The 215,000-nt window shown below is 38.6% G+C and overlaps 15 protein-coding genes and 2 long non-coding RNA genes across 28 annotated transcripts in view; 13 read left to right on the forward strand and 4 right to left on the reverse strand.

Moving 5' to 3' along the window:
* Window positions 1–1,306: 1,306 nt before the first annotated feature.
* Window positions 1,307–14,494, forward strand: LOC108274488 (uncharacterized). Its single transcript, XR_001814481.3, has 4 exons — window positions 1,307–3,911; window positions 6,454–6,536; window positions 8,348–8,489; window positions 12,810–14,494. It is a non-coding gene; the product is annotated as an uncharacterized LOC108274488 (long non-coding RNA).
* Window positions 14,495–18,499: 4,005 nt separating this feature from the next.
* hsd17b12a (hydroxysteroid (17-beta) dehydrogenase 12a) lies at window positions 18,500–30,533 on the forward strand. The gene is made up of 11 exons (XM_017486163.3): window positions 18,500–18,807; window positions 24,752–24,798; window positions 25,186–25,261; window positions 26,775–26,882; window positions 27,078–27,142; window positions 27,575–27,619; window positions 27,753–27,787; window positions 28,222–28,303; window positions 28,424–28,489; window positions 28,630–28,779; window positions 29,207–30,533. Exons 1-11 carry the CDS (start codon window positions 18,630–18,632, stop codon window positions 29,312–29,314), a joined length of 960 nt encoding a protein of 319 aa, XP_017341652.1. The 5' UTR covers window positions 18,500–18,629; the 3' UTR covers window positions 29,315–30,533.
* A 1,972-nt stretch (window positions 30,534–32,505) lies between these two features.
* alkbh3 (alkB homolog 3, alpha-ketoglutarate dependent dioxygenase) lies at window positions 32,506–42,160 on the forward strand. 4 transcript variants are annotated; one of them, XM_017484537.3, is made up of 10 exons: window positions 32,506–32,800; window positions 32,947–33,102; window positions 34,514–34,584; window positions 34,672–34,706; window positions 34,801–34,848; window positions 36,077–36,183; window positions 36,664–36,752; window positions 37,375–37,584; window positions 37,715–37,813; window positions 41,281–42,160. In XM_017484537.3, the coding sequence occupies exons 2-10, from the start codon at window positions 33,027–33,029 to the stop codon at window positions 41,374–41,376; spliced, it is 831 nt and encodes a 276-aa protein (XP_017340026.1). In that variant the 5' UTR covers window positions 32,506–32,800; window positions 32,947–33,026; the 3' UTR covers window positions 41,377–42,160.
* Window positions 42,161–49,124: 6,964 nt separating this feature from the next.
* c14h11orf96 (chromosome 14 C11orf96 homolog) lies at window positions 49,125–50,647 on the forward strand. The gene has a single exon (XM_017485989.3). It carries the CDS (start codon window positions 49,496–49,498, stop codon window positions 49,865–49,867), a length of 372 nt encoding a protein of 123 aa, XP_017341478.1. The 5' UTR covers window positions 49,125–49,495; the 3' UTR covers window positions 49,868–50,647.
* A 5,997-nt stretch (window positions 50,648–56,644) lies between these two features.
* Window positions 56,645–57,660, reverse strand: zcrb1 (zinc finger CCHC-type and RNA binding motif 1). The gene has a single exon (XM_017486156.3). The coding sequence runs from the start codon at window positions 57,602–57,604 to the stop codon at window positions 56,942–56,944; it is 663 nt and encodes a 220-aa protein (XP_017341645.1). The 5' UTR covers window positions 57,605–57,660; the 3' UTR covers window positions 56,645–56,941.
* A 264-nt stretch (window positions 57,661–57,924) lies between these two features.
* On the forward strand, window positions 57,925–71,555 carry ticrr (TopBP1-interacting, checkpoint, and replication regulator). The gene is made up of 22 exons (XM_017486154.3): window positions 57,925–59,224; window positions 59,318–59,570; window positions 59,663–59,895; window positions 60,030–60,240; window positions 61,033–61,174; window positions 61,333–61,466; window positions 62,100–62,291; window positions 62,525–62,667; window positions 62,775–62,875; window positions 63,042–63,129; window positions 63,260–63,342; window positions 63,430–63,657; window positions 63,738–63,825; window positions 63,907–63,982; window positions 64,089–64,223; window positions 64,348–64,438; window positions 64,553–64,611; window positions 64,710–64,844; window positions 65,006–65,148; window positions 67,002–69,030; window positions 70,678–70,806; window positions 71,157–71,555. The coding sequence occupies exons 1-22, from the start codon at window positions 58,547–58,549 to the stop codon at window positions 71,303–71,305; spliced, it is 5,520 nt and encodes a 1,839-aa protein (XP_017341643.1). The 5' UTR covers window positions 57,925–58,546; the 3' UTR covers window positions 71,306–71,555.
* Window positions 71,556–74,307: 2,752 nt separating this feature from the next.
* Window positions 74,308–85,865, forward strand: rfwd3 (ring finger and WD repeat domain 3). Its single transcript, XM_017485500.3, has 13 exons — window positions 74,308–74,572; window positions 75,334–75,545; window positions 76,810–77,066; window positions 78,983–79,041; window positions 79,123–79,332; window positions 79,795–79,886; window positions 80,744–80,858; window positions 81,173–81,395; window positions 81,521–81,671; window positions 82,574–82,750; window positions 83,471–83,685; window positions 84,839–85,053; window positions 85,179–85,865. The coding sequence occupies exons 2-13, from the start codon at window positions 75,334–75,336 to the stop codon at window positions 85,347–85,349; spliced, it is 2,097 nt and encodes a 698-aa protein (XP_017340989.1). The 5' UTR covers window positions 74,308–74,572; the 3' UTR covers window positions 85,350–85,865.
* Window positions 85,866–87,341: 1,476 nt separating this feature from the next.
* glg1a (golgi glycoprotein 1a) lies at window positions 87,342–120,162 on the forward strand. Of its 3 annotated transcripts, XM_017485495.2 has the most exons (29): window positions 87,342–87,725; window positions 102,587–102,616; window positions 102,890–102,976; window positions 103,108–103,323; window positions 103,844–104,047; window positions 104,131–104,202; window positions 104,347–104,533; window positions 106,171–106,382; window positions 106,908–107,029; window positions 107,170–107,271; window positions 107,479–107,632; window positions 107,887–107,916; window positions 108,705–108,842; window positions 110,668–110,754; window positions 110,955–111,017; window positions 111,169–111,282; window positions 111,662–111,750; window positions 111,932–112,049; window positions 112,233–112,325; window positions 113,295–113,432; window positions 113,573–113,696; window positions 114,285–114,427; window positions 114,518–114,619; window positions 114,705–114,812; window positions 114,909–115,029; window positions 115,110–115,216; window positions 116,784–116,947; window positions 119,435–119,503; window positions 119,866–120,162. In XM_017485495.2, coding segments are annotated over exons 1-29 (3,513 nt in total). In that variant the 5' UTR covers window positions 87,342–87,407; the 3' UTR covers window positions 119,867–120,162. The 3 variants fall into 3 exon arrangements, with proteins under 3 accessions (XP_017340984.1, XP_017340983.1, XP_017340985.1); XM_017485494.2 differs by having other exon boundaries at window positions 119,435–120,162; XM_017485496.1 differs by lacking the exon at window positions 107,887–107,916 and having other exon boundaries at window positions 119,435–120,162.
* A 1,086-nt stretch (window positions 120,163–121,248) lies between these two features.
* On the reverse strand, window positions 121,249–128,130 carry si:dkey-234i14.3 (fibulin-7-like). Its single transcript, XM_017485498.3, has 7 exons — window positions 127,454–128,130; window positions 126,076–126,250; window positions 125,233–125,403; window positions 123,028–123,174; window positions 122,591–122,728; window positions 122,065–122,200; window positions 121,249–121,880 (listed from the first exon to the last, which is right to left on the reverse strand). The coding sequence occupies exons 1-7, from the start codon at window positions 127,550–127,552 to the stop codon at window positions 121,520–121,522; spliced, it is 1,227 nt and encodes a 408-aa protein (XP_017340987.1). The 5' UTR covers window positions 127,553–128,130; the 3' UTR covers window positions 121,249–121,519.
* Window positions 128,131–135,903: 7,773 nt separating this feature from the next.
* urahb (urate (5-hydroxyiso-) hydrolase b) lies at window positions 135,904–139,551 on the forward strand. Its single transcript, XM_017484750.3, has 4 exons — window positions 135,904–135,996; window positions 138,468–138,600; window positions 138,809–138,944; window positions 139,042–139,551. The coding sequence occupies exons 2-4, from the start codon at window positions 138,479–138,481 to the stop codon at window positions 139,141–139,143; spliced, it is 360 nt and encodes a 119-aa protein (XP_017340239.1). The 5' UTR covers window positions 135,904–135,996; window positions 138,468–138,478; the 3' UTR covers window positions 139,144–139,551.
* Window positions 139,552–141,735: 2,184 nt separating this feature from the next.
* On the forward strand, window positions 141,736–162,427 carry tdrd12 (tudor domain containing 12). Of its 2 annotated transcripts, none has more exons than XM_017484741.3 (31): window positions 141,736–142,041; window positions 142,709–142,755; window positions 144,197–144,361; window positions 144,487–144,623; window positions 145,188–145,307; window positions 145,441–145,496; window positions 145,586–145,671; window positions 146,902–147,124; window positions 147,218–147,279; window positions 147,379–147,461; window positions 149,676–149,753; window positions 149,838–149,886; window positions 150,046–150,119; window positions 150,963–151,049; window positions 151,140–151,200; window positions 151,661–151,768; window positions 152,035–152,220; window positions 152,464–152,617; window positions 152,698–152,825; window positions 152,927–153,118; window positions 153,916–154,044; window positions 156,147–156,264; window positions 156,364–156,503; window positions 156,684–156,901; window positions 157,749–157,830; window positions 157,974–158,155; window positions 159,064–159,271; window positions 160,436–160,528; window positions 160,650–160,822; window positions 161,943–162,161; window positions 162,325–162,427. In XM_017484741.3, the coding sequence occupies exons 2-31, from the start codon at window positions 142,717–142,719 to the stop codon at window positions 162,401–162,403; spliced, it is 3,729 nt and encodes a 1,242-aa protein (XP_017340230.2). In that variant the 5' UTR covers window positions 141,736–142,041; window positions 142,709–142,716; the 3' UTR covers window positions 162,404–162,427. The 2 variants fall into 2 exon arrangements, with proteins under 2 accessions (XP_017340230.2, XP_053541982.1); XM_053686007.1 differs by lacking the exon at window positions 141,736–142,041 and adding an exon at window positions 142,421–142,583.
* On the forward strand, window positions 162,417–167,540 carry LOC124628879 (putative ATP-dependent RNA helicase TDRD12). The gene is made up of 6 exons (XM_047159987.2): window positions 162,417–162,438; window positions 162,480–162,546; window positions 162,680–162,793; window positions 162,968–163,121; window positions 163,722–163,782; window positions 164,635–167,540. The coding sequence occupies exons 1-6, from the start codon at window positions 162,417–162,419 to the stop codon at window positions 164,694–164,696; spliced, it is 480 nt and encodes a 159-aa protein (XP_047015943.2). The 3' UTR covers window positions 164,697–167,540.
* Window positions 167,541–173,749: 6,209 nt separating this feature from the next.
* LOC108275321 (uncharacterized) lies at window positions 173,750–175,541 on the reverse strand. The gene is made up of 2 exons (XR_001814671.3): window positions 175,418–175,541; window positions 173,750–175,220 (listed from the first exon to the last, which is right to left on the reverse strand). It is a non-coding gene; the product is annotated as an uncharacterized LOC108275321 (long non-coding RNA).
* A 242-nt stretch (window positions 175,542–175,783) lies between these two features.
* Window positions 175,784–183,909, forward strand: afg3l1 (AFG3-like AAA ATPase 1). Its single transcript, XM_017486072.3, has 16 exons — window positions 175,784–176,091; window positions 176,326–176,413; window positions 176,496–176,593; window positions 177,240–177,389; window positions 177,517–177,591; window positions 177,744–177,868; window positions 178,107–178,380; window positions 178,518–178,655; window positions 178,831–178,984; window positions 179,470–179,577; window positions 179,735–179,860; window positions 181,232–181,342; window positions 181,510–181,625; window positions 182,421–182,621; window positions 182,729–182,923; window positions 183,067–183,909. Exons 1-16 carry the CDS (start codon window positions 175,954–175,956, stop codon window positions 183,283–183,285), a joined length of 2,316 nt encoding a protein of 771 aa, XP_017341561.1. The 5' UTR covers window positions 175,784–175,953; the 3' UTR covers window positions 183,286–183,909.
* Window positions 183,910–185,661: 1,752 nt separating this feature from the next.
* On the reverse strand, window positions 185,662–189,595 carry dbndd1 (dysbindin domain containing 1). The gene is made up of 4 exons (XM_017486073.3): window positions 189,446–189,595; window positions 188,327–188,473; window positions 187,926–188,063; window positions 185,662–186,681 (listed from the first exon to the last, which is right to left on the reverse strand). Exons 1-4 carry the CDS (start codon window positions 189,474–189,476, stop codon window positions 186,512–186,514), a joined length of 486 nt encoding a protein of 161 aa, XP_017341562.1. The 5' UTR covers window positions 189,477–189,595; the 3' UTR covers window positions 185,662–186,511.
* A 2,168-nt stretch (window positions 189,596–191,763) lies between these two features.
* Window positions 191,764–212,064, forward strand: nfat5a (nuclear factor of activated T cells 5a). Of its 6 annotated transcripts, none has more exons than XM_053685883.1 (14): window positions 191,764–192,121; window positions 197,340–197,462; window positions 199,919–200,041; window positions 201,704–202,277; window positions 204,270–204,453; window positions 204,586–204,776; window positions 204,909–205,081; window positions 205,206–205,340; window positions 205,488–205,540; window positions 205,622–205,754; window positions 205,879–205,953; window positions 206,057–206,181; window positions 206,278–208,558; window positions 208,693–212,064. In XM_053685883.1, the coding sequence occupies exons 3-14, from the start codon at window positions 199,984–199,986 to the stop codon at window positions 208,911–208,913; spliced, it is 4,203 nt and encodes a 1,400-aa protein (XP_053541858.1). In that variant the 5' UTR covers window positions 191,764–192,121; window positions 197,340–197,462; window positions 199,919–199,983; the 3' UTR covers window positions 208,914–212,064. The 6 variants fall into 6 exon arrangements, with proteins under 6 accessions (XP_053541858.1, XP_017340570.1, XP_053541859.1 ...); XM_053685884.1 differs by lacking the exon at window positions 191,764–192,121 and adding an exon at window positions 193,070–197,136; XM_017485081.3 differs by lacking the exon at window positions 197,340–197,462.
* Window positions 212,065–214,734: 2,670 nt separating this feature from the next.
* The window catches only part of hprt1l (hypoxanthine phosphoribosyltransferase 1, like), a 9,882-nt gene continuing 9,616 nt past the window's right edge, over window positions 214,735–215,000 (forward strand). The window contains exon 1 of the mRNA XM_017485079.3: window positions 214,735–215,000. This exon is cut by the window's right edge and continues 10 nt beyond it. Coding sequence (XP_017340568.1) covers window positions 214,990–215,000 — 11 coding nt within the window. The 5' untranslated portion in view covers window positions 214,735–214,989.

Below are 215,000 nucleotides of genomic sequence, written 5' to 3' on the forward strand. Positions count from 1 at the left end.
TAAGTAGATCGCAGTCGTGAATGCAAACTACTCTGTGTGCTGTATTAGCATCACGAAACACTCTGAGACGTGAGTGGACAATATCTGAATGTTACATTTTTAACATAGTTTTATACGAATGTCTGGTCATTTGCACCAACTAGGATGCAATTTGATTTTTCCCTTTCTTTCTTTCTCTCTCTCTCTCTCTCTTTTTTTTTTTTTCAAAAAGGGGGGTCCCTATATGAGCAAGACACCGATTGGTGGATGACGATTTTTTGTTTGGACCAATAAGATTCCTCGCTGCTCCCTATTTATTGCGGGCAGATTACAGACTGCTCTCTTCCCACCCAGAGCACTCCAGCGGCACTATCTGCTCATGGCTCTACTAAGCGATAGCTCGAATGAGGGGATATGTGACATTTTGGCTGCAACAAAAGCATCGCACCGCAAAGAGAAAGAGAGACCGTGCTGGTTTTCTTGCACGCGTGCAGATGTATTATGTATTATAGTCATACTCTGCAGCGCGCTAGGAGGGCTGAAAAGGGGGGAAATAGGAGGGAAATAAACTAACGGCAAAGGAGTGTATTCAGGACCGTGGAGAGCGCTCGCAAGCAACGCACTGGCTTTTGGTTGTTGAACCCCCGCCCCCTCCCCCTGTGCTCGTAGAATGTGAATGAGTGGGAATACACTTTAGGCACGGAGAAGCCTTCAGTGCCTCAGCTTGCCGATATCTGGATACACACACAGCGCGATATAGGAAACAAGCGAGACCGAAAGCGCGAGGCACCTGGATGTCACTGTTCGATGCCATGGACTTAATCTGCAAGCGGACTGAAATTTGTCTTTCGCGAATCTTTTTGCGGTCTGGGCTTGCTGTTCATATGTATCTAGCTGGGAAGCCCTTACCCCAAAAAGCATTTGCGGAAGACGCATTCGGCGAATTTTCCATCGGAAGAAGCTTCACAGAGCCCTTGGACTTTATATGTTAACAGTTGTTATTATTATTATTATTATTATTATTATTATTATTATTATTATTATTATTATTGTGTACCTTATTTGACGATTTTTTTTCCCATTGCCGCTATGTGTTGCGGCTCCAATGTTAAAGCCGAACTTTTCCACCACTCTACAGTTAAGACTGTCTTAACGTTTTTCTATCGCGAATGCGATTGCAGAAAGTCACCCAAACATCACAAATCCACCAACGGGTTTGCAGCTCGCACGTGGGAAAACACAAAGGTCCGTTTGGGGGGGGGGGGGGGGGGGGGGGGTTGGGGGGGGTTGTTTGGCAGGAGAGGGTGGGAGTAGGGCTGGGTATCTTGTTTGGGTACTTTGAAAGAAACACAGTTTAAATGACCCCACCCCTTTTTCAACAATTTTTACACACGTTTAGTCACTATAATAGATGCACACGCCGATTCATGGTATCATAATTTTAAATAATCAGCATATAAATAACAGGGTACCAACGTGTGGAAGTGAAGTACAGGCGTCACTGTGAGTCCGTACGTCATTCTAGGGGCCCCGAGAAGATTCCTCCCTGCCAGTAGGCTAATTCATTTCTCTCTCTCTCTCTCTCTCTCTCTCTCTCTCTCTCTCTCTCTCTCTCTCTCTCTCACACACACACACACACACACACACACACACACACACTCACAAACACACAGCTCTCCACTCTCTCTCTCTCTCTCACACACACACACACACACAGACACACTGCTCACGGCAGTTGTAACACCCCAATGAAATCAGAAATCAGACACCCCATCATTTCCAGTTCATACAATCATTCCCAGTCACTGAGTAACCCTACACTCATGATAATAAAGATTTTGACAACTGTCTGGAGCCAAGGAAGCAAAGCAAGTTTGGTGTGTGTGTGTGTGTGTGTGTGTGTGTGTGTGTGTCAGAGTCACAATGACCCTAAAGTCGTGCTCTCTGCATGTCCAATGAGCCGCCAAATCTTACATAACTTGTGGCTATAATTTTATTTCTCGTGGGAACTTCTCCATTTGTAGCTAGGATTTAACCTTATAGTGGCCCCTAAGTGAAAACAGTTGTATTATTTAGTTACCTAGGTGTAAAACTGGCATTATTTTAAACCAAGTCTCGCTGTTACCTGGCTATAATCTCGCTGTGATTATGATCCCGTTATGCCCTTTGATGTAAAAAAAAAGAAAAAAGGAATGTAATCTCTCAAATTCAATTCAATTTTTAAGTGAAATATTATCACCACTCATGACTAGGTTGTATATAGTATACTTAATTAATGTAATGTCTGTATTAATGTAACGAATCAATATTCCTGTTTTTGTAGCAATAAAACCCTGGAGTTCACACAAATTGGTAGGTAACATATAATGATGGCCTCAAATACGACGACTTGGCTTGCATTCATTTGTGCATATGTAAAGTTGGTCAATGAAAGCGCACGAGGGCAGCGAAAGTTGGTAAAGGCCATGCTGCCATAATGCCATTGAATAAACATAACTAATCGAGACTGCATTGAATTAATCAAAACATTTATTTTGTACAAAGATTAACATGGTTACATAACATCATCGTATAAGAGCCAAATGGTTCAGAGGAATGAGAAGATGAGCTATCATTAAATTCATTTCTGTCGCTTCTGAGCTGACCACAAGGGAAAAAACGGTGTAAAGGCCTAAATCCTGGGTGACACACGGCCCTTTATACACTCCACTACATCATGAACTTCCCTCATCCAAACAACATGTAGTGTCATGACGCAACACTCACGAGGGACTCCAAACATGTTTTTTTGGTTTATTAATAGAAATAGCATTTTACCTGAAACGTGACACTTGAGAGAGTGCAGGGATGTAATGCTTTTTTTCTTAATTAAAGTGAACATATCATGAGCCTCATATTAGAGATCATGTCTTGTGTATCAGGTCTTACTTATTAGTTGTCATCATATAAGTTATATCCTGTAGCCTAGTAAAGGTGCAGAGAAGTTCTATGAAAGGTTCCTCACGCAGACTTATTCAGGTCGTCTCTCCCCTGTGCTTTCAATTCTTAAATACTATTTTCTAGCCTGACAAAGTAAGAGAAGTAGCTCAAAATATATGTATTGTTTTGGGGTTTGTTTTTTTAAACTATACTCTACCATAGCGTATGAGTGTCATGTGAGTTAATTACAGATGATCTACTCTGCTGTGTTTCAAAAAAGGGAAAGGAAAAAAGAAAAAAACTTTCAGCAATTATTGCATCATCATATTAGGCGCACTAACAAATATCAGATAATTATATTGTATTTTTTTCTAAGAATATAGTTGAAATGTGAGATAATGACACACGCGCATCCTCCGATATGTGAGCGCACACACCAACCCCTGTGTGTCCATACGGGCACAGCACACACACACACACTCATTTGCTGTTGTCTGAGAAGTGGAAACCTTTGTGTGTGTGAGTGTGTGTGTGTCTCTCTCTCTCTCTCTCTCTCTCTCTCTCTCTCTCTCTCTCTCTCTCTCTCTCTCTCTCTCTCTCTCTGTGTGTGTGTGTGCATGTGTGTGTGCAGAGGAAATGTCGTTATTCGTGACTCGGTAAAGTGCAGAACTTTGTCACAGCTTTCTATATTTATACAGAAGAAAAAAGATATGGATGTCATCTATGTGATGATATATATATATTATATATATGATGATGTATACGTATACTGTATGTGTCGTATACTGTATGTGATGATGTGAGCGAAGGGAAGTAGTCTGTACTGTTCATTCAAGCTTTTGGCCATCCAGCAACTGCTAAATACGGTAGACTTTGCACATTATATCTGCATTCAAGGCTAAACTGTGTTTTTTTTTTTTTGTAGGGTTTTACAAAAACATTTGGAAGGAGTCTAGTCACTACAGACATCTCAGAGTCTTCTTCATGCTGCCCCATGCACATTATTCACCTCCGTAAGTGTTTTATTATTAAAAATCAAGCTATTGCGTTCTCGTTCCTTTCTCGTGAATACATTGTATTCCATTGCTCCTTCTGTTATTAACATTTCAGTATCTTGTTTGGTTAATGCCATATGTGATGTGAAAATGCTCGAAGATATGACATCCAGTATAGGACAGTTAAAGTTGTTAATTACTTAGACCAGCCCGTGGCACTTTTTTTTCTCTTTTTTTTCCCTTTTTTATAAAGGGGCATATAGAATGCATATCAGGTAATCAGAGAATTATCACTTATCAGGTAATCAGGGAATTATCAATTATTACTATCACTGATAGTATCAGAGCTGGGTGGGGTCCATAAGAAGTGCCCTGTGTTGTAATTCATACTATCTGAGGTTTATCATATATAACGGAGTTTGAACAGTGCTAAATATGATGATATTTTTTAGCAGGTGAACAGATAATGTGGACTTAATGACAGTGAGAATCATTCTTTCAATAATTCTTTACTTAATCTATCTTTAAGTATTACAGCCTTGATTGTTGAAATACAATTTTTTTTTGCGCGTTTTGCACTTAAAATACTACTTAGTGAAAAATAGTAATACGTGGTCATGTTTACACGCGCACGCGCACACACACACACACACACACACACACGCACAAACACACACACAAGCATGCATGCACGACGGACGACTAACAGGTCATGATGGCCTGGCTGAAGGCTTCACTTGAGAAGCATGAGTGAGGATATGTTACAAGAGATACAGTACCTGTCATCATTTTAATATTTAGCTCTAACATATTGTTCTCAATTATATTTGAACAATCCTGAGTATTTCGGTACCTCAGAAATGGTATACACTACCAGTCAAAAGTTTAGACACACCTTCCCATAGAAAGGTCATCTTCATTTTTATTATTGTCTCTTAATTTAGAACAACAATGAAGGCATTAACACTACAAAGTAGCACACATGGAGTGACCAAGAAAAAAAAACTCTTTCATATTTAACATTTTATTTAAGATTCTGTATTCCTGATGAAGCTTTGCACACTCTTAGCATTTTCTAAACCAGATTCATGAAGCAGCTTCACCCAGGAGGCTTTTCTTAAAGTTGCCAAATAGGCTGAGCACTTGTTGAGCACTTGTCCGGAGTTCTAAATGAACTTGCTTGGGGTAACAATTTAATTTTAAGTAAAAACTACATGTTTTAATTAAACTACTTTTTTCCAGAAATAAATTTATACATGGCCAAAGGCTTTAAAGCTTTATATCCAAATTTATTTAAGACAAATAAATATACATATTCAATCAAATGTGCCCAAACCTTTCACTGGTAGTGTATGTGAAATGTAAATGGACTATACATTTCATATGTGTGGAAAGAAATCTTGCAGTTGCATGGACAGTTTTTGATGTTCATCCACAAACCAAGTACTTTATTAAGGAATTTACACTACACTGGAATGATATGAGACATACAGAGTTTGTCATGGTGGGGATTAGTGAGTCTCTTACTGTGCTTGTAAAGTCTTTCAAAAACTTGTTCTAACTTCCATAAAATAAGTGACTCACTCCATAAATCAATTCAACTGAAAAATGTAATATGGAGAATTCTTTGGAAAGCGATGTATGTGTATTTAATGTATTTAAACACTTCTGAGAGAGAAAATTGTTTCTAGCTGCTGTAGCTCATTTCAGTGAGAAAAAAAAGCTTTCAGTTTTCTGCTTCTCTCTACATCTAATCAACTCAGTGAGGATTCTGTTCTCTGAGGCACAAGGCAGGAACTCAGTGCTCTCCACTGCTTTTATTATTCATTCATTCATCTGCTGTAACCAGTTTGTCCTGGTCAGGGATGCGGTGGATGCAGAGCCTACCCCAGGAACACTGGATGAGAAGCATGTTTTTGGGAGGTGGAAGGAAACTGGATTTCCTTGAGGAAACCCACATATACACAGGGAGAACAAGTTCCCCCATTGACCCTTCTCTGTCATGGCCCCCTAATAATCCCTATCTCTGAACTGGCTACATCACTCTCTCCTCTTCACTAATAGCTGGTGTGTGGTGGGCGCTCTCTCGCACTATGGCTGCCGTCACATCATCCAGGTGGATGCTACACACTGGTGGTGGTTGAGTAGATCCCCCCACATATAATGTAAAGTGCTTTGAGTGCCTGGAAAGTACTGTATGAATCTAAGGAATTATTAATTATTATTAACAAGTGAAACTCTGCACCAACAGTAACCTGAGCTCAGGACTGAACTGGAGCTTTGAGGTGGCAACCATGCCGCCTGTCCACATTCTGATATAGTTCCAACTTCTTCATGCAAAACTTAGCATAACTTCACCAACAAATATCTATTAGAAAACAACATAATAGCTTTTAATTAATAGAAAAAAAGCATGCACATGAAAAAAAGTTGACAGCCTATTCAACAGAAGAGCAAATAAATCATTTTAGCATGGAGTCTAGGTTACTTTAATGGAAAACATGTTGTTATCTAAATGAATTCATTTAGTCTCTTGTCTCTTTTCAATGTCTTCTACTAGATGGTGAAACCTGGAAGTCTGAAGATCCACAGATGTCATCTGAGGCACCACCTACAATTTTCTGCTTCTATTATCAGTAAATGGTACAGTACCCTTCAACACATCAGTCCTTATTTGCAAATATTTTGACTTAATATTTTGTTGTTTTTGTGAGAGGTATTCAGTGTTTTCATTCGAAAATGTAAAGCCTATACTAATATGGTTTGTTATTATATCTGTTATCAATTTTATTATTCATATATACATTTTATAGTTTGACCGGGACGATGGAGTTTATTAGTTGTCTCAGAATGATCTGTTAGCTTTTTCATTCCACTGTTCCCTGACAAACAGACTAAGATGTCAGATTGCTCTATAAAGAAAGGAACGATTTCATGTCTATAAAGGGGACCAGTCCCTTTTACTAAAAGGAAGGCTGATACCCACGACTAGAGGAAATCAAAGTGTTCATTACAAGTTTGAATATATGAGTCCGAGAAGGTGCGACGGATGAGTCAGAAACATCGTAGGGGCCTCTTCTACTTTTGAGGGAGTCCTGTGACCGGATCTTAAAATAAATGTGCTTATGATGGTGATGCAAGTATGTAATACAATTTTAAAACAAATTTAACATCTTATTCAGTCTTTTGTATGACTAGTGTAAGGGTAGTTATGCATCCAAGTAACTTTAATTATATTGCTTCACTGGCATTTGTATGTAATACAAATATACAGTATATGTTACATTTACATTTACATTTATTCATTTAGCAGACACTTTTATCCAAAGCGACTTACAAACGAGGAAATCCAAGCAAAATAATATATCGAGCGGAGAACAATACAAGTAGTGCTACCATACAAGATTTATAATTGAGTTCTATAAAAACTCATGTTATACATATTATACCTGGTTGTATGTATTCTATTTGAATAGTTTTGATTAAACATGTTTAGGTTCATTAGTTAAGCATGAACAGGACTTTATGAGTGAATTACAGGAGGCATTCAGATTAAACTTTGATTTCACATAAATGCAATGATAACATTTTCATATTATTTATGTTAATGATAAATTATCCATGTTTTTTTTCCTCAGTAACATTCTTCTCTACTAATCTACAGATTCCTGAATGAAGTAATGTCTGTCCACTGCAATTATTTAAAATCCCATTATTTAGATGAGATGAAGAAGATGAGTTCTTTTTGAGTCTGGTTCCTCATGAGGTGTCTCCTTCATGTCGTCTCAGGGAGATTCCTTGCCACTGTCACCTCTGGCTTGTTCATTAGGGATTTCTCATCCAGATTTTTGTAAAGCTGCTTTGTAGCAATGTCTAGTATTAAAAGCGCTGTACAGATCAAATTTAATTGATCAAATTAATATCAAATTAATTCTAGATGCCACAGATGCCAAGGTATACAAAAGGTTACATTACATACTCAAGTGTATAATATGTTCACACATACATTACACATACATGAAACTTTTTCTTTTAAAACATGTTTAACATAGAATTTTTAAAACTGATTTAAATACATTTCTTTATGAATATTATAAGCTATTCATTCTAATTACATACAGAGTGAATAAAATTAGCACATTTTATTATGATTGCAGGATTTTAAAAAACAGTGTCGTAGTAGTGTGGCGTAAGCAGGCATGCAGTGGTGGTTTATATTTGAGTGTGCCAAGAGCATGATACAATAAGTATCACAAAATATGATGAAATGCACACAATCTCTAAATCAGTTTTGAATTTAATATGTGAAATTAATGAAGCAGAGCGAAGTTACACTTTTGGATTTGTAGAAGGCTTATCTGTGTCGTGTGATGTAAGGGGTGTGTGTAATTTTATTAGTGGGTATGCATTTATTTAGATTTATTTAGTATAATTTTTTTGTGTGTCAACCGTAGGACATTTCCGTGTGCCAAGCATCCTGTCGCAGTACCATATCGCGTTTCTACAGAGAGCACAGAGAGCAAGACAGAGGAAGGGACGATGGTGGGCATGTGCTGAGATTCAGAATGAAGTGGATGAATCAGTCAACACAGCTAGGTATAACCTGCTACCCATTTACCTCAAAGTAATGAGGAGAAAGGAATAAAATAATATTTAAATGACTAAACATATTAATAGTACACAGTATAGTGCACAGACTATTTGTTTTACTAATAGCATTATTTCTTTAAAGACTTAAATTTCTATTAAAATGAATAAAGCAAATTTTACTCTAATAAAAGAAGTCAGAATATTCTAGTCTCTATGCTTCACACATTTAAAAGGACAACAGCTCTCACTTTAGCATGACCTTTATATTCAATCAGCAAAATATACATATAATGTATTCTGTATGATGCATTTAACAGTACAATGTGTTTTCTAAAATTACTCTGAACATAGAGAATAAGTCTATAGCTGATGAATGTAAAGGACACCAGACAAACACACAGAAAAGGGACCTCATAGTTCTTTTATAAGAGTAACCGACGCCTTTCTGTCAATAAAATGATTCAAAGCGTATTCATTCTTACATTCAAATTCAATTAATGTGCCGGATTATTAACTGCATTAAGTAAACTCTGATTTAGTTTCAAGCCTTTCCTTACTGATTCATTCAGTGTTATGAGAGCATATGGGCTGACTTTTAAACTACTGTACACAATTTTATTTTCAGCTAAGCACATTTGCAGATTTGAGAGACTACTGAGATATTTGTGTTTTTAAAAACAATTCAGAAAAAAAAAGATTATAGTTGCATTGCTGAAAACTGTATTGCTAGTTATGCTGAACAGATCATACATTATCGTAGACAATTTGAAAATGTTTGTCCTAATGATAGAAAGAATTAGTGTTCTGTTGACCTATAGAAAATTTCTGTATAGGGGCTGAGCAGGAGGATTAAAAATTGTGGTACCTGTGTTCTGGTTGAAGACTGGCCATGTTGAAAATAGCAATGAAAAGCAATATGTTCAGATTTTCTCGTTCTGATGAAAGTTCTGTATCGTACCAGGGGAATGTAATATATTATATAATTCATGTATTAGAAAATGTAATTGTTTGTAATTGTTTGTGTTAAAATGCAGGTTAGGAAAAAAATCACTGTGGGTTTTATATATATATATATATATATATATATATATATATATATATATATATATATATATATATATATATATATATAGTGCATGGCTTTGTAATGTTCTAGACATAAATCAAGTCCAGTTTGAATGTAAGGTTATATGTCAAGGTGTACATTTCTAATAACTAATAGAGGAAATAAAATAGATGGAGTATTGTGAGGTGTTAGCGTAGTAATGGTGGTGGATGCAATAAGGATAGTTACATAGAAACCCGCCTCTATACCTATATCCCTATATACAATATATAATGAAGTTTTATATGAATTCTTCACATTATTTTGAGGAAGAATCATACTGCATAGAAATGGTTTTGCTGTGGATTGACTCTGTTGTTATTGAGACAGATGTAGCCAGAACGATGTAGTCATGAGCAGCCATTTTAGTGAGCATGTGTGCTGCACAGAGACATATGAATGCATGCCTATATATTAGAGTGTGTTTTTAGTTAAAAAAAAATAATTAAAAAAATTGTGATGTAAATTTATACCTTATGTGTACAAATGGATCACTTGTATTTCTGGGGCTTTTAGTACATTTGTTTGAATAAGAGCTTGCCTTTTGTGTGTGCGTGTGTGTGTGTGTGTGTGTATGTGTGTTCGATTGTATAACTTAGATCTAACATTTTACCAATGACTATGGAAAAGGCGTGTATGCCTGTATGTGAGGGAAAATACATATTTCAGGCAGATAAAATTTTGGTTGTTTGCTTGAGGGGATAATGATTAAGTAGGTACCGTGATGCAGTCCTGCCATTTTAGGTGTCACTGATAAATATGGATTTACTAGTACCTTTAGAATTTCCTAAAGAATACATTTTAACCTTTAAAATACTTTTGTAGTTGTGCTGATTAAGTGTTTTCCCAGTAGTGAATTTTAAGTGTCATTTAAAGTCTGTGACCACAACATCATCTCAGTGTGTGCACTATTATTAATTATCAGGACGACTATGTGTACAATATATAGAAGTATGCTGTCCCTTTATGTAAGTTTCGGTATGTATTTGAGATTAGAGCTCTCTTCAAATAATGTTTAAAGATTTAGTTTTAGAACTATTGCCTGTGGAAGGTGTGCCTTTATCTCAGTAAAGACGTGACTACACTCACTGACCCAAATATCGACAAGTTAGTTATATATTATTGATCAAGAATATATATAAAATTGTTTTAAAGCAAAAGGATTCACATATGTACACAGAAGAATATGTGCACATTAAGGTTGGCACATATATTCTATAGAAGTTATGGCTCATTACATTGTTAATTGTGCATGTTAATACAGGGAAGTAAATTATCAAAATTAATGTTACATGCAAATGTATATGTTAGTGATTGCTGTAAAAAAAAAAAAAATCATGTGTTCATGCGTACTGCTTGTTGGTGTGTGTGAGTGAGTAGGAGAGAGGGAGGACATAGATGCGCGCACGTATGCCTGTGCATGTGTGCATGTATAGTTGTTGTTGTTGTTGTTGCTCGTGTGTGTGTGTGTATATTATATATATTATAATATATATATATATATATATATATATATATATATATATATATATATATATATATATATGAAATAAAGACTGCATACATGTGTTAAAGGAGGAGAATATTTGGATGGATTGAGCTTTAAAACATAATCCAAATCTTGCACGTGGGTTTTATCAGGAGGCAATATAGATACATTATGATTCTTATTATCATAAATCCTATTATTTGTCTCCTCCTAATAGGGAGAAGTGTCACTGAGGCTGTTTCAATGCAGGAGTAGTGCCTTTATTATGTTTGGCACTGTTTGTTTTTTAGTGCTCAACAGTTAATTAAGTGCTTAAAGTGCATATTTTACACTAAAGTATTTGTCAGTCTTTGTTTTTGGTGTCACAACTCTGGTTTTATTGATTTTAAACACAATTGTTTCAATCTGAGTCAAATCAATACAATTTAACAGTATAGGTTTAGCTTTAATCCGGTATACAATGCCTCATAGTCTAGTCAGAAAATATCAAGTATAACAAATATTTGTGGTATCTATCTGTTTCTTTATTTCATGCAGCGTGCCACTCAACTGTGAGCTCATGTCATTTCCACACTGGTACTCTGTTGCTTTCATTTTAATACCTCAATAACATGAATGTCATCCTAATGTCTGTTAAAATACTGCTGCTTAAGCAACACACACACACACACACACACACACACACACACACACACACATATATATATACACACACACATACATACATATATATATATATACATATATATATATATACATATATATACATATATATATATATACATATATATATATATATATATATATATATATATATATATATATATATATATATATATATATATATATATACAGTACTGGGCAAAGGTTTTAGGCACCCTATTTTTTTTAGTACAAACTTTGTCATAGATTTTTATTTTATTACTTCAACATTATGAAGTCAGTACAAAAACACGTTAGATTTCCAAGCATTGGTTTTCTTGCACAAAATTAAATGTTACAGAAAAATGTTTGTATGACATTAAAGGAAGCAGCATATTATGTAACAGACACTTTTCAGACAAAAAAACATAATGAAGGCTGCTGGGTTTTGCTGCAAAAATAAGAAGCAAGTGTGACAGTCAAAGTCTCCAGAAAAACTTACAGCTCATTTCCTTATAAATCTCCACAAATTGTACTAGAGACTACTATTTTTTATTTTTTTGTCACACCAAATATTGACTTTGTTTCATTTACTGTTTACTGCTCTTTATTTTATTATTTTAAATGTAGAAACATTTATTTAATTATTTTGAAAGCATCTTTGCTCTACAGCATGTGCCTAAACCTTTTGCACAGTACTGTGTATATATATATACACAACCCTGTGTGTGTGGAGTTTGCATGTTCTCCCTGTGCTACAGGGGTTTCCTGCAGGTACTCTGGTTTCCTCCCCCAGTCCAAAGACCCCCAGTCCATGGTAGGCTGATTGGCATGTCCAAAGTGGCCGTAGTGTATGAATGAGTGTGTGAATGTGTATGTGATTGTGCCCTGTGATGGATTGGCACCCAGTCCAGGGTGTACCCCACCTTGTGCCCCATGCTCCCTGAGATAGGCTCCAGGTTCCCCATGCCCCTGTAAGATAAACGGAATAGAAAATGGATGGATGGATTTTTTTAAAAGGATGTTGTTGGAAAAAGTAGGAAAAGTGAAAAACTTCATATTTTGAATGTATCTGTTCATGTTTTTGCAGGAAACCATTAAAGAAAATCCACAAGAAGTTGGATCTGCCTTGCGCAATCTCTTTATCTCAGCTCCATATGTCAAGAGGCCATCTCTGCAGCTTAATCACGGAACAAGATGACAGAGTCTTAACAGATATTTATACTTCTGTTTCTAAAAGCTCTGATATGCATGGATATCTCTATTACTCTATTGTAATTGGTGGACATTGTAGTCTTTATCATTTTATGGAATCATGTTTAGTGTCATGTCAGTTTAGAGAGACTAGGAGAGAGGGCCTACCAGGTTGTAATCTAGAGCATATAACAAAAATGAAAGATTAAATAAATACATGCAGAGTTGCTTAAAGCTATTTTTAGAGTTTTATTTCTTATTTCTCAGACATCTACACCTGTTGAAAGGTGACAGTTTCACACACACTGTAAGCCCATTATTTGAATCTGACACCAAGTTCTGTTGTACTACAAACTGTTGAAGGGGCTCTGCTAAAACTGAGTGTATTAATAGAAAAGTGTGGCTTTAGGGTGATCTGACTGTGTAATTATATGGTAGATGTAGGACAACATGACCATCCTGAGCAGCCATTTCAATAAAAGGAGAATGCCAAATGTGACTTTTGTTGCATGTGAGAGATATTTAGTATGTCAAGGCATATGCTTGAGCATGAAGGTGTGCACCCATAAATAGTGTGTACAAGTATATGCAGAAGTGTGCCTGTAAAAGAGAGTGTATGTATTTGTGCATGTGCCTGTGTCTGAGTCCGTCTGTTAGCCTTAGTCATAGAACGTAAGTCCCTGTGTATTAGTGAAAGATCATACAGTAAGGTTATCACATGAGTGTGCCAATAATTACGTGTGTGTGTGTGTGTGTGTGTTTCTTGGTGTCTGTGTTGGCTGTCACATTTCTTACAAATTTTGGAGTTGAATGTGTTCAGGATGTGTGGGATTTAAAACCTTACAGAAAGTATTGTAAATGAATGACACCATTATAACTGTATTTTACTTAATATTTTATTTGTATTGGAAAAAGGCTGGCTCTCATCAGTTAGAAATAAGTGCATTTGCCATGCTGTCTTTCAGCTCGTCCAGAGCAGATTTGTGATTTTTAGACGTTTTCAGCAGCTTGACATTTGCAGTGTTTATAAACAAAACTGCCACTTGCATGAAGTAGTGATCACTGCATTCCCATTACATGGGTTAGAAGAAATGTAAATATGTATAACCATGTGACTGTACCATTAAGTTGACCCTTATAAGCAATCAGTGTTTATATTTAGCTATACTGAGTTGCTAAAAACAATCTCTTGTTCAGAAATGAACTGTAAGGATGTCCGAAATAATGTTCAAAATAATGTATTGTGATTATTTATTATATAAAAGCCAGGTTTCGTGTTTATTTTTTGCATTAATGATTTAGATGATTATACATAAGCATGAATGTTATATGTCTGTCAAGTATTATATATAAGTATATATACAAGTATGTGCTGTGTGTGTGTGTGTGTGTGTGTGTGTGTGCGCGTGCACGTGTGTGTGTGTGTGTGTGCACGTGTGTGTATGCCTGAATGTGTGTGAAGTTTGATGTATTCGCGATTTGCAAGCAGAATTCTCAGTTGAGTGTGTATGCCATGTATCATGACTCAGAATGTATAGTGGAATATAAGGAGGCTGTAAGTGCTTGTATGTAAAGACAAACAGCAGTGATTATGTAGCTGCAGTTGCATGTGAAAATGCAGCACTGTATTTGCTTATATATGTATATATATATATATATATATATATATATATATATATATATATATATATATATATATATTTGTAGCACTATAGGTTTTGCGGTAAAATATGAAATCATGAGCTAATAATTATTACATATAAGTTTAATATTTTTAAGTGTAAATGAGAGGGAAATATTATTTTATACATTATTGTATTGATGTTCTTAAAGATGATGTGTAATGTTCTACGTGTGAGTGCCTGTGTATGCATATGCATCTGTCTCGTTGTGTGGTGTGTATGTGTGTGTAATAATATATATATATATATATATATATATATATATATATATATATATATATATATATATATATATATATATATATACACATATACACACACACACACACACACACACACACACACACACACTCATATATATATATAAATGTCTGTGTTTATTTGAGCTAGTAATATAACATAATTGTCTGTTATTTTGCTGGTGTTGTTATCTGTGGTTAATTATTCCTTTGCATGTGTTTTGTTTTCTTTGTATCAGACAGGCCATGCTGAACAAAATCTTGTGGTTGTGTATCTGCAGAAACTTTAAAGGGAGGATTTAAGCAGGTAAGTCCAGCATGACCAGGATCAGGAATCTCTGTCTCTGTATATAATTTTGTCACTACAAACGGCAGTGCTATGAAAGCATGACTGTACATAAACACTCAACATGTAATACAGTATGTACACACATATTTCTAAATATTAAACAATTACAGCCTGGTGTGTAGAATGTCATATTTACATTTTGTTGTGAAATGTGAAACGATAAACAGATAATTAGTTGATTTACTGTTCTGTTTATTTGTTTTATTCATGACATGACACGTTATAATTCACAAATTATGTTTTAAAAACATTTGTGAAGCAGTAAATAGCAAACATGATCGTTTGACTTTGCAATTCTCTTTTTTTCATCAGCTTGTACAGATGACCGTCATGAACACGTGCACAGGGATTTGGATAACTGCGTTGAAATTCATTTAGGACTGTTCTGTACTCGTCGAGGGCAGCTGGTTAATTAAGGACCAATTTGACACCGTCAGGTATTTAAGTTTCTGTCTCTATAGGGCTTGCGTTTGGAGCAGTATGCAGACTTTGAGGACGTTGCCATTGCCAGTCGTTTCTTGATGTATATGATGCGTATGGTATTTAAAAAAAAATAAGTAAATAAATAAAACCAAAAAAGCAGAATAAGGTAAGGACCAAGACGTATGCTAAACTAAACTCTGGAGGATGAAGTAAAACATTTAACATTCTTAATGTGGCTTGTTGGAGCACGACTGCGTGTGTGTTTCGTTTGTCTGTAAGTAGGCTGCTGTGTGGCAGGGGCAGAGGGTGATACTGTTAAATAGGTGCAGGGTCTCCAACGTTATCCTAGAGGACAATGAGTGTTTTCTGCGCAAAGCTGTGAATGATTGTAGCAGGACGATTCTTACAAAAATTATTTTTGAGGTTTTTGATGCGCAGTTAATGTCGAGAAGGTCGCTGTCCACTGCAAAGGTGCTGATAATGAAAATCTGCACACAGACATGAGATTTTAGTGTGTATATGTCGGACTATACGTTAGGTAAATTGTCTATAATTGTTTGATTGCTTATAGTGATGTTAAGGGTGATACAGACACACAGCACATCGTAGTTCTAACATATGTCCACGGCTTAAGATCAATTACATCCTCAGGCATAGTGTCCGAAATAAATTTAATCGAGAGGCACATAGGCAATTGTAATGGTAATGTACAAAACAACCAGAAAGCAGGAGAAAGGTGAGACATGTGAAAACATCGATACTGCAAGTGGGGAGAGAGTGGTTCAGGGCGAGGGTGTGTGTGTGCATGTACCCTTTGGGTGGAGTATCTCTAAATTACTGAATATGAATGATTTTATTTAACATAAAAATAAACACGAGGCAATCTGTGGAACAACGCGAGGGGTGTACGTCTAAAAACACACTATAATCCACGCTGCAATCCAAACGTCAACTGTAGTAGGCTGACAGTGTCTCTAACAATATAAAAGGATTTATTTGAAATATGTATAAGTATAGTTATAGTCAATGTACATATATATATATATATATATATATATATATATATATATATATATATATATATATATATATATATATATATATATAATAAAGCTGAAATGGCGCTGTTCAGACGCTGGAATTGTAAAATGTAATATCAGTGTTGATGTTCTTTGTATCTTAGATGTGCAAAGCAGAGAAACTTAGTAATACTCCTGTTAAAATCGTGTATCCTACTAGATAATGTCCTGTTTGTTGAAATGCGTGCATTACAAAATTGGATCATATATATGTATGTATGTATGTATATATATATATATATATATATATATATATATATATATATATATATATATATATATATATATGTGTGTGTGTGTGTGTGTGTGTGTGTGTGTGTGTGTGTGTATTATGCATTTTAACGATTTGATGTTTATTGTTTTGTTTTTACATAGTGGCACTGTATCATTTGCCATTATTTAATATCTTTACTTCTTGCTTTGCTGTTCTATTTTAGTTCAAATAAATAAAGCTTGTATTTAATTGTGCACAGTGCTGGGTTGTGTTATTCATTTGTGACTCACTGTATTAAAACAAGTGTTTGAATCATGCAGTCATTTTTCCATAGTGAACTATTTGACCTGGCTACAAATGCAGCGTTGGGGCATACAGAGTGTTTAAAATAACCTTGTGAATTGTTATTGAAATAAAACATTAAATGTGAACAGCAAAACAATTTAGTGGAATAAAACATGACATTTTTGTACTCAGTAGTATGTAAGGAATACGTTTCCTGTCATTAAGTTAAAAGTCTAAAGCTTTATATGCTTAAATTTGACGCTAAAAGTCAGGTCTTGTTGAGACTCGAGAAAGAACGGCGACAGGACATGAACGCGTGATAGACAGAATATCTGTGGTATGAAATCTACCCCCCCATGTGCCTGATAAATCTGGGTGACTGAGACGGAAATAAAGATACATGCTGTAATTCTGGCATCGTTTAATGTGCTTGTTTTTTAGCGTATGTAAAACTCTCGTGTGGGTTTCATATCACGTAACGCACGCTTTCCCTGAAACCTACTATCTATCTATGCCATGTTTACATAATCCCAGGCACAGGCTCTTCCGTGTTTGTAAAACGCAGGTACCAGATCTTCTCGCGAGGTTTCATGAGGAGAGCGTCTGGTACTTGTAGTTTTTTTTTTTTTTTCTCCTGTTTCTGAAAATAAATAAAAAATAAATAAATATACGCTTCAATCTGTATAATCATGAATGTATGTTTCTATACACATTATAGCTGGGGCGGGGGAAGGTATATGCTTAAAAATAGTTATATTTCATGTCCCAGCTTTCAATCTGACAAAGAATATGTAGTTCAATCGGTGTACTTGTCCTTTTTTCCTGTGTATCCTATGAGTCATACACCAGACAGTAACCGTGAATGAATGTGAAGTACATACCTCTCACCGAATAGCATCATCCTCACATTACACAGAAGGCGGGAGAACAGGCTCTCGACTGACCAATAGGTAAACAACTTCATTCATAAAAAAAACTAGGGGTTGATAACCGAAAACGTGGATTTGGAGGTTTCATAATCCTTACCGAAACAGAAAAACTGTTCTGAATTACAGCCAATGAAAGTGTCTGAATGAAGCGCCACTGTCATGTTTGCCCAATCACCTTCGAGCCACAGCCGCACAGGACCCGCCCCCTTAAAACACAAGCCTCGATGAATGAGAAAAGAGCCTTTGTGACTGACGCATGGATTAACCGAAGAGCCTCGAGTATCTGGGAACGGACAAGGGTTTCATCCAATCCTGGGTGAATGTGGGCGTGTTCGGGCGGTGAAGGAGTAGGCGGGGGTGTGCACTTCAATCTGGATAGACTAGTATGTTAGAGGAGTTGTGGGGGTGTGATGCCACAACCTGCTTATAAAGGGGCTCGCACGTTGTGGCTCTTAATCATTGCATATCGCTTAATTTCGTGGGTTAGACTGCACGCTCGCTCGCCCAGGCGTCTACATGGAGTACTTGAACGTGGTGAAGATGCTTCAGCTTGCTGAGACTCCTCTGTATTGGGTCGGTGCAGTCACCACGGCCTCACTGGCGCTGTGGCTTCTCTACCACATCTTCTCCGGCTTCAGGATATGGGTGCTAGGAAATGGAGATTTGCTGTCCCCTAAATTGGGGAAATGGGCAGGTGAGTTAAATTCATTCATTCATTCTTTCATCATAAAGGAAACCCTTAAGTAAGTTGAGCAACAAGCAGTGAATGAATTGGGGCTTTTTCAAATAGCTATGAATTAACTTAATGGATTAAAAAAAAAAAAAAAAGAAAAAAGTCCAACCTACTAAATGAACTTTTTTTTTTTTTTTTTTTTTTAAACAAATTGCTGGAACAACCATTAAAAAAAAATCACATTACAAACACGTGAGGCGTACAGACTATAAGATTAAAGGGTTTTTTTTTTTGTTTTGTTTTTTTAGTAAGGAATAACTGTATAATGAGCTACCCAGTGTTCACACGTATGGTCCTTAAAGAGGCGCTGAGAGTCTCAGGTTGACAGATTACGCCATACCTTCATGGGCTGTGCGCAGATAATCGCAGGTTCTGACTCACTGAGATGAAGTCAGACTAAATCATGGCTGTGAATATAGCTCTCTAGAAGCAGAATGACCTTTTTTTTAAAAAAAAAAAAAAAAAAAAGGAAAAAAAGTTGGATTAATTAGGTAGGTTTTTTTTTTAATCGGATTAACACTATCTTTATACAGATTAATGTGCATATTCTTTATAATTTAGGCTGTAGCTCGTGGAGATCTGTAATAAGTGTATAATCATGGTTCAAATACTACTTTTTCTTTTTTTTTCTTTTTTTTAAGTTTTTCATCTTCTTCATTATCGTGTATCCTAGTATTTGGTCTGCCCAGCCTGACCCACATATCCAATTTCTCGTCTGCATATGCCGAGGCACTGTGCGTCTAATACAGGCTTTTCATTGCTATAACCTACTCTCTCTCTGTGTGTATGTGTGTTTTATTTATTTATAAATATATGAAATGAATGTATGTGTGTGTTTAAGGGGGGGGGGGATTAATCAATTGGTGTGTTTCATGTGGCCAGGTTCTTAGCGACCAAGTCCATTCATTTTGTAGGATCACGTATGTTGGTTCTGACGCAGTTTAAAACGCCAATCCTAATTATAATGCGGGTCCATACCACGTGTGGGTTGATGTCCGAGTCTGTAGATTTCATGTTCTCGCAAATGCCCGATGAAGGCTACTCGTGGCACACACACAATTCAACTTCACCGTAATTGGATCAAATGGCTATTGATTATACAATGATGGCTACATGATCAATAAGCCCCTCCACCCCACCCCACTCCAGACTTGGTCGTGCCCGAGAGCGCCGTTGAGAACCATTCTCTTTTTCTTTGTGGTAGGTTACATTTTCCCTTAGACGCGTTTTCGGGGCTGATGTAGTCGTGCCACTCCCTGAAACGCTGAATCAGGAGACCAGTTTGACTTGTCCTACATTCTCTTCAACTCCGAATCATATCCCAGGCATCTTCTAGCGCAGGTGAGCTTGAGGTGACTGAATGCAGGTGGAAGGCGACACGTTGTTCTCTTCCTGTCCTTCCTGCAGCGCCAGTCCCGTCACATTGAGCCAGTTTTAAGTTCTCAAATATCTCTCAACTATGCGGCAGGTCGTCTTGCCAAGACATATGGCACTTGGTATTCATTTTCATACTTTAAGATTACCGAAACATTAGTTAGTTGTTTTGTTTTGTCGTGTTTTTTGTTTTTGTTTTTTTAAGCAGGCATTGTACTGCATATCTGTTTAGACAGATTTCCCAAAACTAATTACTGACGGAGGGTGGTTCCTCTGTATAAACAAATTGAATAGCCTGTCACATCCAGACCAACAAGTTTCCCCTTCCTACTGGGTTTTTTTTTAAAAAAAAAATTTTTTTAATTAAAAGTAGGCTATTGAGTCAGTCCTCAGAAGTCCTCAAACTGTCGCACATTCTCATAGATAGCTGTATGTATGTATGTATAGATGGATATAATTATTATTATTATTATTATTATTATTATTATTATTATTATTATTATTATTATTATTATTACTACTACTACTACTACTAAAGTGAGTCATGTTGGCGCATTCCAAACGTAGTCTACTGTTCCTTTAGTTAGTCGGGTATCCATGCTTTCTGTGATCAGGAGACCCCTGCTGTTCAGCCGGAGAACTGCACAGAAGTTGTGAAAGTCACAAACCGGATTTTCAGGTGCTCCTTTGCAGCGTACTAAGTTAACCTTTTACCCAGCGTGCTTTTAACTTCAACTCTTCCCAACTAAGCGCAGCACTTTCTGCAATAGTGTATTAGGACTACAGTGTCTTTAATAAGTTGCAATATACAGTGAGCATGTCCAATATATTTAAATATACACTCTTCCTTGCTGCCGGCATGGTTCCGTCGAGTACACATCCTGTACCTTCTGAATATTTTGTACATTTTGAAAATAATTAAAGGTATATAATTGGATCTCTTTAATACCACTGATGTAAGTAAAGCTAATTATAGGTACATCACATGCACCTTCCAAGGTTTAAAAATACGTATTAAAGGTACAAAGAGATCACCTCCAGATAACTCCCATGCGATAAGTACAATCTGTTACCTTTTATTTCGAAGAGTGTATACTTGTAGTCTAGCCCTACTCCTTTCTCCTGTTAATGTTAAGTATATATTGTCTGAATGGGTTTATCATGGTACATGGTTAATAGACAAGGCTAATCGAGATGTCCTTTCAAAATTGTGTGTTATGGAGGGAAGTAGTTCTATGCATTTGATTAGATAGTTGTATCTATAGCCCACTGCTGAAAAAGCTAGTGCCCAAATTATTCTCTATAGTCACAATGCTAAACATTTTTTATATTGTGGAATTTAAAACGGTGTACAAAGTTTAGCTTTACATATGATCTTTTTTTTTTTTTAACAGCAAGGGCAGCTGCTGGGTTATTTATTTATTTATTTATTTATTTATTTATTTATTTATTTTAAAAAAAGCTTTCCTAACTGAAGCTAATGAAGTGAAGTGCATAAAGTATATTTTAATAAAACACTTACAGATGCAGAGGACTAGTATAAAACTACAATCAACTCTAGAAATAGTTTTTGAATAGCTGATTTCCCATTCATACCAAGCAGCAGCATATGTGAATGAAATTTATTCTCCTGTGTCTCTGAATGAGTGAATGTCAGCCATGTGTGTGTCTCTAGCTGCATGCTTGTGAATGTGCTGGCGCTATGCGTTGTGAATGGGACTGGCTCCTGCTCTATGGTGCCAGTGGAGGCAGGAGGGCTGTGAGCTAAAGTGGGCCTGCCAATACAGAGAGTGGGGTGGGTGGGGGGGGGGTCCTAAAGAACAGTCATTCACGTGACCAACAAGCTCACTGCATGTCCTGAAGAGGGACGCTGGGTAAAATCTCAACCCCTCGTCTTTTCTTTTCCATCTGAGCCGCCATTTTTCTCTCTCTCTCTCGTTCGTCCTCCTAGACCCCTCCCTCTCTTCTCTCTTCTGTCACGACTCAGTCATTTTTATTTATATATTTCCTGAAAAAGGGAGTCTTCCATCTGGCATTCCCCTTTTGAAAGAAGTTTTTGCGCTTGCATCAATGTTGTGCTTTTATTTCTAGTCAATTTCTGCATGGATTCTCTATACATTTAGTGGAATACATGCCTATTTGTGCAAATTTCCTGTGACTGGTTGGTTGGCTCAAGGTGAAATGTACTTTACCCTGCCATTAGTAGAACCTGAATAGTTAATCATCCAGCTCTCATCATAATTCATTCCCTGTCAAAATTTGACACTTTGAGTCCAAAGCTGACAAAGTTAATAATTTATGTAGTCCTTTTACTGTCTCTGAGCTGTTCTTTATGGCCTTACTATACTTGTTCTTCTGGCATGCATGGTGGCTTTAAGGCTAGATTTTTATTATTTATTTATTTATTTGCTAATTGACAAGACTGGAATCTACCCTATAGGATGTGTAATTCTGCCTTTTATACACAGTTTATTTTGGGTATTCCATTTTGGATAAGTGCTAGTAAAAGAACTATTGATTTTAATTTTTTTTTTTAACTGTGCAACTTCTTGGTACTATTTCTGACTTTGAGCCACCTTTTATATAAGTAGCAAAGCTATTTTGGGTGCTTTGCTGTGTAGTTTTTTTTTTTTTTTTTTTCCTGGCCATGTGACAGGCCTATTTAAAGCATGATAAGCTGCTTTTGGGAGTGGGAGGAGATGTGAGTGGGTGTTTTAACATTCTGCAGAGCTACAGAGCCAGAGATGGACGAGCTTATTCAATGGGGGGGATGGATGCGACAGATTGCATACAGTCAGAGCAGTCTGAGGGCGTAGGCTATTGCTTTACCTTGTATATTACTGATATCAAATTAGTTACAAGGTTTCTATTTGTATACCTCAGCATACCTTCAAATGCTGAAGTGATGGACTAGCCATGTCCTCGTTGTGTTCTTTTTGGCCGATTGGCAATACCCTGTTGAATAGCACGATATTCTGCAGTAGGGCTTTGAGTGCTGTTCTTGCACTAATGTAGTGCAGCAAGCGCTCTGGTGAGCTGGGTTGCTGGGGAAAGCAGAGAGTGGGTGGGGATGGAGGGAGGGTGGCATGTTGTTGGTATTCAGGTGCAGTGGCTGTTCCAGACACGGCAGCTATTTTTACTCACTGCTGCTTTTTTTAGACTAGGAAGCAAGGCCAGTGCGCCTGTGCAGTGCTGGGACATTCCGTATTTCAGAATGTGATGTTCACAAAGAGAGGCTCTGACCTCCATCATGTTTGAGTGGGGGTGGGGACTGAGAAATGGAAAAATATAATCTTCCAGCATGAATTTTTATGTATGTACACCCCCCCCCCCCCCCCCCCCCCCCCCCGGCCAATTTCTTCTCCCAGTCAACCAGATGAGAGCTCTGATTTGTAAGCAATATTTAATAGCCTTAGTGGAGTTTTTAATTGCATCTGCCCTGTCTCTTCTCCTACTTGACAATTTGAGATGGGCATACACCCCCACACATGCATGCAGGCTTACACTTTGTATGCAGAGTACCACTTTTTTTCAAGCGTCAACATTCCTAGTACTTAATGGGCAGTTTGTGTAGCTCCTCTCCATGGTATTGCTTAGGTGAGAGCAATGGATCTCTGCTAGAAACAATGCTGTGGACTTGCTCCAGGGATTAGTGGGAAAGGGTCTATTAGCTGCTTTTGATATTATTATTATTATTATTATTATTATTATTATTAATAATAATAATAATAATAATAATAATAATAATAATAATAATAATAATAATAAGACTTCCAGACATGTGAAATATGCTGGACTTGCCTATTTTTGGCCTCTTGTATGTGCATATATTCTTGCTTGGCCTTAAAAAGCGGACAAATTTATTTTTACGGTAATGTACATGTGGAATCTGACAGAATATAGCTTTTTTTTAACTATAGCTTTTAACCAAATGACACTAGTCATTTAACAGGAATGTTTAATGTCTTTGGAAATTTTGTGCAGTTCAGCCCATTGGGTTTTTGAGCTGGAGTTGATTCTTAACATTTTGGTTTAAAAATAGGTAGAGATTCGAGTTCTCCTTCATCCCTTAACTTTACGCAGTCTCCCTCTCTCCTCTTGTTGCTATTTTTGGCAGTCCCTAGGATCCCTCCTCACCCCTCCCGTTCTGTTGGGCTCCATGAACGTCATCGCTTTCTCGCTCAGTCCCTCCCTCCCTCTCATCTTCTAGCCAACTTCTGTCTTCTAGCTTTGCTCTAGTGAATGCCTGCTGTCTTCTGAGTCACGTCAATCTATGTTAAAAGAATGAAATTCTTTACATTCATAATCTAATGCAGTATCTAGTTGCATTATTTAAAAATATTTAAGAAGTTATTTTAAAAAGGAGAAAAGATGCTGGCCAGTGGCTTAAACAAATGTATGACACAACACAACCTTTTTTCTAATCTTTTACTACATGGTCACCATGCTGTTGCCAATACCATGCTTCTATAGAAAGGGTTCCACAGTTGTATATTTGTTTCAGAACATTTTTCCATGTTTTCTTTTCCAGTTGTAACAGGAGCCACAGATGGAATTGGGAAATCCTATGCGGAGGAGGTAAGGGTTCCTCTACTTATTTATTTCCCTCCCTCCATGGAAGGCACAGTGACTCATCACAAGAGATGGGTTTCTCTCTAAGACCATGGGAGGGAGGGCAACTAAAGGACTACTCCTGGAAAAGGGCCCCCTCTGTTTACACACCAACAAATACTTCCTAGCAGGGTCAAGCAACTCACTGACTCCAACTTGCTGAAGTTCCAAAAGTGGCTACTGTCCATTTATCACTTTAAGAAAGCCTACCATTTCTTATTAGATCTGTTATGAAGAACAGGAAGTTCACATGTTCATGCCACCTACAGTACATATTTGATCATGTCGGTTAAATATGGACTAGGAAGTAGGTTTTTATATCGGATAATTACTGATTAACTGTTTGGTTCTCAGCTTGCTCGACGAGGATTCTCCATAATGCTAATCAGCCGCTCACAGGAGAAGCTAGACGATGTTGCCAAGTCTCTCGGTATGTGTGGGTTGTTTTTTTGTTGTTTTTTTTTGTGATAGTCAGCAAAGCATAACACTATAACCCATGTTGATGTTAATGAAGCCAGGTATTTTAGTGCTATCCTGAGAGGGGCTGGGTGGAAACCTGGGTATCTGTCTTGGGACTTCAGGTGGCTTTGGTGTAGCTCTTTCAGTAGACCTGCCACTGAAAGCTAGGCTAGGTTTCTCTTGCATACACTAGTCCTATTACAGTACAACATGCAAATTAAAACTAATAAGAGTTCAGTTTAACATCACACTGCTGTACTGGGTCTTTCCGGAGCATCTCTGACCATATTTGTACAGGCAGGCCCACCCCATTGGTACGAACACTGTCTCCTAATTTGTCTAATTTGCTGAATATTGTTTTGTCCCGAGCCTATGAAAACATTTTCTTATTCGCTGCTTTCCCTGCAAGCCCTGGAATCCTTTCTGATGACTGTCGTCATGGAAATGTTCTGGGCTGGGAACATGGGGTGCAAGGATTTCTGTATATATGCTCATTGATGTCAGCTCCCCTCCCCATCTCCACTGCCTGAATGAAGACACCGTGTGTGTCTGAATGAGGACATTCTCCCTGGTGAAAAGATGTAATACTTTTTCTGAGTTCAGAGATTAATTAATACTGACTTTACATAATCATTGTGTTTTCAGTCTGCGAAGCTTTCATATTGTTGGCTTGTAGGCTCTGATTTGATTTGTCCTGGATATTTGGCTAAACTCTTGTTTTACAGACCAACAGTTTTGTCCATGTTTATATACATGTAGTGATGAGCGGTTGGTGAAAAAAGGAAAAGACTCTGCAGCTACCCAGTCTGCCATAACCACAGTCGTGCTGAAGGCACACCGAAAAGGGGGGGGGTTATGGGTAGTCACGAGCTGGGTCTCTCCCTGCCAAACCTGGCACTCTTTGCTCACGCCTCAACCAAATGCCTTGGCAGTGTGGGGGCTTGGAGTCACCAAGACCACTTTGCTACAGTCACGAAGCTATTTAAAGCCGGAAGCCTCCTCTTAAAATAGACGTCATATTTGCTAATCTAATAGTCTTATTAGATCATGTTTACTGGCCTGCAGTCCCCCTAACACTTTCTCCATTGTGCCTTCTCATATAAATGGTGTACAGTGTGATGCATCAGAGGAATTTTCCCCTTATAATTCCCTCGAATGGGGTTCAGACATGATTCTTTGGACAATGCATTCTAATTGCTGCAGGCACGTCAAACTGAAGTAGAGGAAGGGTGTGGGAAGATGCATGTGGCTCATTTCTTGGCACACAGCGCCCCCTGCTGTCAAAGAATATTCAAAATCTATAGTGATGCCTTTTAAGTTATTTTTAGTATGTTCACAAAATAGATTACTTTAAATAGTAAACTCAAAAGCCATTTCAAGAAAAAGAATCGTTGTGATCTTATAGAAACTGCTTTAGAAATCATGACTGCTTTTAAACAATACCTAGCATCTAATTCCTTGTCAATGTATAATCTGCCTCACAGAAAGTCTGTATAATGTGGAGACAAAGACCATTGCTGTGGATTTTGGTCAGATCGACATTTATCCTAGGATTGATGCGGCACTTGCTGGGCTAGAAATAGGAGTCCTTGGTGAGTAACTTTATGGTACCATTATATGAAGGTGGTATAATTTCAGGAGTAAAATAGTTGTGTGGGGTGTTTTTTGTTTTTGTTTTTTTTAAACCCAATTCTTAATTGTACCTCAATTGATTTCCTAGAGTCAGTTAATTTAATTTTGGTTGACTGTGACTAAACTGCTTTTTTTTTTTTTTTTTGTCTTAATAGTAAACAATGTTGGCATTTCCTACACTTACCCTGAGTTCTTTCTGCACATCCCTGACCTGGACAATGTGAGTATAATTAAGCCTTGTTCTGTGTCAAGTGCCTGGTGACTCTTGCTGTTGGTACTGTACATAGTCATGGAAAAACAGATTGCAAATAGGCATCATGGGACAAAGGCGGCTTCTGGCTTAATCTAAAGCAAGAGTCCTAGCATGAAAGACGTCAGTCTTTTTGCTTTTCGCTCTAGCTAATGTGTCTGTTCTCTCAGTGCTACTTTTCTGTTTAATTTTGGGTATATTACATCTTGGCACACCTTTCACAAGCTATTGTTGGTATCGGATACAATATAGAAAACCAGCTTGACTTTCTGAAGCAAAAGTATAAATGGGTAGTATTAAATGTAATGGGGGGGGGGGGGGTTGTTGTTTGCTTAATTTGTTGCTTAATCAGTGGTGGTTTAAAATACCCAATGTCTGTCTTTTTTTTTTGTTTTTTTTTAGTTCATTAACACAATGATAAATGTCAATATAACTTCAGTGTGTCAGGTAAGCATTTCAAAACATACATTCATGTGCATGATTTTAAATATTTTTACTTGGGGGGGGGGGGCAACATAACTGTACACTTCCTAATTCGTTTGGTTTTCTCTAATCTTTTTCTCCCTCTTCATTTCATCAGATGACTCGTCTGGTATTGCCCAAAATGGAAGCTAGGTGAGTCCTGAGAATTGTCCTTGGACTAAGATGGGAGACTTCATATTCGAAAGTATTAATTAGAATTTCTACTAAAGTCCAGTAAGGGAAGGAAAATGTTGTTTTGAAGTCCATGCCTGTTGATTAGCCTTGCCCATCATTCCCTCAACAAATGTGTGCTGGACTGATTGGCTAGACTGGATCATGTGTATCAGCAGGGCCAATCACAGTGTTGGGAAAATTTCATACAAATGGAACCAACCTCAGCTTGCTAAAGCACACTGCTGCAGGGGTACTGCGTGTGAAAGCAGGTGCCATGGCAACACACAAAGCAACCATAATTTGTGTGTGTGGTCTGTTTGTCTTGTCAGAGAATTGATTCCTGTTTTAGTCATCTCTCTGGCTCAATAGAAGTTCAGCTGGGCACAAAAATATGTAACTCCTGTCTGTTTCAGAGCAAAAGGTGTGATTCTCAACATCTCCTCTGCTAGTGGCATGTACCCAGTTCCACTGCTCACTGTCTACTCCTCCACCAAGGCAAATCTTTTACCTACTTGAATATTAAATGCAACATTTTACATATAAAAACCATAAACTGCCATGTAGTGCCCATTATCCTAAAAATTTAAGTAAAACATTGACTGCTTTTAATTGTAGGCTTTTGTTGACTTCTTCTCCCGTGGACTTCAAGCAGAGTACAAATGCAAAGGGATTATTATTCAGGTCAGAATCTTTCATTTACATTCAGCACTTTATGTAAAGCATGTTTTCTTTGAGGGTGTTTTGGTTCTGCTGTGCCTTTTTTTGTTTGTTTGTTTGTTTGTTTGTTTTTTTGTGCGCCCTAAATAATCCTATCTCCATAGAGCGTGCTGCCTTTCTACGTGGCCACCAAAATGACCAAGATCAGGAAACCCACTCTGGACAAGCCTACTCCCGAGCGTTATGTAGCTGCTGAGCTAACCACTGTGGGGCTACAGGACCAGACAAATGGTTATTTCCCTCATGCAGTCATGGTAAGCACATAACTACTCTCAAACATAAATGGTTAATACAACTGCTGTAGTCTAACATACTAGTCTGCATGTTTAAAGGCATATGAGTAATAAATTGCATTACATAAACTTAATCATTTAAAAAGGTTTAAGCTGACTATAAACCAAATGTCTGGTAGGGACAAATAACCCTTCTCTTTAGTGATGCATTGAGATAGAATAGAATATATTTTCCTTCTCTTGTTACCTCCCAAAAACATGCTATGTAGATTAGCTACACTAAATTGTCTCTGTGATGGACTGGTGTCCCATTCATGATGTATTCCTTCCTCACACCCAGTGTTTCTGGGATAAACTCCAGTTCGATTCATGACACTGACTGGGTTAAAGTGGTTACTGAAGATGAATGAACAAACTAACTTCTCTCTTCCATGTGTCTGTCTTGCAGGGCTGGTTGACCACTGTTCTAGTTCCTTACAAACTGGTCATTTACTTTGGCATGCGCATGAACAAGGCTCTGCGTGGTGGTTACCTCAGGAGGAGAAAGCTGCGATAGCTCGTAGATGTCGTCTAAAGGGAAATGACGAACCACGTCCAAAGTGTCCTTTCCTTAGTGTTTGCTTAGTATGGGTATGAATGCCTGACTTTTGTATCAGTGTTTGAGTAGTTCTGTGTCGAGGCTTTTGTATTGAAAGTCTCCTTAGACAAACCTCTTGATGTTCTTGTAAGAACTACTGACCACAGTGGTCACACTGACATGTTGAATGATGTAGTTCAAACTGGGCTTTTAAATTGGTGAGTTTCTCTTTTGGCTTGTGAGATTTGGGAATGGGTGTGTAACTTATAACTAACAGGGTCTAAAGAGTGTTGCATTGGTGCATGGAGGGCTGTTTTCACTGCTGTTCTAAGCAGACTGTATTTGAATGGAGATGGGTTTCATAAACATATGGTTCTGTGTATAAAAGCCACACGTGCACCTGAGTACTTGCTCACTGTTGCCAGTTCCCTGTTATGTTTGTTTACAATGATTCAGAAGTTAAAATGTATACATTGTCTTTTCTTTAGCTGTTGAATGATCTTGAGTATTGGCCTTTTAAATTTTTTTTTTTTTTTTTTTTTTTTTTTTGTCTTTTTACATTTTGTACCCTTTTTCTTAGTATTTATGAAATTGGTGGTGGGGTTTTGGTGTTTTATGTTTACTAGATATATGCAATGGTGCTTTTGTTTTATTATTATTTTGAGCCATGTTTGACACACAGTTAATCACTGATCATTCAGAATAATGTGCCTTAGAAATATACAGGAATTTGCTAACTATTAATGGAGATCTCTACCAGCTGCTATTTTGTCTCAAACGTAGCAATGCACTTACTGCCTTTTCTTTTCTTTTTCTTTCTCTTCATCTTTTAAAGAACTTTGACCAAATAGTGTACTATGCCATGTGAGGGTCTCTTTCTTTCTTTTTTTTTTCTTTTTTTTTTTTGTTTGTTTTTTCTTTTCTTTTTTTTTCCTTTCCTTATTTATCATTAAAGGTCTCGATTTAGGGGTCTTCCTATGTCCCAGATTTGACTCTCCATTTGACTTTTGTTGAACCAAAGCCGGTCAGATGAAAATGCTCAGGTATTTGAGCCTTGCTGGTTGTATCACAGGGAAAACTTGAATGTTTACATTCCAAAATATTTAGGCATGGAATACAATGTGTGCCTTTGTTCCACCAAATCATGCTTGTGTATTTAAATTTAGTTTTGTCTTTTTCAAATAAAGATGTGATTTTACTCTGGTCCAGGAAATTGATCATTATATTAATTTATTTGTTTTGTTTCTTAAAATAGTTATTTATTTATTTTTTTTGGTCAGATGATACTGTTCCCCAAGCTGATGTGTAATGCAATTTCTCAATCAGCATCTGAATACCCCAATAGTTTATCAGATGATGTAAACGAGACTGAATAGTGTAATGAAAACTGAGTCAAAATTAAAGACACCACTAAAATGGATGCTTCCTCAGTTAGATTTTACATGGGGTCATGTCCTGTAAGTTATCCTTGTATGGTTATAGTCTAGGTCTATTAAGTCAGGTCATTGCTCAATTGTCAGTGTTCAGGCCAACCTGGGCCACAGAAGATTTAGATAATATTTCAGAAAATGCACAAGATCACCAATTTTATTAGCTTTACTTACATATAAACACTACAACAGCTATACTATTGCCAAAGCACAGAAACGATAACTCTTAATCTGGGGGAAAAAATTCTAGATGTTATTGGACTTTTTAGTGTGTATAGTTTAAGTATGTTAGATATTAAAGATAAGAGAGAATAGTGTAGCTACTGGGGGGCGTTGGGGAGAAGCCTGTTATTGACAGATGTACTGCATGATCCAGGGATTCAATCAACATCCTACTATGCTCTGGGGCATGTATAAAATGCTGAGCAGGCCCAGCTGACCTTGATTGTGGATCAAGAAAGCAAGAGGAAAATATCTGGCTTAGTAAGGGGGTTCATTATTGGGGCATAGATTTGCACAAGATTGTCATTTAACTAATGTCTTTACTCAAAACAACTTACAGCTGGATAGAATTGTGCAGCTCGAGGTTAAGGGTCTTGCTTAAAAGCCCAACAGTGGCAGCTGAATGGTGCTGAGATTTTAAGTTGCAACCTTCCAATCAGTAGGACCAAAGACTGTTCAACTGGCTGTGTTTCAAAAGGAACATTGACTAAAGTGACCCTTACTATTATATCTATGAGAACATAAATAGAAAAGTTTGGAAATTGTGGTTGAAAATGCATATCCAATTTGACAGATGTTCATGCAACATGAAAGGAAAAACAGAAGAGCGACTGTTCTTCAGATGACTGAGAATGTCAGTGCAGGATGTGATCAAACTGTCAGCAGCTATATAGGGAGGGGTGTTATAGTAAGGGTGCAGTGCATAAGCCCCTCATTACAAGGATGAATGCAAATTTGAGTTCAGTGGGGCAAAAACTACAATCAATGGAATACAGATATATTTAGGGGGAGTCGGGGGAGGTGAGCGATATGGTCAGAGGAGTTATTCGTCACTATATTCTCATTACTGTTTGGGTCCACTCTCCCCCTTGAGCATCACTGCAAATCAATACAAAGTTATGCTGCCTGATAATGTTTCATCATATGATAAAGGTTATTATCCTGATGCGAATGCTCACTTCCAGAATGAATGTGAATGTCTCCAACCACAGGTCATTGGATCACTCAATGGTTTGATAAGTATGACAATTATATACTGTTGATCCAATGTTTTTTTTCTTTCACTGTCACCAGATCGCAACCCAACTGAACACCTATAAGAGATTCTGGAGAAACATGTTAGACTCTCCACTCTCCAGCATCAATAAAACATCAATTTAAGGAATATCTTTCAGAACAATGGTGTTCATACATCCAGTACAGTCACAGACACGTGAAAACCTGTGCCAAGATGCACTAAAGCAGTTCTGGCAGCACAAGACACATGATTTTTTTTATTTTATTTTATTATTATTATTTTTTTAGTATAGAATATATTTTGAAACTCCAACCTATTATAAATACATATTTGGTGTAACTAGTGAATTGTAAGGGGGGGGGGGGGGTTGTTTATTTATTTTTTGGTTTTTGCAGTTGTTGGATTTCTATTGTATATGTTTAATAGAAAACACTATATTTTATTACATGCGTCTCTGATTCTAGAAAAATAGGTTTCCTGTATGTTAAACTGGAACCAATGTTCAGTGTGTAGGAAGCCGGACGTTTATCCGGGATACACCGAGTTTGCTGAAAGTCTACGCGAGTAACTTTATTTACTAAAATGCAGCAGCTTCATAGAGTTAAATACATATCTATGGGTTCGGTTTGTAACGCGTGAGGCTTTTTATTCCTTTCAAGGTGTGAATTAAAATTGACAGGGTTATCTGGTCCGTTTCTTCTAACGTTACAGGCTTGTAACTTTAAATAGCTAGCTTGCAAACGACAGACAGTCTTCTCCAGACCTTCTGTCAACATACAGCTAGAGATCGGTCGTGTATGAAATTTAACTGCTTACCTCTTGAATTTTCGACTCAGTGATTTTTGTTGATTCGTAACTTTAATCAGAAGGGAGGAATCATCTGTATACAGATTGCGTTGCTGTAGCATGTTGTGCTAATTGCATAGTTTATACCCCAATAGGCCTGAAGGTGGCAGATTGGCTCTACCTACCAGCGTCTGTGGCAGATTTTTTATACTTTCCTCCAATTCAGTTAAATTCTATGGGTGACAAACGTCAGAGAGCGAGAGTGCAGGGCTCTTGGGCCAAACCTCTGCCCAAACCAACATGTTCAACAGGTAGGCAGTGTCATCTGGCCTGAGCCCAGCTTTCTATACACTCACTTTATCAGGAAAATTGTACTAATACTGGGTAGGGCCTTGTTTTGCTCTCAAAACAGACTCAGTTCTTGATGGCATGGATGCCACAATATATTTGAGATTCTGGTCCATGTTGATATGATTGCATCATGCAATTCCTGCAGATTTTTCAGGTGCAATTTCATGCAGGTGAATCTCCCGTTCTACCACAACCCAAAGCTGTTCTACTGGATTCAGATCTGGTGACTGGGAAGTTCATTGAAGAACACTGAACTGAACACTGAATCCAGGAATTCTGTAATGTACATGAAACCAGTTTGAGATGACTTTTGCTTTGTGACATGGGGCATTATCATGCTGGAAGTAGCCATTAGAACAAAGTAAACTGTGGCCATGAAGGGATGCACATGGTAAGCAACAATACTCAGATACACTGTGGGATTCAAGCGATGATTGATTAGCCAAGAAAACATTCCCCACACCATTACACCACCTCCACCAGTCTGGACTGTTTACACAAGGCAGGTTGTGTCCATTGATTCATGCTTTTCGTGCAAAATTCTGATCCTACCAACTGTGTGAATCAGCAGAAATCAAGATTCATCAGACCAGGCTGTGCTTTTTCCAGTCTTCAGCTGTCTAGTTTTGGTTATCCTGTGACCACTGCAGCCTCAGCTTTCTGTTCTTGGCTGACAGAAGTGGTCACATGTGGTCTTTTGCTGTTGTAGCTCATCTGCCTCAAGGTTGTGTATTCTGAGATGCTTTTCTGCTCACCACAATTGTATAGTGTGTTTATCTGAATTACTGTAGTCTTTCTGTCAGCTCCAACCAGTCTGACCATTCTCCATTGACATCTCTCATCAACAGGGAGTTTCTGTCTGCAGAACTGCTGCTCACTGGTTGTTTATTTTTTATTGCACCATTCTGAGTAAATGCTAAAGACTGTTCTGTGTAACGATCAGCAGTTACAGAAATACTCAAACCAGCCTGTCTGGCACCAACTATCATACCACGGTCAAAATAACTGGGAGAACATTTTTCCCCCATTCTGATTACTGATGTGAACATTACCCGAAGCTGCTGGCATGTGCCTGCATGATTTTATGCATAGCACTGCTGCTATGCAATTGGCTGATTGGATAGTTGCATGACTGAGTAGGTGTACAGGTGTTCCTAATAAAGTGCATATTGAGTCTAGCTATATTACAGACCATGAAAACTAATAGCTCTTTTTCTAACACAGAGTGAAATGCATAAGTCAGCATCCATTTTGCAATTTGGATCCAGGAACACTGCTTCAATTAGTTTTATTATGGGATAACTTATGGAGTTGGTTTTATGAATAAAAAAAGATTAAATACCACATACTGTCATTTAAATGTTTCACTAGCACATGTGGAGCAAAATTCTGGGTCATGGAAAGCTGGACCAGCAACGTATGCATTCAATCAACCCTCTGATGTAAGTGTTAAGTAATGCATTTTGATTGAGGATTTACCATAACCCTGTTCCTGTGCTCCTTTGGTAATCTCTGTGTATTTACTCCAGCCCATCAGAATGATACCTGTGGAGAAGCTGATCGAGTGAGTGATATTTTATTTTTATTAGTGCCCCCGGAGAACCAAGTTGGGGTATTCAGAGGAACACAAATAGGAATTGTTTTTCTCTTTTTGACAGAGATGCTGGGGTTTATGAGATCAGCCAGGGTCCCACCGGAGTATCCAGGTAGCAGTGATTAAATATGTTTATTGTAAGAAGAAAGCTTGTTCCTGTGTGTTGCGTGACACCTCTCTTCTGTGAGAAATTAAGATGTAATACACTGTATTTTAACTTTCTGACTTTATATGTTGGGCTCGCTCTTATTTATGGTAACCTAAAATAAATCCTGCTAATACTCTGCAGGTGGTAGAACTGTAGGGTAGTATGAGCTGTCTCTAATGTATTATTTACTGAAATTCAGACAGCTCTAGAAATGTTCTTTTCCTTTAATGTTATTATGCTACCTTTCTGGTATTAATCATTTTTAATAGAGCAATATTATTGACACCTGTGCACTACTGTGAAAGATTTTTAATTTATTAAATTTGAATTTCAGTCCTATAGATGTCAACACAAATTTACCCCCATTTAAAATAGATTTCCTTGATACTTCTATAAAACTGTTCGGCATGAGCTCAGTTAGTGATGTCACTGAGCTCCATGAACCAATCACAGCCAAGATTAGAGGATGACATCTTTAACTTTATTATTGCCTTTGACCAAATATGACGTTACATGCATGTCAAATCATTTTGTCACCCATCACCATGGAGAACACCAAAAAGCATGCAACACAAAATAGACAGGTTGGGCATAAGAGGTATCCAAAAAAAAAAGCCTGGAACAGTTGCCAGTTTACCAGTAGGTAAATAAAAACGGCATACGATGTAAAGGACTCTGATCCACACTGTAAAATATGGTGATGGTTAATTGATGCTTTGCGACTGTTCTTTCCGGGTGAGTTGTCCACGATGTCCAAGGGCTCTTGGACATTGTGAATTCTGCTAAGATGCATTCAAGTTGACTGCAAAATGTTTGCAGGAACAGAATCATTGTTTTGTAACAGCCATCTCAATCTGGCCTGAAATTAATCAGGCAGCCCACACGCACAAGCCTTAATATATGAAGGAGCTTGAGATGATGTGCAAGGAGGATTGGTGCAAGATCCTCTGCAAGTGTCTCCAAAGTTGCTACAGAAAAAGGCCCAGTGTTATTCTCTGCAGGGAGTCTTCATCAAGTATGAATCAGTGTTTCAAAATCGTCGGCTCTGCTAAAAACTATAGTGCTCTATTATGCTTACACTTGAAATACTGCTTATTGCTTGTGATGGCCTTTTTTCCTTAATTTTTACTCTCATTTATTTATTTTTCCCATAAAAAAAAAACAAACAAGCACCGTGTTCTGTTTGTTCTAGACTGCAGCTCCTTCCTGGGTTTTTGCCACAGGAGCAGGCAGACTGGATGTTCTCTAAGCTCTTGGCTGAGCTTCCATGGTCACAGAAGACCAATTATGGCATGATGGGTGAGTGATAACAAATGAGCTTGACACACATGGAGAAGAGAAAACGTTCAGTAGCATGTTAAGTTAAAAAATAAAATAAACCTCTGATTATTGTGAAAAAATATGTGTGTGTGTGTGTACACGATGACTCACTTTTTCCAGTCCTTCTTCCTCTCTAAATTGGCAGACCTGCTACTGCCTCCAGCACAAATGTTGATCCTTTCCAGACCTAGCAATGCATTATACAGACTTAAATATTCTACAGGAATAAATATTTCCTTTGGACAAAATCTTGGTTGGTCAAGGAGTTAGATTTATTCCCATATTTGGAGCAAGCTGAAATAGAATTTTAAAATCCCATGGATTGGGCATGGACATTTTGTGGCAAATCCTCAAAAAGAAAATGAACTAAATTAAATTCAATTACTTTTGCTGTTTATAAGTAGATATGCAAAAATGCATGCTTTTTCATCTAACTGTATAAAATGTTTCCTGGCTCAGGTGAAGCATATGTGGAACCGAGGCTGACCTGCTGGTATGGAGAACTTCCTTACACATATTCTCACTCCACGATGCAAGCCAACCCTGAGGTTTCAGCCATGTTCTCTTTTCTCTTTTAATTCTTCCTGTACCTTAGAAAAGCAGGATTCAACATAAAAGTAAACCAAGGGGATTATTATAAAAATGCATTATTACGACCTCCTGCAAACTGAATGGGAAATTCATAGAAACAGTTTTTACGTTTGTACGTATAGCTGGTCAAAATATTAAAAGTAGCATTAAAAAAAAAAGCCGATCCCAAAAATTCATATCAGAGTAGATGTAGGCCTATTTTATTGGCTCAGTATTAGTCATATTAATCCTGATCAGATTCTGTACCTTTGTTTATGCTACCTTATCACTTTATGCTGTTTAAGCCAGTGGTCATAGAGGTCATGTAAACGGGCCTCCGCGTCTTGCAGCAATTATTTAAAATAAGCACTGGGAAAAATAGATCGGTTACATGGTCTCATTCACTTGACACAAATATATATTTTTTTTCTATGGTTAAATTTATCTTGGGTCTTGATTTAAAAATATTATTTTGCATATCACTTCAAAATAAAATTAAATACTCAGTATTATTATACCATAGTTGGGATCATGGGCAAAAAAACTGTCTCTCATTTGTCTACACATACCTGACCAACCTTTTTTATTTCTGTCCAATAGTGGCATCCCATCCTTCTGAACCTGCGTCAGGCTATAGAGCGGGAGATCTCTCATACCTTTAACTCATTGCTGTGTAACCTATACCGTGATGGGAAGGACAGCATTGCTTGGCACAGTGATAACGAATTGTCTTTAGGTCCTCGCCCAACCATAGCCTCTTTCAGTCTCGGGGACACAAGAGTCTTTAGCCTTCGGAAGAAGCCTTCTCCAGTAAGTGACCAGTTTTGTTGTACTGATCTTTGTAGCATTCGGGATGTAGCATTTGGGTGTCTTGGTGGTGTCAATTCATTGTCCACAGGTGTGTGGACATCTATATACAAATCAAGTTTGTGTGTTTCAGGAAGAGAATAGCGACTACACATATGCAGAGAAGGTGAAGATACCATTGAGTCATGGAACACTTTTAATAATGGAGGGATGCACACAAGACGACTGGCAGGTATAGAATTACACTGTGGGCAAAAGTATGTGGACACCTGATGGTCACACCCATATGTGCTTGTTGAACACCCTATTCCACCCTTATTCTAGTCTTATTTGAGATGCTTAGTTCCACTGAAGGGAAATCTTAAAAATGCAGCATACAGAGACATCCTATTCAGTTGTGTGCTTTCAACTTTGTTGCAACAGTTTGGCGAAGGATCACGTATGGGCGTGATGGTCAATTGTTCACATACAGTGTATGTAGAACTCTGTGGCTGACTCCTATCGTTTTTAGGAAAGCATGTTCACTAGTTTTAGAGGAAGTCCTTTAAATAATATCTTAATTTCTAATTATACTATATCTAACTATAACACCTAAATAAACAGTTAATTCAAAGCTTTATTGATCGTGAGTGAAATAACAGTTCTGTTTCACCCCTCCTGACATGGATGCTGAGAATCACCTGAGTACCTTCTTGTGCATGTTCACAACAGTCACTCCAATTTTCAGAAGTTTGCAAAAGACACCTACACAAGGCAAGGCATATGGGATGACTCTCAGCCAGCCTTGTTTATGCATGACACCAAATGTGTTAAGCACTCTCCGGCTCTGTCGACTGTGTGTAAATCTTTCCTGCCAGGGTCACTTTTTGTTCTCTCTGCCAACAAGACCTTGGAGAGGAGAGGACATTTTTCAGAATTACAAGCACACAACATTTAGGTCAGAGAAATCCAGTTCTGTGCTCCAACATCCACAAACATTTCATCTCCCTTGCACAAGTCTTAGGCAGGTGTTGGTGGTGGGAGGCTTTACAAATGAAAAAATTGCTCATTGGGCAATGGCTACACCAGATCAGTAGGTCCGAATGACTGTGTCGTAGGGATACAAACTCCATCTGTACCACTGGCCCTCAACCATCTTAGGCCTCAGGACAACATCCATATCAGACATCAACAAAATTGTTGCTGGGACTCAAGAAGGGTTCTGATCAACTTCCTTGTTCAGAAGAACAATGTTTGGTTTTTTTTTTGTTTTTTTTTATCTAATTCCAAATTTGAGGCAATGAAGGGCTGGTCCCTACACCCCCACCTCACCCTCCCTTTTCTCATGTACTAAGGTTCTCGGATATAATTCATGCTGTACAACAGACTGGTTCATATTGGTGGATCTGTGCAATGCTTATTTTCACATTACAACATATGTTTTGATGTTTGACTTCCATCGACAGACTTTCCAATTCAAAGTCCTACCCTTTGAGCTCTGTCTAGTGGCACAGATATTTTTGAGCTGTATGCTTGGGAGCAGTGGCTCAGAAGAGTGAGTCCTCACCATGGACTTAGGTGGCTGGGGAGCATTGTGGAGCCACATGTTTACAGAGGGTGTGTGACCTCCTGGTGTGAGATTGGAACACATCAACAAGCAGGAATTGAGGGTGGTCCCAGCCATCAAGTTTTTCTTATTGGTTCTGAGATTGTTGGTCCACTCAGAAAAGTCACAATCAGATATCACACATCAGGGCAGGATGACTCTCTGTACCTTGTATAGAATTTAGGCCCATCCATGGTTATCAAAATATCACACTCACCTGGCAGACAGGCATCTCACAGACTGTGTTAGACTAGCAGTCTCCTGACTATAAAGTAATGCATGCAAGCATAAATATCTCACTAAATATCTTGTATACATAAAAAGTTTCTATATGCATCCTGTAGTAATGTTGCGGGTAATGCAATGTAAACAGTGCAAGTGATGTGCATTCCAAAGAAAATCTCTTAGTAGATCCTTACTCATGAAATCTTTTTTTTTTTTTTTTTTTTTTTGTCATCTTGGGCTTGAAAAGTTTGATGACCATTGTGCTAGACCATTAAGAGCTTTAACAATTTTGAGTAAAATGGCAAACTGGATACTGTGAAGTAGCCAGTGTGAGAGTGCCAAAACTGAGGTGTATTTTCTTGGTGTCTGTGAGCAATTTGCATTTTGTGCTAATTGTCAACAGACCCCTTACTCATGCCAAAATACAGCAATTTATGGCAGTCTATGCAAAACTTACTAAACACATGAATAGCTTTCTCCAAGAGGAATGGCCTGATTTTAGAAATCTTTCCATGCTGAATATAACTACTGTTTACCAACCACTATTTATATCTCTGGTCACAAATGAATAAAACACCAAGATTGCTTACCCAAGTTATTTACAGAGACATTGATATCTGATTTGTTTTACTTTAATTGAAGAAAATCATTATCCATTCAGCTCTTAATAGCCAGCAGTAGATAATAAGTTTCTGACATTAACTCATATTCTGCCCTAAGGGCTTAATTTAACTAAATAGGGTTTGGTGATTAGACCTTAAATTGTTTGTCAGTTTTGGTATTAAAGTGCCTTATTTCCTATCATTTTATCAGTGAAGGCTTTAAACTAGCTAATTATATTAAATGAGCAGTCAGATAATAGTCTCTTGATCTGGCTATTGTTATTGGTTGTTTAGATGTTAACAATTTTAAAATCTACACTGTTAGATGTCTAGGTATACACACACACAAATAAGTCAAAATTCCTGAAAATCACAGCACACTGAAGGCCTTTGGAATTAACTGACATCTTGAATAGAGTGTGCTAATAAGGAAGAATTGTGCTGTCTTGTTTATTCTGCTGCTGCTGCTGCTCATGTATTCCTTGGTTATGATGGGCAGATGAAGTACATGCAAACTGTAGTGGTAACCTTAAACCATGACTATACATAATGCAATGGTTCTCATGGTGTAAAACCTAGATAACTGCTAGAGATCAGACAGGCTTGTTCATTACGTTATTATTGTCATGTCAGCTAAATACTAAAAGCCTTGGAAGGGTATTCTCCCCTTGCTGCAGAGTTGCTTTGGATTCTGGCACGAATACCAGCTAGAGCAATTTTTCACAGAGCACAAATAAGGGAAAAAGGTCAAGGACATTTTATAGCAACACCTAAAGACTGTCTCTGAGGCTTTTAATTTGATCTTGGAAAGTGTCTGAAAGCACAATTCAGTCAGACACAATTTATGCTGCAGAGCCATAATAAGGTGTACTAATCCAACATGGACAACTTGCTAAAGGATGATTTAAAAATACAGTAAATATTTATAGATGGTTAGAGATCTAGCCTGTTGGAGCAGTGTTGGCAACCTTTGTTGGAGGGAGCTTTGCTGCTGATACAAATTCCCCAGAGACAGAATTGCACTATTGTGAAATTCCAAGTCTACTGGTCCAGACAGGTCACTTAGTAGACAAGCCTTGACTGTGACCGTATGATCACTGTGTGCCCCAGATGAGATGCATGGTTAAAAATGTGTGCATTTGTCTAGCATGCTGTTAATTAAGATCAATATCACTCTAATTATGTGCTAAAACTGTGTACATACATATAGTATATGATATGACTCTCATTTTCTTCAAGGCTCATTTATTCTAGTTGTCTGTGTTCTTTTCATAATTTGTTGGACAGCATCAGGTGGCGAAAGAGTACCATGACCGTGGACCTAGGATAAACCTGACCTTCCGTACAATCTACCCTGAACCGATACACTCCGCCAAGATATGATGGATAATTATAATGGAGAAGAGATGCAAGATGTGGGAAATTGCGGGCTATTTACTGGAGTTGGAAGGGAGGCAATTAACACACATTATTTCAAAACAAATGGAAGTGGTTAACAAGTCTAGCTTGAAACAAATTTGAGTATAGTATTATTGAAATATATGAGTGTACTTATTAGTTTTGACAGATTTTGCTATGTTCGTTTTATTCAAATAGTTGAATAGCTCCTCCGTGTGATACTTATTTTCTTAAAAAGTTTTTTTTTTGTTGTTGAACATCATCTAGTTCAATAAATTGTGGCATATAATATCAGTCATACAGAATTCATTGTGTTGAGAGTGGTTTATAGGCATGCTTTCATGCTGCACATCTTGTAATAGTCAGTAGTTTTACATCATTATATTAACTCCTGTTAAACTAGACTTCTTAATTCTGGATAAATCACGGCTGTAGATAAGTAGGAACTGAAAGGACATCTGCATTCACACATCCATTAAAAAAGTGACACATACCATTCAAAAGTGACACTCATTTATGATTGCATCATTTCTGATTACATGTGATGCTGAACCCAATGTGCAAGTTAATACAGTTTACTGTATTGACCTGTACATGAGGTTCAGTCTCAGATGTGCTACGATTCTGAAACTTATTAAAGCTGAAGGATCACAGTGGCACTTGTGGTTTTAGTAAACTGATTGCCTGGATCAACAGTAATCTATGGTTAGTAAAAAGTGGTGTTTTTTTTTTTTTTTTAATTTTATTAAAGTATTTTTTTTTATTGTTGTTTGAGTTGTTCTTCTCTGTTCTTAACCTATCTGTATGGCTTTGGCAAGTGCTAACTTCTAGTTAAGACTTTAACCAATGACCTTTTCCCCCCCCAAAGCGTTTAGACATTACAAGTGAGAGTAAATCTCCCAGTTTTTCTCACTGTTATCTACTTGCACTGATTTGTTGCAGAACCTTAATTAAAGCTGCATAGTGTACCCTAATACTTCACAGACATTGCTGCAGTCCACTTGTGAGAGCCCATAAAACCTGACTTGTGTTTGGAAAGTCCAGGCCTTGGTCTCTGTTCTGGAATGTAATACTTCATGTTGTTTATTGTAATTGGTCCACTTGGCCTTTTTCTGACGCAACTCATGGTGAGTGTGTGAGAGAGAAAGAGAACAAATTTGCTTGCCTAAAGTTTCAGAAGCTACAATTATTCAAAATAGATGTTTCACTGATAAAACATGCTCTACTGCAATACAGAGCTGTTCTTGTCCAAAAACAGACTTCCAAGTCAGTGTTCTGAGTGAGTGCATACAGCTGTTTCATGCGTCATGTCTCTGTTTTCTTTAAATAGTGGTACCTCTAATGCTCACACTTAGAACTTTACAGTTATTTTTTTCTGTTACTTAAACAATGTGTCATCTGCGTAGTATTGCACCTTGAGGTTTGTCAGTGAGGATTCATTTAAAGTTGGCTAAAACAACTCCAATCACTGCCATTTCCCAATTAGCTGAACACTCAGTTCCTCCATTATAGTATATTAGTGAGAAATGTTTTGGAAATCCCTTGTAATTGTGAATTACTGCATGAATGGCACCTAAATCTAATCAAATCAGAACCTCCAGGATTGAAACTCTGCAATATTTGGAGACGCTTGCAATTTTTCAAAATTACTGCTGAGTCTCTGCTGATTCGGGCATAGATGTGTCGTGTGACGTAAAAGATCTCATTTACCAACAAACATCACTGTGAAAGACCATGCAAAACTATTATATGCAATTGCAATTTTGCCAATTCAAGTAATTTTCTGCAAAAAAGCACAAAAAACTTTACAAATTGTGTCGCAAATTTCAAAAAAAGCCCCAGCAAAATCAAGCATTTTAGGCGGCAACAATCACAACAAAAACTCTGTACGGATTGTAAAATGCTCAGTAATAATAATCATCCTCATCTTCATTTTCGTCTTCATTAATTGCTTTAGGCTAGGCAGGGTGGTGGTGGATCCAGATCCATTACTTGTAACACTGGGCGCACAGTGGGAAAATTCACCACGGATAGGATGGCAGTCCACTGCAGGGCACCATCCACAGACAATCACTCGTGCCTAGGGAACAATCCACCTAGCTGCATGTTTTGGGGAGGTGGGAGAAAACCAGGGAACCTGGAGGAAACCCATGCAAACAGGAAGAACATGCAAAACTCCACACAGACGGTTATCCAAGTCTGGGATCAGACTGTTATTGTAAGCCAAAATATATGATGTATGTGAGTAAAGACTTCTTAAAGTAATATTGTAATTACGGTCAGATATCCAATCATATGCTATATTTTCTGGCATCACTAATGCTCTTGTGGCTGAATTGGCAAATCCCCAGAGCCATGCTCCAAAAAGTCTTCTTAGAAGAAGTTATTATTACAGCAAAGGGGGCTAAATCTGTAAGAAGCACATATAAATGTGATGGTCAGGTGTCCACAAACTTTTGGCCATATTGTGTGTGTGTGTGTGTGTGTGTATGCAATATAGTGTAATATTTCCCAATAAAATTGAAGGTGTTTTCATGACACTGGAAAATGTTACAAAAGGGTTTCTGAAGATTTTGGTTTCTATCTGAAAATAAACAGGAAGATTACTTTACAAATGGAAGGAATTCAGCACCTTTTGCTGCTCTCACCCAGCAGTGGCCATCCTACAAAGTTCAGCACAAGACAACACTAGAATCTTCCAACAAGAGCCAAGAGGGAGAGTTAATGAACTGCTAGATTCAGTTACAGTTGAAACTGCCTTGTTTGTATGCCTTCATGTGTCTACATTAGGAAAAGGTTGAGAAAAAACTGGTATTTGTTGGGGTTGCTGTAAAGGAAACCACTGTCCAAAAGAAACATTAAAACAGTTTGCTGTGGAACTAAAGTTTCTAAACTGAAGATCACATTAATGTTTCACAGCACTCTTTGAATAAGTGAACATTTGAACAATGTTTTGGAAAAATAATATGCTGCATGTCAACACCAAACCCTTATTATAAAATAGCTCTAAAATCTGATTGGCTGAGCTGTGTTCAAAGCCAGTATTAAATCATCAATATACACACACCTGTGACTGTATCATGATAACTGAATTATGTATTAATCGGGCAGATTTTAAACAAACAAACAAACAAAAAAGGAAGACTTAAGCCATTGTTCTGTCCATTGTCTGTTGTGCTGCTTATCAACCAAACGCTATTAATGCTTACAGTTAACAGATTACATTGCAAGGTGGAAGAATTGTTTACGGCAAATACTGTTAATAATATATACAAATTTTATTAACACTGATTAAACATTAACCACATTGTTTTTATCCGAGTATAATAATGGAGACGAGCAATAAACCACTCGAGGCTGGATGCTGCTTTGCATCTTGGTTAAGAACGCTCTTAGATGTGATAAAATCATCCTGTGCCTTATTGCTTTATTCCACCCGGGAAACATGGTAGAGTGATTGATATATATATATATATATATATATATATATAGTGACATCGTTCTCACTCTCACAGTGAATTCCAGGTTGTATGTCAGCTGCCAGTTAGGGAGTGTGTGACCTAAAATATAAAAATGTTCAGTCTGGCATCCTGAGTAGGGACTACATAAGACTAAAACAACATCTGAGTGGTTCAAACAGAAAATTCAGTTGTACAGGCAGATCAGGACAGCCCCATTCAGTAATTGTTTGATCAGCTGTGGTATGTTTTGAACCTTGCTATTGAAGAACTCAAAAAAGAGCCGTTTCTATATGAAAAATGAGCTAAAATTCTTTCTAACTATTCCAATAGGCCGATTATCATCTAGTAAAATGTTTGTTTTAGGTTTTTGCCAATAAAGGAGGTTCCATAAGGGTTCACATTCTTTTTCCATTAATGGCCTTTGGCTATTTAAATCCTCTGTTCAGTTCAGTAGAGGAACTATCTAAATGAACATCAGATCACATTTTAGAAGCATTTTATGCAGGAAGTCTGATAGCTCCAACTCCAATCCCTTTCACACAACTGTAAATAATGCACTTGTGGGTAGACCTATTCTATTCGCAAACCATGAAAGAGGTCCTCGTGCCGTTAGCTTTGTTGCAGTAGTCCCAAATAGAGTTTATTAGCTGCCTTAATGCAAATACAGTATGTGTTTTGCTGAATCTTGCAAGTCACTTTTCCTCTGAATTCAGCTGGCTGATTCCGGTTTCAGTTCTTACGTCAGACTCACACTCACTTCTGTTTCCATCCACCCCACCATCATTAGTTCATTAGTACCACACTGACTGGCATGTAATCAGAGTGCACACCTCTACCCAAACAGAACGCTCTTTGTGATTACTGCCAGATAAGGTTTTTACCCTCCCCATTTCATATGCGTGTTCCACTCTGCCTTCGGGCTTCTGTTCAATGATCATGTGTATTATCCAGATCAAATTAAATCAGCCTGTGTGGACTTAATCAGCTGGATGGAAAATAATATTAATGGGAAACTCGAGGCTTACAAAATGCCATATGTGATCTAAGCCGCCAGCACCACCGTCAGCTCCCCCCTTCCCCTTATACACACAAACACAACACTACCAGGCTTCTCCTGTCTGTGAGGGGAATTCACCTCCCTGTTGAGTCTGCTCACAAAATTCAGAACAGTTCACCACAAATTGCACAGAGTGGTTAGAACACTGAGACCTTTATTTCCTTTATGTGTAAACAAACTTGGTCTTTTTTTTTTAGTTCAGCAATCATAAATAATTTAGACCGCTCTAGTAAGATACTTTGTGGCCTGTTACTTAGCCCAGTAATGATCACTCATGATTCATGTGCCTGATTTTTCTGGAAGCACTCTACACCTGGGCCTCATTTACTTCTGCCATAAAGGTTGAAAGAGATTTCCAGCATTGTTTCTGTCCTTTTTCCTATTTAAATGAATGGAAGTTTATGTGAAGCATGTGTTATTGGTTACACAATACAGGACTACTGTATCCAAGTAAATGAGAGTGCAACATAACACTTCTGATAATCTGAGATGTTGTGGATGACAAAATGGGTTGTATGGGAACAGACTTCTGAGAATGGGATACATTTATAGCATCATTCTCACTGTTGTGTTCTCCACAGAGAATACATACTCTTAAGAGGATAGTTTTACCCTCCCAATAGTTTATCATACACTGCCCTTTCTATAAAAAAAAACAAATGTGCATATGACTCCTAGAGGTTTTTTTCACACACTCCATTATGATAATTTATTTTGTGCAGGACAAAGGTTTTTTTTTGTTTGTTTGTTTGTTTGTTTGTTTTTTGGAAACCTGATATACAGTGTGTCCTTCTGACATTTTCAGAGTTACAGTAGCAATTAACTGAATTCTATTTTTACAGTGCTGGGCTTTTCAGTGACTTATTTGTTATTCATGTTTTTTTGGGGGGGTTTGTTTTCATTTTCATGTCTTCACACAGAATTTTGCGTTGATGCTGTATTCATAAGATTGGACAACATTTTTTTCACAACTTGGATAATGGCTTGGGTGGCACGGTGGCTTAATGGTTGGCATGTTTGCCTCACACCTCCAGGGTTGGGGGTTCAATTCCTGTCTCTGCCCTGTGTGTGGAGTTTGCATGTTTTCCCCGTATTTCAGGGGTTTTCTCCAGGTACTCAGGTTTCCTCCCCAGTACAAAGACATGTGTTGTAAGCTGATTGGTATTTCCAAATTGTCTGTAGTGTGTGAATGAGTATCTGTGTATGCAATTGTGCCCTGTGATAGGTTGGCACTCCATCCGCCTTGGGGCCTGAGTCTCCTGGGATAGGCTCCATGCTTCCCTGTGTAGGATAAGTGGTATAGAAAATGAATGGATAATGGCTTCTTTTTTTTTCAATAAAAAAAACAGTTAATCCTATATACTCAAATTATACGTGGAAAATTCTAGATTCTAGTATCCCAGAGCTCAGCAGGAGTGTTTATGTTGAAGGACGTTCTTGGGACCAGTGCAAAGTCAATCCTACAACCTAATACTACTTTGTTAGTCAGTCCTGATACACTATAGCCCAACTGTACCAAGCGTGGAAACATAAAGCATGAATCACATGTTTGTTTGAACCTATTGATAGATGAATTTTTTCCACAATTTGGGAAAATAATAACTACTTAACCTGTATGAAATAATACATATTGTATATAATTGACCAAAAACATGGTAATTGTGGTAATCTTATATTTTCAGTTTCTTCAAAGTAGCTTTGGTGACAGCTTTGGACACTCTTGGCATTTCCTTAGCAGTTTCATAAAGAGACCAGCTGGGATCCTCTTCCAACAGTCTTGTTGATGTTCCCACGCTTTGTAACCTCTGAGCACTTTGCAAGCTCTAAATGAAAACTCCTTGTGGGAACATTTGTGTTAAAAAACTATATTTTTTAAAAACTAAAACATAGACATCAACTTCACTATGTATTTATTTGTTTTAGAAAAAAATCAAGCACAAGCATGTCTTGAAAAGGTTATTAAAAGTATTATTGTATCGTCAGCTGTGTCTCAGACATTGACATTGAATATTAGGGAAAGATGTTTGGAACTGCAGTAGAACATTAACTGAGGCTCTTGTGGTCTGATATTTAGTTTCTCATGTTGATCTGTGATACAAGAGCTGAAAACAGAACAGGTCAGGGGAATGAAATTTTAAAAATGCTGTTGAGATTATAGTATAGTATAGCAATGTGTGAATGTGCACGTTGCACATGAAAGCATATACTATACGTGCATATACGTGCGACTTTGCCAGCTACAACAACAAGCCATAAATGACTTTAACACATTCTTTTAATACATGATGAAAAACTTCACTCAACTGAAATACAGTGGCTAAAAATATCATGTTTAAGTGAGTGACTATGAATGAAATTAGCAAGTGATTGACACCGAGTGACAAATACCATCCAAAAATAAAGCAGTGCACACATATAGTAAAAGAGCAGCTTTACTCTCAGCCTCTGGCCTATGGAGTATGGGAGGCAGATATATGTGTATATGTGTGTGTGTGTGTGTGTGTGTGTGTGTGTGTGTGTGTTCTGTACACCTTTTGCTTTTTAGGGCTCATCATCAGCCACTTATCTCCTGACTAACATAGTAGTAGATCCTGTTATATATAGCAATGACAGACCTGGACACAGTTCAGAGAGAGATACATAGTGCATGATCATGATGACACTCATTAAGCCGATGACATGCTAGGAGAGGATCTTGTGTATGCATGCTACCATGCCACCCTCCCCTTGAAATGACAAGCTGTACTTAAATATGTCCATGACCTACTTGGTGTATATATGTCAGTAATTTGGAAAAAAAGAACAGAAAAGAAAAGAAAATTAGTGAAGGAAAATGACAAAAACACTGTTGTTTCTGCCAGAGAATATTTTGTTAATGTCACAAAAGTATCACATTTACTGCAAAAATTTAATGGGGCTCCTGCTTTAAAGAGAATCAATAAATAAAAGAAAAGGGAAGCACCCTAAAATATATAAATATGCACTGTTGTTTATATAACTTATACAAGTTGCCTGTAGATATGTATGTGGCCATGACTGTATGCACAGTGTCCTCCCCTTCTCCTCCCCTCCAGCAGTCCTGTAGCAAGCATTTATTTAAGGGGGCTGATTCAGGGGGCCTGGTATGGTAACTGGAAAGATGACTGGTCACAGAGCGAGGGAGGGACTTACAGGAGTGGGGAGCTGTGGAGGGAGTAAGCAGCTATAAAAGCCTCTGCTGGATGTGTTCCTGCTCACGTTGAAACAACCCAGATACAGAGACACTAGCAGAAGAGCTTCTCAGAAACACACTGTGCTGCCCAGCAAGGCACAGAATCCAAGGACTTCTGATGCACTAGCTTTTGTGGAACCAAACGGGAAGCTTGGTAGACTGAAAATTATCACCACATGAGGACATAAAACATTTTGAAGTGCGCTGTGATTTGGGAGTGCTGCAATCTGTGAGTACACTTCAACACTTTTGGAGCAGCAAGAAGAAAAACAGAGAAAATTCGCTCTGGAATCTTTAAAAAGTGAAAAGAGGAGAGAAGGAGAAGCAACTAGTGCACCGCAAAGGATAAACACACAGCGTTTCGCATCTTCAGCGATGGCTGTACGTCCAGTGGAGACAGTAGGTTTCCATATGCTTCCTGCTCACTTGATGGCTTCTGCAATGGAAGAGTTCCCACAGCAGCTCCCTGTACCCAAGGGCCCAGCTCGGGGCCGCAGTCGTCCCAAGCGACCGCGAGAGGCCCGCTTCAAAACTCAGCCAGTGACCTTTGCAGAGATTGCAGAAGTAGAGGAGGAAGGAGCTTCACCACTGGAGGAGGAGAGAGCAAGGCGCTCCTTCTTGCAGTCACTGGAGAGCCTGAGGAGGAGCACACAATCCCTGCAACACACAGGAACCACACAGAGCGGCAGAACCAGCACACCAACACAGGCTAGCCTGGACTCAAGTGACTCAGACTCAGCCCAATGAGAGAGAGAGAGAGGGGGTGGTGGAGAGAGAGAGAGAGAGAGAGAGAGAGAGAGAGAGAGAGAGAGAGAGAGAGAGAAAGAGAGAGAGCTCTGTCTTCTACATGTGATCTGCTCTTCTGTTGTAAAGCTTACATACTGGACTGGACTCCAGTGTGCTAAGCTCTTTGCACATAATCTTTTGAAGCTTTTGCAGCTATAACATAGTTACAGTATTTTATACACATACTTGTGTCACTCCAGTCAAGCGACAGCAAGCTGAATAGTTTATGCTTCTTAGTTGTAGCGTTTAAATTTTTATTATTTTTTTTAAACTACTTAAATACCTTAAATATTCCAGAAATATTGGCTATACTTGAGGCCTATTATTCATCATGGGGTTTGAAATGTTGATATATTCTAGTTACAATTCCACTGGACAAGGCAGATGGTTTATCACTGTTTATCTTCGCCACTTTATCATGATTGTGCAGTCAAGATTGTCGAGTTATTGATGGAAAAACTGAACCCAATGTGTAAACACCACATTCTGAATAGGAGGTTTGTTCATTACTTGAGTCTGCCAGAGTAGTACATCTACTAATGAACTCAGATGTTGATCTTATTAATAACAGTGAAATTAGAAATGTTTTGTTGACACTGTTGACTTGTAAGGTCACAAGAAAAAATGAAATTATGTGTTTATACTATTGTTTTACTTTTACTATCTTTGCCAAATTATTTCATACTTATTTTAATAAAAATATATATGTATATATAAATATAATGTACACCTGTGACTTTGCCCTTAAGTTTGGTATGTCTGTTATTTTCACTTATCTTTACTTAGTCTATAGCAGAGTTCAGCCAAAAGGGTGGCACAAAAGGAAATATTATGTAAGATAACCAAGGGTGAAAGCATGAGAAAACAAAACACAGATATGCAAACAGATATTATAATGTTATGAGAGGAACATATAAATCGTTTTACGTTTAAAGGTTTTAAATGGTCTTTTTGTTTGTTTGTTTGTTTTAAGAAGGTGTGGGAGCTGTTGATTTTGTCATTAAATTGAATATAAACATTTTAGGATCACATTTAATCAGACTGCATATTCACAGATTATAAAGCTGTCTCCCTTCATAGATACGTAGCTATCATGGTTTATGAGGCCTCACTGCAAAATATGATATCTTAACAAGTGATGATATCCTGAATAAAAGAAAAATTATTTCATATTTCTTATAATGAGATTATTATCCAACAAATATAAGACCATTAAGCCTGCTTCTAGACATATTTACTACTTTCAAGCTTAAAACTATCTTATTCGATTTGCAGATCATATTGCATCCTTCTAGAAAATAATGCTTGAAATAAGCACACTTATCTGCCAGTAGAATAGGACAGTGTCAAGCAATGTCAAGAAATGAGTAAACATATATAGAAATAGGCTTTATAATCTAATATTTGTTTAAAAACAATCTAATAAAGAGAAATATTCATTTGATTTGCCTATATTCAAGCATTCATATATCTTTTGTTTGTTTGTTTGTTTGTTTGTTTGTTTTTGCAGTGCATGGTTGAGCCATTATCCTTAGTGTGAAAACACATTTCAACAGACCCTCTCTGGACACTTGACCCATAGACTGATCTGTTTCTTGTGGGACAGTGTGGATAAGAGCTAAAAATAGCTTCAATTTTAGACATCTGATCTAATTACATTACAGAAAAACATGCTTTTGCAACCAACAGAAGAGACCACTTTAGTGTGACAAACAATGCTGTGTTTGTGTTAACTGTGCAAATCCTATATATAATATCAGTAAATCACTCATCTGACAATAAGACACCTAAAAGATGGTCAGAAATTTGCACAAATACAGTGTATATACAGTACTGCTTGCGCACCTTGCACACCTTTTTCTGAATGTACTCTGACAAGCAAAAATCTGATCTAATAAACGTTTATCTAACAAAGTTGCTCTAGTTAATAAAATTTCCCTCTGTGTGCTCATATAGCCCTGTAACCTACTTTTTATACAGTTGCCTTGGTGATGAAATATCATGTCTCAAAATTGTCAGAAAAACAAACCCAGTGTTCTGCTTCACACAGTCTGCCCTGTACACTGCAAGTTCTATGTCTCAGCATGAATGCAGCAGCAATTCATCACTAACCAGCTATTATGTATCCCATATATTCTTGCTGTAATCTTTAATAGGAGATTTTGATCTCATATATTATATACTTTATGTCTTCTTCTGTTTCTGGACTGTTGCCTAAAGCCTCATGTGTCCCTGAAAAAAGAAAAGAAAGAAAAACATTCTCCAATTTATAAAACAGCATGCCTGTAGCAGGCAGTTGAAATGCTACTCCTAGTCTTAGTTATGCCACATGCTGTTCTTTATGAAGTTCAGTCTAGATTTACAGCCTCACTTGTGTATTAAATGGTCACTGACATACTCACATCAATGACAGCTGTAGTCACTGATATAGGACTACAGGATTGGAAAAAAAGGATTAGGGAAAAAAAAGTCTGATTATTGTACTGACTTTTTATCCATAGAGACTTTCTGGAGTGCATTTTAATCTTTAGGGTTAATGCATCACCATAGTCCAGTCCAACTTGGTGAGTTTATAATTGTCTGATCAAGTATATAGACCTGCACCAGGACTGGCTATTGAGAGAAGTGCAATGACTCAGGCTTGTGCCTTTGATAGACATCTGATGTAACTGTGTATGCCAAGGGGCAAGAAGAATTAATCATCCATGGTGGATTGGGAATTTGTACTGTTTTCTCATTTAGAAATAGCAAGCAAGTCCTTCTGTACAAACACTGTGTGCTTCAGAAGTTAATTTACCATATTAGGAGTTAAAGCACACAGCAATGCTGTGATTTTAGTTTGACTGATAAAAGCTCCTGGTTCCTATAGACTGGATGATAAAACAGTACACTGTCATGTACACTAACATACAGTATCTCACAAAAGTGAGTATGATGAGACCAAGATAAACTTATTTGGTTCAGATGGTGTCAAGCGTGTGTGGCGGCAACCAGGTGAGGAGTACAAAGACAAGTGTGTCTTGCCTACAGTCAAGCATGGTGGTGGGAGTGTCATGGTCTGGGGCTGCATGAGTGCTGCCGGCACTGGGGAGCTACAGTTCATTGAGGGAACCATGAATGCCAACATGTACTGTGACATACTGAAGCAGAGCATGATCCCCTCCCTTCGGAGAAGCATGATAACGACCCCAAACACACCTCCAAGACGACCACTGCCTTGCTAAAGAAGCTGAGGGTGAAGGTGAGGGACTGGCCAAGCATGTCTCCAGACCTAAACCCTATTGAGCATCTGTGGGGCATCCTCAAACGGAAGGTGGAGGAGCACAAGGTCTCTAACATCCACCAGCTCCGTGATGTCGTCATGGAGGAGTGGAAGAGGACTCCAGTGACAACCTGTGAAGCTCTGGTGAACTCCATGCCCAAGAGGGTTAAGGCAGTGCTGGAAAATAATGGTGGCCACACAAAATATTGACACTTTGGGCCCAATTTGGACATTTTCACTTAGGGGTGTACTCACTTTTGTTGCCAGTGGTTTAGACATTAATGGCTGTGTGCTGAGTTATTTTGAGGGGACAGCAAATTTACACTGTTACACAAGCTGTACACTCGCTACTTTACATTGTAGCAAAGTGTCATTTCTTCAGTGTTGTTACATGAAATAATCAAAATATTAAATTCAATATTCAATTATAATCAAATATTTACAAAAATGTGAGGGGTGTACTCACTTTTGTGTGATACTATATATCAGCATGTATATGGCATTGTGTTAATAACGTATGCCTTTTACTTCTATGTCTGTGTGGAGTTGTATATACTCACTTTCTGTGCTTCTAACCTAGATTCTCACACACCACAGAACAGAACCTTCACATGTGCTGGGCTGGGACCAAGAGACAGATTACCTGGAGCATTATGTTATTCTCTCTCTCTCTCTCTCTCTCTCTCTCTCTCTCTCTCTCTCTCTCTCACTCTCTCTTTCTCTCACCACCTCTTTCTTTCTCAGATCTGTAATACAATAGAATAATCTTCTCCCACACACTGTTCTATCAGAGGAACACAGTGAAATGGCACAGTGAACAGAAGGTTCACTTACTTATCTCTCATCTCGGATCTCGTTTTCTCAAATCATGATGAGGGCAATATGCAAGGAAAGACATAAATGGAGCTCTCAATATGTCATGAGGTAAAATAGTTCATATGTATAGGAAATCTATCTCAGTTACTGTGCTGTATTGCTGAAGGAACTTGTTTTTGGTAGTCAAGGTTTGAAACTGAAATTCATATCCAAGCTTGAGCATGCAAAGTAACAGTTTAGTCTCTCATACACTCGTATACAAAATCCAACCCATGACAAGTGCCCACAAGTTATTTATATTTGGGGTAGAGAAAGAGAAGCTTCATTAAGCTTTTCAAACAGAATTTAGACAAAGGACCTTGCACCATTATCAACTAGCTCCTCTTGGTCAGTCATGTAAACAGCCAGTGATGAGAAATGATTGCAGCCAGTGTAGAAGATCAACAAAGAGTAAGACCTAAAATCTTCTGTGGTCTTGGTAATAATCATAAAAAGCTACTATGGGTTTGTTTTTAATTTAAGAACACGCTTTTAGAATTATGCTGCCCATTTGTTTTTTATTGATTTATTTCAGTCTTCAAAATGCAGTCAGCCACTTTTGACAGGGAATGATGAGAGACTTAGGAGTCTAATGTGTAATCAATCATTTTGACAGTAAACAGCCTGTTCCCATGAGAAAGGAAAATGGCTTTTCATGACACTGACTAGTTTTGTGTAGTGCTGACTCACCTTTTCCATTTATGTCATTTTAGATCCGACATGGTATCAGTTCAGATCTTCCTGTGAGAACCATTTTATTTTTTAGATACGATTCCTGCAACACATTAGGACGCTCTTTTATAGGAACTGGTAGTCAGTCTTGTAAAGGACAGCCACTTTTTCCCTTTTTTCTGTATAATTGTGTTAACCATAAACTCCATGGAACTTCTCTTTCAAAACCCTACAGCTGTTTGGGATACTTGTGAGTCCTTTGTCTGCCAGAAAGCCAGTGTTGGGTTCGTGTGTAAGGCCCAGTGTCCATTTGACCCCTTTCCACATTTGAGATATCTGAAATACTGGTTAATCTCTCTTTTTCTCTTTGAATTTTGTTGCCTTTCCTCATTTAGTGTCAAATATGCAAATATTTCTTCTTACAGCTTGTACAAACAAGCCATAATAAAGGTTTACTGTTTTAAGCTGTTCTTTGCTGTTTTTTTGTGTATTTAACTGTGGACATAATTTTGACCCATAATATAATGGATGTAACATTTTTTTCCAACATAATAGGAGGGTTAAAAGAAGATTGTAGATATATTATGCATCTTTATACCACAGCGCCATTGATATCTTGATTCTGATTAGTCAGAAAGTGTTCATTTTCCATAACAGAATGGCTGACAATAGTTTCAGCTGCAAGGCAAATCACCTGTTTATACTCATTCAAATTTAAAATTCAAAGTTATAATTTCTATAGTAACAACTTACACAGGGTTTTGTATGGAGGAGATTTCAAATAAAACACTTCAGCATGTGCTGTTATTGGAAACTAATCAACTTAATTGTTTGTTTTTCTATAATAGATAGCCCCATTTTGTATTATTCACTGCATAACAGTGAGTCACATTTAAATAGCTACACTTTTAGAAATCAGAAATTTAGGTCACATCTATAATCCCCTTAAAGGTTCTTCAGTTACTTTCTCTTGATAAACCATTAAATATTGTATGTATAACCCTATGACTGGGAAGCCTTTGACTCTCCAAAGAATTGTAGTAGAACATAAGATTTCTTTAAATATGTGCTATGCCTTCAGTCAGAGGCAGAACATGTCAAATATCATTTGTTCTTTCATCTTGATTAACCAATTTATCTGGAGCATTTCCAAGGAACACTGAATGCAAGGTGGGAATGCACACAGAATGGAACACCAACCTATCCCACGCCCCCAACGCACAAAGTCAAAGAACTGAAGTTATATAACTGGTTTGCAGTTTTAAACTGAGAGGGATTTTTTTTCTCTATTTTTTTTTTTATCCATTCTCATTTTACTTGTATTTTATTAAAATGGTATAAAATTGGACTTTGTGGTTAGCACATTTGCCTCGAACCTCTGGAGTTGGGGATTAAAATCCCCCCTCTGCCCTGTGTGCACTGAGTTTGCACGTTCTCCCTGTGCTTCGGGAGTTTCCTCCTGGAACTCTGGCTTCTTCCCCCAGTCCAAAGACACGTGCTGTAAGTTGATTGGCATTTACAAATTGTTCACAGTGAATGAATGTGTGTGTGATTGTGCCCTGCAATGGGTTGGCACCCAGTCCCCCACCTTGTACCCTGGGAGAGGCTCCAGCTCCCCATGACCCTGTGTAGGATAAGCGGTATGGAAAATGAACAGATGAATGAATTTTAATTTGTTTTCAGATTTGTATAAGAAAGACTGTGTGCCAGTATTACATTTCTTCACCTGTGGAAAGATGAATCATTGTACATAATAATGTAATCATTTTAATGTTAAGGGTATTTTTAAATTCAATTTCAAACTACTCATATTTTAGCTGAACATGTACTAAATATTAAACTAAATATTCAACAGTTCATCATTACCACAGCTCAACACAAACTAGTCATATTTTGGCTTTATCTGCATAGCATTGCATTATGTCATGGAATCCTTCAGTAAACATCTGTACCGATGAGTAGACATTCTTTGCTTTATTATTTACAATATAAAAGAAAATGAGTAAAGCAATTAACACAGACTTTTAAAAGTCAAATTCAATTCTGAAATGCTGTACAGAGTGACCACAACTTTTCCAATCACAATAAGGTGTTGTTCATGCATCAGTTACTAAAGCTTTCCAAACACCAAGTGACAGATTTATTTCTTTTAACTGTATTTTACTTGCAAGTTCTTGAAAAGCCTTTGAGATATTTTAACTGATCTTTGATAATAAAGATCTTAGGGAGTGGGAAATGTTCATCAGTCAGTCACTCAGCTCTTCCTCATCACTGAAGTATGTGCTCTTCTTGATCCTGGGTTTATACGAGCTGTCTGATGTGGAAGTGTGGCTCGAGTCTCCTGCAGTCTGCTTCCTTCGTCTGTCTTCCTCTTCAATCCGAGCTTGCTGAAAAGCAATGGCCTGGCTTAAACTGTCCAGTGCAGGGTCTTCTCCTTCATCTTCGCTTTCCTCGGGCTCAACCTCGTCGACGTGCTTCATCATCAACTTCTTCTTCTTCTTCTTTTCCTTTTTGGGTGGAGGCTCTCTTTCTCCGAGCAAATTGTTTGGGCAGGAGTAACTCAAGTGACCGTCTTCGCCACACTCGTAACACTTGGACTTGTCGGTGTAGTTTCTTCTCCTGATGAACTCTGCAGCTCTTCCGTTATCAATAGCGATGCTGGCCTTCACCGTCCTGCCGAAGAGCTCCTTGTGGTTCAGAGACCGAGCACAGTTATGAGCAGACTCCCTGTCCAGGAACAGCACAAACGCGACACCTTTACTCTTCCGCGTTTGTTTGTCCTTCACAATCGTCACCTTAACAACTTTGCCGTATTTCGTGCATAACTTGTGCAAGTCGTTATTAGTCAGCGAAAACGGCAGGTTAGAAATGTAAACAGTGCTTTTACTCGGGGCCAAACCGCCACTCATTTTTCACACACTGTCTTCGTTTTTGTGTAAATACGTTTGAACCGGAAGCGGAAATGACGAACCTCTCACTAGAACAAGTATTTGTTTACTCGTCGTATTATTGGCTCATGGGTTGTCAGTTTATTTGTTTTTTGTTTTAAATTAAAAACAGAGCAAGTAACAAACACAGAATAGCATACAATAGTACAAAATAAATAAATTAACAATGTATTCAAGACCTTTGTTAGCATTGTTTTCATAATACACAACGATATATTTTAATGTAAAATAGTATTTAATCTTTACTAAATTAAAGATAAATTCTCCCAATTATTTGCAAACAAAAGGATGTACGTTTGTAATCTCCCAAAATACGCTTTTCTTCCGCAAACGTTTCAAAGAATCAAAAACAGCACTCCGTTTCCTCTCTCTCTCTTTTTTTTTTTCAAAAGACGTTATTCGGTTTGATTGACGTTACACTGAGCCTATCATAGGCGGCGAAATGAATGACGCAGTGGAACAGACGCTTCAGCCAATGACAGCTCGATTTTGGAAAGTCAACTCTGAAGCGCCAAGTGTTTGAGTTCGGCAAACGAAGGGAGAAAAATGGCGATATGAATTCGTTATAAATTGTGCTTTTAATGTAACGTTTTATACGTAGTACGTATATTTCATTCCGTGAGGATGTTAAAAATTGTTGTTTTTTATAGTTCGTGGTAAATGTAGACCTTTAGATACTTTACAGCAAGTTAGTTGTGTTTGAGTTTGTTTAGCTACTGTGCTAACATAACGTTAAGATGTTGCTAATGGAGCATGTCACGTAGCCAGCTAAGTAAACTAGACTTATTGAAAAATCCAGCCATGCAGTCTCCACTTTTATATGTGTTTAGTCGAGTCAGGTACATAGATTTAACCAATACTGACATTATTTAACATTATTAATGCATTTCCAACCATTTTACGATGGCTGCTCATAATGTTGTTTTTGCTATCGACGTGGACTATCAGTCTGAAGAGCTCCACCTCCCAAGAGACTTGTATCTGAGTTCTTTAAAGCAATGGATATTAAAAGTTCTGCTTTCCTTGGGTAGTAAGTATGGTTTCGAGAACGTGCGATGGGGTTACAAGTTTTTCCATTCAAGAACTGTAAAAAGTGCCAGTCTTATAACAAGAAGCACAGATTTCAGAGAACTTCAGGAGAAAGCGTTCAGTGAATTTGAGGTGGAATTTGTCCATAAAGTTGGTGTCGATCAAAAATCCTCTGGTGAGCAGAACAGACTGCGACCGAGCCCAGCCGTCTGTGTGCAGAACACACTAAAGGAGATCCTTTTGGACTTCCAGTGGGACAGACCAGACATAACTTCTCCCACGAAACTCTCATTGCGACCCAGGAGGTTAACCAGGAGCACAGCAAATATTCCTTTGGCAGATGATGATACTTCATGCCAAGGACAAAATGTTGTGTTCGTGGTCTCAGCATGTCCTTATTCCAGAAAAGAGGTGATGGAGTTTTTGCAGCTGCGCAGTGGTGACGTTGGAAGTCCGAAGGATTTAGCTGAGCTTATTGTACCAAAGAGTCTAATGGACATGCTGGTTCATCAGAAAGTTGGCCTGCACTGGGCCGATTGCAGTTCTCATGAGGTATGTTTAAACCTTTTTTAATAATGTGGCCGTTTAAACTGCATACGTATATCAAACAACCACTTTGTGTGATGCGAAGCACTTTTTCGGCAGGTTAATGATGAGACTGATGAGTACACTGGCTTGAAGACCGTCATGGAGGCGCTGCAGCCAGTAGCTGGAAAAGTGATTCCTGTACTCATCCCTGGTATGAACCTGAAACATAAAGATCCTAACCCAAGCACAAGGGAAAACAAGGGAGCGCTTGCCTTTCCAACTGGCTCAAGTACAGCATACATTTTGTCCTCTGAAAAGACCTACAAGCGAGCCTTTCCGGCTCTTGTAGGAACGCTTTGCTGGGGTGCAGGTAATGAATATTGGCCCAGAAAAGTCTGTTTTGACATAATTATGAATCTCATGTAGTTTAACTTTGACACCAGTATTCCCTTGTGTTACCAGATGAGGACAAACAGACCTGTAGTGTTTCACTGGAGCCGGTGTCGTGCAGACAGAGGCGTCTGTGTGGTCCTGTAGAGGTGACTCTCAGAAGCGTGCTTCTCGGCCTGGACACCTGCCGTCTCAAACAGTCCGCTTCAGAGTGCTGGGTCCTGTTTCGTCCAGAAAAATCAGAGCAAGATCAAGTTGCTTTTCAAAGTCTCTTCAAGGAGCTTTTCATTCTAGCTTCTGACATGGTAACAACATTTATCTACGCATAAGCTACTTTAAAAGCAGTCGTGAACTGAAACAAGCCATAGCGCTTCTTTGTGACATGCCTTATTAGGATTGAACACACATAGTGCTAAAAATTTTTTCCGCGTTTGGACAGCTTGCAGATGTCAGTGAAGGAGGTCAGGTCCACTCTGCAGTACTGTCAGTATTGTCCTCCAGTCTGGCTCTTCTGACAATTCTCCACAGTGAGGAGGCTCTGAGTACATGTCTTGTCCCATCAGAAACCACAGATCTTCCTGACACCTCAGATCTACCGGAGATTGTCAGTAGTGTTCTCAAAAATATCATGGAAGATGAAGATACCTCAGGTATGTACGTCACAAATGTTTTAATAAGCTGCTATGACTTTTTTCCAATGGCAAAACACAGACTCGCTCGAGATATTAGGTGTAACTAAGAAGCTAACATGCTTCACCCCTGCAGCAATGTTAAACTCTAAAGCTGCTTTCACATGGTTTAAATCAATCCCTAGTGCATTTCCCTGTTTAATCAGATGGTGTGAACCAAAGTAATCTCTCTAAGACTGCTGGTCGATGTCTACTCCCAAGAAAACTCTGTTGTGGTTAGATTGTAGTTACCATATTTTTGATGCACTAAGGGTTGTGTATAGGCTTTTTTTATTTTTTTCGACACATGAACTGGATGTAAGGGATGATGGCAGAATGGCTGTCAGAAATCTAATCTAGCTTGCTGCAGAATTGCCATGTGTTCTTTATATTGGAGCTGAAAATACTAATGTCCTACAGTTATTTATTATTTGTGTATTATTTATGATTTCTATGTGCATTTGAAAGGTCTGTTTATCTTTTCCGTTTCCATATTTCTGATGAATTAAATAAATTATTTGGTCTGCTCAAATCTGTGCAGTGTGAAAGTAAATTGGACCAAGTAGGAAAAAACCCCCCAGAAGATTAAATTTTACTCGGACTATGCAAACGAACTAATAACTTAAAAAGGGGTCTTAGTTGACTTGGATTGTCTTGTCTATACCCATCATGTTACATCCTAAGAATTATGTTGTGGAAGAGGAGAGGAGCAGTATCTAGAAGCAGTAAATATTCATTTTTAATGCATTTTGAAATAACAATTGCATTCCCCAGAACAACCGAGTCCACATCAGATTCCTGAATGGGCAACACAAGAGCTTCAGCAGTGGACTAATCTAACAACAGAGCTTACAGAGGGCTGGTTTCCTCTATCTGACCAATCTGGGATTAGTTGCCATTTAATGGAGTCAATGAGGTGTTATTTCTTATTTGTTACTATTAGAAGTGCTACTATAAGTCTTATTATCCATCGAGCCATTTGATAGAAGTTGATTAGGAGTTGTTTCTACAATGAGTAATAATAAAATGATTATTATTAAGGCATATGCCACTTACTGCTTCACCCCCCCGTAGGCTTCTGCATGCTGCTCTAGAGGAACAAGAACAAACAGAAGATGACACTCAGGAGCAGGAGCTGACGAACAGCCTAGCAGAGCTTTATCAAAACAATAAAGATGGACCCAGCAGTGGTTCGAAAGGCAAAAAACGTTAGTACAGCCCTAATAGCTATTGATATTCTAATATTTGATCCAGTCTATTATTATTTAACATGGCGGGTACAGTGCAGTGAAAAAGTATTTACCCTCACCTTGTTCCTCATCCCTTCTGGAATTTCAACTTTGGCATAGTATGTTACTGGGAAAGGCCTTTTAACCAAATTCATGCTCTCGAAAAAGTTCTATTTAAGTGTTTATTTGATTGAACAGGGTCTGCAGTAATCAGGCCTGGTTGTGTCTTGTCCAGCTGAACCCCATTATGAATGCAGTTTCATAGATTTGGGAAATTAGTAGCTATAAGGGCAGAAACATTTTCACACAGGCCCAGTTGGTATTGGATAACTTTATTTTTTTCGCTTCAGTAAATAACATGATCATTTACAAACTGTATTTTGTGTTTACTCAGGTTACCTTTGTTTGATCTTAGATTTTGTTTTCATTTCTGAAACCATTTAGTACGAGATATATACACAAAAGCAGGAGAAATCAGGAAATACTTTTTCACAGCACTATATATAATCTTTGGAAATATTTGTAGGGGCATTATTTACAAAACCTTTATGATTTTGAAATTCAGTTTGCATGTTGAATACGAACAGTTTACTAATGACCTCGGTTCTGTAGGAGGTACTCAGCGTACACCAGTTCGCCAGAAGATGAAGACCATGAGTCGCTCTTTGCAGATGCTGAATGTTGCTCGCTTCAATGTAAAAGCACAAAAGAGTCAGACAGAAACCGATTTTTCCAGCTCTTCCAAAGGCACAGGGAAACGAGGCAAGAGATGCTCCAGGGAAAGGACCAGACCTGGTCCCATGCGTGAGTAATAAAAAAAGTTTTAAGTATATTATAAAATGAATTTTTCCTTTTGTTTGGTTTTATTTGTACTGTATTTGTACAACTCTTGTAATTTTTGTGAGTCTGTTTTTGCTAGGAAGATAGCCTTAGATGCTGACATGGCATTAATAGCTACACTATTACTATAAAACGAATGCTCATGTGAATTTACAGTGGCTCTGAAAGTAATGATTTGTATATGTAATTTATCCTAGATTTTAAAAACGAAGAGGAACTGCTTTCCCATTTGAACCTGAGGTATCAACAAGCTGTGGAGGATAAGAGCCTCGCTCTCATCGCTCAAGTGCAGGATCTGCTCTCAGTGGTGGAAACCTTCATTGATAACATTGATACCGGGGTGAGCAAGACCAATTAGATGTGTCATTACAGACACTGTAATGACATTGTCTGCTTTAGTGAAAATGTTTGTAGTTATTGACCATTTTATCGTGTCTTCATTGGCAGGCTTCGTTCTTAAATATAATCAAGAAGAACCTCTTAAAAAGCACACAGTCCATTCGTCAGCTCTATGGGAGTACTGCAGATGCTGAGAGTAAAGTCAGAGAGTATGTGTTGCTCTTTTGTTAACATCTTAAATAAACAATTCTGTCTTAAGGATATTATAGATAGCAGAAACATTTATTATTATTATTATTATTATTATTATTATTATTATTGTTGTTCACTTGTGGAATAATGCAAAAACTTTTTTTTTAATCTGTTACCTCTAAGTTGTCAGCTACAGGTAGTTCTCAGACTTGAGCTGTGCAAACCACTGTCTTCAGATGATCAAGATCATATGGAGCAGATGGTGGAGGAGGTAAGAAGATTTTGCTGAAAGTAGTAAAGATTAGGCATTGTTTTGTTTCTAATTATAATGTGCTAATAATGGAATTTAACCTAAGCAAAACATCCCACTGTAATGAGCTTTCCGTTGGGATTCGTCTTAGGTGGCTGGAATGCTGCGGGTGATATCTTTGACAAAAGACCCTGTTTACCTGTCAAAGTTCATGCAGGAGGAGGTTTTGCCAGTGTAAGTACTTGAACTCTGATGGAATACAAATTGTGAAGTTGTAATTAAAGTTGATTCTGTTCTAACTAGAAATGGTATGTTTTATAGGTACCTGACTGGCATACCTAAGGTCCTGGCAGATGTCTACCACAGTCTTGGAACCCAGCTGCCTGCGGTACTAGTTGCAGTCCTGCCTGCTGATTTTTTTAGTGATGACTCAATGGCAAAGGAAAGTGTTTCTGTAAGCCCCTCACCAGTGTCAGCCACACAGAGCCTGGTCTCCAGTGTCGGAGATCAGCTTGAAGAGTTACGCAATCGCTCCGCTAAAAAGAGAAGGTGGGTAACAAACAGAAAGAATATTCTCTTCACATGTTGATGACAGAATTGTGTATAATGCACTGTTCGTTTACTATCAGAACCAGCATGCTTACACGTCATAAGAGCATGACGGAGGCCCCACAGAATATCCGGCAAATAGAGATTCCCAGGAAATCCACACGACAAGTGAGTATAGTTCGGTTTTAATGTTTTTGATGCACTTTTGACTGGGAAAATCACGGCCACTGCTTTACTCTATCGTGACAGGCCAAACCAAAGGAATATATTCCTCAAGGAAAGCTCAATGTAGGAGGCCAACCATCTCAAAAACAAACAGTTGAAGGCATGTAATGCAAAATCTTATTGCTAAATACTTCAGGCTTTAAGTATAATGTTTTGTAGTAGACAAATGTATTGCCTTTCTGTAAACTATCAACAATATTTTGCAGAAGTGACAAAGGTGAGGAGAAACCTCTTTAACCAGGAGACAATGTCCTCCTCAAAGAAAGCGAAAATGCCTCGGAGCCAGTCTGTATCAGCGGTAGATGTAATGAAGAAACGGAAACGATCACAGATGGAATGTGGTAATAAACATTTGCTATTGTTGTCAAAGAATATAATATGAGACAATACATCTTTTGATGAGTGTATTACTTTATTATTATTATTATTATTATTATTATTTTAAAAACAGTTTTCCAATTACAGGACAACACACTTTACTTACAAAAAAAGTATCCGAGACCCCCCTGCATAAGCAGGTATCAAATCGTCTATTATATAGACAAAGGAATAGCAGGTAAGTTTCACAAATGAAGCAGTAATGCTGTTTGTCATGACATTGAGCACATGGTTCTTGAATTATTCTTTTAACTCAAAAGGGTGAATCAGTAGTGCATGTCTTCTTTGTCAGGAATTCTGGTGACACTGATATGGTGATTGTTGAGGAGTCTCCAGTTAAACCTGCTACGGGTCAGTTACTTTTATTTATCGTAATGGTGTATGTTAAAAGAAACATTTTGTTAAGATCTTTGTTTTATTTTTATCTTGACATCCTTTTTTTTTGCTAGATTTGAGGAGGAGTCCTAGAATAAAAAAACTTGCAAGGAGACATTCCAGTGTCTTCTATTCAAGCTCACAACCACGCTCTCGAAATTTGGATAGAGCCTTGTCCTCCTCACAGCTCCCAGTCTCTGAAAGTAAAGGTGAACAAGAACATGTTGTTTTTGGATATGCATTATTTTTCCATTCTTACTGGGACCATAACACACATAGTAGATAAGTATTGATCTTTAAATTTTAAGATCTTGATATCCTCTGAGGTTATATAATAATATTTGGTTTTTTTTTGTGCTCACAATTGTAGGTGCTATTAATATTCAGGCTGTTAAGTCACCAATGAGACTTCTTTTTGGTGCTGCTGAGTCCCCTGCTCGCCCTTCCACATCCAAATCTATCATTAGAGACGCTGAAGTTGATCGGCTCGGGTCGACAGATTCTGTCTTTGAGGTAATAAATCTTCCAACACCAATGAACATACAAGGTTGTGTATTTTGGCGGTTCTCCTCACATTACACTGTGGTTCTACTCTGCCGGCAGAAAGGAAATAAGCATTTTTCGATCCGTATAAACAAGCAAATTATTTTATTGCCAAAAGTATGTTATAAGTTTAGTCAGGACACTGTTGGCTTTCTGTGTGTGAAGTGTTTAGCTACTGCTGAACAGGGAGATCAGAACAGATCTTATTAATCTTTTGCCTTTTACTAAAGATTTCCGTGGGGTGGAAAAGGGAGGGGATTGAGCCCCCTGATGGGCAAACAGTTCACACCTCTCCACAATAACATTGGTACAGAGCTAAAATGGACAGCACAACAAAAGCTTTTTTTTTTTATTGTAAAACGGCATATACAACTGCCACAATAAGATTATAACATTTAAATCCAATATCAGACTACAAAGACGAAAATTCAGTTCATTCCTGCTTTTTATAAAGCATGCACATTTTTATTGTTATATAGTCCATCAGCGTTATTGAAGGGAAAAAAAATGCAAAGTTCCACATTTAGTCACAGATGTCATCTTTGAAATGCATTAAATGTTTTGGTATCCCACGCCTCTGGATTTTAGTAATTAGCCATACATTGTAGTTACACACATTCGAAAATAGTGCTATCTGCCTTGGCTACGCTGACTAAACCGTGGTGCAAGTTTTAATAGGTCAGTCTTACTTTATTGACACCCACATGACCCAATTGTAGAAAGTTTTAGATTTCACACAAGACCTCACTTGCCAAGATTTACCTTTGTTTAGATAACCTCAAACAGAATTTTAGTTGTTGAAGATAACTCCTTCAAATTTTGGATGCTTATAGTCCGGCGTCTCTGAGAGCAGGAATGGGATTGATATCATCAATTATTTTTGAGATATAAACATTTGTGTGAACAAAACCCAACCTTTTTTAACAAATATATATTGCCCCTAGGTGGCTTGGTAAAAACAGAACTACTTATGAAATACTGCAAATTCTTAAAGCCCTGAGTGTCTACTTTCATATGAGCCATTAACCACTACTGTGGAGTGTGACATGACAAATAAATTCAGTGCTGAACTCAAGCAACCGCAAAACAGGCGAAAAGTCATCTGGGGGAAAAAAAAAGAGTTAATGAATGTAATCTAATTATTAAATCTTAGACATGTTAGGCAAACGTGCTGTTTTTTTTTTTAAAGCCATTTAAGCTTTTTGTTCTTGCACTTTGCCCATGCAGAACCTAAACCTTGTGTCATACTGTGGAGCATTTTGTGTGTCGTATTGTGATGATATTTTAGTTGATGTTATTTAAAATTGATTTTTAAGCCATCAAGCTTTAGATTAGGAAATGAAATCTCTAACAATAAATCATTAAATTGCAGAGCCCATGGTGGTTTCCAGATTTATCTTAAGAACCACAGTTGTGTACAGCACAATGCGTATACTGTGTTTTATATGGGTATATTGATCCATTTGATTTCCCTTGACACTTAGATGCAGGAGCAAAATTAAAAGCCTTTAATTTTTTTCTGAAAAATATGTAAAGTAACATTTTAACCATGTTGGGGGAAAAAAAGAAAGAATAATAGTTAATATTTATTTAAAAAATAAGAAAATACATTTTTATAACCCTACCCCGAGTATGTATTTAATCAAAAAGCATCTACTGGATAAGTTATTATTGTTATTTATTTACTTGTTTGTTTCTTTTGCTAAATATGTAATCTACAGTATATGACAAAGATTGCTTCCTATGTGCTAAAATCTCCTAAAAGGGAATGTCTCTTTGTTTTCATTACCATGCTGACATACGTTTATATATTTTCCCCCCAGAATTGCAATAAAACCCCAAGAAAATCTCCATACAAACAGCTTGGTTCTTCAGTCGGGAGCAGAACTCCAAGGACACCCAGTTCTTCCTCCAAAGCTCAAAGCTGTTTCTTCCCTAAGAGCCCAGGCTGTGCTGTAGGAGAGAACAGTATGGTCCTCCGAGGAAGTCCATTTAGATCTCCTGCTTCAAAAAGTTTAGTGCTGGAAACACCACAGAAAAGCCTACTGAAGAGCATTCTTAAAACCCCTGTGAAAAGCTCTGTGGAATGTTGGTCCCCTTCTGGCCCATCTGTTAGGAGCCCCAACATGAGAACCCCAAGGAAAAGTGTGACTTGGTCTCCATCTCCATGGAAAGCATTGCCAGAACAACCATTTAAAGTCCCAGATTCTCCAGTTTCCTCCATTAGATATTCCCCAAGATTGATCACACCAAGCAAACTTTGCAGAGGTCAGGGTGATATTTTCAAAACTCCCGAAAAATTAAGCCAACAAAAAAGCAAGTTGTCCCCTAAAACGGCACAAAGAGTATCTGAAATTACTAGTAATGTTGGCAGAGAAGAACCCCAGCTGGGTCAGAGGTCAGACAAAATTAGAAGAACGTTAAGTTTGCCAGAAAAAGGTGACCCACAGAGTCCAGATTTTCTTTCCTATGATCATCCATCACCACCAACACCAAGAATAAAAACACCTAGTAAAAGCCCTGGACCAACACACACAATGTGTACTCGTTCTGGAAGCACACCACTTAAACGTTCCTCTACTCTGAATCGTGACAAAGCTAAAGGCCTAACTGATGGCTCTTCCTCCAGAAAAGATACATCTCCACTTATTAAGGAGAGCTCACCAGAACTAACTCTTAGATGGGCATCATCTGGCAGTCATACACCTGTTCAAAATCATCCAATGACTTTGTCAGATGAGACTGAGCATAATCAGGCACTACATCATGAGACTTGGACAACAAAAGGTATTGATGGACAGAATGAAAGCATTGAGATGATGGAGGAGGCATCATCCTCAGACACCCAACAGTTTGACTCCTCACAGTTCAGTGCTACTTCTGACGAGAGTATTGCTATAGCAGAAGCTTCTGTAGTGAAGACCGAATTAACTGGTGGCATTAAGATGAACATTTCTTTCTCACGGAAGTCATCTAAATTCTTAGAGGTTTTTGAATTCACAGGCACACCAACTCATCCTGCCAAAATTACGCAAGGGTGTAGTAGATATGGCTTCCGTCAGACTCCAGATCGGCAACAAAGAAAGGCAGCAGCACGACTCGGTTATTCTCCTGGGCTTCCAACGTTCTCCAGGCCACAAGCTTCAGGAACGCCTGCACATAGAAAGAAGCAGCCTGCTGAACCCAACCCTCTTACTTATCAAGTAGAATTGGAAATGCAGGGATCAGGTTTACCTAAGCTTAAGTTCAAACGTACTGACTCTTTCAATTCGGGTGAAACATCTGATAATGCAACCAAAGGACTAGTTTCACATATAAATAACAAGCCATCTAGAGTTGATAGCCCACTTACACATTGTTCTAAACATCGAGAACCTAGTTGTATATCCCCATCTCATTGTACACCTGGAAAAGGAGGTGTTCAGAAATATATATGCCAGTCAATCACTCCTACAAGGCTGCATACTAATAGCCCTTCTCCCCTGGGTCCTGGGGAACACATGCCTTGGACCCCATCTCCTCAGAGCCTAGGAAGGTCAACCCCAGAGAACTTCAGGACTTGGCCTCGCAAGAAAAGGGCATGGACAGGTTTGTTGGGGACTAAGGAGATCAAGGAAGGTGCTGAGATCTTCGAAGACCCAGAGCTTGATGGGGTGTTCAGACTACCAGGGACTGAAGACCCTAAGGAGTTGAGGGATGCTCCTGCTTTTAAATACACATTAGGTATTCCATCCAAGCACTGCTCTTCAGAGGAGATGGACTGGGCAGAGTCTGTGGTGCAGAACTGTGACAAAAGAGACATGAAATGTGATGAGTTGTCAAGGATAAGTGGGAACGGATCACTTGGCTCAGGTAAGACTTGTACCAAATATCACTTATTAGCAGCTTTATGATTCATTTAAATTGTAATACAAACTTCTGCTTGACTAATTCAAATGGTTATGTGAAATCTCCAATCAGGGTGCTACTACATATAAATTATATGATTAAAAATAAACATTTAATACATAATGCATGAACTCTCTCATACATTTTGGTCCATAAATATTTGCACATTGACAAACTTATTATTTTAACTGTTTGCCTCAATATATCGAGTAAAAATAAAATAATGAATACGAGCTCAAAATTCCAGTGAAGCAAGCCATCATGTGGTGGATGACAAAAGAATTCTTCCCCAAGTGAGGACAAATCGCTTCACAACAGTTGGCCAGATCAAGAAGACCTTCCAGGAAGAAGGCATATCTATGTCAACAATCAAGAGAAGACCATAGTAAATACAGATTGTTTTTGGTAAGCCTCAAAAACAGGATAACCAGATTGCCAAAAACATCTAAAAGAAAAAAGCCCATACAGTTCTGGAACAACATCTTATGTCCAAATGTGACAAAGATTGACTTGTACTAGAATGATTGGAAGAGTGTGGAGAATGAAAGGAGCTGCTCATGATCCAAAGTATACCACCTCAACCCATGGTGTGGGAATGTATGGCCGCCACGGGAACTGGTTCCATTGTATTTATGGATGATGTAACTGCTGACAAAAGCAGCAAGATGAATTCTGAAGCGTATAGGGCTATTATTTGCTTAGATTCAGCCAAATGCATAAAGTACTTCATAAAGCAACCCAAGACTTTATTTAAGGCAAAGAAGTTGAATGTTCTGCAACGGCCAAGTCAGTCACCAAAGACATGAAGGTAAATACATCCCAGGAACATGAGGAACTGAAGACAGATGCAGTAAAGGAGAAGAAACCCAGAATTCTGTGATGTTTATGGATTCCAGACTTCACAAAGTCATTGATTTCAAAGGAAAAAAAACCTAATATTTAAAATGGCTATTTAAATTATAATTGTTAGTTTGTCTAAATACTTTTAGTCCCTTAAAAATTGGGGGACCACATCCATAAAGTGCTGTAATTTTTAAACCATTAACCACAATTTGGATGTAAATACCTTCAGATTAAAGCTGAAAGTCTGCAGTATTCATTGTTTAATTTAAACTTCAATGTACAGTGGTAGAAAACAAAACATGTGCAAAAGTCCAAAAATTTATGGACCACACAAATCTTCTACTTCACTCAAATTCATGCGATCAGCCAAAACATGCATGATTTTTGCTCTGTGTCTGGTTTTATATGGATCCAGAGAACCAGAACGAACTTTCCAGATATCTGTTGTATTTACTGGGAATGGATTTGTTACTCTGCTGTTTTTAGTGGCGAGGTGTTACATAATGCAAACAAATGTGAAATCTGAAATTTCAGACTAATCTGGCATAAATGTTCATATAATATTTCCAAAGAATTCCTACTGATTTTGATTTTTGTAGGCATAAAACATAAACTTGCAACAAGACACTTTATATATATTTATTATAACATTATCGGTACATGCCTGCATGTTAGCTGTGTTGGCTTCAGTGGGAAATAAAGTAAGCAAAATTTGGACATGAAATATCATATTGTCTTTATGGACTATGTGGGTGATTGTTTCCACAGTGGTCACCCCTCCACACTCCACAGTGAAGAAACAAGTGTCTGCCAGTGGAATCCTTGCTCTTACACAGTCACCCCTTTTATACAAAGGGAAAAAGGCCTCTGCTACCATGGAAACCACACAATCTGATGGTGAGACGAGTCTACCAGAGACACGTGATATAAAGGCTATATGTACTTAAACAGGCACAGTCTAAATATTAAGATTAGACAGGGTCAAATACTTCCATCCATCCATCTTCTACCATTTACTCCTTCTTCAGGGTTGTGGGGGGTCAAATACTTATTTATACATAAATACAATATATAAATACATATTTCATTGTAAGGTGCCATAGCAGGATGCTTCCACACTTTAATTCAACCTGTGTTGGATGTTTAATATAACCCTGAAGTCTGGTATCATACAAAACATTTTGATTTTACATCAGTTGCATTATATATGCATTATTTTTACTTTCGGTTCTGTGATCTTCCCACAGAATCAAGTGGAAACTCTGAGCAGTACGGTAATAAGGGCATGCACACATTTAATGTCTCGCCTATTAGCCAACCACGGAGGCGCCAGGCTTGTGTTAGGATGTACAGCCGGAAGAGACTGCTGGACCCATATGTTTTTGATGAACATTAATACTTTTTGATGTCACTGTATTTTATTTATGTATTTCTGTTTCATAATTGCTTGTCTTGATTGTTTTTATTCTTTAGGTGGACTTTAGGATTTTATGCACTATTGTATATATTTTTAATTATGTGAAAAATCTCAAAATGGTCAGATATTTCATGTCATTTTAGTGTCATGCCTTTTTAGTTTGTGTTTTCTTCAGGTACTAGATTGTTGAACATTTTCTGCAATTAAATTTTCTTCTCCTACCTCTCAAGATGATTAATTTCTTTGTGTCTTCATGCAATGTGGCATAGCTCTTAGGGTGAGAACATTTAAACCGAAAAATATGATTCATTATGGTATATACTGATAAACAATGTTCCATGTTCGCTTTTATTTCTAGTGCGATGGTAGTGGTGCTATTTTCATACTGTACACAGACCAAAAATATTTTTATTGCTCGTTTTGTCAGGATCTTGATAAGTAGAAAAAGTAATTGCAAGAAATGTTGAACTAAATAAATGTGTAAATGTAAAACAAATGATGTTAATAAAGATTATGTTCTTAAGAATTTTCGGTTTCCTTTAGAGGCGTGATAGAAATATTCTGCAAGAGTTTTTGAATTTCAAAATCAAAATGCCATCATGTCTACCAAACGGCAACACACAACTGCTTACTCATTTACAGATCCTTTATAATGTGGCCATCTACTGGGCATAAAGTGAACTGCACCAGGCCCTGCTTATTCTTGCAAAGACTCAATATGTACATCTTAAATTAAGAAAATTAAGATGCTTACTGGTTGTTGTTGTTTTTTACCTTAAAATTCACTCATTCAATTTTAGCTATGAGTTATATAATCAATGGAATTTATTCAAGAATTGCTCAAAGAGAAATGAAAGACTAGAGGGGAAATCTGTTGCTCAGGCCCTGTGGAACAGGTCCTTAACAGCATCCATCTCACCACTAAATGGTCCTGTGAACCATAAGTTTTCACAATTATTTAATTTTTTTTGGAGGGGGTGCTCAATATCAGATCACATCAGGTTTTTTTCATTGGAAAACGTAGGATCCAATGTTCAGAACAAAGGGTTTTACTCAATATACTTCCTCTTTCAGAAAAATGGTAATTTCCCTCTGATTGGCATGTTGGAACTAAACCACCATCACATCTCACTGTGCTGCTATTTCTACTGATTTATTGTACTGCACTATAGCAATGAATACTTGAATACTATACAAATGAATACTTTTTAATAATCTGTTGTACCACTGTATCTACAAATTTATGTTTGTCTCAATATACCTTTTTTGTTATTTATGTGAATTTTATAACTTTGTTCTGTACTACTGGGAGCACACACCAAATTTCATTGTACTTGTACAATGACAGACATCCAGCCTCTCTCGCCATGAGTGTTCTCAAGATGTATGCAGCTGACCTTCTTGACTCTAATGGACATTTCTACAGTGAATGTTTGCACTTCTGTTGGATGTTTAATATACTGAATATGTTGAATACTGTCTGCACCACATGGCATACACCATGATAACGTTGTGAGAGGAAGGTGGGAAATTAAATAAAGAAAAAAAACCTAGCTCTCAGAACGCAGACTGAGCTGGCCATGCTGGTAGACCTTCTTTGCCGGTTGTGAGGTGCTGGTAGAAAAGAAACAGTTTCTGAATTACTGCTTCTAATGCTACATCACAGACAAGCTGTCCCCTGGTTAACTTTTGGCTCTCTGGGCAAAATGCTTTGTTGCTGGACATCTGTGCTAGAGATTTGTAATTCTAGATCATTTTAAAATGGTGTAAGATAAGGCTGTGGCTCAGGTGGTAGAGCAGGTTGTCCAATAATCGTAGGGTTGGCGGTTCATTGTCTCCATTGGGCAAGACACTGAACCCCAAGTTGCTCCCAATGGTAAGCTAGCTCCTTGCATTGGTGTGTGTGTGTGAATGGGTGAATGAGTAGGTGAACAGTGTAAAGCGCTTTGTAGAACCGCTAAGGTTAAAAAAAAAGCCCTATATAAGTGCAGACCATAAGTGAAAACAAAAATGTAAATGTAATGAAAAAAATATCACAATGACTGTTAGAACTAAACATTATGACACTAAAAGGATTGTGTATATTTTTATGCAAATGATTGAATAAAAATTCTTTGCAATATACTCGATATTAATTGATTTAATATGACATGTTAATGAAGACTAAGCCAGTGGTTTTCAAAGTGGGGGCCGCCAGGGGGCGCCCGGAGGGCATGAATAATTTGGTGTGAAAAATAAATAAATACATGTTCTCTTTCTCACTCTCAGACAACCACACACACACTATCAATTCTTTAGAAAAAATATTAAATAAATAAATAAATAATAATAATGATTATATATATATATATATATATATATATATATATATATATATATATATATATATATATATGTGTGTGTGTGTGTGTGTGTGTGTGTGTGTGTGTGTGTGTGTGTGTGTGTGTGTGTGTATATATATATATATATATATATATAATTTCATTAATAGGACATTTATTTTTTTGAAGAAAACCATTCAATCCAGTACAGGTCATTTTGACCCCCTTTATGCATTGGTGAAGGTTTTTTTGGTTAATGAATTGTAGGGTTAAATATCAAACATCTAAAAGGTGTGTGTCATACCTGACACCTAGTCAAACACTTTCCAGTTGGTTTTGTGACTGTACATCATTCCCCTCAAATGCTATTGAGCTTTAAATGATCGCATATATTGTGTATGGGCCCATTCGGTAGTGAAATACATGACAATTTTTTATATATGATTTAATAGTTTATTTTATTAAATATCAAAAATCTAAAAGGTGTGCGTCATACCTGACACCCACATGGACACTTTACAGTTGGTTATATGACTGTAAGTCATTCCCTTCAAATGCTATTGTAGTTAGAATCGTGTATAACAATGTCGTATGCAACTTTAGACACGGTCCCTTAATTTCCGCATATCCGCGAATATCGAACGTCCAACGTCACACCAACTTTATACCAGTGTTAAACTAATCGTGTTGGACTGCGGCCCGGTTACACGTGAGTAGAGAAAGGCGGACCTACAGCTTGGCGCGGGCTTTGGATGTTAGTAAAGCCGTCACAGCTGGTGGAATTGAAAGCGACCTGGTTTTATACATTTTTTATTTTGAGAACCAGTCTGTACAGCTAGTAGTCCAGTTACCCTAAAGCCCATGTCGATCAGCTCATGGATGATGGTTGATTAACGTGGAACAAGTGTTAAAAGCGAGCTATAAGGTAGTGTTTTTGTAATATCTTTGCTAACTTCAGCTCTGCTAGTTTAGCCGGATCTGTGTTTACACAGCCAGAAGAATGTGTTATTTGTTATTAATGAACAATCACATATCAGAAAGACATGTAAACAGACGACGCAACCTTTCTGTTCAAGCTAAGACTTAGCTACTTAGCGCGTTATGTTTTTATTTAACTAGTAGTTCTTTATACGTTGCTAGCAAGCTAACTGTCCAGTTGTTTGGTCACGGCTCGGCTTGCTACTCAACTGTTGTTACACTAATGATTAATAATAATAATAATAATAATAATAATAATAATAAAAAGGCTAAATTAATCTAAATTGTATCTGCCACTCATTTCTATCTAGCTAATTTACTCGACTAAGTTACTCTAGTGTCGTGAATTAGCTAAGCTAGTTAAGGCTAAATAGCTAACTAACGTTATTTCAAAACGGTTCCTCCTTATGTCTGATACCGCTTGGAAGCCTGGCACGGTTCACTTCATGTCCTTTTAGTTATATTTGGCATTCATGCATTTCATGAAAACGAACTGAAGCTGTGACAGTTCAGAGAATCTCAAGTTAGCACGTTTGTTTAGCTGGCTAAGTTGGCATGCTACCATTTTGAAGGCTTGTCCTATTCGTTTAAATTCCTACAGTCATATTGACTCATAAATAAATATATGGCACAACAAGCTCTATATGCGGTACCCTTTTCCTGGCTGTCTGTTTTTCTGTCTAATTTGGTTGTCAATGTGTTGTCTAGATGGAAGACATGGAAGTGGAAGTGCAGTTCAGACCAGTAGGGCCAGCTGACTCTGTTGGTCTGGAGGTCCCCATCATCATCCCTGACTCTGGCAGCAGCACAGATGTGGAAGAGGATGAAGAGGCAGACAGGAGACCTGAAGGAGGAAGCATGGCTCCTACTAACAGGCCACGGCTCGCGACAACTCAGTTTGTCAGGAGAAGGAGGGCTAGGTGTGCAGAGAATCTCATACAATCACACAATTGTGCTGAGACTTAGAGAATGGGATCCATGGATGAGCACAGTTCCCAGAGGAGCTGGTGTGCAGCTTCCAATATACATGCAGTGTGAGCAGTGCATTAAACACACAATGCCTAGTTGAGCAGGGAAGTATAGTAGCTGTTAGGCATGGGCAATATGGACTTAAAACTATATCAGGATATTTTCTGGTATTTATAGTGATAATGATATCAGTGATGATATAAATATAGAACCATTCACCTCTGTTTTTTGCTACATGTGGTGGCTGTGATCTTGAGAGCCTCAGAAACACAAACACTGATTTAAAAGTAGAACTGATTTTCTGTAAGCAAACCAGTTCCAGATTGTAGAGGCAGCTCCTCGTTTAGCGATAAACTCCTCCTCAGCTTCACGTCCGCCTTCCGCCATACTTGTTTTCTCTCTGCACTGCGTGAGCTGCGTATGGGTCGCAGACCGTCTCACACAGAAATACATCATCAACTAGGCTTTATCGTTATTATCGCAGGAAGACTAATTCTTACTGTGGGGAGAATTTCTACTGGTTTATCACGAATCATAAGATATCGCCCGTCCCTAGTGGCTATCGTTGGGGCTGGAAGGAGTCCAGAATAACAATTTACCAAAACGTGCAAATCCTTCACCCTAAATGTAAAATGAAGCAGGTTTAGAATTGGTTGGCAGAAACTGTATGACATTATAAGGATTTTTATGGCCCATTTTCAAGCATTACTAAACAGTGAAATGACTGTCTGGCAGGAGATATAGAAAACCTCGGGAGACGATCCAAGGGTGTGCTAGAATAAAATCAATGACGCACATTTCAGCATAAAATTGCTAGAAATATCCAGGAATGTACAGTATAACTAAATTGTTCTTTCATGTCCGTTACTATCCTCTATCCATTCTCCTTACAGAAAAGTTAGACATTAATCTATGGTTTTTGTTTTCTGTACATTTTGGTTTGATACATGTAACTCTACCCTATTAATGCACATGTTCGCTATACTTGTGTAGTATGTTGACCGACACCAATGTGAACGTCTCTGTTCACTCGTGTGTTGCCAGATTCCCAGATGCAGAAGTAGAAATCAGTCCTTAGGCTAATTTTGATTGGGATATTTATATTTGAGCCATTTTAACAAATTTTTTTTTTTCTGTTGCTTAACGTGCGGTACAATGCTAGGTAATTGTCGGCCAGTGTGTTATTTTCATTGTACCCTGAATCTCTACTTACAGAGCAGGTTTGCGGTTCCAGTACTCAACACAGACTACACATTTGAACAGAGGCCCTTTAGACTTTCTGCTTCGGGTGTCGGCAGGAAGTGACACAGAGTCTCTCTCGGGTAGCACAGAAGAGGTGAGCGACTCTGAGGAGGAGAGACAGAACAGAGAGACCTCTGCTCCGGTACCTGCCGTAGATGTTGCAGCTATACTGAACACCAGCCAGCCTGCTTCTTTGGTCTCCCCTCCTCTTCAGCAGTCCAGTGCAACAGGTAGACCTTCATCTGCATCTCTGAATCTCTGATCTGCTCCCATTGTCATGCAGACATTAGTTTTTGCAATATTTGATCATGTCCTCAGATTCCAGTCATTGCTTGGTCATTGTGGCAGCACTAGGCTATCTAAATGGGAGATAAACTATCATATTATTTTTGTTTAACATTAAAAAATTAGAAGCAGATGAGTCTGTTTGCTCAAATTTAGCCTATTACCCAAAAACATTTAAAACTCAACTTAGAAGCCAATACTCACATCTACCTCTGAGCCCAGTTGGAGATAGAAAAAATACACCGGCCGTGAGTGAGAAGAAGCAAGGGTCCAGCTTTATTGTTCCATTCCACCACACGAGATCCACACCGATGAGAATTCTCAGAAGTGATCCCAATACCCTGAGCTTAAGCTCCAGTATTTATACTGTATTTACACACTAGATAACCCATATGTTTCAAGAAGACTATGATCTCACTACCAATAGGGTTAAAAAAGAGCTCATTTACCTTACTCTTATGTTCCAGAAAAGGCCTATTTCACTTACACATAGAATTGAAACCAGGGGTTTTAATTTACCCATGAAATCAGAACCCAGGCATTTCCAATAACCCAGAAAATAAAAAATCAGAGTTTCTAGTTACTCAGAGGATCAGAAACCAGAATTTTTCAGTTACCTAGGGCGTCAGAAACCAGGATTCTCATTTACCTAGGGAAATAAAATGACGTAGACAAGACGACTAAACAACCGGGAGGGACCTTGGTCTTATCGTTATCTCGGGGGGGGGCAGTTTGACCCAGCCACCCTTATAACTGGCTCTCTTCATGGTTCTTTCTTAAAATTAAGGCCTTCCTTGCGAGCCAAGAACCCTCACCATTTGAGTCATGAGTAGGTTTACATTTTCCTGTATTTCTAGTTTATAATTTATTTTCATATTTGCACTATATTTCTTATTTTATATATATATTTATACTACTTGAAAAGCGGTTTACTGTACTCCCAACTTTTTAATATCATTACAGTTCTACTGTCCTGCATATCCTACTATTCTGTTTTTTTTTTATAGAGTTTCTCTATTACTATAAGATATTATTAAAGTAATTCATGTGTGTGTATGAGAGAGTGTGTGTGTATGTTGTGTCTACTTGCCCGCCCTTGACTGTGCGAGCGTGTGTGTGTGTGTGTGTGTGTATTAGCCCTCCTCAGCTCAGCTCGTATACCTCTTTTTGACTTTTTTGACTATTACTGCTCTTAAAGATCTTTAAAGTGTAATTCCAATTTGTCAATGTCTGCCTAATCCCGCTTCTATGTGTCTAATGTGTCTAGGTGCCCGTCTTTTCTTCTTCTCCCTTTTGCTGGGTGCTAGGTCTCCCTTATGTTTATTTTATGACATTTTTTATCCACAACAAGTCCCTGATTACATTTCCATTCAGAAACTAGAATTAGTGTTTGGGAGTTTTTGGAGCATAGCGTGGTTGTGTTTGTTTACATTTTGAACTCAGATCAAATCAACTAGTTTCAGCCAACGTCGACAACTCCCTGACTGTGCCTACAGATGTTTTACATAGGCTTATTTACACCTCGTTACATCCACTGGACTTAGATAATTCCACCAGTAGTTCATTTTTGAAAAATAAAAATAGAAGTAGCATTTCTAATGTTTGTGAAATAGGGCGGGAACATGTTTGGTTGACGGTGTGAAGGAGAGTCTGGAGAGGAAACTGAGAGGGTTGGGCTACTGTATGATTGATTTGCAAAATGAAAAAGTTCAGTTTAGCCTATAGAAGCCCTGGTTGTGCTCATATAAGTGTAGATTTGCATTACTTGTTAAAAGATGTGGCATTGCCTTGCTTTGGTTTTTGTTAAATAGTTTTGTTTAGTCCGTACATTTAAAACAGGAAACGTTTGTCTTTGAAACAGAGCCTACCGTTTCTGCTGAAGCTGACGGGGCCGGACCTCTAGTTCAGTCTGATAACAGGGTAAGTTGTAAGAAGTGTGCAAAGACCTACACATTTTTAAATTTGCTTTGTGTTGATCTCTCATTGTGTTTCCTTACGTAGGCGGATTCAGCACCCACAGAGGCCTCTAAAGGAGCTTCTGTCTCAGCTGCTGTGACTGAGAATGAAGGAGAGGGCGAGACCTGCTCGATATGTTTCGAACCTTGGACCACATCCGGTGAACACCGTCTGGCCACGTTGAGATGTGGCCACTTGTTCGGCTTCACCTGTATTGACCGCTGGCTGAAGGGCCAAGGAGCCAAATGCCCCCAGGTCTGTGTCTCTCAAATTAAAGACCAGAACAGAGGGTAAAGTGGTCACCATGCACTGTGGGATACAGTGTGTCCCAAAAGTCTCCATATACAGGGGGGACTACATTTGCCAGCATCACGTTGGTTGTGCCTTCGTCAGTGGATGTTCGTGGACATCCACTTCTTCTCAGTTGGTCCGCAACACTTCCAGTCTTTTTGAATTTGTTAATAAGTTTGGCAACAGTGTTGAACTGAACAGGGGAAATTATGAAAAATTAAATAAACATTTGGAAGGCATTTTGCTTAAAAAATGTTAATATGCCCAGTGTAAGATGACTTTTGGGACACCCTGTATTTAGCTATACCTTTTATTCATATTCACAAGTGATCTTCTATTTATGATGTATGTAATGATTGTTTCAAAACACTTCCACAAAAATGTATAGCTGTAGATTTGAAACCTTTTTTCTCTATTTTTCTTCAGTGCAATAAGAAGGCCAAGCGGGCTGATATAGTCTTGTTATATGCACACAAACTGAGGGCAGTGGATAACACGGAACAGGAGAATTTAAAGAGGTATAGTCATTTGGAATTATAAATTGTACCCTTGTTTGACCTTTTTCCTTTTAATCAAATTACTGAGAGGTGTGTCTATGACTATGTTTACATGGACAGCAGTAATCTAATTATTGACCTCACTCTGATTAAGATAATATTGTGATTAAGGTGTTTACATGAGTCGCTTCTAGAATACTCCTTTCATGTGCCCATTTTACATGTTATAGAACATAATTAGATTAACGGCACACGTCATTCCGTCACCGCGCCACGCCATCCGACGTCCCTCCAGAATTTCACGTATTAACATACAGTTCGTCTCCGTTATGGTACTGTATACAGTTTTGGGTGTTTTTTATTTAAAAATTTTTTACGAAGGCTTTAAGTGCAGTTAATTATTTGTCATGCTGTACATGCAAATAGACAACTGCTTGAAGCCGTGGGCTGCGTCCCAAACCGATTACATACCGTCTATATAGTAACCGAGATACATGTATTTTTCCCTACTACAGGCCTATAGTAGGCAAGTGTGCGGTTTGGGACGCAGCTGAACTCTCTTGTTCGCCGTAAAATGCACTGCCGTGTGTGTGTGTGTGTGTCCTGTCGCAAAATGCGGTGAAAACTCTCACACGACTTTAATAATGTGATTAGGGTGCTTACATGTCTGTAATACATGTCGATAATGCGACTAAAACAGGAATACTCCACATGTCTTAATTCGATTAATGTTTACTACGAGTACAATCTTAATCAGGTTAAGGTAATTAAAAATTGCTATTTACATGGTAGTTTCTTAATCACAGTATTGTCTTAATCGGGTTAATAGTGGATTATTGTTGTCCATGTAAACACACTGTGTGTGCGCACATGTGCAGGTCTTTGGAGCAGGAGCAGAGTTTGCGGAGGAAGGCGGAGCTGGAATCTGCTCAGTGTCGTCTCCGGTTGCAGGTTGTAACAGAGGAGTGTGGGAAACTCCGCAGAGAGGTTCAGGTATGATATCTGCTCATGCTTCTGTTCATTCACATCTCCCTGTTCATGTTTAAGCCTTTGCACCTCATCACATGACACTTCTCATTCTGAGTATTGAGCATTGTGTATTTCTATTTTTTTTCTACGTTTCACTTACAAATAAACTGTAACAAACAGAATGTGCCATTTTAGCTGCTGAAATTGAGTTGTTTTAATTAAGGTCATCAGGTGTATTTAAACATAGCACTGTTATACTGTCAGACTATGTTCTCTAAGAGTGGTTTGTTTGTTTTGGGGGTTTTTTTTCCTCTCTCTCTCTCTGTCATTCTGTGCAGGAGCTGAGGAGGTTAATGGCACAGAATCCCTCCAGCTCGAATCAGTCTCAGACCTCTGCTCTGGCTCTGTCTCAGAGACATGAATCCTCAAGCAGGGGAAATTATGTCTTCTCCAAGGCTGTCCTTGTTTCTCAGGCTGGTGGGTGTCGTGTGCTGTCTTACTGTGAGCCCCTCAGTTGCCTGTTGGCTTCTCAACCTTCTCCTCATGCCTCTTTGGTCCCTGGTGTGTATATGCAGGAATCTTTATTTGTTTGTTTATTTCTTTCTTTCTTTATTTTTATATGTTGTCATAAGTATTCAGACACAAGTTGACCTTAGCTTCACTGGATCTCTCCTGCTGTGTCTCAGGCTTTGGGGTGAAAAAAATCAGCACTGTGAATCTCAAAGCCAGTCATTACGTTCCCATACACATTAAACAGATCAGAGGCCTTGCCTTCAACAGACAGCAAGATGGCCTACTGCTTTCAGCTGCCTTCGATAATACTATCAAGCTCACCAGGTACGAGACTCATTTCCTTATTCCCATGCGCCATATAATTGCTCCAAATTCAAGCAGTACAGCAGCTGTAATTTACTTGCATGCACTGTCTCAGAGCAGTCATTAATAATCTAGTTATTTTAGGGCTGTCTGGTTACGGTTAATTGAATGACTGCAGCAACATGACCCTACGATTAGGAAAACACACATGTTCATTGACCAAATATATTTGGAGAATGACAAATGTATTTGGTGTTCTAATACAGTATGTATTGCCCATAGGCAGTGAACAAGTATATGTTGCCCAATAACGCGAAGTGTTCTCGTCAATAACTTATAAATGCTGTGTAATTACTACGATATAGTCTTTTGAAGCAGTGATGTACAATACCGGTCAAAAGTTTGTGGACACTCGACTGAAATGTTTCTCATGATCTTAAAACCTTTTGATCTGAAGGTATATGATTAAATGTTTGAAATTGGTGTTGTAGACAAAAATATAATTGTGCTGACATTAATTTCTTTCATTAGAAATCTAACATTTTATTTACAAAAAAATATATTTTTAAACGGAGGACTCGGAGCAAAATATTCCAAAAGACAGCCGATAAGTGTCCAGCATAGATGGGAACTCCTTTAATACTGTTTAAAAAGCATCTCAGGGAAATTTCTCAAGAAATCGTTTGAGAAAGTGCCAAGAATACACTTCTGGAAATTCTAGGCAAAAAGCGTGTTTATTTTGAAGACGCTAAAATACTAAATTATTTTTATTTATTTTGGATTTTTGATCACAACATAATTCCCATAGTTCCATTTGTGTTACTCCAGAGTCTTGATGACTTTATTATTGTAAAATGTGGAAACAAATAAAAATAAAGAATGAGTGTTTCTAAACTTTTAACCAGTAGTGTATTTCTCCACAGCTTGTTTACCAACACTGTGGTACAGGCCTACAACGCTGGGAAACCTGTGTGGAGCTGCTGTTGGTGCCATGACAACAACAACTACATTTATGCTGGGCTGAGCAACGGTTCAGTGCGGGTGTACGACACACGGGACACAAGCACTCACGTGCAGGAGCTCGCACCTCTTCGTTCCAGGTACGTAGAACTGCTGTAACAAGTCGTCCGCTTCTGGACGTTTACAAATCGTTGTAACAAGCATTCTGAGTATGCTTAGTCATTCCTGGGACACGGATGCCATTTGACCAGATATATCTTGCAAATAAACATGTAGATGTGGTGTTTTAAGACAAGGCTGTTTCATTCTCACTGATGTCTTTCTTTTGTGCATGTAACCATTAAGAATCTTTTGTAAAGGGGAAAAAAACCTCTAAAACCTCCAAAATGTTTTGGTTGTGTGCTGAACATTTTGGACACCCATTTTAAAAAATTAAAATGCAGGGAATTTTTTAAATAGATTTTATTTTGTATTTTGTACATTTCTAAAATTACTCTCAGGGCCACATTTATGCTGTCCATTTCTGTCATGCATCCATCTTCCGAAAAAATACTTCCCAATTAATTTTAGTAGATTACACATGCTTTGCTTTACTTGTGTCCTTAAGTGCTCATATTGTACTGTGTCTCAAAGCAAGAATTTTTAGGTTTTTAATTTTGGTCTATTGTCATTGGTGGTGGTGGTAATGTTTATTATAATTTCAGTTTTGTGTCCTTGCAACATACAGAAGCCAGTTTTGCTTTGTGTTTTATGCCACATTATGGGACTCTTTTTTCGTTTGATGCATCTTGGACTACAATGATGAGATTTTCCACACTTCATACCTTTTAAGATATCATTTCTGGTTGTTCTATGCGCAGTTGTCCAGTTGTATCCCTGTCCTACCTCCCCCGTGCTGCTTCCAGCTTGTTCCCCTGTGGTGGCCTCGTTGCTGGCTCCCTTGAGGGAGGATGTTTTTGGGAGCAGGTGGATGGGACCACGTACCGACAGCACATTCTGCCTTTAGAGTCTGGAGGCTGTACAGACATTCAGGTGGAACCTGAGAGCAGACATTGTCTGGTCACTTACAGACCAGGTGAGCCTTTAAAGATCAACTGTTACTAACGGACCTTGGAATATGGGTCTATTTAAACAAATAATGATTGCAGTTGTTCATTTCTAGCTGTAAGAATCCTAAGAACACAGTTTGTGGCCTGTTTTGCACACTATCAGATGTCATGTCCAAAAGACAAAAAAACTAAATTAAACAACTGCATTTTAATATATTTTCAGATTTTATAGGCAGCTGTTACTAAATAAATAACTCATTGAAATGATTTTATTATTCCAGAAGTCATAAAGGCCTTAAATCGTTTATTGGCTTTTAGTGAATCAGCATGAAACTGAGAAAATGGTAAACGCACATTTCTTTCACAGTACTGCATCATAAAATGTCTAATGTGCAAATATTATGTGTTCTTAGACCATAAACCTTCGATTTAAAAAAAAAAAAAAAAAAAAAAAGTAATTCTTTGTGAATTAGTACAAGTTACATGCACTGGACACTGTATTCAAGGAAAGGTCTAATGTCAAATGTGTGCATATCAGATTTAATGATCTGCCTGACCTAGGATTTTTGAGAAGTCCTCTTTTACTGATCTAATTGTATGCAGTCTTTCAAATACGAAGTTCTAAAGTACTGCTTTGTGCAAATGTTTGGTAAAGTTTGTTTTATATATATATATATATATATATATGTGTGTGTATATGTGTGTGTGTGTGTGTGTATATATATATATATATATATATATATATATATATATATATATATATATATATATATATATATATATATATATATATATATATATATATAAATTAGTGTGTATTATGTGAGTATAGTAATAATGACAGTATATGACATATATCTTCAGAAACATTGTGAACCACCAGGGGGCCCTAAACTTGGAGTTATCTTCAGATCCCTAAGAGCAGGCCAGCATCAACTGTGGCAAGGAAGCAATCTTGATAGGAAGGTTTACCAGGCTTTATCTTGGAGTGTCCACTTGACTGGACATTCTGCTGTTCTCCCTGCTGAACACACAAGCAGCAGATAGCTATTAACGCAATTAACAGCTATTTAACAATGTAGGAATAATCAGACTTGTCGTGTAGGAGTGTTTCAGGACTAGAGTTAGGAAACTCTAAACTACAGAAAGCAAGACTGTTAACCCGCTGTTGACTTCCAGGTCGTACCAACCCATCTTTGCGTTGTGTTCTGATGGAGCTTAATCGAAGCCTTCAGCAGGACTCTGCCCAGGCTCCTGTCTGCTCCTGTTCTCCTGTCCAGACCTTCACTGCTGGCTCATCTTCCAAGTTGCTCACGAAGAACGCCGTGTTCAAGAGTCCTGCTACCGACTCCACTCTGGTTTGTGCAGGAGATGAGGGCTCGAATTCTACCATGGTGGGTGAAAGTGTGTTCAATTTGACTGTGTTTAATATGGAGTATTATTAGTACAGAATGCTAATGCACACCATATGGTGGTTGTGTTTTTTTTTTTAAATTTATTTATTTTTTTTAAACTTTAGGTGTGGGATGCTAGTAGTGGAGCCTTGCTTCAAAAACTTCCTGCAGACATTCCAGTCATGGACATCTGCCCTTTTGAGACGAACCAGGAGCACTACCTGGCTTCTCTAACTGAGAAGATGATTAAGATCTATAAATGGGAGCAGAGTGGTTCAGAAAGAGTGAGTTTCTGATGGTAGCTCCTTTGGTTGTTGTTGGATCCTGTGAAGATGTGGTCTGTTTTACTCTTGACATGATGTTATACTGAAATCAGGTGAAATATTTTTAAAGCATATTTTTTATTGTGTTAAAGGGATTATAAAGGCAGGGCATGTGACTGTTCAGTTTGCATACCTACAAATTACCATGCGCATTGTGATATTTTCCATAGATTTCCCACTACAATTTTGCAACAGTTAAAGAAAAAAACTAAAATAAAAAGCATATGTAGACATTTATATGGTTTGTTACACTTAAAGAAATACATTTAGTATTTTTCAGCTGGTTTTTAAATTCTCTTCATTATCCTATTTTCTACATACAGTCGTCCAACTGGTCCAGTTTCGGCGTGATACATTATTGTTTAAGAACGCAACAACGCGCTTTTGCATTTTCCCTGTGTTTGTGTGGTGGAAAATGTATATATGTAAATGCTTTTTTTTTGTACTGTTCTGTGATTGTACTTCTTAATAAATGTACATGTAACACTTTATTGTGATTGACATTTAATCTCTTATGGCATTCCTCAATCCAGTAAAATCAATGAGTATTGTGTATTTTGCACTTTCCAGGCAAATAAATTTTAACCACACACTTTTAATCTACTTATACACAGTATGTATAGTAAGAGGTGGGAAAAGGTTTCAGGAATGAAAGCTTCTTTTTCATTGAAATGGCTCGTCTTTTTTTCTAATAGGGATGATGTGCACTGAAACGTAATTTCTAATATCTGAATGTGAAAAGTCTGAATGTGATTTGACTTGGTGTAGAGAAGGTGAGTGGTGATGCGGTCTACGTGGCCTCTTTGTGCTCCAGCTCACTCACGACGCAGCTAACACACTAATTATGGGAATCACGATTCACTATACTGTTTCGACTCTTTCATACAGAACCGCTGAAATGAGTCGATTTCTGGAAGTTTTGATTCATCTCTCATTGCGACGTCCAGAAATATTGTAATGGGAAGATAAAAACAGGGTTGTGGGTATGTTAATATATAATTTATAGTATATAAAAATATTTTATTTATATAAGATATGTCCGGATACTCCAAGGAATCCTTGGTTTTTATTTATTTTTGCAAATGAGGTTCCAGTTGTGCAATCAAGCACCATAGCCATTCATTAGGCCTGGAAGCCTAATTAAGTGGTAGGAAAGTTATGAACCGTAAATTGTGAAACATCATGTTTTTAAATAATGAGTTATTCATTTGGAATAGTGGTACAGTACTTGAATGTTTTTTCCTAACTTGCGGTATAGGGCTTCTGTAGGATTGGTCAACTGAATAGTATGGATTCTATTTAAAGTATAACAATAATAATAATAAAGGTGCACTTGAATCTAATTACTGTAATGAAAACTATGGATGTTCTTTTGGTGTACAAAATGTTTTAGATCTGTTATTTAAAAAAATAGACTCCCTCATAGAATTTGTGTCTTTAATGGTTATAATGGGAATTGTAATGGTCCCTATCACTCTTCACTGGTAATTTGTTGAATTCTGTTGGTGGTATATTATCTCTAGTGGATACCATTAAGGAACAAAAATGTTAATGGTTTTAATGGTTAGCTGATGGTTTGTATTGGTATTTGTAGTGGAAACCATTAGAATGTATGTAATAGTTTCTATTGGGATTTTTTTTTTAAGCAGGGATGGTATACATGTTGATAAAATATTTTACATCTGTGCTGCTATCCTAAGAAGGTTCGTGGGTTGTGTGGTCCCTGCAAAACGTTTTAAAAAAAAAAAAAAATTAAATGAGACAATGATTAAAACTGGCGTTTACGAGGCTACAAGGTGATGTAGACAATATAAACACCGCGACGTGGAACAGTTCGTGTGTAGCTGAAATGAAAAACGTCCCGGTGCGAACAGCCCTTTTAGGTTCATTTGTGCTCAGGAGTCGATTCATTTGACTCCCTCGAGACCGGCGTTCAAAGTGAACCGACTCTTCCGGATCTCTCATCTCTACACACAAATCATTCGCGTCCGGCTGCCGTAGGCTAGCTTACGCGTAGGTGGTTTACCGAAGATGGCGGCGTGTAGACGTGTGCAGCTTGTTTTATTGCTTCTAGCCATCCCTGCGTGCATACGCTCTAGCCAGGGAGCGAAATCACAGAGCATTCACGCTGATGTAAATGTCGGAGATAATGCCAACGATGGTAAAAATGCCGGAGGTGCTCTGACCGAGCCGAAGGCTGGAGCAGCGGCCTCTCAGTCCCGCCGCAGCTCCACCGGCTGGAAGCTGGCTGAAGAGGAGGCCTGCCGCGAGGACGTGACCAGACTGTGCTCCAAACATTCATGGAACAACAACCTGGCCGTGCTGGAGTGTCTGCAGGATCGGAAAGAGGTCAGGAGAGCACCGTGTCGCTTGCTATAATAGTTTGGGCGTGCCAGTAGAAATACAGCAGGCTGGCTGTGTTATCTGCGCAGCTCTTGAGTTAGCACAGCTGGCGTAGGAAGATGTTTCTCCACTCTAACATAACTAGCTAGCACTTGAACCAGATCTGGAGCAGGGTATGCGTGCGATATCATGTTAGTCTTTATAAATCATCCAGTAGCTAACATAAGCTGAATAGCAGTTCAGTTACTGAGTGCTGCTAACATCAGCTAAGCTTTTCTTTTCAGCGTTAAATATAAAACTTCCTCTTTCTAGCTGTTACCGAGTACTAACCAGGGCAGCTCATTTTATTGTAGCACCTTTTTATACATTAACGCCTGATAACCTTTTAGTGTTAATCTGTGAATATTTTAGTTGAACTTTGTTGCTGTGTTGCTAGGCGAAGAGCTGAAATATTAGCACCCGGAAACTTGGGAGAGTTCTCAAGCTAAGGTAGTAGTTCAGCATGAAGTTATAACTGCACAATCCTAGTTTCAGCTAGGATACTAACAATGATAAAATATATAAATATAAAGTTAAGGAGAGTTGTTGCATAGGTAGAATGTCCACCCTTTTGCAGATTTGTTATTTTAACGAGTGTTTTTGAGGTAGAAGAGAGTATGGTTCACTAGGGTGCTTTTCTGGCTTACTTGGACTCCAACAACAGCTAATAAATAATTTTGCTTTAAATTGGTGGGACTCAATCAAACCCCTTCTTACTTTAAACCATGTTCATTGTGGAGAAAAGTTGTGGGCAAATCCAGAGCTGAATCAGTGTGTTCTCTGTGCCCTTTTCGTGCGTTCCTGCAGTCCATGATAAAGTTCGTATTGTTAGCTGTTTACAGCTCAACACTGCCAAGGTCCAATGTGACTTCTGTTAAGAATACAGACATGCTCCCAATGAACAGACACTGCATTATACACACTGTTTTGGTTTTGTTGGAGAAATCTCTCTTGGACAGAGAAGCAGGGAGAGAGAAGTAAAGAACCGATGAACAGTTATTAAACCGTGGTGGATGGGGAAATCAAAATGGAAGTTTTGTGGTTTTTAGTATGAACGTGTTCGCTTAAGGTTGTATATAAGCTTGTGCGCTCCAAAACAATGACAGAATTTGTATTTAGAAGATATATTTGTTAAAAATGTACAGCCTCTCTCTACCATCGATACAGATCAACAGTTCTGATGACATCATTCTGCACTTCAGCGCCTCGTCAGATCTTCTGTCCAATCAAATGCTGTCTAGAATCTGAATAGTCCCGCCCACAACATTTATTAAAAATTGTCAAATAAAATAATAATGTTGTGCGAGAGAAATCATATCAGCAAGCATGGGTCGTAAATGTGTCTTAGGAGGTTTGCTATTTAGTTTTCCAACTCTAAGTTGGCTCGAATTCATTCAATTTGAAGAAAGAAGTATTTGTGTCAGCTCACGGCTTTGTATCCGGTGGGATCGCGTCCATGGTACTGACTAGAGGTCGACCGAATGATTTTTGCAGATTAATCAGCACAGATAACCGATTGCTGAAACTATCAGTTATTGGCAAAAATCCACACCGATAGCTTTTTCCAGTTGCGGAGCGGCTGGGAAGGGTTCGCTGTCATTATACAGGATGAGAGCGTCCTCGAGAGGTGAAATAAAAACTCAGGAATTTTGTTCTTTGGAGTGTTACTTTTTGGTTCAGTTTGGCTGTATATCTTATTTACTTAAATATATATTAATAGCTAATATAATTCATATTTATATATTTTTTATTTTCATGCTATGAATGTTTTTTGTATTAAAGCTCAGCAGTATTTAAATTATTTAAATTTAAATTATGTTTTCATTCGTTATAAAAACTATTGGTTGGTTAAGGCGAGACACCGCAGACAAAAGAGGCATTTTTATGCATAGTGGTCAGTTTTCAGATTTTGGTATACTTTGCCTCTATAACATGTCTTTCTTAACACTTATACCATCAGTGTTAACAACTTTAGTGTGACAAAGTTCACATTAAAATGTTTATTTTTAGGCATTTGGTGTTCTTACGTCTGTCGATTTCACCTGAACTTTGTCATAAGTTATCACTTTTCAGCCAGATATATCCCCGCGATCTCTCTGGGGAAACAGCTAGTATTTGGTATCATTGGAAAGCTCATTTCCTCTAGCGTCATGATGACCGGTCTAAACATGGTCCTTTCCTTTCTAGAGCTCCCCAACAGTGGCTATGTTTTCAATCCGAATGCATTCAATCCGAGTGCAGATCTGTTTATATGTACCCTAAACATTGCAATCCGATTCAAATATTCGTTTATATGTGCATTATATGTATTCCGAACAAAGCTACTGCGCACACGTACAGCGGTTGTCGTCATGCCAACCATACGATAGCGGAGAAAGAAAGCCATGGACGTGACACCAAATGACCTAATTGGATTTGTTTTGTTTCGTTGACAAACATGTCAGCAACGTTTTTTCCCCAAATCTTACTCACTTTAATTTGTTCTACTGAACGTCTGAATCCTCAAACACGTCTTTGAAGAGATCGTTATTATGAACTTTTCTTCCGTCCAGTCTCTCGACAATCTTTTTATCTTTTAGTATGTTCAACAAATATTTTGTCTCCTCCATCAACCAGTTCTTTCCACCGGACAGCATATTTAAGACGTAAGACGTGAACATGCGCATCGTTGTACTGCACATGTGCACAAGGTATTTTTGAATCGGATTGAGAAAATAATAGGATTCAGGCGTTTACATGGTCATCTTTTTTCTCTCGATCGGATCAGACAAGGAATACACCACCCCTTCTGATCCAATCGAAATTTTATTCGGATAGAGCTCGATCGGATCGATAATGATGTTTACATGCAGGCTTTTCAGTCCGATTGAGCCGTCAATCGTATTACTACCGGATTATTTGGTTGTGTATAACGTAGCCAGTGAGAAACTACAGGTTGATCTAAACCAGGAGACGGAATTTCATTGGCTAAGGAAAGTTCATGTCTGGCAATGTGATTCGCCGACATGTCACATGATGTACTCTGCCAGCTTACAACAGAGATATCAGTGCAGAAAAAAGAGATGGGGAAACGCAGAAATTCAGTGCAAGAGCATTAAAAAACGGATGTAAGCAGCAATCCATCGCTCGAATAAGTAAGGAAAGTACATGTAAAAAGACACAAATGAGAACACAAACGTCACGATGAATAATGATAGGAATATTTCTGTCTATAATATAATTCACACAAAAAAGTCCAAATCTCAATTTGTGTAGAATTTACATAAACCATACTTTCCATGTTCATTCTGAGTTATATTCTGAAGATTCCTACAGAAGGATTTGTTCACATGATGTTTGTCTGATTTTACACACCATTTTGTACTAAAAACATGGTGAAAATCAAGTTTTAATACATGTGTGTAGTATTTTGAAATTTTATAAATGAAGAGGAAAAAGAGAGCGAGAGATCCAAAATCTGTTCTGTCAAAACTTTTAACTCGTGTTGTTAAAATGAAACAAAGATTTTAAATCTGTTTTCAAATACCTAGAGTTTTGTTTTTTAAATTTATGTAAATAAGCACACATTTAATGAGAGCGTATCTTATTTGCACTTGGGTGCAGTGGTGGCTTGGTGGTTAAGGCTCTGGGTTATTAATTGGAAGGTCTGGGTTAAGCCCCAGCACTGCCGAGCTGCCACTGTTGGGCCCTTAACCCTCTCTGTTCCAGGGGCGCTGTATCATGGCTGACCCTGCGCTCTGACCCCAACCTCCTAACAAGCTGGGATATGCAAAGAAAAGAATTTCACTGTACTGTAACGTAAATGTGACTAATAAAGACTCATTATTATATCTAAACATGTTGTTTTTTTCCCCCCAGAAAACTTGTAATGCAAAAAAATGGTATATAATTTATTGGTAAAATTTCATGATAATATCTTCACACTGAAAATTTTCACCTCTTCACCTGCAGTGTCTCGCTTTAATCGGTTATCAGCAGGTACTGCCCAACTTCGTTATCGGTAAAATCCACTATCGGTCGACCTCTAGTTCTAACCGTCAACTACAGCTTAGCACGGGCTGTGAGGTAAGCTAAATGCTATCGGCTATATAAAAAGCAGGAGGAGCCACTTGCTATGTTATTCCCTGACGTCCTGTTTCAGGAAATGATGTCAACACGTCGAATACCGCGGTGACGTTAAAGTTCTGGGTATTGGTTAATATGTCCAAAATGTTGGTGTTACTGACATGTGAAGATTCCTTCACCATCTTTTCCTGTCTGAACAGAGCTAGTCATTTTGTGCTTATTTTCGGTGCTTTGTGAAACGGAGCCGAGTGCGCTATAAAAAGACGGGGTTGCTTTAATGAGAGACTTCGCTACGGGCCGAGCGAGTTTCAGAGGCGGTTTGATGTTGGCAGTATTATGGAATGAGGGGTCGCCCTTTTTGGAAGACTTTTTCCAGTCGTGACAAGAATATGTATTTTATTATCAAGGCAGTTGAGGGAGTGGTTCATATTCCATCATGTCTTTGGCACTGGGCCTCACGGGCTCACTATTCGCACTGATCATGATCATCTTTTAGTCTTCCAAAGCTTTGCTTAAATTTGCCATTGCACTTGTCATTGCTGAAATACAACGCAGTAGCCTTTGACAATTCGACAGTTACTGAAACTACTACATGTACAGTCAGTTGCAAGGAGATTCCTATCTATATTTGTATAACAGTAATGCTTTATTAATTATTACACAGTCTTGACAAATATCAACTCCACCTCATGACCATTGCTGGAGTGAACTCAAAAGGTTTGAATGTGAAGGAGATTAAAAACAGTGTGCAGTGAGGTGGTACTCCTCAGGGTCTTCCTCTGGTACTCCTCAGGGTCTTCTTCTCAGTCTGAATGCGAGTTAAGTAGTGCATGACCGTCCTCGATGCTTTTGCTGCCTGTTCTGTGTGTCGAGGGTCTGTTTGAGTTTGTTCTCAGCTGTTCAAAGAAAGACTCCTGTGAGGCCGAATGAAGAAGAAGAAAACAGATTGTAGGAGTTACTCGTTGTTATGTGAGAGATATTCTGAGGATTCCAGGGCAGGATTTCCTACAGCTGTATTTAGCTAAGGTGACGTGCTTAAGAAATTAGAAACGAACACCCAAGCTACAGTTCAGGGGTTTTTTTTGTTTTTGTTTGTTAGTCTGTCATTGTTCACCACATAATTGACTTGGTGCAGCTCAAAGGTTTCTGTTTGATTTGGAAGACAATGAGAAGCTTGCAGTAATGTTTAACATTGTCTGGTCTGTGTACCAGTTCTAGTTCTTCTGGTTATTCGCATTGAATATTTGTTAAAGGGTTCTCCTTTTTTTTTCATAGTCCGCAATTAGTTTTGACGGTTCCTTACACCCCCTGGGAATTCGTCACCTGAGTTAAGGATTTGTTTGTGGGGAAAATCATTAGATTATTTTTTTTTTAGCATGTCCCATGATGATACTATAATAGCTAGTTATTCTGAACATGTTTTGAAGGACACATTGAGTGAAACCATGCTGTGGCCTCAATGCACATACTCAAATATGCAAATTTGCAACATAAAGTCCTAGTGCGGTTCTCAATCCGCTCCCTAGGTGGTGAGTCTGTATCTCGTGTACACGAGTTCGGGCACTGGTAAGGGCCCTGGCTCACTACATATTGGAACACTGATGACTTTCCGTCGAAATGACTACGTACTCGTGTTGTAAAACGTCACCACTTGGATTTATCAACAGCAGGCAGGACCGGTATCTTTCTGACATTGTCCTGTAAACGTGTTCACTTAATCACACATGTTTCTGCCATGGTACTTCAAGCTGGATCATAGGCTAGTTAGTGGATTTAAAAAAAAAATAATAATTTTTTTTAAATAATTCATTAAACACTTAAGTCGTTACACTCAAACAAACCGTATATAGAACGTCAAATAGAGTTAAAAATCGCTAATGTAAGTAATCATTTGAGAGCTACAACAACGATAAGCTGCTAATGTTTGTAGTTTGCTGAGAGTTTGTCCATCTCTTTTATTTTTCCAGAGCTGAAAGGCTTCAGAAAACATGAGGTCATTTCCAGTAAGGGAACATCGTGAGCATCAGCGCTCCCTGGTTTTTGCGGTGCATTGTGGGATTTTTTTTTTTTTATGAGCGAATGTGGAAGGATTTTGCGATTGAGACAGCTCTTAAAATGGCCGCCTCCCTGATCAGTGTCCTGATTACTGAACTAGGGAGCTGAATGAGACGCACCCCTGGTTCCTCCTCCTAGCTTGTTCAACCTGAATTAATCTCATGTTTTAAGCATTTGAGCATCTTTCATAGTCCTGTCCATTCTTTGTGCTTATTGGAATGTATAGAAAAGCTAGCGTATATCTCCCTCTGAGCCATGCCTTACATTAATCAATTCAATTCAATTTAATTTGTATAGCACTTTTTACAATAGACATTGTCTCAAAGCAGCTTTACAGAAATATAATCACACTCTTCTCCTTATTAATAAATCACATGCTGCCAGTGGAGAATTTTCTGCTGTGTCTCAGTGCTGTAATAATTAACGTGGTTTATTAATTCCTCAAGACATTTACTTATAGATGCCTTAAGATTGTCATTATTACCACGCTGAGCCCAGAGACCTCTGCTGCTGCTGAATGGCGCCTCTTTAAACCCCACGTCGTCTTTGTGACAGGCTGTGGCAGTTGTTTCAGATGCAAGAGAAATGGGGAGGAGTTGGTGATAAGTTTGCAACAAGGATTGTTCCTTTGGTCATGACATGCCAATGAATTTCTTACAGAAGCATTATTATTGTGCTTATGTTTTCCCCTTGCTTTCCCACACAAATCGATGTATTATCGAACTGGATTCAGGGATCTGCTGCACATTACAGCAGAGGAATTTGATTCCTTTCCTCTCATTGGCTGTTTCTCAGTGCTGTTCTTCCTACTTGTCGTGGAGGTGCTCAGACTGTGAGTGCAGAGAAAATCAAGCATGCGTGAAAACCCTGGAGCCTCAGTAGCTGCTTGCAGACTGAGAAAATCGTGCTCACACTACACGAGCAGTCACCACGGAAACATGCAGCTAGTTGTCACCAAGCTGCGAGCCCCAACGTCAGTCCATGATTGGGAAATTGCTGCTGAAATTAGATTTAAGAATACTTATACATTTACAGGAGAGCTTCTGCATAGACCAGTGCGATTTACCGATGCATTGAAGTAAACGTATCCTCAGACTAGTACACGTAGGCTAATGATAAGGCAAAAAATAAAACAACTAGAGGTATAATCTATAGCTTCAAGCTCTCGTTCTGTCCTACAACATTGTATTTATGCCTATTACGTTCTGTATGTTAATGGTTTAGCCATTTCTATGTTACAGTTACTTTGTCATATCGGGAAGTACTTCATCTAATAATGTGCCTTAATAGAGAGTCATAGCCAGAGCAAATCCCATAACACAATCTTACAGGAATAGTGCTTTTTTGTGTGTGCATTTTTCCTTTGCAAAACCTCACTCAGAGCAGTGCAAACGTTCTTACCAACAGCACCAGCATCGAGTGTGAAAAACTGTAGATTACCCTAGAAACCTCTAGAAAATCTGATACCTGGTTATTAATTGTAAGCTGTCGTAATTGTACAGATGAGATGTGTAGGGTTGCTGGAACTAGGCCTGGGCTATGGGGTGATCATAGGATATCAGCAATGATTGGCATGTGACTGGATGCCAAAGAAGTTTGACCGGCTATAATCACTTACGCAGCATGGGGCAAAAGAATAGAATAGTAGTGCGAAAAGAGCTTCCTGGAGCACATCTTGTCTAGATATGCAATAAAATGGCTCACGCCACAGTGCAGCATAACCATAACGTCATGACCAAAAAAAAGCACTGAATGCAGTGCAAAAATCACGCACCGATTTCAGATTACTGTGGGGTGGTTTGTCCGTTTTCAGCCAGAGACAATCCGGTCTCAGTTTCATAAACAGCTCGAGTGGGGAGAGAAGGCAAGAAAACCACGATGGGTTTGAGTGTCTGATCTGGAGCAGGGCAGAAAGAAGGAGATAGGCTCGTGCGGACTGACGACTTTATTAGCTGCTGGAGCGTTTGGTAAAAACAATTCTTTCAGCAGCTCCTTTGTTACACCAGTGAAGTTATGCATGCGGTTTATGAGCATGCAAATATCCGTGTCACTGTGACCATCCATTGTGTGAACACGTAATGCTTTTAAAGCCACAACCAGGTCCGGCCTTCTCATCTTTCGGACCTGACTGCGTTCCTGATCTACGCAAATTGAGGGCCCTTTCACACTCCGCAATAAAGCGACGCGAACAGTGCTTTCACACCGAATGATTGATCGCCTTCAGCTAATTCATGCCTGCACGATAGGTGGTGCTGACCGAGAATGCATTTTACACCTGCACACTAGGTGGCGCAACTCAATATTCAGCTGATCGGCCTATCGTCTTTGACCACCAAGAAGAAGAATCACTTAAACGTTGGTGCGTAGCACCACAAGACAAACTATTAAGAAGCACAGAAACTAACTTTTCTAATTTTATGTGTTTTCTACCCAGTAAGGGAGGCAGAAAGTTTTTTGTGTCTTTTGAACAGCACCATAGAGCTGTTTTGAATGAAATAATGTGAAATATAATGCAGTAACACAGTAGTGGGACAAAACCCCAGTTTAATGCCCGAGACCTTCCCACTTTTTTTGCTGTGGAAGAACTTTAATAAATAAAGTGACAGTTCAGTTCTTACTCTCCCGTTATATTTATTACTGACTACGTTTACCTGGACAGCAGTAATCTAATTGTGTGCAAAGCTAGATTCTTTATGGTGTACATGAATATGGGAGCGGAGAAGGTTTTTTTTGTTTGTTTGTTTGTTTTTGTTTTTAATCAAACCTTCTTGTATAACAGAAAATCTATACAATTAAACCCTAACAATAATTTAAGTTGTTATTAAACAAAGAAAAAAAATCAGTAACATGTTAAAGCATTCTATTAAGTAGATATTTATTTACATTTTATGGAAGGAGCCTCCACTGTAACACTACCCAGTTGTTGATTAGTTTCCTGTAGCATGCCCTGTAATGCTTTATTCTGTATATATAACAGTTAAGTATTTGGAGTTGGAATGTAGCTGTGAGTAAATCTTAGCATACGAATGGACTGAGAGAAAAGTGTCCTTTAAGTCTACTGAAATGTGGAAGCTGGTAATTTGGAGAAGAGACCTGTTCCACTTTCTAGCCTTTACAAGTTTCATTGGCAGAGAGCAACAGTGGAAGTCTTTCTGCATGGTGTCCAGGTGGAGAATTGTGTGTTTAGTTTGAACAAATGTTTGCTCAGTTCAGTTGAATGAGTGGTTATTATTTAACCTACGTGTCATAGGTTTGAAATGCTCATTCTTTATTTTTATTTATTTTCCACACTTTAGAATGATGATAAAGTCATCAAAACTCTGGAGTAACACCAGTGGAGCTATGGGAATTATGTTGTGATAAAAAAATGCAAAATAAATTAATATTTTAGTATTTTAGCATCTTCAAAGTAGACGCCCTTTTTGCTAGAATCTCCAGAAATGTATTCTTGGCATTTTCTCAATCGATTTCTTGAGGAATCTCTCCGAGATGCGTTTTAAACAGTATTAAAGAAGTTTATTGGCTGCTTTTCGGAATATTTAGCTTCAAGTCATCCATTTTAAAAAAATAAATAAATAAAATTTGTAAATAAAATGTTAATTTTCTAATGAAAGTAGTGAATATGTTGGCACAATTATATTTTTGTCTACAACACCGATTTCAAACATTTAATCATACATCTTCAGATCAAAAGGTTTTTAAGCTCATGAGAAACATTTCAGTCAAGTGTCCGCAAACTTTTGACCGGTAGTGTACATCACTGCTTCTGTCTGAAGACATACTGTAAATGGGAGAGAGGGAGTGCCACAAGACTGATGACTATTAAATGTGCATGTGTGCAGATGAAGGACATTGAAATTGAAAATAAATATGTTCAATAGGAAATCAGTTAGCTACAGTGCCCTCCACTAATATTGGCACCCTTGGTAAATATGAGCAAAGAAGGCTGTGAAAAATTGTCTTTATTGTTTAACCTTTTGATCTTTTTTTTCAAAACATTCACAAATAGTTTGCTCTCATGAATATCAACAGTTGCTAACAAAAAAATCTTTGTTAAATATAGGTGTGCAACAATTATTGGTACCCTTTTAGTCAATACTTTGTGCTACCTCCCTTTGCCAAGATAACAGCTCTGAGTCTTCTCCTATAATGCCTGATGAGGTTGGAGAATACATGTCAAGGGATCTGAGATCATTCCTCCATACAGAATCTCTCCAGATCCTTCAAATTTCGAGGTTCATGCTGGTGGACTCTTCTCTTCAGTTCACCCCACAGGTTTTCTATGGGTTTCAAGTCAAGGGACTGGGATGGCCATGGCAGGACCTTGATTTTGTGGTCAGTAAACCATTTTTGTGTTGATTTTGATGTCATGGTCAAAAGTTTGCGATCACCAACAATTTCATGCAATTTTTCGCACTTAATTAGGTTTAGCTCTGTTTGGGCTAGCTATTGGGCTATTTTGTGTCCGATTGTGCTTCTTTCACCAAATATTGCGTGGTAGTCGTGGCGTCTGATGTGAAAGTTGTGAAGTTGTGTGTTTTTGTTTTTTTTTGTTGTTTTTTTTTAAAATAATAATTTATTGCTTTTCGCTGTAACAAAGCTTGCAAGGTGAGTTGGTCTCTTGTTTCTTTTTGTTTTACTGATCTTGCAATTTGATATGTCGTAATTTTATGCCGAATTAGCGATAATTGACAAACATTGACGTGGGTACTGCACATGCACGCTGAATACTGCTTTTAATGACTCTCTGTTATTGCTTTCTTGTTTGCAGATTTGATCATGGTTCAGGGAAAGGAATTATCGTCAGAGAAGTGTGCGCAAATATTCATTTTGCACAAACAGCAGATGTCTAGTAGGGAAATTGCCAAAAAACTGAACCTGGCGCAGTCCACTGTTGTCGCCACGGTCAAAAAAGCAACTGAAGTATACACACAAATGTATACTGATCGCAAACTTTTGGCCATGACAATGTTTTGGATCATTGTCCTGCTGGAAGATCCAACCATAGCCCATTTTAAGCTTTCTGGCAGAGGCAGTCAGGTTTTCATTTAAAATCTGTTGATATTTGTCCGTGATGCCAGGTATCCTAACAAAATGTCCAGGTCCTCTGGCAGAAAAACAGCCCCAAAACATTAAAGCCACCATATTTAACCGTGGGCATGAGGAACTTTTCCATATGGCTACCTCTCTGTGTGCACCAAAACCACCTCTGGTGTTTATTACCAAAAAGCTCTATTTTGGTTTCATCTGATCATAGAACCCGATCCCATCTGAAGTTCCAGTAGTTTCTGGCAAACTGAAGAAGTTTGTTTTCGGATGAGAGTAGAGGCTTTTTTCTTGAAACCCTTCCAAACAACTTGTGGTGATGTAGGTGACTTCAGATTGTAGTTTTGGAAACTTTCTGATGCAGCTATCTTCTGCAGTTCTCCAGCTGTGATCCTTGGAGATTTTTTGTCCACTCGAACCATCCTCTTCAGTGTGTTGAGACAATATAGACACACGTCCAATTCCATGTTGATTCAAAACATTTCCAGTTGACTGGAACTTGTTAATTATTGCCCTGATGGTGGAAATGGGCATTTTCAATGCTTGTGTTATTTTCTTATAGCCACTTCCCAATTTGTGAAGCTCAACAACCTTTAAGCACATCACAGCTATATTCCTTGGTCTTACCTATTGTTATGAATGACTAAGGAAATTTGGCCTATGTGTTCCCTCATACTTATACCCCTGTGAAACAGGAAGTCATGGTTGAACAGTTTCCTGTTCCTAGTCACCCAGGTGTACTAAAAGAAATGTAAAATCAATAGAAATATACTTCAAATATATTGTTCTCGTATGAATTCATAGGGGTGCCAATAATAATTGTTGCACACCTATATTTAACAAAGATTTTTGGTGGGGGATAAACCTGTTTTGTTTTCACTTGATATCCATGAGAGCAGAGTATTTTTGTGAAGTTTTTAACAAACGATCAAAAGGTTCAATAATAAAGACAAATGTTCACAGCCTTCTTTGTGCATATTTACCACGAGTTCCAATATTAGCGGAGGGCACTGTATGTTCTCTGTTTCACAGGAAGCTAGCTAATGTGATTTTCTGTGGAAAGAGTTTGCTGTTGTACCAGTCGAACATATTTTACTTTTCTCAGACACAGATTATTTTTCCAGTAATTTGCTTATATCTTCTGCCAAATCACACTTTCTGTAGTGGAGTAGAGAACTTCACCCTCACCCTCTGTAGTGTTCTCTTTCTTATCGACAATAGGACAGTATGAATGTGCACAAAGGCAAATGGGTATGACTGAACCCATACACAAAAATGGTTTTAATGCTCAGTACTTCTGATCTTTAACTATGCACTGAAATGGTAATCTCACAAAATAGGTTTTACTGGTAACTAAAGGTTCGGCTACAGTATATTTTGACAGGTATAGCTGCAGTGTAGTAAATATCATGTCAGTTTTGCTCAGGTCTGTTTCACTCATGTGCGTGTCCTTTCTTCTCTGGCTTTCGGCATATTGTTTGGAGGCTTGTTTTCATTGTGCTTAAACAGGTTTGTCGTATTTCATCTTGAAATGTTTTGTGATGCACAGTGTTCATTGTGAAAGTGCAAACCATTTCCATCTCCAACATGTTGTCAGCCATGCTGCTGTGTTGCTGAACAAAATGAGGAGGAAACCCCGCTGTGCAGTAGCAGCAAGCTAGATATGTACGTATCAGCGGGGTTTAGTTTGGCCTATGCAGCGTGCACGCAGGCTACGATTTCATAGATCTATCCCACACTAAAATGATAATGAAAGAATGTGGTATCTGGTAACCCATGAGGCATCATGGTGAAAGATTTGTCTGCATGACCAGATACTTCCTTGGGTGACATCATGCCAACCAATGTCGCAGTTTGTCAGAACTCCAATGGGAATCTTACCTGAGATCAATCAGAATACTCACACTATGTTCTGTTTATTTTTAGAGTGGAAATAGATCCAGAAGAAGCTGCACTCACTCACTTTATAGCACGTCATCTATCTAGTTAGCGCACAATGATTTGTACATTCCCGTTAAAGGTGCTTTCAGAAAAATTCTTCAATCTTCATCTGACAAGTTTTCATATTTTAAGACAAGAGTTGAAGTCCACAATGAAAGAACTATCAGAGTCACAAAACTGTATTTTTGGAGTTGTGCATCCACGGCTGTTGATTGAGCATTGAAGAATGATCTCATAAATGTACTTGGATGATAGAAAGATCAGGGTCACAGAATTTTCCATTTAAAATAAAGCCATGCTATGGAAAAATGATCAGAGTCCATAGCCTACTGTGAGAAAATGATCACAGTCCAGTCACATGACCGAAATCAGCCAATAGGCTTTGAGTAATGGCGGACACCCAGCTGACTGAATTTCATTGTTAAGTTACTGTCAAATTTCTTCAACATATCTCATTAGTAATTGCTCTCAGCAACCTTGAGTACTAGATCAAACAACATGGATGAGTATCCTCAACAGACTGATAAACCAAAGAAGAGACAGATACATAGAAGTAAGGCAGAAAAAGAACTCCCTGTAAATGACAGAATTGTGGATAATATTCAAGTTGAGATTGATGTATAATGTATTTTCTGTGAGTTTTCAGTGTTTAAGTGATGCTGATGATGCTCAGTTGAATAAATTAGTATAGGTTCATCACTGTATTACTGTGAATACCCACGAAAGAAATATCAGAGTCCGCGCAAGCATTTTTTCATGCTTCAATTAACACAATGTAATCAATAATGGCTGATAACTTTTGGTGTCTTCATAAAGACTATGAATGGGTCTAGTGAATATATATCAAGATTTTCTCTGTTCTCAACTATTATGACATAAGAAGGTTCTGAATTTTTAAATTCAAATTTTGGAATTCAAGCACAATGTGACTCTGATCATTTTATCTTTGGTGCCTTCAGTTATATTCCTGAGCAGTATTGATTGCTGCTGATATCAGTAACACTATATACTAATCGTCTTGATATTTGATCTGGCGAACACAGACAAGTGGAGTGATACACACAGTGAAACATCCCAGTGCAGTTAGTAAACATAGGCTCTCTTGGAACACTGCTCAGCCAATCAGATTATTAGACCGGAACTAACTTGTATAAAAATCAATACATTGTACATCCTTAAACCTAATGTTATGTTATGCATCGATTTGACCCCTTTCCACATTTGAGATGTCTTTTCTCTCTGATTTTCTTGTCTTCCCTCATTTAGAGTCATGAATTTGTATGCAAATATTTCTTCTTATGGCCTGTCCGAGATAAGCCATAATAAAGGTTTACTGTTTTAAGCTGTTTTTTGCTGTGTATTTAAAACTGGTCCAGTCGTTTTGACCCATGACATAATGGATGTAACTTCCCCCCCAACATAATCGAAGGATTAATCATAAGCATTGGAATTTAGATTGAGATCATGTATCGTTCACAACTATTTGTTATTCACTTTTTATGTTAATGCATTGACAACTTGTAGTTCTTGACGGGCGTTATCTAAGATCAGTCAGGTTAGCAAGGCCTTTTTTTTCCCCCCTCTCGTGGTTATTAAAGTAGCTGCTGAACTGAGCTAGCCAAGGCGTGCCAGAGAATAAACTGAAACCTGCCCCTTTAATGCGCTGAAGTCTCCTGGTATCATCTTCTCTAACATCTGTTTTTATGTTTTTCACCCTTTAGGAAACGGAGATTGCAACCAGCTGTAACCATGTGAGTATCTTTTTTTTTCCTTCAGTGTTTTCTTTCACTGTGTCATGTGTTTCATAATGTTCCAGATCCATGCTGAACTCAGTAATGAGAGACACATTTATAAGCACATGTTGTATCCATATGCTTAGTTTAAAACTGATTTTGAATCAGCTTGTTCTGGGGCTGTATGTCAGTAGCTGGTATACATAAAGCCTGGGGTGAATCCTACTTGTATGCATAAGCTGTTTAATTTAATGTATTAAATTCCTTTTTTTATTTTTTATTTATTTAAAGCTGCTATGGAATTACAAACTAAATCTGACAACAGACCCAAAATTTGAGTCCGTGGCCATGGAAGTATGCAAGACCACCATTAGTGACGTAAGTACCTTCTTTATGTCCGCTCTCTCCAGCGGGTTGTGCCTTTGAGTGTGAAGTTAAACCGAGTGAATACATTTTAGATCGAATTATACACCATTTAAATAACGTAATCCATTTATTTGTGGTTACAGATTAAAGAGTGTGCATCAGAGGAGCGGGGGAAGGGCTATTTAGTTTCATGTTTGGTAGATCACCGTACCAACATCACAGAATACCAATGCAACCAGTACATCACAAAGATGGCTACCATCATCTTCAGCGACTACCGGCTCATCTGCGGCTTTATGGACAGCTGCAAGGACGACATCAATGCACTGCACTGTGGGAGTGTTAACACTGGCGAGAAGGTGAGCCAGGACCTTCTGGGACATAAGCGCTGCTAAATGTCACTCTTAAGAGATTTAATAAATGTGTCCTGGAATCAAGCCTTGATGTCCACATATCAGGACTTTCATTTTAATAGCACTGATGACTCATGAGCTGAGTAACCGAGAAATACTGAAATATTTTCCTGCTATTTTCTCGTTTCATATTCGTGTCAGAATGTGCGATGTGTATATAATTGAGTTGTGATGTAATTCAAGGGCTGTGGAATAGAGAAGCGGTCGCATTATAAATGATATGAAGGAGAAGCAAAGGTGCATATTTATTTACATTTTTTTGCAGCACGCAGAATCCAATTAAAAATGCTCTTGCATAGTTATTTTTCACTATATTTCCTATAATGTTTTCAAAGCAGAGAGCTCGAGTATGGTTTGCCATGTCAAGCAGTACAGTCCAAGATAAAATCTGCTGAGAGTAAGTTATGCTTTACCATGTTTTTCTTATTTTTTTTACTTTTTTTTTTTCTTTCTTTCTTTTTTTTAGGACATACATTCTCAGGGAGAGGTGATATCATGTCTGGAGAAAGGGCTGGTGAGTGAAGTAGAGGAACAGCCAGGGCGTTATACAATCAAAGAAGATTGTAAGAAAGCCATCATGCGTGTGGCTGAGCTATCATCAGATGACTTTCACCTGGACAGGCACCTCTTCTTTGCATGCCGAGATGATCGCGAGCGCTTCTGTGAAAATGTACGTCCCTGACTTTGCGTATTTGCATTGCAGCTTTCACCGGTACAACGCCATACTCATCTTATTGTTTTTGGTGATTTTAGACTCCAGCAGGTGAAGGCAGGGTGTACAAATGTCTGTTCAACCACAAATTTGAAGAGTCTATGTCTGTAAAGGTATTTAAAACTATTATTCTGTTCTGTGAGCAATTTCTATACGATTATTCACATAGATATCAACCATAATTGACCATAATAAGAAATCTACACGTGTGTGTGTGTGTGTCCATTTGTTCATTTATATTTTCTCATGTTGCACAGTGCAGGGAGTCTCTCTCCACCAGACAGAAGCTGATCGCCCAGGATTACAAGGTGAGCTACTCATTGGCCAAGGCCTGCAAACAGGATCTTCGGAAATACCGCTGCAACGTGGATACCACATTGCCCCGTGGCAGAGAGGCCAAGCTGTCCTACCTGCTGCTGTGCCTCGAGTCCGCCGTGCACAGAGGTAGGAGTGCAGAGAAGGATGTGTGATACAGGCACATGCGGAAATATTTCCTAATTATTTTTTTCTATAACCAGTGTATCTGTTGATCTAAAGTGCTAATTGCAACTCTGGTTACTTCACGTTTTCAAGTCCTCTCTTCATGTGCATCAGTTTGCACTACGTGGCATAACTCTTGTTAGTCAGCATTAATTATGCTAGATACAGCAGCCTATCTTCCAATGTTGCATAAAATGAGATTAATATAGCCTAATATGTGTGTTGATAATTCTCATGTATCTGATAGCAACTACAGGGTGTCCCAAAAGTCTCCATAGATAGGGGAAATTTGCACCTAACTTTTTTTCTTCTTCTTCTTCTTTTTTTTAAGCAAAATGTAAATTTGTTTACAAAGCATCCTCTACATATTTCTTTGTAAACACACACGGAGTCGTCTCTCCCACTCATCACGAACTTATGTAACACATTTGGTGTTATGCATGTAATTGCACTTCGAATGCGTTCCATTAAATGTAGTGATGCGCCGAAAGGAAAATTCTGGGCTGAAAAACAAAAATTAGTTGTTTTTTTTTTTTTTAAAACACATTTTAAAATATTTTTTTGTATAATTGTACTAATATTAGACTTTTTTAAAATTCATTTAATTAATTTAATGAATCTGAACTACAAACCAATAAAATGGTGACACTTTTTTTTTATTATTGAAATTAACACAAAAACAATATTAAATATTATTCTTCATTCAGTTCTGTAACAAGCAAATTTAACAGATATATCCAAATATCCAAATAATAATAACCAGATATATCCAAATAATGTAAAGTTCTAGAAAACTTATAATATGCAAAACAGCAGTCACGTAATGAACTAGGCCTCTATTCTGTTTATGTAAATGTATTTCCACATTAATTAAAGATTATTGTGCAAAACAGCAGCAATATTACTAAAACCAACCTGAAACTGTAAACAACAGATGTAGCCTCAAGTCAAGAACAAAGTTTCGCAGGCCTACACGAATTTTTATGTAATTGCTATACACATAGCAAATTGGACTGCTTTCTATTTAAGCAAAAGTGGCAGGTTTCTCTTCAAGAAGAAAAGTTTCTCAGCTTTCTGGCAGGAGAGATGGTTCCTCTTCTCATCAAGAATATGAGGTGCTGCACTGCATTGTCTCTCACTCTCTGTGCTGGTGCTTGGGGCGGATAAATACCTGCATGCAATCCGTGCAAGCAGTGGAAAGCGTAGCTGTGCTTGAAATCTGTGCCTAACACTGAGGGGCGGGGCGTGGCGGAATATAATTTCGGCTCATGTTTTTGGCCTTTTTTTCCCCTTTGGCCAAAAACCGAAAATGCCATTCTCGGGCGAAAACTTTCCCAGCCGAAATCTCTCTGCATCCATAATTAAATATGGTGTATAGGTGTATATTTTCCTGGTACACCATGGCCTTCTTTTGTCAAAGGCATTCCCAAGGGCTATCTGGAAAAATATATATAATATAAACTAAGCATGAAAAATTTTGGAAGACATTTTACTAAAAGTTGTTCATTTCCTCTGTGTATGGAGACTTTTGGGACACCCAGTAGATTACTTATTAGCTGGTTCTGGTATGAGAAGCAAGTGTTCACTTCTCTGTATGTCAGGACGCACTGTGAGTGGTGAGTGTCAGGGGGAGATGTTGGACTACAGACGCATGCTGATGGAGGATTATTCGCTGAGTCCGGAGATTGTGCTGCACTGCCGCGGGGAGATTGACACACACTGCTCCGGTCTGCACCACAAGGGCCGAACCCTCCACTGCCTCATGAGAGTGTCCCGTGATAAGGGCATCGTAGACAACCTCTGTCAGAAATCTGTGAGTTGACTTTACTTTCACCTCACTAGTGCAAAGTGTTGGGTTGGGCTAAACTGAGGTTTTAAATACAGTACGACTGTGGGTGTGAGGGGAAATGAGATGGAAGGCAGGCATGAGAAACTACAGGGCTGTATTTATTTAAGTGTTTACTTCATGCTTTTCTGCATGGCACCGTCAACAAAAATAAAAGAAAACACGAACTTCACACACTTACAGCTCCACACTGACACGTCTCATTCCAGCTTTTCAGCACCTCACACATATAAATATATGCCACATTAATAATAAATAAGACATAATTAATCACACACAGGTGTCAGCATTCATTCATTACCTACTCCTTTTCTGTGACTCCTCCCCCATTCACACCCAGCACTCGACCACACCCTCGACCCAAAACAAGACGTTTGTTAATAAAACTCTGAGACCATTAAGTGTAGGTTCAGGTCTAGTAGTATTTGGTCCACTACATGTGAGACTGCATATGTGTTTTATAATAAGTCATTTTGTATTAATTGTCCTCAGCTCCAGACTTTGATCCAGGAAACGGATCCCGGGGCAGATTACCGGATTGATCGGGCTCTCAATGAGGCCTGTGAGTCAGTCATCCAGACCGCATGCAAACACATCCGTAATGGAGACCCCATGTGAGTCAAACATGTTCCTCTTTAATCTACCACTTTTATTACTCAGTCTGAGCTATAATGATTAATCATGACTGTGATTTGTTCTTTTTGTTGTTGTTGGGGGAAGATAGTTATGGAGTGTTCTGTTGATTTTCATATAGGATCCTGTCTTGTTTAATGGAACATCTTTACACCGATAAGATGGTGGAAGACTGTGAGCACAGGTTGCTAGAGCTGCAGTACTTTATCTCCAGAGACTGGAAGTGAGTGACCAGTGGCATTTAATGTTTCAGCTGTTACTGGTTTGACTGATTTATTACTAGTTTGATATTAGGTGTTATTAAGAATGACCAGTCTGTGTGAGCCCACATGAATTTTATTTATTTATTTGTTTATTTATTTATTTCTTCTTTCTCCACATCACCTTTCATTATTTGTATTTATTTTTTTATTTTCTTTGTCACTCACAGGCTGGACCCGATCCTGTACAGGAAGTGTCAGAATGATGCTGCACGTATTTGCCACACTCATGGCTGGAATGAGACGAGTGAATTCATGCCCCCAGGAGCAGTCTTTTCTTGCCTGTACCGCCATGCTTACCGCACCGAGGAGCAGGGTCGACGGGTGAGAGTGCCTATCTATATACACACACACCCACACACACCCTAGCAGACTCGGCTCTTGTTGATATCCAACATACATTAGAGTTGTACATAAGGCATTTGTCTTAAGGCATAATACATGTATGGTCTGTAATAAGCCTTTTAAGCAGGTTTGCTTTGGCCAGAAACTATGTCCAAGTTATGAAGTTATAGCTGACACAACCTTTTTTGACTTATTTAAGACTTATTTAAGCCTAACGTTAAATTTAACCACAGGACTCCACTGAGAGCAACAGTCTTTATACTGTAAGTACTATATTCTTGTTGCGGATGCTCAAAGGTACACCAAATTATGCATGCTATGATAAACAAATGAAAGGGTCAAACTGGAGTAATATCTTTACGCTTTGCAGAATTTTCAGTCTTTGTACAACTGGAAAATTTGTAATAGAATTTTCCACACATAAGACTCACCAACATGTACTTTCTGCCAGAATCCATTGTCCTTGTAACATGTTTTATTAGACTATACTGTTCTTAACCCCGTGAGAAACCTTTTTAAAAAAAAATTTTATTCACTCGACACTCTGGATGAAATTTTTAACAAGTTTTTAACAAGAAATTTTTAACAAGTCAAACCTAATGCGATTTTAGAGTTTATAGGAAAAATAGATTTTGAAACCTTACCCATTTCTCACCATGGAAACTGACATGGCGTTAAAAACAAACAAAATAAATATTAGAATATTCCATGTTTTTAATCCCAGTGGTTTGTCTGTGTATATCAGTATGAGGAGCTGAGGCACTACAGTACAGAGTATGTAGTGGTCTTCATTTTGCAAAGACTGAAAATTTCAAGCAACTTTTTAAATTCAAAATTGTAATTTGCTAATGATTTTGGTTGGTGTGGGGAAATGGGATCCTTCTGGCTAATCAGCTATTTAAATGTATTGGGTCATATGTAATTGAGTGTTTCGCTGTTATTTTTGTTTTATAAAGATGGTGGGTGTCATTCTAATTCCTGACAAGTTCATGTGGTGTGTATTTGTTCGTTTCTGTAGGAGTATTAGCCCTAAAATGTTGTTTGTCTATAGTTGTCTCGTGACTGTAAGACGGAAGTGCAGCGCATCCTCCATCAGAGGGCTCTGGATGTGAAGCTGGACCCAGACCTGCAGAGACGGTGTATGACCGATCTGGGCAAATGGTGCAGTGAGAAAACAGAGCCTGGACAGGTTAGTAAAACTTAGAGCAAGAAAAAGCTTAAGTAAGGAAAGCTAAGTTGATTACTTGGTTAAAATTTGTATTCTGCTGCATAGTTTAAATTACTTTTAATTAACGTGCTATGTAATATGTCCCCTCTGAAAGTATTGGAACAACAAGGCCAATCCTTTTGTTTTTGCTGTGTGCTGAAGACATTTGGATTTGAGATCAAAAGATGAATACGAGATGATGAATTTGAATACGAGATGATAAATCTGAATATGAGATGATGAATCAGATTTTCAGCTTTCATTTCCTGATATTTGCATCTAGGAGTGTTAAACAACTTGACACCTTTTTGTTTGAACCCACCAATTTTGCAAGTGACTAAAAATATTTGAACATGTGACTGCCAGGTGTAAGATTGTCTGTTTAACAGTTAATAGCTCTGAATGTCTACTCTTGGTTTGAGCCCTGAGTTTCACCTGTGAAGACTGTATTTGTTGTTAAAAGGGATAAACCAACATGAAGACCAGAGAGCTGTGTATGGGAGAAAAGCAAGCCATTTTGAAGTTGAGAAACTCGATCAGATTCAAGCACTGGGCATAGCCAGTGCAACAATTCAGAATGTCATTAAAAAGAAAGAAACCACTGGTTTACTAACAACCATTCATCTAACAGGCCGGCCAAGTAAAACAGCAGCAGTCGATGACAGAAACATTGTGAGAGCTGTGTAGAAAAACGCAAAAACAGCAGTCACGAGCGTCTTTCCTGTATATGATCACACAGTCTCTGATCTCCCTGAATGCTCCATTAACCAGTGCACAACCGAGATGAATAGTTCACATCTGGCCTTTTCATGTGTCTCTGATTTTCACTAACTGCCTGAGATAGCATGATTTGTGACTAAAGAGTGTTGCCAAATTTCATAAAAGCAACAAGACCTTTCAAAAAGAGCCCCATCATTACTAGCCTAAAATCAAAACTTAAAAGGAAATGTATATTTAGTCATATATTTTCTGATTAAACAGTTCGTTTGATTTCATTTATTTGTTTGTTTGAATCTCACATTATTGCAAACACACGATACATTAAGTTGTAGAGAAGATATCACATTTTGTGTAGGCTGTCGTTGGAGCTCTTTTTAAAACTGGACGCCTTATTGTATTTCGTCTACATGTGTTTCTAGAACATGTCTCACAGACGGGAGTTTCAAGCTGTCTCAGGCCCATATGACCTCATTTACATTTCTACCTGGCACTAACCACTTGGGAATCTATCACTTAAGACCAGGTGTAAATGGGGCCTCAGTAACCTTGCATAACTTTTCAGGTATTTTCTGTTTCCCCAAACGCGATGGTTCACTTTTTTTTTTTTTGCAGCTCACAACAGAAGGGTTGTTTCTCAGTACTCTCACTCACACTTCCTTGGCTCCTTACCCCAGTCATGAGTCATTCAGCCTGTAATCAGGAAATCAAATTATGTTTGCCATCAATTTCTCTGTCCTTTGCATCTTCTACTTGTTTTCCTTTCTCGTGATATCAGTATGAGGAGCCGAGGCATAAGTAAAGCACACCTGGTTCAGGAGCTGGGAGAGTGCAAAACTGGTCCATCTGAGGACCTGTTTGGCAAACACTGTCCTAGTTCATAAATTGATATATGAAATTAAATGTGGTCTGTGGTTTAATCAAGCATTATTCTTCCTAATATAGGGCTTTTTTTTGGTGAACAACAGCTTTGTATAATAATACCAGACATCTTGTTAATGCAGCACTCATTAAACTTGTCATGGCTTTTGGTGTGTGTGTGTGTGTGTGTGTGTGTGTGTGTGTGTGTGTGTGTCCATGTTTGTTGCAGGAGTTGGAGTGTCTACAGGATCATTTAGATGATTTGGGCTCAGATTGTAGAGATGTGGTGGGTAACCTGACCGAGCTGGAGTCTGAAGTAAGAAACACTCTCCTCCTTCACTCCTTTTTCTCTTTCTGTCAGACATATTCAACTTTACTATTGCGTTATGAATACTGACAGCTATATCTGATGATGTACTGCTTTAACTGTGCTGTACCTACTGATTTATTTATGTGGTTAATGTGATCAATCTGAATCATTTTTATGCAGCATAACTTTTTTCTTTTTCTTTTAAGGATATTCAGATTGAAGCCCTTTTAATCCGAGCCTGTGAACCTGTCATCCATTCGCACTGCCATGTAAGTCAGGTTGTCCAATTATTGCTTAACAAATAAAATCCCTGTCCAAAACAATTCCTCCACAGAGTCTTCCTTTTCTATTTTTGATTATTCCTATTTTGTGTCTCTCTTCCTCTTTTTTTTTTTGTTTTGTTATTGATTTGTCTAACAGGAGGTGGCAGATAATCAGATAGATAATGGAGATCTGATGGAGTGTCTCGTGCTCAATAAACACCAGAAGGAGATGAATGAAAAATGTGCAGTGGGAGTCACTCACTTTCAACTGGTAATACACCTTCAAACACCTAACCTTACTTTTGTATCTAGCTGCCACTACGATATACAGTTAAATGTCCAGGACAAAAATAAAATAAAAAAAACAGTAACATTTATGCATAAATTAAATGTAAAATGTTTTCAGTTTTGAATTGGGGATGAAGTAAGCGTTTCAGGTGAGAGACTGACTGGTGTTCACAACATTTATATTAATTATATTTATATTAAGTGACTCCAGCTGTATACATTGAGCCGTGCATCAGTGTGCTGTGTTTTACAAACTTATAACCAGTTCCCATGTAGAACCGGGTTCTGAGGAGGCGTCCCTAATGGGTTGTGTATTTGACTTTCTCTTTACTCAGTGCTGCTCTCGTCTTCTTCCTCCTCAGGTCCAAATGAAAGACTTCCGCTTTTCTTACAAGTTCAAGATGGCCTGCAAGGAGGATGTTCTCAAACTCTGCCCTAACATCAAAAAGAAGTGAGTGTAAAGCTATGGGTCACTTACTAATTCAAGTTTAAAACAGAATTGTTTGTTGTTGATGTCTCCTATACTGACAAAGCAGTATTTGTGCAATTTATTTAATACATGTCTGGCTAGTTTAACCCAAATTGCAGAAAAAGATCAATCGATCATGGAATAAACCTATTTGTGTGCGCAGGGTGGATGTGGTCATCTGTCTGAGCACCATGGTCAGGAATGATACGTTGCAGGAGGTGAAAGACCAACGTGTTTCCATGAAGTGCCGGAGGCAGCTCAGAGTGGAGGAACTGGAGATGGTTGGTTAATTCTCAAATCAGAGTCCACATACTTGTCGTAAATACAGAATTTATACAGAAACTGCGATGTAATGTGTTATAGTTCACTTACTGTTGGATTGGCATGACTTGTTTATGTTTTTGTGCTGCACAGCACTGTCTGTAGTTACTCTACTGTAACTGTGGTGCTGTACTCTGTTCCAGTCAGAGGATATCCGCCTGGACCCAGATCTGTACGAGAGCTGTAAGCAGGACATTAAGGATCACTGTCAGAACGTGGTGTTCGGCAATGCTCAGGTCTGTCTTTCTGAAACAACTTGGGTTATCTGCCCCAGCTCTGTAATTCAGAAGGGTGCAAAAGTCCTAATTAAGAAACTACTAACATCTCATAGTGGTACCAACATAGATGTTGGTGTGAATTATAAATAAATACAAGCACAGTCCATAAAAGCATACTTATTGTGGATGCGGTCGACGAGTCTGTACTTGTTCTTCGCGTACACCAGTGCTGAAAACGCAGACGCAGAGTTTTTTTCGATGCCATGTTACAAAGTTCTCGGTATTCGGTGTGCACAGATATCCAAAAATCCACCACTGGCTTCTCTGTGAACCTCCGTGTACAATGGTTTAAAAGAGACGTTGTCCACTGTGTTAAACAGTCTGTGACTTCAAGTGGAACGTTTGGATTTGGTCATGTCATTTGCTGATTACAAAATACCTTAATAGCTTATTATACAGAACCTAATTTAATGTGCTTGGATATACACTACTGGTCAAAAGTTTAGAGACACTCGTTCTTTTATTTTTATTTATTTTCCTCCCACATTTTATAATAATAATAATAGTCATCAAATCTCTGGAATAACACAAATGGAACTATGGGAATTAGGTTGTGATAAAAAAAAATCCAAAATAAATAAAAATAATTTAATATTTTAGCATCTTCAAAGTAGACACCCTTTTTGCCCCCTGAGATGCTTTTTAAACAGTATTAAAGGAGTTCACACCTATGCTGGACAATTATCGGCTGTTTTTCGGAATATTTCGCTCCAAGTCATCTGTTTAAACAAGTGTTTTTTTTTGTAAAAAAATTTTTTTAGTTTTCTAATGAAAGAAATGAATAGGTTGGCATGATTTTATTTTTTTGTCTATAATGCTGATCTCAAACATTTAATCATACACCTTCAGATCAAAAGGTTTTTAAAATCATGAGAAACGATTCAGTCAGGTGTCCACAAACTTTTGACCGATAGTGTGTATGTGCAGGTGATTGAGTGTCTGAAGGACAGTAAGAATCATCTGACCCAGCGCTGTCACCAGAAGATCTTTAAACTGCAGGAAACTGAGATGATCGACCCTGAACTTGACTTTCAACTCATGAGAGTGTGTAAGCAGATGATCAGGGTGAGTGATCATAAATCTTATTTATTTATTTTTATTTGTAGTGACTCTTCTGATTACAAACAGCACTTGTAGATGTAGTTTGTGTGTTCAGTATAGTAAGTGAGTTGTACCTCGTTAAATAGTATTTTTTGGTGTTGTAGCGTTTCTGCTCTGAAGCCGATGCTAAGAGCATGCTCCAGTGCCTGAAACAAAACAAGAACAGTGAACTCATGGACCCTAAATGCAAACAGATGATCACCAAGAGACAGATCACCCAGAACACGGGTATAGTCTGACACACATTTGTACGCCATCCTCTGTCTTAATTATTTTTCATCCGTATCAAAACATGGGTCATGCTGCGCTAGAGCAATGGTTCTCAAGTTGTTTCAGCGTGAGGCCCCCCTTGTGTAGGGTGCATTCCTTTGTGGTGCAATTTGGGTTTTTTTTCATGCTAGGCTTTTTTGTATTAACTTTCTCAACAGAGACTAGGTCCTCTATCTAAAAACGACTCCATTTTAAATAGACTTGGGTTTTATTGGCGTGTAGCGAACAGTACTGTACAATAGTATATCAACAGATGTCTCTGTTAGTGACGTTTCGGCTTACTGTGCTGTGTATAATTGATTTAATTTAGTAATAGTTCGATTTTTATGTACGTCATAGTTCAATGGTTGACAATCCTGCCTTACATATAGGTAAAATTAATTTTTAAAAAAAATTAGTTCTACGCAGCCCCCCTGGCTCCATCTGGCAGACCTCGGTTTGAGAACCACTGCTCTAAAGAGACCGTTAGATATGGCGAGCACAGTTTAAATATGAATATGATCATGATTAGACTTTAAGTGGATTTTTTTCCTTTCATACGTCCAGATTACAGACTGAACCCAGTGCTGAGGAAGGCCTGTAAGCCTGACATTCCCAAGTTCTGCCAGAACATTCTGGACAAATCGAAAGATGACATCGAGTTAGAGGGCCGGGTCATCTCCTGCCTCAAACTCAAATACGCTGACCAGGTCTGTTCTAGTGCACCCCACTCTGCTGTGTTACTTTGTGATTATGACTGGGTCTGTGTGCTTGTAACCGTTGTTGAACTGTGTGTGCAGCGTCTCTCTCCAGACTGTGAGGACCAGATCAGGGTAATTCTGCAGGAGTCTGCCTTGGACTACAGACTGGACCCTCAGTTACAGATGCAGTGCACTGATGAGGTCGGTTACTCCTCCAGCTTCCTCCAGGTGTCACCGTAATTATATGCACTACCGTGTGGTATAAGGTCACGTATTTGTGTCTCAGATCCCGCGGCTGTGCGCAGAGGAAGTAGCGGCCCAGGAACAGACGGGCCAGGTGGAGGAATGTCTCAAAGTGAATCTGCTCAAGCTGAAAAATGAGGGCTGCAAAAAGGTGCATCATCATAATCACGTGTCCTACCATGAAACTGTCTCAAATTCTCCCAACTACGTAGTGCAGTTTAAATTCACGCATGTCATATATGTGTAGGAGGTGCTGAACATCCTCAAGGAGAGTAAGGCAGACATTTTTGTGGATCCAGTGTTGCATACAGCATGTGCGCTTGACCTTAAGCATCAGTGTGCTGCCATCCCGCCTGGCAGAGGAAGACGTGAGTGCTTAACACCACGGTCAGTATGTTCCCGGAGAGTTTTCAGAGGATATTAACGTTACTGTGTGTGTGTTCCTCAGAGATGTCATGTCTGATGGAGGCTCTTCAGGATAAGAGAGTGAGACTTCAGCCTGAGTGTAAGAAGAGACTGCAAGACCGCATAGACATGTGGAGCTATGCTGCCAAGGTAACACACACAGACCATTTCAAGGAGGTAAACAATTTACAGTGCTTCTGCACGTGTCTGGTCCTAAAGCATTTCCAGTGGCACCATTTTTTAAAAACCCAGATCTGTCAAAACAAAATGGAAAAATGACTAGCGTGTACTTTTCAGGTCTAGCTAAAGCTGAACAGTTCAGATATTTATAAAAACTGAAAATAAAACCCTTTAAATATGACTGAGGTGACAACTTTTCACACAGAACATTAAACGTTTACTACGTTTAGCTACTGTTACACAATACAAAATTGCTGTAAAATGTTACTCATCGCATCTCTCTGATGGGTAGATAACTAATGTAAACCGCAGCTTTCCTAATTATAACACAGAACATTTCGAAATGAAACGGAAATACAAACCTGTCACTTTCCCTACAAACGTATCAAAACACTAGCTAGCTACCATGTGAAAACAAAGACTGAGCCACGATGCTGGCTCAAATTATGCTGCATCATACTTAAATAGTGAACATAAAGAAATAATATAAAAATAATTCAATGGCGAAAATGTCATTTATTTAATAGAGATAAATTGTGTGCTACATATCCTGGAGTTGCTAGTTGATATACAGCCGTCTCACTTCACTGCTGCAATCCAGGAGTCATGTCACGTCGTGGTTTTTTTTTTTTTTTTTTTTTTTTTTTTTTTTTTTTTTTTTTTTTTGGTTTGTTTGTTTTTTTGTTTGTTTTTTGAAATCTAAACACTTTAATTTCCGAAAGTAGGTTAGTTTCAGGCCTGAGGGAGCATCCAACCACCCAACAACATGGCCCTAATTTTAATATTGACATTTTCAATCGCATAATTAAATACGTTATCACAGTAACACCGTGCATGAAGAGCCTCACACTGTTGATTTGTATGTGCTCGACAACTTGTTTTATGGCTGTTCCAGGGGCTTTTGGGAACATTAATGCTATTATGAATTCCTCTAAATACAGGATATTGTAGCCTGGCTGTCTCTGCCAGGAGGTTCAGACTTGGCCATAGATCAAGCTTTGAACAAGATCATGAAAATCTCTGGGCTGACCTGGAGAAGGGGAGTCCACATGGACAGAGCTAAGAATATAGAGGAGCTTTGCATGAAGGAGTGAACTGAGATCTATCTACAAGTGTCTCTGACTGTGTTAGACCTACAGAAAGAGGTCCAGTGTTCTTCTTGCCGGGGAGATCATGACCAGATGCGAATTGTGGAGGGTGCCAATAATTCTGACACTAGTGGGAAAATTGCACTACTTTTGTTACATTGTTTAAAGAACCTCTCCAGCATCTTTACATGTTTGTGATCAAAATATTTATTGTATGTTTTTGTTCTGATTTTAATGAACAGCAAAAATGTTATTTAGCAGACTGTATTCTGCTAAATAAATAAAGCTCAATTTTAGAGACTAACCACACACAAAATACAAATATTAAAGATTTAAGACAGTGTGCAAATTTTAGTATTGTTATTGCTATTATTAAGTTCCTATTTTCTCAAGCATTGCTCTATGTGCAGTTTCCTTCCATGTTGACATTTTCTGCTTCCTGCCTCTAGGTGGCACCAGCAGAAGGCTTCTCAGACTTGGCTGGTCAGGTGCTCTCTTCCCCCGCTAAGAACTATATCATGAGCATGCTGGCAATGTGTGTGGTGCTGCTGTTCTTCATGGGGCTGCTGTGCGGCCGCATCACCAAGCGTGTCACGCAGGAGCTGAAGGACAGGTAAAGAGGGTTGCCAGGGGCAAGAAGGGGGGGGAGGGGAGGGGGGAGACCCAATGTCCTCACTTTTTCCTTCCCCATTCCACAAAAGGGGGGTGGAGAAGCTAGCAGCGCTCCTCTCTGCCCCTCACCCACCCCGGGCCCTGGCTATGGCACGGTGAAGAGGACAAGCAAGACTGAAAATGTGCAGATATTCTTGCTACTGGCAGCAGCCATGTTGGGACCTGATTTTACTCTCTTCACACTGTCCATGTTTTCTGACTGCGGTACTCCTGCATCGTCATCTGCTTCTTTGTGACCGGACCTGCCTGCTATGGACGTTTGGGCCATTTTGTGTGCGCGCGCGAGTTTGTTTGCGCCGTTCGAAGCGTGTGTGTGCCAGCATCTTTGAGACATTGTTTCTCCCCTTTCAGCTTTCTCCATGTTCGTGTTTTTGTTTCTCTTCATTTGCAGTTCATGTATTTATTGTTGATGCTTTTGTATTGGATGTTGTGGTTTTACGTATGCTTGGGCTTTGTTGTGCTCCCCTGTGGTCTACCGAAGCGATGAGGCAGCGGAAGCAGGTTCTCACTACTAAATTACAGAAATACTTTTGTCTGGTTGTGGTTGATTTCCATATACTTCAGTTACACATGGTGACTAGTATATATGTGGTATTAGGTTTGTGTGTGCGCTAGGGTTGCGGAGGTCTGATAACATGTTTCTTTTATTATTTTAACTGATATTGGAATTTCATTAGCATCGACATGGGTTGTTCCTTTTAATAATGTCACGGCTGCGATTTGTTGACTAACTTTCAGGACATCTAATGGGAGAATAACACCATCGTTTGCTTTATAGTATTATTTATAAGTAACAGGCATGACATTGATGTAGTAGGCATACTACTAAATATGGCCTTTTGTGATTTAACTAATTACAGGGGTTAAAAAACCTGAATGGAATGAATAATTGTGCTGAAGTGTGTGTGTGTGTGTGTGTGTGTGTGTGTGTGTGTGTGTGTGTGTGTGTGTGTGAGTGAGTAAGATTTCCTGTGAGGGTGAATGAAAAGTTCAAGATTTAGTATCTTGTCTATGGGGTTACTTATTTTCATCAAGAGTTAAAAAAAAAAAAAAAATTATTTTACTTTTTTTTTACTTTTAACAGATGGATATTTGTGTCTACGATTGCAGGTTTGGGTTGTTGGTGAATAACGGCATCCGATCTAATGTTTGTCAGACTTGCTGTACTCTCAGATACTAACAGACCATTGAACAGAGAAGAACTATTCACATCTGAGCCAGAAGAACTCAGGATCTAGGATCAGGATAAATGGGACTTTTTAGACTTGAGTAGGATGCTTAAAAACGTTCAAATAATCCTGATTTATATTGTATTCTGATTGTTCAAATATTATGTGGACAACAGGTAGATGACCTTAGATCAGCACTCTTAATCTGACTGTGATGCTTGAAAAATATTCCATAGTGGCCTCAGACAGGATGTCAAGGCACTCATGGAGCTCAGGCAGGCAAAGATGTGGTTCCTACATGGCAACTTGACTTAGTCTTTCAACTGCACTGCAGAGACGGGCACAAGTGTGATACAGAGTAATCGTTACACAAGTTAGGTCATTTCCTGTGCTCAGATTTCTCCTCAGTTTAGCTTGTTAGATGTTTAACACCTGGAGAGGTGTACTGATGACTGGACGTCTTACAGTGCCATACTTAAAGACTGCTAATAGCATTAGTTCATATTCGGCCAACCAAGCTCAAGAATTGTTTTGTCTGTGCTTGCTTAGCTGTATGTTAATGACTTTCAGTTTTGATGGCCTTAATTTATTGTAGGTTTAAAGTTTTGGGTTTTCTGGATGCCTCTATGCTTAGTATTGGGGCTAGTCTTTTACTCTGCCATCCAGGGTTAGAGGAATAAGAAACCTTTTTCTTCTTCTTCTTCTTCTTCTTCTTCTTCTTCTTTTTTATTTAAAAAAATACTTTCAGAAACTAAACTGTTTAACTCGGTCAATGTTCTTGAATATTCAAGTGTGTCTTGAATTATGTCATCACCCACACAGCTCAGAAATCCCGTTCCGAAAATCATGCCCTTTACACCATCATTTCTTGCATGCACTCCCGTAATCACCTGCCGTCCTTCTCAGCTTACTGAGCCTGTTGTGTAAGTATCTTAGCATATCAAACCTTTGACAGCTTGTTGGTAATTAAATCTGCAACATTGTCAAAAGCTCTAAACAATGAACCCCCCTCCCCGTTAACACTCTGAATGTCCTCTAAGGGGGAACGCAGTTTAACGGCTGTTTGAGGGAAAACGAGCCTTACTATGATCTCCATTCACCCCTGTCTGTTTTTCAGTGTCATACTTAAACGTTTTTGTATGAATCATAGCAGGTCATGTTGCAATGCTACGTGGAGGAGGAAAATATTGTTCGTATACTGTATATAGCTGTGGATTTACAGAGAGGTCCCTGCTTCAGTGTTGCCCTTTTTCTTGTAGAAAACGTGAAAAGTTACTGGATTGCAATCAGAAGAAGCAGATGGACTCACCCTTCACCTACCTTTACTGGTAATGGGAATGTTGGAATGGGAAATCGCCATGTAACCTTTGTTGATAATTATGCTTATTTAATAAGTTCTCCAATAATATAAGCAATTTAATACATTTTTAAAAAAAAGATTCAATTTCAGCATAATTTGTCCAACAACAATTGTACGGACCGGCCCACAGAACATGTTCAGCTTTCCATGTCTCTTCAGTATTAACTCATGTTAGCTTGAGTTCACTCCTTATATTCACACTCTCAACCAGCCCAGAAACCATGGCCATTTTTGGTGGACCATTCCTTAATTATTTTGCCAATGATTAAGCAAGTGAATGTAGCACTGGAAAGATTTCTTCATAATTGCTTGATTTCCTCCTCCTTTCAGACAGGAAATAATGTGAAGTCATACTGTAAGTGCTCACTGTCTGCTGTGTCTGACCTTTCTACAGGTAAACACAGTAATTTTTTTTCTTCTTTTTTTTAAATGATGCATTTTGTTTTTGTATGCCTTTTTCCATTGTATAAACTGATTTAAAAGTATTTCCCCTCAGATCTGATTAAGCCATGTATTATACATATATATATATTAAAAAAAGGCTTTTTTTTTTGTCTTTATTGGTTGTTTTTGTTATGTACAAAGTGATTTGGAAAATTGTTAATAAAATCAATTTGCCGGTTTGTATTTTGGACTCTGGAAATTTCTGTAGAAATCTTAATGCTTTAGTTACACAGTTTGTAACAGAAAGCTAAACTACACCTACATTCTATTATCTCTCTTCTGGAGGCTAAATATGACCGAATCATTTATTGCTTTGATTTAAGGGTTGAATAGTATTGTAGGGTTATCTTGTTGCCTTTTTGTGGATTGTGTGTGTTGTGAGTTTATTAGGACATTTGATGGTCGTGATTAGGAACAGGCAAAAATGTTGTAGTTAAGATGCTACAGATTTCTATCCAAGTCCATTTTGAACGTGGCAGGAGCACAGAACAGAATGAAGGAGAAAGACTACTGAAGCTAATGCATGACTTATAAAAGGTTATAAATAATCTGTATAATATTTTCAAGTCACATCCCTGCTGAACAAAAAAATATATATAAACCCTCGTAGAATTTGCAATGGTTCTAATGATTATAATGGGAACTGTAATGGTTTAATGAGAATTGTAATGGTCCCTGTGGGTCTCTACTGGTAATTTGTTGCCTTCTGTTTGTGACAGGTTATGTCTATTGGATACCATTTAAGACCAGTAATGGTAATTATGGTAATGGTTAGCTGATGGTTTTTAATGGTATTTGTAGTGGAAACCATTAAAATTTCTTTGAAGGATTCTATTGGGGGATTTTTCAGCAGGGGTAAAAATGTAGGGTTCTATGTCACGTGACATATTTCGTGTGTGTGTGAGAGAGCGAGAGTGTGAGAGAAGGAGTGAGCATGTGAAAGGCAACTTCTCTGTGTTTGAATACTTTTTATAGCTCCACACAGTTAAATGATGGTCATTGAGGAGAGGTCCATGAGGTCCTGCCTTGGCATTCTGTCATTAAGGTGAAGAATTCTTTGTGGGAATGCCTTTCAGTCAGTCATTGGAGACAATCCTCCTCCTTTATGATGGCCCAGAATCATAAGGAGGATTTGTGGTTTGGCAGCAGAGACCGTTTCAGACATGTTGATTAAGACATTAAAATCGTGGAAGATGTCATTGTGCTTCACTGTGAATATTGAAGCAGAAATATCAGTCATTGTTAAAACTGAATTTGAAAACTATAAAATAAGATATGATAAAATGTTTACATTTTAAAGTTATTAAATACACACTAGATTATGAAATAAAACTAGATAGTCAAATTAAATTCATAAAAGGCTATAAAAACACAATTAAGAGTGATTCTTGATAGCTTTCTAATAAAGATTTTGGATTTTCCCAGCTGGAAATCTGTTGTACTTCGTTTTTAGTTCCTGTGTTTGTAAGGCAGTTATAATAGGTGTCTCGGGTGGCAAGATCACTTTATTCTCCAGTCTGTTTCCTCCTCACTCTGTGTTTTAGAAGCTGTAAGGGGACACGAAGAGTGTAACCTTTGTAACATATCGTCCCAGCAGTGTTCTCTTCTCCAGCTCGATCATCTCTACCTCAGTCTCCAGCGTGGCAGGGCCTTGCACGGGCTCCACCAGCAGCAGCTCCCCACTCTGTCTGCTCGAGCGCTGAAGGGTGAAATGCCCTGCCCCTCGATTTCCCAGCAGTCCGAAGCGCAGGGCGTCTCCCAGAATACGGGCCGCTGAAACCCGGAAGAGGACGCGGGGAGTGCTCATGTTCGACACCACTGACATAAAGTGAAAGTTGACCGAGACGGGAGCCTGGAGGCAAGCTTTGTTCCCCAGAACACAGGGATTACGCTCACATTGCCTGTAACATAGACGTTGGAAGTCTCAGCTTTTTACTTCATGCCGCGCTTCATGTCAGGTTTATTAATGTGATTTACCAAATACTGGACTTCAACACATCCCACATATACAATCTGTGCTGTAATATTTCTATTTTATGTGGATCAAATGTATTGCATTAATGGAAATGAAATTGGCATACTTACAGAGGTGAGGTCTTGATGTAGGAAGCATTGCGGAAGCGAGGGCATTCGACCACCATGCACCTGTGACCCCCGAAAGTGTTCACACACACCTGCTCTTTGGTACAGTTGTGAACTCCTTTCTCACACTCATCAATATCTGCAATGAAAAGTTTAAGTCATTTGGCAAATGTTTGCCTTCAATTATTTCTGTCCTTGTTTCCTTTTATCTTGTATTCAGAGAAGAGATCTACAAGATGCAAGAAGTAAAACAAACAAAAAAGAAAAAGATAACACCTGTAGTTTCCACAGAGATTTGAGCTCAGTTGGTCAGAAAGCATCTCAGTTATATTCATAGCAACTGTAGTTTGCCTTAGAGTCAGCAGAGGGCTCTAAAGGTACCATTAAATAAAGCTCTAAAGAAAATGCTGAATTAAACTCTATATCCTTCTTTCTAAACAGTATAGCATCTAAGATGCTTTTCTGCATCTCTGAGATGCTTTTCTGCATCTCTTTTTTTAATTTAGATTTAGTAAAGTTGGACACTGACCGTGGCAGCTCCTGTTGTCTTTGTTGACGCTGTAGCCGGTGGGACATTGGCAGTAGTAGCTCCCAGCTGTGTTCATACACGTGTGCAAACATAGACGGCCAGGTTGGGTCATACGGAAGAGCTCGCATTCATCAATGTCTTTTATTTAAAAAAAAAAATACAAAAAGAAGGAAAGAGTAAATATAGACTCCACATAACCTAATTTATATACAGTAACTGAATGGTAATCTTGTCCCCTGAATGGAATAATAAGTCAGGTCACCATTTTGTAATATATTCCAATAATCAGTTAACATTATCCACAATTTGACTGGAATAATTTTATGCCCTTCATAGTCCAAGCAATATGATAAGATGGATAGGAAGTTGTTAAGCCCAGATCAACTCTCTTACTCTGTCAAGTCAAAGCCCAGTTTTTAACTGGTCGGAGATGTTACCTGTGCACAAGCCTCTTTCCTGGCTAGAGATGCTGTAGCCTTGCTCACATGTGCAGTGCATGGAGCCCTGAAACTCTATACAGCGGGAGGGACGCACATATGCGGGTGTGGAGGAAGTAGGGATATTGTGTGTTCCAGCATCTACCACTGAAGATAGAACAAGACACATTATTGTTCAAAATATACAGTGGGGGATTTAAGTATTGGACGCTTCAAAAAAAAAATTTCAATAAAGATATTTTCAATGAGGCTATTCACATGAAATTTTCACCAGACTTTGGCATTAACTCAAGAAATCTGGAAATATAAAGAATTCACAAAATTAAAGTCCATAAATGAAGCTATGTGTTCAGTGATTTTGGCCCATTCTTCTAAACATATTGTCTTTAAATCTTGTTCAATTGGATTCAGGTCAGATGATTGACTGGGCCATTCTAACACCTTAATTTTTTTTTTCTCTGAAACCAATTGAGAGTCTCCTTTGCTGTATGCTTTGGATCGTTGTCCTGCTGGAAGGTCCACCCACGTCTCATCATCATCCTGGTGGATGGCAGCAGATTCTTCTCAAGAATCTCCTGGTAAAGGGCTCCATTCATCGTTCCTTCAATTATATGACGTCTGCCAGTACCATGTGATGAAAAACAGCCCCACACCATGATGCTTCCACCTCCAAACTTCACTGTTGGTATTGTATTTTTAGGGTGATGTGCAGTGACATTTCTTCTCCATACATGGTGTGTAGTATGACAGCCAAAGAGTTAACGTTTGCTCTCATCTGACCAGACTACAGTCTCCCAGTATTTCATAGGCTTGTCCAAATGAGTTGTAGCAAACTTTAAACGAGCTTCGACATGCCTTTTCTTTAGTAATGGAGTCTTGTGGGGTGAGCGTGAGCAGTGGGGTGAGCGTGAGCAGTGGAGTGCATTACCTTTTGTTTTCTCTGTGACGATGGTACCTGCGGTCTCCAAGTGTTTCTGGAGCTCTTTCCGAGTGGTCCTTGGCACTTGGGCTACTCTTCTGACTATTCTTCTGACTCCCTGGTCAGAAATCTTGCGAGGAGCTCCTGTGCGTGGCCGGTTGATGACGGAGTGATGCTTCCACTTGCAGATAATGGCCCCAATGGTGCTTACTGGAAGATTCAGAAGTTTTGAAATGTGTCTGGTTCCATCAATATATTTTGTAACAGTAAGGTTCCAAAGGTCTTGGGAGAGCTCTTTGCTTTTACCCATCATGAGATGTTTCTTGTGTGACACCTTGGTAATGAAAAGCCTTTATATAGACCATCAGTTTTGTAACCCAGATGATATTAATTTGTACAGATAGGAGGTATAATTACTTATGGATTTCAGAGCGTCCCTTGTCTTACCTTACCTTGGAGAACTGCTTTTTCTTAGCGTGTTCAATACTTTTTTCCTGTGTCATTCCACTTTATTACACATAACTTTATTTATTAACTTTAACGTTGTGAATTCTTTATATTTCCAGATTTCTTGAGTTAATACCAACGTCTGGTGAAAATTTCATGTGAACAACCTCATTGGCAGTATGTTTACTGAAAAAAATGTTGACGTGTCCAATACTTATTTCCCCCCACTGTATCTAGAATTCAAAATATACCTTATAAACAAAGAATCACAAATTTCAAATATGTAAAAGCTGCTAAACGACGCATATTGAATTTAATGAATGCTCCACTGTTTTCAACCTAATCCATTTTCCAATCCACTGACTCAAAACACACTTATAATAGAAGCCCTTGGGCAGTTGTTGAACTTGTGTGAAGCCTTTAGAGTCTTTAAGGATGAGACCAATATGAAAGAATAACTTAGCAATCCTGTTCATGTTAAGTTATTTTCAATATTTCAATACTGGAGCAATACAGTACAAGTAATCCTATTGTCTTGTGCATTCTCCAGATTCCAAGCACAATCAGACCAACACAAATAAAGTTATTAAAGCGTAACCACAAATTCTTCTCTCTAAAATGGTAGATCCATCACAAATACCTGTCAGTGAAGAATTCATAAAAACAATGCTTTTCATAAATGATTGTCTGCTTCATCAACTGCCCATGGACTGCTATTATAAGCACATTTCAAGCCAACATGCTTTTGCTTCTTTTCTCAGTCCAGAATATTTTTTATTCTACAGATGTGGTAATTAGAGATGGGGTGTTTAAGTTCTGGATTATGATTGAATAAGTACTCTTGCAGGTTGGCTCTTCTCCACTCCAGCTCAAAGAATCCAGACACTCCCTAGTCTCTGGCCCTGACAGCTGGAAACCAGGGTTGCAGAGGAAGTGGACTTCATGGCCCACTCTGAACACTTGGCCCAGCATCCTGCCATTGACTGGTGGGTTTGGAGGCAGGCATATTTCTGTTGGGTAAAGGACAACATAAAGAAAGGTTATGATGAGATGTAATGAGGGTAAAATAACAGATTTAAGCACAAAAGACTTAGAACAATGTCCATTTTCAGAGAAAGGTCTGACTCCATGGTAATCTCTATGCCTTATAGTGTTCTTTGGTTTGTCCCTTTAGCAAAACTCTTTAGAGGTGTTTAATAGTGTATAAACCTACAGTGTATAAGCCTTTCAGAAAAGGCTCCAAGTAAAACCTTGAGAAACCTAGAACTGTTAAACAAAGAACACTTGAAGAACCCTTTATTTTTAAGTGTATATGGAGGCCAGAATAAACCCCCTGACCTGTCAACACATCCAGAATTACTGTACATTCCATGCTTTTGGTTCCTATTGGGACTTTCTTATTGGTTTTATGTACTGAGTAAATTGTGAGTAAACAGTTCCACTTGGCACCCCAAATGGTTCTTCATGGTCCCGTCTTGGTCTCTCATAGGGAAATCTTGAAGTTCTCTGTGGACCTGTACATTAGTGGGTTTTCCTTTCAGAAGGGATTCCAGGTAGAAAAAAGCTGGGACTGTTTAACCTCCAAAGAATCCCTGAGGAACTATTTTCTCTATGCAGTCTATATGCAGTTTTTTGTAATATTGTGTGACTGTATACAGCAATGCATCTGCTCCTGTACTCACGTGTGCTGTTCTTGCCTGTGCTGATGTTGCTGCTGTGTTTAACTGTAGTGTTGTGTAGCAGGTTGAGTTTCTTGCGCAGGCTGCGTACGCTCTGTAAGAAGGAGGTCTCGTGCGCTGAGAGCAGCTTATGGACATGGCGTAGAGTGCTCTGGACCTCCTGCCTGCTCATACACTCCTGCGCAGTTCCAGTCATGGAGTTAATGGTGTTTATTTAACAGAAAACTAGTGGCAATGGTGGTTTTGTTGCTCATTTGACTGCAGTACATTGACCAAATACATGAAAGCACTGTGCCACTTAAAAGCCTGATTTTAATTATTTATGTCACAGGCAAAACAAAAAAGTTTTGGAGTGATTCAGATCCTTTACATGTTGGATGCTATCTTTAGCAGTACTTCTTATTTTTATGTGTGCAAGAATTATGTGAAATAATATATTTATATTTATCTAAAAGAACAGTGAAAAATCCATTGAAAAACATCTAAAACTTCCCAGCACTTGTCTCTGACTGCCTCACAAGCATTTTTTCCTGCCCAGATCTGGGACACTCATGTATTTGGTTTACAAATCCTAAATCTGCATAATGTATGCATGCCAGGATTTTTTTCCCCCGCAAACTTGAGTGCGAATACCATATTTTGTGTATCTGGTTGTGTGTGTGGGTTTTGTTTTAACCTAATTGTTAGGACTCTTCAAGTCTCCTTTCAACTGTAAATTCAAAAACAGGGGCGTACTAGTTCTGCATTTTCTTTTCCAGCAGTGTAAAAGACAGCTGGAAGGTTACTCATGCTGATCATCACAAATGATATTAAAAAGCACACCAAGCATATGTAAAACGTAAAGATTATGCTACATTGTGAGACATTTGCGGTGCTAAAACTTGGAAACGAAAGTTCACCTGCTGCCTTAAAAATGGGAGTAAACTTTTACGTTTTACAAGTCAAGACAATCGATTATTTTCAGTTTAATTTTGGAAATCTTATAAACTTGAGTTCAATATCCAGAACTTGGTATGACAACTGGAGTTAAAGAGAAGAAACAAGTTCACATAACTTAATGGAGCTATCATGTTTTACAGTGTAGACTGCTTCCATATCACCCTTACAGAAAAACACACATGGTTTCCAAACTTGTACTAGGATATACTATTTCACATGTAGCTTCTTATGGTCCACACATTTTAAGGTTTTTTAATGTGTTTATATAATTTTATGTGAATATTCTGTGTGTACATACAGGGAAAAGATCTACATGACAAGTCTGAAAACCACATGGGATGTTTCTGCATGTGAATGTTAACTCAGTGCAATAAAATCTATCCATACAGGTTTCTTAAGAAAGAATATACCGGAATGTGTTATTTACTGGGTGTGGACGTACCTGGCTCTGAGATCCAAGCATCTGGCATGTGATAAAAAAGATCAAAAATATTCCACTGCTATACATCCTAGCAGAAAAACTGTTCCCAGGACAGTACATGTGTTTAAGTTAACTGAAGCACCTCTCCTGCTCCTGTCTGTATGTGTGTGTGTGTGTGTGTGTGTGTGTGTGTGTGTGTGTGTGTAGGCAGGCATGAGGAGTATGTTTAGCACAGCTCTAGTCTTGAAGCCCATCGAAGAGTTATATTTAGCCCACCTACAGAGGGTGGGGGGGAGCCCACCTCCGTGAGACAGCTGTGTACATCTGGAAAGCGTTCAGGCTGCGTCCAAACCCACATACCTCCCTACTAAACGCCATGTAGAAATATAAATGGCTCATTATTTTTGACATGCTATTTAATAGGGACGCATATGCGGTTTTGGACACAGCCTGAGTGCTTTAATCTGACAAACCCAAACACAGGAAGGACATGAATTACACAGTCAGAATAACACACAACCTCTATCATTAGCTCCGATGTAATTAACATCCTATCTTTTAATATGTGCCCGGAGTTTATTAGGTACCTAGGACATTTGATAGTCGTGATTAGGAACAGGCAAATTATTGCCTTGTAGTTAAGATGCTACAGACTTGTATCCAAGTCCATTTTGAACGTGGCAGGAGCACAGAACAGAATGAAGGAGAAAGACTACTGAAGCTAATGCATGACTTATAAAAGGTTATAAATAATCTGTATAATATTTTCTAAACAATTCCCTGCTGAAACAAACAAAAAAACAACACTATAAACCCTCATAGAATTTGCAGTGGTTCTAATGATTATAATGGGAATTGTAATGGTCCCATTGGCATCCTGTCCAGGGTGTACCCTGCCTCGTGCCCAATGCTCCTTGGGATAGGCTCCAGGTTCCACGTGACCCTGAAAAGGATTAAGCGGTATAGAAGATGGATGGATGGATGTAATGGTCCCTGTGGGTCTCTATTGGTAATTTGTTGCCTTCTGTTTGTGGCAAGTTATGTCTATTGGATACCATTAAAGACCATGCTGGCTCAAATTTAGCCTATTACCCAAAAACACTTAAAATTCAACATAGAAGCCAATACTCACATCTACCTCTGAGCCAAATGGAGATAGGAAAAAAGACACCAGCCGTGAGTGAGAAGAAGCAAGGGTCCAGCTTTATTGGTTCCGTTCCACCACACGAGATCCACACCGATGAGAATTCTCAGAAGTGATCTGATACCCTGAGCTTAAGCTCCAGTATTTATACTGTACTTACACAGTAAATAACCCATATGTTTGGTAATTATGGTAATGTTTAGCTGATGGCATGTAATGGTATTTGTAGTGGAAACCATTAGAATTTCTGTGATAGTTTCTACTGGGGTTTATTGTCAGCAGGGATATATGTGGGGTTCCATGTCACGTGACATTTTTCGTGCGTGTGTATGTGTGTAAATGGCAGGGAGCGCGCATCTATGTGCAGTGTGTTCAGTGTCCGCTAGATGGCGGTAATGAGATTAATGTCCCTGCTGTTCTGTTTTCCCCTCTGCTGTAAAGACACCACTGACTGTACATTTACATGAATGGCATTTGGCAGACGCCCTTATCCAGAGCGACTTACATCTATCTCAATATACAGTATAAGGATGGACCTCGTAACAGGGGTTTAAAACTGAAGTCAAAATTTCTCTGAGGCCCTCTAGTGGCTGGTTTTTTTTTTTTTTTAATTCCCATGTAAGGTAAATGTAAGCCAAGCTTACATCCATCCATCCTCTACCGCCTACTCCTTTTCAGCATCACGTGGAGCCTGGCGCCTATCCCAGGGAGCACAAGACAAGGCGTGCTGCTGCCTTCTGAATCATTTGAAGGAGTTTGATGGAGCTGGCTGGGAGGCCCGAGAGTAGTGCGTTGCTGTAGTCCAGTTTTGAGATAACAAGAGCCTGGACTAGTATCTGTGTAGCCTGTTCGGTGAGGTAGGGTCTGATTTTCTTGATGTTGTACAGGATGAACCTACAGCACCGTGCGGTTGTTGAGATGTGTTATTGAGATGTTCTTCCCCCAGGGCAGTTTTTCCCAGTATGTTGCTCATTTTGATGTCAGAGCTAGCTTGTTGAACTGATAGCAAACAAATGTGAGTTGCAAATGCAAACCAAACCTAAAGTACAAAATGTATTGACTGGGCAGACCCACTGTCTGACCACAACTGTATCCTACTGTGTACGCTCTGGCTCCAAGGTCTCTACTGCACATGCTCTGTCTCCATTTTTTACCTACAGTGCAAACTCAATCAAGATGACAACTTTCATCCATCCATTATCCTACACAGGGTCACAGGAAACCTGGAGCCTATCCCGGAGGCAATGCAGGGGACACCCTGGACAGGGTGCTTACCCATTAAGGCACAATCACACACATATTCACAAACCACAGAAAATTTGGAAATGCAGCACCTACAGCACATGTCTTTGGACTGGGCGAGGAACCTGGAGTACCCCGAGGACACCCCCAAAGTACAGTGAGATCATGCAAACTCTGCGAACGCGGGACAGAGGCGGGATTTAGACCCCCAAATCCAGAGGTGCGAAGCAAACGTGCTAACCACTAAGCCACTGTGCCCCACCTAGCAATGTTAACCAAATTTAGGCTTCAATACCACACAATGAGAGAAAATGGCGATATGTCATACAGTCACTGGGTTACACCCAATGACTTCATTGAGCAGAGTGTGTTGGTGTGTTACCACAGAAATGAGACTCAACCAGAGGAGTATCCAGCTGAATTATTGAGCTTTCCAAAGCTATTAAAGGAAGTCATTCATATATATATATATATATATATATATATATATATATATATATATATATATATATATATATATATACACACACACACACACACATATATATAATCTTCATGATTTTCCTGCAGTCCAGAGTTTGTTCTCTCAGACAGTGTACTGTATCGATGAAATCTACACGCGATCAATTGTGTTGGTTCTGTTAGTTTGGGAGGCTTACTTCGTCAACGTTTTTTGTCGATAAAAAAAGTAATCACATAAAATATATAACTAATGATTTGTATGATTTATATAATTAAGTGTAAAAAAAATAGCTAGTATTGGATCCTGCATGCTTCAGCATGCATTTTCTTCATTTACAAGAATAAAATGTACCGTGTGTGCTTTTTTTGGATACTAGCTTGGCAGGTGATGTAGAGTCCTGCAGAAAGAGCACAAATGAAACCTTCTAGGGAGAACACCCTCAAAGCAGCAGAAACTGATACTTTAAAGTTCCAACAATTTTGCTATTATTTCCGAGCATGAAGCAAGTGGTGAGATAATGAGCTCCATTCCACTGTTGTGAATTCCTCTTGTCAGCACGCAGCACAGTTACAAAGCACCGTTCTCATGTTTTGTTTCTCGTGTTGTCCTTTTGTCTGGCTATGTTCAGTTGTTTGGCTTCTAGTCTTGTCTCCTCCACTGTCCTCTCATTCGTGTGTTTTCCCGATTGTTTCCAGGTATTCTGTGCTTAGATTTTGATTCGTTTGTCTATTTATTTATTTAGTATGTCCTCATTACTGAGCCTTGTAGTTTCCATTATTCCTAGATCAAATTCCAAGTACTTGACCTGTGCCTGATTACTTGATTTATGATTATGGATACGACGCTTGCATTATGTTGGCTGCCTGTTCTCTGACGGCTGCCTGGAATATGGATAATAATTCATTCATTTAGTCAAATAAAAGACATGCTGATTTTATGCACCAGTCTTTCTGATGTCCCATAATTTCGTGTTTGCTTTTTTAATTCATGAGTGACTGATACCATATACTCTGACACATCTCTTAATGTTTATTGTATCATAAATAACCATGCCTCTTTCTTCCTGTAGATGCTTATCTGGTTTGGCAGCATTAGTATTGTGCAAACTGAAATGAGCCGGAATAACAAGGCTCACCTGTTAAAATAATCCTACTTTATTTTGATTCTGTCCGGCATGACTATAACCACCACAGTTATGACTTGTGTTTCCATATCAGGGGTTACAGGGGTTGTGAGAAATTTCCTCTCCTTATAAGCTCTCTGCCCCATTCTTCCCCTTTTCTTTCTGTCCCTCTGTGTTTCTCTTTGTATTTGAGTCAGGAGTCATACACATAAATTATTTGTGTTTTCTGTTAACTTTATGCCACTCTTATAATATTCACCTATTAATAGCTTAATAATGCACATAAACAGTGTTTCATGCAAAAATAAAGGAATAATAGATATATAAACCCTATTACTGAAACACATACATTACTGGACAATGAACAATATACTATAGCAAATCCACTCGGGGTGTAATGATAAATCATGACATGATGCGTTGCAAAAATGTTACAATGGGCGTTGTGAAAATGTGCTATAATATTCTATTATTTATACTGTACTTGTAATGCAGTTGCACTGTTTGAACACCAATGTACACATTGGCAAGGGGGAATTATAATGCTGTGTGCCCATGTAGAGGCACTTTGTGAGCAGCAGAAGCTATGGAATAATGGTACATTGTCTGTAGGTGCATCCTAAATCGCATACATATGCACTATTCTATGCCGTTTTCTAGTATAAATAATGTGAGTAGTGTGTTCACACTGAAATTTCAAACAAGAAGAAGTACACTTCAATTACCAGGATGACGCACTTATTCAAAGGAAAATGTGTGGAATGTTGGACACTTCATGCACTCAAAGGTCACAGCTTTGTTTATGTATAGTGGAAGACGGGAGGAGCTACCAGGTGCTGAGAGGCTGGCTCAAATTTGCTCAGGATCAACAAAAGGTCATGTTGGAAGCAATGAAGAAATTTATTGTTGTTGACTTGATAGCAGTGTTGCATTACGTGCCTTTGACGTCATTTGCCATCGACTGTGAAACGGCTTATACCTCCGGTTAGTAACTTTAATGTTAGAGTTCCATTTGCGACGATTCTACCCTAGACGGTTGAGTATATAGTGCATTGTGTAAGTGCACAGTGTATACAGTAGTATGTCATTTGGGACACAATTTGCTTTTTTTTCTGGGTTATGAATGGAGGACAGAGATAACAAAGGCAAACTTGTGAATGATATTGGCAATAAGAGGCAGATCTTAAATGCGAATGTGGTAAGTTATAATCATTTCATTGAGAGTCTGAAGGAAAAACATATAAATGATTAAATGTGTTTTCCTCCACAGACTTTTTATTGCCATTGCAAAACACTGCAAAATGAGCACTCCATATCAAGCATGTTCTTCTTCCGCTTCTTGTTAACCAATGCCACACAGAAAACACTCATTTTCTGTACTGCTTTATCCTTTTCCTGAGAACACTGCTTTCAAGGCAGGACAATTCACCCTGCGTGGGACCATGAACACACACTTTCACACCTATGGACAATTTAGCATAACCAATACCTCCATGCTTTTGGTCAGTGGGACGAAATATGACAACCCAGAGGAAAACGATGTGAACACAAGCAGAACATAGACATTAACCTGAGCTCAGTTCAATTCAATTTTATTTTATTTGTATAGCGCTTTTAACAATGTACATTGTCTCAAAGCAGCTTGACAGAAACATATAAACACAGGATACTGATTTAATGTGTGTGAATTTATCTTTATTGGGGCAAGCAGGTGGTGACGGTGGTGAGGAAAACTCCCCAAGATGATATGAGGAAGAAACCTTCAGAAGAAACAGACTCAGAAGGGAACTCGTCATCATCTGGGTAATAACAGATAGTGTGAAAGTCAAGGAGAAAGTAAATGAGGATTCAATACTGGATTGAACCCAGGACTCTGGAGCTGTGAGGGCAGGGCAACGCTACCCATTGCACTACTAAACAAGTACAGAAAACAACTGAAAAAAACAACCCCAGGATCAGGTCCTCCAGAGCAAATCAGCATATGAATCAAAATCGTCTCAGCAATGCTGCGATCTCTGAAAGTAATATTGTCCGGATTATTTTGGTTTAAACGTACTGCATTGCTCATGTCCCTGTCTCTCTCTCATATTTATTGCGCACTATTATCATGTAATTAAGTCTACTGTGGTCTGCAGTGTGTGATATCATCATGCGTGCGTGTGTGTGTGTGTGTGTGTGTGTGTGTGTGTGTGTGTTTATGCCTGGTTGTGTCTCTGTTGTCCAGGTCTAGATGGCTCCTTCATTAAAACCTTTCTCAACCACTCCTCCTTTCATAATCAAACCCAATGCTATTTTGCCAAATGAAGAGCGCATTGCCCATTTAGTGAGTTTATATTACTTAATCCCAAGCCCTAGTAGTTTTTAATACTGGTGAATCAAAGGGAATGAGTTTGTCTTTGTATCACTGAGGTTAAAACAGTGTTTTAATATCTGCTGTTCTGGCAATGAATTTTACTCAGATAGAATTATATGGGTGTGAGGAGCATTTACATGTGGAAGGAGGGTCAGGACCTTTTTCCAGGAAAGATGTCATATGGTAAAAAAGATGTCATATGGGAAAAGCCCCATCAGTCTCTTCTTGCTGTGTGTCGAGAAAAGGGAAGAGCTGTAGTATATGTAGTATACTCTTTTTTTCAGTTTAACTGCCTAGACACACTGCATTAAACGGGATCCCAATATTATAATATCCCAATATTATTTTACCACAGTAGTAGCAGTTGTAAAGTTCATTTGTAAGCCAGCCATTAGGATGTCTGTCTGTGTCTTTAACAGAAGTTTTAAAGGTTCTAGTTGTTAAAAGGTTCCAAGTAGAACCCCTTTGGAAAGCGAAGAACGTTTAAGTATTCGAAGAACCCTTAACCCTTTCTTGTAGCTAGCTGTAATTGGATCTGTTTCAGATATAGGTGATCTGAAGGGACTAGGAATAGAAAAAGAGTTTCAAGCTAGTTATACTTTCAATCCATTAGAATTCAGCAATAATTTATTTGTAAAGCTCCGTGGTTTTTCCTTGTTGTTCATCATAAACATTTGAGCTAATGAGATCATTTCACAGTAAGTAGGGCTGATATGGAGTCATAGATTAAAAGATTCAGTGTAAGATACTAGGGTTTATTCTAGCACAACTGTGGAAAGACTATCTAAACAGAGCTACACAAACATTAGACGTGTATATTACCAGAATTTTCATTTAGTTTATGTATATATAGTTTTATGGCTAAGCCTTTACTAGGATACGGTAAAAAGGGTATGATAAGCCAATTAAGTCATGAAGGCACTCATCAAACAAAGTTCAACCTGTTTTAAATGAAAAGCTTTTGCCATTGTTAATCATTTTAATCAACTCCATTCTGCCTTTTGTATTTATTTAATGTATATTACATTTATGGTGTACCCACACTGGCTGTTTCCTGAAGGTAGAAGTTTTAAAAATGAACAATTTTATCCATTTGTAAACTACAGTGGTGAAGGTTCATTGTTCATTGACAAACCATAACATGCAGAGTTCTTTATAAGAATTTTAGTATAAAACCTTTTAGTCTGAAGGTCTTGTCGTGGAAATTAGACAACACTCGCAGACTCGTCCTCTGAGGGTAAAAAGGTTTATTACAGAAAGATGGTTAATACAGGATAGAATAAAGCAGGATAGAATAATGAGAGCATTCTGAAGCCCTTGTACTAAACCACTACTATATATATGAAATGCAGAGCATGACATAATTCTGTGTACCGATAAGAAGCGGTTTGAGGCAGTTCGAACAAGCTTTGTTTTAGGATCTTGGAAGATGTGCAGACGAACCTTGAACAGAAGAACATGTTTGTGTCTCTGTTAGCAGATAATCATTCTGTACTGATCTCAGTGACATGACATGGCCTTCTTAGGCGTTATCCTCAGATGAACATGAACAAACTTATTACAAAGTAAAAATGAGTAATTTCCCTCGCAGTCTAGTGAAGTAACGGTTCTCAACTCTGGTGCTGGGAACCACATATCTTCCACAGTTTCCACATGTTTCTTTTATACCCAACAAGAAATTCAGACATAATTATTATTGTCTTATTCATGAGATTTTATAGCATTTCTATTTTATTTTTTATAATGTTACATGAGTTGTTTCATTGAAATTGTCCTTGTGTGTAGGATATCAAAACTAAAATGCAAACTATGACTAAATGGGACGATCCCAAAGTATTTTGGCCATAGTAGAGGTTAACTCCTAACATAGTGGTCAATTTGTTAAAAGTTCATTTCCAGAGCTTAGCACTTACACTTGTATTGTATTACATGTTAAGTAGAGTTTTAGTGAGATTACGGGTCAAAGTACAAGACCCACAAGCATTCACCATTTTGTGTTGATTTGCTTAGACTTTAAACTACAATGATCAAACCTCTATTTTGATGGTAATGTGTGTCCAAAATACACAACTGTTCCATCTTTTTCTTTAAACACTAACCTAAGGAATTGTTATTGATTAACTCATCAAGCTACCATGCTCCAGGATAAACACACAGCCAGTACAGTCAGAAAATCCCTCATTTCCGAGTGAGTGGGCAAGCTGAAGAGATCAACACTGCATCTTTCCACACAGCAAAGGTATTGTTTTTTTTCCTCCTTCAGTTGCTTTCTTTCAGTTAGACTACTCATATGGCAAGTACTAATTAGAAAGGCTAGGGATAATGTTACTAGTCTTACCTCAGAGGTTTTTGTGTATGCTACTGTAGTGTTTGGGGGTTCAGCACCATGGACAGTACACCTGCCTTTATTAAAGTTACAGTGTATAGAATTGTTTGTAAAATATGAGAAAAAAAACAAACCTTTATTTCTGAATAATGTGAGGAAAACTACTTTGTAATGTTCTTGAGTACTCTGAGATGATACCCTGACAATACTGCAAAAGTAATTTACAGTCTATTTCAGTCAGCATGAATTCAGCCCAAAATTTATACTCAAACATAATACACCATTTCAGTTACATCAAATATCAACACTTCCTCAATGTCAGAGCCACAGTAAGCGTTAACTGGCTGGTGGAAGCTAAAAGACAATATCTTGTTGAGAACTTTTGCTCTTTTATTTCAGTAACTGTGACAGTCTCATTGATGTGCATGATGAAGTTATTTTATTTTATCATTATACTTCTATAAAACAGCAATCTAGAGTTGTGAATACTTGGGCCACATCCGAGACTGCACAATATTGCACCAATAGTGCTACTATGCGATTGGTGTCATTAGTATTTACAACCCCAATTCCAAAAAAGTTGGGACAGTATGGAAAATGCAAAAAAACAAAAAGTCATTTGAAAATTCAATTCACCCTGTACTACATTAAAAACACATTATTAAAACATTATTTGAGGTTTTACTTTGTGAATTGAATTTATTTTTGAAAATATACACTCATTTTAAATCTGATGACTGCAACACACTCCAAAAGAAGTTGGGACAGTCATCTGTTTACCACTGTGTAACATCACCTTTCTTTTAATGACAATTATTAAATGTTTGGATGCTGAAGACACCTGTTGCTTAAGTTTAGCAAGTGGAATTTTCCCCCATTCATCCATTATGCATTTCTTCAGCTGCACAACTGTACGGGGCCTTCGTTGCCTTATTTTGTGCTTCATAATGTGCCACACATTCTCAATGGGAGACAGGTCAGGACTGCAGGCAGGCCATGCTAGCACCCACACTCTCTGCGTACACAACCATGCGCTTGTAATCCGGGCAGAATGTGGTTTGGCTTTGTCCTGTTCTGGATGGCAGCATATGTTACTTCAAAATGTGTACATATCTTTCTGCATTAATGATGCTCTCACAGATGTGCAAGTTACCCATGCCACGGGCACAGAGACACCCCCATACCATGACAGATGCTGGCTTTTGGACATGATGCTGATAACAGCTTGGATGGTCCTTTTCCTCTTTGGCCCGGAGAACACGACGGCTGTTTTGTCCAAAAACTATTTGAAATGTTGACTCATCGGACCACAAAACACAAAACTGTCCATCTCAGATGAGACCGAGCCCAGAGAAGTCAGCGGTGCTTTTGGACAGTGTTGATGTGTGGCTTCTGCTTTGTGTAGTAAAGCTTTAACTTGATTCTGTGGATGCAGTGGCAAATTGTGTTGACTGTCAAAGGTTTAACAAACTATTCCCGAGCCCATGTCAGGATATCCATTACAGAATTGTTTTTAAGACAGTGACGTCTGAGGGATCGGAGATCACGCCCATTCAGAGGTGATTTTCGGTTAGAATCACTCATCCCTACTGTGACTGGTGACATCATCCAGCTAGCTAACCTTAACTCAGAGCCTCAGATAAGATGCAGACCCAGAGAATTATAGAATAACCTCAGTCCATATTTCACAGCCAACATAAACACATGACACTAGTAATGTAATGCCAACACTGAGGAAGCAGTACATGATATTCACTTTTGAAACTGTAGCAACAGGTAAAGTTAATTATCATTTACTGAGTTATGGTTTTCCAGTGAATTCATTTTCGAGAGCTCCTTGCTTAAATTAAAACTCGGCCAGTCATTTTCAGCAACAGTAATGCTAAATAGTGATGAACGCTAACTTGCCTGTGGTCATTTGGTTTCCTTGCCTCAGGACTCCGACTCTGAGGTCACAGTCAAAAGGTTTGAATGATAACGTCAGCAGCACGATCTGCAACATAATTGGACAATAATTTATCACATGCTGTGTTGGTCACTCGTGTGAAATTGATTTTTTTTTTTAAACACATTTACTGGATAATTTAACACAAGGTGTTGAAATAGTAATAACACAAAAAGTGTGGGATATTAACGCATCCTTTCTGAGCATTTACTTAGCATTTTTCTTTCAGAGAGGGCAACGATCTGAAATTTAACATCTTGTAGATTTAACTTTCAAATTGTTATTATTTTTTGTCAAATATATAGTTGCTTTGGAAAACACAGTTGCTAATTAGTGCAAAAAATGGTATAAAGGCATTTTAGACACTTTTTAAAAGTGCTATTGAGCATGGAAAACATTTCTATTTAATGAACTTGTTTCTGTATCAATCCCTAACCAGATACATTTGAGATGGACAGTCCTCTTTTTACTCATGTGCTGAACACTGAGGATGGGGTTCCTGCAGCACGCATGGCCCTCAGTCTGCATCGTCTAGACCCTCAGATGGCCCTCTGGAACCTTATCACTCCTGGGTACATGCCTCTTCATGATAGACACTACCAGGAAAATCTGTTCCTGTCATATTCATTGGTGTGGTGATTACATGTATGTATTTATATATATATATATATATATATATATATATATATATATATATATATATATATATATATATATATATATATATATATATAATACACACACACACACACATATAAACAGCTTTATTATCCTTTCTAGAACAACGGATGAGAATGGCCACTGTCCAGGGCTAATCACCAGACAAGATTTCCCTGTAGGGATGTACAAATTACGTTTTGAAACTGGACCGTATTGGGAAAGTTTGGGCCAGACCAGCTTTTACCCTTATGTAGAGGTGAGTGAAAGATGAGTGAAAAAAAATACACCCTGTAAAAAAAACCCCACAACATTGTATAGTACTATAGTAACATACTGAAATGTTTTCAACCTAGATTGTCTTCACAATAACAGACCTGGACCAGAGGTTTCATGTGCCTGTACATCTCAGCAGATACACATACAGTGTCTGTATGTGGTGTAGCTGTAGGCAGTAGTAGGTACCTGATTCAGCTCACTAAATAACTGCAAAGATCTTCATGGAATAAATATATATTTTATACACATATACACTTATATTAAATGTAAAAAACAAAACCTTAAGAGCAGTGGTTTTAGTCGAGTCCTAAATTGACATAGCCTTTTCGAGATGTTTATATCCCTTTATATTTCTTACACACCAAATTCAGCCTTGGTAAACCTGGTGAGTTGAGTCTAGTCTATTAACTGCTAAAATGTGTAGTGCTGTGGTTTTGAGACCCTGATATTTGTGACTGTTGCAAACTTTGCCCGATCTGCTTTTCTACCTGTCCATATGCTGTTAGAATACAGCACTACACATATGGAAGTTATAGATTTTTGTAACAGTTACTGAAAATAACAAATAAACAAACTTTTCTCCTTGGCATGGTTGTGGTGGTGTTTCTGCCTTACAACAGGCTTCAATCCTGAGCTCGGGTTAATGTCTGTATATGGAGTTTTCCATATCCATGTGTTTGTGTGGTTTCTTCCAGGCTCTCTGGTTTCATTTTCCCATTTCCCAAAAATGCTAGTAGCTGGATTGGGTACTCTTGGGCAGTTAATGAATATGAATGAAGTTTTACAGCCGATGCCTAATCATACACTTGTGTGAGAGTGATTTTTTAAATAAACAATTTTAAATATTGCAAGGTATATAGATTTTTTAAAAAATGCATAATATGCCTAGAGTGATGACTGACTATAGTGCTATAGTAACATTATATGAGCACAAGAAAAAAATGTTGTTCATACATTATGCAAAGTGGCTAATTCAAATTTAAATGTCATTTACAACTGAATTTAACTCACCAGGACAAAACACAAACGTGTCAGCTACTGCTCGTGGCTCAACATGAGAATGCTGGTCTGTTCGGGTCTGTACCAATGATGATGTATGGTATTTGGCTTATGTACTATTGTATCCAAGTCTCATACGTGGCATATACACAATCACTGGTCTACGCCTTCATGAAGACATTGTTCTAGACTGCAGCCATTAAACATGGGTGTCTTTACTGCAAGTACTACTAAGTACTCTGTGTCTGATGGGTAATACTGAGAGTTTCAATTCCAAGTCTATCTATTCATAGTATTCCTCTGATTCTTTGGGTCATGCAGATTGCAGTGGATACCATTATGTTAATTATTATCAAATATGAATATTGGATTTTCCACCATTTTGAATTTGGAAAGACAGCTTTTTTCTTCTCCTACAAATATCATGAAATTTGCACCACAGAATGGTGAGACCAAACCGAACAAAATCCTTGTTTCTTGGATTTTTCATATACAGGACAGTTTGACCATAGCACGCAAACAAATTTGATGGCAAAGTTGCCAAACAGGAAGTGAGGGCATATTTCCGCAATGGTGTGGCGTATTGATACCAAACACTGTATGTGGGTGTAGGACCAGGACCTAAGGGACTCCAAGAAGCTTTGTCTAAATTCAAATCTGAGGGTTGCTATAATTCACAAATGATTAAAACTGGTCGTAACTTTTAACATCAAATCATGATTCTTATTTATTCCCTGAACGGTGCCAAGAGTTCTTGGTGTAACAAATATGTGATTTACCAAAACGAAGTCAGCCATTTTTTAGTGTTAACTAAAATGTATTCTCCCACAAACTTTGTCCAATCATCATGAAATTTGGATCTCACTTACAAAGGAAGACGGAACATGAGTGTTATACATAAGGCTGGCACTGTTTTCTTACACAATTGAAGTTATTCTTGTTGATATACAAGATTACAGTGCTGAATGAAGAAAAAGACATGACTGTAAAGTTTGCTGAATAAATATTTATTTAAGTTTCTTCTACAACATGCTGTCTGGATCTTTTCTACGCTCATCTGAACTGTCCACTGTTCTGTGTGCAAGAGCGCACACACACACATTCACACTCACACTCTCTCACACACACACACACACACACCACCACCACCATTCATACACTACAGACACTTTGGACATGCCAATCAGCTTACCATGTATGTCTTTGGACTGGTGGAGGAAACCGGAGTACCTGGAAGAAACCCCTGCAGCACGGGGAGAACGTTATAATCATTAAACCACAGTGAGCCCCACAGATTAATCATAATATTTCTATCTAAATTAAAGTAATAGTACAAGCAACAGCACTAAGACAACTGCATCCAGCAATAAGACTGTTCTACATTGTACAGCTCAGTCTTGTTTTCTTTCTGTACCTCTGACAGGCAGATATGCCGAGGCAGGTTCTCCAGGGGCTGTGGGCTTCACATGCTCACCTGGAAAAACAAACAAACAAACAAACATAAAACAGGAAATGAAGAAGGAGATGGTCTAAATAAAAATAATTAATTAATTAATACAAGTATTCAATTTCAATAATATTCAAATAATGTCTAACAAAATAAATAAATAATAATTAAATATAGTAACGAAATATTGAGTATTTCCACCCCCTGTTACATGGCAGGTGTCAGGGGAAAGTTCTGGAAAGCACAGAGTTCTCTGCGGTGTGGGCGGGGAAAGCGGCAAGTGACAGGAGCCGCCAATTTACAGCCAAAGGAGAGACATTTTAGATGAAACGTCAACCATTTTTTAAAATATACATATATATATATTTATATATAACTTGGACTTACACACTGTATGCCCACATTAATTTTAATAGAAAGTAGTCGCACCTATGTTCACTATGCCTAAGGTACGCCCGTTCCTTTGAAACAAACAAACAAAAAACCAAAGCCAGTAATGATGAGCTGAAACAGTATGGACTGATTTACTACTTAGCTAAAAACATGTCCATCCTATACACCAGTTAGCCGCTAGTTTGGACCTCGCGGTGATGAGCACAGGAGAAACACAGCCTGATATTCACGTCTGAAGGTAAACTGTTGGAATTGGTCGTGATGATTTAAAGAAATGTTCACGGTCAGGACCGTTAAATTAAATGTACAGTAGTAAGTGCGGCACTACAACATACAGCCAGCTCTCGAAGAGCCGATACAAGTACGCGTAAATTTCGACCACGTTTATTTTTCACAAGAGATTATAACCCCCGTGGACCTAAATACAAGGTGTGTATTGTCCTGTGTTTAACCTTTATGTCATCACGGAGGTGCTCATTTAAGTCTCGAAAACCCCCAGAAAGTTTAGATGATAAAAGTGCGGTGAGTTTTGCTGATGCCATGCACTTTTCTCATCTAAACTTTCTGGGTTTTGGGGGGGGGGGCTCATTGCGGTGTTTTGTGAAATTATTTTAGCCCCAAAAACGACTAAAGCACTCGTGAAAAGACCTCGAAAATGTCTCTTGTATAATCTCCTAGGCTTTAGCCGACACTGGATGAAGTGAGGTCTGAGCGGCCGCCATGTTGAAGCTAGACTTAGTCCACTTCATTTTACTTCCACTTGTGTAGAACCTGGAAAATGTAAGCTAGTTAAAAATATTTAAAAAAAAGAGCACATATCAGCTATTGAACGGGTATTTTACATCGGTAATTACCTACCGGAGTCTGTAATGGTCTTCTTCTGAAACTTCTGTTTTGCTTCTCAGGTTTGGAAATGGAGGTTGGAGAAATGTTAGAATTGGCAATAATCAAGGTACAGTATTGGCACTAATGTATTCATACAGGCAGAATATATATTTATACAATACACTATTTTAGCAGCTGCAAACTTGCAGTTTATCCTGCTTTTTCTCCTTTTCATGCACTGTAAAATTGTTCATCTGTCTGCAGATAGGAACCTAAACTAAAGACGGGTGACATGATTAAAATATCACCATACGGCAGGATGGTAGTGTTGTGAATGATGATACTGTACACTACTGGTCAAAAGTTTAGACACACTCATTCTTTATTTTTATTTATTTCCCCACATTTTAGAATGATAATCAAATCTCCAGAGTAACGCAAATGGGATCTGTGGGAATTATGTTGTGGTAAAAATAATAATAATAATAATAATAATAATAATAATAATAATAATTTAGTATTTTAGCATCTTCAAAGTAGACACCCTTTTTGCCTAGAATTTCCAGAAATGTATTTTTGGCATTTTTTTTTTTTTCAACTGATTTCTTGAGGAATCCCCCTGTGATGCTTTTTAAACAGTATTAAAGGAGTTCCCGCCTATGCTGGACTTATTGGCTGTTTTTCGTAATATTTCGCTCCAAGTCAATAGTTTGAGAAAATATATATATATTTTTGTAAATAAGATGTTAGTTTTCTAATGAAAGAAATTAGTATGTTGTCACGATTATATTTATGTCTACAACACCGATCTCAAACATTTAATCATACACCTTCAGATCAAAAGGTTTTTAAGATCATGAGAAACATTTCATTCAAGTGTCTCCAAACTTTTGACCGGTAGTGTGTATATTTCATGTGTACAGAGATAATTCATAAAAATGACACAAAAACAGTTATAATTTTCTCCCAATGTTGTCATTTTGCCAGTCCCCACCCCACTATCTAGCGCTCACCTATCACACACTGTTAAAGCTCAAGACAGATGAACACACTAGGAGGATTGTGTTAACTGCTCTCTTCCACATACGGGTTCACAGAAGCCCACAATTGGCTAGTGTTGCTCTGATTGGAGAGGAGAGTAATGCCAACCCTCTCTTTCAGAGAGCACAGCCAATTATGTCCACATTAATCCAGATACATCTGAAAATGGTATTTTCATTTTAAAAAGCTGTCATTCTACACTGTCGTTTTTCAAAAGTTTTTTAAAGTCTGAAAACCGTGTGTGTTTATTTCAAAGTGAATCTGGAGGTTGGACAAAGTGACATTAATCATTATAACAACTCCATCAAACTGGATATCAGGCACAACAACTGCAGTACATCATCTGCCGTCTTGTTTGTTTCGAGTTGGATGGGTCACATGGCTAAAAATATGTCATCGTTTTTGAATATCTCCGTATTCTGTCAGTCCACATTAGAACGCGAAAACGGTGTTTCTGATCAAATAGTATCTGGTTGTATTTTCCTGAGGGTGTATAGAGATGTGCGTTTGTTCCTTCTCTCTGTGAGGTTGAGGATCCAGGATGTATTTGGGGGCGAACTGTGAAAGGACCTGGTGTGCATGCCAAGAGTCCTCAAGACTACGAGAACCTGCAGGTTAAAATGAATCTCTTCTATAACAAGGTCAACTTGGATCTGCAGAAATTAAAGCCATCATCATTGGAGAAGGGACAGGTATGAACGTTTTGTAAATTTAGGTAAAACTATTGCATTTGATTTATATTCAGATTTGCTGTGTTTAGCAGCTTGTCTACTTTAATGTCTGAAATCAATCGATCTGTGTGTCTCTGTCCTGCTAGATGTGTGTAGTGTTTTGGCCAGAGCTAAGGAGCTGGTGTAGGGCCAAAGTGGAGTCTCTGATCCTGGGATCAGCATGGAGTCAGGCCGCGTGCTTCTTAGTAGACCATGGCGAGCGTGTCGTCGTCAGCACAGATGGGTGTGTAGAAATTGCGGTCTCTGCAGATTTTCATTGGTGAATGTTATGTATCTGCATATTTGAATCTGTGTAGTGCAGATTGTAATAAGTTCAGTGGTACAACAGTCCCAAAACGTGTGCAGTAAACAACTGAACCAAAAAAATAGATCCATGGGGTGGAAAATTACGCAAGTGAGCTGTGAGTTGTTTTTAAGCTCTATAAATAAACCTGCATTTTAGACTACTTTAAAGAAATCATAAGTAAAAAGGTTTTAGTTGTCTAAAATATCATTTAAAATAAATTTACTGGATTCTTGTTTGGTCAGAGTTTCTTCTCAAACAAACTTCACAGTATTAGAAGCAGCTTTGCAGTTTTTCAAAATTACTAAAATGCAGACACGTCATGTGACCTCATCACAACGTGCATTCAGCCAAAGCCCTCTTCGATTCATGTACGTCGTACATGAGTACAGATAGAAGATCTCGTTTAGTAACAAACATCACGGCAAAAGATCAAATTGCAAAACAATTACATGCATCTGCGATTTTGCCAATTCATGTAGTTTTCAACATTTTTTCCTGCAGTGTGATGGCTCTGCTTGATAAGTTCCTGCAACTGCCCTTCCGGGTGCTAAGGTTCAAATTGGCACGGATTTACCCGATGAAACTCAAGGTGCACCTCTGCAACGAGTCAGCGGAGCTTGTGTAAGACGTCACAGTGTCCAGAAAGCTTTTGATTTTTACTAATTATACATATTAGGCAAACTCGTATAGATCAATCTGTTAATTATTGTGTCTGTATTGGTTCATTGATCTTCTCTTTGGTGCCCACTTTCAGTCCATCCCCTCACTGGGACAGCTCTGCTACAAAATACCTACACAATCTTGTACAAGGTTCCAGTTTATTTATCATATTTAAAAAGCTTTTCTAATTTTATGCATATTCATGTTAGAATTATACTACTCATGTTCCATCTTTGCAGCATCTACATTGGTTGAGGCTGTTCTTTGTGAAACACATGATGATTGCACAGTTATTGATCTGTACTTGACCATCAGAAATGTGAAGGTAATTTCACAGCACTTAAAACATCACTATGTTCATGGACATTCAACTGCAGTTGAGTAAGCCTAGGTTCATATCTAAATTATTGGCTGACCCACATTTTTATCTGTCAAACACCATTACTGTGACCAAACTCTGTTTGATTTGCAGTTTTTAAATATAGGATCATTTATATTTCTGTTATCTGCATTATTGTTTGGTTACTTTAAATACTGATGCCATGTGATAAAACTGATGAAGCATAAAAACAATAAATTGACTGGTGCAATAAGCAATTGAGAAGAATTAATATACTTGGACAAATTTATTAATACATATCCATAATAGTAAAATATGTAATATATTACTGGACCAGTTCAAGAAAATGATTTTTTTTTTTTTTTAAGTAACTGCACACTAAGTAAAATTATCTGAACATACAGGAGTGTGTACTCGGTCTCTGAAGCAGTATCCACCAATGGAAAGAAAAGTGTTATTTTTATTGTAATATTATGAACTAAGTGAATTCCACCTTTTTACATAGTGTGATTTTATTAGCTAGCTTGGAAGTAATTACTGAACGAGACTATTCCGAAGTCCAGTAGTCTTGTTTGTAATGTCTTTTGCTTGATATGAGTCCCAATTTTGTTTTTAAAACATGCTGATGACTTGTTGACATTCCTGAAAAGTCTGCCACACCGCAGATGGTATTTTTGTAGCATGGTTTGAAAGTTGCAGTGCCTGCAGTTTGATGCTCACTCGCACTGTAAAAAATACTGAGTGTGTCCGTATTAATAAAGGGCAGTGGATTGGCACATGGAATGCTGGAAAAAAGGATTATCAAGTTCATGGATATTATTAATGATGAGTAATGAAGTGGCAAGTGTCAGCCCTAGAGTAAATATGACTTTGATGAGTAATTGTGCCAAATTAACTCCATTACCAGGGATCATTAGTTATAGTTACATGTATATAGCGCTTTTCTAGACAATCAAAACGCTTTACATAGTATGGGGGTATCTCCTCAACCACCTGGATGATGTGAAAGCAGCCATAGTGCGCCAGAACCGTGGACCGTGGTTTCTGCTATTTTCAAGAAGAATATCTTTATTAACAGAGAGACATTATTTCCAATAAATAATTCCTATAACATTGTAATTGTTATAATATTCTAGTGAATAATTCTCGAGACCTTTTGTCTCGTTTTTAACTAGATTTGAACTCTTTACACACTTAACAGTTTTTGCATTGCAGATCTGTGTAAATGATGATTTGGTGGTGAAAAAGTTTGCATGTTGCAAAAGTGAGAAGTCTCTGGGGTATCAGAGCGGGTGTGTCGATCGCTCCCCTGTCTGCCTGGCCTGGGACATTTACAGCAGTCCTCAACATATTCTCAAAATGAATGGATGCTGTACAGTGAGGTCTGCTCCTTCACACTTCCTAACCAGGAAGAGTGAGAAAGATGATTTCATGCCACGTAAGTACTACTTTCCTGGTCAGAATCTGATTAATCCTGGCGTGTTGCTATTTGTGCGTTTCATTGCCCTCTACCTTTCTTGTTCGGAAATAGACCACGTGAAATCTGTCATGACTACAGTGAAATCGGCTTTTCCCAGTGGAGCAGTATCTGCTGTAAGTTCTTCTGCGTTGTCTATACAGTTCTAGGCATGGTGTAGTAAGCAGTGTGTCACAGTGGTTTGGACCAGTCTAATATCCTTTGATCTTTTTTAGGAGTCTGATGGACAAGAGAAATGTGGAGTACATGACAAAGATGCAGTCCCCATGAGCACTGAGGAAGGGAAATTAAAGCCTGGGTGAGGGTTTTATCACTAATTTCCTACACTTTTGTTTACTTAAATCATGTTGATTGTGTTTACATTTATTAGTTATTTATTTAAACACCAACTTTGCTTTGTGAGGTGGTAGTTTAATGATAGAATTGTAGCTCTAGCAGTTATATGCCCATGTACACCCCCAGTATTGACGCTGGCCAGCAGAGTTCACTTACATTTGTTAGGTAGGTAGCTAAACTTCCATCAGTTGTCTTGGTGAAAGTAAAGCATGGATAAACTCCAGCTGTCATTCAGAAATAAGACGTATTCAGCATAGTTAATGTAGAGAGTCGGAGATGAACATAAAACTTCAGCAAATGACCATAGAGTCAGGCAAATAATTAAAGGTGAATATTTCCTTCAATTCCCTGTCTGATAGTCCTTAAGTGAGTATTTCAGAGCAACCTAAGACGGGTTCATGTGGAGTGATAAAAAGCTATCTTGATCAAATTCTAGATGGACAAACCTTCATTCAGCATCCCATACTTAGATAATATTGGTACAAGTACAAACGCGAAATGAACGTGACGTCACCAGTTTAAGTAGCAGACATACAATAATAATCATGACAATGATGGAGACAGTAAATAAATCTAAATAAACATTGTGTCAGGAAGATCCAGTAAGTCATCCTGGAGCATGATGTAGTGAGACAACTTAATGAAACAAAGTCAAGTCTTCAGTAATGTCCGTGAGGTCTTCGCAAGAGTCGATGACGTCCAACACCTTGGTCTCTCCCATCCTCACTGGCTGTTAGAAGTTCAGTGTCCTGGGCTTGACGTCCTTCCTGGTCTTGTCTCTCCTGGTCTTACCTCTGTAGAAGATAACATTTATGCTGAATGTGTATGTGACTTAAGAACGGATAGTTTAAAAGGACCATTAATAAACAGCATCAGTGCCTTTCATTATGCTTCAGTGGGCTTTAATCTCTACAGTATGCCTTGTATTTACAGTCTCCTCCGAAAGTATTGGAACGGAAAGGCCAATCCTTTTGTTTTTTCTATATGCTGAAGGCATTTGGATTTGAGAACAAAACGTGAATGAGCCGATAGATCAGAACTCCAGCTTGAATTTCCTGCTTTTTTCATCTAGATGTGTTAAACAGCTTAGAACATGGCACTTTTTGTTTGAACCCACCCATTTTTCAAGTGATCAGAAATATTGGAACATGTGACTGACAGGTGCTTCTTGTTGCCCAGGTGTGTCCTGTTAGATTGGTTGTTTAAACAGTTAATAGCGCTGAATGTCTACTCTTGAGCCCTGGTTTTCACCTGTGAAGACTGCATTTGTTGTTAAAAAGGTTAAACCAACATAAAGACCAGAGAGCTGGGAGAAAAGCAAGTCAATCAGCAAACCTTAAAGCGCACATATTATGGTTTTGAAACGTGCCTAATTTTGTTTTAAAGGTCTCATACTATAGATTTACATGCATCCAAGGTCAAAAAATACTTTTATGTGCTCATAATTTAAATTGCAGCATTACCCTTTTTTTCCCCCCCAGTGTCACAAATGACTCGTTAAATGATCCATTCTAAAGGATTCCTTCTAAACTCTTCCTTTCAAAGAGCATACTCTGCTCTGATTGGTCAGGTGTTCCAGTCTGTTGTGATTGGTCTACTGCTGTCAGCAAGCAGCCAATGAAGACCAGAAGCGGATTTTGTTACAAACCTACGTAGGTTAGTACAGGAAATAAGTCTGGAATTACTAAAGACTCGTTTCAGCTGTTCAGATATAAAACACACTACATTGGAGAAGCCCCCCAAAACAAACAACAGCTGAAAGAAGCTGTGGTACAAGCCTGGAAAAGAACAGTGCAACTGTTGATGATGTCACTATGTTGCCAGATGTAGTTAATCCAAGCAAGGGATATGCAAACAAATATTATGTGGTGTTTACTTTTATTAGACTTTGGCTTTACTGTTCAATACTTTCAAAGGGGACTGTCTCTCTCTTGTGCACACACACACACCTGAACAACACTCTCACTTGGTTTCACTCTCTCATAGGTAGATTCAGGCTCTCCCACACAGTACCTCTTTTGCACATTAAAGGATTATTTCATTTCTCTTGTTTTTTTCCCACACAGTATATATAGATTTGGTGCCTCATTCATTTCAGCAAACGTCAAGCTAAGCAAATACGTACTGGCTCTATATAAACTTTAATACATTCATGAATGCATTCATCTCTTTTCAGGGACTTTGAAGAATCGTATAGAGAGAACACAGAGCATGCCCTTGCAGAGCAGTTGTCTGAAAAACTAAACCTGTTTAGGTACGGTAATGTATTTTTATAGTCACAAATAATGTTTGTTTGTCCTGGATAGCTGACTCATAGAAGCTGTCTCTCCCTCAACAGATTCATGAAGTTTTTGAACCCCTTCCCAAATTCGAACTTGAGTACCAAAGTAAGACTTTTACATTTATGCTCTGTTCCAAAGTTTAAAACTACATGTAATAACTGTCTTGTCTGCATTGCTATTGATCTTTTAATGTCTTTCACAATATTAAACACAGCATTATGAGAAGAATGTGGGTGTGTTAATGATCACCAAAATGTGTTTTAGCATGATATTAATGAAGACGATCAAAAGACTTCAAGAATTTCTGATGAAACAGCAGAGGTGCAGAATGACCTCGGGTAACTAGCCTTTTCCAATTTTCTTGTTACATTTCAGTCCGGTATCAGTCCAATACTGTGCTTGTTTACGCTTTAAAAAATGCTCCTATACCAAAACCCGATGCCATGTTATACTATGTATACGACATAAAATGGCCAAGATCTTGACAAATTTCATGATTAATGATCAAAACAAAGTAGATAGGCAAAAAATCAAGAGGACGTACTTCAGCATATAACTAGCCTGATAAAACATCTATTGCATTTAAACAGTATGTCTAATAGAGAGCCGACCTCAGCACACACAGCAGTCTCAGCAAACATGAACAAAAACGAGAACAAGGTTCTGTGACTTGTGTATACACAAAGGCATTTGCAACCGTAACGCTGTGAATTGATTGAAAAACTGTAACCCGTGAGAGCACTTCAGTTCTGCGGGCACCAAGCACTGAGACACGCACAATTCCTTTCACCAGCGTCTACACTAGTGCACGTGCCAAGGTTTAATTTATAGCACATTTTAATGCCCTCTCTCGCTCATACTGCTATGTGCACTCAGCCTAGTGTAGACGTCAGCCACCCTGGACTCAGGTCACACTCTCTATTAAAGATACTGTTTAAAGGCCATAACATCTTAAGGAGAAAACTGAGCGTGAGGGGCTCCTCACTGATCGCAATACATGGAAACAACCAACATCAACATAGCAGATGTTCCAGATTAATTAACACTAACTCAGTTTGGTGTTGAAGAGGATTTTCTTTTAAATCCTACACGTTTGGTCTGACAAATAAATAAAAAAGCATATTTAAATACTTAGTAGTGTGTTTGAAGAGTTTACTGATTCGGTTGTGTGTAACTTGCAGTAGTACAAGTGTCATCTCTACAGTGCAGAAGGAACCAGCTCTCACTCAAGAGACAATAAGTACCAAAGACAAATTTGCCTGTTCCAGGTGGGTCATCTCTTCACATTCAATTATTCACCTGACTGTCTTTATAAAGAAATGTCATAGTTTTGCTTCTTTGTATGAATGTATATGCAGATTGCTACAGTTGCTGAACCCAGATCCAATAAATCCACACTCGGAATCTCTTGATGATAACGTAAGTGTTGGAGAATTTAGTTTCTCTATGTTGTCTTTTCTATCTTTTTAATCACTCTAGGGATCCACCTTCTGAAGTCTTATAAGGAGATGAATAACCTTGTATTTGCCCTTTCTATACCATTAAGAATATTAATTATTTTGTAACCTATGAGAAATTGTTTTATTGTTTACACTTTAGTATAAAAGAGCTACACCTCCTCTGATTGTGGGTTCACTTCTGTTGTATAGTTGAAGTGATAATTCACTGCTGCTGCTGAATTAATCCTGATCAATAAGATTTGTGTGCTGGTTTTATGTGGGGATTAGGGAAAATTCTCCAACAGTATGCACATAGTAAATACCAGTTTGTTTGTTTGTTTGTTTGTTTGTTTGTTTTCTCATAATTAGTAATGGATAACTAGCTGTTATTGGTATTCTCTGTGATGTTCTGATCTGTCTGGTGTGTGTGTGTGTGTCAGGTTACATGCTGTAAACCCAGCAAGAGTGCAGTTTTGGTGCACTCAGCTACCGCTATCAACCCCTGTAGCTGTCTAGCCCAGGCTCCCATCACCGAGCAGTTTCGAAGAGTAATCACCGTCCTGCTAGTTTGGGTTCTGGGTCTCTTTCTGTAGTTTGAAATATTCATTTACATCTTGTTGACTGGTCAGCTTAAATTGAAGGGCTTTAATGAATTTAATTTTAATGAACATTTTGTTCATTTTTTTTTCAGTTTGTTGTCATGTAGATGCAAAATATTATGCAAATATGTATTAAGCATGATTTTTTTTTTTTTGTGTGTGTGTGTGTGTGTGTGTGTGTGTGTGTGTGTGTGTGTGTGTGTGTGTGGGGTTAGTTCCTGTTGAGGAGAAAGTATACAGGACCAGGCCTGGCCGAGAGTTACTGCTGGCCCTCTGTGGCACGAGGTTGTGACACAGTGCTGATATGCCACAGGGGAGAAGATCCTCTCTCCTACATCCCACCTCTGCTGGCTCAGCTGCAGTTAGCCTCTTTGTTCAGTGCCCTCACTGCACAAACTGGGGTGAGAGACCGAGACAAGAAGACCATTAAACCGGTCTCTAATCTCTGGACCTTACCATCTTGTCCTCATTGCTCACCTATAATCAATCTATCTTTCTATTGAGATGCTAAAATACATGTTTTGTCAAGATGTTGGTTAACTTTTCTTATAGTCCTAATCTTTAAATTTTTTGAGCTATGTGGAGTATGAGTCAGTTTTAAAGGATTTGCATAGATGTTCTTGTTGCTCTCTCTCTCTCCTCAGCCCATAGCAGTGATTGTTTGTCCAGGTTGGGAAAAGGTAGAGTCAGTGCTGGAGCTATTAGAGGAGAGCCAGGCAGCAGTGAATCTTAATCCTGCTGCTGTGCTGATCGGAGTAGGCAAGAATGAGGCCAAACAAACCAAAATTCAGAACAACTGTAAGCCCCCTTGCTGGTTTTAATTTTAACACATGATGAAAGCAGCATGGAGCCAATCTGTGTTGTGTGTTGTGAATTAGGTCAGTTGCTGGTTACTACCCCCTTTGGCCTGGCCAGGTTGCTGGAGGTGCAGTTCTTCTACTTTCAAAGGCTCTGCCACCTGATTCTGGATGATGCTCATGAGCTCTTTTCAAGAGCCCCTGAACAGGTGAGAAGGGCAAAGAAAAAAAACAAACAGCTGGGAGGTTTCTCAAATTGAGACGGTTAGGAAAAATCCTGAATTCTCTCCCCCCTTATCTCTCTTTGAAGATGACTGCCATCTTGCAACATTACCAGAAAGTGGTGTCCAGAGAGGATAGACCCATGTGTGTGCGGCAACTTGTTGCTGTAGGCAGTCGTTGGTGTCGGGAGCTGGAGCCTGTGGTCCGGAATCATATGATTAACCCCTGCATCATTTTCACAGTGCCGGAAGAGGCGGCGTTATACGGTGGGGTTCAACAGGTTAGTGACGAGTCACACTGACTGGGAGGGGACACAGAAGCAAAATGACTGCGAGATTCAACTATATATGTCTTTCCAAAAGCTGTGTATCATGTTGATGCTTTTTTGGATTAAATTTGGATCTTGTTGCATAGTATAGCTTGTATCCTATCTTAGGCAACCAGCTTGTAGTGTGTGTGATATGGCCAAAAACTTATACCACTCCAATATCGAATGAACACTGCTACGTTATTAGTAGATATAAAAATAAGTAGCAGGTTTGTGGACACCTGCCATCAATTAAAGTGACCGATTTAACCCCAGGTAAAGTACACTGGCTCCTATAGGCTTACAAAGCAGGTCTCAGTGTTGATCTTAGTGTTGAAAAATAGCAGGTCTCAGGGATCTCAGTGTTGAAAAATATCAACCAGGAGAGCATTACAAAAAACATTCCAAGACATTGGTATATCATTGAACATTGTAAAGACAATAATCAACAAGTGGATAAAATATGGCACAACAGTGACTTTTACTAAGAACAGGACGTCCCTCTAAAATTGATGAAGTTTGGGAGAAAACTGGTCTGGGAGCCTGCCAAGAGGCATACAGCAACATTAAAATAATTTATGTTACGTGTGTAGACTTTTTATATCCACTGTACACTATATGGGCAAAAGTATGCGGACTCCTGACAATCACACCCATATGTGAGCCTTCCCCAAACTTTTTACTGTAAGCTTTTTGATATTTGCTGGTGCGTTGTCCTTCCAGACCATATTTTTAGTGTGTTTGTTTGAATTCTTGTTTGCTATATACAGACAATACTGATGTCTCTGGACTGCAATAAGATCTCAGTGATACTCAGCTTTTTGGACTTCAGCCCCTCTGTCGCCCAGAAAACCCTTCTCATCACTAACACTGCAGAGGAAGTGGAGCATGTGTACAAGGTACAATGAACTGTTACCAAACGCACAATGTTTTAGGGTGCTATGATACATGCAGCATTTAGTCAGTTTGAATTGAACCCCAGTACATTTTCCCTCTTGTTGCAGTTTGTTTGGGCAGGTGAGAACACAGTGATGCAGCATGGAACAAAACAGCTAGTTTGAGTGAGGGTTCACCAATCAATGTAGTATGAATGAAGAAACAACAAGCCTATAATAAAGGGAATTTTTAGATGGCTGGGAAAGCCTACTGGAAATTTGCACTTTAAGGTCCTTTAAACCATGGCCCTAGTTATGGCTTAGGGCTGTGATTGCATTTCATTATGTCACTGCTGCAACTCACTGATCCATCCATTCATTCATCTTCTATACCGCTTAATCCTTTTCAGGGTCACGGGGAACCTGGAGCCTATCCCAGGGAGCGCTACTCACTGATGAAAGCAAAATATAGTTCAGCAGGGAGTTTATCAAATATTTCTTTGGGGGGGAGCAATACCCTGCTGAATGCAACCCCAATTCTGAAAAAGTTGGGACAGTATGGAAAATGCAAATAAAACTAAGAGGAGTGATTTGTAAGTGTACTTTGACTTATAAACTTATAAAGACAAGGTATTTGACGTTTTACCTAATCAACTGCATAGTTTTTTGAAGATAAACTTTTATTTTGAAATTGATGCATGCAGCACAAAAAAAGTTGGGACAGGGCCAGTTCAGGATTAATAGCGATGTGACAAGTTGCAATAAGAAAGTGATGTGAAACAGGTGAGGCAATCATTTAATCGTAGGATATAAGGAGCCTCCAAAAAAAAGGCCTAGTCCTTCAAGAGTAAGGATGGGTTGAGGCGTGCCAATCTGCCAACAGATGCATCAGCAAATAATCCAACACCTTGAGAACAACATTTCCCAAAGACAAATCAGTAGGATTTTGGGAATTTCACCTTCTACAGTGTACAATATAATTAAAAGATTCAAGGAATCCGGTCAAATCTCGGTGCATAAAGGGCAAGTCCGAAAGCAACTTCTGTATGTGCGTGATCTCCGATCCCTCAGACTTCACTGTCTTAAAAACCATCATGAGTCTGTAATGGATATCCTGACGTGGGCTCGGGAATACTTTGGTAAACCTTTGTAATTCAATGCCATTTGTTGCTGCATACACAGATGCAAGTTATGGCTTTACTATGCAAATCAGAAGCCGTACATCAACACCACCGTCTTCTCTGGACTCATCTGAGATGGCCAGTAGCACAGTGGAATCGTGTTTTGTGGTCCGACGAGACAACATTTCAAATAGTTGACTCGTGGACAAAACAGCTGTCGTGTTCTCCGGGCCAAATAGGAAAAGGACCATCAGAGCTGTTATCAGAGCAGTGTAGTGACTGTTATTCTATTTTGATGCGGCATGTTGTGCTCATGTCAAATTGAAAGCAGTACTGTCTGTGTGTTGTATTTGATTTTTCTCTTCAGTATAGTTGCTTTTCTATGTGGCATGGAATCTTCTCTATGCATTTCTGACCAATGAATGAGTTTTAATAGAGGCTCCGAGGTGGTGCAGATGTAAACCATTTGCCCTATTGTTGGAATCGTGCTTGGAAGTTCAAGAGCGTTTACTCAGCTAGTGGCCATGCTTTCTGGGTGGGAAGTATGGCAATCAATCAGTGTGACTCTAGCCAATCCTGGGCATCTGTGAGCTCATGTATGAGTAAGAGGAAGGTCAGCATTTTCCTTTGAGTGTGTTCAGATGTGCTGTGATGTTGCAGAAGCAGCAGGTTGATAAAGATGCTCTGGCTGGCTTTGTGTGTCTTGGAGGAGGCATGTGCTAGCCTTCACCCTCCCTGGTTAGTAGCTGTTGTGTGATATGGGAAACCTAGCTAGTGGATGGGAATTGGCAAATGACCAAAATCCATTGGAAAATCAAAAAACATGCATTTTCTTTCTGATTCAAATGGTGTGAAGACAACTTTAGAAACACTTGTTTACTGGAAAAATCATATCCAATAATAGTTTTTGATGGTCTGTTCTTGGCGGATATTCACCATTGATTCCAGTGTCACAAAAATGTCCAAGAGTTTCCAGCACTAACAGTTTGTAATGTATTCATCCAGGCTCTCAGCAACACAGAAGCATTCTCTCTCAAAGTTCACGAGGGCCTTACCTACCAATTTGATGTTGTGATTGAGCAGTGGAGGAAAGACGTTGGTCCAGGCACACAGGTTATCTTGGGTATGTGTACATTGTGACTAATTTAAGTGTGTTATTTGATGTATAATTAATTTATATTGAAGACTCTCTCAATACTGCCACTTTGTGTTTGAACCTCAGTGACTACCAATGATTGCTTAAAGGCCCTTGGTATCAGGGATGCCACATGTGTGGTACATTATGGTTTCCCTAGCTCCCCTAAACTGTTTGGGACCCGGATGTTCTGCATGGTTGAAAACTTTCGGAATCTCTCCTGTAAGGTATTAATCAAGTAGTCATTCTTTTTGTTAACTTCTGATGCTTTGACAAGAAGGCTTGACACTAGTGTTTAGACAACTGATGATATCTGTGGTATTTTTGGTGTTTATAAAGATGTATGGATTTTACGAATGCGTGTGAACGTATTTTTGTGTGCATGTGTGTAATTTGTGCTGGGTCAGAATCACTTCGAGGGCTCCTCTCCTGCGGTGCGTTCTTTGTTGCTGCTGTCTGAGCAGAATTCTCGTCACGTGTCTGGTGTGCTGCGCTACCTGAAGCGTACAGACATGCCACTGCCACCAGAGCTCCTACAGTTTGCCCTGGGATTCCAGCAGGCTAAGGAACAGCAGAAAGCTGACCGTGCACTCTGCAGCTATCTGAAGAGCATGGGCTTCTGCAGGTCTTTATACTATAATTCTACTACCATGCAGTGGAGTGTGTGTGTGTGTGTGTGTGTAATATATATATATATATATATATATATATATATATATATATATATATATATATATATATATATATATATATATATAAAGAAAGAGATATTTGGCTTTGTACTTTAGCTGCATGTTGGAATTGAAATGTAACTGGTGCTATGTGGGTAAGAGTGTACATTATCAATTTATAGTGAAGTGTAATTTTAAAGAAATCCAAGAGCTAAAACCCTAACTGTGTTAATAATCTCACAGAAGTTCTATTGGCACATAAGTTTGCTGCTTTCTAGAAATAAATACTTAAAATTAGCAAAATTATGCCATATTTATTTGTAGAACAAGACAATTCCAAGTGTAAGGTTAGTAAAAGGTCTGTAAATAGGCATAGTAATCTTTTATAGATTCATAATATGCTCATAATAAGAAATATTAGATTGATTTTAATAATCAATATTCAGAATAGGGATGGGCGATGTAGATTTAAAACTATATCCCGAGATTTCATGGTATTGTTTGTGGTAACAATATAAATGACGATGTGAAAATAGTAACATTCAACACCATCTTTTGCGAGATGAAAAATTCTTATTATGTGGAGAAATTGTACATCAGAGACGATACGATCTGGCTAATTCAGAATATGCCTAGGTATTTTTTGCAGTGTTGTCGCTTAAGTTCAGAAGAGTAGTTATTCCCCATGTTTCTATTAAGCAAGATTAGTGAAAAGCCATTTCCGTTGCTAATTCTGGATAGTTTTTTGATGTGTCAAAATATTGTATGTGTTACTCTTTAGTGTTTCTTTCTGGCACACAGGGACAGGACAAGTTGCCCAGACAGACACACAATCAACAAAATTCTTGATTGTCCCCAACATGCAGACTCTGGGACTATTTTGGTGAGTTTTCTACCATCTTGTTCCCTGGTGTAAAAATGCAGTTCAAAGACAACCTTCAATCAAATTTTATTCCTAATCTATCAGGATTAGGAATGTTAGCATGATGCAGTACTAAAATAATTTTACGTTGACTCCCCTGAAAGGTGTTGCCCCTTTACATTAAGACCGCGAGCGTGTACTATGGACGTATTCTGGACCAGAAAGAGAACGGTTATGAGAAACTTGCTGCTGAGATGAAGTCGCATTATGCTAAAGAGAGGCTTTGTGCAACGCATGTGGTGGAGGGTGGCTTTTATGCACTACAGGAAGATGATGTATATCATAGGTAAGTAGGGGTTTGTCGCTGTTTAGTGGCAGGTTTTAAAGTGGAAGGTAGCCTTTTAAAAGGTCCCTGCTATGTCATGCTTGTCCTCTGGCCATTCTTTTTAACTTGAGTGACTCAGGTGGCCTGGCAATTGACCACCCGCCTGTAGAACCACAGGTACATGCAGTGCCATTCAGAATTATTTGCACTCTTGATAAAAAAGTAAACATTACAAAATGTTATAAAAAAATTCCCACTCAAAATTTCTTCTAATGAAAAATCTTATATATAAAGTGCGTTATCAGGCTCTTGCCATGGCATTTGAGTCAAGTAAGCTTGTCTTTCACCTGTGTTCGCAGCCCCAGTTATATACTGCATCTGAATGCTACGACCCCCATAGATTGCTGTCTGTAGGAGCTCTGTATGTTACATAACTGTTTGTGAGCATTTCCTCCTTAAAAGCTAGAAGCAAATGTGCCATCGTATTAGAGATACAACTTGCAAATGTCAGTCTGTTTTATGCTGCTTTGCTGTTCTAGAGAGGTAATTAAACGTTGAGAAAATAGTAATGTCAAATAATAGAAATGCAGTCATCCAAGGTGTACATCAGTGGGCTGTCATCTGACGTTGCAGGTTTATCAATAACAAGATATAGGCATGTTAGCAGAAACCAAAGGATTGGGGTGTGTATATATTTATATAAATAAAAAGAAATTGGATCATTCCTTTTTCAAGTTTTCACTCTTCTCACCCATAAAAGAATAAAAAGGTTTTCAGACAAGTTCAAAGACAAAAATATTGCTCGGTATGTTTTAGTATGAATAGTTATAGATGAATACTTAGCATTATACCTCACATTAAACACTACAATTCAGACACAAACGCATGAATTAAGCATAGTTACAGCTGGTGGAATGTATGTGTGCCAGGGTGTGTCTGACCAAGGTGCCAGAAAAGGGAGGCCAGCTGTTTAGCAGTGTCACAGCTCGATTTGTTGATGAAGGACGTATACAGGAAGTGAAGTCACATCAGCTACTGCAGCTTCCCCCGGAGTTCCAGAGCTTGCCGGATCAGGCTGTTGAAATCATTCTGTGCATGGCCCGACCCATTGATGGAGAGATGGACTGGAACCCAAAGGTAACTTTATGTACTTGCATACATTCTGACTAGAAATTTGCCTTCTCACAAATTTTATTATTTAATTACCGGAAAGAGTTAACAAACCAATATATTCACTTAATCACCAGTAGAAGAAAAAAATGCTTTGTTGATCTTAGTAATCAAGTATCAATTTCCCCTACGATGATTGGCGGCACACTGTAGTGTTTGACGGACGTAATATTGAGAGATGACTAACAAAAACACACAGCAAAAGCTTTACTAACTATCACCTCAGTATTTAAGCCTGTCATCCAATTGTAGCAGGCCCCGGTGCCAGCTAAAATTTAATCTTTGTAACATTTTAATTAGCAGATGGTTTAGGAGTGAAAATCCCACTGAATTAACCAACTTCATTCGGTCACAGTGTCAATGCATGTTCATAATAATCTTATCGTCAACACACGTCTGTATATTTACTATTTTAAAAATATGAATGAAAAACACAAATAAAAGCTCCACGTGAAAGTAAATTTATTATCCCTCCTCTGTCCTGTGACCTTCATAATCTGACTGCTCGTACCTTCCCACACGAGAGTAAAAACCACCCAAAAAAACTCCAGTATACCTTGCCACAAAATCAGCACTGGTGTGGTTTGATTGCTGCCTCTGCCCTGTGGGTGAGGAGTTTGCATGTTCTTCCCCTGCTTCGGGGGTTTCCTCCAGGTACTCCAGTTTCCTCCCACAGTCCAAAGACATGCTAATTGTCATTTCCAAATTGTCCGTAGTTCGTGAATGGGGGTGTGAGTGTGTATGCGATTGTGCCCTGCGATGTGCTGGCACCCCATTCAGGATGTTCCCTGCTTCGTGTCCAATGTCACTCGAGATAGGCTCTAGGCTCCCCCACATCCCTGTGTAAGATAAGCGATATGGAAAATAGATGGATCGATGGCTGTCTGAATACTGGCCCCTCAGATCGGTTAACCAGGTATTCAAATACTCATCCATCCCCCTTATTTCTGATCTACTATTCATCTAGTCCTGTCACAAAACCATTTCCCTCTCCACTTAAATCATCACCTTCATATTATTTAATAACTGTTCATTATTTAACCTGTGAAGTACCTGTGAAGTGGAGAAATCATAAGCAGATGGATTTAGTTTTGATAGAAAGTGTTTCTCCTCTGTATTTTCTTTTTACAGGTTACCAGAGCTATCAGTCAGAAAATCAAAGGAAAAATACATCAAGCCAACGTGGTGATGTGCCTGGGCAATACTGTATGGGTTGATCTGATGGTAGGTAGAGTTGGTATTTATAACATTATAACTTTTTTGTAAAAATGTTGTAAGATTCTTTCTTTTTTAATTTAATGCTGATTTTTAAAAATATTTTGTACCACTTTTAACTTGCCAACAGGTACGTATGACACGCATGCCAGGTCTGCAGTTTTTCATAAATGAGTATAATGTCCATGCAGAGATTCTGGCCACTGGGATGGGCACCGCAAACCCTCAGCATCTGGAGCTACTGAAGTTGCTCTGCCAGGGAGAGGAGGCCTCTGCTGTTGTGGCGCTCCGTGAGAGTAATGGGTAATTAATTAGTTATCGCTCTTCCAGTTTCCATTTCTATCTCTGTTTGATTAGGTGTGATACATGATCAGGGATATATAAATATTACACACAGATGGGTACGGAGCCCCCTTAGTGTCAGGTAAGAAAAAAAAATACAGCCATGTGTAAACCGTGCCATCAGATTTGTAATTTGTGCCCTCAGTTTTGTAAACTGCACCCTTAGATTTGTAAACCGTGCGCACTGCGTTAAAATTGGGGTTATAATGGACATTCGCTGTACACTCTCTTCTATTTCTATAGAAATAAACACACAAAAGGACATAATGTGTATTGAGTGGACATAGAACCAATACAACTGAATATATTTTTAAAATTTTCTCCCGTTAAAGCCTGCGGAAGCCAATCTGGGCAACTGTATAAGATTCTACTAAGTTTATAGTCGTCTACTTAACAGGATATCTAACTTATTGCAGTGTTAGTATACAGTATGGATAAAGAGTTTTTTTATAGCATATATATTATTAATGATATACCTTTTTATTACACATATAAACTTATTGTGCCATATAAAAATCTTATACAGTTGCCCAGGTCATACACTTTTTAGATGACTCCATTACTATAAAGCGCTGATGACCTGCGTTTCCCAAAGATTGGCTCCATAGTTGGTTATCAGTTTTGTAACATCAGATCCACCGATAAATGGCATTTTGAGAATTGCATGCAAATTGATAAACTTTATTTAACATAACAGCCATTAATATATTAATTAGATGTGTTGCACAAATGTAGTTTAAGCAGTTTGCTGCTAAGAATTAGAGACAAACAGTCCCTTTATTTTTTTATTGTTTGCACTCTTTCAGACCCCTCTCTTTATTGGTGTATAAATAAGAGTTTTGTTTTGTTTTGTATACAAGGAGGAATTGTGTTCAGTGGTGGTTTTATCATTGCATCAAAAACAGAAGTAAAACAATAAATATCCTTGGTCAGATTGGGCATGAATAATCTATACTAACCTCTTAAAAGAGAATTATTTACTTGAATGCTTTTCTGTTGTGCCACTTCAGAGCCTACATTGTCTAAGTTTTAATATTACTAACATCTTTTGTGTTTTTGATTCTGTAATTGGTCTGATCAGATGTGAGAGTGAGGTGGCGTCTCTGGAACAGAGGGGTCAGGCTGCTGAGGAAGCTCTGGCCAGTCAGGTGAAGGCTGGAATCAACATGCCTGAGTGTACAGACAGTGAACCCTGTGAACCCTTACAGAACCTTCCAAATACAAACCAGAGCACCGAACCTAATAAAGGACGAAGTAAGGTCTCTTTGGAAGCCTGGCTAGATGCTGAACACATGTTTACGTAAGTGGAGTGACGATACTGACTAAGATCATAATAATGTTAATATAAATCATAAATCACATTACTTTCATTTTGCCTTGAGGACATGATGTCAGTTTTACGGTTAATTTTTGTTTATTTTGTATTTTGTACACCGAGTATTCACACTTCTGTGCTCCTTTAGATCTGCTGATCTAAGATTTTTACCTCAGGATGGGACTCCTGCTCTTTCTAACAGCTCAGACGAAGGCAAGTCGGTTTAAAAGTGAATACTTGATGTCGTATTATGTTTTGGATCGTTACCAGTGACGATCGTGAATATTTTTAAAACTTTAACAGGGGACAGTAAGATCAGAAATGAGGTCTTGCACATTGGCCACAGGCAGGGTATTTGTGCACCAAAAAGGTATTTAAAAAGTAATAATAAAATAAATAAAGCCAGACGCTTTATCTTTCAGGTCTTTAAAGATATGCAGCAATATTCTGAATGTATTTTGTATTTATCAAGTTTTTTTTGTCCCGTTTTCTGCATGTTTTAGTTTTCACCCACAGATCAAGTGGTTTCAAGAAGAAGAGTCAGTCACTCTTAAAATAAAGCTTACCAACCCCATGATGCAGAAGTGTGAATTCTTCTCTGACAGAGTGCTTTACAGGTCAGTGTACACCTTAAATCCTATGTTGGGCTTAGTTTTAAAGAAGTATTTATTGATTTAACAAAGATTTTGTAGTCCTGCCTTCTGTTTAGTTTTGCCATTGTTTAGTGTTTAGATTGCCTAATTGAATAATATTGTAGTTGTATTTATTGTTTTTTTTCTCCCCATTTCCAGTGCATATGTAAACACCCACCATTACTCTGCCAGTCTGGAGCTGTACAATGACATCAGCCCAGAGCAGTGTTCATGGAAAATGGAATGCAATGAACCAGTAATCAAATTGGCGAAGAAAGAGAAAGGAGAGTGGCAGTCACTACTTAACTACAAAGTAGGTTTTTCCCCACACCAGTGCTGACCACTTTTACTCTGTCTGCCTTGAGAGAGAATGCTGTAGGTAACTACATATACTACTATACTACAACAGAGACTAATATACTACAACTACATATACTGACTAGCGGGCTTTTCTGAAGTCCCACTCATTCAGCAGTCATATTCAGTTTTTACTAACAATATTATTTATTTTATGTAAAGGTACACCATTTATATATTATTAGAAATTATTACAATTGACACCATAAACTGTCCCAAGAGGCCTTAATAACTCCTCTCTATATTATCTCAATTGCACTTAAACTCACCGTCCACTTTATTAGGAACACCTGCACATTCATGCAGTTATTTAATCAGAAAATCATGTGGCAGCAGCGCAGTGTATTGTTTGAAATTGGACACACATCTGTACCTGCAGGCTTAGTTACTTTTGTTAACATGACCTAATCTATATTTAAAACAACACAGCATACATATATATATATATATATATATATATATATATATATATATATATATATATATATATATATATATATATATATATATATATAATATAAAACTAATCTTTTTTCCAATTATCTTTTCTTAACAGAGTGCTTTTGTAAGCTATGATTTTGACCACATTGAAGTTGAAGAAATTTCTCCCTCCAATGGTAAGTTTGAGTGTGTAGCGCGTGCGCACATATATATATATATATATATATATATATATATATATATATATATATATATATATATATATATATATATATATATATATATATATAAAGTAGTCAGGTAAGTATGATTTTGTTTACCAAGTCATTTAGAAAGCTATTAAAAATAATTTCGGACATGATGCATGTTTTTCAAATGTGTGTTGTTTTTTTTAAGCTGGGTCGTCTTTATGATTCTGTATTAAAAATATGAAATAGTAAATAATTTTTTGGGCATTATAGTTCTAGTGTCAGATATCCTGCTGTAAAGGCCTCAGCTTATGTCATGTAGAGATGCTGTTCAGCTGGCTTTCACAAACTGTAAGACATAATTGCAGCGCAAAAGGCAACGTGCGAAGGCTTCACTCTTGAAGATGGTTTCACACAACCTTCTCAGACATTGTCTGAGTATACCGAGGCCTTAAGCCAACACTACTGTTATTTTAAAAAAAAATATTATTAGAACAGTCTCATTGTTAAAATTGGCATAAGTAAAATTTCACGTCAAATTTAGAATGACACTCACTAGGCAACTTTCTTTAACTTTCTAAAAAAAAAATTTAAAAAAATAACGGGCAAGCTGCCCAATCACATTATTTTGTACATGTCAGTACTATTGAGGCAACAGTATTAAATTATCCACATAGATCTGAACCATTTCACATGATGATTTACACAATTACCCAATTTTCCTGACTTTACCCCATATATCTGTATCCATGTAAAATAGTATGTATATATAGTTACTTTTATTATTATTATTATTATTATTATTATTATTATTATTATTATTATTATTCCTACCTCCAGGATGTTGGTTCGTGGGGAACACAGGAGACGAGATGCTACAGGAGCTTAGAGAGTGGGAGTGAGAGCAACTGAACAGACTGAAAATGGGTTATACACCTACAGTGCATATAAACAAAAATCTACACCCCCTGTTAAATTTGCAAACTCTTGTGACATAGAAAAAAAATAAGAGAGCAAGATCAATCACATCAGATCTTTTCCCACCTTTCCACCTGATATAACAACCAACAAAATTGAGAAATTTTTATGGGGGGGAAAAAGGAGAGACAAAAAAACTTACAATAACCTGTTGGCAAAAGTGTGCACACCCCTTATCTAATACAGTCCCCAATGAAAGTACTGAAACGGTAAGGCCAGTTCTATTATTTTTGATGTACACTGAAGACATTTGGTTTTGAGATTGAAAGATGAATATGAGACAATAGATCAGAATTTCAGTTTTCATTTCCTGATATTTACATCTAGATGTGTAAATATCCTTTGGCCCAATTTTTGGATAAGAGTATCAGCGAGGCACAGCTAGACTTGGCAGTATTTTCTCACTCTTTCTTCCAAAAACATTCTCAATCTGTCAAATTGTAAGGGCATCTCCTGTGCACAGCTCACCACACAGATTTTAGTTGGATTCAGGTCTGAGCTCTGGCTAGGTCATTCTAAAACATTGATCGTCTTTGGGTTAAGCCATTCATCTGTTGCTTTGGATGTATGCTTTGGGTCAATGTCGTACTGAAAGGTGAAATTCCTTTTCATCTTCAGCTTAGTAGCAGACACATGAATGTTTTGCACTAAAATCAGCTGGTTTTTGTAGCTATTCATGATTCCCTCCACCTTGATAAAAGCCCCAATTCTGGCTAAAGAAAAGCAGCCCTAAAGCATGATGCTGCCACCACCATCCTGCACCGTGGATATTGTGTTCTTTTGTTGATGTGCTTTATTTTTGTTTTTTGGGGGTTTGTTTGTTTTTTTGCACCAAGCATACTTTTTGGACTTATGTAATTATACCTTTTGGAATTGGTCTCATCAGACACTCAGTGCGTTTACATGGACAACAATAATCCAACATTTACCCCCGATTAAGACAATACCATGTAAACAGCAGTTTTTAATGACCTTAATCTGATTAAGGTCATACTTGAAGTAAACACAAATCGAATTAAGATATGTGGAGTACTCCTGTTTTAGTCACATTATCGACGTGTACTACAGACATGTAAACACCTTAATCACATTATTAACGTCGTGTGAGTTTTTACCGCATTTTGAGACAGGACACAATAACACACGGCAGTGCTCAACCGTTTTACGGCAAACAATAAAGCACGGCTGCGTCCCAAAGAGCTTCCATCTAGCCACCCTACCCCATACATGAAGACTACGAGAGATTGTCACTTGCAGAGAGCAGTCAGTACTTGGGTATGATGTTCTTTGACTTGATTTTGTGCTCAAAAAGTTGAGACCATATCATTTAGTTGGGCTTGAATGTTTTGCACAGGGAGCGTTGAGCACTGTAGGTCTCTTGGCAGCCTCCCTGATAAGTTTTCTTCTTGTCATTTGTCAGTTTTGGAGGACTTCCTGTTCTTGGTAATGATACTGTGGTTGCACATTTTCTCCACTTGTTGTAGATGTTCTTCAGTGTTCTTTAACCCCTGGATGCTCGCCCGGGTTTTTTACTTTGTGGCAAATAAACAAATCACGGATATGACACAGAACTATTTTTGTTTAATAGCTGAATATTCTGGTTTCATGAAACATACCTCAAACAAATTAAATTAAATAATTTTAATTAATGACATTGTTTTCCAGAACAAGTAGAGGAAAAAATTGTGGAATCAACAAAAAAAATCAGTTAGTACTTTGTTGCTCCTCCTCAGGATTTAATGATGACTTGATTTTAATGATGGCCTGAATTCTTTAAGGCATAGACTTCTCTAATGAAAAATTATATATCAAGCTATATTATCCATCAAGCTGGTTCCAACTTTCTCAAATAGCATTTGATAGATCAGCTTTGCAGGATGGAGCCTTGTCCTGGACCAATTTATAAAATTTCCACCATAAATCTTTAATGGGATTGAGGTCTAGACTGTTTGCTGGCCATGTCATTGAGTTGATCTGCCTTTCCTGAAGAAAAGCTTTAACACCCTTGTTAAAATGTCTTGTTAAAACCTATGTATTGACTGTTGAGGTCTCCCCTGTTCCTTTACCTGACATGCAACCCCATATCATTAATGAGTGGGGAATTTGATTGTTTTCTTCAGGCAGTCATCTTTGTGTTTCATTAGAACAGTACCAAACAAAAGTCCCAACATCATCTTCTTGGCCAATGCAGATTCATGATTGGTATCACTGAATATCACATTCACACTCCATGATTGCTTGTCTTTAGCCCACTGTTCAGGTTTTACCTTGTGTTTTTTTCTATTTAGACGTTAATGCTGGTTTTTGTTTGGCTTTTCTATATGTAAATCCAATTTCATTTAGTTGATATCTTACAGTTCTGGCACAAACAGTGACTGCTATTTCTACCCATTTGTTTTTCAGTTGTTTTGTTGGGCATTTTATATTTTCAAGGCACATTGCTTTGAGTTTTCTATCTTGATGCTTGCTGTCTTCCTTGGTTTATCCGTATGTTTTCCTTTTGTAACCTTCCCATATTGTTTATACAGTGCCCTCCACTAATATTGGCTTTCTGTTTCTTTCAAGTCAGGGGACTTGGATGACCAAAGCAGGACCTTGATTTTGTGGTCAGTAAACCATTTTTGTGTTCATTTTGATGCATGTTTTGGATCATTGTCCTGCTGGAAGATCCAACCATGGCCCATTTTAAGCTTTCTGGCAGAGGCAGTCAGGTTTTCATTTAATAGCTGCTGATATTTAACCATGATCCCACATATCCTAACAAAATGTCCAGGTCCTCTGGCAGAAAAACATTAAAGAGCCACCACTATATTTAACTGTGAGTATGAGATACTTTTCCATATGGCTACCTCTCTGTGTGCACCAAAACCACCTCTGGTGTTTATTGCAAAAAAGCTCTATTTTGGTTTCATCTGACTATAGAACCCGATCCCATTTGAAGTTCCAGTAGTGTCTGGCAAACTGAAGATGCTGGAGTTTGTTTTTGGATGAGAGTAGAGGCTTTTTTCTTGAAACCCTTTCAAAAAACTTGTGGTGATTGTAGTTTTGGAAACTTTCTGACCCCAGGATGCAACTAACTTCTGCAGTTCTCCAGCTGTGATCCTTGGCGACTTTTTGGCCACTCAAACCATCCTCTTCACAGTGTGATGAGAAAATATGGACACGTCCAATTCCATGTTGATTGAAAACATTTCCAGTTGACTGGAACTTCTTAAATATTGCCCTGATGGTGGAAATGGGCATTTTCAATGCTTGTGCTATTTTCTTATAGCCACTTCCCAATTTGTGAAGCTCAACAACCTTTAAGCACATCACAGCTATATTCCTTGGTCTTACCCATTGTTATGAATGACTAAGGGAATTTGGCCTGTGTTACCTCTTATTTATACCCCTGTGAAACAGGAAGACATGGATGAACAATCTCCTGTTCCTAGTCACCCAGGTGTACTAAAAAAATTTAATATCAATGGGAATATACTTCATATAATTCATAGGGGTGCCAATAATTGTTGCACACCTATATTTAACAAAGACTTATTTTTTTCTTTTATATATATATATATATATATATATATATATATATATATATATATATATATATATATATATATATATATATATATATATATAATATAATATAATTATTTTTTTTGCAATTGTTTGAGATCCATGAGAACAGTGTATTTGTGAAATGTTATTTAACAAAATATCAAAAGTTAAATAAAGACAAATGTTCACAGCCTTCTTTGCTCATATTTACCAAGGGTGCCAATATTAGTGGAGGGCACTGTATGTTTCACGAAGACGGAATGTTCAGCTCTTAAACAAAAATTGTTGTCATATCTGTGATTTTGTTCATTTGCTATGAAGTAAAAAAGCCACATCCTCCAAGTGTGGTGAGTCCATAATGTTTGCCAGGGGTTGCATGGGACATGTACATGCTTTCTAAGCTCTTTTCAGACCATGGCTTCACCAATTGGTTGAAACCAAGATGTCAAGAAAATCCTACAGAAACAGCTGATCTTTATTTAGGGTTAAACAAAATCACTTCACTGTTGACAGGTGTATGTTAATTACTTTTGAATGTGAGATTGAATGTGATTGGTTAATTATAAGCACAGTCACATGCCCTGTTATAAAATAAATAAATAAATGAAACACTTATGCAACAAGGTTATTGTGTTAAAAAAAAAAAAAATTCTCTAAAAAATTCCATTTGTTTCTTACTTGAATAGATTACTGCTGTCCATGTAAACGTAGTCACTGTTTGTGTGCTAAACTGTTTGTGCGCATCCTAAAAGTTTTTCTTTGTTGATATTGCAGCCATTGTAAACTTGTGGAATTGTGGCTCATTTGTCTTTGAGTACGTACATGTATTTAGTTGGGTTTATTAATTGAGACTATTCGGAGACTTAATTTGAGAGACTTGTGGCATTTTGTGTAAGCTTGCACTGAGAACTCGACATATCTTGTTATGTATTGTGCACATTGTCAGTTATATACAGGCTTTTTGTCCCAATCAGGGGGAGCTTGGCTTGGGAGGCATTGCAGTCAGCTCCAGAATTATTGGCATCCTTGGTAGATGTAATAAATAAATATTTTTTAAAACTTTATGAAAAACATGTCTTTGTGGTTAGTGTGATCTCCCACTGAAAGAATGAGAGAAGTCCAACCTTTAATTGAAATACATTTAGTAAGAAAATAAAAACCCCTTAGAATTGTTTTTTTTAACAAAACCATATATTACAATTGACACCCCTTAATTTCACATGGCACCTTTGGTGACAGATCACCCAATTTTTAGGTGAGCAACACGGAATATTTGGTTGCATATCCCTTACTGGCAATAACGACAGTGGTGCTTGAAAGTTTGTCAACCATTTTAGAATTTTCTGTGTCTGCATAAATATGACCTAAATCATCAGAGTTTCATGAAGTCCTAAAAGTATACAAAGAGAACCCAATTACACAAATTAGACAAAAATATTATACTTGGTCATTTATTTATTGAGGAAAATGATCTGATATTACATGTCTGTGAGTGAAAAAAGTATGTGAACCTCTTAGTCAGGTGTTAAAACACTGAACAACAATGGTGTGCATGGCAGGACTGCAAGGAGAAAGCCACTGCTCTTCAAAAAGAACATTGCTGCCCATCTGCAGTTTGTTAAAGATCATGTGAATGAGCCAGAAGGCTATTGGAAAAATGTTTAGTGGATGGATGAGACCATAATAGAAATTTTTGGTTTAAATGAGAAGCATTATGTTTGGAGAAAGGAAAACACTGCATTCCAGCATAAGAACCTTATCCCATCTGTGAAACAAAACATAGTGGTGGTAGTATCATGATTTGGGCCTGTTTTGCTGCATCTGGGACAGGACGGCTGGCCATCATTGAGGGAACAATGAATTCTGAATTATACCAGCGAATTCTATAGGAAAATGTAAGGCCATCTGTCCATAAACTGAATCTCGAGAAAGTGGGTCATGCAGCAAGACTATGACCCTAAGCACACAAGTCTTCTACCAAAGAATGATTAAAGAAGAATAAAGTTAATGTTTTGTAATGGCCAAATCATAGTCCTGATCTTAATCCAATAGAAATGTTGTGGAAGGACTTGAAGCAAGCAGTTCATGTGAGGAAACCCACCAACATCCCAGAGTTGAAGCTGTTCTGTACTGAGGAATGGGTTAAAACTCCAAGCCGATGTGCAGGACTGAACAACAGTTACCGGAAACCTTTATTTACAGTTATTGCTGCACAAGGGGGTCACACCAGATACTGAAAGCAAAGGTTCACATACTTTTACGACTCACAGATATGTAATATTGGATTATTTTCCTCAATAAATAAATAACCAAGTGACTAGTTTGTTTTATTGGATTCTCTCTGTCTACTTTTAGGACTTCTGATTGTTTTAGGTCATATTTACGCAGAAAGAGTTCACAAACATCCAAGCACCACTATACGTTAAGCAGGGGACCCACCGACATCACCAAACTGTCGCATTGTTATTTTGTAATATTTTTCCAGGCTTGTACCACAGCTTATTTCAGTTGTTTGTTTTGGGTTTTTTTTTTTTCCTTCAGCCTCCTCTTCAGGAGGTGAAATGCATGCTCAACTGGTTTAAGGTCTGGTGATTGACTTGGCCAGTCTAAAACCTTCCACTTTTTTCCCCCGATGAAGTCCTTAGTTGTGTTGGCATTGCTCTTTTGTTCATTCTCTTCTGCATGATGCTGTTTTCCCAATTATAGTGGATGCATTTTTCTGTAAATTGGCAGGCAATGTTTTTATAGACTTCTAAATTCATGCTGCTGCTACCATCATGAGTTAACATGATGTCTGACCTGTACAATGTCTGGTTGATTTTACACCAATGATTTCTTTCTTGTTCAGAATATTCCAGAATTGTTGTATTTGTTATGCCCAATGCTTGCACAATGGCTCTGATTGATTTTCCATCTTTTCTCAGCTTCAAAATGACTTGCTTTTCTCCCATAGACAGCTCTCTGGTCCTCATCTTGGTTTAACCTTTTTAACAACAAATTGGTTTGAGTCCTGGGTTTCACCTGTGAAGATTGCTTTTGTTGTTAAAAAGGTTAAACCAACATGAGGACCAGATAGCTGTCTATGGGAGAAAAGCAAGTCATTTTGAAGTTTAAACAATCAATCTTAACATGGCAACAAGAAACACTTGTCAGTCATATGTTCCAGTATTTTTGATCATTTGAAAAATGGGTGGGTTCACACTAAAGGTGACATGTTTTAAGTTGTTTACCACATCTAGGTGTAAATATCAGGAAATGAAAGCTGAAATTCTGATCTGCTTTTCATTCATCTTTTGATCTCAAACCCAAATGTCTTCAGTGTCTAGCAAAAGTATTGGCCTTGCTGTTTCGATACTTTCAGAGGGGACTGTATTTTTTTCACAAGCATTTTTTTTACTCAGCTTCACCAAAGGTGCCAATAATTCTGATTGTATTTATGTGTAGCACTTGCATACAGGCTGTACCATTTTGAAGATAAGTTTCAAAATATAAGTTTAGAAGACACAATTTTCCTATTTTTGCCTCTGTACACCACCACAATGGATTTGTGAAGCAGTCAAGATGTTTGTGTTAAATCCCTTGAATTAAAGCTGAAAGTCTATACTTCAAAGATATTGCATCAACTGTTTAGGAATTACAGCCATTTTGTTATAGAGTCCCTCCATTTTCTTAGGCTCAAAAGTAATTGGACAGTCAGTCAATCCTAAATATTAGGATTATTTTTTAATACTTGGATGCAAATCCTTGGCAGTCAGTGACTGCCTGGAATCTAGAACCCATGGACACTTCAATAGCATCTTGAGGCAAAAATAGGAAAATTGTGTCGCTGTCCAAATACTTAGGGGCCTAACTGTATAAGTGGCTTGCACGTAATAACACACAGATAAGAACAATCACACGTTACCTGTTGGTTCAACCTGTATCCTCGCTCTGTCCACAGCCAGTACTCAACCACACCCGCTCTGACACAAGTTAAAACATTAACACATGTACAATAGGCAGGTGTACCATGTTTTTTTGTTTTGTTTTATTTTCTTATTATTCTGTGGCAAAAGTTTTCTTTCTCCAAATTAAAATGCTTCTGTTTGTAAGTTAAAACTTTATAATTGTAAGGCAGAGGTTGTAACAAACTGATTGACTGAGGAAAAATGATTTCTGTTTGCACTTGCACTGGTAAGAAAATGGCCTGTTGTATAGATTTAACCAGTGATTTGGAAAAGCCTCTGAGACTTGTTTTTACAAACTTGATAATTAGACAAACGTAGCCTTAGATATAAAAGAGTTGGAACCCTGCTTCGTGTAGACAAGCCGGATCCTCCTGGTGGGTTTAGAGAGGTACAGATGAGTTGATTTATACTGGGTGCTGTTTTATGTAGAGAGAAGGTTGAAAAATACTTTGGTTTGTATTAGAAGCCCAAAGGAAAATAGCTCAGCCTGTAGCTCAGAAAAGTGCTTAATGTGTTGTTTTTAGTCATATTTGAGTTATCAGTAAAAAAATAAGCAGAGTTATCAACAATGTGATCAAAGTATTCTCTCCACAGTCGCCGCACACAAAGTTTCCCTGCTGCTGTTATTTTGTAGTTCTGTCATGATGTTACAAGAATGAACTGTAGATGTGAGGTGTGCATTACTCTATGGTCCATGATCACTTAAGGGGTTTGTATGCTAGAGAAGGGGTTCTCACACACAACTTTTTGCAGCCAGAAAGACCTGTAGTACAAATATGTACAATCATATTCGACTATTTATTGGAGCCATAGAAACGTTTTGTTCCTAAAATTTCTGTCCACAGAACACAATATTTTCAAGATTTGATTAGGTCTCTTTTTAAAAAAATTTTTTTAAATTGAAGTTCGAATTAAACCCATTCAAGTCAAGTAACCAGTCAAATGGACTAATGACTATATGAACACTGAAAAAATATTATAACTTTGATAATAGTGGGCTATTATTTCTATCACTGTAACAAAACAGACAAACTACATCCCCGACCTCTTCACAGACCGCTTGAGCAGGACCATGGTGCTAGAGTCTACAGTTGCTGATAAGATTATTTCATACATTGTACTAGTTTCTTTAGGTTTTATTTGTCCATATTTTGTGTCTGTGGAATTACATTTTTTATTTTGCTCATGTGTGTGGAAGACATCTCATTGGCACCTTTGGTGATGCATAGTTGAAAATTACAAGTCAGATTACTGCTTATATTTCTATATACAAGCCAGATGTTGAGAATGTTTAATTAAATGACCTTTAATGTTTGTCAGGGCTTGCTGCACATGAAAGCACAAGGAAAAAAGTGTGGATGTTGTTGCTCCAATTTTGATATTATTCTTTCTTGTTTCAAAGATTGTGACAGAACTTTATTAACGTTTCACTTTTTTTTTTATTAAAGAAATTAATAAATTTTTTGTTCCACCTAATACAATTATTTTTTTTATTTATTTTTTTAATCATTGCCTGTTTCTTTAATAGAAAGTCGTGGTGTAACATGAGAGTAATTCCTCAACTTATTATTTATTCTTTGTAGTTTGGTCAAAAGGCTCAGACAGCATGACTTACAGTGTCAGGGAAACCATCCCACGTCCAAAAACTTCAGAGACTGAGGGTTTGTAGATGCCAAAAAGTACTCAAACTTTATTGAAACAATAAAGTGAGACAGTCTGCAGAAAGTCTAAATTATGCAAACACACAAGCCCTTTTTTAGACCTTTCTCCACAGCGAACTCATCTTAGGCAGGGTTTTACCTTTCCTCATTAAAAACAGACCTTCGCCACAATTAATTATTCATGTATATATGATATCTTAAATTTGTGGAGCATGCACAGTTAGTTGTTTCTCTTAAAAAGGTTTTATGAGGACAAGGTTTCTTTTTAAATTTTATTGTAAAAAGGTTTCACTCAGACAGAGTCCTTATTTTTTTGTTTTTCTCTGATCAAAACTCCCTTCTTATGTCTCAATGAGCTTCTATCTGTTTCTATCTGCCATCCTAGCTGATCTCTACCTCCCTTCCTGAGGCCCTATCCTAACTCGTTAATTGGTATTGGGCTTCAACATTGTTTACTTACAAAAGCAGTTCCAGCGAATGTGTAATGCCAATTTATTGCTGTGCAGAAAGGTACAGGACGATACAGAAAAACAGTTACTGTGCAGTGAGACACAGAATTCATCTAACTCAATACGCACTTAGACTATAACTTGTTCTATGGTTTTAGATTATGTTTCTATATACATATAGATTATGCTTGTTAACTAATATATTGATTATTAGATTATGCTAAGTAATAATTCTAAATGTTGGTTATATGTAGATTGTACTTTATTAACATATCCAAATGTTAGTTACGCATATTGATTACACTTTCAGTATATTCTGTAATAGTCCTTTGGTTAACCATATAGTTCGACACCTTGATCAACATATAATTTGTAAAACAATAAAATGACATTCGAAAATGCCATGCGTTCACATGTATTTTATTATTCTCAAAGCTGAGGGGATAAAATGTGTAATTGCCACTAAATCGCCACATTCTCTCTCTCTCTCTCTCTCTCTCTCAGTATGTAACTCTCATTCGGATTTCATCAGCTAGTTATTTATGCGACAGACGATGCGGGCATACACAGGCCATGAACCATGAATATGAGGTCTATAAGTCTGACAATAAGGGCCATGTCCGTTCCAGAATAAAGTCAAGCCGCCTTCTCTTATTTACCCTGAACTTAGGGCTTGACGGCTGCCATAACTACATTTTAAACCCTTTCTATCCCGGTGTTTCAGTTTAAGAAGAATTCATCAGTAGGGAAACGTAGATTTTATATGCATTAAAGATTTACCAGTTGGTGTGTTTATCGAGAACGAGTCGACTCTCAGGTGAACGTCGAGCTGGTGTTCATTTCTATGGGAAAATAAGAGGTCCGTTATCACATGAATCACATACAGCAGGCACAATAACATTAATGCAGGGATTCTTACGGACTCTTGCTGATTTCCTTGATGTATAGCATAATAACTAGTGTTATTTTGTAATTTAGAAGGTAGAGTGAGCCTTTATGAAACCGTTTCGGTCATAGTTAGGAAAAGAAGAGCACTCACTGGTCAAAATATCGCAAAAAAATGTCTGGTTAAAAATAAATAAATAAACAAACAAATAACTGAACTATCAGGGAGCCGAAAGAGTCGGCTCTTATTGGTGATTGAATTAGCTTACTGAATAGAGGCGGGGTTTCCAGTGGAAATGAGGAGGAGGGCATTGAGACTGAAGGACCCCGAGTCGACGACCTTTTTGCCTGTGGATGTGTAAGCATGCGATTGGCCACAAAATCCACGTTTATCCGAGAAAACATTTTCTGTACGCTTATTTTAGTCACTTACGTAAATAAAAAATAAATAAATTGTATATATATAAAACTTTATTTAAAATGTAATGAGTTACGAAACCGCTTCAGGCAGTTTCCACGGACACCTAAGGTCCTGCTGCGATTTGACATTGCTTGCTTGTGTTAGTGAAGCGGTTAGCATGGTAGGTAGTTGTGTCTGTGTTTGTAAGAGCAGGTGAATGAGTTTGAGCTGCCGGTGGGTTAAGTGAAGTGGGTTGGAGAGGTGGTCAGGAGGAGGGCGGATGTGGGAGAATGGCTCTGATGCTGGGCTTGCTCTCAGCGGCTTCTGCTCCCCTGCGCTTTGGACTGAGAAGGACTTTACAACGCTCTTCATTCACTGCTGCTCTTGGAAAACTTTCACCAACCCTATTAAACGGCCAAACTAACAGGGTAAGACCAGATGTTCTTTATTTACTAGTACTGCTCTAGTGTAAGCACACTGTTTTACTACTTTGTAAGCAGTCTGTGTAAGCTGTAGTAGACTCACTTTGACATGGTCATGATGACTCAGTGTGTTTTTCTTGGCCCTGTAACAGCTGTGTTGTATCTGTGAACCACCACTCGGCTTTATTTCACTGTCACCTGCTTCAGCCACCTGTAACTGAACATCTGGATCTCTTTCAGAATCTGACACTGAATGGCCTGAAGCCGCTGTGGACTGTAAATAATCCCTGGTCTACATCTATACTTTACTCAGTAGATTCTTCTAAAGGTAAGACATCAGACCTGCTTTAAAACAGACAGGCCCGAAGCTGTTTTTATTGGGTTATATTAATGTCCATTTCTTCTCTCAGATGGACAACCAGGTGGACCAGAACGTCAGTCGAGTGGAGGAGGAGAAGGAGGAGGAAAGAAAGGAGGGAAGAGAGACTGGAAAAGCCGTTTACTACAGGTCTGAGTCTCTTCCTATCACTGACACAATAGAGGTAGAAAACCTGAAGCCATCTTCACAGCAGACACCGCCATCAAATAAACCCTGAGGGTTTGTTTTTTTTTGTATGAATAGCACGTATAGCTTGACAAATAATTAACTGCACTTGAAGCTTTTGTAAAATGAAAAATTAAACCCAAAAGTGTATAGGGTTCCATGACGAAGACGAACTGTATGCTGTATGTCGATGCGTGAGGGAACGTCGGACGGCGTGGAGTGGGAACGTAATGACGTGTGCCGCTAATCGATCTATGTTCTATAACATGTAAAACATGAAAGGAATATTCTACTAACTCATGGAAACACCTTAATCACAATTTTGTTTTATTCAGATTAAGGTCAGCAATTAGATTACTGCTGTCCACGTAAACGTAGTCCTTGAGTATCCGCCAATATCGATACCCATCCAATTAACGATCGGAAGTGTTTGTTTTGTCTCGTATTTGTGCTTCACACTAAGTGTGTACTACATGGTCAAAAAGTGCAATTGTACAAGCCGCAATCACTCTATTTACACACACTCTTGTATAATTTCATGTATACTCATGACATTGTTATAAGACTGTATAGCTCACTTAATTTCTTGTGCATTTATTTTATATATCAGGGTGATATTCCATGGGATGATAATGATTTCCGCTACATGGCGGTCACAGTGGCAGGCGTTGCATCTGCTCTTCTCTACTTGTACCTCCGTGATCCAAGCAATGAGATTACTTGGAAAGACTTTGTCCATCGCTACCTGGCCAGAGGACTCGTGAGAACAATATCTTTTATTTAAAAGAACAAAATTGTTCATGCCTGTCATACATCAACTGTGTTTTCTTTCCTAACTCCATATTTTTGTTGTTGGGTTTGTTTTTCTTTCTTCCACTTCTCCAAAGGTTGATAGATTGGAGGTCATTAACAAGCAATTTGTCAGGGTCCTCCTAGTCCCAGGAGCTGATACTTCAGATGGAGTAAGCTACACTTTTTGATCCCAGTGTACATCTGGGGGGGGGGGCTTTTATGCTTAATCAGCAGCTTTTGTTTTTAAGCAGTTAAGACTAAATGTTAACTGATGCACTGAGAAACGTATTGTCACGTTAAGTTGTTCTTTTCCTTCGTTCAGGGCTACGTATGGTTCAACATTGGCAGTGTAGACACATTTGAGAGAAATCTAGAGGCAGCTCACTATGAGTTGGGACTGGAGCCATCGAACAGAGTGGCGGTAGTGTACCGCTCAAAGAGTGATGGGTAAGAGTCTGTTCATGAGACCTGCACTGTTGTCTTTGGCTTACACATTTGAATGGATCTGGTTTGGATGACCTGAGTATGGCAGCTCATCATTCAGGCCTAATGTTTCCTACTTTGCTTTTGACTGATTACCAGTACTAATATTGTATGACTACTTCTACCAACTATAATACCAAAACACAGACATTAAGACTGAGAAAAAAAAACATCAGTGTCGCTGGTGTTTATCGTCCTCCAGGTCTTTCATTAAGAGCATCATTCCTACTTTGCTGCTGATTGGTTTTCTGCTCTTCACCCTACGACGAGCATCAATGGGTGGGCCCGGAGGTGGAGGAAAGGGGCGTGGACTTTTCGGCATGAGTGAATCCCCTGCCAAGATGATGAAGGACAGCATAGACGTGAAGTTTAAAGATGTAGCCGGGTGTGAGGAGGCAAAGCTGGAGATCCTAGAATTCGTCAACTTTCTGAAGAACCCTCAACAGTACCAGGACCTGGGAGCTAAGATCCCAAAGGTATAGTCGTTTATAAGATTGGTGTGTAATCATTTGCAAAGGTGGTACAGCTGGTACTGGCTACTAACATTATGCATATATGTTTTCTGTACTCCTTATTTCAAAGAGTAAGATTTTTAGTAACTATGTTTTCCAAGGGAGCTGTGCTGTCAGGACCTCCAGGAACAGGCAAGACTCTGCTGGCCAAAGCCACTGCTGGAGAGGCCAATGTCCCCTTTATTACCGTCAACGGATCAGAATTCCTTGAGATGTTTGTGGGAGTCGGTCCAGCCAGAGTGAGTTGGTAACTGAAACTGTTGTGTGTTAGTGATGTTACTTTAACTGGTATTCAAGTAGAATGCATCACAGAATATTTAAAAGCACACCACTTTTTTACTGTCTTTGTTATCTCTAAGAACATCAGTGAAAAGAATAATGCACAATTTCACCCGTTAACCTGGTCTCGTTCAGGTGAGAGACATGTTCACTATGGCAAGGAAGAATGCTCCATGCATCCTTTTCATAGATGAGATTGATGCGGTCGGCAGGAAGAGAGGTGGAGGAAACTTTGGTGGTCAGAGTGAGCAGGAGAACACCCTCAACCAGCTGCTTGTGGAAATGGACGGTATGTTTAGAGCTACTAGATATAAGGAAGTCAGTCCATGTTTTTTTTTATATATATAAAATATGCGCCTCAGCAAATATGTAAAACTTGTTCACAAGCAGTAAAAGCATTCTCCCTACAGCAAAGTTGTACACCCATACACCAGACTGAATGCTTAATAATGTATTATTAGGAATTAAATACTGGCTATTTTTCCCCTTCAGATGACCCATTTTCAGTCAGTGTATTCTGCTGCTAACTTCCTGTTCCTGATCTCATTTTTTGTTTCCTGCTTTTTATTTTTAGGATTTTATTTTTGCACCTGCTCATTTCCTATTTTGGTCCACACACTATACATTAATTTGCACACACCCACTATTTTATAGGCCATACATTAAGTTGTTTTTTTCTTTTCTTTTTTTCTTTTTTTTTTTCTCCCTAATCTGAACCCTAATCTGAACCCTTTGTTCTCCTGAGAATTCGTCCATTGTGTCTTGTCTTATCAGGTTTCAACAGCAGTACAAATGTTGTGGTCTTGGCTGGCACAAACCGACCTGACATCCTGGATCCTGCTCTGATGAGGCCTGGTAGATTTGACCGGCAGATTTACATAGGTTTGGCCATGCTCCTCCTGCTCTTATAATGTGTTTTAATGTTACACAGTATTCGTACAGCTTGTTATATTTGCATTAACTTCATGTTCAGGCAAATTATTTAGTCATGTAACTTACAAAAGTTATTTGTTATGTGTTATTTGTGTAAATCTTTCAGGTCCTCCTGATATAAAGGGTAGAGCCTCTATCTTTAAGGTTCACCTGAGGCCCCTCAAACTGGACCCAAATCTAGACTCAAATGCCCTTGCTAGGAAAATGGCTGCTTCCACCCCTGGTTTCACAGGTGAGGGGAGAAATCAGGATTGATATTAGGTAGCAAATTTGCCATTTGAATGCTGAGATGTATAGTATTACTCTGACAGTGTTTACTTTAAGAAGCCCGATAAGCTTGTGAAGCATATAATGAGAAAAATATGTAATATATTCAACTGTAAATAATCTCAGGCATTTTCTTTCTTGTAGAAATCATTTTCTCCTTAAAGGTGCAGGAAATTATTTTTGAAACGTTTGTTAGAAACATTTTAAATCAGCTGTAATAGTAATACTCGCATCAGCTTTCACTAACTGTTGAGTAAAGCAGTTTTTCTTTTAACCCCAATGTTTCTTGTCACATTTGTGAAGATGATTCAACAGTAAAAGTACAACGTGTCTGCAGATCCTTAAAAAGTCTTAAAATGGCTTAAATTCCTCAACGTAAAAATAAGGCCTTAATTAGCAGGAAAATGTCTTAAATTCACGTTTCAAAGGACTTAAAAATGCAACTGAACCTGATTTCCATATAGCAGATTTAGATTTTATTTTTGTTCGCTGCTGTTTGAGATGGTAAAGTTGTAAAGAGAGTGTGTGTGTGTGTGTGTGTGTGTGTGTGTGTGTATATTTATAACACCACTTGTTACGTTACCCTGGCATTTCTGACTGCCGTAAGCCAGCTCATCTCTCTCTCTCTCTCTCTCTCTCTCTCTCTCTCTCTCTCTCTCTCTCTCTCTCTATGTGTGTGTGTATATATGTATGTATATGTAATGTGTGTATTTATGTATAATTTTATAGTGTGTGTATGTATGTATGTATGTATATATATATATATATATATATTTATATTTATATTTTTATATATATATATATATATATATATATATATATATATATATATATATATATATATATATATATATATATATATATATATATATTTTTATATATATATATATTTATATTCCTCTCTTGGAAAGTCATGGAAAGGAAATACTGTTGTGTTTTTTTTGTTGTTGTTTCTTTTCTTTCACTGTTGGAGCAAATGGTAATGTAAAAAGGATATTTGCTCTGGTCTTAGATATACCTGTATAGAGCTTTACCCTGCTATAGTTTACTTAAACCCAGAAATGGATGTATATGCATATATGCAATCCGTTATAGCTGATGTATCGTGTAGCATGGTTGAAGTGACGTGCAGGTCTTAAAGTTTTTTGGAAATGTCTTGAATATGGTATTTAAAAAGTATTACATTTGAAGAGCTGATATCTGCAGGTACCCTGAAGTAGCACATATAATGAAATTATAGCCTGTGACCCTTTATACTAAATCTGGAGCAGTTTTGTGTTTTATTGATGGAATCCATGTAGATGATCACAGTGCGTTTCCGTTCTCTCTATCTCAGGAGCTGACATTGCGAACGTGTGTAATGAAGCCGCCCTAATTGCTGCCAGATATCTCAGTGAAGCTGTCAATACCAAACACTTTGAACAGGCCATTGACCGAGTGATCGGAGGTGAGTGATGAAATCTTCACCCTTCCATAAGCCTTTCCTCTAATTTGTTTTCTTTCACTGTTTGGCACAACTCATTCTTGGGATGGCCTATAAAACATTTTTAGAACTGTCTTCTTTTATTTTATCCAGTATCTATCGACAATACATTTTGTGCATTCTTTGTTCAGGTCTCGAAAAAAAGACACAAGTCTTGCAGCCCAATGAGAAGAAGACGGTGGCGTATCATGAGGCCGGACATGCTATAGTCGGCTGGTTCCTCGAGCACGCTGACCCACTACTCAAGGTAGATCTAGAAATAGAATTTAATCAGAGTGGCATTGTGCTTAAACCTACACCAAGAAAGAAAAATCCACCTCAAACGTCTTGCATGTTAATCTTTATAATTAACATGATCTTCAGTGGCACCTAAGAAAAATCTTTATTAATTTTTTTTATTATTTAAAAAAAAAATAGTAATTCATTGCTGGTGAACATGTAATTAGAAGTTCACTCGTCGGAATTTATAGAAGTATTTAAAGAGCACTGTGGAGCTCTGTCTACATCAAACGTACACTAACAGTCAAAAGTTTGTGGACACTCGACTGAAATGTTTCTCATGATCTTAAAAACCTTTTGATCTGAAGGTGTGATTAAATGTTTGTAATCGTTGTAGACAAAAACATTTTATTTACAAAAAAAATGTTTTTTTTTAAACGGATGACTCGGAGCGAAATATTCCGAAAAGCAGCCGATAAGAGTCCAGCGTAGGTGTAAATTCCTTTAATACTGTTTAAAACGCATCTCGGGGAGATTCCTCAAGAAATCCGTTGAGAAAATGCCAAGAATACATTTCTGGAAATTCTAGGCAAAAAGGGCGTCTACTTTGAAATTAAATTATTGATTAAATTATTTTTATTTATTTTGGATTTTTTTATCACAACATAATTCCCATAGTTCCATTTGTGGTACTCCAGATGACTTTATTATTATTCTAAAATGTGGAGAAAAAATAAAGAATGAGTTTCTAAACTTTTGACTAGTATTGTACATTCACTCAGGAAAGTTGACTAAATGTTTTGCTCATTCTGATGTTTGTCAGGTTTCTATTATTCCACGTGGGAAAGGTCTGGGCTATGCTCAGTACCTCCCTAAAGAGCAGTACCTGTACACGCGGGAGCAGCTGTTTGACAGGATGTGCATGATGCTGGGTGGTCGCGTGGCTGAGATGGTTTTCTTTGGCAGGATTACCACTGGCGCTCAGGATGACCTGAAGAAAGTCACGCAATCAGCCTACGCTCAGGTAGAGACGAACCCCGGGAAGTCAGTCGCTGGGCTTTTGAGCTCTTCTTTTACTTTCGATTCGATTTCAACCTTTTCGACGCTTCTCTCGTTGTTCTCGTCCTGTAGATCGTGCAGTTTGGGATGAGCGAAAAGGTAGGCCAGGTGTCGTTTGATATGCCAAGGCAGGGCGACATGGTGTTAGAGAAGCCCTACAGCGAGGCCACGGCGGAGCTCATCGATCAGGAGGTCAGAGAACTGGTGGACAACGCTTACCAAAGAACTCTGAGGCTCATCACTGAGAAACGTGACCTGGTTGAAAAGGTTCGGACCCTCTCGTTAGCACGCATTAGTAAACATTAATAGGAAATGAGGGTGGACAATTACGCTAAAGAGTTGTTTAGTACATATCTAATTCTCAAAAACCAACGGAAACCAACTGTGTGTGTGTGTGTGTGTGTTTTCAGGTGGGAAAACGTCTCCTGGAAAAAGAGGTGCTGGCCAAAGCTGACATGGTGGAGCTGCTCGGTCCCAGGCCATTTGAGGAGAAATCTACCTATGAGGAGTTTGTAGATGGCACAGGCAGCTTTGAGGAGGACACGAGCCTACCGGAGGGGCTGAAGGACTGGAACAAGGAAAAGAACCTGGACGAGGTGGAAACCTACCAAAAGAAACAGGCAGCTTAAAACCCTTTTGGTCTACTCTCGTATCAGATACTCAGTCTGAGATGGATTTTCCGTATTGACGAGAGGTCGTGACCTTGTGTTGTGACATGGCTGCATTTTACATCTGTCCAATGTTAATAAGAGGCTCATAATCAGATTTGAACTGCCTTAATCATCAGCAGTGGAGAATCTTGTACTGAAGTCTTTACACCATTTCATTTTTAAAAATTATTGGATACAAGACCTCAGTTGGTGTACTGATTTTTATTTGTATTTTTTTAAATTTTATTTAAATCCTCTTTATGAAAGGGCAAGAGAAGAGACGATGCTGTATATTTGTATAATTTGCAGACTGGTCTGAAAAACTTGTTTTAACAAACCTGTATATTGTACTTATTTAATTGAACAGACTTATTCAGCTTCAACAGCAACACATCTGTTCAAGTTAATACTTCATGGTCAATGATGATTTATTCTGGATGTCTTGATTTTTCATTAAAATGGTTCATGTACACCTCTTTAAAATGGTTTCCCCCCCAAAAAAAGATTGTCAAATTCTGAAATGTAAGCAATATGTATTAATGTATTTATATGCCACATTCTTGACGATTTTCAACAACTATAAAAGGTACATATTTTTGCTCATTTACTGTCTTAAAGTGAAACTGTGTAGACTGTAAGTGGATTACTTGTATCTTCTCTGGTGTGAGTACCTCCTGCATAGATTCTCAATCCCTTTTAAGGAGATGTAGCCTAAATCCAGCACAGTCATTATGCACTATGTTGGACTGGTACCAAGAAGGCATTTGTCTGATCTGACCAAAAAAAAAAAAAAAAAAAAACCCCTCTGAACACACATCGCTGTGAGATGCAAGATGGTCGAGTAGTTTTTGCTACTTGGTATTATTGGCGCAGTGAGCAGCGTCGCCACCCCCAAGTCCAAGGTCCTGATTTCATTCCTGAGCTCAGGTTACTGTCTGAGTGGAGTTTCTTTATCCTATCGTTTCTATTGACACACTCTTTCTTTATAGTTGTGATTAGAAGCCTGCTCCTCACAGATATCATAGTCGTACTGTTTTGGTTTGCCCTAGTATCCTGTTTATGGACAAAACCAAGCCACGATTTCTTTGTCAGCACAACTAGGTCACGGCCAGATTGATTTATCGCACCCTCAGCTTCCCCCCCTTCACACGGATACCTTGGCCATCAGGGAAATTCTTGCTTTCAAAGCTGGACACTAGAATAAGTGCCATCTTACAGGCTTGGAAATTCAGTTAAAAATGCTGTAAGTCTATATTTTAGTCGTAATACATGCGGCGTCACTGCTGTGATTATAGTGTGTTGTTGGTGTCCTTCCGAAATCCAGTGTAAATACAGCAGCACAATAGGCTCATTAAGACTATATGATACTGTTAAAAAATAATAATAATCTGAGATCGCTTCTCATAATTTATTAACATTCACATATGTATTCACTTAAAACTGCGTATACTGTACATGGTTAAACTGGAATTTAGGAGGTGGGGGAGCTTTACTTCTTTCATGGGTGCAAATGATGTGCAAAGGAACAGTATTATTCAATTTATATGCTGTTAATGGCATGGAAATGTGATTGAAATATGTCTGATGTATATAAAACCGATATCACAACATGTATATATTCATTTCAGGCAATAATACATGATACAGTACAGACTTAAGCTAGAAATTAAGGAACATGCTTCCTTAAAAGATCAAATATACATCTACGGCTATGCATGTATGTAAGTTCTTACCATTTTGAAATGTATTTTCTGTAGAGCAGTGTGATTATATTTTCACCAATTATATGTCATGCTATCATTTCTATTTCCATTAGATTAAAGTACTGAAACTCAGATATGTCTAAATGACCACGTCCTCCCCAATAGTTTTTCCTATTGTAGCTAATATAATAACTTATAAATATAAACTAGATGCCTTTTCAGGTATTTAGTTAAAAATACTGTTAGTATTCTAAATTTTAAGCTACAATTATTTACAATTCACCTTGTTTTCAAAGTAAAGAAGCATTCTGTCTATTCATTTTAGTTATAACCTTATTTTTAATGGTATACTGCTTTCCCAGTCATTTTGGGTATCATCTGCAGTGCTGTACTGGGCACACCTAAAAATTTTGTTCCAGCGTCCAGCAAATAAAATGAAAATGCATGACGTTGCATAGTGCTTGCATCATAGTACAGTCAGGTACTTGTGCGTGTGTGTGTTCGACTGGAGTCTCATCCAGGGTGTATTCCTGCCTCACCCACTGTTTTTTTAGCCCATTAATTTGTCACCCGTTTGTCTATACGCATTAAAAACAACTCCATATGATCACTGGCATTTAAATTCACATACAAAGTAACAACATGCACCGTGTTTGATTTTCTTTCAATTTTATTCATTTAGGTCGGTTGGATTTTTTTCCCGTCGTCGTTTCTTCATGTATAATGTCATACCCTGTTTTAAACATGCTTAACATTTAACCCTGTAATAACCTGTAACTGTCATACTGCTTTATAAATGCTCAAGTGAAAAAGTTTGGCACAATTGAATGGCATGTTGTTCATTTAATCTTTTCAATTAGGACTCAGTTAAAACACTTCAAGGAATATAAGTGGGTATATTTAGATGTAAAATATAATTGCTTTGATGTTTAGGCATTAAGCCTGGTTGCTCTTCCTAATTTAGTATGTCTCCTCTTTTTCTTTTTCTTTTTCTTTTCCTCCCCCCAATAATTCGGGAGCTAGTCTATGTGTATGATAATGCAGGTGAGGGTTTTTTTGTCCCACTTGTAGAACAAACTTGCTGTTGATGAATTGCCTCACTCGTTAAAACATCACTTCCCCTTCCCGACAGCTCCTTAGGTCAGTTCTTCTCCATTAAAATGATCCTTAAAGACACTGAATGTGCCAGAAAGCTTCATGAGGTCATGCTGCCAGTTCGTCACATAGCTAGGCTGAAAACTGTTTTACTGTATCACTGATACATTTCCCATTGATTGCTGGTTAGAGGAGAAATTTTGCATTTCCTGAAGAGCCCACTCTTCTATCACCATTCGATGTTATCTATTGGCTCAATTTGCCTCGCTTAGGCAGAAAGATCACTGTATCTTGAGTAGGGGTCTCTGTGTCCTTTCAGAGATCCCTCATCACTTCCTTGGGAAGGAATCTTCATCCCCCAGGCAAGGACGGCACGTCCTCGCTGAGCCCACGTAGCTGACCGTGGCTCAGGGCTGCTGCGATTGGGAACGCTCGATCTTTAGCAAAGGCTCAGTGTTCTCTGAGTCGCTGTGATGCTTCCTGTCTCTGGGTTGCTGCTCCCCTTTGCACCCACGGGTCCAGGAGGGCGAGCGGACATAACCGCCATGAGGGAAACGAGGCAATGGCGGCTGATGATCTAAAGGATGAACAAACCAAGAGAACACACGTTTCAAGTTATTCCTTTATCATTTTCGATGTGTTGGACTTTATCTCAGGGCTGATGAATCTTCCCAGGCATGTCAAATTGAAACCAGAGACCTACAGAGATTTGAGGGTTGTTTTTTTTCCTCCCTCAGCACCAAATGCTAGAGGTGTAGAAATCAGCACAGTTTCAGTTTTTCCTAATTCCAACATACCTGATCCAACTAATCCAATTGCTGATTAGTTGATGAGCTAAAGCCTTAGGAGTGGATTTGAGAATCCCCGTTCTATCACAACAAATTCCGCCCAAGAATGCCTTCAAACTAACTGTTCCTTAGTGGTAGAATGAACTTCCAACCTCAATCTGGACTGCAGAATCTGTCATGATCTTCAAAAAACAGCTAAAGACCCACCTCTTCCATGAGCACTTAACTAACCCCTAAAATACCAACCCCACAAAAAAAAAAATAAAAACGTACTCTGGCTCTTACACCTCGACTCTGCTCGCATTGCTTTTCTAGAACTCAATTATAAATCTTGCATGGTGGCACTACTTATTTTGTTCTTTGCTTGATATATCGCTTTGCTTGTATTATTTCCTCATAAGTAAGTCGCTTTGAATAAAATCGTCTGCTAAATGAATAAATGTAAATGTCTGATGAGTCGATTTAAGAAGAACGCTAAACTTTACTTTTACTTATATTCATTTGCCAGACGCTTTTATCCAGAGTGACTTACGATTGAGTGATTTGTAATATAGTGTCCGATTGAAATACAATTCTCACACAAATGAGATTTTGCTTCCCCCCATTCCTCTTTTCTTTGTCGGAGGACGTTGATTTTCACTGTATAAATATTAAATGAGTACATGTACGTATAACCTCAACTCAACCGGTAAGGTGACTGTGACCTCAACAGACAAAGCTTGTATTCTGTCTTGTGTTGTGAAATGTTTGCACGTCAGTTCAACACTTCAAAATCACAAACTTGTGGATAGGAAATGCGGGAAGAAACAAGAAAACTAAACCAATACATTTTTGAGAAAGGGTTTGCATTTGCAATGTGTGAAATCATTGCCAAACATTGATTGTGCTTTAATTGTGTCATTAGTCATAATATTCACAAAAGGTAAAACATGCCAAACTGAATTAAATTAGCTGAATTATAAAAAATAATAATAATAATTTTTTTTTTTTTTAATTTAAATGGTAGAGCTTGTCAATTGAAATTGCTACTCACTTGCTGGCAATTCATTGTGATTCTCTTCATCTGAATCAGCAAACACTTCTCCCAGCTCTTGATCAGACATGTCAGTCAACTCTGTCAAATCCAGCAGATCAAAGTGAACCTCTAGAGAGGACACGCTGCTCAGTGGCTCTAAAGGATGATGAGAAACAACAGTGAGAAACCATGACTAGTAGTGGTATCTCGGATCATGGAGTGGACGATATTGCTTTGGGAGAAAGCTGTATAACTATTTAACATATCTAGTAAATTATATTGATCCTCTTTCCCTGAAATAAACATAGGTATTCCGGTGAATCGTCCATGTTAAAGATCAATTAGAATGATTTCTCTGTATCTTAGTAGTTGTGTAGTTGCAGTAATCTCAGTGCCCTCCGTTGGACACTCCCACTTACGCCGTCTCTCTGCGGTCAGGACCTGGCTGCAGTGGTGCCCGGGGGTCCCGACTTGCTCTCCTGCAGCATTGTGAGACGCCTCAGAAGTGAGACTAGCAGAGCTTGACGACTTGAGAAGTTTCTGAAAGTCTTTCTGTCGGTTGAGCTCTGCAGAAAAGAAAAGAAAAGAATTTGAATGCTTAATCTGGAATTACCGAGCAGAACATAACTATTTGTTGATGGTTGAGAGCATTGCCAGCAACATTCCTCTAGTGAATGTCTGCACTTGGTTTGAAAAAGAGCTTGCTGGTAGTTGCCAGAATGAAGAAACATGATATACCTCTGTTTCACAATGTGGTGATGATGCAATTGACCACTGTCTATTGATTGCTTCGGGGGCAGATACCACAACAGACAGGTGTTCTAATTCATTTGAACCTTTATGACTCTTAGGGAGGAAAATAGATCCATTTGTTACAAGGGACTCCGTTTATTCTAGTCTGGCTCTCAGAGGAACTACACACACTTCAACGGTGGGGCAGGTATTTTAGCACAGTGTGTTACTATGACTGCTTCATTTCACTGCAGTGTGCAGAGCATCCTTTCCCTACCCCAAATTTCTCATTATAATACATTACCCCCTCACAGAACCCACACACACACACAAAGTCGGATACAGCAGAGTCGGCCATTAATGATTTGAGCAAATTCTGTATCTAAACCACACACACACACACACACACACACACACACATATACAGTATATGAGAGTTTAACATTATTGTCATTTTGATGCCTAATAATATGTATGTCAATGTCAAATTCTATGAAGCCCTACATTTTGGTTTATTTATTTATTTTAAATAATGGCCACTAAATCCACTATAACCATTTCATCCTGTATACACAATCACTTTTTTTTCAAAATCAGTTCATAAGCATGAACAGCAGCTGCCCATGCTACTGAAGCGAAACAGTCTGCTGGCTTTTTCTGCATGTCTGTCTTATGTGCAAGAAGAAAAACAAAAAAGACAGAGTCTGTATGCGTAACAGCCTTTCCAGTACAGAGCCACTCTTCTGTTTATTGTGTCTGCACAGCCACATGCCAAGCTGTGTTAGGACAAAAAGGGTGTCTCTTACCTGCAGCACTGGAGTCTGCCTGAGCCTCCATTCAGCCTACACAGTAGCCGGTGCAATGCTGTCTGGCGCTGCAGACAGGGATGGGAGGGGATGTGTGAGGCGTAGCCTCCTCCGTCATGCTCTCTCTCTCTCTCTCTCAGACACACTCTCTCTCTCTCTCTCTCTCTCTCTCTCTCTCTCTCTCTCTCTCTCTCTCTCTCTCTCCTGATTTCTTCTCTTTATACATGCAGTCAGATCCACATACCCCTTGTCTTTGCAGCATGCACAGCACAATGCCAAAGAAAGACAAAGGCAAAAAAAAAATAAAATACAAATGCAATCGCCATCTGTTACAAAGGTCGTACTAAGGGGAAAAATAAATTAAGAGAGAACCCAGTAAGAGACTAAAAGGAAAGATTTTTGGATGAAAATATGGAGCTGTTTAGCTATTTAAGGTGGGGCTAAGCATAAGTGATTAACTCTGGTAGTAAATATAATTCTGTCCCGTCATGTTATGTGAAATAGTAATTAATATTAAAGGGCATGCAATGCCATGTCTGACTCTTTGAAAATAGGCCTACAAATAAATGATTATCTGTCAAATGGAGCTAGTTTAACAATAGGCCAATCTGATGAGTAACCACATGAGATGAAACACTCCCTTTACTCTTTTCAAATGGTTTTGTTTTCTGACACAAAGATTCTTCCTGCTACAGTCCTGAAGAGTGCAGTTATCGTGAAATGGCTTTGTTTTGCTGGGTGCAAACACCAGTACACCTGCACATTCAGCCAATCATGTGGCAGCAGCGCAATGCAAAAAATCATGCAGATACAGGTCAAGAGCTTTGGGTAATGTTGACATTCAACATCAGTTCATGTTGACATCAAATATGAAGAAAAACTGATCTGTGTGTCTTGGTGTCATTGCTGGTTATTTCAGAAACTGCTGATCTCCTGGGAATTGCACACACAACGGTCTCTAGAGTTTATACAGAATGGTGCAATAAAAAGCAAATAAATAAATAAATAAATAAAAATCCCTGAGTGAGCGACAAATCTGTGGATGGAGACGCCTTTTTTTGGAAAATGGCCAGATTGGTTTGAGTTGCCAGGAAGCATAATAGTAACTCACATAAGCGCTCATTACAACCGTGGTGAGCAGAAAGTCTAATCAACTCAGCATGCACAAAACCTTGAACCTTGAAGTGGATGGGTTACAACAGCAGAAAACCACATCAACGTTCCACTCCTGTCAGCCAAAAACAGGAATCTGAGGCTATCATGGGCACAGACTCACCCAGACTATGCAGTTGAAGATTAGGAAGAAAAAACACCCAGTCTTTAATTGGGTGAGTCTGTGCCTATGATAGCCTCAGATTCCTGTTCTTGGCTGACAGGAGTGGAACCCGATGTGGTCTTCAGTTGTATGCATGCTGAGATGCTTTTCTGCTCACCACAGTTGTAAAGAGTGATTATTAGAGTTCATCTAGAGTTCTTGTCAGCTCAGAGCAGTCTAGACATTCTCCTGGTCTCCTTGTCATCAACAACATGTTTCAGCATGCAGACCCTCCACTCCGGACCCTCCATAACCCTAATCCAACCCAACTATTGGTTGGAAGGTTTCAAGTTCAAATCCCAGCACTGCCAAGCTGCCACTGCAGCAAAGCCCTTAACTCTCAACCGCTCAGTTGTACAGTATAGGTTTCCCTGGCTAAAGGTGCCTACAGAATGCCATAAATGTAAAATCACAGGAGTTTCTGAAATACTCAAACCAGCCCATCTGGCACCAAAAACCATGCCACGGATAAAGTCACAGAGATCACACTTCTCCCCCATTTTGATGTTTGGTGTGAACATTAACTGAAGCTCTTGACCTGTATCTGCATGATTTTATGTCATGTTCTGCTGCCACGTGATTGGCTGATTGGATAATTGCATAAATGAACAGGTGTGCAAGTGTTCCTAATAAAGTGGACGGTGAGTGTATTTCTTCATTAAACAGGATGGATGGAGGCGCGTTAAAATCCAATTTTGAGAGGGGGGAAAATCTAAAGAAGGTGTGAACTCATGATGAACCCAAGTATGCGTTTTGGGCTTGTCCTCTAGAAGCTTTGTTTTATCGATGTAAATCGTCACATCACCTCATATAAATCTGGGCAACAGAAAGGTTTATTAGTCCATACATCCAGAGAACGCGAGTATAGTATAAGAAGAAGACTATAATAAGAATAATAAAAAAGATAAACATGCAAAACAGCTGCATTTCAGCGTCATGCCGTGACCCATACCGCAGACAGACCACCGAGCTCGTGCTCGTGCGCATGCGCGTGAAGGGGGCGGAGTCGTTCAGGAAACGGTGAATGGCTGTTTTATGGCTAACTAGCTAGTCAGATGGGTGAAGAGAAACTGCAAAGTGCTCGTTTCAGTGTACTGAATACATGCAGTCCGGGTTTTAATGGACTTATGAAGTATATTTATGCCTGAAACAGTGTCCTCGCTTGCCTAGCTTGGCCTCGGCAGCCACTTTCCCATTGAGTTATCCGCCTGGAAGGGGTGGGAGAAGCCGTTAGCCCTGCTCTCACTAGGCACTGGGCTAACCACACCGCTAACCTCGCTAAGTTAGTATGCCCTCTGATTTCATAGCGCTTCTAAACACGGATATCGACCTCAGTTCACCCAGATCTCTGTATTCCAAAGGTAAGCGTGCTGTCCTTGGGGATATTTTATTACTGATAGACTAAATCCATCTAGGAATGCAGGATTATGGTAATACTTAGCCTGTATGAGCAGCTAGTTAGCTCGCTAGCTCACTGTAGCCTGTGTGTGTGTGTGTGTGTGTGTGTGTGTGTGTTGCCTGACGGCGGCGGTGTGTTTTTGTTTTCTTACACTTCAGTGCAGTTTGTTTCGGTGACAGTTCTACCGTACTTCATTAAGGCCAAGGACTTGTGTTTAATATTTAACCTTGAACAGAGATTACACACAGGAGACATTAATTAAAGAAGTATATCTTTCTGAATATGAATAAAAGTTGTAGACTTGTTTGTTTAGAGCAGCACCAACCATGTCACAGTCATGAAGCTCTATAGCAGTGTGTGAGAGCAGAGACACTGAACTGGGGGGGGTGTGTTTGGTTGGGGGTGTGTGTTTGGATGGGGTGGGGGGGGTGGGGGGGTTGGTTGGCGGGGTGTGTGTGGGGGGTTAGTGTGGGTTAGTGTGTGTGTGGGGGGGTAGTGTGTGTGTGGGGGGTAGTGTGTGTGGGGGGGGGTTAGTGTGGGTTTGTGTGTAGGGGGGGTAGTGTGTGGGTTACTGTGTGTCTTGGTGTGGTTGTGTGTGTGTGGGGGGGGGGTAGTGTGTGGGGGGGTAGTGTGTGTGTGGGGGGGTAGTGTGTGTGGGGGGGGTTAGTGTGGGTTTGTGTGTGGGGGGGTAGTGTGTGGGTTACTGTGTGTCTTGGTGTGGTTGTGTGTGTGTGTGTGTGGGGGGGGGGGGGGGTTTAGTGTGGGTAAGTGTGTGTTTGGGGGTGTGTGTGTGTGGGGGTTAGTGTGGGTGTATGGGAGGGTTGGTGTGGGTACGTGTGTGTGGGGGGGGGCAGTGTGGGTAAGTGTGTGGGGGGGGTGAGTTTGGGGTGTGTGGGGGTGGTTAGTGGGGGTTGGAGGGGTTAGTGTGCGGGTGTTAGGATTTTACTGTGTACTTGGTGAAACCTAAATAGGTGTTTCAGAGATTTGTCCTTTAGACAGTATAATAGTATATCTTTTATCTAAAAAAAACCCAGCCCAAAATAGCTTTTTAATTGTACCATTTGTCACTTCTGGGAGACACTTAACATTTTTGATGACACATTCCAGTAATGGTCTTGTGTTTGTCCAATGAAATGCTCTCTAGATTAAATGTCCCTATAGATCTCTCTATGTCCCACCTCCCTGAAGGTGGTTCTTTCCCTGCGTCCCAACTGCCATTCTTATATGATGTATTTTTAACAAAGTAATTTATTTATATTTTTTGTGAACAAAAAGTAGATACTTTTGAGTGTGTAGTAAGAGTATGCAAGTACTCAAACACTGAAATGCTACACTGAATACACCAGGTGGCAGTAATGAGCAGCTGGTAACCTAGCAACGACATTACATTAAGCTGACTCAGAAGCCTGTCCGAGACTGTTTCGGGAGGTGTTTCCAGAGGTGCCTTCGTGCGCAGATGCTGCCTTTGAAGTTGTTGCCTGATAGGGAAGCGAAGCACCAAGTCAGCTGCTCAAGTTTTCATCTGAAGCCCATGTAACTGAAGAGAACGTTGTTGCCCAGAAGAGAGAACACCGACGCTGTAAACAAACTCCTCGTCGCATTTCGGCTTTTCTTCATTAATTATTCCTTATCATTTCTACTATTAAATTAAATTCATCATTCCCTTGATTTATTTTTTCCACATTTCATTTACACTTCTCCAAAACGCTTCCTCGAATTCGGCAAAGCAAATGGTCACAAAGCTCCTCCTCCCTCACGCAAGGAATTGTGGGCAATATTTGCTGAAAAAGTGTCCACAGATCCACACGTTTGAAAAACTACTGGAAATAGTAGACCACCCGGGTACCTTTGGGTACCGTACTACGATTTGGGACACACTAATTCTCAACTCTATTTAGAATTTATGATCGTATTTAGTACGGGTAGTAGGTGAATTGAGACGCGGAGATGTTCTACAGCAGCGGTTCTTAACCTTTATTGAGAGTGACCAACTTTTAAGCATGAGATGATAAATAAGTTTCCACCGCAGGAACTAGGGACTTTTGGAGGTATTCAGTGGGACCAGGTTCTAAGTTGAGTTCCGGGTAAAATATTTCCCCCTCGTAAAGTCCCTCCTGGAGAGGTGGTACTTTTTCAAAGTTCAAGAACTTTGTGGGGTGGGACTCAGGCTCTGAACATGCTGATTGGTTGAATGCACTCAGCATTATTTTATTTCAGCCACCATTTTTAAGTCTGTTGCGGTGCGTACAGTAACAAGTGTTTATTACGATTCGAATCAACACAGTGGAGTTTCTGAAAAAATCTGACTGATGGGCCGACGATGAGGTTCAGGCCTTATTGAGTATTCATGCCGAGGACGAAATACAACAGGAACTGGAAACGGCGACCCTCAGTGAAAAAGTATATATTAAACATATCAAGTGGGTTTAGCGAGCTGGGTGTTGTTCACACAGGAAAACAGTGCAGAGTGTGAGGCTTGTGTGTGTGCCTGTTCATCTCGGTCACCTCCACCATAGCTGATAAAATCCCTTTTCTTACTTTAATCCAGCGTTACGAGCACTCTGGATTGGCTTTACCACCACTGCTCATCTCTTCTCCGGCGTTTTCTCGATTTCCTCTTTATCATCACAATCAACAGCAGTACAGCTCGAATCTCCTCCATGCTTGTTGCGGTGTCGTTATCAGATTTCAGAAAATAGATCGTCCGTTTTTAAAACATGAACCTTTAGCCAAAAATAAAAAAATAATAGTTTATCCCCCGAGTGGGAATCGAACCCCGGGCCGCAGCAGTGAGAAGGCAGACTCTTAATGAATGAATGTATTATTTATTTATTTTATTTTATTTTATTTAAAAAAAAAATTTATTAACTGTTCAAAGGTTTGTGTTCCATTCAGAGCCTGCTACATGTTTTTATGAGCCGAGCAAACATTTTACATCATTAAAATTCAAGGCTTCATGTCCTCACCGAGGGCTTGTCGCGCGCAGTCGTATGTCACTGGACTTATTTGTATAATCTTCACGGCACTTTAGACCGCTATGGAAATGCACACAACTAAGGTCTGGAGGAACCAACTGGTCCCTTGAAAAAAGTTCTTGGGACTTTTTGTTCTGGGTAAATTCGTTGGAAACGTGGTTATAGTGTGTCCAGATCGTAGTATGTTGAAATGAGTTTTCAGAGGTACCTGAATGGTCTACTATCTCCAGTAGAGTTTCTCAGTGTGGATCCGTGGACACTTTGTTTGTTTTTTTGTTTATTTATTTATTTATTTATTTATTTATTTATTTATTTATTTATAATATTACCCTCAACTCCTTGCAAAAGAGAGGAGAAGCTTTGTGACGATTTGCCTTTTGACACGTTTTAGAGAGGTGTATATGAAATGTGGAAAAATAAAGTAAGGGAATGGAAATTTTTGTTATTGTTATGTAGTATAAATTATATAAGGAATGAAGAAAAGTCTTCCTGCACACTATTCCCTTTACAAACCTTATTTTTTATTCTTTTCATGGTTATGGAACAGACACTTCTCAGACAAGTGTTGTATAAAATTATTTATTGATGAAATTCTGGATTGTACAACAGGTAGTTCGGGTTCACTAATTTGATAGGGCAAGTGCGTCCCAAGCGTGCTGATATACAGATATAGAATAACAGCGCTGGCTCTTTAGCACTCCACTTGTACGTGTTCACGAGTAAAATTACAATTCTACAAAAGTTGATCACATCGAAGCCGCTACTACACTTCCTTGTGTCTCTCAGTCTGGCTGTCAGTCAATCAGTCAGTCACGTGGCACTCTCTCCAGCTGTGGCTTCTTTGAGAACTAATTTTGTTAATGGAAGCAAAAATAAACAAAAAATTTGGCCATGTGAAATTTCCTGTTTTAATAGAGCTGTTGTATAAAAGCAGTATCACACACTCTGTTATGCTGTTGTAGTGGCACGGTGCGGTGGCACAGTGGGCCTCACTATTGCTGCTTCACAGCGCTAGGCCTGGGTTCGATCCTGAGCTTGGGTTACTGTCTGTGTGAAGTTTCACACGTTCTCCCTGTGTTCGCATCAGTTTCCTCTGGGTTCTCCAGTTTCCCCTCCCCTGCCAAAAACATGCAGGTAGGCGGACTGGCGACTCTACAGCCTCGTTTACAACTGGCATTGAAATGCGTCCTGGGTGATCAGATCACAAGTGGACAGCAATAAGTACAGGTGTGAACGGGATCAGAGGTGTCTCTGGGACGCATTGTGATCCGATCACTCAACCCACGTCCATAGGTGATCAGGGATGCGTATGGCCACATCGCATTTGCTGTATGAACGCGAACACGTCTTGATGCATTCCGCACAGCTCCGATGGACCGACTGATTGACTGCGTCATTGACTGTCTGGAAATCCCTCTGAATGGTAGATCTCTCCGGCGCTAGTCTAATGGATAATAGTGACGCTAAAACAGCAGCTGCTTTTCAAACTTCATTTGTCGTCTCATCTGTCATTCATTTATATGTTTCGTTAGCATACCGTGTGATTAAACCGTATGAAGTGGTGCGTACAGATACGAGATCTGGTTAGAATTGTTAGATTATTTATATTAGCTGAATGTTTGAGTAATATCTGTGTTTGCCATGAAATAGTCATTGAAGCTGGTATGGCAATAAACTTTTAATACAAACAAACAAACACGATATGATTCATAGGGCATGTCTGACTGAAAATAAATGCAGCCGAAGATGTATTGAATATGCTCGACAGCCTTATACAAGTGGTGAATGAAGACACGTCCTTAACGCCAGGTGTGAACGGCTATGTGTCCCGATCGCCCAGGACGCGTGTTAACACCAAAAGTGGACAGGATGTAAATTTCTGCAGGTGTGAACGTGTGTGGGAATGGACTGGCGTGTTCCCGGAATAGGCTCCAGATCCCGACACTGATCAGGAAAAAGCAGTTACTGATGATGAATGAAAAATGAATTAATGCTACGAGGGGTAATTTTATTAAAAAAATTCTCTAAATGATATCTTTCAAAAGCCCACCGAGTTTTGTTTCATAAGTACCCATGAAGGTGTTATTTAAACTCTTCAAATCATTGAATAATACATGGATTATTATGCTCCTTTAAATGCTTATGAATATGTATGATTTGCACATTTGGAAACACCCTCATGACCTCCTGCCATCCCAACCCCAGTACCTACAGTCTACTACGCTATTCCACAAAGACCAGCAGCCCTGTATGTTTGAACCACACACGGACCCGGTCTGAAGTGGACACGTCTGTTCACCAAATTCAGGGCCTTGTCCTATTAGAACGGTGAGTTTAGTCATTTCTTTGAGTTGAATGACATTTTCCTGAGCTTCTCTTCAGCCATACTGTGTTTTGCATGTAGCACGTGTAATCATGTAATACCTGTATAGCCTCATAGTTGTCACAGGTCATCACAAGTGGGGTTCGACTGCTGTAATGTTGATTTGTCTCGCTATACTGTATATAATGTATGTAAATAATCAAACCTGTTGTAGTGTGTTATAACAGTTCAAATGTAATCAGCTGAGCAGTTTATTCAGGTTATCCTCTAATACGTGGGATAGCATATCCGTTTATGATTGGTTTTAACTGTTAAACCTTTAACATTTAAAAAAAACAAAAAAAAAAACAAACAAAGCCAAGCTTTGATGTAGCCTTCTCCAAATCGCATTTTACATTTAGAATCATCAGTCCATACAGGATTTCATGACACTTTTTTTGTGACCAAAAAGGTTTGATTTTGCTGCGGCTTTTTTTTTTTTCTTTCAAAATTTGCGATGCAGCTTTTTTTTTTTTTTGTGCTTTATTTATTCATTTTTATTTAGTTTTATTTATTTCTTTCTTGTTGTGGAAAACTTCTTGAATTGGCGAAATCACAATTGCACGAAATTGTTGTGCACGGTCTTTCGCAGTGATGTTTGTTGGAAAACGAGACCTTTTTTTCTGTTCACGTTTGACGCACCTGAATCGAAGAGGGCTCGTCTTGGGCAAAATCTGATACTAAATGCCAAAACCAGTGTGATTTTTAAATACTGTTCATGTCCCAACTTCTAGACATAAAATGATCTAGAGAGAAATGTTTGAGCAGTGCTGCACTGGATGCCTCCTCCAGCCCGAACAGACCATCCATCAGTTAGAAAACAGAGTCTCTTATTGCGTGGATGCTTATACTTTTGTTCTTGGTTATTATTGATGTTATGATTAATGTTTTATTTTCTGTACTTTTTTTATTTAAATAGTTTTACTGTAGTGTTTTCTCTACAGTTATCATTATCCTGATCTACCCAGGCAGGTGTTGTTTATTTCTAGTAGAGTTTAGCCCTTAGGGGGGCTCAGCTTCTAATAAGACTGTATGATGTACAAACAATGAGGAAAGTGTGTGTGTGTGTGTGTGTGTGTGTGTGTGGGGGGGGGGGGGGGGGGGGGGAGACCTCTCTTTCTATCAGGAAATGAACAGTGTTTGGTCAGGAGGTAGGGTAGATTAAAATGTGAAATGTTTGAATTGACATGTACCACAATACTTGGAAGCTCACTCTTACTTGGTGCAAAGTTGGGCTCTTCTTTATTCTCTTTCACTCTCTCACTCACTCTCTCTCTCACACTCCCTCACTCTCACACTCTCTTTCACGTTCCCTCTCTCTCTCACACTCTCTCTCATGCTCTTGCTCTCTCTCTCTCTCACTCTCCCCCCCTCTCCCCATCACCTCTCCTCCCTTCTCCGATCTATGCATATACTATTACAAAACAGACTATTTTTTCTTTAAAATACTAAGGTGAAACTTACATTTTAAATGTATCCTTTAAAACTTATTTTCATTCCTGGTTGGTGGTGTCATTATACTCCCCTCTCTCTGTCCTTATGCAACGCTACATGTGTGTGCAAACCACATGTAACCTCTCACTGATCTTTTATGTTCTGAAAATACAAGCTTGTTTGTAGTTAAAGTAGGAGACTTGAAGATAAGCAGTAGGATGGAATCGAGGTAAAGCTAGCTTGATGTTAAAGCGGATCGTTGGCTAGTACAGTAATGACGCTGTTAGCCGGGTTGGGTGGGCTGTGAGTGAGATGTGTTTAACCTGCTGCATTGCCGTGGCATTAGAGAAGGCCACAACATTACCAGATGTACTTCCTGTCTAGCTTACTTGTAAGACATGCACATAATTCCACCTCGCGTGTAGTTCCAACTTCTGCCAAAGAGTATTTTTGGTTTACTGCGTGGCATCAGAAGTTCAACAAAGCTCACATGAAGTGCATTTAGCCAATTAGACGAGGGCTACACGAAAGACTTTTATTAGTCACCAGCAGCGAGCAGAGAGATCGTGTGGCAGTGCACTGAGCGGTCTCTCGGTATGAACATTTCTGGAAACGCTTTGCTCGGTTCAAATCAAGCAATCGCAAATCAAAGGGGAGGAGCCTGAGAACAGTTTGTGGATTGTTAACTGCTGCTCCTCTTTTTATACTTCAGCTTTCTAAAAAGATAAACTCCGTTCAATTAAATGGATTTAATGGATTTAATATTTTAGCCGGACTGAGGCGAATAATAAGAAGACTGAAATTCCCCAGGTTAGGCTTGATTGAATGAATGAGTAATATTGAGTTGTTTATAATAGTATCAAATGTCTGTATGTGTGGAGAAAAAGTACAGTTCTGCAAAATTGGAAACCCTACGCAGGAAACACACACATACAGTTCCTGACACACACACTCTTACTTGCTCACATCCATATTTTGCATATTTCAGAGTCAGTGTATGACCTCCTGCCTAAAGAACTTCAGCTTCCTCTAGCCTCACAGGACAGCCACAGCATGAGTCAGAAGAGTGGTGGAGAGGCAGGCCCTCTTCCCTCTGCTGCCGTGGCCTCAGGTAGACTACTTTCTGTACTACTTTTCCTACTACCATCTTATCTCTTTTGTTGCCCTGAAAAAGTGACTCATCCAGTTTTCTCCCTCCTAATCAATCTTGATCACTTATTTATATCACTGCTGCCTTCTGTTCACTTTTGTCAGAGTTTTTAACATGCATGCAACTGACCTCATTTCCACCACTAGCATTCTGCTTTGCTCTTGATTTATTTCGCCAGTCCATCCCTCAAAGTTCATAACCTTGCATTTGCTAACATTTCCAAACATTATTTTTTTAACTATTCATTTGCATACCTTTGCTTCCCCCTACCCCCGCAAAGGTCTGTTTCTTTTCACAGGTATTTGGAAACCTATCAGTTTACTTTTTCAGTTCTGTAACCGCATTCAGTTGACTCCCTCCAATAAAACCATGAAAATGTTTAAAGAATTTCCTGTTATTGCTCTCAGTGAGCAAGAGTTGTTTCCTGGTTTTTTGCCCAGACCACTTTTCTGGCATGTGCCCACCAAAAAGAAAGTCATAATTAAGGTGACCCCAGAAGACTTTACTAACACTTGCCACCTTTGACTATTATTAACTTTAAAAATTCATTCAGAGAAAGCATGCAGGAGTTTTGCCTTAAGATGCATTCTTTAAGGGATTTTCTTCTGCTCTTCTCCCATCTCCTAAGAACTGTATGTTCTCTAGTCTAAGAATCAGTCAGCGCAGTGGTGGAGGGTTATATTTTGAAAAGTTCCTGCTCAGCTGCTTTCTGCTTATACAGGAATCTGAGCATAAAACGGGGCTGTGCATATTAGGATCTCTTTTGGGTCAATACATTTTAGGTATACCACATACAAGATGACAAATCAGAGTTAAAATTCCGAGAATTACTGGGACACTACTGGAAGATTTAATGCTGGCTCTGTGAATTTATTTATTCATTTATTTATTTTCTTTGACCAAAATTTGTTTTTGGTACCATGTGCTCTGGTTAATACCAGCATTGATTTGTGCACAAAATGACTAATTGACCAAAATTTGCTGATATTGACATTGGCTGACCTTTTGACCAGCACTTACTGCTCTTTTGCTGTCATTTGTCGTTTTTATTCCAGGGAGTTCCCTCTGAAACAGGGAGAGTCTGCTTATAAAATGGTCTGCAGTTCTCTGCTTCGTAGGTCAGAAGCTTGTTTATTCTGTCTCCATGGCTATGCTCAGTCCCAACCAAATCCTCCAATTGGCATGCATTAGCTGACACCTGAAAATTATAATTGGAGTCCATTTGTTTTGATAGGTTGTGTAGATTAGTTCAGCGGTTAGTTATGCGATAGCAATTATACATGCTGTGTATGCCTTACGCATGTTTACATTGCACAGGATTTCATATTTTTTTTTAACATTTAGGCCATAGACTGGAATTTATGATAGAATTACATGCAGTAATGATAGAATAAGAAATTTCTTTGCACACACATGTATTCATTGATGGCTAGAAAGGAAAAGGAAAAAAACAACATGAAATTTATAAATGATTGGCCTGATATTATTGCTGTTTTCAATTTGGATAAAATTGGCCTATCGGGTTAGGGCAAAATCATGCACAAATTGCACTGCTTGATCGGGACTGCTAGCCAGTTTTGTAGTAATGAGCATTATTAACTCTCCGCATTGTGCACACTACAGATGCAGCCACCGCCTGTGTTGTTTCATCCTCCCCTGGAGGGCACAGCAGTGCTTCTTCCTGTCCCAGCATGCACTGTGCTACTTCAGCTCCAGAGCAGTCTTCCAGGCTCCACTGTCTCCCTGTCGAGGTGCTGGGAGCGGAGCCTGGTTCGACTTCTGGTATCAGTGGGACTGCTGGGAACGATGGTGTCGGAGCAGCAGCCCATCAGAGCCAGATGACACCCTCAAAGCGACGCACTGTACTCAACATCTCTCCACCTCCAGAAGACCTGCTGGACGACAGCCGCATGTCCTGCCAGGACGAGGTAGCGCTCAACCCAGACTCTGAGCAGAGTGGCAGCATATGGATGGACGACTCTGTTTCAAACTTTAGCATGCTGAGCAGCAGTTCATATAACGATAACACTGAGGTTCCTCGGAAATCTCGTAAGCGAACACCCCGCCAGAGGCCAGGCTCGAAGCCTGTGGCCAGGGATGAATCAACCATGGATGTGTTTGACGCTGACAGCGCTAAAGCTCCACACTTTGTACTTTCACAGCTCGGTTCTGAAGGAAAGGGCAGTCTCAAAGGGAGGTGAGTTAACTTTACGGTTTCTCAATCTGACTTTTTGATATTCAGTAGCGTGTATAAATGTTTTGCAGCCAAGTTCTTTAAAACTCACAAGATGGTTAAGCTGAGCTTTGGCACTGGTTATGGATAAGACAGGGGCCAGTTGCGCCAGCTCAACTAAAGTTTGATTATGACTGAGTGTATAAAGTGATTTCTAAACCATATTCTGAAAGTAGTTAGTTTCAAATTAGTGTGGAGTCATTTACTATTACTACCACCTTTTCTGAGTCAACTGGTAGCAAGATTTGGCTCAACAGACATCTGAATTTAAACTCAGTGATGTAGAAGCACTTGTTAGAAAATAAGATCTGATCAGCAGCTTATTCCCATTTTCTAGGAATAAGAATAGATGCTTCATAGTTTCAGATGCTCTGTGGCCCTTTTCTGGCCACAAGCTTCAGAATCACTTCCATGTACACGCATTTATGCAGCACGTTTCCATGTATGGGGAAAACGTTGTGACAAAATTTTGCCTTTGTTTTGGAGGAAGGTATAGTCACTGACTTGGGTGGGGTGGGGGGGGGACATGTATGTATGTATGTATCTATCTATCTATCTATCTATCTATCTGTATTGGGCCCCCTTCGCAATTGTTTGAGAACTTTTGGAGTGTTTTGGAACACCTTCCAGCGTACTCTGATGTTAAAATTCAGAGCACCTATGCAAGTTTTGCAGGTCTGATGAGGTCTTTTATATGCAGTTGCAATCAGAATTATTCCGCCCCCATTACAATCAGGTTTATTGTCAAAATGTACATACTTTCAGCTGTTTGCAATGAACAAATCAAACAAAAGCAATTTAAATAGTTCAACACAACAAATGCTTCAAGTGGTTTCCCCAAATTCAACTGAAAATGTAACTTATAATGACTTCTCCAGTTTCAAAATGATTCAACCCCCTGAATAGAATCCCTCACAACAGCACAAATAATCTAAACAGATGTTTTCTCAAGCACACCTGATGCAACTAATCAAGGGCTTTGTTAGGTGCACCAGGTTTGCTTGAGCTGGAACACATGAAATACCTGAACTGGCTAGAAAATATATGAAATACCTGGACAGGGCAGAAAAAAGGAAACTATCAATGGCTGCAACCAGATTTTTGAGAAGGCAGGTTGTGAAAAACCCTCGAGTGAGTGCAAAAGACCTGCAGCAAGACTTGGTGGAAACAAGCACTGAGGTTTCAGTGAGCACAGTAAGGCATGTACTAAGCACAGAAGGTTTCCATGCCAGAATTCCAAGACGTACACCACTACCGACCCAATAGCACAAGAAAAGTCGCTCAAAATCGTATAAATAAGCCACAGAAGTTTTGGGATTCTGGAACTTTTCATCTTGATGGATTGGCGGTGTATCTGGACAAAGAAGAATGAAGAAAGAACACTCTGTCCACAGTCCAGCATGGTGGTGGCTCGTGATTCTCTGGGGCTGCTTTGCATCCTCTGGCACTGGAAACCTGCAGCATGTGGAAGGCAAGACTGTGAGGAAGCTGAAGCTTGTCATTGGACCTTCCAACAGGACAATGATCCCAAGCATACCTCAAATTCCACCAAGGCTTGTTTTCAGAAGAAGTCCTGGAAGATTACAGGGCCATCACCGTCACCTGACTTGAACCCCATAGAAAATCTCTGGTGGGATTTGAAGACCCAAACCCAACAATATTACTGAACTGGAGGCCATTGCTCATGAGTAATGAGCTAAGATTCTTCAGGAATGCTGCCAGAAGCTATGCATCTCGTTTGCAGCAGGTCATAACAGCAAAAGGGTGCTCTACTAAGTACTAAAGATGCTTGCCATGAAGGGGTTGAGCTGTAAAAGCTTACAGTTATATTGGGGTCTTTTTAACATCTTCATTAAATAAAGTAAAAAAGGGGGGGATGTATCTTATCAGTTCACCATCCTATAGTTTCCAGATTTGGTTTTGTTAAAATATGTTCTTTATGCTCTTTTTCTGTAGTACTCTGGAGGTGGCTGGCAGTCAGAAAGGTGGAATTCTTTCAACACAGTATCCACAAAAGAGTGAGGGGAAAGAATTAAAGATTCTGGTACAGCCTGAAACACAACACCGTGCACGATACCTTACAGAGGGCAGCAGAGGATCTGTCAAAGACCGTACACAGCAAGGCTTCCCCACCGTCAAAGTAAGAAGCAACTCCGATTCATTATTATTATTATTTTTAATTTAGAAGCTTTCCATGGAAGAACACCAGCATCTTTAAATTAAAATGCACATGAAGATAAGTGTTCATGGACGTACTGTTTTCTTCTTCTAGCTAGAAGGTGTGAATGAACCAGTTGTTCTCCAAGTGTTTGTGGCTAATGATGCTGGGCGAGTAAAACCACATGGCTTCTATCAAGCATGTAGAGTGACCGGACGTAACACGACGGCCTGTAAAGAAGTGGATATTGATGGGACCACGGTTATTGAAGTGAACCTTGAGCCGAGCAACTCCATGACTTTAGCGTGAGAATTTTTTTGATTTCTTTTTGTCTGGAAGTTCTGTAGTATTTTCCTGGAGAATGATTTATTTATTTTTAGAATCCTGCAGTAGTGGGACTAAACCAGGGTATTTTTATTTATTTTTAACCTCTGCAGGGTGGACTGTGTTGGGATATTGAAATTGAGGAATGCAGATGTTGAAGCCAGAATAGGAGTGGCTGGCTCTAAAAAGAAAAGTACGAGGGCTCGTTTAGCATTCAGGGTTAACATCCCTAGACCAGACGGCTCTGTCCTCACACTGCAGACCCTTTCTTCACCAATCCTCTGTAGTGAGTATATTAAGAGTTTGTGTGAAAGCTCCTAAGATAATGTACCGCTGTGTTCTATAAATCTTCCTGAAGTATGCACATGTCCAGTTCGCTAGCTGATAGAGTTTGTGTTATTACTGTACAGCCCAACCTGCTGGAGTGCCTGAAATTCTCAAAAAGAGTCTTCATACCTGCTCGGTGACTGGAGGAGAGGAGGTCTTCATTATTGGCAAGAACTTCCTTAAGGGAACTAAAGTTATTTTTCAGGAACTTGGCACAGGTATCTGGTGTTGATTCCTAGTTTATGAAATGTCTTTGCACCCAATCCAGTCATCTCCTATGTTATTCATTTGTTTTTGTTTTGTTGGTTTTTTTTTTTTGCTTGGAAGTAATATTAAAAACAAAACAATTTCTGCTTTTGCCTCAGATGATAGCTCATGGCAGGCTGAAGCAGAGATTGACATGGAACTTTTCCATCAAGTAGGTGCAACTGCCCCAAATAATACAATATGCAATGGTGCATGTTTATTTAGATTATTTTACTTTTCTTATTTCAACCAGAATCACCTAGTGGTAAAGGTGCCTCCTTATCATGACCTGACGGTGACCTCACCTGTATCAGTTAGAATCTCTGTGTTAACAAATGCAGGAAGAACACATGAGCTCCAGCCTTTCACCTATACTCCTCAGCCAGGTTTGTCAAGAGTTTATTAACTGAATGTGAAACTTGCATATGGTTAATAATTTAATGCATGTACCATTTTGAGCAGGTTGTCCGATATCTCTGATATCTGATAAGACTTTCTTTTGTCATGCAGAAAAAGTTGATGTTCCTGTGAAGTCAGAGCTGTCAGTAACAGCCAAGCCTTGCACGTTTGAAGAGCAGATAAATGGTGTGAGATTCACAAATACGATAATTGTGTGCGTTCTTCGGCTTAGTCAGAAGTTTACCGCTTTGTTTATGATGTTCACGTTTGTTTTCACTTATGTTTGTAGCAATGCAAACTGGCACCAATAGTCTTAACAGTACATTGATGGCCCCAATGATCTCCATAGTCAAAAGGGAAGAAGTAACCCCAATGGAAATCTCTACCAACTCTACGACGTCTAACATTTTTAAGGTGAACTGTAAATTACTTTTACAATTCAATTTTAATAATAAAATTTTGGCGTTTTAACTTTTTAACTAAATATTTAAACTTTCATTTTTGATCCAGCCTGCAGAGGTCCTTAATTCAGACCAACAGATTTTGGAAATAACCACCATCCTTCCTACTAGCAGCAAATCCTTTCCTAGCCCTGTGTCTCTGCCATCTGTTGAATCTCAACAATCAGTGCCAACAATGTTTGCACCTCCAGAGCCCCTTACGACAATTCAGAAACAGGATATACCCCCTACACCATCCTTTCAAGTCTCCTTGTCAGAAGACACCACAGTTCTTCAGCCTGTGCCCCCACAGGTCCCTCAGCAGTTCTTGAGGGAAACCCCTGAGACTTTGTCTCCAGAAGACAACAGTCCAGATGGCACAGGAATGGTGGTAGTGGGGATGGAGTCTAGGCCTCCCGCTTCCCAGCAACCCCAGGTCCAGACCATTTTACCTCAAGATGAGGTAGCACAGCTGGAAAGAGCTGTTAGGGAGTTGCAAGAACAACAGCAACTCAATTCTGTGCTTTATGATTCAAACCCTTCTCCTGAAAACCTCCAGCAACATGTCCAGGAAAACATGAACAGTTTAAGGCTGGGTGGCAATGAGAACACGTTGACCAATCAACAGCAGCAGCAACAAGAACACAATATACTGCATAATCTGCAGCAACAGCATCAGAAAGCTCTAGTTGATCTGCAGCATCAACAAACAGTCTTGAACAATCTGCAACAGCAACAAAAGGTCTTGGTGAACTTTCAGCAACAAACTCTTGGAAATCTGCAACAACAACAGTCACATCAGAAAGTTCTGGAAAACCTGCAGCACCAGAAGGTTCTTGGGGACATTCAGCAACAAAACTCTTTGGTGAATATTCAGCATCAGAAAGTACTTGATAATCTGCAACAGCAACAGCAGCATCAGCAGAATCTAGAGAAACTTCAACAAGAGCAACAACATCAAGAGGTCTTGGAACAGTTGCAATCAGAACTCTTACAGCCACAGATTCCCATGCAGTGCACACCGAGTTTCCCTGTACCACAGGATCAAATGTCTGAGCATCAAAGCACCGGACAGATAGATGGCTCCTTGTCACAGCCATCTGATGGTTTTCTCCAGAATTCATCCCCACAGCCACAGCAGCAAGCACTTTTTCAACAGGCCAGGGGGCTACTGACTATTCAGACATCCAGCTTTCTTCAGCAGCCATCCTCCCAAACCTCACCTCCCCAGCAGCTGTTTCAGAGTCATACACCTATTACAGACACACAAGAACCACAGACAGGGCTTTTTGGTACTTCGAAAGCGACCCAGGTTCAACCTACTTTATTTCCCAATACAGTGACGATGCTGACAAGCACTAACTTATCTTCTGAGCAACAGGCTCCCTCAACTACCCTGTTCATTTCTCAGGGTGTCCTGCATAGCCAAATAACATCCAACAATTCTCAAAATCAACAACAGCAACAAATCGCTTTTCTCACTCCCATGGAAACGTCAACCTCAGCAACCCAATCAGTGTCACTTTTTCAGGGACAACCCCAGTTGTCCACTCCAATGGAACAGCACTCTTCCCAGTCTCAGCAAATACCAACACCTCAGCAAGCTGCACTATTCCAGAATATTACTACAATATCCCAAAGTCAGGGCCAGCAGCAACCACAGCCTGGCTTACTGTTCTGTGCTACTTCTGTTAACCCTCAAGACCTCCCTCAGACTCTCCTGTTCAGTACCCAGAACCAGGGTCCAATGGGTGGCAACTCACTGCCGCAAAACATCTTTCAGGACCAGCAACCCATGCAGGTTGTCCCGATGGCTGGTAATATTACAGCAGACAACTCCACAAGTCAATCTACAGTCTCTCCATCACAATCAACACAAAGTCCACAGATTCTTTTTCCCCAAGCTAGTGTGGTGAACGTGACTCAGCAAGATTCAACCGAACCGATGTCTTTTCAAGATGAGACCTCTGTTGTGGGTCACTCGTCTGCCAGCATGCCTACAACCCAGCCAGGACTCTTTCAGGACCAGCAGCTTATGCAGGTTGTCCCAAGTGCTAGCAACTGTGCCTCTGTCCCTTCCGCAGACCAGGGCACCGTTAATATTTTTTTGCCACAGGCAGCCATTTCAGCACTCCAAAGTGGTGTGGGCTCTCAAGAGTTACCTCAGACTGCTACAGGAACTGCCATTTTTAGTGGGCAGAGTGGAGTGACACTCGGAGGGTTGCAGAGCTCCTCGGCCGCATCCAGTCAACAGACTCCAGATTCGCTTTTTCAGACCGCTTTAGGGGGAACCCTGAACCAGCCTGGACAGCCAGGACAAACAGGCCTATTTATTTTTGAAATCCCCACTGGTAAGTCCACTTTGTGATGACGTTTACATTTTAAAGAACGATTGATTTTTAAAAATGTACCTTAAAATGAATTTGAATATAATCAGGGTATTTTTGATAATTTCACCAAGCCTATTTTTCATTCTGTTTGCCAGAATGTGGTCCGTTATTAACCCCTCCTGGTCCTGCGTTGACGGACCAACTTGTCACCATGGGGCATCCTAGATCAGATCACAACCAGAATCAGCTTCAGTCCAGTGCACAGATTCATAGTTTACTAGACCAGTCCAGCAGCCTCAGCGAGAAGATTGATGAACTACTAGAGCAGTTTGAGGAACAAGGGAAGATGCTTCCTAGGGACTTCTTAGAACAGTAAAAAATATTTAAAAAGTCACAAGCGTGACTTCGACAACTTGAAGGATCAAACTTTTTAAAGCCTTTATTACATGTTTAATGGATTGTTTAGGCTGTTACAGGCGGATATAATCATGGAACCAAATAATTGGGGCCAACAAAATGTTTCGTCAAGTCAGTGTTGTGATCTGTCATGGCATTTCATATTTCGGCGGTATATGTCATGTTGACAAATTCTGTTTCTTGTTATCCATCTGTCTGACAGAAGCTGACGCAACTTATCTAGCGAAACTGTTGTCGATCTGATATAACACATCGGACTAATACATTGTCTGTGAATTTTTAGATGGTGTGTTTAGCACTTTATTGAGTTTTTGAAGTGAGTTACATGCTTTTTAGCTTTCGAACCATTTGTATCCATACTTGCCTCTTTTTTATAGTCTTTCCCAAAAGATCCTCTATTTTGTACCAGCTCAGTCATATTTACTGATCCGTTTTCATATTAACCGATATAACGATGTTGCCATGGTTACTGCTTTCTTTTTTTTTTCTTTTTTTCCTAGATGATTGTGTGCAAGCGTCCTCGTTAGTCTCGATCCATACATTCTATGACATTTACTGTATATATTTGTATAAATGATATTTTTGATTGTCATCTAATATATTTTATAAAGAAATAAAAGCGGTCCATCTTTAGTCATTCCTGTCATGGACATGTTATATCACTTGTGTACATTGTTAAATAATGATGATGTGTCCGATACATATATAAGCTAGCCTGGTGGACTGCCCTAAAACTCCAATTATTGTCCAGTGTATAGTATGTAATAAATAGCAAGGTGTTATAAATAAATAAGTAAGTAAATAAATAAATAAACAAAATAAGGAAATGTTACTAATTTGTTGGCATTGTCCAAAATCTTAAGCAGTGATCTGTTTAGATGGAATATTTCGTGTCAGTTTCAGGATATTCCACCAAGCTATTGATATGCATGCCCATGACATAGTGTGTATACTGTGTGTCTCTGTGTGTGTGTGTGTGTGTTTTGTGTTTAATAGAAGCAAATAGTGTATTGATATTTGTACTATGTTACATGAGTTTCAATCCATGTTTTTATATTAAACACATTAGAGATACCGTTCAATTGGGCACTAGCTACTGGAAAGGTTTATTAATGTGAAATGTTGATTGAACATCGTTTCATTCATTTGTTATGTTGGATTTGGGAAATGAAGTTGTACAGGGTTTATTTTTAAAAACACATCGGCATAGTGGTGCTACTTTGTTTACATTAATGACATAAATAACCATTGTTATATCAACGTTTGGACTGAGATTATTACAAAATGCTTTGTTTCTAAAGCTTGTGGTCATGGTTTTTATTTTTGGTCCCTGCTTTCTCTGCGGTTACTGACCTGTTTACTCTTAGTGGCAGACTTTTTGATTATTTTCGTTTTGTTAGATGACAACTTCCCCACAATCATAAAGGTTTACAGTTTCCCATTATTTAAGAAAAAAAATCAGTGTTTTTCAATTCCACAAGCACCTTTTGCTTTGACAATGTTCACATGCAGATAAATTTTGGTCTCTAGACATGTAAATTCCTCCACAAATACATTTGCATTATGTATGATTTATTTACCTTTGTTTCCCTTATTTGTCCATAATTGTATAGTCATTGACATCTAATGATGTATTTAACACTTGCCGCAAACTCTGTAAAAAGAACACTGTAGTTGTAGTGCGTTGTTTTCCTCGGCGTGATCTTGGTTTGGTGTGTGTTTTGCTGTCTATGTAGAAAAATCTGTTTGTTTGTTTTTATAAACACACATTAAGTGAGCCATACATACAGTATTTTTGTAAGTCTGAAATTACTAAATGTACTGTGTACATTTCAAAAATATTGAATTGTGTGTCCCTTCTGCAGTACTTCATGCATTGTGTCACGAAAGAGATGTTTTTTTTTTTTTGTCGTCTTGTCACTGTGCTATGAAGCAGACCTTCTGTGCGTCATATAAAATTCAAATATTCTAATTAGACCTGATAAATAAATACAAGAGGTTTTTATACAGGCTTATGATTTGGAGCTTGTGTTCCATGCACAAACTAAATGGTAACTCTGATTTCAGAGTGAATGTGTTTTTACCTCATGGTGTAGAGACATAGGTTTCACACTACATCTAATTAAGGACCAATTAAACGACACCTTATTGTTTTTAGAATATGGCAGCAAAACACTTTTTTTTATTTTTTTTTTTTTTTAATGAATTATTTGAGTTTTTGTGACTTTTTTTTGTTGTTGTTTTTGTTCTTTTTAAAATCTTGGGTCGAAAGGCCGTGTCATATAAGAGATAATAATCAGACACAGAATAAAAAAAAAAACAGCGTTTCTTCACAGTCCATCATTGTAAGAGCTACATAAAATGCTTATCTTATGCATACATTTTGTTATGCATACAACTCATGTTCTGTTGGATTGTGCTATTTTTATTGGAAGTACGTTGTGCCTTTTTAAAAACCCGTCCGTCCTCCCCTTACTTCTAAAGTATCTTTTTAACGAAATAAACCTTTCTGAGTTTTTAGTTCCACTTTCAAAGAATCCAAAAAGTTAGAAATGTATTCTAGTTCCATGTTTAACTGTCTTGTCGACATGTTGTCTAATCCGAATGCAGAGATGCATTTGAGCTTTCTGTCATGAAACTGCTATGCAGCTCCACCACTTTACTTGGACTGTTGGTTGCATCTTATTATAATATTATTATTTTTTTTTTTATTATTTTATTTTTTGCTAGGACAAGGTACAGAACAGGAAAAAAAAAATCAACATGCATTTGATTGTTAGTTTGTGTGAAATGGTTTTGACGGAAATCTTCGAGCGCTTTCATCACTCCGCAGCAGTTTGTGTTTTGTCCCGAGTTGTTTTTAAGTGTTCATTTTCTTCATATGCATTTTTTTTTACTGTGGTTTGTTTGCTGTGAATATTACTTACCCTAGAAGTCACAGGGATAACCGTTTACTTTTCAGTCCATGTGAAGTAACAACAGTTAACATAATAACTATACTTGTCTTTTGCTTTAAACCAGTACACCCCTGAATTTGTATACTCTTGCAGTTCTATTTCTGTAAAAATGTGCTGCTATCTGTATGAAATAAAGATAGATCTTGAAATTGTCCTTTGCGTGTCTTTTGAGATGAACTGATATTGAAATTAGTGATTGATCACAAGGAATAGTATCAATTTATTATCTAACGCCACGTACAATCGATATTTCTATACAATCATCACCCTTTTAGACTTCATATAGTGTATGTTTCAGTATTTGTCCAGGGGATTCTAATATACAGCTGCTGTCTTTTTCACCAGAACAACTCTTCAGCCGGATGCTAAGGGTGCAAGGGTAAATCTGGAGACAGGATCTTCACACTAGATGAATTTTATTTGCAGAAGCTCTTTAGATGGAGAAATACAGGAGTGTAGTGGGCGTACAGTTTAGTCCTGGTCATGCAATTATCTCCCTTCCTGTCTGAATGAATGTGTTAAAGGCTACCCAATATAAACCAGGTTTTTTAGGTCATTTATGTCCTACCGTGTTCACAGGGGCTTAGCTTATTGTATAATAAAAGTTACATATATTCTATCCACTTAACTTATGGTGAGACATATCAGGACAGAACACAGTGGTACACTCTGAAATAATAAGGATCTGCATAGGGAGAATGGACCAGATTTGAAGCATAAGAGAAAGTCATGGAAAATCAGATCATTCCACACAGCGTTATGGTCCATCTCAAAACCTAATGGAGTTATGTGCGTAGAGGCTCGTGCAATATCACTGAAGAGTTTGTTTTTATAGGTTAACACAATGCCCTTTATATTATAGCCAACACAAATGCATACTAACCCTAACCTTAATTCATTACTAATATTGTTTAGACCATTATGTCGCTGTTTATTTTTAAAAAGCCATAATCAGTCACAATGTTAGAATAAATATTGTGCCAACATTAGTTAAATGATCATCAGATTCATTTTTATTGCTGCATGAACTTTTTCACTCTAGCTATGATTCATAAAGATACTCTAAAATTGAAGTGATGTGCCTGTAAAAATGTCCAGCAATTACCATGTGACCATCCGTCCATTTTCCATATCGCTTATCTTACACAGGGTCATGGTGGAACCTGGAGCCTTTCCCAGGGAACTCGGCGGCGCACCTTGGACAGGGTGCCAACCCATCACAGGGCCCAAGCAATCGTACGTTCACACACCATGGACAATTTAGAGATGCCAATCAGCATAAAATGCATGTTTTTGGACCGGTGGAGGAAACCAGAGTACACAGACATAACCCCGGAGCACGGGGAGAGCATACAATCACACACACACACACACACACACACAAACTACATTCATGAACTAATATAATTGTTTAAAAAATTAACGTTAAGTTCTAAATGGTTCAGTTCTGGCAAGTGTTGCTCTCCTCTGGATCTCCTCAACCTGTATAACCCATGCTGAGCATTTTGCTTAATTGATGCCTGTCAAGATTATATTATTATTATTATTGTTATTATTATTATGATTATTATAATTACTGTAGTAAAAATGCACCGTAAGACAATGCTTAGAGGGGGCATGGCGGGTTAGCCTCACACCTCTGGGGTTGGGGGTTTTGAATCCCACCTCTGCCAGGCATGTGTGGAGTTCGCATGTTCTCCCCTTGCCTCAAGGGTTTCCTCCGGGTACTCCGGTTTCCTCCCGCAGTCCAAAGACATGCGTTGTTGGCTAATTGGCATCTCCAAAAAGTGTCCATAGTGTCCCTATGTGAATACCTGTGCGATTGCGCCCTGTGATGGACGGGGTGCCAACCCATCACCTTGTGCCCTGAGCTCTCTGGGATAAGCTCCAGGCTCCCCGCGACCTGTCTGTGTAGGATAAGGTACAGAAAATGGATGGATGGATGATGCTTCGAGCAGTATATCAGACAAGGACACAACACTGTAATAGATGACTTTGTCTTCCACTTCACTCTTATATAAGTAGTTTTGTAGACTGGAATAAAATTGGTTTGAAGTTGGACGTTCGATATTCGCAGATATGCGGAAATTAAGGGACCGTCTCTAAAGTTACATACGACATTGTTATATACGATTCTAACTTCAATAGCATTTGAAGGGAATGACTTACAGTCATATAACCAACTGTAAAGTGTCCATGTAGGTGTCAGGTATAATGCACACCTCTTAGATTTTTGATATTTATTAAATTGAGCTATTAAATCACATTTAAATTGGACATGAATTTCACTGCAGAATGGGCTCATACACAAAATATACCATCATTTTATCTATTTTTTGAAGAAAACCATTCAATCCAGTACAGGTCATTTTGACCCCCTTTATGCATTGGTGAAGGTTTTTTTGGTTAATGAATTGTAGGGTTAAATATCAAACATCTAAAAGGTGTGTGTCATACCTGACACCTAGTCAAACACTTTCCAGTTGGTTTTGTGACTGTACATCATTCCCCTCAAATGCTATTGAGCTTTAAATGATCGCATATATTGTGTATGGGCCCATTCGGTAGTGAAATACATGGCAATTTTTTATATATGATTTAATAGTTTATTTTATTAAATATCAAAAATCTAAAAGGTGTGCGTCATACCTGACACCTACATGGACACTTTACAGTTGGTTATATGACTGTAAGTCATTCCCTTCAAATGCTATTGTAGTTAGAATCGTGTATAACAATGTCGTATGCAACTTTAGAGACGGTCCCTTAATTTCCGCATATCCGCGAATATCGAACGTCCAACGTCACACCAACTTTATACCAGTGTTTTGTATTGACTCTTCATAAGGTGTAGTTACTTATACGCTGTTGAAACCAAGCAGTTTATTATTCAGGCCTTCACTGTCCCTTTCGGCCTTCCACACTACGCCCGAGGCTCTCCCTTTAAATCAGATTATTAAGGAAACGGGATTTTGACGTCACGGCTTTAAAAGTGCGGGGAGCGACTGGAGCGCGCGCAGAGACAAGCATGACTCCAGCGGTATCGTCATAGTGAAGTTCAAGGACAAGCTGCTCGAGATGGCCTCGTC

Source organism: Ictalurus punctatus, chromosome 14 (genome assembly GCF_001660625.3).
Source record: "Ictalurus punctatus breed USDA103 chromosome 14, Coco_2.0, whole genome shotgun sequence".
Classification (NCBI taxonomy): Eukaryota; Metazoa; Chordata; class Actinopteri; order Siluriformes; family Ictaluridae; genus Ictalurus; species Ictalurus punctatus.

Excerpts from the sequence above, each read along its gene's own strand:
- hsd17b12a (XM_017486163.3), top strand. The coding sequence starts at position 18,630 with ATGGAGTACTTGAACGTGGTGAAGATGCTTCAGCTTGCTGAGACTCCT. Across the intron at positions 25,262-26,774 it reads CGATGTTGCCAAGTCTCTCG|AAAGTCTGTATAATGTGGAG; the intron begins GTATGTGTGGGT and ends TCTGCCTCACAG. Across the intron at positions 27,788-28,221 it reads TTGCCCAAAATGGAAGCTAG|AGCAAAAGGTGTGATTCTCA; the intron begins GTGAGTCCTGAG and ends TGTCTGTTTCAG.
- alkbh3 (XM_017484537.3), top strand. The coding sequence starts at position 33,027 with ATGGGTGACAAACGTCAGAGAGCGAGAGTGCAGGGCTCTTGGGCCAAA. Across the intron at positions 33,103-34,513 it reads CAAACCAACATGTTCAACAG|CACATGTGGAGCAAAATTCT; the intron begins GTAGGCAGTGTC and ends ATGTTTCACTAG. Across the intron at positions 37,814-41,280 it reads GCACACAAGACGACTGGCAG|CATCAGGTGGCGAAAGAGTA; the intron begins GTATAGAATTAC and ends TTTGTTGGACAG.
- c14h11orf96 (XM_017485989.3), top strand. The coding sequence starts at position 49,496 with ATGGCTGTACGTCCAGTGGAGACAGTAGGTTTCCATATGCTTCCTGCT.
- zcrb1 (XM_017486156.3), bottom strand. The coding sequence starts at position 57,604 with ATGAGTGGCGGTTTGGCCCCGAGTAAAAGCACTGTTTACATTTCTAAC.
- ticrr (XM_017486154.3), top strand. The coding sequence starts at position 58,547 with ATGGCTGCTCATAATGTTGTTTTTGCTATCGACGTGGACTATCAGTCT. Across the intron at positions 63,826-63,906 it reads CCAGGAAATCCACACGACAA|GCCAAACCAAAGGAATATAT; the intron begins GTGAGTATAGTT and ends CTATCGTGACAG. Across the intron at positions 64,612-64,709 it reads TCCAGTTAAACCTGCTACGG|ATTTGAGGAGGAGTCCTAGA; the intron begins GTCAGTTACTTT and ends TTTTTTTGCTAG.
- rfwd3 (XM_017485500.3), top strand. The coding sequence starts at position 75,334 with ATGGAAGACATGGAAGTGGAAGTGCAGTTCAGACCAGTAGGGCCAGCT. Across the intron at positions 79,042-79,122 it reads TAGTTCAGTCTGATAACAGG|GCGGATTCAGCACCCACAGA; the intron begins GTAAGTTGTAAG and ends TTCCTTACGTAG. Across the intron at positions 83,686-84,838 it reads TCTGGTCACTTACAGACCAG|GTCGTACCAACCCATCTTTG; the intron begins GTGAGCCTTTAA and ends GTTGACTTCCAG.
- glg1a (XM_017485494.2), top strand. The coding sequence starts at position 87,408 with ATGGCGGCGTGTAGACGTGTGCAGCTTGTTTTATTGCTTCTAGCCATC. Across the intron at positions 102,617-102,889 it reads TTGCAACCAGCTGTAACCAT|CTGCTATGGAATTACAAACT; the intron begins GTGAGTATCTTT and ends ATTTATTTAAAG. Across the intron at positions 107,030-107,169 it reads ATCCGTAATGGAGACCCCAT|GATCCTGTCTTGTTTAATGG; the intron begins GTGAGTCAAACA and ends ATTTTCATATAG.
- si:dkey-234i14.3 (XM_017485498.3), bottom strand. The coding sequence starts at position 127,552 with ATGTACTGTCCTGGGAACAGTTTTTCTGCTAGGATGTATAGCAGTGGA. Across the intron at positions 125,404-126,075 it reads CACAGGCAAGAACAGCACAC|AAATATGCCTGCCTCCAAAC; the intron begins GTGAGTACAGGA and ends TTTACCCAACAG. Across the intron at positions 123,175-125,232 it reads AGAAGAGCCAACCTGCAAGA|TGGTAGATGCTGGAACACAC; the intron begins GTACTTATTCAA and ends TTCTATCTTCAG.
- urahb (XM_017484750.3), top strand. The coding sequence starts at position 138,479 with ATGGACAGTCCTCTTTTTACTCATGTGCTGAACACTGAGGATGGGGTT. Across the intron at positions 138,601-138,808 it reads TGGAACCTTATCACTCCTGG|AACAACGGATGAGAATGGCC; the intron begins GTACATGCCTCT and ends TATCCTTTCTAG. Across the intron at positions 138,945-139,041 it reads GCTTTTACCCTTATGTAGAG|ATTGTCTTCACAATAACAGA; the intron begins GTGAGTGAAAGA and ends TTTTCAACCTAG.
- tdrd12 (XM_017484741.3), top strand. The coding sequence starts at position 142,717 with ATGGAGGTTGGAGAAATGTTAGAATTGGCAATAATCAAG. Across the intron at positions 151,050-151,139 it reads GACAAATTTGCCTGTTCCAG|ATTGCTACAGTTGCTGAACC; the intron begins GTGGGTCATCTC and ends ATGTATATGCAG. Across the intron at positions 151,769-152,034 it reads TCACCGAGCAGTTTCGAAGA|TTCCTGTTGAGGAGAAAGTA; the intron begins GTAATCACCGTC and ends GTGTGGGGTTAG.
- LOC124628879 (XM_047159987.2), top strand. The coding sequence starts at position 162,417 with ATGTCGTATTATGTTTTGGATC. Across the intron at positions 162,547-162,679 it reads GGTATTTGTGCACCAAAAAG|TTTTCACCCACAGATCAAGT; the intron begins GTATTTAAAAAG and ends TGCATGTTTTAG. Across the intron at positions 163,783-164,634 it reads AGAAATTTCTCCCTCCAATG|GATGTTGGTTCGTGGGGAAC; the intron begins GTAAGTTTGAGT and ends TCCTACCTCCAG.
- afg3l1 (XM_017486072.3), top strand. The coding sequence starts at position 175,954 with ATGGCTCTGATGCTGGGCTTGCTCTCAGCGGCTTCTGCTCCCCTGCGC. Across the intron at positions 177,390-177,516 it reads GCTACCTGGCCAGAGGACTC|GTTGATAGATTGGAGGTCAT; the intron begins GTGAGAACAATA and ends ACTTCTCCAAAG. Across the intron at positions 178,656-178,830 it reads TGGGAGTCGGTCCAGCCAGA|GTGAGAGACATGTTCACTAT; the intron begins GTGAGTTGGTAA and ends GGTCTCGTTCAG.
- dbndd1 (XM_017486073.3), bottom strand. The coding sequence starts at position 189,476 with ATGGAGGCTCAGGCAGACTCCAGTGCTGCAG. Across the intron at positions 188,474-189,445 it reads GGCAGACTCCAGTGCTGCAG|AGCTCAACCGACAGAAAGAC; the intron begins GTAAGAGACACC and ends TCTTTTCTGCAG. Across the intron at positions 188,064-188,326 it reads CCTGACCGCAGAGAGACGGC|AGCCACTGAGCAGCGTGTCC; the intron begins GTAAGTGGGAGT and ends ATCATCCTTTAG.
- nfat5a (XM_017485081.3), top strand. The coding sequence starts at position 192,049 with ATGCCCTCTGATTTCATAGCGCTTCTAAACACGGATATCGACCTCAGT. Across the intron at positions 205,341-205,487 it reads TTTTCAGGAACTTGGCACAG|ATGATAGCTCATGGCAGGCT; the intron begins GTATCTGGTGTT and ends CTTTTGCCTCAG. Across the intron at positions 205,954-206,056 it reads GTTTGAAGAGCAGATAAATG|CAATGCAAACTGGCACCAAT; the intron begins GTGTGAGATTCA and ends TTATGTTTGTAG.